Raw genomic sequence first — 288,358 nt, 5'->3', positions numbered from 1 at the left:
CTGTCCTGGGGGATCAGCCATTGCTGAGGAGACTGTCTGCCTGTGTCTGACTTCAAGGCCCCCGCTGCCTCCCCCTCACCTCCCAGGTGCGGCTATTTGCCATCTAGAGACACAGGCAGGCAGCCTTCCCCTGACCAGCTCCCTATCCAGGCAGAGCCCCAGGCGGGAAGGCAGGAGCTCTTGGATTCCTCCAGCTCTGCCAATGCCTGTGTAACCTTGGGCTATCCTTCTCCACGCCTCAGTTTCCCTATCTGTAAAAAGACACCAAGAAAGAAACATTTGCCTAAGAATCCCTTGATCTGAGGCTCTCCTCTCCTCTGCTGGCCTCAGTACACCCCATTCACTGTTGTCCATGCCCACACAGCATGGCACCCCAAAGCCAGAGACATCGCCCCATACAAGGATTTGTTGATAAGGAAACTGAGGTTCAGAGACGATCAGCACCCTGTGCAGGGACGCTCCAAACACTGGTGAATGCCAGGGCCCAGAGCCATTTCCCCAGCCTCCCCTCGGGCCAGGCTCACCTTTCCCAGGGCCCCTTCCAGGGTGTGTGAGCATAGCCACTGTGCAGAGCCAGCCAGTGTGGTCTGTGTGCACACATGTGTGCAAGTGACTGTAGAGGAATAGACAGGGTGATGGGCGTGGGTGACCTGTGAGTGTATCTGTGTGTCCGAGCAGGGCTCTGTGGGACTCAGCATGGTATTCTCTGGGTCTGCGTAGGTGCGAGTGTCTGAGACCTTGTGTGAGCTCACGTGTGTCTGAGGCTGTGGTCTGCACATGACTTGTAGAAGCATGGTTATGCATGTGTGTGTGTGTTTGTGGTCACATGTGCATCCAGGTCTATTGTTTTCTTGTTTTTATTTAATAAATGCTTCTGTAGTGCTGTCTGCTTGCCAGAAACTGTTCTAAACACTTTACAATATTAGCTAGTTTAATCTTTCCAACAACCCTCTGAGAAAGGTTCTGTTATTGTCCCCTTTAACTGACCTTCACACAACCGATATGACCATTATTTGTTGCATGTCAACCAGTGCCAAGCCCTGTGCCTCTATGAGGGACCCACACTGATTTCCAGGGAAGCTGAGGCACATGCAGAGAATTTGCCCAGCTTAGCCCTGGCCCAAGGCTGAGGGTAGGAAAGGAGGAGGGATGCCAGGGCTGGGTCTGCCCTGGGACCTTGTTGGGACATCTGTGGCTGCACACTCAGGCCGTGAGTGCAATGAACCTTCCGTGGCTCCGGGGATAGAGGATATGGCCTGAGGGTCACCCAACACCCTGTAGGCCCCCTGGCCTCGGCTGGAGCCAGCAAGAAACTGAGAGTCTGCCAGCTCCCTCTCCTAAACCTAGGGGATACTGCTTCCACCCTCAGCTGATGGACCCTGTCACCAAATCTATATGCTGCCTGCCCAGCTGGCCCCAGGACCAGGCTCACATCTTCCTCCATGAGGGACCTCATGGTTGGAGGACCAAAAAGTGTCCCCCTGGGAGGACACTGGCTGTGGCCAGACTCAGCTGGTCCATCTTGTACCCAGGGAACCATTCTCAGCAGGCTCCAAGGGCAGCTCAGCCAAGGGGCTCACTTTTAAAGACAGGAAGGAACAAACACGTATTGAACAGTGGCCGTCCCCAGATTCTGACCTAGAAATGGTCACAAATATTTTCTCATTCCATCTGTTCATCCACCCATTTTATGGGAAAGGGCCCTGAGGGTCACACAGTGAGTCTGTGGCAGAGGTGGGATTTGAACCCAAGTCTTCAGACTCCTGCACTGAGCTTCTACCTCCAAAGCAGGGTGAGGGCTCATGCTGGCAGATCACTATGTCCCACTCAGGTTTTCTTTTTCTTCCTTTTCTCTCTTTCTTTATTTTTTTTAAAGTAGAATCCTTTGGTTATTTTACTTTTATTTTCTTATTTTAATTTCATAACTAATACTTGAATATGTTCTTTCTTATAAAAGAGTCAAGTAATACGGATTAAACAGAAGTTATCCTTGATTACTCCCAAACCCATTCCTTATTCTAGAGAAAACAATTTTAAACAGTGTGGGTGGGGGATGTCCTCCCAGATCTTTTTCCGTATATTTCCAAACAGGTACCTTTTTGTGTGCATATAAAGTAGATAGTTTTATTCTGTCATTTGCTGTTTGTTTTTATAAATTTATTTATTTAATTTATTTATTATCTTTGGCTGCATTGGGTTCGTTGCTGTGCACAGGCTTCAGTAGTTTTGGCTCACAGGCTCTAGAGCGCAGGCTCAGTAGTTGTGGCGCACGGGCTTAGTTGCTCCGCGGCATGTGGGATCTTCCCGGACCAGGGCTCGAACCCATGTCCCCTGCACTGGCAGGCAGATTCCTAACCACTGTGCCACCAGGGAAGCCCCTCTATTTGTTTTTTAGTAAATGATAGCAGTTTGTAGATAGGGCTCTGCCATATGCATTTTTCTACTTAAAGGTGTGTCTTGGAGATCTTCATGTCAGTAAATATAAATCTATCTTTTTAAATGCTGCATAGTGTTCCAAAACCTGAGATTCATTAGGCAGTCCCTAGGAATGTACATTTAGATAGTTTCATGTGTGTTTGTATGAGTGTGTGTGTGTGTATGAGAGAGAGAGAGATTCCAGATGGTGGCAGGGAAACTCCTTGAAGTGCCTTCTCATGTCCTTGTGTGACCACTTCCCTGTAGGATATTTCTAGATTCTGTCATTGCTGGGTCTGAGAACATGCATATTTTTTATTTTAATAGATATGGCCAAACTGCCCTCTAAAAAGCCTGTGTGGGGTTATACTCAACACTAGGAATGACGGAGGAGGTCTCTTCCCCACACCCTCTGTCTCACAGGGTAGCCTGAAGATTCTTTTCCTCACCTTTGCCATGGTGTCTCTTGCCATTTTAATATGCCAATTACCAGTGAGCTTTTGGACTTTTACATTGGCTTATTGTCCATCTTTTAAGAGCTTGCTCAGAGCCATTACCCATCTTTCTATGCGTTATTTGTCTTTTTCGTATTGATTCGTTGAAGCTTTTTATATCACCTGCCCTTAAACACCTCCACCCTCCACCCCAGCTCTGGGAGCTGCCTGTGGACAGAGCAGGAGGAGGGGGGCCGAGCCCTCCCGGGAACTTGGGTTTTCTTTGGAATGTTTTAATGAGGCATCAAGTGGCCTCCCCCAGATTCCTGTTGTGGGCCTTCTGGGGACACTCCCTGGTCCGGCCACCACATCAGGAAGGCAGCTCTTTCGGAGAGCCCCCAGGAAAAAGAAAGGGTGGAGTGGGGGGTTTGCAGATGCCTGAAATTGTCTGCAAAATATAGTGTGACTGGGAGAGGGTGCAAAGTTTTGCTCAGATTCTCAAAGACATCAGAAACCTCCAAACCTTTCAGAACCCCAACTCTGGGACCTACCTTGTGCAGAGGTGAGACCTGGTAGGATTCTGTTCTGCTGACCAGGTTGGGAGCTGCCTTGTGCAGAGGTGAGACCTGGTAGGATTCTGTTCTGCTGATCAGGTTATGGTTAGGTTAGGTCATACCATCCATCTGGGCCTTGGTCCCCAAGCCCAGGTAGAGGCCACTTATGAAGATCCACAGGGTCCTAGCAGCCAACTCTGCCATCCCAGTCTCCATCCCACTGCCTGCCCTGAAGGCCTCCACGCTGGCCAGGATGAGAGGCGTCACAGTGCCTCCCCCCAGCCCCTCCCAGCCCCGAACACAGGCAGCCTGTTCAGGAAGGCCAGGCGAAGGGGAGAAAAAGTCAGCACTTGTCAGCCGTGGCGTGGTGGGGCAGGAGCGTCCCCAGCAGGGAACCCGTCCCAGCCTGCCCAGGCCAGCCAGCCAGACAGAAGGCAGCAAGGGCAGGGAGCAGTCCCTAGCCAGCTGGCATGGGAGACATCGAGGGGTGCCAGCACAGGTCCCAGTAGTGGAACCTGGAGAAGAGGGGCAGGAAGGCCAGGAGGTCATGAGGGGGTCTCCTGTTAGCCAAGGTTTTCTCCTTCTGGCTTTTCTGAAGGTACAAACTCTCCTTCCTCCTAATACAAGGGTGCAACTATCCTCTGCCCAGTTAGAGCTGAGCACAAGCTGCCATCACCATCTGATCACCTCTAAGTCTACCTCCATTCCTGAATTACCTTTGTGGAAGCTGCCTTAGGTGCTCTGCAAAGAGGCTCTTGCTTGACACAGTGAAAGATAAAATCCAGAAGAACTCTGTGGAAAACTGGTATTGAGGATGGCACTAGAGGATCCATGTGGCGGGGTATTTCCTCCTTTCTTTCCCTTCCTCTGGGGTTGTTGCTTCAGTATCAAGCAGACCTTAGCTCCATCCCTGGCCCTCTTCTTTCTGACTGTACTCTCGCCTCAGTGGCCTCATTTGTAAGATGGGGATGTTGAAGGAGATGTGGTTAAAGCTCCAGGGGCGATGGCTGGTGCCAACCTGTAGAGGGGCTCTCATGGGGTGGGAGACACTGGTCACATCCAGGGATGAATGTTGGTAGATCTGCTTTCTCTAGAGGTGAGCAAGAAGCCAGCAGCTGTCTTCCTCTGGGGGAGCAGGCCGACCCCAGTCAGAGCGATGGATGAGATGACCCAAGAGGGCATCCTGAGACTGACACCAAGCAGTAGAAGGAGCCTCTTTCCCAGAGACAGAGGTGTCAGCAGCTGAAGAAGGATCCCTTCTATTTCCTGCTTTGTTTTGCCTGGAGGAGGAGAATGTAGGCATGTCTGGGATCACAGACAGCAAGTGTGTGGAATTTGGCAGTTAGGAGAGGAACTGAGAGGAGTGGCCCTCATTTGGTCAGTGGCACGAAACTGACTCTCCACCACCACCGTCACCATCACACCTCCATCACCATCACTAGCCTTGACGTTGCCCCACTCACTGTCTTCACCTCCACCCCCACTGCCACCATCACTGCCATCTGCAGCTCCAACACCATTCTCAGTGGGGTCTCCCTGGGAGCTGAGTTAGAAGGAGCTGCTTGCCCCCTGGCGGGAGGGGTACTGAGCAGATGGCTTTTCTCTTCCTTTGAGCTTCTGAACTCAGGAAATGAGAAGCACATCCGGGCTTCTTGACCACACATTACTTTCTCCCTGAGACAGCAGCTTCTATGTTTGTAGATAACATACTGGCTCCCAGCCCCCATCTGCACCCTGCCTGTGGCCCCACAAATACCAGCCCTGGCTCCCAGGCCACTTCTCTCCCTGCATATTCACAAACTGCAGATCATGCACATGTGTGCACACAGGAAGGTTCCATGTTGGAGGGTTGAACATGGGGAGAGTGCTACAGCCAAGCCCTACAATGGTTAGGTCAGGGGAAGTCAGCTCTAACCCAAGACCGTAGGAGGGGTGTGGGAGGAACAGGGGTTTGGGACACCTGGCACCAGGGCTAGGTGACCCTATTAGTGGTGGGTATGGACTAACTGACCCTTGGCCATGACCCAGCTCCAGGTCCCTCAGTCCTCATCCGTGAGACCCGAGATGCACAGACTCTCTGGATCTAAAATGATACAAGTCTGAGTCCTCCTTACCAGGAGCTAGGCCAGGAAGAACTGAACTCTGCAGGGGGAAAGGGGCTGGTCGGGGAGGGCGCAGCGGTTGGAGCGGCCAGGCCAGGAGGAGAATCAGAGCTATCAGCATTTTCTGCATCACTCCATTAGAAAAGACCTCACTCAGGGCAGAGGCAGAGGCAGAGGAGGGGCCCTCCTGCCCCTTAAGCCCAAGTATGGGGGTCTGGCAGTGACCCTGAATCTTAGTGTGAGTCCAGGGTGGATCCAGAAATGCAGGGAGTTATTGGGGTGTCCTTTCACCCCAAAAGCTTGCCAGGCACACCTCACCTGCAGGCCCTCCTGTACTCCCTGCTCCCAATCCTCCTTGGAGTCCCACCACCCACCTGCTCCTCACTGTGGCCCCCTGGTCTCAGTCATCTACTCAGACAGTCTCCCCCTGCTTCTCTGGGTCCTGAGTCTGGGGGCACCCATGGTGCCCGGCAGCACGGTGGCCCGTAGCCAGAGGCGGGGAGCCATGACTTGGTGCTGCTGCTGATCCAGTGGTAATAATAGCAACCAGCTTTTTGTGGGCCCCACCCCTGCCCAAGCTTTTCATACAGGACCTCATTTAACCCTCACAACAGCCCTATTATTATCCTGATTTTACACGTGGGAGACTGAGGCACAAGGGTTAAACAGCTTTGCCAAAGATACAAAGCCAGTCAGTGGTGGAGACAGGATTCAAGTACCGGTGCTGGTGGCAGAATCTCCTTAGATGAGGAGAGGGTGCAGCTGGAGGGAGAGGTGATGGATGAATTCCAGGCAGGGGAGCTGTACTCTGAAGCAAGTGGGGATGCTCTTGGTGTAGAGCCGCCCTCCACTCCTTGGGAAAGTGCTTTCTTGACTCCTTGGCTTGAATTCTTCTTGCTGCAATGGCAGTTCTGCCATGATTGGGTAACAGAGAAATGGGTCGTACAGTCCAGGGAAGCCAGAGATGGTGCCACCATCCCTGTGGGTGAAGGAATCTGGGGGCTATCTGGTGCCTGAAGCACATACCTTCCCCTCTCCTGGGCATTCCCAGACCCACCAGAAAATGAGACTCCAGAAAAGAGGATGTGCCTCCTCTTGGCCATAGAGTGCAGCAGTAGCAGTAGGTGGCGGCTGAGCAGATGCCTTGGGCCTGTGAGAGGGTGTGTGGGTCAGTTCCTGGTCGTCACCCAGCTGCACACCTGTCTGTCAGTCTGCCAAATGGGCAGTTTTCAACCCATGGCTGCCTGCCTTTAGTCTAGGCCATCAGCCATAACCCTCAGTGGGTCACACCAGTGGGCTAGTCTGTCTATCGGGAGGGCTGGTGTGCCAGACTTTGGGGACTGGTGGAAGCCTGTCAGCCACTCAGGAGCTTTTCCTCAGCTGGAAAAAATCTGGTGATTATCTGTTCATCTTGAAAGAGATGAAGGTGGGCAGAAGAAGGGGTGGTGGGGAAGGGGGCATGCTGAGGGAGTAAGGATAAGATGATAGGAAAGGTGGTACTGACAGTGGTTATGGGGCTGGTGGCAGTGATGGTGCTGATGTTGCCTTTGGTGGTAATGGTGCTGGTGGGGACGGTGATGGCAATGCTGGTGGTAATACTGGAGGTGGTGGTGATGGTCATGGTGGTAATTGCGCTGGTGGAAACAGCACTGGTGGTGGTGATGGTAATGATGTTCTACCAGTTGTGATGGTGATGATGGTGGGTATACCGATTGTAATAGTAGTTAGTGCTCATGGGGGTAATGGTGCTGCTGCCGCTGCTGGTGGTATCGGTGGTATTGGTGGTGGGTGGCGTGGTTGTGTTGGTGGTGTTGGTGGTGGTGGTGATGGTGGTGGTGGTTACTGACAGGTGCTAGTTGCAATAATGGAAATGGAGGTGAAAGGGTGCTGTAGTGGGGGTGGGATGGGCAGGGCAGCTACCCAGGGATCAGACCCCTCAGCCCTTGGATCCCCAATGCCAGAGGCACAAAGAGAACTTCAGGTTAGTCTTGGAGCCCCCTGGATTAGGGAAAGCCCGAGTTGTCCTCCCTCAAGTCCCATCTCCCCAGGGCTACTTCTGCCCCAGCCTGCTCAGCCTTAGCTGCGGGTGGGGGAAGTTAGAGGAGCTGTAGGGGCCAGCAGCAAGCACGTGGGAATCTCTCCAGCCCTTCCTGGGCATTGGGTCCAGCTGAGATCTCAGGGTCCAACTCAGACTCCAGTGATCCGCGAAAGCACGGACACCCACAGACATGCAGGCTAATGAGCAACCGTATCACACACTCGCAGACACACACACACGTGGACCTTTGCCCAGAAACATAGGTACACGTGCATGTTCACAGACACCTCAGGCTCACGTTCCAAATGTGCATGCTGGACGATCCCCACGTGAGAATATACAGAGACAGGGGCACACGCGAGTGCACACACCAGCCAGACAGCGTTGTGCGCGGCCACTCAAGGCTGTGCCGCCACTCACACGCGCACACGCAAAGACGCGCACGCGCCTCTGCTAAGTGAAACCAGCAGAACCCAAGCCCAGCTGAGCCAAATGGAGACTCCTTGGCCCTAGAAGCCCTTGCTGCTGCCACCGAGAGACTCGGTCAATTAACTTCTCCCTGCAGCGGTCTCCCTGACCCTCCCGGGCCGGCCGCCCGCCCCCGCATGCTGGGGCCCGCCCCTTCCCCCCACCTCCACCTCCCTCCCCTGCCTCCTCTGGGCTCTCCCACCCTCCAAAGCTCCGCTCAGACTGAAGGGACCCGGCCCTGACAGGGGATGTCTGAGGGGATGCAGCTCTGCCTGTTGAAGGTCTAAGGGAACCAGGCTCTGTCCTGGGGGTCTGCGGGGACATGGCCCTGACTTGGGGGTGAAGGTGGGGTCTGAGGGGATGCATTAACCTCTTGTGGGTCCCACTCATGGGAGTGGCTGGGCTTGGGCACACTGCGTTTTTCCCAGGGCAGGATGCTGCCTTTACCCTCTGACTTCCTTCCAACCCTAAGTCAGGGAAACAGAGGCTCAGGGTGAGTCCCACCTCCGTGATGTTCCTGCTCCCTTTCTTAAAATGATGCCAGTGAATCCTCATGGGTGGCAGCCAATACCCAGGGTGTACGTGCTGGAAGGAAAGAAAGGAAGGACATTCCAGGCAGAGGGAACAGCAGGAGCAAAGGCCTGTCCACATCATCAGAACACAGGGTCTACTTGGATATAGGGAAACTTCCAGATAAGCAATGGATGTGGGTGACTCCCACCCACAGCCTGCACAGGAGTGCCCCGCCCAACCCAGACCACTTGCCAGCAATTTCTCCATCCTCTCCCTCTTGGGACCTCAAGGGTGGGAGGAGCTGAGGCACTCTCCATTCACCGGGAAAGCACTGACTGGGGAGAGGGCCAGGATGGAAATTGGTGACTCCCAAGGTCCCGAGGGCACTAGGACTTGAAGGAATCCAGGCCCCGTTTGTTTCCCCAGAGTTCACCACCCCTTATCCACCCCCTCTCCACCCAGGTCCCCAGTAGACAGCCAGGATCCTGTGAGGATCCACCCTGGGACATTCCATCCCTTTCCCACGTACCCCTGGGGAACAGACTGGACAGAGAATATCAGTGGCTGCAGCCTATGGGGTTACTATTGGGCAAGCAGGGGACAGCACCCCTCCCCCTTTTTTCCCTATGGTGGGGCAGGCCCTTCCCCTTGAAGCCGAGGCTTCCTGTCTGTACAGTGGAGCTACGTAAGGCAGATTTCCCGCATTCTTTGGAAAGGGGGGGGAATCCCTCAAGGAGGTTGGGATAGCAGTCTGCCGCTCTGCTGGGAAGTCCTGCCTGCAATCTGACCTTCGGCTTGGTAGGTGGATGCAGATGACGTCATGACCAAAGAGGAGCAGATCTTCTTGCTGCACCGTGCCCAGGCCCAATGTGAGAAGCGGCTCAAAGAAGTCCTGCAGAGGCCAGGTGGGGGCGGGGCCAAAGGAGGAGGGTCTGGGGGCAAAGTCAGGAGACAGAGGGGCCAGAGGAAGGCGGGAGTCCAGGACACAGAACCAAGTGGCACCAAGGGAGGGTAGGTCCAGATAAAGTGGGCCAGGCCAAAGTGAGGACCAAAAATGGGGTGAGTCAGGTGAGATTAAAGTCAACAGGCTCAGAGATGCACTGAGCCTCCCCTCCCAGGGTGGGGATAGGAGGTTATGGAGGCAACTACTGTCTGAATTACCTCAAACTGGCTTAGATCTAGTGAGGCCACGCCACGATCAGGAGCACTGACTAGGGCTCCAGACCCCGCTGGACTGGGCTGGGACAGCTTCCTGCAGGAGGGGGAGCTATCCAGTGCAGGTGCAGAAGGAATAATAGGTCTTTGAAAAAGGCCCCCTGGGCAAAGGGCAAGGCAGAGGTGTCCAGGGTCAGGAGAATGGGGCTGGAAGGGGAGGAGAATAGAGGGATACAGATGGGTTTCTATGTCAGTCACAGCCACTGTCCAGTAAAGGGTTCTTGATGGGGTAGGAAGGCTTCCTTCTACCAACACAGCATCTCCATGGGACCCCTGCCATGGTGAAGCTGGGAGGGGCACTCACCTGACCTCACAGCTCCTGCCCCAGTCTCAAGCTGGTCTCTTCCTTGAGTCCATTTCCTGGAAGCAGAAATGGAGCTTCATTAGCAACCATCCAGGCCTCTGACTTCTGTCTGATTAATCTCCTCAACCTGGAAGAGGCCCAGACCCCACCTGACTGGCAGGCAAGAACAGCTTCCTCCCCTGAGCTGGCCCTCAGACTGCTGGGAGAGGATGCTGACGCACACCCAGGACGCAAGCACACAGTGACATACCCTGGAGCCCCCAGACTTTGCTGCCATTCACAGGGACTCACATGGTCTCTGCAGTCACAGCCCTGCCCACCCTGGCCCCACCAGTGGCTCCCTGGTCCCCTGCCCCAGTCACATCAGGGTCTGGGCGGTCCTGAACCCAGCCGTCTTTCTGGTTGTGGAAGCATGGAGGCACCTCCCTCTGCCCTCTCTTTGTTCACGATGGAGGCCTTCCCTTCCCACTCTACCTCATCCTGCTACCCCCACCCTACTGATGCCCCAGGGTGCAGGCAGGAAAATGGGCACAGCCATTCTATCCCAGCCCAGGGTGTCTGCACTAAGCTTCTCATTGTTGCCACAAACCCCGACATGGGAGGGCCAGGGGGCCTTGGCTTGGGCTGTAGCTGAAGGTTAGATAATGAGGAAGACTTTCAGCAAGGAAGAGAGACCTCAGGCATCTCTCCAGTGGAGGGAAAGGCCAGGCCCCATCTCAGATGGAGAGTCTCCAGGGTCCCTTGTGGAAGCTGCGAACCCCTTACTCGGGTATTCTAGGGCAGGGGATGGGGTAGGTGGGCTCATTTGTCTTCCCTTGACAACTGCACACTCTTGCTCTTGTCTTCCACACCACCAGCTTCTCGACCTACACAGCGCTCTGGCCGGGCTTCATTTTCACTGTTTCACCTCTGTTGACATCACCACTACTGTCTACTTTTGCCATGCGCCCCCTGGTGGGGCCTTCGTCTCCTGCGTGGGCTTTGGCTATGACTCCTGGGTCAGACATTTCTGCCCAGATTTACCGCTCAACCCACTCACTAGTTGATCCCACACCTGAATTGTGTTTGTTACCATTTGAACCCCGTTTACCATCTCCATGCCGACTGATTACTTCTGCACCTGGCAAGCACTTTACAGTTTGTAAAGCACGTTCCTACCTGTCATCAGCCTAGGTGTCAGCTAAGGCAGGGGACAACCCCCATTGTACAAAGGGGGAGTCTGAGGCAGGAGGGTAACCTGGGTCTTCTGCTGTAGTGCTGTCAACAGCCATAACTGCCCTAATTTCTCCAGCTGACATAATGGAATCAGGCAAAGGATGGGCATCTGCATCCACATCAGGGAAGCCCAAGAAAGAGAAGCCATCTGGGAAGCTCTACCCTGAGTCTGAGGAGGACAAGGAGGTGTCCACTGGCAGCAGGCACCGAGGTACGTCTGTGCTTCCATGCATCCATCTGAGACCGACTCGGACCCACTTGCCCCACTGCTCTACAGCCTTCATGTGAGCTCATGCTCCTCGGCTCTTGTAGAAGGGGAGGTGCTAGGAGGAGACTCAGCCGAGGGGGCAGAGTGTGGAGGGGGCAGGCAAGCTGGATGGACTAGGGCCCCCAGGAGATGTGGGCAGAGAACTTGACCGCACACCTCAGGGGTGGACCCAGGGCTGTGGCCCCTCCCATGGAGAGAGATGACAGAGAACCCGGGAGACAGGGGCAGGGAGAGGCTGGGAGAGACCCAGAGACAAAGAGAGGCAGGAAGAGACAGAGAGGGGACCAGGAGGCACATACTGGGACTGGGACTCAGGGTGTCAGAGGAAGGTGCATCAAGACACATAGTGGGGTTGGCCACAGAGACAGAGCAGGACAGAAGGGCAGCTGTGAAGGGGTGGGGCCAGACAGTGGGACAAGGAGGGCAGAAGAGAAGAGAGGGAGGGAGGTGCGGGCTGCATTGTCCCTCAGGGAGGTAAGGAGAGACAAACGCAGAGCCCAGGCTGCAGCCACAGGGCCAGTTTGAACCGGCTGGGTGGGCAGCAGATTCCAGATGGGCCACATCTGGGAGGCTGTGGTCACCCTGTGGCTCCCCAGGGATCAGAGGGAATTGTGGGCCTGGCCAGGCAGGGCTGGGAATATGGTGCCCAGGACAGAGAGCCTTTCACCAAGCTGGGGTGGGTCTAGCCATCAAGGCAACCTTCCAGGGTGGCTGGAGAGTCCTGTGGTTGGAGCCCTGCAGGGGGAAAGAAGGGAGCTGGGAGTGCAAAGTGGAAGATTCAGAGCCTGGAGACTCTCCAAGGTCACTTAGCATTTCTGCTGTGAGGCTGGAGCCCCAAAGTGGGATATGTCACCCTGCCTTGAATCCCACAGTTAGCACTTACATTTGGGGGATTATATGTACCCCACGAGTGGTCACCAGAGTCTCATAGCAGGTGCTCAGGGCGGGTCTTGGATAGTGGTGGAAGTGCATATCAATCCCAATTTCCCAATGAAGAAACTGAAGTGCAAAGAGGGTAGACACCTGCATGAGGTGGGCAGCTCTTCAGGAGTCCAGCTGGCACTGGAAACTAGACCTTCTTCCTCTAGTCCATGGTCCCTGGGCAAGGAGCACATAGGAAATATTCTCAGCTGAGGGACAGTTAGTCTGGGAACTTGCTCTTCTTTAGGGACACCTGGAACGTGGGACCAAGAACAGAGAGAAAAAAGAGAGGCCTGGCTAGGGGCTGAGCACCAGAGGACGGCAGGGCCCTGGGCTGTATGACCTTGGTAAATCACTCGCCTCTCTTGGCCTGCGCCAGCCAATCTAGAAAATAGGACCATTACCAGCACCTGCATAGAGGGTCTGTAGAGAATTCTATGAGGGCAGGTGGGTGCAGGGCACAGTAGGGAGTAAGGGCTCAATACATTCTCTCCAGAATGCTCCAGGCCTGAGTTCTCCAGTCTTGGGGCACACCTATCCCTGAGGGAGTCAGAGACCACAGGTGTGTTTATTTCTCTGGGTCACTAACCATGGATCTGACTGATGTCCCCCACCTTTTCTGTCTATCTCTGTGGTCACAGGGCGCCCCTGCCTGCCAGAGTGGGACCACATCCTGTGCTGGCCGCTGGGGGCACCAGGTGAGGTGGTGGCCATGCCCTGTCCTGACTACATTTATGACTTCAATCATAAAGGTAAGGCAGGCTGGAGTAGGGTGGGGACCACAGGGATCTCAGGGCTTCAGTGGTTCCAGACCTCTCTGCCTGCCCTGACCCTCCTACGGACCTGCAGGCCATGCCTACCGTCGCTGTGACCGTAATGGCAGCTGGGAGCTGGTGCCAGGGCACAACCGGACATGGGCCAACTACAGCGAGTGCGTCAAGTTCCTGACCAATGAGACTCGTGAACGGGTGCGAGGCTTCCCCCTCCCTAACCTGACCCGTGTAAGGCCACCCCACTCCACTGTTGACCCCTGAACCTAGTCCTGACTCCTCCAGCAACCTTAAAGTGGCCTCTGACCCTTAACCTGGTGCTCACCCCAGTCCCGGGGCTCTGACAGTAACTCCCCACCTGCACAGGAGGTGTTTGACCGCCTGGGCATGATCTACACTGTGGGCTACTCCGTCTCGCTGGCCTCTCTCACCGTGGCTGTCCTCATCCTGGCCTACTTTAGGTGGGCGGGGCGAGGAGTGGGGCGGGGGTCTGGGGTGGGGAGGGGACGTGGTCGGGGAGGGGCCGAGGTGGGGGGCGGGGGGCGTGATTGGACCGGGCGGAGGCATGATGTCTCTCTTCCCCTCACTGTACCCCTGTACACCAAGCCCCGCTTCGTGCCCTCCCGCCGCGCGTCCCCGTGCCCCCACCCACGGTGTTGCCGCGCGCTCCGCAGGAGGCTGCACTGCACACGCAACTACATCCACATGCACCTGTTCCTGTCCTTCATGCTTCGCGCCGTGAGCATCTTCGTCAAGGACGCGGTGCTCTACTCCGGCGCCACGCTTGATGAGGCTGAGCGCCTCACGGAGGAGGAGCTGCGCGCCATCGCCCAGGCACCGCCGCTGCCCGCCGCCGCCGCCGCCGGCTACGTGAGTGCCCCCTCCGGCGGCCCGCGCCCGCCCGCGGCCCCTAGCCACCAATGGCTTCGCGGGAGCCCCACCCATCCTGCGGCGCCTCTGCCCTCGCGCCTGCCTGTCTCCTGCAGCCACGCGCTTCAGGCCACTCACACCCACCTCTCTGCGTCCATTGCACCTCTCAGCCCTGCTTCCAGGCCCTGTTGCCCAGAGCTTTGTGAGTGTTCCCCCTCCCCGCACTTTCATCAACACTCCTGCCTCGGCCCCGGACCTCCAGTCACCCCACCTCTTCACCTTGATCCCCCAACCCCGTCGTCAGTGCCCTCCTGCCTGGGCAACATCGCCTCCACACACACCCCTCAGCCCCTGCCCTTGGTAGAGCCTGTCCCTTCCTCACCAGCTTGACAAGCACCTGTCATATCTTACCAGCACCCTCCCACTGCCCATCCCTCAGCCCAGCCCAGCCCTCCCCAGATGCAGGCCCTGCTTTCTGGCTAACACCAGCTGGTCTCCTAGGTGGGCTGCCGGGTGACTGTGACCTTCTTCCTTTACTTCCTGGCTACCAACTACTACTGGATTCTGGTGGAGGGGCTGTACCTGCACAGTCTCATCTTCATGGCCTTCTTCTCAGAGAAGAAGTACCTCTGGGGCTTCACGATCTTCGGCTGGGGTATGCAGGCACGCAGGCAGTGAGGTGCAAGCGGGGTGGGACCACGGGCGGCAGGGTCAGAGAGTGCCACTGGGGGGAAGGCACCCATACAGCGTATCCTGTGCCGGATGTGGGGCAGCAGGTGGTGAGCCTTCTGTGACTGACTGCCCCCCGCCGACCCCAAGCTCAGGGAGCGGGGCTTGGCCAAGGGTTAGGGTTCACTTGGGGTTGTCTCAGCCTGGAGTTGGGGCTCATCACCTGGAGGCAGGTTCACCCAGGGTTGAGGCTCAGCCCAGGAGAGGGAGGGGGGGCACTCTCAGGTCAAGATTCCACTCAGGATCAGAGTGGATCTTGGGTCAGAGGTCAGCCTGGGGCTGGAGTTGGAAGGTAGCTATTCTCACCACTGTGTCACCACTGCTGGGGCTGGAGTTGGGATCTGGAACCCTCCCTCCACCCTGAGCCCCACTTCTCCACCAGTCCCCACGCTGCATGGAGCTGCCCATGCTTCTGCCACCCTGCCCACAGGATCCATGGCCTAGAACTGCAGGCCCTGGCTCTAGCATCATCTAGGCTTCAGCAGCTCCTCTGCAGAATGGGTTGCTAGGGTTCTGCACTCCTCCCTCCACGGGCTGCGGGATCGAGTTACCAATAATTGTCCATTATTGTTGGCAGCTCCAGAGCTTGGCCAGGCTCCGGGGCAACTGGCCAGACTGCAGAGGGGTAGGCTGGGTGGCTGGAGCCCTCCCTGCGCTCAGCACCTAGAGGCCCTCACATCAACAGCCATAGCCTCCCTGCCCTTTGGTGGACACTCTGACCTTGACCTCATCCATGGCAAGCCCCAGAGTTGCAGGCTGATGTGGGCTCTGGGGCTAGAGTGTATCAGTGTGGGCGGGAAGCACACAGATAGGGGAACACAGAGAACTTTGTGGCACAGGAATGTCACAGCTCTTTTCCTCACATAAACCCAGGTCATGCCCTGCCCTTCCCTAGGGTACCCTGGGCCTAGAATGAAGTGTGTGGGGGCAGAGGGTGGGGATTTGGGCTCCTTCCTAGAGGCAAAACTCACTCAGAGGTACCATGTACCGTCTGAGTTGGCTTGGGCCTGGGCACACTGAGATTTCCCTGTAGCCCTTTACCCATCCTGGAACAATAGCACACCCTATCCAGCCTCATCCATGGGGCTAGGACTTTTTAAAGGGTGGCAGTGCTGGAATAGAAAACCCGTGATGATAAGCTCCCTCCCTCACAGGGAACCCCTAGCCCAGAGCAGCACCCTTTAGGGGAGGGGAGGGCAGAATGGACTGGGTGTGGATAAATTAGTGATACCTTATTCACCAAGTGCCCAGCGGGAGTGCATGTGTGGTACAAGATGCAGAACCAAGATGAGGGCAGAGGGCTGAACAGGGTCCTGAGGGCTGGAGCCCTGAGGGGAGGCTGTGCGGACAGCAGGGCAGCACATGCAAGAGTAGGGCTCTGTCACCAATTAGCCCATGTGCCCAGGGTGAGGGGGGTCAGGGACAATGGTGGGCTAAGCTGGGGGTCGCCAGGGATGAGGGGAATGGGACTGGCAAGGTGGGCTGAGGAGGGAGACATCATGGACAGTCCCTCACACACTGTCTCCCTCTGTGCCCACAGGTCTGCCCGCCATCTTCGTGGCTGTGTGGGTCAGTGTGAGAGCCACCCTGGCAAACACCGGGTAGGTCCAGATGGTGAAGTGGGCAGGAGGCTCTGACACAGGCCAGAAACACCCCTGCTACCCTCTTTCTCTGTAGAGCATATGAGGGGCACCTCCTGTACCCTGGCCCTGAGTGGCCCAGTTTCAGGAGTTTTCAGTTCAGCTTCAAGCTGGGTACCCGCTCAGGGTCAGTGGAGGCTACTTCAAAAGGGACCTCGGAGGATGGCCTCAGGCCTGGCCATATATGACACTCCCCTGTCCTGTGCTCTTGGTGGGAGTTGGGGGACAGCTAGCTAATGTCAGAGCAGACCAGCTCTGGAGCCTCCCTGTGGGAAGGCTCAGGTTGGGAACGGCAGGGGGTGGGGGCTGATGCCTCAACCTCCCCCAGGTGCTGGGACTTGAGCTCCGGGAACAAGAAGTGGATCATCCAGGTGCCCATCCTGGCCTCCATTGTGGTAAGCAGGGGTGGCCACAGAGCTGGGTCGGGGTATGGACCATGGGTCCCAGTGACCAGCCCCTGATAGGGACCTATAGAGGCTTCCCTGGACCCCAGGGTTGGAGCCACAAGGCCCAAGAAGCAGCTGATCCCCACCCGAGTCCACATGGGGAAAACAAGGGCCTAAGGAGCCACCTGGAGACACAGTGGCAGAGCAGAGCCTGAGCAGGGTCATGGGTCCCAGAGTCCTTGCCCCTCTCTGCTAGGGTGCGGCCTCGAGACGCAGCCCTCCCTCACTTCCACAGCTCAACTTCATCCTCTTCATCAACATTGTCCGGGTCCTCGCCACCAAGCTGCGGGAGACAAACGCTGGCCGGTGTGACACGCGGCAGCAGTACCGGTGAGCCACACCTACCGTGCCCAGGCTCCTCAGGGTTCAGGGGTCATCCAACCCTAGCACCATGTACAAAAGCAGACAGAGGCTCCAAGAATGAGCCTGTCTCAAGGAAGGACTCAGCTCCTGACTCCCTGGCTGGCCCTGCCAGCAGTGATGGGATCTTGCCTGGCTTCTGGGGACACCCCAAAGCCAGGCTGGGCCTCTTGGTGCTAGGCCTTGCACTAGAGTTGGGGTCTGGGCAGGACGAACCCAGACTTCTCCTCAGAGAGCTGGTCGCAGGGAGTCTGAGAGACAGGTGGGCAGTGGGTGGCCTTGAGAAGGCGGAAGCTTGACTGAAACCTGAGGAGGGACTTTGGGATACCAAGGTAAGGCCACTGGGGAGTGGGTGAGTGCCTGCAGAGGGACCAGCAGGTGCAAAGGGCCCTGGGACAGGGCGACATAACTTATGGCCCACTCTGGGACACCTCAGAATCAAGGGGCCCTGTTAACACTTTGCTGAGAAGACAAAGTGTCATTGGCTCAGGTGAACGGGGCTCCCCCACTGGCTGCCGGAGCCTCGGGCCTTTTAGTGGCTTCTGGAGCCTGGGGTTGGCAGGTCGGGGTACACAGCGCCTGTTGAGGGGGAAGTGGCTCCACCCTGACCCCCATGCCCCGCTGGCCCAGGAAGCTGCTCAAATCCACACTGGTGCTCATGCCGCTCTTTGGCGTCCACTACATCGTCTTCATGGCCACGCCATACACCGAGGTCTCAGGGACGCTCTGGCAAGTCCAGATGCACTACGAGATGCTCTTCAACTCCTTCCAGGTGCGCAGCCCTGTCTGAGGGTGAGGGGCGGGTGGGGTTGGGGAGGCTGTTTCCACCCTCTCCAGATGCAGCTCTGGGCCCTGACCCAGTACCCTCTCTCCACAGGGATTTTTTGTCGCCATCATATACTGTTTCTGCAACGGCGAGGTAAGCGGTGGGCCACGCTGGGGCAAGGCAGGAAGGACGCAGAAGTGCCAGGGGAGGGTGGGTGGAATTCCCTGGTGGTCCGGTGGTTAGGACTCCATGCTTCCACTGCAGGGGTCCCGGGTTCGATCCCTGGTCGGGGAACTAAGATCCCACAAGCCGCAAGGCGCAGCCAAAAATTAAAAAAAAAAAATTTTATTAAAAAATGAAAAAGAAGTGCCAGGGGTTCCCGAGTCTTGTCCCTTCATTCTTCTGCCTGGTTCTTACTCTGTTCCTCCAAGAACATCCCTGAGGACGTTCTGAAGGCAGAGAGAAGTCTTTCCAGATGATTCAGGCTGAGAATGCACTAGGATTTGTGGGCAAAGCCAAGTATCTTCCCAGCCCCATGGTTGAATCGTCTGTCATCCGGATTGAACACTCATCCACCCTCAGGGTCATTTGAGCTTTCTAGATTCTGGGTGTGTCAATTGCCTGCAGTCAGGCGCCATGTTCTGAGAATGACAGGATTCTTCTTGGCCTTGAAATTTTCCAGTAATAGCCTGCGCCTCTTTACATTCAGTGCTGAGTGTTGCAGGGGCAGGGATGGGGGCACCGCTGGGGTTGGGGACATGTGGCAGAGGGGTTAGGGGCACACCTGACCACCCACCCTCCTCCTGCCATCCCAGGTACAGGCTGAGATCAAGAAATCCTGGAGCCGCTGGACATTGGCACTGGACTTCAAGCGCAAGGCACGCAGCGGGAGCAGCAGCTACAGCTACGGTCCAATGGTGTCTCACACAAGTGTGACCAATGTAGGGCCCCGCACGGGACTTGGCCTGCCCCTCAGCCCCCGCCTGCTGCCTGCTGCCACAGCCAATGGCCACCCCCAGCTGCCCGGCCACACCAAGCCAGGGTCCCCAGCACTTCAGACCACACCACCTGCCGTGGCCGCTCCTAAGGACGATGGGTTCCTCAACGGCTCCTGCTCGGGGCTGGATGAGGAGGCATCTGCACCGGACAGGCCACCTGTCCTATTGCAGGAGGAATGGGAGACAGTCATGTGATTGGGGACCTGAGGGTTGGACCTGTGGACATAAGGGTGGACAAGCGGACCAAGAGACAGGTTGTTGGACAGTTGCCCACTCAGGACTGGGGCTGGGAGGACAAAACAGGAAAAAAAAAAAAAAAAAAAAGAAGGAAAAGGAAGCAGCGTGTGGCTTCCTGTGGTCTGAACTGGGCACCTATTCCAGGAGGGGAGGAGCTGGGAGCCATGGGGGTGTTTTCTTGGTCTTACCTCAGGAGGGGGTCTAGGAACCATGGGCCAGTCCCTGGGGGGTCGGGACCCAGCCCGGCAGAAAGGGCCTGAGAGAGGCCCCTGTCTAAGCCTAGAGAAGCTCAAGTTTGCTGGGTCATCAGCACCCCAGTGGACCCATGCAGGAGGAGGGCCCCAGCCTTTCCCTGTCTCCAGTTGTCACCTCGGCTGCTCCCTGCACTTGTACACAGGCTCCATGGGCACCCAAGCTGCCTTTGGCCCAGGCTTCTCCAGGCCATCTCTCCTCCTGCTGGCCCCCAGTCACTGTCACCCAGGGCTGACAGATCCCTTGGGCCCCTGGCCACACCCCCAAGCCTTGGGCCCTGCTACAGGCCCCTTCCTGCCTGTCTAGTGGCCACGCTATGCCCTTTGGAGGCTGGGGCCCTCAGGGAGCCCTCCAAACGTGACCCCCAGCCCCTACCCTGGACCTGACACACCTCTAGCAACCAGACAGAGGGTGCAGAGGCAGTGCCAAGGCCATCAGGTGAGAGGTGGGCTGGGGTCTCTGCTCTGGCTAAGGAACTGGGGGGCAGCCAGGGACCTGAGGCCAGAGGCTGGCCGGGGTGGGTGTCTGCAAGGCACAGCACATCCACCACTGTGGATCCAAGGTGGTCACTAGCATCCCCACCCGATACCCACCCACCACATTACTTGCCCCCTCAGCCCCTGCCCACCACAGTCTTGGACTCTAGAATGGCACAGGCCCTCCTCGGCCTGACACTCTGAGAACTGAGCCAACTGCCTCTCCACTCCATGTTCTTGCTCAGGCCTGAAGATGGCCCTGCCTCTGGGTCTATGCACAAGCTGGTACCCTGCCTGGCCCTTCTTTCCTCTCATCTCCAGCTCCAACTCTTGTTCTTCTCCATGGACTCAGCATCTGGGGAGTGCTCCCTGTCTCCAACTCCCTTCCAGCTCCCCATCCCACACGGAGGGCTAGGAGAGGGGTCATGAGGCCAGGACCACAAACTCAGTTGGTGAGTGCTGTAGGCATACTCAGAGGTCTCAGGTCCTGCCCACCTGCCCTTCTAGATGGTGGGCAAGGCAAACAGCTATCCAAAGGCCTGGTGCACCCATGGAGCTCTCTGTGGAACCACCTGCTTGGAATGGTGTGAGAGAGGCACAGGGCAGGACCTGAAGCCCATTGAGCCACCAGGCTGAGCATCAAGGGTTCCTGTGAATGCCGAGAGTCACTGAAAGTTCTAGAGGGAGAGCAACAAGGTGTGAGCAACATGCTCCAATGTAGAGGCCCGAGAAGGTTACACAGAGGTCAGGGGAGAGGTAGCCTTGCAGGGGCTGGTGGCCAGGTGGGGGGATGGGGATAGGGGTGGGAAGTACTGTTCTGGAAGCGTCCTGGATGAGGTACTGGCTGGGGGAAGGAGACCTAAGCAGGACAGACCCCCCATTCCCCCCACCGGACCACAGGGGAGTCTGATATCCCTCTCCAGGGCTTAAGCCATGGGACCTCCAGATCACTGGGCCTTCAGGGCAACTCATCCCACCCACCCCACAGGCAGAGTCACTGAGGCCCCCAGCTGGCTGGGCCTCAGTGCCCCATCTTCCAGCCCAGACTCCTCCTCAGGAGGCTTCTGAAGTAGAGTCCACAGACCTACTCACCCTGAAACACTCATACTGGCCACCTCTAGGACAGAGCTATGTCTTCCTTTCAGACTGGGTGCCCCCCAGGACAGAGTGGAGACCTCTCCTCTCAAACTGGATTTCCTCTAGAACATGGTTTAGCCTCTTCCCACAGACTGAGGACCTCTTCCACCCCATGACAGGGCTGTGTTTACTCCTCAGACTGGATACCCCCAGGACAGAGCTGTGTTCATCCTTCAGACTGTGCACCCCCCAGAACAGCGCTATGCTCACCCCTCACACAGACCGGGCACCCCCCAGGACAAGGTTATACTCACCCCTCAGACTTGTTACCACCTTCCCTTTAGATGAACCCCCAAGACAGGGCTGTGCTTTCCCTTTGAACTAAATGCCCCCAAGACATGCTGGGTACCCCCCTCAGGTTTGGTGATCCCAAGCAGGGCAAGGTTCCCCCATATCCACTTGGATACCTCCTCCCCAAGGGCTGGCCCTCCTTCCTCAGGATTTTTGCACCCAGCCCTCCCCCTTTAGACTGGGCACCATTTTCCCCCTTGACTGGATGTCCAGGATAGGACTGGACCTCTTACATCAGTCTAAGCTCCTAGTCCAGGACAAGGTCTCCTCCCTTAGACCTGGAGCTCCTGGGCCAGGGCCAGCCCCCCCACTCAGAGAGACCCTGAGCCCCACCTGGGCCATCCAGGTGTTGGCAGAGGAAGTGGGAGCCCTCAGAGGGCCTGGCAGGCAGTCAGGACCCTGTTTGCCTTGAACAGGGGCTGGAGCCAGGTGGTCATTTCTCCCTTCAAGGCCTCACAGCCCAGCCAAGCCACAGGGAACACGTAAACACCAGCCGAGCCGGGCGGCAGGCAGGCAGGGAGGAGGAGACCAGAAGACCCTGACTCATCAGCCTCCTTGGCCACGGTGTCTGGACACCTCATGGTGCTGCTCCATACTCCAAGTCAGGCCAGTAAGACGAGCTCCAGCTCCCACCTGTCTTGGGCATGAAGATAGGCCCGGCCTTTTCTGGCCTGTCTCCCCCAACCCCAGGCTGAAAGAGGGACCTCTGAAGACCCATGGAAGGAATGTACCCCGCTGGGGGCCCCTAGAACATAGGCCAGGCTTCAAGAGGAAGCTTCAGCTCAGAGCAGGACCTAGAGGGTCATGGGTCATAGAAGAGAGGCCTCTAACAACCCACAACATGCAAGCCTGTGGAGAACGAAAGACTAAGTGGGGCCCATATGTCAGCGGAGAGTGAGCAGGCTTTGACAGTCCACTCCCGTTACCACTCAACCTGGGGCAGTGGTAGGACAGAGAACAGAATGAGGAGAAAGGGGACTGAGTTCCCTGGAAGATGCAAGGGACATGACCCAGTCCAGCGGTCTGATGAGAGCCTTGTTCAGACAGTTTGTGAGGGAAAATGGACCTTCTTTGGGGGAAGAAGGAGACACGACCATGCTCTGAGGGCACATAAAGGGACATAGACCTGCCGAGGTTGTCCGAGGGGACACAACCCTGCTCTGAGTGGGGGGGTGGTGAAGAGACATAGAACTTCCTTGGGGGTTTGAGGGGACAGAGCTCTACTCTGAGGGTACAGGAGGGGACATTGAACTTCCTGAGGGGGTCTCAGGGGACACAGTTCTGTTCCGAGGGCACCTGAGGGGACAAGGCTTGCCCTGTGTAGGCTGAGGAGACACAATCCTTTCCTGAGGGCACGTGATGGGACATGGACCTTCCATGGGGGTCTGAGGGGGCACACCTCTGCTCTGAGTGCACATGAGGGGACAGGACCTACCCTGTGTGGTCTGAGGAGACACAATCCTTCCCTGAGGGCACATGAAGGGACATCGACCTTCCTTGGGGGTCTGAGAGGACATAGCTCTGCTCCGAGGGCACCTGAGGGGACACTGAATCTCCTGAGGGGGTCTCAGGGGACACAGCTCTGCTGCAAGGGTGAGTGAGGGGACATAGACTTTCCGTGTGGTCTGAGGGGACACAGCTCTGCTCCGAAGGTGCGTGAGGGGACATTGGACCTCCTGAGGGGCCTGTGGGGACAAAACTCTACTCCGAGGGTGGGTGACGGGACATGGACCTTCCGTGTGGGTCTGAGGGGACACAGCTCTGCTCCGAGAGCATTTGAGCGGACAAGACGTGCCCTCTGTAGTCTGAGGAGACACAATCCTTCCCTGAGGGCACGTGAGGGGACATGGACCTTCCATGGGGGTCTGAGGGGACACAGCTCTGCTCCAAGGACACATGAGGGGATGGGACCTGCCATGTGTGGTCTGAGTAGACACAATCCTTCCCTGAGGGCACGTGAAGGGACATCGACCTTCCATGGGGGTCTGAGGGGACATAGCTCTGCTCTGAAGGTGCGTGAGGGGACACTGGGCCTCCTGAGGGGGTCTCAGGGGACACAGCTCTGCTTCAAGGGTGAGGGGACACAGACCTTCCGTGTGGTCTGAGGTTACACAACTCTGCTCCGAGGGTACGTGAGGGGACATTGGACCTCCTGAGCGGTCTGTGGAGACACAGATCTACTCCGAGGGCAGGTGAGGGGAAATGGACCTTCCGTGGGGGTCTGAGGGGACACAGCTCTGCCCCAAGGGCAGGTGAGGGGAATTTGGACTTCCTGAGGGGGTCTGAGGAGACACTTTTCTGCTCCGAGGGCATGACAGGCGACATTGGACCTCCTGAAGAGGTCTGAGTGGAAACAGCTCGGTTCTGAGGGCACGTGATGGGACATGGCCCATCCTTGCAGGTCTGCGGGGACACAGCTCTGTTCCAATGGCGCGTGAGGGGACATTGGAGAACTGAGGGGGTCTGAGGGGACACAGCACTGCTCCAAGGGCATGTGAGGGGACAAGACCTGCCCTGTGTGTTCTGAGGAGACAGAATCCTTCCCTGAGGGCACGCGAGGGGACATGGACCCTCTGTGGGGGTCTCAGGGCACACAGCTCTGCTTCAAGGGCATGTAAGGGGACATTGAACCACCTGAGGGGATTAGAGGGGACACAGCTTTGTTCTGAGGGCGTGTGAGGGGATTCTGGACCTCCTGAGGGGGTCTGAGGTAAAACAGGTCTGCTCTGCAGGCATGTGAGGGGACATTGGACTTCGTGCTTGGGTCTGAGGGGACACAGCTCTGCTCCGAGGGAGCGCGAGGGGACATTGAACAACCCGAGGAGTCGAGGGGACACAGCTCTGCTCTGTTGGTGAGGGGACATGAACCTCCCGAGTGGGTCTGAGGGGACACATCTCTGCTCCGAGGGCATGTGAGTGGACATGGACCTCCTGAGGGAGTCTGAGGGGAAACAGCTCTGCTCTGAGGGCACGTGAGGGGACATTGGGCCTCCTGAGGGGGTTTCAGGGACACATCTCTGCTCTGAGGGCACCTGAGGGGACACTGAATCTCCTGAGGGGGTCTAGGGGACTCAGCACTGCTCCAAGGGCGCATGAGGGGACAACACCTGTCCTGTGTGGTCTGAGGAGACACAATCCTTCCCTGAGCACATAAGGGGACATTGGACCTTCCATGGGGGTGTGTGGGGACACATTCTGCTCCTAGGGCACGTGAAGTGACACTGAACATCCTGAGGGGTTCTGAGGAGAAACACCGTGCTCTGGGGGCGTTTGAGGGGACACTGAACTTCCTCACGGGGTCTGATGGGACACAGTTCTGCTCCGAGGGCGTGTGAGGGTGCATTGAATCTCCTGAGGGGGTCTGAAGGGATACAGCTTTGTTCTGAGGGCGCCTCAGGGGACATTGGACCTCCTGAGGGGTTGAGGGGACACAGCTCTGCCCGAGGGCGTGTGAGGTGACATTGGACGTCCTGAGTGGGTCTGAGGGGCCACAGCTCTGGTCTGTTTGTGAGGGGACACGAACCTCCCTAGGGGGTTTGAGGGGACACAGCTCAGCTCCGAGGACATGTGAGGGGAGATGGACCTTCTCAGAGGGTCTGAGGGGAAACATCTCTGCTCCAAGGGCACGTGAGGCGACAAGACCTGCCCTGTGGGGTGTGAGGACATACAATCTTTCTCTGAGGGCACGTGAGGGGACGCTGGACCTCCTGAGGGGGTCTGAAGGGACACAGCTCTGCTCCGAGGGCGCAAGAGGGGAGAAGACTTGCCTTGTGTGGTCTGAGGAGACACAATCCTTCCCTGAGGGCACGTGAGGGACATGGACCTCCACGGGGAGTCTGAGCGGACTCAGCTCTGCTCCAACGGCATGTGAGGGGCAAGACCTGCCCTGTGTGGTGTGAAGAGACACCATCCTTCCCTGCGGGCACATGAAGGGACATGGAGCCGTTGGGGTGGGAAACACCGCGGGGACACAGCCCTACATGGAGGGCGCTTGTGGGCATGGACTTCCTGAGGGGCTCTGAGGGGAAAAAGCAGCGCTCTGAGGGTGCTTGAGGGGACAAGGACCAACCATCCATCAGGGGTTCTAATAGGGTCCTGGCTCTGCCTTCATTTTTAGAAGTGAGGTCTGGCTGTGGGGACCCGGTCAGAGGGTGCTGGTCAGTGGCTCTCACTGAGCACTGGGACACACAGGCTGGACTGTGTTCAGCTATAACCCTGTTGTCTCCTCAGCCAGCTCCAGAATGATCCCAGCCTGAGGCTCCCACGGCCAACTGAAACAAGCCTTGCCTGGGGCAGAAGAGCCTCCTCTTGGGCAGCGTAGGGGACTCTAGAGCCAGACAGGGGTCTGGGCCCTGGCTGGCTTCCCGAGTTCACTGTGTGATCCAGGGCAAGCTGCCTTCCCTCTCTGAGCCTCAGCTTCACTTCTGAGGTCGGGCTCCTGTCTAGGTCTCTTGGCCTGTGTGGTCTCAGTACCCCAACCTGCTCCCTGGTGGGCCCCCAGGCTAGCTTTTGGCTGCCTGGACAAGGACCTTATCTTTCCCTTGGGCAGACCTGGGGCCCTCAGCACTGAAGGCCAGGACATCCCCAGGTGAGAGGCTCCCTCCTTCTTCGGCATCCCGGTCATGAAGGCAGTGGAGGCCAAGAGGGTGGGTGTGGATTCTGTGCATCTCCTCCCCATCCAAAGGCTGGGGGTCAGGAAAGGGGCCAGGGTCTGGGAGGCAGAAAATTGTATCCCAGGCCTAAAACCATCCCTTGGGGCCTTAGCCTTCCATCTGTGCGTGAAGGGAGGGGAGGTGGGGCCCTTTGTGTGCCTGAATTAATTATGCCCCTGACACCTGCAGCATCTGTTTTAGCGGGGTAGAAAGGAGAGTTTCAACGCCCCCAAAGGCTTCCTGACTGGAAGGCCTGATGGTTCTCAGTCCCAGTTCTCAGACTGCAGGGTGCGGACACGGCCAGCGGTTCTGGTAGGGGACTCTGTTGATGGACAGCCCCATGAGGCTCCTGTTGGCTTTGCTTCCCAATGGTGAGGAGGAGGGGACGAGGCCAGGGTGGGAGGATGGGGTTCTGGGCATGGGACGCTGGGCTTGTGACCACTGCAAGCTCCCTTCTCAGAGCTTCAGTACCTGTGGCTCCAGACTCCCAGGCCCTGGTGCACGAGGCCCTCCCTCCACCTGCTCCTCTCCACTCCCCACGCTGTGCTCTCCAGTCAGCCCTCCTTGGGGGCCTCTGCCCCAGCACCCTTTTCCTGCTGCAGCACGTATAAGTCAGGGGACAGCCTTGGTGTGAACCACGTCCTGGCCCTGACCAGAGGCAAAACTGTCAGGCTACTTGCCCCCAACAAGCTCACCCCCACCAGTGAGATAGAGAGGTGTGTTGTGTGTCTGTTGTTATGTGTACGTGTTTGTATATATGCTTATTTGCATTTGCGTGTGTTTGTCTACGTGTTTGTTTGTATATGTGCCTAGTTATATGTATCTGTTGTGTCTATCTGTACTGTCAGTTTGTAGTTCTATTTGTATCCTGTGTCTGTGTGTTTGTAGATGTGCTCATGTTTGTAATATGTATCTGTGTGTCCATTTGCATGTGTGTCTTTTGGTGTGTCTGTGTGCATGACTGTATTGTGTGTACCAATGTGTCTGTTTGTATTTATTGGTATGTCTGTGTATATGTGTGTGTCTATTTGTGTGTGTGTGTGTCTGTGTGGACCCGTGGTCTGAGAACGCCGCCTGTGGGTGGAATCTGGCCCAGAGACATGTTTGGTTTGGCCCTCATAGTATTTTCAACATCTTGAGCCAACATTTAAAAATCAGGATATTTCACATAAAAATTCAGCTTTTCAGTTTCTTTTAAAAATTCAGAAGCCCTGGCAGCCTCAGGCCTGCGTTCCCATGAGGCCACTCTCCTCCAGAGCTGCTCAGGGGCTGCCTCATCCTCCCACCCTCCACAGCCTCACCACTTTTCTCGCCCAGCAGCACCTTGAGGATGACTGAGTTTGTGATCCCAGAGTGTGTGGTCATGACCGAGTGTAAGCCTGGTTGCCAGGGAGTGTGTGCACGAGTGTATGGGGCGAGTTCGTGTGTGTGTATGTAGGGGGGAGGATGTATGAGTGTATGTGTGTGTGCATAAATCCATTTTGCAATGCGGAGCGTGTACACGTGAATGCGTGTGTGCATATGAGGTCAATCTGTGTCAGTGGGCTGAGCGCATGTGTGAATGTGTGCATGTGTGCATTAGGCAAATGTGAGTGTGCAGGACATGTGAGTGCCTGCATGTGTGTAGGGCATCTGTGCGTGTGGAGGTTTAGGTATGTGAATGCATGCGTTTGCAGGTATGTGTGCATGGGGTTTGCGTGGACATATTTGTGGCCATGTGGAGTGTGTGAGCCACTGCGGTCTGAGCATGCTCTGCACAGGAGCTTCTTTCGGTCTTTGAGGGGGGAATCGGATTCCGGGCTTCCGGCTGGGCCGCCTTGTGGGATTTATTTCTGTCTCAGTGCCGACCGGAGGCCTGAGTAATGGGAACATTTTAAGAAAACCAGTAAATACATAGAGAAAGGGCAGGCTGGCCGGGAAATAGGCTGGACAACCCTGCCCAGCCCACAGCTGCCAGAGGCCCTGAGTCCAGGCCTAAGGCAGGGAGGGAAGCAGCCCTAGAACCCAGCATGCTCAACCACTGTGCTCTATGGATACCCACTTCTGCCCATCCAGTGGGTGAGTCCCCTACACCACCTGGATGGCCCCTGGATCTAGGCATCTTCGCAGCTTGGCTCTGAGCAACAGATGCTCAGGACAGGCCCAGGGGATGCCATGTCAGACCTGGCCCAGGGGCTAAGGGGACCTGACTCTCCAGGTGGGGCCCCTTTCCCAGCCAGGCTACAGTGGGTCCACATCCCTGAGTATTCTGTCCACACATGTCTCACACATACGTAGACCCTCCCCCGGGAGGGATGAGGCTGCCTGTGACCTGGCAGGGTCGGTGCTCCCCACAGGGTTGGGAGGGTACGCAATACACTCCACTTGGAGCCCACACACCCGAAAGTGCCTGGTGCCTGGAACCTGCGGAAGGCTGGTGTCGGGGGGGCGGAGTGGAGGGTTCTGTTGCTCCCCAGGACATGGCCACCACTGTTCTGGGTTTCAGGCTGACTGAGCCCCACTCCTGGGATCACCTCTGATATCAGCCCCTTAAATGACACAGGCCCCACGGGAAAGGATGGGGTGCTTCATCTGGTGGGGTGAGGTTCCTTACAGAAGATCCACTTCATCAGCAGGGAAAGCAGGCTATGCTGACCCACACTCCCCTGCAGGGGCCCTGGGTCAGTGTCTTCTGCTGCCCCCCAGTGGTCGTGTGAGGGCAACGGGGGGAAATAAAGGCTACACGGAAATTCTTATCCATAAAGGTCTGCTGGCTGAATAGAATCGCTGGGCTCTTGGCCCTAGATCCCCACCACTCACTTCACCCCACTGTGATGCCCAGTGAGATGGTTTGGGGAAAGCGAAGTCTTTTAGACTCGTCTGAGGGAAGGAACGTGGCTCCTAGCACAGATCCTGAGACCACTTGGAAGGTCAGCTCCCGGAGAGCAGGGCAACATCAGGTTTACAGCTGCATCCTTAGCCCCTGGAACAGTGTCCAGCACAAGGTAGATACTCAGGAAACAGGATGAATTAATGCCTGAATCCCCAGCTCCTGTAAGGGTGCTGCAGCAGGCCCCAGATGCAGCTCAGAGCCCCATGGAGAGGTCACCTGAAGGTGAGCAGGAGTCTCACACACTGAAGCCCAGTGGTGGGGAAGAGCAGCATGAAACCCCAACAGGGGACTTGGCCTGGACGATGCCTGGGGCTTGAGGATGCACAGGTAGAGTCCAGGGGGCTTGATGTGCCCAAACTGGTCACCTTCACACAATTCACCTGCAGCCCACTGGGCTAGACAGAATTTTCCCTTGTAACTTTAGGGGCTGTGCCTCTCTGTGACCCTGTGTCTGCCATTCCTCACTGTGTTACAGGCCCTATACCAGCCCGGATGTCCACCTGGCCTCTAGGGTCCAGTCCCTGCAATCCCAGGTATGACTTCCTCCCAGCCCTCGTGCTGCCTGCCCTCTTACTCAGAGGCATCAAGCGTGAGCCTCTGGGCCAGCAGGCCCTGTACTCCTGTCCTCTGCTTGGCAACGGGGTATCCATGCTGTTGCCAAACATTTCAAGCCTGACACCTCTCCTGAGATGACCCAGAGGCCAGATGTCCTCGAGGATTTCAAGCAGGAGGAGGGGCCTGGAGCGTTGGGAGGTCAGGGCTGTCCTGGAGGAGTGCCTGGTGAACCGGGTAGCAATGGGCACACCAGGGCTCCATCCACAGAGCTGGGCACTGCCACTTGGCCCATTTCTTCAGCCCTATGACAAAGGAGCTGCTGGGGCCTGAGAGTCTGTTGCTGGGGCCTGTCCCTCCAATGGAGAGCACAGTATTATTCTAGGTAGAAGTCCTTTATCAGATATGGGGTTTGCAAGTATTTTCTTAGTCAGTAGCTTTTCTCTTCATCCTTTTAACAGGGTCTTTGTTGGAGCAAAAGCTTATCATTTTGGTTGTCAAATTTGCCCATTTTTTTCTTCATGAATTGTGCTTTCTCATGTCTAAGAACACTCTTCACCAAGCTCTAGGTCCTGAAGGTTTTCTCCTATAATCCACTTTAATTTTTGTATAGGTCTGAAGTGTAGGTTGGGGTTCCTTTTTGGGGCCTTTGGATGGATATCCAATCACTCCAGCACAATTTACTAAAGACTATCCTTCCTCCATTGAGCTTATTTTGCACCTTTGCCACAAATTAGTGAGCCATACCTATGTGGGGCTACTTCTGAGTTCTCTGTATTCTTCCATTGGTCTATGTGCCTACTTTTCCACCAATACCACCATCTTGATTACTGTAGCTGTATAGTAAGTCTTGAAATGGGTAGATTGATTCCTCCTGCTTTATTCTTCTAGTTAAAAATTGTTTAAGCTGTTCAAGTTCTTGTAACTTTCCTGATACATTTTAGAATAATCTTGTCTATATATGAAAATCTTATTGAGATTTTGATATGAATTGCATTAAACCTGTGTATCAATTCCCAGTAAAACCACCTGAGCTTGGAGATTTCTTTTTCAGGGGTTTAAAAATTATGAATTCAATATCCTTAATAGTTACAGAGCTATGCAACTTATCTTTTTCATTTGGGGTGAGTTATGGCAGTTTGCACTTTTCAAGGAATTGGTCCATTTCATCAACTTGTCAAAATGTGGGTAGTTATTTACAGTACCCCTTTATTGTCCTTTTGATGTCCATGGGGTCTGTAGTGATAGCCTTATTTCATTCCTAATATGCCTAATGTGTGTCTCCTCTTTTTTTTTTAATTTATTTTTGGCTGCATTGGGTCTTCGTTGCTACGCGTGGGCTTTCTCTAGTTGTGGTGAGCGGGGGCTACTCTGCATTGCGGTGCACAGGCTTCTCGTTGCGGTGGTTTCTCTTGTTGCGGAGCACGGGCTCTAGGCGTGCGGGCTTCAGTAGTTGCGGTACGTGGGCTCAGTAGTTGTGGCTCGCGGGTGCTAGAGCACGGGCTCAGTAGTTGTGGCGCACGGGCTTAGTTGCTCCGTAGCATGTGGGATCTTCCCGGACCAGGGGTTGAACCCATGTCCCCTGCATTGGCAGGAGGATTCTTAACCACTGCACCACCAGGGAAGTCCCTGTCTCCTCTTTCTTCGTCAGTCTTTATTTCTTGTTAGTCAATTACTGATTTCTGCAATGTTTACCAGTTTCTTTGCTCACCACTTCTTCCTGCATCCTGTGGCAGGCACTGCTGGCTGCCTTCCCGGTACTCTTTCTACCCTTCTTCCTCATGGAACCTCAATTTCAATCATGGTGGCAATGTGCCCAGCTCAAAATACCCTTACTCCCCACATGTCTGCAGTTAGGGTTGGATCTGACACAGTAATGGCTGATCAGGTGTGAAGGAAATCATGGGGGATGGGGCTTGAAGCCATTGTTTCTTCAGCTGGCTTGCCCTTTGCCCTTCCCCCTCCTGCCTGTAGCTCGAACCTGGGAGGTCGGGGGTGGGGGCCGGCGGGGGGAAGGCTCCCAAGAGAGCTAAGGACGGCAGCTGAGGACACGGAAGGGACTCACGTCCTTGGTGGTCTCAAGGAGTCACTGTACCACCTTAGACATAACACAAGAAAAAACCCCTCCTCGTTTAAAATCCTGTAGGTGAGCATCTGCCAAATGTCATCCCGATTCCCATATCCTTCTCCCTGCCCCCATCCTGCTCCTCCTGCTATGGAGCATCCTTTAGTAGTTCTTTCAGCAAAGATCAGTGCAGAGTAAACACTTAGTGTCATAAGCCTGAAAATGTCTATCTTGCCCTTATTATTTATTATTGAGCAGACTGACATTTATGTTTCCTCAGCACTTAGGAAAAATTTGTCTTCTACTATCTACCATTGATTGATGAAAAGTGGAACTCATTCATTAGTAGGCAATCGTTCCGTTGTTGTTTTTTTTCTCTTCCTCCTGTAGCTTGTTGGATTTTCCTCTTTCCCCTCAATGTCCTAATCTTAACCATTGTAGTGAAACTGCAGAGGAGGCCATTAAAAAAATTCCACTTCATACTTATCGAGTAATTTAGGTTGTGAATTCTGGAAATTTCTTTTAAAAGTGTGTGAAATACAGTATATACAACCAAAACAATGTATAAAATGAATAGATAAAGAATAAAATGAATTCCCACCACTTAAGCCAAGAAAAAGAACATTATCAACACCTCAAAAGGCCCCTTCCCAGAGCTAACCACAAGCCTGATGATGAGGATCATTGCCTTGCTCTTCTGTGCCGACTTTACCACCCATGTGTGTATCCTTAAGAGACTATATTGTTCTACTCTGCCTGTGTTGGAACATCACACAAACGTCTCATACTTCTTTTCTTCCGTGACCTGCTTCTTTTTTTAAAAAAAAATTATTTATTTTTGGCTGCGTTGGGTCTTCGTTGCTGCATGCGGGCTTTCTCTAGTTGTGGTGAGCGGGGGCTACTCTTCGTCGTGGTGCGCAGGCATCTCACTGCGGTAGCTTCTCTTGTTGTGGAGCGTGGGCTCTAGGTGCGTGGGCTTCAGTAGTTGTGGTACGTGGGCTCAGCAGTTGTGGCTCGCGGGCTCTAGAGCGCAGGCTCGGTAGTTGTGGCGCACGGGCTTAGTTGCTCCGTGGCATGTGGTATCTTCTGGGACCAGGGTTCAAACCCGTGTCCCATGCATTGGCAGGTGGATTCTTAACCACTGTGCCACCAGGGAAGTCTGACTTGCTTCTTTTGAGATGTATTCACAATCTTACACGGGGCTATAGCTCATTTCCTTGCTATAGAGTATTCCACTGTCAAAACAATAACTCATTGTGTTTTACTGTGTGTATGTGTGCTATTATGAACATTGCTTCTATTAGGGTTCCCGTCCCTGTCTCCTGGTACTCCTGTGCAACAGTGCTCTAGGACACTAATAGTGGAATTGCTGGTCACTGGCTGTGCACCAGTTCAACTTTTTCAAAAGTGGTCTTACCAACCAGCATTCCCACATGTGGCAGGTGGGAGGCCCGCTGCTCCACAGCACACCAGGGTAGCTAGTAACCCTTCTGTCTGAAAGTCTCCCTTGTCTGGCATCATCCCAGCTACCTGAGCTTCCTTCTGTTGATTTTGAGCATGACAGAGCTTTTCTAATCCCTTTCAATCTGTTTGAAAGACTGTGTTTAGGTTTCCTTTTTTAAATGACATCAGACCGAGTTTTTTTTAAAAAAGCGAACAGGTACTTTAATAGTAATTAATGACATATTTGGATTTATCTGTCCCACCTTTTTCTCTCTTTGCCTTCTTTTGGATAATTTATTTTTCTCAGTCCATTTTTTTTTTCTTCTTAATTTCTTTGGAAGAGGTACTAGGGACTTCCCTGGCGGTCCAGAGGTTAATACTCTGCGCTCCCAATGCAGGGGGCAGGGTTTTGATCCCTGGTCAGGGAACTAAGATCCCGCATGCTGCATGGTGAAGCAAAAAAAAAAAAAAAAAGAAGGGGTACATTCTATCACTCTATTTCTATTTTTAGCGTTATACTAGAAATGTCAGCCTGTCTGTACACCAGAGTCTTTGCTCTCTTCCTGAGTGAGCTTGGTAGATGGCTGTAATTCCACTCACCTCTCACCTCAGGACTTACTATTATTGTTGTTATGTACTCTAAGTAGCTCTTGTTTTACTTTTACTTCACAACACGTATTTGTTTTATAAGGTTAATGTGTACTTAAATTTACACTTTCTTTCTCTTCATTCCTTCTTACATCTCAGATCTTCCATCTGGGATTCAGTCTGAAGACATTCATTCAAAAAAAGACATTCAGTCTTTTTTTTTTTTTTTTTTAAGGAGAATGCTTATTTCTTTTTTTAAAAAACAGCTTTATTGAGTATAATATATACCTCATACAATTCACCCATTTAAATGTACAATTCAATGGCTTTTAGCATATTCACAGACTTGTACAACCATCACCATAATCCATTTTAGAATATTTTCATTACCTCAAGATATATTTTTTTAAAAGAGTCTGCTGGTGACAAAACCTCTGATTTTGTTTGTCTAAAAATATTTTGTACTTGTAACATATTTTCTCTGCGTATAGAATTTCAAGTTGACAATTACCTTTTGTCCAGTTAACACTGATGCCAGATGGTACCATTCCAGTTAACACCGGCTGTGTTTGAGACATTTGCTGTGGGCTTGCTCTTTGAAAGAAAATATAATCTTCTCTAATTTTAAGATTGTTTCTTGGTCTTTTTGTTCTGACAATTTATTACAATGTGTCCAGGTATGTACTGGTTTTAAAATACGTCCACAAATTCTTAGACTCCACCTCGAGGTGGAACCTAATTCTTCTCCCTTTGAGTGTGGGCTGGACGCAGTGACTTGCTTCTAACAAATAGACTGTGGCAGAATATCACTTCCAAGACCTGGTCATAAAAGACCCTAAAACTTCCTCCTGCTTCCTCTCTGGGATCGCTCATTCTGGGGAAAGCCAGCTGCTACCACACGTGAACACTCATGCAAGCCTTATGGAGAGGTGCACGCGGCAAGAACTGTGTGTATGTAATGCTTCTCTAAGCATTCCTGTGAGCCCTGCGAGTGGAAACGGTCCTGAAGCAGATCCTCCAGCCCCAGTCGAGCCTTGCGATGCTGCTGCCCTGGAGGACATCTTGACGGCTACTTCAAAGAGACCTCAAGCTAGAACTACTCTGCTAAGCCACTCCTGAATTCCTGATCCACAGAAACTGTCAGATAATAACGATTTGTTGTTTTACGCCACAGAGATTTGGGGTAATTTGTATGCAGCAATTTATAATTAATACGAAGTGTGAAAAAAACTTGAGGCAAACTTGCTTATTGAGCTGTAATGAACATACAAAAAGTGCACAAAACATATATGTAAAGCTCAATGAATATTCGTAAAGTGAACATACCTAATGAATCACCACCCATAACAAGAGACAGAACATTTGACTGCAGATGTCTTTTGGTTGCCCAGCTTGAGAACTGTTGACCTCGAATCTGTGGACTGGTGGTTTTGAAAAGTTCAGTCATTTAAAAAAAAAAATTACCTTTGCCCCATTTTTGCCTTTTTTTCCCCCTGGAACTCTAACCACAAGTTGGATCTTCTCACTCTATCCTTCATATCTCTTAGCCTCTTGTTTTACATTACTGACCTGTTTATCACACTGGCTGCATTCTGGATAACCTCTTCAGATCTAGCTTCCTATTCACAAATTGTCTCTTTGGCTCTAATTCACAGATACAAGGTTTTAAATTGCCATAATAATTTTTACTTCTAGAGCATCACTTTGGTTCTTCTGCAAATCTATTCTGGTTTTCAAGCTTCTCTTTTAGTTCTTAAATCATTTTTAAACATTGAAATTATCTGACTGATAATTCTAATGTCTGAAGTCTTTGCAACTCTCATGCTACCATGTTCTTTCTGATGTCCTTTGCTCTGAGTGCTTTGTTGCCTAGTATATCTGGCGAACTTTTCTGTAAGCTATTCCTCTTTCTTGGAACTTTATTGGTGGGGATTCTTTGAGGACTAAGATGAATAAAGATTCATTCAGGTCGGATCTGCATTTCCTTCTATCAAGTGTCTGAGACCACCACATTCTGGGACCACTGTAAATCTTGCCCTGAGGTTTCTCGTGTGCAAACCCACATGAGGGAGGGCTGCCTCAGTTCTCAAGGGAGACTTTATTCTACTCCAGTAATTCGCAGGGTTCAAGTTCCCCTTGGGATGCCAAGAGTACAGACTGATTATTAGTTCACAGAGGGTGCTGCCCTTTGGGGCCCCACCAGGCACTGAGGGCCTCCAAAACCAAGGCTCGATTTCACCTGGCTTGTCAAATACCTTCAGGGCAAAGGTCAGGCTTCAGCATTCTGCCGCTTCTCTTACCTTTTGGCCTGAGTATCCCTTCCTTTCTTGCCAGATCATTGATGCATTTAAAAAGCATTTGTCAATATTTATTTACCTAGTATTTTTAGCTGTTTTCCAAGGGAAGATCAGTTCAGGCAACCATCCTACCAAGATGCCAGAAACAGAAGTGACTGCTACTCCTTCTTCAAGTACCTTTTTTCTCCAGTTTTCTTTTCCCGAACGAATTCCTATCAGCTAAAGGACAGCTACCAGTACGTCAGGGTTCTCAACCTATCCCCTCTCTCTCCTTCTTTCTCTCTCTCTGCCACCTTTTGGATCTTCAACTTTATTTCCAATTTATTAATCCCTTCTTTGACTATAAGTTATCATTTAGCTCCTCCAGTGAGTTTCTTATTTTAATAAACATTCTTGGGCTTCCCGGTGGCTCAGCAGTTAAGAATCCACCTGCCAATGCAGGGGACACGGGTTCGAGCCCTGGTCCGGGAAGATGCCACAAGCCGCGGAGCAACTAAGCCCGTGCACCACAACTACTGAGCCTGCGCTATAGAGCCCACAAGCCACAACTACTGAGCCCGCATGCCACAACTACTGAAGCCCAAGCACTCTAGGGCCTGTGCTTTGCAACACGAGAAGCCACCACATGAGAAGCACGTGCACCGCAACGAAGAGTAGCCCCCGCTCTCCGCGAGAGAAAGCCCGCACGCAGCAATGAAGACCCAACGCAGCCATAAATAAATAAATAAATAAATAAATAAATTTAAAAAATAAATAAATAAACATTCTTTATTTCCAAGATTTCTAATCAGTTGTTTCTTATACCAAATCCCTGTTCTTGAGTTGTGTGTGGGAGGGGGGTCAGTCCCTCTTTGATCTCACTGGTGATAAAACAAATGCTCATTTTAAAGCCTGTTAGGATATTATCGTTTTACTTTCTTCAAGTAGAAATTCTCCCACTTGTTGGGCTGCTGGCCATTCTTTACGGCACTGGATTTTCTCATGCATTTTATAATGTTTGAGTGTCCCTCATGGGTGATAGTTTTTGCTTTTCTCTCTCCCTGCAGGGCCGTTGTTCTATAGGGCACACAGGGTTGTAAATGCAGAAGCAAACCTTTCATTAACTCTCTGGGCTCTCATACAGTGGGGATATCCTTACTCTGGTGCTCAGTGGGAGCCTAGTTGCCAGTCACAGGTGTCTGAGTCCTACACTGCCACAGACAAACATCCTGCTTCCAACTGCAATCCCAGGAGGTGGGGGCACCTTTTCACCCTTTATTCCTAGGAAGGGAAGCCCAGCTCTAGACCCTGGCTATGCAGAGGGAGCCTGGCTCCAGTCCTGACACCAGTGGGGCATGTCTGATCCCTGTCCCTTGTGGGAATCAGTCCTGGCCTTGTCTCACTGCTCACCGCAGCAGTCAGCCCCCTACCACTTCAGCCCTTACTCACAGCTGCCAGTTTCTGCTCCCTTCCCAAGAACTATCTTCTTAGAGGAGTTGCATAATTTTAAGTTAAACCGTTTACTTTATTGTATGAGTGACAGTCTGTGTGCACACACTCCCTCCACCTCTACCGCCTGAGTCCTCAGCACCGTCCACCAGAGCTGGGCCATTGTGTTTCTAGAAGCTGGCACGGAGGGAGGAACACACCGGGATGACTCAGGGCAGGGGTGGGAGGCTCAAGGGGAAACCATGAAGGAAACTTAAGAGTGTGATCATTCTGGAGGAGATGAAACTCTAAATGGTCACAGGTACCTGGAGTCAGACTTGTGGCCAGCCAGTCATTGTGGAGAGTCAGCTCCATGGAGGAGGCTCACGGTCCTGAAGCCAGGACCTTGGGGACCCAGGGTCCAAGACCACCCCCGAAACCCAGGCTACAATACCCCAGTCTTTAGCAGAATGGGCCACCCTCCCCCATACGGGCGCCCTGTGCCAGGGAAGCCAGCGTCTAGCTCTGGCCGGTGAAGTGGGGAGACGGGCTGCTGGGGCTGTGGGTGGAATGTGAACGAGCAGTGCCAGGGGCCCCGAATCTGTGGTGGCCCAGAGTCAAGGCTTTGCCAAGGCAGAGCTCACCCCCTTCATGGGCCCAGTCGTTTCCTTCTCACTGCGAGGGGGTCCACAGAGGACCAGAGTGGGAGCCTCTCCAAGGTATCCCACAAACTACTGTAAGGCCTACCTCTGTCACCCAAGGATTTTGAGATGATCAAGGACTGGACCAAGAACTGACCAAGGACTGGACCAGAACCCGACCCAGAAGGTCAGGCCTGGGCCTTCCCCACCCCTCCAGCCTCAACACGTTCAGCCCAACACAGGGCTTACTCATATTAAACATCACCTCTGCAGCTGCCCTGTCTTGGGGCCCAAACCCAGAGTATCCCAAATATTCAGGAGGTTTCTGCCATACACAGGGGTCTGCTTGTTTCTATTTCCAGACATTAAAAAAATTCAAAATAACATATATGTAGAGATACAGCAAGCCCACAGAGCTGTTGCTGGCTCTGCCCCAACTCAGCACGCTGGGGACCACTCAGGAGACAAGGAGCCGACCTCACAGCATGGGGAGGGGTGGGGTTCAGACTGCTAGGCAGGGAGTCACTGTTCTGAGGCCAAACAGGAGGTGATGGCAAGCCCAGCCCCTACCCTTGCCCAAGACCATCCTCCTATAGGACAGGCCTGAAAGGCGGGCGGCGAGGGGATAGGGCGTGCCTCAGTCGGAGTCACCAGCCTCTTGTTCGGCGGTGGTGGCCGCCACTGCAGAGGCCAGGTTGTCCTCCTGGCCCTTCAGCCTCTCACCTGGAAGGGCGGCAGACAGGAGGAGTGGAGAGGGGCCGTGTGCTTGCGCCACCACCCAGAGGGCAGGGAACCCTGCCTTACCAGGCCCCGCACTTACGGATCAGCTCGGCGATGGCCCTCTGGGTCCGCTTTTCTAGCTTCTCCAGCTTCTTGGCTACATCTCTCTTGAGGTCCCTGGAGCAGGGAGGTGGGAGGAAGCCGGAGGCTGAAGGCTGGCCTGGTGTAGCCTTGGGGCCTTCCCCTCCCACAGCCCCTCCGGCATCAGGAATCACACTCGGGTGCCTGAGGCCAGGATGCTCCTCCCTCTCTCTTTCTGTGTCCTCCAAAACCCAGCACCAGCCATCCTTGCCAGTCCCAGTGAGGCAGGGACTAGCACCGCAGACCCACCCAACACAGGGGACCGAGTCAAGGTGTACAAGGTAGATGGTCCTTAGGGTCCTCTCTTTGTCTGTTCCCCTTGGTCTCCATCAGGGAGTGACTTGCCCCGGCCCGCTGGGGGTCCTGCTCCTCCTTCGACCACACATTCACCCTCACCACCAGGAGCTTCCAGAAGTGCACACACAGCCTATTCCCCCTGGCTCTGGGTTTCCAAGGACACGCGCCCCATGCTTTTGTTTCATCAAATTAGAACACCTTCAGCTAGTGCCGTACTTGACACAGAACTGCAAGTGAGAGGGAAATGGCTGGTACCTCTGGCCCAAGGTAAAGCGAACACACGGCCCTCTCTCACCCTCTTTCTCTGCCCAGTCAAAGGCGCACAAGGAAGGATGAGCATTCCCATTGCACTGCAGAGGGAGCTGAGGCCAAAGGGAAAGAAGCTAGCTGGTGGCGGAACTGGGGCAGAAACCTTCATCTGCCCTTCCCACCGTCTTGCCTCTACCCTACGGCTCCCTGAGGGCAACGGTCAGCCTTGTTCAAACGGAGCTCTCTGAGGTGGGGCGGGCCCTCACCCTTTCAGAAGGGACTTTTGGAGGGGACTGCTGAGCCCCCTCTGCCCGAGCCCCTCCCCACCCTTAGGTGTCATTCCCCGTCATGTCCCTCTCATCCTCCACTTACGTCCTTCTCGGCACTCACTTCAGACATTAATAATCTCCTGTAGCTGTAAGTCTACACTGCCTGCCTCCCGTTGCAAGGCTGGGAAAGGCCCAGCCAGAGCCCATGCCTAGCACCAAGAGTGTCCCAGTCAGTCTGCACTGGTCCTACATGGGCAACACTCACCAATCAGGCTTCCGGGGTGCGAGGTTGGCCAGGTCCTGGGGAGGGAGGAGACGCATGTCAGGGCTGGAAGGGCTTAGCCCCAAGGGAAGTAGAAGACAGAGGACAGAGGTAGGAAAAGGGGAGAAAAGGGAGGAGGAAGGAGGGGGCTGAGGGGAAACAGGGAGGTAGAAAGGGAATAAAGAAGTGACGAGAAGGAAGGATGTGTGAAGAGAGCAGGTGGGAAGGAGAAAAGGACCCACAGAAGGAGCAAGGGAGGACGGGGACACCCCCAGGCACTCACCACTTCCTCAATGATGGGCTCTGGCTTGGCGGCTTCCAGCTGCTCCTTCACCTTCTCTTCCACTAGAGGGCGCAAGACAACAACGGAGGCAGGTCGGAAAGGGGCCACCACTCTCCCAGATATGGCAAACCGCAGCTGCAGGTCCCTGGGAGAGTCTGGGCTTTCTTGCCCTGCCTCTCCCCTTGGCCCCTAACTACCTAGAGGTGAAGATCCTGCAAAGGCAGCTCTGGAGGAAGGGCTTGGGTTTCTCAGGATGAAGCCAATCCGGGGATGAAGGAGGGCCAGCAGGCTAGAGTAGACGGAGCCCAGACCTCTAGCCAGGAAGCATGGGTGCTTCTCTTAGTCCCAGGATCCCCAGGTGGGAAATGAGACAGTTGCCTGGATATATCCAAAGTATGGTTTTGGGAAGGGCCTTGAGGACTGGCTTTTCCCATACCCTCCTGGGGCTCCTGAGCTCTGAGGACGTGCCCTGGGAATGGCCAGGGCACAGGTGGCGTTTCTTCCCGTCCCACTCTTAGATCTGTGCTCCCAAGACCAGGGGGGCAGCCACCTTGAGGAGTCCTGCCCACGTGTACCTCCCGGCTCCACCCAGCTGCCAACAGCACAACGGGCCTCTGGGTGGCCTGACCAGGAGGGCCCTGACCCTGTGGGGACAGATGTCAAGAACAACAAATTTGGGCTCCACGGGCTTCCTCTAACCCCCCCTCACCATTGTGCCGGGTCTCCTCATGGCCCCTCTGCCCTGCCTCACCTCCCTCCAGCCACAAGTGCTGACCCTGAGACATGGGACCAGTGCCCCGTCCCTGTCCTGCCTTACTCTCCCCACCATGCCACTGCCTCACCATGGCAAGGCCCAAACCATGAAGCAGATCACCTGGGAAGTGTGTGAATCTCAGGGGCGAAGGAGATGGGGAGGCAGACTGGAGTGTGGCTGAATGGGCAACACTTTACTCTTTTATAAGATAAATGTATCTATTAGTTTATTACTCATATAATTAAAAATTGATAAAAACAAAGAATAAAAAACATGGCCAGGGCCAGGGATCTGCATGATAAGAAGCACCCCAGCATCTCCAGCGTGGATGGCTCTGGACAGGCTGCAGCTGGCCAGATGCTCTGGCTGCTGTGCTGCTCCCCACACCGTGGTGTGACTGGGCAGCCTCTGGGCCAGGCCCTTCATCCCACCAGTGAGAACACCTCTGCCCATCCTTTGTGCTCTGGCACTGCCGCGCCCCAAGCTGGGCAGGTGTCTGCCTGCCCACTACTCTCCAAGGACCTGGATGGTCAGCCCATCTTCAGCGTCTCTCACTCTGACCCTCCAAGGGCCCACAGCACCCATCACCCTGCCCCTGCTGTCCAAGGGCCCCAGGGCCACTTCCACTTCTCAGCCCGGAGAGTCCTCTGAGAGGATGTGGCCACTTCCCTCACAGGTCCCTGGAAAGCCTCCAAGGCAGGGCGTGAGCAGGGCAGAGCAGGCACAACAGGCCGCTTCAGTGCCCAGACTGCTTCTAGTTGTGCATCTGCCACGAGGTGGTGATGGAGGGTCCTGGAGGCCCAACTTCCAGCCCTGGCACTGTCAGTTATTCTCCAAGAGAGGGTGACACCTGTCAAGGTGGAGGCAACCAACAGTGCCATGGAGCAGAGGTGGAGATGCAGCCCACCTACCTGCGATTGGCTTGGCCTGGGGCACCCTTCTCTTCTTCAGGTCCTCATCCTCTGGGACATAGTTCCGCAGCCTGAGTTCCCTAAAGGGCAGAGAGAACAAGCAGTGAGGAAGTAAGGTATAACACAGTCTCATTCACCTTACACACTTGCAGGTTGGCATGTGATGAAGCCATAGGAGCTGGCTACTTCCTGACTTTCCTCTGGTCTCTCTGGAGATGACCTGGTGAAGGCGGACAGCACAGGAACAGAAGCTTCATTGTGAGAGGCTCCCTTCTCTGAGCCTCAGCCTCCTCATCTTCCAGTTAGCAGCTGGGCTGGGTGCTCTCCCAAAGCCCCACCTGCACTGTAGGTTCTCATCAAGAGCTGGGGTCAGGGGTGCACAGAGAGCATTCACTGGATGTCTCTCCAGCATTATCTCCATTTGACAGTCACGGGAACCGGGGGTCAAAGAGACTGCACCATTTTTATAGGGTCATACAGCAGTGGTCGCAGCATCTGAGACAAGGCAAGCTGTGACTCCAAGCCAGGGCCAGAGCTACTCCTAAAAGAGGAAGCCAGTGGTCACCCACTGGTTCCCCAAGCCCCACCTGCTCCTCAGAGCCTTCGTGCCCTGGAGCCTCAGCTACTGGTGGCAAGGGTCTGGTAGTGGCTAGGAGTGGCCAGCAAGGGCTGAGGGAACACGCATGACAGTGTGCAAGGCTGGGAAAGCCACAATGCACCTGGACAGCCATGAGAAGTTCACATACCTCGTCCCTGCAAGGGGTTTTTTAAATCTACCAGAGCAGATCCCACGACCTCCTCTTTGAAAGGGGAGCGGCCACAAGGAGTCAGAACGGCACACTGGGATTGACCAGCGACCGTGGTGTTGTTTTCCTCTTATCGCAGTCTCCTTGGGCAGGGCTGGCTGTACCAAGTGCTCACTGGGGGCCTCCCTGGCTCAGCAGCTCATCAAACCCCGACTCCCACACACAGCAGCCTGCCCGCAGGACGGGCCCTTGGCTAACTCCACAGGGTAGCAAAGAGAGAGTTCCTGGGGGCTGCTGCTTAATAAAGGCAAGACAGAGACACTGGGACAGAGCTTCTAGGCCCTGGGGGAGGCAGAAGTGGCCTCCCCAACTGGTTAGACAGATGGGACTGGGATGTGGGTCCTCTTTCTTCCCCACTACCTCTTCTGAGCCCTCTCAGGACTGCTGGCGCCTCAGAAGTCCTGGGAACATTTTCCCAGCAGGAGGCCTCCTGTGGTCTGTCATCTACGGAACCCTCTGTCTGTGCCAGGGAAATGTGTGGCTGATTTCTCCAGCCCCTGGGCAAACAAGCTTTTCCAGAAGTGAGGCAGGAGGTGTCTGTGGCTACACAGTTAGCAAGTGACAGTGGTCTGAACTTGGGGGTTTCCTGACACCAAATCAGTCCCCTATTCACCAGCTTCACCTGCCCCCCTGCCCTCTGACAGGCCCCCCAGGGCCTGCAGTCCTGGGGCTTGGCTAAACCTGTGTGCCTGGGAGAGTACCAGCATGGCCTGTGTGGAGGAAGCCTGCTGCCTGCTCCCAGGGTCTACCTCCTCTAAGGAGCAGGGACACCACCCTGTCCCCCCATCCCCTAATGCCTGGAGGTAAATGCCAAGTCACTAAGGCACTGGGAGAGAAAGTGGGGCATGATCGGTACACTGACTTTTGTTTATAACAGGGTGGGGAGAAAAGCGGAAGAGAAACTGGCTGTGGGAAGAAAACTGTGGGGATTAGTGAGAATAAAAAAAAAACCTGTCACTCTCAGAAACTGGCTCCAGGGCCTTGTAAGAGATCAGAGAGACGAGAGTCTGGTGGCAGCTGTACCCAGAGCTCACAGCAGTAACCACAAGCACCCACACCTCCAGCACCCCCTGCTGCCCAGGCTTCAGAAGACTAGCCGGAATGAGGGAGGACCCAGCAGGAGACAGGGAGGGGCCAGAAGCAACAGGAAAGAGCAGCAGCATCTGGTGGGCTGGCTGCACAGCAACCACCCCCAGCACCCCCCGCAGCCCCGCCGGCCACTGTCCCCTGTTCTCCCCTAGAGCTGAGCACTGGTCAAGCACTCAAGAACACCTGGGTCCCAGTCACTGTGGAACTGCCCCATTCTGGGCTCCGATTTTCACATCTGTAAACAAGAAGGCTATGCTGCGTGTGTCAAGCTCTGTCAAGCTAAGTTCAAGTCCTTCCCTGGTTCAGTCTGTTGAGAGAGAGTGAAGAGACTGACCCTCACTAATGTCCAATTAACTGTTCCTCCCACCCCACCCCCATCACCACCAAATGGCAAACGTCTCTGGAGAGGTCATGGGGCACTGGGTTCTGCTCTGGGGCCTGGCCTTTCTAACAAAGGAACAAGGTTTAATTCCCTCCTTCTGCAAACTTAAAAAAATCTGTGTGTTGGTGAATTACCACGGCAACAAGGACCTGAGGGGCTGCAATCACAGAAAGAAGGGAAGTGCAACAAGGTGAGCCTGGCTTTGGGCATTTCTTTCCCCTTAAAGCATTTGTCTTTTTACAAGCAGAAGCTGAAAAGCCGAGAGACCAAGCAGAGATTCCTGCAATCTCATGAGTCTGAAGAGACAAAAATTTGTGTTCAGTGAGAGGAAGCCTCTTCATCAGTCCTGAAAGGGTAGGTCAGGGTATCCATGCCTGCCAAAAGCTAGAATAAACTCCTTCTGGGGGAAAATAAACTATTCAAAATCCCAAATTACCTCTGGAACTTTTCATATGCAATATCCAGAATTCAATCAAAGCCAAGAGAAAAAAATAAAGATAATAGAAATACACTCACAGGAGATCTAGATATTGGAATATAATATCAGAAATGAAATGTAAGTTAATTGAAATTATTAAAAGTTCAGGAAGGTATACCACAAAATCAAGAATTTTAGCAGAGATATCTGAATTTTGGAAACTGTAAAAATCAATCAAATGGAAATTCTACAAGTGAAAATAGAATCAAAATTAATAAGTCTATAAATGGGTTCAACAGCAGTGTGGATACTGCTAAAGAAAGGATTAGTGAACTGTAAGATAAGCCAGAAAATATCCAGGCTGAGGGACAGAAGTAAAAAAGTTGAAAAATACAGAAAATAACTTAAGAAACATATGGAACATGGTGAAAAGATCTAACATACATGTAATTAGAGTCCCAAAAACAATATTTAAAGAGATAATGAGTGAAAATTTTACAGAATTAATTAAAAACATCAAGCCATAGATTAAAGAAACTCTATGAACTCTAAAGAAAAGCGTAACTAGGCAAATCACTGTCAAACTACTTAACACCAAAGACAAATTCTTAAATTAGACAAAGACACCCGAACTTCAAAGGAGAAACTGAAAATGACAGCTGATTTTTTAACAGAAGCCATGAAAATCGTAAGGCAATGGAGAGATACATGGGAAGGGCCGAAAGTAAATAAAATGTCACACCAGAATGATAAAGCTAGGTTAAACAGCCTTCAAAGAAAGACTTTTCCAGATAAAGAAAAATTGGGAAAATTAGTCATCAGAGGATCTGTTCTTTAAGAAACACTAAAGGGAATGCTTTAGACTGAAGGAAAATGATCTCACATGGAAGCATGGAACTCAGGAAGGAATGAAATGCATTCCTTGAGAAGCATGAAAGAGTAAATATGTGGGTAAATTTAAATGAATATTGACTGTATAAACAGTAATAATGACTTGTGGGATTTCAAATATAGCAACAACGGTACAGAAGACAGGAAGAGAGGTAAATGGCTTTAAAGTGTTCTGAGGTCGTGGCACTGTATGGGAAATGGTAAAATGTGACTTGTTATTAGACTTTGATAAGTTAAGGATGTATGTTGTACCGCTGTGGAAACCACTAAAAGGGAAAAGAGTATATTATTACCAAGATAACAGCAAGGAAATGGAAAGACTAAAAACAAAAAATCCAAAAGAAGACCGGACTTGAGACACAACAGGAAAGCCAAGAAACAAACGGTAAGACAAGAGGGTCACGAGGTGGGCCCAGGCTGCCGTCCTGGGGGCTTCCCCCTGCAGTGACTGGAACTGCCACAGCTCTTGGAGACTGGGTGGGATGTGACTACACTCATCAGGCAGGCACTGGCATCTGGAATTCACCCTTCTGGAGGCCACTAGAGCCAAACGCTGGTTCTGCTATCCCCATTTTAGAACGAGGAAGCTGCTCGGGGGAGAGGGTACAAGAGCCTTGGCCTTCCAACAGTGTGACCTGGGTTCAAATCCAGCTTTGAAGCTTTTGAGACAGGATGGAAAGGGTCATGCTTTCACTGGCTTCCATATGGAAATCAAAGGTATCATTTCTCATGAGGCTGTAGGTGACACAGAATGTGGACATCAACACTGCACAGAGTGGTGTCCTGCAGAGCAAAGGTCAAATCGCCCAGGAGTGCTACCTTCCCACTCCACACTGCTGCCCCAGAAGCCCCTTCCCAAACTCTGAGAGCTCTCTAACTGCTAGGAGGGGAATACGGCAGACTGTCCCAAAATGGGACGGTCAACCCTCCAAAGCCCAGAGAGTAACCCTTGAGTGCAGGTGGGAACGAGCAGCCCAGCAGCCCATGGCTGGGCCATGCCCAGCCCGCACGGCCTACCAAGCCTTCTCAAAATACTGCCCAAGCAGATCGAAAGTGGTCCTCGTATGGCCCACAGGGTGGCAGGGATGCGCCTGTTTCTGCACATGTAGATCAAGTGGCAGGGCTGGCCAGGACATACCCCAGCAGTTGAGGCCCAGCCAAAGAACAGCCTACTACCTGCCTCTCCAGTATGTTTGATCTCCATGAACTTGGCATTGTTACTAGTAAGTCCAGGAGCCTGGCTTCTTATCTTACTGCTTATCTCTACAGCCCTTTCTGCTCAGCACTGGGTGTGAAATGGACCTGGACTGAAATCTTCTGGATAAGGGAAGAAGACAGATTCCAACAGCATGGGCTCTTCCTATGCCTGAGGCAATGCCCAAACACTGAGGAAATGTGAGCCCATCCCCAACTCTGCAGGAGCCAAAGGCAGAGATGGTGGAGAGAGCCAGGCCAGAGGAGAACCAGGAGCCTTTCAGACTCCCCCGGTCTAAGGCTGCAAAACAGGAGAGTCCTGTGCTAAGGTCCTCCGGAGGACACAGACATTAAGAGCCCCCTCCTGGAGCTAACCCTCTCCTAGCGGGGAGAGTGCATCATGCAAACCCTGGCTGTGTGCCCTTTGGCCCATATGAACAATAGAACGCCACATGACCAAAGGGACAAGGAAGATGTTTTTCACGAACTTTTGTGTAATGAATGTCAAGATGTACTGTCAAATTGACATGAGCGAGGTGAGGAACAGTAATATGGCAGTATAGTGTGCTATCACGTGTGTAAAAATAAGCATGTGTATGTGGGGGGTTGGGGGGATATATATCAGCATATTTGAATATTTGTGCACAGGCCACCTCTGAAAGGAGCCAAGCAGCTGGCCCTCAAGGTGGTCTTGCAACTAGGAGGTTGGGAGTGAAGGAAGATTTTTTTCCCCTGTGTGTCCTTTAACACCTTTTGCATTATGAATCATGAATCCTTTACATACTCAAAAAATAAAATATATATAAAATACATAAAGATACACCCGGACATTACATGGATCATTATATATAACCACTGAAAATAATGTATGCAAAGGATTGTTCTGAACATATAACAGAAATTTAACAGATAGAAAACAACAACCAAACGTTGACAATGAGGGACTTCCCTGGTGGCACAGCGGTTAAGAAGCCACCTGCCAATGCAGGGGACACGGGTTTGAGCCCTGGTCTGGGAAGATCCCACATGCTGTGGAGCAACTAAGCCCGTGCGCCACAACTACTAAGCCTGCGCTCTAGAGCCCGTGAGCCACAACTACTGAGCCCATGTGCCACAACTACTGAAGCCCGCATGCCTAGAGCCCGTGCTCCGCAATGAAGAGAAGCCACCGCGATGAGAAGCCCGCGCACCACAACGAGGAGTAGCCCCGGCTTGCCGCAACTAGAGAAAGCCCGCACGCAGCAACAAAGACCCAATGCAGCCAAAAATAAAATTAATTAATTAATTAATTATTTTAAAAGTTGACAATGATTATCTAAGAGTGATTTTTCACTTGGTTATTTTGAATGTGTCAAGCGCTAGTTAAGTCAGGCCCCTGCCCAGCTGGAGCTGCCATCGCATCTGAGCCACATGGTCTGAACCTACTCCCAACCAAGACTCTACAGAGCCCAGCCCAGCTTCTCTAAATTTACAGGCTGAGGGGGCTTCCCTGGTGGTACAGTGGTTGGGAATCCGCCTGCCAATGCAGGGGACACGGGTTCAAGCCCTGGTCCCGGAAGATCCCACATGCTGTGGAGCAACTAAGTCCGTGCACCACAACTACTGAGCCTGCACTCTAGAGCCCATGAGCCACAACTACTGAGCCCGTGCGCCTAGAGCCTGTGCTCTGCAACAAGAGAAGCCACCACAATCAGAAGCCCGCGTACCGCAACGAAGAGTAGCCCCCGCTCACCACAATCAGAGAAAAGCCCATACGCCGCAACGAAGACCCAACGCAGCCAAAACCAATAAATAAATAAAAGAAAATAAATAAATTTTAAAGTAAATAAATAAACTTACAGGCTGAGCTTTGCCCCCAATCCACCTGAAAATGCATAGCTGATGGGCACTTAAGGAAGTAGAAACAGCTGATATGCCAAAACTCAAGGACTGAAAAATTAATTATGGCACTCTCAAAGAAATACTAAGCAGCCATTGAGAATTTTATGGAAGCATATTTATCAAAAGATGATCAAGATACGGTATGTGAAAAAGGTTACAAAACAGAAGGATATTCACAGATACAGGCTAATAGGATTTACTAAATTTCCGACAATTGAAAAAATCTTTAAGTACTTTCAATATCAATTTAAATTTAAAAAGAGGAGTGGAGTAAAGGTTTATGGCAGCTAAGCTAAATCCCAAAGGGCCCACAAGATGAGAACTGAAGTGGCCACACTGGCTGTCGGGGCCCAGGCGGTGGCGGGGCCCGGAGCCTGCACAGTTCACTGCTCCCCACTCTCCTGGGGCCCAATCTATGCCTCAGACCACTCTGGGGGCCGCCCTGGGCTGCAGAATGCCAGCTGCAGGCTGCCCAAGAGAAACACTCTCTCTCCACCGCACAGCTGTCGGCAGCCCTGATGCCCACCCCTCCAGCCCCAGCCAAGAGGAGACACGGGACAAAGGCCACAGCACTAAGAGTGAAGGCGGTGCGACGGAACCAGGCCTGCCTGGCCTGCCGGGGAGCTCGCACGCAGAGGACGGGAAGGGCTCCGTTTCCCCATCTGTGACATGACAGCTGGATGAGCTCAGTGTTCTCCACCCTGCCTGCACACCAGACAGGGATGGTGGAGGGGTCCCAGTGCCGCTCCCCTCCCTCTCAGCTGGGAGATCTTAGACGAGTCACTTCACTTGTGTGAACTGTGGTTTCCTCACCTCACGGTGGACCACAACCTTCCCCCAGAACAGGTTTAATGAGAAGGGCTTTCGAGGCACTGGAGATCACAACATACAAGATGAAGACTGTCTTCCATGTAGAAAGGCCCCAGCCGTGCTCCCACTCTCCCCCTACACGAAGGGAAGCACCTGGCCCGGTCACACATCGAGTCGGCTTCCCACGACACCACATCCCTTATACCAGTTCTCTCTTGATTCACTCTTCCACATTCCTGCGCCTAGTCCCGAGCAACAGGATCAGGAAAAACAGGGCGGCCGCAGGTCTCTGTGCTGCTGCCTCAGCACGAGTCATGGAGCCACAGTCCAGCCCCTCTATCCAGGGCCGGGACATTCCGGCCTGGAGCGGGAGTGAGGTAACTCAGCAAGTGGGGGCAGGGGCCGCTCTGAGCATCACCGTGAGAGCACAGCAATGTCCGCCGAATCAAGCTGACGTCACGGGTCTGCGAGCACGCCCTGGTGCAAAGCCACCATCCTGGGGACCCAACCGGCAGATGAGAGAAGGCCTGGCATTTGCCAGCCTAAAGGGCTTGGGCACTGGGACAAGGCTGGGCCGGGCCTCAGCTGGGGTGGGACCTTTCTCCACATGGAGTTGGAGAACCGGTTTTCCATCCCCGAGGAAGGAAGGTTCGTGGCCTAGTTCCTTCTCCGCTACGTGACACTCACCCAGGGTGTCCCTGAATGCTGACGGCTCTGGCTGGGTGCAGACCTCAATCCTAAGCCAAGGGGAGGTGACGGCTGTGGGAGCTGAGGATTTGGGGCTTGCTTGTTCAGGCACTTAAGACACGCTGCCCCGCTCCATGCCCAACCGAGTGTGCAACGCCGGCCCTCTCCTCCCACCTGGTAGGGTGGCCACGACTGTTGGCCACAAACCCTACCCTAGACATACCTCCACGGCATACACCAGACAACTTGCCATCAGGAGAAAGTGACTGAGGGCTTACAAAAAACAACAGCAATTGACATTAATGCCCCTTTTTGTGGCCAGGTTTCCAGGGCTGCCATATCACCTCTTACCTAGGCAGCAAGCAGGGGGCTGTGTTAGAGATGAGTCATGGGCGCCCCTGCAGTTAACCACGAGGGGAGGTTGGCTGGGAGAGGGCAGATCCAGCCCAGAGGAGAAGCAGGGGTCCTTCTGGGGGTGGGAACTCGTCTTTCCTTCCCACAGAGCCTGGCCTATGCTAGTCGACCTTCGGGGGACTGACTCCCACTCAATGGGGATTTGGTTGTAGGGGAATGCGGTAGGATTTATCCTGAAGAGAGTAATAAAAAAATGTTTAAAGGTATTCTGACCTATAGATTCCATGCAATACCAATCAAAACTCTAGCAAACTTTTTATTTATTTTTATTTTATTCTTTTTGGTATTAGTTTATTTTTAATAAGTAGGCAACAATACAAACACGTACACTTGAATGATGCCTACGTTCTGAAATTTTAAGAGGAACTGACATGAGATAGTCCATCCCTTCCACACTCCTTGAAATACCCATGCACAGGGCCACTAAGGAATGGGTTAGGATGAAGGGAGGGGCACCGTCTCCAGAAAGCCACCCCCCCTTCCTCTCCTGGTTTCCACAACACATCATTGTCCTCCTCTGTCACTCTTTACTCTCAGTCACCTTTAGCAAGCTTTAAAAATAGATATTAACAAGCTGATTCTAAAATTTATAAGGAAAGCCAAAGGAACTAAAACAGCCACGATTCTAAAAAGGTCTCCTTGGACAGATGGGTAGGAGCATGGGCAGAGAGGGAGGTGGGTGATTCTCCAGCATGGCTGGTGAGGGGTGAGGTCCTGGGGTGCCTGCCTCCAATCCTGCTGGATTTTCTCATTTCCTCAGCCACAACCCCTGGCCCCACACTGTATCTGGTTAGACAACTGAATCTGCAAAATGACTCGAGGCTCCAGCCAGTAATCAAAAACCTAAGAAAAAAACAGAAGAAAACCAAAGGGTCTCTCAGCAGTTACCACAGAATGGGGGAAATTGTGCAGGCACCCACCCCCAAGCCCCCAAGTCTGCAGTCACTTGGCAAAAGAGCAATGACCTGGCCTTCGTCTCTGTCACCAGAGAGGGCTGCATGCTGTGCTGGGGGGGCCAAGGTCCAACAAGACACCAGAGAGCCCAGTGCTAGGGTGACAAGGGTCCCTGCACCACCACTGAGCATCACCAGCCTCTCAGCACAGAGCTGTCACCTTCTGTGATAACAAGGGAGATGGCAAGGACCCTGCAGGGCTGCTGTGAGGAAGGCGTGAACACACTTTGTAAAGTGTTAAGTCACACATGCACAGACACACACGTGCCCCTGTGGACTTGAAAAAGCCCCATCTCGTCTGAGATCAGCTCCTGAATAAGAAGGCAGGGATGAGGGGCCTGCAGCTGGGGAAGGTTCCACTCACACTGGTGAAGGAAGCAGCAGGCTGTGGCATCAGGAAGGCCTGCTTCCGAGTGCTGGTCCAGCTTCCTCTGGGGAGCACCCCTCCCCACCTGCTGCACCCCCTAAAAGCACAGCCCACCGAGATAAGCTTTTTCAGGGCATCAAGATCTACTCCCCCAAGTGAGCAGGCGCCCAGGCTGCTGGTTCAGACAGAGCTTCACACACCAGGGAGAGTCTGGAGCTGATTCTGCAGGTGCTGTAGAACCATGTCACCCAAAGTGTTTTAGGAGAAGAGTGAGGGGACATAATATGAGGGTCTGGAATAAAAGGCTGGTGGCTAAGAGTCAGATAGCCAGTGGGGGAAAGGGTGCAGAGAAGGTTCCAACTGTAAGATTGTCCTGTCTGAACAAGGCAGCCATGGGGTGGAGAGCAAGCAACGGGGTAGAGACTGAATGCAGAGTTGGAAGGATGTGGAAGCCAAGAGGTACTGGAGGAGAGCGCAGGGCAGAGAGCTGCGTGTGGGGCATTACCTGTGCTTCTCGCCTTCCTCCTCCCCTTCTCTGAGCTGCTTGGTCTTTGGCTCCCCATCTTCCTTGTCCTGCAAAGGAAGGGAGAAAACCAGCTGCTCAAATGAACACTCCTCCTTCCAGGAGCTAGACAGCCTGGCCAGGACCAGCTTGGCATTCCAGCCTCCAAGCGGGGCACATGCCTGCTGCAACTGACGGGGCACAACGCTGGAGCCACAATTCCCAGCCCTCAGCTCCCTCAGCAGAATTTAAAACCCATGACCCTGGGCTTCCCCAGTGGCGCAGTGGTTGAGAATCTGCCTGCCAATGCAGCGGACAGGGGTTTGAGCCCTGGTCCGGGAAGATCCCACATGCCACGGAGCAACTAAGCCTGTGCGCCACAACTACTGAGCCCACGAGCCACAACTGCTGAAGCCCACGCGCCACAACTACTGAGCCCACACGCCACAACTACTGAGCCCACGCGCCTAGAGCCCGTGCTCTGCAACAAGAGAAGCCACCACAATGAGAAGCCCGCACACCACAACGAAGAGTAGCCCCCACTTGCTGCAACTAGAGAAAGCCCAGGCACAGCAACGAAGACCCAATGCAGCCAAAAATAAATAAACTAAATAAATTTAAAAAACAAAACAAAACAAAACCCATGATCCCAGCCCAGGCCCAGACCAGGGTGGCCCTCAGAGAACACTAGCAGGAAGAGCTGGAAGGTCTTAGGTGGTGAGAGATGATGCTGGTCAGTGCCGCCGAGGGCCCACGCTGGCAGGCCACCAGCCACCCTCATGCGTCGGGAGAGATGGGGCAAAGAGCAGTCACCAGCAACCAGAGCAGCACAAAAGCTCAGGTCTCCTGACCGCCACCCCCTGCCTTCCAGGCCAGAGGCCTCTCCAGAAACACCTGTTTGGTTCCCTTTAGGAGTAGCGTAACTCGAATTAGGACCAGGCTTGTAACAGGTTCACTCCTGCAATGTATTCAGGGGGATAGAGGGAAGGGAAATTAGTTTGAAGTTTCCATGGGAAAAATTTCTAAATCTCGTTATCTTCCTCTTCCCCCCTTCCCCACCTCTTTGTAAGTCTAGAGAAGTCATGTTCATCTCAACCCTGACAGAGTATGCTTGCTCTCAGGTGCGCCGAGGGCCCGGCAGAAGGACACCCCCATGCTGCTTCCACCTGCAGCAGGAAACACCTTCCTGGGCTTTCTTCCTTACCATGTGACCACTGCAGTTGGATCAGACCTGCCTGCAGACAAACGAACATGGAGGGCGTGCACTGGGTGTGCTCTCACATGCGCCCACGCCCCCAGTGTCTGTCCTGAGAAAATCTGCGACAGAGCCCTGCCCGGGGTCTCCCTGTGTGCCAGGGCTGGCCCTCCAGAGGGGATCAATGTGCCCCTGATAACTGGCCATGACCTGCCTTTGACTTGCTGGAGCATGTTCCGAGGAGACATTTGGAAGCCCCTGTCATGGGGGACCTGCTGCAATGGAGAAAAGAACATATAAATTATAAGTAAAATAGCTGCTTGTACCACCTCTCCTAGAGATTTGTTTATGGCACTGACAACGGCCTCCTCGAGAGTGGCATTCGCATTATGAGTCACTTCCTGCCAGTGTTCGTCGTGGAGACCCTGGAAACCACCAGACTGTGCCATTTGTTGGCCACACACCTATGGGCAAGGAGACCACCCAAACCAGGCTCGGAGTCCTGGACCAGAGAAAGGTTTCTGTGATGTGAACAGAGCAAGATGTTCCCCTGGCTCTCTCAACCCAGGGCGGCTCAGTCTCCTGGGGATGAGGCAGCAGGAACGAGTGACAACAGCTACATGAGTGAGGTCAACACGGGTCTGTGGGGTGGGTAGGGGGCTTCCTACTTTCCTACTAAGGGGTGGGCAGAATTTGGGTGTTACAGGATGCGGAGACAGGAGCAGGAAGGGCACTCCCAGAGGGGGCAAGCTTGAGCAAAGGCGGGGTGTGGTCTGAAGAACACACAGGTGGTTAGAGCAGCAGTCAGGGCACAGGTGAATGCAGGTAAGGCTGTCAAGGGGTGGGGCCGATCACAGAGGGCTCTGGCCAGTGTTCTAGGGCAACGGGAGCAGAGCTGCTGGAGGAAGGACCAGAGGCCTCTCCCAAGAGCCTGCTGACAGGCTGGGCAGGGAGGCCCTGGGGCAGAAGCATTTGTTTGGTGATGGCCAAAGAGGAAACGGGAGCAGGCGTGCAAACTCTCAACTGAGAAACCAGTTAAGGCTCCCCACGTGGCTCCCAGGCTGCACGCACCCCTCCCTGACAAATGCTAGTGATTACGTTAAGCCAGAAGCCAGGACATTGGAACTAAAAGCTCCTTCCTAATTGCCAGCCAGTGGACTCCCTGATGGCCAGAGGTCCTGCAGCAGGGGAGGAAGGTGGCAGACACCTCCCCTTGGTGAGAAAGGACAGGGGTGGAAGGGCAGCAAAGGCTCAGCTTTCCCCCGAAGTGGGCTGATGCGCAAGCCCACAGGAAGGCTTCTTTCCACGAGGGCCCTGTTAACCTGGGCCAGCTGGAGGCAGAGGTTGGGGACTGTGGAAACAGCCTTTGGGAGCGACTCCTTTGCAAACACCATGCACGTTCACAGCCCCCGAGCAAGGGCAAACTCAGCGGCACAGCTGCCACCACCCTCCTGGGGTCCCGGAGACACTCAAGTGTCTCGGCAAAGGCCAAGTTATTTATTAATAAATGAGAAAACACCCAATGATCTAAATGACATTTTAAAAACATCCCCCGCTGTCTGGTGGGCCGTGCAGAATGCTGAGGTTAAGGAAGACCCCAGCCTGGGATGCTGTGCAAGAGCAGGGGCTCAAGGATGGAACCCATATGTGCGTGGAGCCGGAGCCAGTGAACAAATGAACAGGCCACATAAGTGCAGGGACGAGGCGCGCTCCAGTCGGCCCACGCAAAGGCAACTCAGGTAGCACGATGAGCATCTCTGAGCAGGGAAATGGCCTTGGGGCAACCCTGGCCTAGGTCACAAGGCAGGACTTGCACTGCTCGGGATAGTGGTAGGAGGCACTGACCAGTTTCATGGCCCACCCAGCCTGAGAAACTCGAAGGCCCTCAGAACTGGAGGGCTCACAGGACCACCGCCTTCCGAGTCCTCAAATCAACCCATGGGGGAAGCTGGCAAATGACCGCCACGGAAAGGAAAGATTGTCCCAAGGTCACAGAATCTGTCAGTGGTAGCTGGGGTTCTGGATCAAGGTCCTCCTGAGCTCTTGCATTTTTGCCAAGGAGACGGGAGAGGCACGTAGTTTCTAAAACCAGCTCTGAACCCAGTCACCTCTCCCATGCTCCCCTCACAGTTCAGATTTGGCCACGTGCATTCAGACCAGTCACAGCCAGCCTGGGCCTAGGTCTAAGCCCTGGGGGACACCCATGGGAGTGCAGGCAGGGCCCGAGGTACACAGCATCCCAGGGAATCTAGAGACATCTTACCCACCCCCAGACCCTTAAATGGAACTCGCTGCCTAGCCCCGCCTACACACACCCTTCCCCAATCTCCCGCCTTTCTCCCTCCTTCCAGCCCCATGTTCTGTCCCACCCCCATAGGTCCCCACCACAGCCAAGCCCACAGCTATTCCCCCCACCCTTGGCCTGCCGCCAGCTACCCCCTACACTCTGGAGACCACAGCAGCCTGCTGCACCCTCCTCCTCCTCTTTCTAATCCATCTCCCCTACATCTCTCTCCACCTTATCCATCCACATGGACGGAGGGTGTCCTCTGCTCAAAGCTCTCATTGGTCCCCATACCCTCAGGAACAGCATTCTCCTCAAGGTGCAGCCTCCCAAGGCCTCAGCACCCTCCCTGTAGCCCATCCATACTGGCCTTGTCCAGAATACCCTGACACCGGACCCTCTGTCCCAAATCCTGATCTGTCCATTCTGACTACCCCGAACAAAGGCCACCCTCTGGCCAGTTCTGGACTCCAGCTCAAAGGCTACCTCCTCAAGGCAGCCTTCTGAGGTTCCCAGGCAACAGGTTCTGTCACTCGTCTGGGCCCAAGACACAGGCCTGTCGTCATTCCTACTCATAATCAGACCTCTGTGTCCCTTCCAAGTCCCTCTCGGTGTGGGGACATCTCCTAGAGCTCTTGCAGGCGTAGCCATGAGCCTGGACTACATCACCTTCATTAACTCTGTGCTAACTTAACTACTCTCTCCACCAATTCCAGAAGAGCCAAATTCTTAGAACACTGGTGGCTGGAGGGCAGGAAAGCCAAGGCCTGGACTGGGGTCCTCCCCACAGCCTGCTTGCCTGTTACTGGAGGTACCCCACATTTCTGACCCCGGCCCAGGTTTCCACACCTAGGCCCTGCCCCTGCTCTCACCTCCCTCAGAGCCCACAGGAGGAAGGGGCCTCTGAGGCAGGACTTCAGGGGCTCTCAAAAACAGCCCTGCCCCAAACAGAGCCTGACCGACCTGTTTCATAATGTTTGAAATCCTTTTGCCAGGAACAACACTTTTACAAATAAAATTAGCGTTGTGCAAGATTGGTGTTATTTCTTCTTTAAATATATGACAAGACTTCATCTTGGCCTGAAGTTTTCTTTGTGAGGTTTTAGGTATGGGGCTCATTAGATTTTCTATTTCCTCCTGAGTCAGTCTTATTATATTGTGTCTTTCAAGGAATATCCATTCATACTGAATTTACCGGCATAAAGTCGCTTATAATATTCCCTTATTATCTTTTTTTTAAAAAATTTTATTTATTTATTTTTGGCTGCGTTGGGTCTTCATTGCTGTGTGCGGGCTTTCTCTAGCTGCGGTGAGCAGGGGCTACTCTTCGTTGCAGTGCGCGGACTTCTCATTGTGGTGGCTTCTCTTGTTGTGGAGCATGGGCTCTAGGCACGCAGGCTCAGTAGTTGTGGCACACAGGCTTAGTTGCTCCGCCGCATGTGGGATCTTCCCGGACCAGGGCTCGAACCTGTGTCCCCTGCATTGGCAGGTGGATTCTTAACCACTGTGCCACCAAGGAAGCCCCCCTTATTATCCTTTTAATGTCTGTAGGATCCATGGTGATACCCACTGATATTGATAATTTGTGTTTTTTCTCTTTCCTTATTAGACCAGCTGAAGATTTATCAATTTTGGGACATGTCCTGACTTGGTGTTTTTTTTTGTTTTTGTTTTTTAAATTTTTTGGCCACGCCACACGGCATGCAGGATCTTAGTTCCCCGACCAGGGATCGAATCCATGCCCCCAGCAGTGGAAGTGCGGAGTCTTAACCACTTAAAGTCCCGAGACTTGGTGTTTTAACTCCGTATTTGCTCCTCAGTCCCCTCTCAGAAGGAGCCCTCACTAGCTGAATGCACCTGCCTCTGGATGGTATACAAAATGGGGGGCGGGGAGATCAATCCATACTTGCTGCCTGAATGTAGGGCGACTACCAGAAGTAGCTCAATTAACCACCAGAAATGTAGAAAAGCAGAGGGAGAAGGGAGGCTGCTGCACCTCCTCCTGCTGACCTCCCCACCCAGGCAAAGACAAGGGTCCCTCTTCCCTTGTACCCCCGGACCCCTTTGTGTGCTGGGCCTGCCTTAGGCACAAGGATAAAGGAAATAAGAACCCTGCCCACAAGGAGCTCAAGGAGCAGGTTTAGACAATGGTAACTGTGCCAAGAGTGAGGAGGAAAGCTTCATTCAATGTTTTGTGTACTTGGAGAATCGGCAAGGAATAGGTGTTGTCAGGGAAGGAGGTTACCCTTCAACTCAACCCTAAATGTCGAATGGGGACTTGCCAAGTGGCTAAAGAAGGCAGAACATTCCTGGGAATGGTAATTGCCTGGCAGACATGAGAGCAGAGCAAGGGCACTGATAAGACCTGCAGGGCAGACCCAGGTGGCTGGCCCACCCAAGACTGAGGGGGTCAGGAGTGGAGGGGGGCTGACAGGGTCTTCCTCCAGTGCTCTGTCTGGGTGGGCCGAGGCTGATGCTCGGAAAAGCACTTTGGCAGCCTGGAGAGTGAGTGGTGGGAGGAGACGGAGACTAGAAACTAGGTGAGATGCTCCACTCCCAGCCTGGACCTGTCCCTACCTGTTCTTTGTGAGTATGCGCTGGGGAGGGTGGTTAAGAGTAGCTGAGGGCTGGGTGGGTGCCATCAGGGGCAGATGTGCTGAGGCAGGGGCGCTTGCTCTGAGGGGACAAGGAACAAGCCCCTCCCTCATCTGAGGAGGAGCTGCTGCCTGGGGCTCTCCCTTCCAGAAGAAAAAGAGGGAGGCAGGAAAGGGTTAACAGAGGGACACTTCAACTTCTGGTCTAGGTTCCTCCCACCGTGAGACCATTACTGAAGCAGCTGGAGAGCCAACAGAAACTCACAGGTACAAAAACACTTTCCAGTGCCCAGGCAAACATGCCTCATTAGCTCTGAGTATGCCTGGGGTACTGTCCATGGAAACAGCCCTTCTGTTCAACAATCAAGAGAACAGGCTCCAAACCCTCGTTTCCTAAGAAGAGGGGAAACTGGCCCCGGTTTGAGCCTTTCCAGTTCCAACTTGGCCCAGGGTGGGGAAAAGTCAAAGAGACATGGGCACAGATGCCAGGAAGTGGGGAGCAGGAAGGCACTGACAATGCTGAGGGCAAACCTGGCAGGTTTCACAGTATCACCCTGCTGCCCATCCTCAGAGCCAGGGCAGCCCCATGTGGGGCAAAGGGACTTCCTGTCGGGTGCAGCTGCAGCCGGAGCTGTGCTCCAAGGGCACTTAAGGGGCAGGGCAGTCAGCCAGAGTCTGACTCACCCTGAAGATGCAATGATAAGCCCTGGGCCGAACACCACCATGCCTGGGCACAGAAACTGCATGGCTCTCTACTGCCCAGAGACCAGGGAAGGGGGTGGGGAGGGGAGGTTCCAACAGGCAGCTTGGGCGGCAGGGCCCCTGACTCTGGGCCCTGGCACTCAGTCTGCTGCTAGGATGACCTGGCTGGTGTGCCCACTGCCTGCTCAGTAGGCGGAGAGATCCTTGAAGGCAGATGGGCCTGACACCGCCTACAGCAGGCACAGCACAGTGGTTGAGCTCATGGGCTCTGGGTGGGAACGTGTCTGGCAAGCCCGGCTCAATTTCACCTCGCTGTGTGACCTTGGGCAAGCCATGCAACCTGTCTGGCCTGGGTGTCCCCATGTATGAAAACCAGGACTATCATACCAACATCATGGCAATATTACAAGAAAGAAATGACCAGGGAGGAAGGAGGAAGGCCTGCGGCTTGGGTAACAGGACAGCAGACCCTGAGGGGCAGGGAGAATTGGGCCAGGGCAAGAAGGGAAGGGCCGCAGAGAAGCCACGAGGCCACAGGCCCAGACTGCTGGCACCTGCAGAGGTCACGGTAAGTTTTCACTTTCATTGTTTTCACCAGGCTTTCTCTGCAATCCCGAGATGGGCAGTGTGATAACATCTGCTCCACGAAGACGATGTCAGAAGACATGTCAGACAATCTGTACGGGGGGAACAGGTCTTCTGATTCCCTGTTCAGTGCTTCACCAAGGATCAGAGAGTTCAGAAGGGGAGGGTGGGCCCAGAGCTGAGAGCCACTGCTCTCCTGTGGGTGTGGACATTCCCTAAAGGCTTGTGAGCGGAGAGAACAAAGGGAGTTGAGGGCTGGGAGAACAGAAAGGGAGCGGGAGATAAGGACTGCAGATAAGAGCCGGAACTAGGTCAGTGGCGATGGGATAGAACAAGGGGGTGCCTGAATGCCGTGAGGGGACAGGGAGAAGTCAGGGACGACTGAGGTCCTGACCGGGACTCACTGGGAGAATGAAGGCGCCTTTAACAAAAAAGGTGGCAGTGCTTAGGCGACAAAGAGAGAGTGTGCGGCAGCTCTCAGGATGACCAGGGTTGAGGCCTAATGCCTAGGGTCTGGCGATGGCCGGTGCGGACCATGGCTGAGGTTCCAGTGCCTGTCAAGGTGTCCTCAGCAGCAGAAAATGGGCCCACTCCTCAGCAGAGGCAGGGCTGGCCCCACCACTGATACCCCATCCCGAGGCCCAGGCAACGGCATGCAGGTCAACACATGGCCTCGCCCCAGATGACTGCTGACGTCCTGGGTGTGGCAGACTAGTGTGGGGAGGTGGCCCCAAGCCAAGTCGGGTCCTATTCTTGCCACAAGTGCAACTGGGGAACCAGTCGTGCTCAAAGAGGGTGGCAGATAACCCCTCCAGCAGACTATCAGTCAACAAATATTGACTGGCTCCCTCCTGCTAAGTACTCCACACTGGCTGAGGAGAAAAAAAGAACAAGTAGGCACCTAGTGTTCACAGACCAGGGTGGGGACTCAGCCTGGGTCCATGGACAGGATTCCAGAGGTCCATGATCAGACACACACACACAGGCCAGGTGTGCAAAGGCTCATTTTTCTGGAGTAAGAATCCACAGCTCTTCAGATTCTCAAGGGGATGATGACCCAGAGGAGGAAAGGGAAGGTGACAACAGCATGGTGGGGAAGGAGGTTCTTTGGGTGGCACTTGAGGTATCTGGGGAGGCTCTCCAAAGAAAGTACAATACCACCTGTCTTGCATTTCATTTTTAAATTTTTATCTTTTACAATTAATTAATTAATTAATTTTTGGCTGTGTTGGGTCTTTGTTGCTGCACGCAGGCTTTCTCTAGCTGCGGCAAGCGGGGGCTACTCTTTATTGTGGCGCGGGGGCTTCTCACTGAGGTGGCTTCTCTTGTTGCGGAGCATGGGCTCTAGGTGCACGGGTTTCAGTAGCTGTGGCACATGGGCTTCAGCAGTTGTGGCTCACGGGCTCTAGAGCACAGGCTCAGTAGTTGTGGCACACAGGCTTAGTTGCTCCACAGCATGTGGGATCTTCCCAGACCAGGGCCTGAACCTGTGTCCCCTGCATTGGCAGGTGGATTCTTAATCACTGTGCCACCAGGGAAGCCCTATGTCTTGCATTTTAAAGGCTGAGTGGGAAGAGGGGCTGGGAGATGGGCAGCAGAGGGAACAACTATCACTGTGAGTGTGTAGAGGCTTGCTAGGGCCCTTCCACTGCTCCCACATCCCCTGCAGGAAAGCTTTTGGAAGGTCACACTGAGGGCAGAGCAAAGACCAGTCCCCTCCTTTCCTTCATACACAGTCAGCCTGGACCAGTTCCTTTGGGCATCCAGGCAAGACTCCCAACTCCCGCCCAGACACCTGTAGGGGGCACTGTGGTTTGCAGGAAGCCAGGGAGCAGGACTGGACAGGCCGGACGATAGGAGAATCACTCTCCACTGCTTACCAATGGTGAGACTGTGGGCACCTGCAGGACCTCTCCGAGGCTCTTGCTCCCTCCCCTGTTAAAGTGGGGCTGGTGCTATGTCACAGGGTGTTTGAGGATTAAACAGGCTAACTTGGGGTCCACCATCTGGTGCAGGACCCCCCATGACACCCATTATGGGAAACAACCTGCTGGCAACCTGGGGTGTTCCGAGTCCTGTCATCCATCAGCAGTGAGCCTGACTCTTGCTGCATCCTCCTGGGGAACCAGATGTTCCCTCTCCTTCCCCCGCCACCACCTACTTGCCTGACCCCTCAATATCCTTTTCTGATAGTGCTTCTTTATTTTCTGCCAAGTTTCTGTAAATGACAAAATTTAATTTTTAAAATTGAGACTCAAATTAAGAACGACCTGTCTGATTCCTTCAGGGGCCCCAGGCTGGAAGAGCAGACACGAGGCTTCCCTACAGAAACCCTGTTCTGCATGCACCACAAAACTCCACAGCAGCTGAAAGATGGTTGGTGGGTTACAGCACTTTCCCCTGGCTGTGCGGGCTGAAAGTTACACCCCTTTTTAGCAGAGGGAATTCTTCCCAGGCAGGCCCTCTAATGATAATTGTCCCAGACATTCTATTTTACCTGGATTTGCCTACAAGAGATTTTATTTGTCACCTGTCTTCCCACCTAGATTCAAGCTTCAAGAGGCCCGTCCATCACTGTTCCCCAGCACCTGGCACATGACAGCAGGGAAACAATAGCCAATGAATGAATTGACAAGTCGGGGGGGAGGCAGGATGCACATGTTAATTCCCCCGCTTACAGATGAGGTTCTCCTCCCCAAGTTGGTTGTCTGAGCCTCCAAACAGCGCCCGTGCCTCAGGCATCACTAGGCTTGTGATGTCGGACCCTACACTCTTTCCGTCAGTTTGAGGAGACAGACAACTGGAAGCCCACGTCCCTGCCTCTACACACACAGTTCCTTTTACCAACACATGCGCTTGTTCACCCCTAAGCTGTCTGTTCTATCCTCCCCTCTGACAATTACCCGCGCCTCTGCTTCTTTCCCGGAGAATGAGGGCAAAAATCTCAACCGTGCCCACTCCCTAAGAGAGTGGTAAGAATCAAATCTGACTAGGTTCCGTAAAATTAGAAGACTTCCCCATAAAAGGTGAGCTCTGGGGAGGGCTGGACCCAATTGTTATTCAACTCTGTTCTACTGTATTTCCTACAACAGCAGTTATAACAGTATGCCAGGCAATTGACTATTCAATTAATTGAAATAACATTTTAATTAATCAGCATAAAAATTTAATAAGGTCAATACCGCTTTCTCCTCTCACAGATAAAACTGGAGGCCCAATGCTATTTGCATTAAGTAACCCACCCAGAGTCACACTGCTTGGGGTTGCCAGCGCCCAAAGGGTAGCGTGGGCCCCATGCCTAGGTGGCTCCCCCACAAACCCCAGCCCTCTGCTCTGATCCTACTCCCACCCACCTCGAATACACAGGTGGTCTCACTGGCATCTAATGGCACTCAGCATCACATCACAGGGCTGATATCTCTTCCCGGTGACATTTCAGAGAGACGTGACCAAACCATCAGGAGCCCCACATACAGACATTTCTGGGCCAGGAACTCCAATCCCAGGAAAGCACCAAAGGAGACAAAAGAGCAATGTATGTAGAGGTATTCATAGCTGTGTTTCTCATAACAGGCAGAAGTGGAGCCAGGAGGTAGGTGTGACCTGCCGGACACAGTGAGGCAGGCCAGCTGCTCGCTGAAGTAGCAACCTGATGGGCATCACCGTGAGACAGAATAGGACTATGAGGGGTGTGGAGCCCACACACGTAACCATGAGTGAGACCACGGCAACACCTGACGCAGAATGGCCACAGACTTCACAGGCTCACACAGCAGGACTGTGGGCAGTGCTTCTTCCGTTTCCTTTAATTCTGTTGTCAAAATGACTTAATAACAAAATGATTTAAAAATAAGAGTGACACAAGGAACCCAGCTGCCTGTGGCTCACTGCTTGACTGTACTCACACCATAAACAGACTCTCCCGACCTTCACATGGCTCAACAGGAAAGCAGGAAACCATGGGTGGCCCTCAGGCCCAACACAGCCCAATGTTTAATGACCTTTCTCAAGCTTAAAAAAAAAAAAAAAAAAAAAAAAAAGCAAAAACTAAAAACCCAGCATTGCTGGGGAAAGAGGAGGACAGACAGAGGCCTGCACACACCAGCATCCCTGTGCGCCCAGGGACAGGCCCCGCAGTCACACTACAGGCCGAGGGGCCTCCAATCAGGCCAAACATCTCCTGCTGAATAATCAGCGTGAAAATTTCAGTTAAGAAATTAACTGATGGCGAAGGATGAGGTTACCTCCCCTACCCTCACCCTGCCCCACCATATTTCCCTTTCGTGGAGGGAGGGGGAAAACGTCTCCCCTGCCACAAAGCAGAATTCACAACCACCAGGACTGCCTCACCATGCTAGACTCACAGCTGAAACAAGAGCAAGCGAATCCCAATGGCAAATGATAAGGTCCCTGAAGCTCCCCTGCCCTGGTATGGGACAGCCTCACGTGGCACTGCAGGGGAGTTGGCCTGGAGCCCCCTCCCTATAGCCTCACAGGGGACAGCCAGAGTCACCAGGCACGGGGAATGGGGGGCCCAGATGATCAGTTGCAGGGAATGGAAGAGCGACCCGGAAGCTCAGGTCCTGAGGACACGCCGCTGGTGTCTGACCCTCTTCAGATCTGCAGGGCTGAAGAGCAAACAGGCCTCCCCCTTGCACCTGAACTCTGGCTGGTGGGCGGGGTTCTGAGGCGGAGTCCCGAAGGGAGGTCCCAGGGAGCCTATCTCCTGCGTGTTCACCATCCCTGGGTCCAATGGAAGCAGCAAGCAAGGGCCTGAAAACCCCAGTGAATGGCCCCTGAAATGACACCCTTCCACACACCCCCACACACACCTAAGCACATGCGCCTGTTCACACCGATGCTGGGTGCCCCCAAGTGGTTCCCCAACAGCCACCAACAGGACATCAGGGCTCCTGCTACCAACATCACACGCTGGCTTATTAAAAGCCTGTGATTGACTAACATGAGCAGCTCTTCTCCACGTGGACAGGTGTGAAAGCAACCCCAGTCCATGCCTGAACAACAGATTTTGGAAACTTAACTGTCTTAGTAGACTTCACACACAGTGAAGTTGATCTTGCTGACATGGCTGCTGCCTGCAGACGTTTAAATAAGCCCCTGAACTCCTCCCAAAGGGCAGGTCTGCTTTTCCTTCAGAAAAATCTCAGCCCAGCCAACTCCCAAGTCCATGTGTCTGCCACATTGCTTCATTTCTTCATTCGAATGTTTACAGAGTGCCTCTGGGTCTTGTCATCTGGCAGACAAAAAGGTGACTAAGATGTGGCCTCAGGGACTTGAGGGGCAGGTGAAAGGGGAAGCAGACAGGTGAAAGGAGAGTCCCCACACAGCGAGGCCGTGAATTCCTGGGTGCTAGGGGAATGCAGAGGGGAAGATAAAACCCTCAGCTCACCTGGAGGAACACTCAAGGCAGAGCGGGCATGGCAGGGAGTGCCGGAGTTACTGGAAGGAGTGGGTGTACTGAGGCTGGGCCTTGTGTCCATGGAGAGGGCAGAGACCCCCAAGGTGCACCTGGAGGAGGGACCCAGTATGGGAAGGCCTGCCCCATATGGGCTACAGACTTTATCCCATGAGCACTGAGAAGCCAGCGAAAGGACAGGCAAGGAGGTGGCAAAAATGTGCTGAGAGTGTTATTTATAAAGAACATTCAGAAAGGGCCAGAAAGGAAAGTGCAGGGCTCACTGGTTGAGGCCACTGGAAAAACAAGCCACATATGGGTTCAAAAAGCCACCTCCTTACCCCAAGGATGGCAGATGGCAGCTGCCTCTGAGTCTGTCTGGAGGGATAGACTCTTCCAGCTGCACGGTACCATGCTGTGCTCGCAAAGCTGCCCACACTTCACTCAGGCAAACAGGGCCTCTCGTCCCCACAACTACCCTGGGATCCGGCGTCACCATCTTGCCCAAACAACGAGGTTCGGAACAACTAAGGAACTTACTCAACGGTTCACAGCTAATGAAAGACAGGTCAGCATTTAAACTGAAGTTTCTGGGCTTCTCTGGTGGCGCAGTGGTTGAGAGTCCGCCTGCCGATGCAGGGGACATGGGTTCGTGCCCCGGTCCGGGAAGATCCCGCATGCCGCGGAGCGGTTGGGCCCGTGAGCCATGGTCGCTGAGCCTGCGCGTCCAGAGCCTGTGCTCCGCGGCTCCGGGAGAGGCCACAACAGTGAGAGGCACGCGTACCGCAAAAAAAGAAATAAAAATAAAAATAAAATAAATAAATAAGTAAATAATAAACTGAAGTTTCTGACTGCATCATGCTTCCAAAATTCAAATAAATAGCCTCAAGGCTTGGGTGTGCTTTCTGCACAGTAGCCAGAGAAGTGTGACCATGTCCATTACCAAGTGAGAAAAGTAACAAACCCATAAACTGTTAGGGCTGCAAAGACCTCAGATATCATCCGGTACAACATGAACTAGATCCAGTGGCCCAGGGAGGGTGTTAGAAATCAAACTGACCAAATCAGAATCTTCCAGGGTAAGACCCAGGAATCTGAATGTTTCAAGAGTCTGCCCACTCCCAGGTCATGATTCTACCACATGGCCCGATTGAGGAGCTTCTGAGTCAGACCACATCCCTCCTCTCAAAGAGGCTGACCCACGGGAGGAAGTAACCTGTATGATGCCACCCCAAGCTGCCTGAGTGCCTACTGTGGTCACCAGGGTGGGTGGGCTCTGGATCAGAGCAGGCAGGATGAGAAGAAACACAGAAATCTCTCATACAACATAGACATCCTGAGGGCCACAAGAGACCCAAGTAAAGTACAGGACAAGAAGGGCAAGAGCTAGGGCTAAACTAGACCTCAGGTCTCTGGACTTCAATTTGACTGGTATGTTGTCTATTTTACCATGTTGCCTGGAGCCATGGAGGAAGGTGACTGGAACTTCAATTCCCAAGTCATTCTATGGGCTGCCCAATGCCCATGCCCCTCCCTTACTTGGGAAGGCTCCACCTGGAGCCTCGAGGGAGGAAGAGCCAGCTGCAGGCTATAAAGTGCCCCCCACTCACTGTCCCAGCTGTGGGGAGGCGCCAGCAGCACAGACTTCTCTCTGGCAGCATCGGTAGCAGAGCAAGCTGCAGTGTCTAGTACTTGAGAGCAAGCCATTTTCCTGTGAAATGCTGGGCTTCTTTCTGACTGCGAACTTCCAAGGTAGGCTCTCTCTTTTTTCAAAAATGAACAAACAAACCAGTCAGAATAGATTTCTGTTGCTTGCAACTAAGTACCCTAGCTTCATGTGACCAGTTACAGCAATAGCCTAACAATAATTATGGGCATCACTTTAAGCATTCCAAGTTTCTTAAATTCCCTGACTCATCTGATCCACAGGGAGACCCTGGATGCAAGCAAGGCAAAGGTTCTGATGCCTAGCTTGCAAATGGAGAAGCTGGACTCAGGATGTAAAGTGTTCTGTGGACTTGGTCCCAGCATTCCCCCAAGTCCAACACAAAGGCCAATGGGTGATGCAGGCAAGCCAAGGCGCTCACCTGGCCTGGGGTTCCTCTCACCATCCTTCCATCCCAAGCTGGAGCTGAGCTTGAAATGTGCAGGGTCCTAACACTGGCACCCCAGTTCAAAAAGCAAATTCTTTACAAGTCAATTCCCAGGCAAGTCAGCAGTTTACAGAGCAACAAAGTGCGCTGAAGCTCCTAGGAGACTAGAAGCTATTTTAACCTCTGATCAGCTGCTTCTCAGAGTGTCACAGTCTGAGAAGTAAAGGTAAGACAGCTGTCTCCTCGCTGGTGTGATCTCCAAGTGATAAAATCCTAATTAAACCAAATTTAAACTACAAGCCAGAACTGGCACATTTATTTGTTGCGGAAAATATCGCTTAAACAAGGTCTTTTGGTCTTCACCTACACATATATCCTCTGGAAGCAAAGCCTTTTTTTCTTTTTAACCACGTGCTGGGCTGAAAGGTTGAGAAGGCAGAACCACACACGGAAGCTGTGCCGTGGGACTATGCTGAGTTCTTGAGCTTCTCAGCGCTGCACTCTCCAAAACTGCAGAGGGGCGTTAAATGAGGGAGCGTATGTGATGTGTGCAGCTCTGTGCTGTGGCCGCACGGAGAAGTCCTCGATCAGTAGGCGCCAAAACGGTGATGACTGACGGTGGGGCCGGACGCTCTCACCTGCACCCTCCGTGTGAGGCCCCGAAATTCTACCGCCCAAGTGAGGCCTGCTCCCCCCACCCCATCCCTGAAAGGGGTCATATGACAGATCCCCACATGCACGCCTCTCCCCTCCCCTCACTTCATCTAGAGGAGGACCGAACCCTTGCCCTTGAGCTGACCTCAGTTTAGAAGGGCAGATGCATCACGTGTGCAGAGGACATGAGTCCAGGTCAGAAAAGCTAGCCACAGTGGGTGGGTGAACTGGGGCAGGAGCTTCTCCCCGAAGTCAGACACCTCCACACGTGCCTGTTCTGCTTCGGCCCCTCGCCTTCTCCCAGCCCTCCAGACTGCCTTCCACTCAATCCCTCCTCAAGTGTTTTCTCAGCACCTCCGCTGGGTCAGTTATGCTGCCTGGGGCACAAAGCCAACCAATAAGACACAGCGGGGAAAGCAATTCACACTGGGCTCAGGACTCCCTCCTCCACGCAGCCCACGCCCTGCTGCAAGCCCTCCCTCCAGGAGGCTCACAGCTCTCTCAGACACCCCTCCCGTCCCTCCTCAATGCACAGCAGTATGCAGTATTATAACTGGTGTGCGTGGGTCTGTCGCCCCACTGGGCCCAGCCTCACTGACATCGGTCCCCAAGCTCTTCACAAGCCCAGCACACAGCCGGCGCTCCTCAGTAGGAGTAAGAACAGGGGTTGCAAAGAAGGGCTTGGAAACTTATGCCTCGCCCCAAAGAGCCCAGGCCTCAAGCCCCACTCTCTAAGGAGTCATGGACTCCTGGACCCGGGGCAGGAAAGTCCTGCTCTCACCAAAGGACTGCCTCTCCCAGAAATCAAACATACAGGTGCTTCTTCTTTAGGATTCAAACTGCCCTGCCAGAACTGGAGTGTGGCCCTGCCCTGAACACAGGGTGTGGGGGGAGAGGGAGCGCCATCCTTGAAAGGACAAATGTTTTCTGCTCCAGCCACTCATATTTTCTCTAGACAGAGCAGCTCTTGAGAGCCCTGAATCAAAACAGCTCTGGAGTGTGGATTTTACTGGCCACGGGGCCTCATTACCACAGCAACTGTTTTTCCTCTTGGAATTCTTTCAAGAGTACAAGCTGTTGCTTCCCTCAAAAACAAAACCGGGGAGAAGCCAGGGCACTGAGGAGTAAGGGAAGGCCCTGAAAGAAGGAGGGCCAGACGTGACCAAGCCACAGCAAGCTCTGCCTTGGGGTCTCCCAGGTCTCTGCAATGGCTTAGCAACTAGAAATGGCGAGTCCCTCCCAGCTGTTTAGGGTTGTATGTATTGGGGGGGAGCCAGGCTCAGCAGTGTTGAGGGTGTGGGGTGTGGTCCATGTGTGTGTTTTGGGGAGTTGTGGGATGGAGGTACTAAGGGTTGAGAATGAAGGGGACTGGGTGTAGTCTGGCGGGTTGCTGTGTGGGGTACGTGGGGAGGGGCTGGGGAAGTGTGAGGAGGTGTGGGATACGATGATGTAAGGGAGTGAGCGGGGGTTGGAGGGTGTGTGGGGGATACTGGTGTGTGTGTGTGTGTGTGTGTGTGTGTGTGTGTCTGTACGTGCTGGAGGTGGGTTGGGGGTATGTGAGGGGGGTGTGGGGAAGTATGTGAGTGTGGGTTGGGGGGAGGTGTTCTTCAGTATCCCAAGATGAAACACGGGACATATCTTCCCCTGAAACAAGAACACAGGGCTGCGGGGGGTGGGGGTGCTTCCCTGGTGGCGCCGTGGTTAAGAATCTGCCTGTTGATGCAGGGGACATGGGTTCAGGCCCTGGTCCTTGAAGATCCCACATGCCGCGGAGCAACTAAGCCCGTGAGCCACAACTACTGAAGCCCGCGCGCCTAGAGCCCGTGCTCCACAACAAGAGAAGCCACCACAATGAGAAGCCCGCACACCGCAACGAAGAGTAGCCCCCGCTCGCCACAACCAGAGAAAGACAGCGCACAGCAATGAAGATCCAGTGCAGCTAAAAATAAATAAGTTAAAAAAAAAAAAAAAAGGGGTTTCCCTGGTGGCACAGTGGTTGAGAGTCCGCCTGCCGATGCAGGGGACACGGGTTTGTGCCCTGGTCTGGGAAGATCCCACATGCCGCGGAGCGGCTGGGCCCGTGAGCCATGGCCGCTGAGCCTGTATGTCCGGAGCCTGTGCTCCGCAACGAGAGAGGCCACAACAGTGAGAGGCCCGCGTACCGCAAAAAAAAAAAAAAAAAAAAAAAAAACGAACACGGAGGAAAGTCGGGGAGGGATAAATGGGGAGATTGGGATTGACAAATACACATTAATATATATAAAATAGGTAACTAAGAAGAACCTACTGTATAGCACAGGGAACTCTACTCAATACTCTGTAATGGCCTACCTGGGAAAAGAATCTAAAAAAGAGTGGACACATGTATATGTATAACTGATTCACCTTGCTGTACACCTGAAAGTAACACATCATTATAAATCAATTATACTCCAATAAAAAATTTAAAAATAATAACAAAGAACACAAATTGCATTTCAATCCTGTATTACAATACTTAGTACTATGGAGCAACCACATCCTGGTCCAAGTGTTAGCAGGAGTGAATTTAAAACATACAGCCCGAGTTTGAAACAGCTGACCTAGAAGCAATTGTTCGAGGCAACTCATACTTCTAGTCAGAACACCCCAGTCAGTTGGTCTAGAACATGGAGAGAGTAGATGGCAAGTCCAAGCAGCTTTGGGGAGCCAGGCTCAGCAGGTCTCGGCCCTCTGTGTGAGTCCGTGGTCTGGTGCACAAAGCCAAGGGGCTCAGAGTCATGGGACAAAGAACACCCAGGACAACTGCCAATGCCATGAAATATCCAAATGCTTAGTTAAAATAAGTTTGAGTTGTCCCTGCCCCAAGGAGCTGCCTGTCTACTGAGGGGCTGGCATGAACTGGGACTCAGTAACATTCAAAAAAAAAAATTAGTTACTACTATTATTATTATAGTAACTACAACTATTATCAAGATGTGGGAAGTCAGCAGTATGGCTTATCAAGGACGCTGCATGCCAACCATTCACAAGGAAACAGTCTTCTTTCTAAAAAAACAAATGTCAAATAATAAGTAGTGCTGAGTCACTGATATCCATATGGGGGAAAAATCTTGACCTCTACCTCACACCATGTAAAAATAAATAAATTCCAGATGGACTGGCAATCTAAAGGTGAAAGGTAAAACAGTAAAACTTCTAGAATATAACATAAGAGAATATCATCATGACCCAGAGTATGCAACAATTTCCTTAAATAGGCCATAGAAGGTATTAGGGGGAAAAATTGATAAACTGGTCTACTTTAAACGAAGAACTTCTGTTCATCAAAGAATGCAATTAAAAGCAAGAAAAGTGAAGGCCCAGAGGCGGTAGAAGAGACAGTTGCAGCACACATACAGAACAAAGGACTCACCCAGGACTGGAATAAAGAACTCCTAAAAATCAACAGGAAAAAGTATCAGGCAATCCAATAAAAGGCCTGAACAGGTACTTCATATAAACATATGAAAAGATACAGAACTCTATTAGTTAGGAAGAAAATGCAAATTTAAACCACAAAGGTGCTAGAGAGAACTCTCATATACACCGCTGGTGGGAGTGTAAAATGGTACAGGCGTTTTGGAAAACTGCTAGGCAGTATCTACCCTATATATGCCCTATGACCTAGCAATTCTACTCACAGGCATACACCCAGCAGACATATGTACATAGATTCACCAAGACATGCACAAGATTGGGTACAGCAGCATAATCCATAATAGCCCCACCCTGAAAATCTAGAGTGGAATGGATAAAATGCGGTGTATTCAAACAATGGAATACTGTACAGCAATAAGAATGAAGTAATGCCACACTCAATAAAATAGCCCACACAGATAATGATGAATGAAGGAAGCCAGATACAAGAGTATGTGCTGTATGATTCCATTTACATAAGGTTCAAAAGTAAGAAAAGCCAAACTCTGGTGTTAAAAGTCCCAAGGGGTGGATTACTCTTGAGATGTAAGCACCTGGGTGGGGGCAGGAAGGGGATTCTGGAATTCTGCCACGTTTCTTGATCTGAGTTACTGATTACATGGGTGTATTCACTTAGTGAAAATAACGGAGCTGATTTGTGTACTTTTCTTTCTGTATAATATACTTCAACTAAGAGGTTTTTAAAAAAATTTTTTTAGCGCCATTTCATTGTTGTTAAAACAGAAAGACTGACATCCACTTAGAAACCAAAAATAAATCATTAAAACCTAAAGCGGGGGCTAATTCTGTCTAGATGACAGTAAGAAGTAAGTTCTCCAAAGAGAAGAATATCTCGGGGCCCCAAGCACACCAAGAAGACAGCTACCTGGACACCAAGAGGGAAGCACACTCCCTCACACCCTCCTGACTCTAGGAGACAAGCGAATACAACTGAGGGATTCACCATCAAGGTCACACAAATTCTTTTGTTGCAAAAGCTAACAGAAAGATTACACACCAGCTTGAATTTCAAGATTCCTTTGCTTTCCAATTCCTGTCCCCCATCAGTGGGGCCTTGAGAACACCTGGTTACATCTTGTAATGCCACAGAAGTCACCCGAAAGGGAAACTGAGGCCTGAATAACTGTGTCAGTGCAGTGGAGGAGCAAGAAAGAGGGATCTTGTCTTCTGGCTTCCTGTCTAGGGTCCCTTCTGCTGCATGAGGCTGCCTCAGCCACCGCAGGTGAGCTAAACCGTAAAGGAGCCAGAACAGCTGTGCATCTACCTCGGGAAGCCCTACCCGCCCAGGGAAACTTATAAAGAGGTTCACCCTTTGCCCAGTTCAGTAGCTTCTCCCCACGATAGCAGAGCAAGCTGAGGGAAGGTCTCGTTCTATTCCCTGCAGCCCATGGCAAAGCCCCTCCCTGCACAGCTCCAAGGGGGAGGCTGCACCAGTTCCACCCCATCGGGAGGGCTCCTCAGCCATGAGGTGGTGGGCTCCTCTGTGCCCATCTCCAGGGGGGCAGTCCTGTGTGACGTTGTACAGCCCCTGACCCTCTCTGGGTCTCCACTGTCACATGTGTAAAGTAAAGGGGTCCTCACTGGGGGTAGAACAAGACTACAGCAGAAAGAATAAACACACATACACACTTCTCATTTCTCAACACCTTTCTGCACCCACCACCCCACTTCATCCTCATCCTGGGGGGCCGGGGTTACCGTGGCCGGCTGAAGAAATGTAAGCTCAGGAACACGAGGAGATTTTCCTATCGGTCTCAGAGTTAGCAGAGTAGCAGGCAAGGTGGCAAATGCAATCTGCCTAGGCAACCCTGGTGCAGGGAACCTCAGAGAAGCCACCAGCCTGACTCAGAGGCAGCACTCAGTTCAAATGGGAGCAGCCCTCGGGGCCCGCCCACCCACAGGGATGGGTAAGGGCAAAAGAGAAGGAAGCAGGAAGGCCGCCCGCTCCACAACACTGGGCCAGCCCAGAGAGCCAAGCCACAGGGGCACTGCCTCAGCCTGTGCTACCTCTCCTGAGAGACCGGTGAGTCTTACCGCCGGGGTCCGGTGAGGCCTTGCTACAGTGGAAAGGAGGCCCAATTCACAGCGAGGCTGTGGTTGCCATGTTGCACCCCTATCCAGCCGGCCTGGACCCCACTGGCACCCTCCCCTCCCACACACACTTCCCTGAAACAGCTGGACCAAGCTTGCCTGCCACCTTGTCCTGCCCAAAGCCATCCCAGTCCTCACCTGGCTTCCCTCAGCCCCACTGCCCCCTCCCTCTAAGTTTCCTCCGCCAACTCCTCCGAAACGCCTGCAGGGCGAGCCTCAGGGCACTCATGGTGCCCCCAGTTCTCCCCCTTTGCTGTCTAAGCTCTGAACCCAGGGGCCCTCATCTAGCCCCACAGCTTCAAATCCTACTACACAAGCACCTCTCAACAGTCCAGATGCCCGCCTGCCAGCCTCTCTGCACTTAGATGTCTAATAGTCGTCTCAGGCCTAAAGTCACCTAAACTGGACTCCTGATTTCCCCTTCAAGACCACTGTTCCCTGGACTTATCTCAGGAACAGGCCCCACCATCCGCTCAGCTCATTCACCTCACAGCCCATCTGTCAGGACGTCCCGGAACCCTGTCCGAGGGCCACTGCCTCACACCTGGGCTAATGCAGCAGCCTCCTATCGCCACACACTGTCAGGGCAGGGCACTGGTGCTCGCTCAGGCCTCCAGTGGCTCCCCATCAGAGGGAGGTCCAGCCCCTGCGGCCCCAGCCTCCCAGGGCCTCTCTACTCTCAGGCCCACCCTACGCCCCCAACCTTTGACTCTACTCCTGCCACACAGGGATTCTTTCTGCCCCTGAAACCAGCCAAGCTCCACCTAGCTCAGAATGCTCTTCCCTAGATCTTGGCATCCCATCCCTCCCACCCCCACCCCTCACTCCTACCCCCTCTATCTCAAATCTCCCACTCAGAGAGATCTTCCCAACCGAAGGCGGCTGTGCAGCACGCATGCGCACGCACACACACACACACACACACACACACACACACACACACACACCAACACCCCCATCCTAGCCCTCACAAGTTATCTTCCCTGTTTACGTGTACTTTACTAACCACCTACTCCTCCCATGGAAGCCCCTGGAGTCAGGGAGGCAGTCTTATTCACAGGCTGGATCCCCAGGGCCTGGCACACAGCTGGTGCTCAATAATACTTGTTTGGTGGCTGGCTGCAGAGTTCCTGCAGTCAGAAAGGGCAGCTAATGCTCCAGGGAAAGGAGATGTTCTACTTCCTTTTGTCAAGGGAGAATGTCAGGGGAGTGATCAGAGATTTCCAGAAAAATGCTGTATCAGAATCATCTGGGGAACTTTAAAAATGCTTTGATTCTAAGATCCTGACAGGAGGTTTGGGATGGGGCCAGAGAACAGATTGCAAATTGTCTCCCCACGTGATCCTGATGCACTGGTAGGTCTGAGGACCTCTGACTGAACCAACATCTTTATTTTGCAAATGAACAAGTCAGGGCCCTCCAAGCCGATGACTGAATCCAAAGTTTCAACACTGGTTCATCAACAGGTGTCTGTGCTGGGAGCCCAAACCTCCCACCCACAAGGTTCTCTCTCTCACTGGCTCTAAGACCTTAGGGTCTGAGCAGAGGTGGGGAAGAGGTCAGTCCTTAAGATGAATGGGAACTGCAAACCTCGTCAAGGTTGCAGCTCTGCAAATCCACTTTGATAATCTAACATTTTGCACTAAAAATGAATTCCACCTTCAAGGAATTAGGGCTAGGCTGAGTAAAGGCAGGGTACCAGGAGGATGTCCTCTTTGCTTCCATCGGAAACAGAGCGGGCTCCACCTACTGTCACTCAGCAGAGAGGGCTGGAGGACCACTTGACTTCCCTGCTTCCAAGAGGGCAGAGGATAAAGGACAGACACCCATGTTTATAAAAGGCCCATGGGCAAGATCTTGAGCTGGACACTTCTTGGACCTCTTTCTCTGGGCTCTTAGCTACTGAAGAGGTCAGAAGCCATGTCTAGGATAGGGAGGCTCAGAGTTTTGAAGATCTGCTTCTATCCCAAAGATGTGATGAATGGAACTGAGATTTGAACCACATTACCTGGCTCCAAAGCAGATGCTCTCCGCTAAGCCAGGCAGCTCCCACCAGGCAGCCTGATGGCAATTTCTGTGTGTGATGGGAAGGAGACCCCTTCCTGGGGGCCACTTGTTCCCAAGCACCTGGGGTTGAGGAGTAGAGAGGGATACAGGGCCAGGGACTAAGGGACCATCCAGGATTGGCAAGACGGCGAAGCACAGGCACAAGAGGTCCCTTCAGCCTCAGGTTTCCTTGTCTATTAAATAGGGAGAAACCAACACCTACCTCAAAGGGCTGCTTTGGGGACTGAACAAGTCACGAGATCCTGTCACAAACGGCCGTGTAAATGTTGTACTGCCAACCTGCAAAAGGCTGTCAACCCAAGAGGCAGTCACCTCCTCAAGTGACTTAGCAATTAGGCTGTTGGGCATGGGGTGTGGCCACATGGGGTGGGGACAGAGACAACTTCCTGAGAGGTGATCAGGACATGGACAAGTCAGACTCCCCCCAGCTCACTGGGCTCTCCTCCACCGCCCCCCACTTGCTAGCCCTTCCCTCCAGCTCCCTCTTCTGCCCCCATCTGGCCAGGACCTTCCCCGGCGCACCAAAGTCAGGAAGTTTCAACGTGCTCCGCTTTGCCTGGGCACTGCTCCCACTCTCCACACGCACATTCCTTGAGTGGGAAGATCACAACTGTACCGCTGAATGGTCAGCATTTAACTGCACTGGGTGCACACATAGAAGGTCAGGGATATGCAGGTGCTGAAGACACCAGCCACGAAGACTGGCAACTTCAAAGCCCTCTGCCCCAACTCTAGGCCCCCCAAGACCTGGCTCTGTGGTGCAATGGGTAGCACATTGGACTTTTAGGCCCCCCAGGCTGATCTGATGGTCCCCTGGGTTTCCACCTGCCCACTCCCTCTCAGCTCTCAATAAATGGGAGTTAGGTAGAGACACGGTCTCTTATGAGATGGACTAGAGGAAGCAAGTCCTCCAGAGATGCACTATCCTATAAGACAGCCATAAGTCAAGTGTAGCTGTTCAAATGTAAACTAATTAAAATGGAATAAAATTAATGTCCTGTTAGCCACATTTCAAGGGCTCAAGAGCCACATGTGGCTTGTGGCTATGGCACTGGACAGCACAGATTATATGTAGAACACTGAACAGTCCTGCTCTGATCTCTAGAGCCAGGTAAAAAACAGGAACTGCTGTTGAACCTGAAAGCTGACAGCCAGACCTTGGCCCTGAGATCACACCCAACCCCTGAGGGGCTGGCCAGGCCGACAACCAGTCTCCCTGTCTCAGGGCAGAAAGAGACAGCCCAATCCAGGCCAAATGTAGGTAGAGCCAACAGCCAAGGGGCAAGTGTTTGTGCCAAGTGAATCACCTTCAGAAGCCACCATTTGGCTGCTGAGGAAGAGGTCAGAAAAGAAAGTGGACTCACAGTGCCCTGCTGGATGGCATGGTAGAGAGATGCCACAGAACTTCACCTACAGCCTTGAACTATTCACCTACTCACCCAGCTTGGAACTTCTGGATGAGCATCAAGAAATGAGGTTCAAATACTGCAATACAGAAATATGTGCCCGGGCAAGCTGGCTGCCCTTGCAGCTGCAAGCCCTGGCTCCTGCAGAACTTGGCCACCAAAGCACCCAGCAGCACTTTCAGACCTCATCCCTGCCCCAATCCCTGCCAACTGCTTGCTGTCAAACCCTCTGGAGTATCCCCCACTCTCCCTTCTGTGCCCCTGAATGTTCCCATCTCTGAACTGCTCCCCTGGAACATTCCTCTCCAGCTATTTTAATACTCCCTTCCCAGTCCCATCCACCACAACTCAGCCCATGTTCCACTCTGCCTTCCCATGAAGCCTCCCTGGACCCAGCTTGGCTTTCCCAGGAAATGAACCCCAGGAGCACAGTCGAACATCGTATGTGGTCTTTCCACCTGTCGACCTGGGTTGGCTGACCTACAGGATGCTGCTACAAGCAGGGCTGTCCCTGCATAAAAGCCCCCTATAGCAGGGGGTCTTGCTTGGGCTGGAATCCAGGAGAGTCACTTATGTTCCATAACCTCGGGCACCTGAACCTCTTCTTGTCTTGCCCCCTCTCAAATCAGTTGCATCAGGTGGGCTAGCAAGGAAGCACTTTGTAAAACTGCTAAGCTGCACAACCATGATGGAGCTTTACTGCTGAATAATACACAGAAACTTCATGACTATAATTTTGAGTCCATCTGTCACAATCTCAGCACTGATTCCTCCACACTACACTAAATTATGTTTATAGTCTTGTGGGGGAGGAAAGGAAGATAACACCATGAGGAAAATCAACCTCATGCCCGAAACCCTGACGCCTCCTGCAAAACCATGTGCACAGAAGGTATCAATGAAGGCCCTGCACAGAGTCTAGGGGGCCAGCAGGGAGCCACCCCATGGGGCAGACAGGCACTCTCCATCAACAGGGGCAGGCTGAGGCAGCGCTCGACCCTGGAGTCTGTCCCACAGAGGCCTCGTCCTAACATCAGAAGACTGAACTAAAAGTGGGGCACCACTTCCTCCCTGAGGGAGGAGACCACTTGCTTCCTATCTGCCAGCAGTAGGTAGGCCATACTTCCTCCCCACTCACAGGTCCCACAAGAAATGACTGTGGACTGGAAAATTAACTCAGACTTTAGACCCTTGACTCTCTTTTCCCCAGGCATCCACCCCAAAAGTAACGTCACTCAAGAACTGTGGAGATTACATATGACACTAAAAACACAGGTAACAAAAGGTAAGAAAAGATAATTTGGACTTTATCAAGATTTTTAAAACTTTCATGCATCAAAAGACACTACCAAGAGACAGAAAAGACAACTCACAGAATGGGAGAAAATATTTGCAAGTCCCATTCCTGATAATGGTTTAATATCCAGCGTATATAAAAAAATCAACAACTCAACAACAGAAAGACAAGCCACCCAATTAAAAAATGGGCAAAGGACATGAGTAGATATTTCTCCAGAGAACATATACAAATGGCAAATAAGCACATAAAAAGATGCTCAACAGCAATAATCATTAGGGTAATGCAAATCAAAACCACAACAGTGGACTTCCCTGGTGGCGCAGTGGTTAAGAATCTGCCTGCCAATGTAGGGGACTGAGCCCGCGTGCCACAACTACTGAGCCCGCGTGCCACAACTACTGAAGCCTTCAAGCCTTAGAGCCTATGCTCCGCAACAAGAAAAGCCACCACAATGAGAAGCCCGTGCACCACAACGAAGAGTAGCCCCTGCTCGCCGCAACTAGAGAAAGCCCGCACACAGCAATGAAGACCCAAAGCAGACAAAAAATAAATAAATAAATAGAATAATAATTTAAAAAAACACGATAGTGACATACCACTTCACACCTACTAGGAGAGCTATAATTATTTTTTTTTTAAAGGAAAATCACAAGTGTTGGCAAGTATGTAGAGAAATTGGAACCCTCATGCATTGCAGGTAGTAGTGGAAAATGGTACAGCTGCTCTGGCAAACAGTTTGGCAGTTTCTCAAAAAGTTAAACACAGAATTATAAGCAATTCCACTCCTTAGGTATATACCCAAAAGAGCTGAAAACAGGGACTGAAACAAATACTTATACACCAAAACGTACACCACTACACCAATGACAGCATTAGTCACAACTGCCAAAAGGTGTCCATCAACAGATGACTGGATAAACAAAATGTGGCATGTACATATAATGGAATATTATTCAGCCTTAAAAAGGAATGAAACTCTGTTACATACTAGAATGGATGAACCTTGAAAACTTTTGCTAAGTGAAATAAGCCAAACACAAAAGAACAAATACTGCAAGATTCCATTTATATGAGGTATTTACATCAGGCAAATTCAGAGAGACAGAAAGTAGGTTAGAGGCTACAAGGCGCCGGGGTAAGAGAGGAATAGGGAGTTATTGCTTAATGAGTGCAGAGTTTCTGTTTAGAGTGATGAAACGTTTTAGAAATAGTGGTGACGGTTGCACAACATTGTGAATATAGTTAATGCCAATGAAAAATGGTTAAATGGCAAATTTTATGTCATATAGATTTTACCATAATAAAAAAATACCAAAAAAAAAAACTGTGGCAAATAAGGCTACACCCATTCTTGTCAGTGGGAAGAAGGGCCAGAATCAGGACTAACTGGGATCTTAATCAGTAGGGATTAAGGCATGTAGATACGGGCAGCTTGGACTTAGGACCTATACTCTTTTTTTTTTTTAACTTTATTTTAAATTTTATTTATTTATTTGTTTGTTTGTTTGTTTATTTTTGGCCACACCATGCATCATACAGAATCTTAGTTCCCCAGCCAGGCATCAAACCTGTGCCCCCTGCAGTGGAAGCACGGATTCTTAACCACTGGACTGCTAGGGAAGTCCTGGGCCTATACTCTTTTTCCACTATTGTTTTTTGGGGATGTAATTCATAAAACCTCAAGGAATCAGAAATTATATAGGAAAGCTTCTCAACTTGCCCCCACCCTGCCTCTGAGAAACCAGCCCAAGTCAGTGCATAAAGAGAGTCACCACCTGTTCTCATGGTCCCTCCTAACCCCAGCACTCTCCTGGGATACCGCCTCCTTATGTGACAAATAAAACCGCCTCCCATTTATTGGCCTTAGTGCTGCCACCTATAAATTAGCCCTCCTTCTTCCTTCTTCTCAAGGCTGTCATCAAGACCAGATAAGATAAGCCAGGCAGGCGGTATCATTAGCCATGTTAAATCTGAAAACACTGTTGCCTTTAATAAAGAAATTAAACTGCTAGAGCTACAGAGTTAAAATAGGAGCACCATGTACTCCCCATCTCTCTTTCCTTCTCTTCATAACACCATCTCCGTCTAACACTAGATATACTTTGCTTGACCATCTGTGCCCCCAGCTAAGTGGAAGCTGCTTGGGGCACAGACTTCTGTGTGCTTTGTTCACTGTGGTACCTCCAGTGCCTGAATCACTGGTGCACAGTAGGTGCTCAGTACACCTCTGTTGAAGGAATGGACTACTAGCTCTAATAACCCATTTTGAAACAAACCAAACAATATTTCATCACCTACTGCTAATGCACCATTGACACCACTGCATGGAAATCAAAGAGTCAACTAAAAATTCTAACTTCGCTTTCTAAGCAGGAAAAGGACTATACGAGTGGAAAAATCAGGAGCTCCTAGATACGCATGCCAAGAAAGTAAAAAGCTTCCAACGGAATCAAAATTGTGGCTTCACAGTAACTCTTGTTTCTTAAAATGAATGCAAGGAAACTCCAAAGGCCAGTGAGCTCTCAATTCCAAGAGGAAAGTCATGTGATTTCCAAATGTACATTTTTTAGAAATGAGTTCACAGCCATGAGCTTTCTGAAGTCAGAACTGTGAAGATTAAACCAATTAAAGTAGTAATCAGTATGCCAACAAACTGGATAACCTAGATGAAATGGACAAATTCCTAGAAACACACGATGTAACCAAACTGACTCATGAAGAAATAAAAAATCTGAATAGACCTATAATTAAAAAGACGACTGAATAAGTAACCAAAAACCTCCCAGCAAAGAAAAGCCCAGGGCCAGATGGCTTTACTGGTGAATTCCACCAAACACTTAAAGAGTTAACACCAAACCTTCTAAAACTCTTCGAAAAAAATGAAGAGAAGGAAATACTTACTAAATCATTCTATAAGATCAGCACTACCCTGATAGCAAAGCCAGACAAGCTACAGATCAATATCCCTTATGAATACTGTTGCAAAAATCTTTAACAAAATACTAGCAAACTGAATTTAGCAGCATATTAAAAGGTTTATACTCCATGGCTAAGTGGAATTTACTCGTGAAATGCAAGGATGGTTCAACTTACAGAATTAATCAACATAATACAATAATAAAATGTAGGAAAAAAACCACACGATCATCTCAATTGATTAAGAAAAAGCATTTGATGAAATCCAATTCCCCTTCATGATAAAAACACTCAACACTAGAAATAGAAGGAAACTTCCTCAACATGATAAAGACCATATATGGAAAACCCATAGTGAACATCACACTCAATGGTCAAAGACTGAATACTCTTTCCCTAAGGTCAGGAACAAAACAAGATGCCTTCTTTCAACAATTCTATTCAATATGGTACTGAAAGTTCCAGCCAGACCAATTAGGCAAGAAAACAAATAAAAGGCATCCAAATTGAAAGAGCAGTAAAATTATCTCTCTTCAATGATGACATGATCTTATATGCAGAAAACCCTAAAGAGTCCACCAGAAAAACAAAACAAAAACAAAACCAAAAAAACCCTGTTAGAATAAATAATAAATTCAGCAAAGTTCCAGGATACAAAATCAATGAACAAAAATCAGCAGCATTTCTATATGCTGGCAATGAACAATCTGAAAAGGAAATTAAGAAAACAATCCAATTTACAAGAACACTAAAAAGAACGAAATACTTTGGAATACATTTACCAAGGAGGCTAAAGACTTGTACAATGTAAATTAAAGAGTATTGTTGAGAGAAATTAAAGACTTAAATAAACATAAAGACATCCCATGCTCATGAATTGGAAGACTTAATATTGTTAGGATGACAATACTACCCAAAATGATCTACAGATTCAGTGCAATCCCTATCAAAATCTCAATGGTGTTCTTTGCACAAATAGAAAAATCTATCCTCAAATTCATATGGAATCTCAAGGAATCCCAAACAGCCAAAACAATCTTGAAAGAGAACTAAGTTGGAGGACTCACTCTTCCTGATTTCAAAACTTACTACAAAGCTACAGTAATCAAAACAATGTGATACTGGCATAAGGACAGACATACAGACCAATGGGACAGAATAGAAAGTCTAGAAACAAACCCTTGCATATATGGTTAAATGATTTTCAACAGGGGTACAAAGAACATTCAATAGAGAAAGGACAGTCTTTTCAACAAACGGTACCGGGAAAGCTGGATCTTCACATGCAAAAGAATATACCGGATCCTTATGTTATATCATATACAAATATTAACTTAGAACGGATCAAAGACCTAAATGTAGGAGCTAAAACTATAAAACTCTTAGAAGAAAACACGGGAAAAACTTCATGATCTTGGATTTGATGATGGTTTATTAGGTATGATACCAAAAGCAGGATCAACAATAGAAAAAGATAAACTGAACTTCATTAAAATTTAAAACTTTGTGCATCAAAGGACATTATCAGGAAAGTAAAAAGACAACCTTGGGAATGGGAGAAAATATTTGCAAATCACCCATCTGATAAGGGGTTAATATCCAGAATACATTAAGAACTCCTACAATTCAACAACTACCACCAAAACCCAATTTAAAAATGGGCAAAGGATCGAATAGACATTTCTCCAAAGAAGATACACAAATGGCCATAGGCACATGAGAAGATGCTCAATATCACTACCCATCAAGGAAATGCAAATCAAAACTACAACCACAATTAGGATGTGTATAACCAACAAAACATAAAGAAAAAAAAAAGTGTTGGCAAGGGTGTGGAGAAACTGGAACCCTTGTGCACTGCTGGTGGGAATGTAAAATGATGTGGCAGCTATGGAAAACACGGCGGTTCCTCAAAAAGTTAAACACAGAATTACTGTATGATCCCAAAATTCCACTTCTGGATATATACACAAAAGAACTGAAAACAGGGACACAAACAGATATTTGTATACCCACTACTTACAACAGCCAAAAGCTAGAAGCAACTCAAATGCCCACTAACAGATAAATGGATAAACAAAATGTGGTATATACAAACAATGGAATATTATTCAGCCTTAAAAAGGAATGAAATTCTGACACATGCTGCAACATGGCTGAACCCTGACAACATTATGCTGAATGAATAAGCCAGTCACAGAGAGACAAGTAGTATATGATTCTCTTATACGAGATACTTAGAGTAGTCAAATTCCATGAGACAGAAAGAATGGTGGCTGCCAGGAACTGGGGAGAGAAGGGGAAGGGGAGTTATTGTTTAATGGGTACAGAGTTTCCATTTGGGATGACGAAAAGTTCTGGAAATAGTGGTTTAATTATATAACATTGTGAATATCCTTAATGTCACTGATTTGTACACTTAAAATGGTAAATTTTATGTTATGTATATTCTACTAAAATTTTTTAAAAAGTAAAGGAAAAAAATAGGTCCATATTTTCAGCGCATTGAGAGAATCCCTCTTAAAAGGCCAGTTTTCCTAATAGCCTGGGGCATCCTTCCCATTGTAAGGGGGCCTGAGGATGCCATTTTGTCCTTTGTATTCTGCCCTCAAACCCAATTCCATAATCTGGACCCTAAAACCAAGGAAACAGCTCGGGTTGACTAGCTATTGTTTGAAAGGCTGAGGTCTTGAGCATCCCTAGGCCAAGCAGTTTGCAGGGATAACTGACAGAGCCGACAAATTGCCAACAAAAACAGAAGCCAATCCCGCTGGCTTTCACTTTCTATTACTTCCCCTTACACTTTCTCACAGGACACCAGGGAGCCATGCAGAAAGGAAATGGGCCAAACCAACCTGCCTGATTTTTTTTAGTTGGAAAATGGAGTCCCTGTTTCCCCCCATCCATTGCAGGTCTAGATATTTAGTATCCTTTGTATTTTGTACAGCTGAGGACAACGTTTTTGCCCACCCCAAAACAGCAGAACGAACAACGTCCATCCTCTGTACTCTATATACTCTTTAGGGCTCTTGCATACAGATAATCTAACAGATTATCCTGTTAGATCTCAAAATAACCCAGTGAGAATGAATGTTTAGGGGTTGTTATCCTCCACTGGAGACATGAAGAAACCGGAGCTCATGAGATGAAGCAATTAGTCCCAAATCCTACAACCCCAAGTGACAGGACCAGGGTTCGCACAGAAGTAGTGAACTTCAGAGTTCTCCTTCCTCTCGATTACTTCGGAAAGAACAACGAAGTAGAAATGGAATCAGACCATTCTGGTGTCAAGACCAAGGAAAAATGTTTCCAAGTTTGGCAACTAATAGGACTAAATCCCCAAAGAAGAGCCTGGTAAAGAACTAAGCGCCCGCCTCTTTCCCTTAGGTCTACCCTAACCCAGACATGGATCTTTCCTTCTGGTTTTTTGTACTCAACGATCCAGCCGGGCGCCCAGAGCAGTCTCGTACTGCCCTGCCCAAGGCGCTCTGGCACACAGCGGAGAGTCTGCCAGACTCGCGGTATTTCACCAGGGATGGGAGGCCGGCTGGTCATGGGAAAACGGAAGGTTCACGCCCAAACCAACGAGCATATGAAACTAAAACTGGCCCTGGAAATCCACACGGGAAACACCGGCCAGGAGCCAAAGGGCCTGCGGCGCGTCGACCACTGCCCTACCATACCAACGCACGCGCGACAACACTAGCGCAAGCATAATACCGCTCTCGCAGACCCAGACTTGGGCGGGCGCCGACGCCGTGCGCATGCTCCAGCAGCGCGCATGCGCGTCCTCGGCAGTTGCCTTTTCCCAGTAGTCCCCTGCCCTCTCGCCCTGATCCCGGGTCCAAACTCTGGGTACCTCAGCCACGGCTCTCACTCTGCATTCCTCACCTTGCGCCCGGTTTTCTCCCGTAGGGCCTTCAGCCGTTCCTTTCGCCGCAACGCCTCTTCCTCCAACCGGCCCACACCGGCCGCAGTAGCCGCCATCTTGCCCGCAGACATCCCCCCTCCCCCACTGTTCTCTTGTCCCGCAGCGCGCAGGCCCAAGGTGTTAGACGAACCCCTCACGGCCAATCCAGGGACGAGAATGGGAGAGCAGGAAGTCCTGAAAGCCAACCAATGCTGACTTGCTACAGGAGGACCCGCCCTCTTCCTCCCCCACAAAACGTCTAACTCGTCGGGGGTCGGCAAAGAAGGCTCTAAGGCTCGACTCGTCTAATGCCAATCAGGGAAAAAGCGGCAAGAGGAACCAGACCTGAGTGAAGGAGGATAGAGCGCGTCAATCGCTCTGGTTTTACCTAAGCGCCAACCATGCTGGCCACTTGGACTGCGCTGACCCATCTTTGTCCACTTGCCCTGATTCTTAAAGGCTCGAATGCCTTCATGAAGACTTCCCTGACTCTCTACTCTGATCCCAGCCTAAGAGGTCTGCCTCTCCTTTCCTCTTAAGCTATCTGTGGCTTCCTGGACGCACTTGTTCATGGGCCTCTGGGCCCTTCTCTGTCCACTCTCAGCTCAGACAAAACCTAAGCAGAGCAGGGCTTGGCTGAATGGCCATTTTCCTCTGGGTTCATGGATGATCCCCTCCCACCTCCAACCCCCCGCCCGCCCCCCCCCCCCCGGGGTGGCAAAGTACCCAGGGTCAGACTACCTAACCTGGAGAAGAGCAAACCCCAACTTGGGCCCAGTGGGCCCTAAGGGACCACCCTGAGCTTAGTTCCTGAGAACTAAGCTGAGAGTTGGTTTGGCCTCCGCCAATAGGTGCACTGCTTCCCAGCAGGAGCTGCCAGGGTATCCTTTCCCAAGTCAATTAGCATGCCCTGACAACCGAGAGACCACTTTGGCTGAAGTCAGTATCTTCTGACAGCCTATCCAGGTCCCCAGAGCCACACCTCCTCCCACCTGGGGAGAGTGACTTGTCTCTCAGCAAAGCTGTTCCTTGCTTGTGGCCTCCCTTCCCAGGCTGACAGCAGGTGGACACCCACTCCTTGCTTCCCAGTTCCCTTCAGAGACCCCCAGTGCCACAGACCCCTGTCCAACTGGCCCCCACAAACGACCCTCTTGACCTCTGTAACTTGGGCCTTTTGGTGCCCTCTCCCCTGCATCAGGTGGGGTGCCCTGCCAGGGCCTGGTATGCAGGTAGTACCCAATACGCATGTAATAAGTGTTCAGGAAATGTCAGAAGTAGGATGGATGGGGCAGAAGAAAAGGCCAGAGTGGAGGAGATGCCCAAGAAGCCAGGAGGACAGAACAGGATGGGTATGGGGACAGGGTCTGTCTCTTCTTGGCCACCCAAGGTCTAGGGGGCTCCAGCCTGGTCAGTTCCTCCAATTGATGGTAACTCTCTGGGTCCCACAAACTTTCCCCCCACCCCCAACAAAGGGCCTCACCCCTGCCCAACACCATGGGCCCTCCTCACCTCCCAGGGGGTGTAGGGGGAGGTGGGGGAAGAGGCCCAGGGGTGATGGTGGCAGTGGGTCTGGAAAGTCAGGCCTCTGTCCCTGTCCATGCTGCCCAGATGGTCCTCATTTGGCCCATCTGGGCCCCAGTTTCTCTGCCTGTTAAACAGAAGCATGAGGTACCCTTTAGCCTTTAACCTCTTGAAGTTAAAGAAAAAAAATGTGAATCAAGTGCTGAGCCCTGGAATGAAGGGTGCCTCCATTTGGAGTATCTAGGAAGGCTTCCCGGAGGAGGGGATCCAGGCGAGGCGAGGAGTACCTAAATCTTCCAGGGATCTGCCCAACAGATGGAGGGAACTGCTCCCCCGGAGTTATTTCAGGCTTGTCTTGCTGTTTTCTGATCCCCCCTCCCGCCCCCGCCCCGCACTCCTGCCACACAATCCTGCTCCACTAACAACAGGATTAAAAAAGTGACACTTCGGTCTCCCCATAAGAGTTTATACCAACGCCTGGCACGTGGTAAACTCTACAAGTGGTTGTCACGGTTGTTGTCCTCGTTAGTTATTGAAGGACCCTGCCCATCTGCACGCGGCTCACAGCCCCTTCCCCCAATCCCTCGAGCCTGTCCCTTCCACGAATGGTGGCCATTCCAGCCAGGCGGGCTGCGTCCCGGTTAGATCTAGACGTAAGACAAATCTGGAATCCCTGACCCCGACCCTAGTCCGGGAGGCTCAGATCGGCCTTTCCGGAGGGCGCGGATTGCGGGGGGCGGGGCTGCTGGGCGCCCTCCCGGGCCGCCCTGACCTCAGGCTCCTCCTCCTGTCGGGCTCCCCGCCCTTTGCACGGTCCCGGGATAGGCGGGGCGGCGGTAGCGGCTGCAGAAGCGCAGGAAGCCGGGCGGTGGCCGACCGGGAGGAGGAGGAGCGCGACGGCGGCCAGTACTACTTCCCTCAGTAGTACCGCGCCGCTCCGCCCTGGAGTGACGCCCTCCGCCCATGGGCCTGGCCGAGGGCAACCGGCGGGCGGCGCGGAGGAGGCGGCGGCGGCGGCAGGTGGCGTGCAGCAGGGTTGGAGCCTGGTCGGGCCATGGCCGCCTCGGAGCGGCTCTACGAGTTGTGGCTACTCTACTACGCGCAGGTGAGCCCGCGCCCGCCGTGCCCACAGCTCCGCGCGCCCGGCGTCTGCTGCACCTGCGCCCGGCGCCACCTGGGCCATGTATACGCACGCGCTGGGCGTGCTCGGGCTCCGCACGCACGTGTGCGCCCCCGGCCGGCTGGTGCCTCTGGCACTTATACCTGGGGGTCGGCCCTCGCGGGCGCGCACCTTACAGGAACCTCTTGGGTGGGGACAGTGCAGCCTCGGTTATCCCTGAGGAGAGGGGCCTGGACCAAGACAGGGCACTTACCCCTTTTACAGATGGGGAAACTGAGGCCCGGGGGAAAAAAAAAGGCCGGCCGGGTCGGAAGGGGCGGGAGGCTTACTTTGAATTTGGGCGTGCCACTCCTGTGGGCGCAGCCCAGTTGGGTGGTCATGGCCAACGGGTCTGAGTGGGCTGGGGGTCTCCAGGCATGCAAGGGGGGCGTCCCTACTTCGGTCTGACTTGAGTCAAGTCCTCAGATACCCTGCAGCGAACTGCCGGTGGTGAGCTCCTCCTTGACCCCAGGTGGCCCCACCCCAACCCCCGGGGGCCAGGGTGTGCATTACGGGGGAGGGGGGGTCCAGCCCAAAGAAAAGATTCGCCTTGGATGCTGGGGGTGAAAATGGGGAATGCGGGTGAGGTGGGAGGGATGTTTGAAAGGGATGGGGGGAGGCCATTTTCTCCTGAGCTCCCCGTCCTTCCTCAGAGACTACCTCAAGTGGCCTCAGAAGGTGAAAGGAGCAACTCCGACCCAGGTGTACCCCAAACTGTGTCTCGCACACATAGGCCCCCACTTTCCTTCTGTATTCACAGCAAGGAGAGAGCCCAGGGTAAGGCCCCCCCTCCCCTTCACCCAGCACCAGCCTTCCTCCCTGCACCTGCCTGGCATCATACTCCTGGCTCAGGTGTGCCTTGGGCACAATGCACTATTGTGTGCCCCTGATCTCGTCACTAGGGGGAAGTTCATGCTCAAATCAGCCGGCCCTCTGAAGAGGCTAGCCAACTGTCTCCCAGGACTGCAGGCCAGGACTTGGGCCCCAGGGATCAGGAGTCCAGGCCATAAGGGCCATAGCTTCTTGAGCCCGCTTAGGTGGTGAGAAGTCCAGGCACCCGGCAAGAGGCAGTGCATGGAGTAGAGTGTGTCTTTGGTGTGACCCAGGGCACGCTCTTTACACCCCTGAGCCTCTGCTTCCATATCTGTAAATTTGGCACAGTCCTGGCCTCCGGTGGCCTGGACTGTGCAGAGGGATAGCCAGTATGGCTGGTCCAGGGCAGAGAAGTTTCCTGTTTCCCTGCCCCATTGGATCCCCTCACCCCAGCTTCTCTGTCTCCATCTCCAAAGGTTGGTCCTTGTGAAGGAGCAAAAGATTTGGGAGGAAACCTGCCCCTGGCCCTCATGCTTCTGATTGCCCCCGTGGTCATGGGCAGGTTCCTGGTTTTCAGTTTCTTCAGCTGTGACAGGGCAAAGGGGGGCTCGAACAAGGTGATGAGTCTGAGGGATGTTAATCAAGCTTCTGATTGCCTCCGTGGTTGTGGGCAGGTTCTTGGTCTTCAGTTTCTTCACCTGTGATCAGGCGACGGGGGGCTTGAACGAGGTGACGAGACTGAGGGTTGTTAATGGTGGGTCTTCAGGCTGGGTGGCATGCTGCTGGGGAAGGGTATCTTGGCAGTTTCCCAGGATTGTACCTCCGACGTGGTTACCTCCTGCTGCCCCTTCTAGCTGAGCTCTGCAAGTGGTCAGTCCCTCACAGGTGTTTAGCATTCATCTGTGCTGAGTCCCTTCTCCCCCTCCAGCTCCTCACCTCACAGGGCAGGTGTGGGGCACAGGCTAGCTGGTTGTAGCCTTAGAAGCCTGGGCAGGCAGGGTACGGCCTGGGGCCAGGCAAACAAATCCAGGATATGAGTGTGAACCCAGGAGCCGGGAGGGGCCAGGTTTCCTGGGGAGAGGAAGCTTCAGCCAGCCTCCCAGCACTGCCTTCCTGCCGGCTTGGTCCTGCTTCTGCTCCCGGAACATGGTCTCCACCCTCTGTACTGAGCTCCTAGGGAGTGGTGGCTGTGCTACTTTGAGCCCTGCCAGGGACCTATTGTGTGTGTGCTTGGGGGAGAGGGGAAGATAAGGTAAGGGGTCGAACAGAGAGGGTATTAAGAGACCCCTGAAATGGCCAGCTACCCAGCCAGTAGGCTCCCCCAATACTTTCGCCCCTCCCTTCAACAGTGAGAGCTGACATCAGCTGGCAAACCTGTTTCCCCAGTTGTGGGTCTAGGCCCGCCCTGGGAGCACCCCTGTTTCTGCGCTTCCTTTCCCCTCACAGACCCCAGGTTCAGGCCTGCTCACCCCTACCTCTTGGGGCCACGAGTGGGCGAGGGGCCTGTGGGTGGCTACTGAGGGAGGACGGAGGGCCAGAGTGCCCCCTGGGTATCACTCAGTCTGAGCCCCTCAGAGCCTTAGTGGGGAAACCAAGGCAGGGTCGTACCAAGGTCGTTGGACAGGTTTGGGGCAGAGACTGGCAGAGCTCTGGCCCAGCCTCCATCCTGTGTTCCTTTACCCAGGAAAGGTCTAGTCCCGTGCGCGGGAAGACTCAGGTGGGCCTGCACCCTGGGACGGCACAGGCCGTTTCCTCTGCCTGGAGCCTTCTCCCTCCTGTCTGAGGAGGCCTTCCCCGCCTGTTCCCGCAGCCCAGGCTGGACCTCAGCCCAGGCGTCTCCCCACTTGAACCCTCATTGCGCTTGCCACTCTCCGGTTTCCCCACGCCTCACATTTAGTAGGTGCTCCTTGGGTATTAGCTGAATGTCCGGGTGACTGATCAGGGATGTCTTACCAGAGGACTGAGTTTGGGCCTGGAGGGGCTGAGCGCACAGGAGCAGGAGGAGCAAGCACAGGGCAGTGGGAACTGTGAGCGGCAAGTTCGTTGGGCGGGTGGGGGCACATCCAGAGGACTCAACCCGGCAGGGCTTCCCCAGTGAGGGCTTAGGAAGTGGGGGAGAGGATAAGGGGACTGGAGCAGCACCCAGTAGGCTAGCAGTTGGGTGGCCTGTAAAGGTTATGCAAAATATGCAGATGCATGGCCCTCTTTCAGGCTGGAGCAGTAGTGCTGCTCTGTAGCCCTCTAGTGCAAGGGAGCACTGGGGAGCATGAAAGCTGAGGGGTACTTAGGGTCCCAAAAGTCAGGACAGGACAAACATTCAGGGTTCAGGTGGGGAGCGTAGGCTGAACTCTCTGCTTATGCCATTGAGGACTCAGGGTTCTAGGAAGGTCAGGTCAGAGCCCGAGCTGACGTCGCTCTGCCCGCCCCTCCCTGGTCCCTCACCCCTGACTGCTGAGCTCTACTGCCTCATGGAAACCTAGTCGGGCCTCTGCTCCCTCCGAGACCTTAGCTGGGTCATATTTCTTCCTTTGCCTCAGTTTACCATCTTGAAATGGGAAAAAGGACCTCCTTGGTGCTTGACCACCCCCCCCAACCCTCTTCCGTACCTTAACGGGGCAACCAGGGTTTCCTCCCACCTGCCTTTATTACTGAGGCAACTGAAGACAGAGCGACTGAGGTGATGGGGAGAGTAGCACAGAGTCCAGGGTTGTGGGAGGGGCTGGTAATCCCTGGAGTTTTTATGGCAACTGGGGGAGCTGATGTGGAAGTGTGGGGTCACCGTGGAAGCAGGTTGGTTACTATGGGGACCCTGAAAGGAAATTCCTGTTTTCCAAAGTGATAGGACAAGGGGAAGGTTAAACCCTGAGGGGTGTTATGGAGACCAGAAGGTCCATGCCTTTCAAGACCCCCTCCCCAGGTAAGGGGGAGAGACTGGCCCAGCCACGTAGGCACTTGGACCACTAGCCTCAGTTGTCCTTGCCCCTGGCAAAGTCCCCATCTTCCTGCTTCGTTCCTTGGCCCGAGGCCCTCCAAGTCTGACCTCCAGTCGTCCTGGTGTAGCCAAAAGCCACCTTCAGCTTGACGTTGCCATCCCCCTCATGCTGAGTGGGGAGACCCCCCACACATGAAGGAGGTCATCCTGGTCAGGCCCCACCCCACCCTATCCCATTTCTGCTTGCCTGTTCCAGGAGATGGGGTGCTCACTACCACCTAGGCAGCTCTGACTGGGAAGAGTCACCACTATGGAGCTTCAGTCTTCTCTCCCTACCCTGCTTCTAGCGCTAACCTGGGGTCCATGAAGATCCTCCCATTCCACCTGCCTGGGACAGCCAGCTGGGGAGTGGCCCATGGGACCTTGGCTCTGCCAGTGAACCAAGGTCTGCCACTCATCTGTCACTCATGGAGGTGGGTGGGGAGAAGATGAGTGTTGCCCTGGAATGCCAAGGGCTTGGGAAGGCAGAGCCCCTGAATTTGGGAGTGGAGCTCTCACTCACCTTACCACATGCTGGTGGGTGTGGTTGGAGAGCCTTTACCTGTTAAGCAAAGAGATGGTTTTAAAGAGGCAGCTGAAACAGAGAGATTAATCGTTTGTTTTGTTTTTTTCATTTTTATTTTATATCAGAATGTAGTTGATTTACAATTTGTGTTAGTTTCAGTTGTACAGCAGTGATTTAGTTATACATATATCTATTCTTTTTCAGATTCTTTTCTCATATAGATTATCACAGAGTATTGAGTAGAGTTCCCTGTGCTATACAGTAGGTCCTTGTTGATTATCTGTTTTACATATAGTAACGTGTATATGTTAATCCCAATGTCCTAATGTATCCCTCCCCCCCACCTTTCCCCTTTGGTAACCATAAGTTTGTTTTCTAAATCTGTGAGTCTGTTTCTGTTTTGTAAATAAGTTCATTTGTATCATTTTTTAGATTCCACATATAAGTGATAACATATGACATTTGTTGTTCTCTGACTTAGTATGATCATCTCTAGGTCCATCCATGTTGCTGCAAATGGCATTATTTCATTCTTTTTATGGCTGAGTAATATTCCACTGTGTATATGTACCACATCTTCATGCATTCATCTGTTGATGGACATTTAGGTTGCTTCCATGTCTTGGCTATTGTAAATCGTGCTGTTCATGATACATGAACATTGGGGTGCATGTATCTTTTCAAAGTATGGTTTTCTCCGGATATATGTCCAGGAATGGGATTGCTGGACCACACGGTAGCTCTATTTTTAGTTTTTTAAGGAACCTCCATACTCTTCTCCATAGTGGGCGTACCAATTTACATTCCCACCAACAGTGTAGGAGAGTTCCCTTTTGAGAGATTAATATTTAGTAAGCTACCAAGTGTAAGAATCAGGTCTGGACTCCAGAACCCATGCCCTCAACCACATTCAATTTGGCACCCCCGGCCTCTGAAGTACCAGACAGGGCTGCATCTTGGGGAAGGTGCTGGCTCTGATGGGGATACATTTAAGCAGAGGAAACATGAAGAGCAAAGCACATGCAGACTTGTGGCAGTGGGGACAGTGAGTAATATCCAGTGGTCCAGCCAGTGAATATGGCATGTGAGGCTGGAGATGAGGTGGGCACCACCCGTGGGGGGCTTCGGATGTCGGGGGGAGGCTGTGGACGTGCCCTGGGCCTGTGGTAGGGTGGCTGACTGGCTGCTCAGACAGTAGTGGTAGCTGATGGGTCCTGGGGGCGCTGGGTACTGTTTAAGGAACTCTGGGGATGGGGGATTTGGGGCAAGATCTGGTCCCTGAGACACAGGGCAAGCCAGGCCTTATGTCAGGCTCGGGGTAAGGCACGCAGGTCTCAGGCAGCACGGTGTCAGGAGCTCAGTGGTCCCTGTCCCTCTGAAAGACAGCCCCACCCACCCATCCACGCCTCAGCTGCCTGCCCTCAGCCCTCCCGGGTTACCTCAGAGTTCTGAGGAAGTGGCAGTTCCATGCTCACCCAGGACCTAAGCAACCTGTGGGAGCTCCCCTCCTCCTGCACTGAGTGTCCTCAGGGCTGGTTGGGCATAGACTGGGGTCCCTACAGGGGTGACTCTGAGACCCCCATACCCACAGCTTTCTCCCCTGCTGCAAGGCCCTGGGAGGAGTGTGACTGCTCCTGACCTGCCTTCATGGGAGGGGCAGGGTTGGGACCCTTGCCCAGTCAGGTTGGGGTGGGGACTGGGCTGGCCCACCGACGTTCCTGTTCAGAGCTGTAAAGGGAAGGAGGAGCCAGCGAGGCAGAGCTTTGAGAGGAGTGTGGGGATCCTGAGCAGCACAGCCACCTCTTGCCGGCTCTAGAGCCTTCGGCATGCAGCACTGCCTCCATGCTCAAGGCCCCTGCTCTGCCCTGCCTCCCAGCCCCGGTGCCTGCAGGGACTCCCTCACCCCCCAGCACTGCAGCCTCAAGCCATGGGGCCCAGGTCAGAGCCAGGCCGAGGATTCCCGGGGAGAAGAGGTGAGATCCCCAGAGTAAAGACCGGCAGTTACCCCTACCCCTGCCTACTACTGTGCTTTAGAGTCCCCTCTGGCCCCTCCAGAACCCACAAAGACTGCTGCCTTGATTGCCTCAGACCTGAACCCAGCCCAGCCTGGACCTGCTGGAAGTTTGCAGGACTGGACAGGCTGAGGGTGTGGTTCTAGGGACAGAAAGCAGGGGTGTGCAGAGTTGGAGGGGCCCGTCAGGTCTGGGAGGGCCGATCCAGGTGATGGCCATGAGGAGGGTGGGAGTTTCCTGCTTAAGTACCAAAAGCCCAAGTCACAGATGGCAGTGGGGCATGGGAGATCAGAGGCCTACACAGGAGAATGTGAATCACGGATGTGGAAGGGCAGAGAGGCTGGAGAAGCAGTCCCTGGTTGGACTAGGGACCCAGAATGCCTGGCTTAGCAATTAAGCCTTTTATCTTTGGGTCAGGGAGGGAGGACATGGTCAAGTGTGGGCTTACAGGTGCTCAGCAGAGCTGCAGTGGGCAAGAAGGACTCAGGTTTTGGGTGGGAGAGACTGTGGCCTGACCGGGGGTGGTTTGGGGCTAGAAGAAGGGAGGATGGTGTTGGGACAATTTTGAAGGTAGGGAGGGATGTGTGGAGTCATTGAGGCAGGGTCGTGGGTCATGTGGTCAGCTTGGGCTGACTGGCTCTAGCCACCATGAGTGATCCTGGCCTAGAACAAAGGTTGAGCTGCAACTGTGCTAATGGACGAGGCATCCCCTCTGGGGCCCCCTGTTTTCCCATTTGCAGTGGGAAGTGTTCAAAAGAAATGGTCTAAGAGCCCTGGCCTGCTCTGGTGTTTTCAGGGTTGGGCATGTTGGTGTCCTTGCTGGTTTGTGGAGAGGAGAGGTATAGACAGAGGTAGGTGAGCAGGGAGGCTGCCAGCGACAGAGGGTGGAGAGGTCACCAAAGGTAACTGACAGGCAAAAAGTCACAGTGGTGTGGGCCTGCACCTTGGTGGCCCCAGCCCCTCTCTGAATTGCCTGGGCCTTGGCTTTGTGACAAAATGTACAAGGAAGGTGTCCAACCACAGGGTGGAGGGCTGCTCTGTCTAGGTTTTTTTGGGGCCTGGCCCAATCTGCTGGGGTCAGGCCCCTTCCCTGGGGCCCGTTCAGCCCTGGCCCTGTGGTCTGGGGCCCACAAGTGGCAAAAAATTAGCCGTCCATGCAAAGGTAGTTCTGGAGGTCCTTGATTTGAGGTCCGTGGCACCTGGGGAGCAGTCTCAGGGTGTTGTCTGTGATGTGTCCCTTGCCCCTACATGCTCAGTATAGTCCCTGTCCTTCCCCCCTGCCCCTGGGAAAGAAAGTTGCCTTCTGGGCCCTGCTGGTTAGGGTGGGTGCTCCAGATGGGGCTGGTGTGGAAGGAGGGAAGGGGGAGGGATGGAAGGAGGAGCTCAGATCCAGGCCACCACCCACTCCATGCCTTGGGAGGGGCTTAGAGGTTAGAACAGATTAGGGCTAGTCCAGGGCTTACCTGTGTCCCTGGAGCAAAGAGACCAGCAGGGCCAGATGGGGAGCCTGGACGCGGGAGGAGGGTGGGGCAGAGGTATGGATGAGTCCTTCAACATCATTGCCTGGGCCTGAGGCCTTAGACCCAGGCAGGGAGCTGTGGGTGCCTTGAATGAAGGGCACTATAGTAGCAGGGACCACAACCCGTCCCTGGATAGGCTTGCCCTGGCTCCTATCCCGGAGTTCTCCTGGACATTATGCCTGTAGAACTAGTTTCTGTCCACAAGCTCCACCCAGGGCAATGTGACCCCCGCCCCGCTGTGCTGCAGGCCCCACCCCCGGTGCTAGGCTGGGTCCTTCGCAGCTTCTCTTGCTGGGCCCTGGGTGCCCCAGGCCCTCCCACATCCCTGCGGTCTGCCGGGAGGAAGCGGCCCCCTTCCCCCACCGTGACTTTGCGCTTCCTGCCCCGGGGGCCAGGGTGAGAGGGGACATTTCCCGTTCACACCAAAGTTTCCCTGGCTGGTGGCGCCCAAACTCGGGCTCAGCCCGCTGTCCCTCTTACCCATGGAACCAGCTCTGGGGCCTGGGGTCCAGGTAACCAGCCAGGGTGTGGGCGGAGGTTCCCAGGGTGAGGCAGGGCATTTTGCCTGTACAGGTGGGGGATGTGTGTGTGCGTGGGTGTGCCTGGCCGATAGTGCACATACAGCCTGGGATATACAGTCAAGGAAGGTTTCCTGGAGGTGGTGGATGCTGAGTTGGGAGAAGGTGGCAGGCGAGAGCCCATCCCATAGCTTTGGGTTCAGGGAGGCTGGTGAGTGGGAGACCTTTAGCCCCAGCACCCCTGTGGGCCACAACCATGCCCTAGGAATGTATACACTTAAGTCCCTCCCCTGCCTGTGTCAGGCTTGCCTGGGTCCCCAAGGGTTCAGGAAGTGAGAGAGGAGACTGGGAGGCTGAGAAAAGCAGATGGGGGCCCTGAGAGAGTGGTCAGTATGTAAGGCAGTCCTCTGATGCTGACCTTCCACTTCCTGTCCTCCTCCCCCACCCATCCCTCCCTTTCTCCACCCCCACTGCTCTGCCTCCAATCTCTGTGTACCCCCACTCACTTTCCACCTCTGTCCACATCCCCTTGTCCCTCCCCTGTCCACTGTGCCCCTTCTGCCCCCACCACTGTTCCCCTGAACTCCTTTGCGTGCAGAAGGACCTGGGCTATCTGCAGCAGTGGCTGAAGGCCTTTGTGAGTACCTTCGAGAAGAGCATCTCACTATCCTCTCTGGAGCCACGCAGGTGAGGCTGGAGCTACATGGAGGGCGGGAGGCTGAGGGATGCTCGGCGCCTAGTGACCCCGCTCCCTGCAGGCCGGAGGAAGCAGGTGCGGAGGTGCCGCTGCTACCTCGGGATGCGCTGCACGTGCTGGCCGAGCAGCTGGACGAGGGGGACCTGGAGCAAGCCCTGCTGCTGCTCAAGCTCTTCGTCATCCTCTGCAGGTGGGTCCCTGTTGTCTTCTCCACGGTGAGAAAATGTGCAATTGTGGGCTGGGGTGAGGGCTGGCTAGTCACCGGGACCTCTCCCATCATTCACTTCCCAGGAACCCGGAGAATGTAGAGGCAGGCTGGGGCCAGGTGCTGGTGCCCCGGGTGCTGGCATTGCTGACCCGCTTGGTGGCCAAGGTGAGGTGGCCTCTACCCTGGGGGTTGGCAGGTGGTAGCCACAGCCCAGCTAACCCCCCTTCACCCTCTCCGCATGCCTACAGCTGAAAGGACCCCCACCACTGGAGGAGGGCCATGGGTCCCAGCTGGAAAACGTAGCCCTGCATGCCCTGCTCCTCTGTGAGGGCCTCTTCGACCCCTACCAGACCTGGCGGCGCCAGCACAGCGGGTGAGGGGCGGCCCGCAGGCGGAGGACCCAGAGGAGGCCCGGGACAGGATGGGGGTGGCCACACTGGCCAAGGTGCAGAGGTGGGCGGGGCCGGTGTGCAGGCTGCTGAGGGGAGGATGACGCAGGAGGAGTGAAGTACTGGCCTCACCTCGGTCCCTACCCACCCTGTCCCCACCTGCCAGGGAAGTCATCAGCTCGAAGGAGAAGAGCAAGTACAAGTTCCCTCCTGCGGCTTTGCCCTGTGGATTCAGCACCTTCTTCCGAGGTCAGACCCCACCCCCGGCCCGCCTGGCCCCGCCCCCAAACATGAGCCCCCTCCTTTGGTTCCCCCTTGCATATGCAGGATAGGACCCACTTGTGGCTGTACTCAGGGCTGGGAGAACCATGGGAATTTGAGTGGGCTTCCAAAGGCAAGTAGGAGTTCAGGGGCAGAGAGGAGAGGAAGGGCATGTCTGCACAAAATGAGTAATTTCTTTTTGCCGGGGAGTCGATTTCCCTTCCCCCTTCTCTCCTGTCTCTTGGGACCCCCCCATTGCTTGTACCCCACTCTGATCTGCACCATCTTAAAACTCCCTGGTCCAATCTCTTTGTCCCTGTAGCTCCACCCAGTCTCCTCTCTTCCACAAGACAGTGTCTACATTAGGTGTCTCCCCTTCCTGCTCCCATACTCCCGGGAAAGCTGACCCCCCAGAACATCTCTGGCCACCTATTCTCCCTGGGTACCTTTTGCTCCTGAGTGTCCTCTCTCCTCTCATTGGAAGACACTGGCCAGGATTTCAGATGGGCTCCTGGCAGGATGCTGTCTGGACAGGGACAGGCCAGGTTTGGGAAGGTGGTGGCCTAGTACATATCTCAGTGTTTCTGGGATGCACCAGGGAGCTGCGGGCCTGGGTTTGGAACGGGCGCAACAGCTCCAAGAGGGGAGATGCCCCTGGGAAGCTCCCTGCCTCTGTTCTCCCACAGCCTGAGTACTCTTCTTAAAACACACTGGATTTTGTTTTCCCTACTGTAAATTCCTCAGTGGGGACCTGACGCCCTCAGAATCCAATCGTCTCCACAGCCTTCCTTTCCAGCCCCGCTTGCTCTCCGCTCTCCAGCCGTGGTCCTGTCCTCTCATTCCTAGTATCCAACTAGTTACCCCACCTTTGGTCTTTGCCCATACTGTTTCCTTTCCCTTTCCTGGCCAACTGCATTATCAGGCCCCACCTTGAAAGCCCTGTCCCCCGGGAGGCCCCCCACCCCATCCCACTGGTATCAAGGCAGCTCTGCATTCCCCGCCTCCAACGCCCACACACTCATGTGACCCAGGGCTGGTCCCTTCTGCTCTCTGGGTTTCAGTTCGTGTCCTGGCATCCTGTCCAGCTTTACTGGAGCAGGGCCAGGTGGGCCTCCCAGATATGACGCTGTGAAAGCCCCTAGAAGTCCCCAGTGCGGGTGTAGGGGGATGGTGTGCGGAGCATCTGTATGATAGGTACGGCAGGGTCCCCAGAGCCGGTCACGGGATGCTCCAACCATCACAGGGCAGAGGGACCAGGAGACTTGTATCTAAGAAACTAAACCCTGGGTTGCCATGGGGAAGTGCATGGGGGGTGCTCACCCTGGGGTCCTCATTTTGGGGCTTAAGTTTCCAGGGAGCTGGCTAGGCTCTCAGGGCAGGGCCGTGCCCCCTACAAGCTCCCCAACGAAGGGCTGTGTCCTCAGACCTCCTAGCATAGAGTCATGACATTTTAGACCCCCTGCACAGAACCCGGTCTTCTCCCTCAGATTGGGCCTCCCAGCCCTGTTCCTTGACCCAGCCCCCCACTCCCACCCCAGGGCACCCACCTCTTGTGTGGTCCCCTGGACCCACAGCCCTGCAAGCTTTGTGACACTGTCTTGCTCCCCACCCCCATCAGAGAGCCTGCAGGATGCAGATCACTTGCCTCCTGTGCTCCTGCTGCGTCTCATCCATCTCTTTGGTGCTGTCCTTGCAGGAGGGAAGGTAGGCTGGGAGGAGCCTGGGGGCCCGAGGGTGGCTGTCTCAGGGTCTCTCTGCTGGGTGAGCCCTTTGCCCATTGCCCGTCTCTGTCCACACCTGCAGGAGAACGGGCAGAAGGCTGTGAGCACTGGCACTGTTCAGGGCCTGCTGGATGTGGTGCAGGGCCGGGGCCACAGGCCAGCCCAGGACCCCCGCCTAGTGCCGCTGGCACTGGAGGCACTGGTGGGTGTGGTACATGTCCTGCATGCCAGCCGCACACCCCCCCGGGCACCAGAACTCCGAGCCCTGCTTGAGGGCTACTTCCGTGTCCTTAATGCCGACTGGCCGGCCGGGCCAAGCCTGGACCCCGAAGAGGCCCTCATCACCCTACGGGTCAGCATGCTCGGTGGGTATAGACTCTTGGGCTCTTGGGGAGGTGGCACTAGCAGGGGAAGGCCCAAGTGATGATGGAAAGGCTGGCCTGGGCAGCATGGGAAGAAGGTTTAAGGCTGACCAGAGGCTCTGCTGAGACCGGCTTGGGCAGGGCTGACCCTTGACCTCTCTACAGACGCCATCCCCATGATGCTGGCATGTGAGGACCGGCCAGTGCTGCAGGCCACCTTCCTCAGCAACAATTGCTTTGAACACCTTATTCGCCTCATCCAGAACAGCAAGGTGGGCGGGGCCCAGGCTGGGGTGGGGGGCCTGGACCCCAGAGGCCGGGGGCACCGCGTGTGCATGCCGAGCTGCTGATGAGCAAACTTGGGCTGGTGGGATGGCTTGCACTTCAGTGGGAGGGCCTGGGGCTCAGGATGGCTCTGGACCCCACGTGAAGAGTGTGTTATAGAAGGATGGGAGCTGCCCTGGCCCCTTGTTTCCCTTTTCCCCAACCCCAAACGTAGGGGCAGGAGGAAGGCTCAGCTGTTTGGGATGCAGTGCCTACCCCTGCCCACTTGTCTGCCCCCGGCTCTGTCCCTCTGGGCAGGGTATGGGTGGCTCAGCTCCCCTACTCTTCCCTAGTGCCTGGTGGGGCGCTCGGCCTGGGGCTCAGGGCGCATCCTTCCCTATGGGGCGGAGCCCTGGCAACTGCCCCAGGTCCTGCTCTAATCCCACCCTTCCTCCATCTTCTCTCTCCTCTGCCTCCTCCACCTTGTGCCTCCCCCGCAACAGCTGTACCTGCAGGCCCGGGCGCCCCCTGAGGGGGACAGTGACCTGGCTACCTGGTTACTGACCGAGCCCGATGTCCAGAAGGTACCACCCTGGGGCTGACCAACTCAGGCACCCACGTCCCTGGGCACCCACCCCCCAGGGCTCCCTCTTTGAGCCTTTCTGCACTATGCAGGGGGAACGAGCAGATACATGCCAGTCCTGGTATAGCCTAGTGATGGGGCTGGGTCCCCCATGCTGTCTCACCTACCTTTCAAATCCCAATCCTAGGAAATGGCACAGTTGTGATCTGTTCCCTGACTTGTATTAGTCTTGGGAGCTGGGGTTTGGCTATGCCAACCTGGAAGGAACCTTCGATACTCAACCACCCCACCCCCATTGCACAGAAGGGGAAACAAGAGGCCAGATACTCAGGGATTTGGCTGTGGTCACTCACAGAGAAGGAGGTCCCCCACATGGGGCCACTTCTTTGCTTGGATCCTTGCACCTGCCCTAAGCAGGTCACTGGGAGTTCCCTATCCCTTCATGCCCTCATGACGTGCTCCCTGCCTCATCTTGCATGGGGGCTGTAGGAGGCTGCGGGGTTTCAGGGGCTCTGCATGGGGCACCCTCTCTCTGGTGGCTCAACACCTGGGCCCCCACCTCCAGAGCCCTGCCCTGGCTTTGTCCTCATGAAGCAGCCCTGTGTGACTATTGCACTAGGCTGTTTTCTGAGAACCTGCATGTCCATTCATCTACAAAGTAGGCAAGGCCAGTGAGACCCCTGCTTTTTACAGATGAGGAAACTGAGGCCTGGGGGAGGGAAAAGATTGCCTGAGGTCCCTTGGGGAGTCAGGCAGAGCTGGGACCAAGGGCCCCATGGAGCCAAAATACAGCCTGGCACCTGCTGACAAACTCTCCAAGCCCTCCTGACTTCTCAGCCCCTCAGTAGGGCAGGGTGAAGGAGTAGCATGCCTCTGGCTGTTGGGTTCAGCAAGGGTGAGCCTCAGTATCCCCACCTGGATCTAGGGGAAAGGGGCAGGGTCGGACTTAAAGGTTTCGAAGGTTCTTCTGGTTCTAACATCCTGTGATTGATTGTCCCTAAATTCCCCAACTCCCTGTCAATCATTATGGGTGATGGGGCACTTGCCAGCCTGCCTGCACATGTGTTTAGCTTGGGTGGGGATGGGTGGAGACCGGGGCCCATAAACCCACTGGACAGTGGAGGGCAGAGGGCTGTGGCCGAAGGGTTCACTGGTGATCTGTCCCAGTATCCCAGTGAGGCCCTTCCCAGCCGTGGTTTCTTCCCTGGCTTCTCTGTCAGAGTGGGCCTTGCCCAGCTGCTCAGAGAGGGCCCCAAGGTCAGGGTGAGGGTCGCGGCAGTTTGGGCAAGGGTAGAGGGCCTGGTGGCTTCTGTTCTAGCACTATATGGCCCAGACAGGGTTGCCACACTCCCAGGGCCCCAAGCCAGCTCAGCTACTTGCCTTGGGGCATCTGTTCCTGTCCCTGTACCCCTTTTACTGCAGGGTGCTGCCAGCTGCGATGTCCTGGCACCTGCCTCTCCTGACTGCCCCTCCCCACCCCAAGGTACTGGACCAGGACACAGACGCCATTGCAGTCCACGTAGTCAGAGTGTTGACCTGCATCATGAGCGGCTCCCCCTCCGCCAAGGTGAGGATGCTGCGGTCCTGCTGTAGTAGGGGTGCGGGATGGGAGTTAAATCGACTAGCTGTCTCGAGAACAGGCCTGGCTGATGGCTGTCAGAGCAGGTGAGCTGGGGAGGTGACCATCCTGCCCTCTGGGGTACAGCTCAGCCCCCTGGGCGAGCATGGTCATTAGTCCTGGGAGCTGGCTATCCTGGCTCAGAGCTGGAGGGCGGAAGGATGCTTGTGGCTGACCACCATCTGCAGCCTTCCGAGGTAGACCTATTCCCCTGCTAGCACTGTGACCCAGAGGCAGAGCCAGGCAAGGGGGCCCTGAAAGGTGATGCCTCCTCCAGGGTTCTCGTAGGGTGTGAGTGCGCCCTGGGGCCCACATACACACTCACTCCTTTCCCACGCATCCCTGCACAGGAGGTGTTTAAGGAGCGCATCGGCTACCCTCACCTGCAAGAGGTTCTGCAGAGTCACGGTCCCCCCACCCATCGACTGTTGCAAGAGCTGCTCAACATGGTGAGGGCAAGGGCTTGGGGGCAGGGTCCCAAGGGAAGCCAGGACTGAGTCAGGGCTACCACAGAAGGTGAGCTCTCCACCTTAGGGGACCATGTTGACTATGTGTGACCTGGGGCCTGACCCTGTGTGTCAGGGTCACTGGGGTGAGGATTCTGAGCTGCATGGGGCCCAGAAGCTGCTGCGTGTTAGCAAGCCCCAGGATGATCCTAGGAATAGGCAGTTGGGGTTTAGGCCAACCCAGCCCGAAAGCCAAGAGTTGTTGTTGGTAGCGGTGGTTGTCTGAGCACCTCTGGCTTTCCTGAGCCTCAAACACAACCTGTGAGCTGGATGGGGTAGCACACGTTGTGTTCCCATGCTGTAGGCAAGTAAACTGAGACAGGAAGTCCCACTGTTGGTAGGGTGGCCTGTTCCATGCCAGTTGCCCGGGAACTATCATTCTCTCCTCCCACAGGCTGTGGAGGGCAACCACAGCACGTGTCCGCCACCACCAATCCGCAATGAGCAGCCGGTGCTGGTGCTAATGCGGTGGCTTCCAGCACTGCCCACAGCTGAACTGCGGCTCTTCCTAGCACAGCGCCTCTGGTGGCTCTGTGACAGCTGCCCTGCCAGCCGTGCCACGTGTGTCCAGGCCGGTCTGGTGGGCTGCCTGTTGGAGACACTCAGCAAGGGGGTAGCCCTGGGGGCTCGCTGCCAGGAGCAGCTGCTGGCGCTGCTGCAAGCATTGGGCCACGTGTCACTAAGGCCCTTGGAGCTGCGTCGCTTGCTTCGTCTCCCACCAGGTCTGGACTCAGGGCCGGGTGGAGCTGAGGCCGGGGATGCCCGACACGCAGGTGCCATCATCCGCGCGCTCTCAGGCATGGCCCGGCACCGGGGCCCGGCACGAGCCCTGTGCTACTTTGACCTCACGCCCAGCATGGCGGGTATCATGGTACCCACTGTGCAGCGATGGCCAGGACCTGGCTTCACCTTCCATGCCTGGCTGTGTCTGCACCCCACGGCTGTAACACCTGCCCCGGCCCCCACCCGGCTGCTCCAGCGAAAGCAACTGTACAGGTGGGTGACTGCTAGGGACCAGGGTGCGGTGCCAGGGTGAGCAGGAGGACCAGCGGGCATAACTGGCTTGGCCTGCCCCCAGCTTCTTCACCAGCAGCGGCTCAGGGTTTGAAGCCTTCTTCACGGCGACTGGGACCCTGGTGGTGGCCGTGTGCACCCGGAAGGAGTACTTGACCATGAGCTTGCCTGAAGTGTCCTTTGCCGACTCTGCCTGGGTGAGCCTCTGTCCTCATGTGGCCCAGGGAGGTGGAGGGGACACCACGTCCCAACCTGTGACCTGATGTTGTGGCTTCTGTTCTAGCACTGTGTGGCCATTGTCCATGTGCCAGGGCGCCGACCCTTCAGCCAGAACCTGGTGCATGTCTACAAAGACGGCTATCTGGTGAAGACGGCACCCCTTCGCTGCCCCTCCCTTAGTGAGGTGTGCCAGGCAGGGTTTGGGGAGGCTTGGGCAGCTGGGGGCACTTGGACAGGGTGGGGCCTGGAGCCCCGTGTTCCCCCTCCCCTACCCCACAGGCCTCAGCCTCTGGGGCCTGTGCAGCCTTGGGGGTCACCGAGGAACTGGATGCAGGTGGAACCCCAGGCTCTGCTGTGACCTGACCACTCCCCCAACCCTGGCCCCACAGCCTTTCTCCTCCTGCTGTATCGGCTCTGCTGGGCACCGCACAACGACCACCACCACGGGCCTGCCTGCGCCACCTGTCCCCGCTGCCCTGGCTCACACTCACCCCTCCCTCACCCGCTCCAAGTCAGTCCCGGCCACCACAGGGCTTGGCTGGGGGTCCGGGCTGGTGGCCCCCTTGCAGGAGGGCAGCATCAGCTCCACCCTCGCAGGCACACAGGACACTCGGTGGGGCAGCCCCACATCCCTGGAGGGCGAGCTGGGGGCTGTGGCCATCTTCCATGAAGCCCTGCAGGCGGCAGCCCTGCGGGTCCTGTGCACCCTGGGTATGCAGCGCCGTCCCCGTGCCCTGCCCCAGCCCCTACCGCTTTGCCCCAGGACCCAAATGGTTGGGTCTCAACAAGTGCCCAGGCCAGAAACGAGGGGTCTGGCGGGGGGAAGGTGTCCCTGGGTGGGGGGGGTCTGTCCTCTGATCAGGCAGAGAAGAGGCAGGCTGTGGGTGGGGTTTGGCCAGAAGCCCAGCCAGGTCTGAAGCCCCCCTGCCCACCCCCCAGGGCCCAATGAGACAGCACCCTTCAAGCCTGAGGGTGAACTGCATGAACTTGGCACCAAGCTGCTCCTCCATTACTCACCTCAGGTATTGGGGGGGTGGGCAGTTGGCTTAATCCCGCTCTCTCCCCCTGCCTCTCACCTCTGTCTCCTGCCACCTCCTCCACTGAGCCTTGCTGCCTGCTCACCCCCTGTCCCCAGGCCTGTAAGAACAACATCTGCCTGGACCTGTCCCCTGGTCAGGGGCTGGATGGCCGCCTGACAGGCCACAGGGTGGAGACCTGGGACGTGAAGGTGTGTGCTCACGTGAGCAGTGTGTGCAGGAAGCATGAGCATGGGCACATGTGTACAGGGTGGGCTGGGGAGTGGCACTGCACCCTGGGAGGTCTTGAGGAGACCTAGATTTCCAGGCTGGAGGGTCTGTTGGGATGGAGTGGGGCAGGAGATGGCTGGGTGCTGCCCTCTCATGGTGGCCCCCACCCACAGGATGTGGTGAATTGCGTGGGAGGCATGGGTGCCCTGCTGCCCCTGCTGGAACGAGTGGCTACACAGCCCCAAGAAGCCGAGGCAGGTCCAGCAGAAACACATGACCTGGTGGGGCCCGAACTGACCTCTGGCCACAACGCCACCCAGGGACTGCTTCTCCCACTGGGCAAGTCCTCAGGTAAGTGTCCCTGGTGCCTGAACTGGGGGGAGGAGATCTTGGCATGGTTGTGGGGCTGGGCTGCTTGAGGTCTCTGTGGCCACTGGCAGGCCTTTGACGTTCATCTGTTCCCTTCCTGGTGGCGGTAGAGGAGCGAATGGAGAGGAATGCAGTGGCTGCCTTTCTGCTGATGCTGCGGAACTTCCTACAGGGCCATGCTGTGAACCAGGAGAGCCTGGTGCAGTGCCAGGGGCCTGCCATCATTGGGGCCCTCCTGCGCAAGGTGGGGCCTGCTGGGGCAGGCGGGGAGGGGACTGCCCTGTCTGACTAAGGGGACTGATTGGAGGGACCGAGAAGGGGAGCCTGATGCCATCGGTCAGGGAGGGCCTCCTGGGAGAGATGGCATTTGAGCAGGGCCTTGAGAGGCTGGGCAGGGTTTGGCTAAAGAGGGTCTGGGGGAAGTAGCAGCACAGCAGGGCACCTGCACAGCAGGCTGGGAGCTTGCACTTCAGAGACGGTAGGGAGCCACTGAAGCGTTTTGAGCAGGCAGGATGCTTGTGTCCATCTGCCTGTGCAGGGCAGGGTGGAAACTGGGAGGCCTGAGAGTGGGCGGGCAGGGCCTGATATCTCACCCCAGCTCCTCTGTCCTCCCCCAGGTCCCCAGCTGGGCCATGGACATGAATGTGCTCATGTCTGCCCAGCTTCTGATGGAGCAGGTGGCAGCCGAGGGCGGTGGGCCCCTCCTGTACCTGCTCTACCAGCATTTGCTCTTCAACTTTCACCTCTGGACCCTTAGCAACTTCGCTGTGCGCCTGGGTAGGTGGGACTTGGGTGAAGGGATGCCGCCAGGCAGGATGTTGGTGGAGGTTCTGAGAAGCTATAGCCCTGTGGGTGATCTGAGGGGACATATCTGCCCTGAGGCATCTGAGGGGACCATGACCCTCTCCTGGTGGGGGGTGGAGGTGGGCAGGGAGGTCTGGCAGGGGCATGGCCCCTGTCTTGGAGGATGGAAGGGACCCGGCTCAGCCAGGTAGCCTGAGCCCTCTGCCGATTCCCACTTAGGCCACATCCAGTACGTGTCTAGCATAGTCCGTGAGCATAGACAGAAGCTGCGGAAGAAGTACGGGGTCCAGTTCATCCTCGATGCTCTGCGCGCTCACTACAGGTGAGGCTGGTGGGGGCAGATGGGGTGGGGTGCTGACACTGCAGCTTCTGGCCTTGGGGGCAGGTCTGTTCAGTCCCCCAGCTCACCTGCCCACTTGCCCTGTTCTCCGCTCCATGCCCCTGTGTTCTCCTGGCCCTGGGTGCATGTTTCTGCTGGGACCTGCCCAGCCTACAGCGGGAGCGCCCCCTAGCGGCCGATGACCTGCGCACAGTGCAGACTTCACTCCTGGGCCTGGCGCGGGAGTTTCTGGTGCGGAGCTCTTCCTATGATGACCTGCAGGTGGTGCTGAACTTTCTGGCGGCTGCGGGTGATGATGGCCACGTAAGCTGGGGGTTGGCGAGGGTGAGACTAGGGGGAGGGGTGGAGTGTGGACCACGTTCAGCGTTGGGGGGTGGTCGGCTCAGTGTGAGACTTTGTATCCCCAGGTGCTGGGTGCGCTGGACCTGCTGCTGGCACTGCTGCAGGGCTCCCCAGCACAGGAGTCTTTGGCTGTCTTCCTGCTGGAGCCAGGGAACCTTGAGGTACTACTGGCACTGCTGGTGCGGCCAAGGCCCATGCCCTTGCTGCCCGACCGAGTCTGCAAGGTACACTCAGCTCACTCCTGACCCTGGCATCCTAATTCACGGGGGCCCCCGCCTGAGTCCAGAGAGGTGCAGAAGGCCTTAGGCTGGTGGGTGAAGCTGCCTTTGCAGGCCTCTCTTGGAGCCACACACCTGCGTGGTGACTCACCCTCCTACAGTAATTCTTTCCCCATGATGACGACCCCTACCCCCTACGACCCCTACCCCCTACGACCCCTACACAGATCCTGCGCAGACTGCAGCAGAATGAGCGCTTACCTGAGCGCAGCCGCCAGCGAATCTGGCTGCGAGAGTGTGGCCTCCAGGGTCTCGTTGCCTGCCTGCCGGAGGGGGCCGTTTCCCCCCAGCTCTGCCAGGGCCTCTTCAAGCTGTTCCTGGGGGCAGGTACAACCTGGCTGGGGCCAAGAGGCAGGCCAAGTAGAGGGGTGATGTGGGTCCAGGAACCAGGGCAGGTGGGAATAGGGAAGGCGTTGGTACCAAGAGACCAAGGCTGAGCCAGCAGAGGAGCACAGTCCCTCTCTGGGGTCAGTCCCTCAGGCCTTTTCTGGCCGTTTTCCCAGATTGCCTGAACCTCTCAGATCTATTGGCTCTGGTGCAGCTGTCCCTCCAGGCTGACCTCAGCATCCGCCTAGACATCTGTCGTCAGGTGAGTGGGAAGTGAAAACTTTGTTGGGGGTTGGGGGGCGGCTTCTACCCTGCAGACTTTGCCTGTGACGAGGGGTCTCTGGAGGCCTCCCATGCAAAGGCCCCAGGAAGAGGGGCTGGGGCAGGCCGTCGGATGAGTCCCTCATTTGCTGTGCCCTGGCCTGGCAGCTCTTCCACCTCATCTACGGACAGCCAGACGTAGTGCGGCTGCTGGCCCGACAGGCCGGCTGGCAGGATGTGCTGACCCGGCTGTTTGTCCTGGAAGCCGTCACAGCTGGCAGTCCCCTGCCCGAGCCACCCACCTCCCCGGAGCCAGCCTTACACAAGCCACCCACTGAGTCACCTGAGCCTTCGGACGTCTTCCTGCCCGAAGAGGTCCCCTGCCCTGACCCTGACGCCTTTTACCAGGCTCTTTCCCCATTCTCCGCACCCTTTGAGCTGGGCCTGGAACGGGCCAGTGTGAGTTCAGGCAATACTGCTGGTGGTGGCGGTGGCAGTGGGACTCTCACTCCAGCCAGCCAGCCTGGCACACCTTCCCCGCTGGATGGGCCCCGGTCCTTCCCTATTGCCCAGGGCCGCCACAGCTCCAGTCTCTCCAATGTGCTGGAGGACGGCAGCCTGCCAGAGCCCACCATCAGTGGGGATGACGCCTCTAATACAAGCAACCCTCAGGTGAGGCGGGCCCACCCTCTACCACTGTACGGCACCAAGGGAGGGCACCTCTGGGACACAGGGCAGGCAGCGTAGCTTTTCCAAAGGTGTTGCCCTATTTGACATCAGGGCTACAACTGCCATTGGGGTCTGGCGCTGCCGCCTCGTAGCTTTTATCTGCAGTGTGTTCCCTGGGGGGTGGGAGGTATTCTGGAACAGGGCAAGTCATGCTGAGACAGAGTTGGGGGCACTAACTAGGCTTCAGAAGGCCCTGGAGAGCCTGTGAGGCAGGAACTTTACAGGGCTCATGGGCAGCATTGCTCTAAGCGTCCTGCTTTGTACTTCTGGATCTGGGGATGGGCGTCTGCTTATTCTATGGCATCCTTCCAGAGAATTCTAGGACAGTCCTTGAGGCCTGTGAGGACTGTGAGGTAACCGTGTGAACTGCCTCTCCTCTTAGGAGTCCTGGAATCCCAGGATCCTCCCTGGAACTCGGGCAGTGGCTGAGGCCCACACCATCTGTTTAGGCCTTTAGCACCAGACTGGCCCAGCTGTTGGCCAAAGGATCGGCTTCCTGCTGTCCCTACTAGTGGGTGGGCGGACGTGCTGAACAGGGATGGTAGTGGGGCAGTGATTGCCTCCCTCCCCAGCCTGCACCCCACACACACACTGTGTCCGCAGCAATCCTGTGAGGAGGAGCTTTGTAACCTGCTCACCAACGTGCTGTTCTCGGTGACTTGGTGGGGAGTGGATGGCAGTGACGAGGCTGCCTGGCGGGAGCGCGGCCAGGTCTTCTCCGTGCTCACCCAGCTGGGGGCCTCGGCCACGCTTGTGCGCCCACCAGACTGCATCAAGCGCAGGTGAGGGGGTGACTCAGGAGGGGGAAGAGCCTCGGGGAAACCTGGGGCCAAGAAGGCGGTCAGGTAGACACCTGAGTTCCTCGCCCCCCTGCAGCCTCCTGGAGATGATGCTGGAGTCAGCCCTGACCGACATCAAAGAGGCCCCCCTTGGGGTCCCAGCCAGCCTCACCCAGCAGGCGCTCTGGCTGCTGCGCCTGCTGCAGGACTTCCTGTGTGCTGAGGGCCACGGTAACCAGGAGCTGTGGAGTGAGAAGGTATGACAGCTCAGAGGGGCACGTGCTCAATGTTCTCGTGCACCTGAGGGCATCTGGTCTGGGAGGTGGATGAGTATACGTGTGCCATCATGGGTGCATCAGCTCCGGTATCTGTGAGCGTAGGTTTATCTGTACGTACAAACCATTCCTGGCCTCCAGCCCAAACCTTACCTTGCTCTTGCCCCATGGGCTTTTGGCCTCCTCTGGTGATGGCCGCCTGGAATATATGGTGTGTGGCAGCTCTTTGAAGGTGTGTGCAGCCTGCTTGATCACCTGGGGGCCTGGCTGCACCTGGCCAATGGCACAGCAGATCTCCGAGAGATGGCACAGATCGGCCTGCGCCTCGTGCTTGGCTATATTCTGCTGGAGGACCCACAGGTGAGCGCAGGGTGGGTGTGAGGGGAGGGTGCGTGGTGGGTGTAGGGAACTCCGGGAGTAGCTGGTGACACCTCCACCCCTTCGGTCCACAGCTGCACGCCCAGGCCTATGTGAAGCTGCACGCACTGCTGCAGACTGCAGTGCCCATGCGCCGGGAGGAGGCTTGCTATGTGCTCTCCAAGCTGGAGGCGGTGCTGGCGCGGGCGCTGAACACCCCACCCTCAGAGACCCCCACCGGGGACGGGGAGCCCCCAGCTTCAGCCGCTGCTGCAGAGCGCTGCTCATGGCTGGTACCGCTGGTGCGCACACTGCTGAACCGTGCCTACAGGCCACTGGGGCTGCAGTGGGGGCTGCCTTCCCTGCCTCCCACCAACGGCAGCCCCACCTTCTTCGAGGACTTCCAGGCCTTTTGTGCCACCCCCGAATGGCGTCACTTCATCGACAAGCAGGTGCCTGGAGCTGGGGGCACGGGCAGAGAAGTGGGAGCTGGGGACCCACACCAAGCACCGCCCTCCTGTCCCTGTCCCGTCCTCCAGGTGCAGCCCACCATGTCGCAGTTCGAAATGGACACCTACGCTAAGAGCCACGACCTCATGTCAGGCTTCTGGAATGCCTGCTACGACATGCTCATGAGCAGTGGGCAGCGGCGCCAGCGGGAGCGGGCACGCGGTCGTCGGGCCTTCCAGGTGTGCGACCCGAGGCGGGGGGCGGGGAGCTGCTCCGCACGTGGGCCCAGAGGACGGCTGATGGGACAGAGTGGAGAAACAGGGACAGCACATGAAGCAGCCAGCGGGACTCACCCGTTTCTCCACCCTACCCACCCCCGCACTCCTCAGGAGCTGGTGCTGGAACCTGCACAGCGGCGGGCGCGCTTGGAGGGGCTGCGGTACACAGCGGCCCTGAAGCAGCAGGCAGCGCAGCACTCGACCGCCTTGCTGCACTGGGGGGCGCTGTGGCGTCAGCTCTCTAGCCCCTGTGGGGCCTGGGCCCTGAGGTGGGCGGGGTTCGGGGTGGAGTCCGGGTGGGGTGGGGCTTGGGAGGGAGGGAGGAGCCGGGAGGGTGCCTTTGGGGGTGAAACCTGGCAGGAACCCAGAGGTCTACAGCCTTCTGCCCGCCTGCCCGTGACCATCACGGGGGACATATCTGTAGGGACCCGCCCACCCCCCGGTGGAAGCTCTCCAGTGCCGAGACATACTCGCGCATGCGTCTGAAGCTGGTGCCCAACCATCACTTCAACCCTCATCTGGAAGCCAGTGCCCTACGCGACAACCTGGGTGAGAGGGTGTGCTGAGCTGGGTCCACCCCACCTCGTACACCCTGTCTTGTCTCTCTCTGGCTGAGCACCCTTGGACCCATTGCAGGTGAGGCCCCCCTGACAGCCACAGAGGAGGCCTCCCTGCCTCTAGCAGTGACCAAAGAGGCCAAAGTCAGCAGCCTACCCGAGGAGCTGCAGGAAGACCAGCTGGGTGAGGATGAGCTGGCTGCACTGGAGACCGCGTGAGTGGGGCTGGGAAAGAGCTGATTGATGGGGGCAACGGGTCTGCTCCAGTGTGTGCTGGCCGGTGGTGGGATTGACTTCGGAGTCTGTTTCCCCTCCTGCTGAAAGGAATGGTCCAAAATCAGGTGGGAGTATTGGGCACAGCTATAACAGGATGGATAGTTGCTCTTTCATGGCTCGGCACCCCGGAGCAGGACTGAGAAACACAAACCAGACTAGGATGGGGGCCCATGGGAGCAGGCAGGGGCTGAGTGAGGGAAGCTGGGGACGGGGGTTGGTGTCCTGGCAAGACATTCAGAGGCCCAGGTTTCGGGGTGGGGACTGTGGTCAGTCTGGACCCTGGGCAGCTCCTCCTCTGGGAGTCATGAGCTGTGTACCTCATGACTTGGTGGCACTCCGAGAGTGTGGTCCTTGGGCTTGTCAGAAAGGGGATCCCAGAGTCTGGTGCCTAAAGTGGGTGCTGGCCCCCAGGTTGGAGGCCGCAGAACTGGATGAGCAGCACGAGAAGCTGGTGCTGTCAGCTGAGTGCCAGCTGGTCACAGTGGTGGCTGTGGTCCCAGGGCTGCTGGAGGTCACCACACAGCACGTGTATTTCTACGACGGCAGCGCTGAGCGTGTGGAAACCGAGGAGGGTGTGTTCTGATGGAATGGGACGGAGGGACGGCAGGGACGGCTGGGGTACTGTGGGGCCAGGGCGAGTGACTCCTGCACTTGCTCTCCGTCCCCACAGGCATCGGCCATGACTTCCGGCGCCCACTGGCCCAGCTCCGCGAGGTCCACCTGCGGCGTTTCAACCTGCGCCGTTCGGCGCTTGAGCTCTTCTTCATTGATCAGGCCAACTACTTCCTCAACTTCCCCTGCAAGATGGGTGGGGCCACGGCCTCATCTCCGTGCCAGGCCCCCAGGCCCCAACCCTGCCCTATTCCGCCCCACACCCAGGTACGGAACCAGGTGTACTCGTGGCTCCTGCGCCTGCGACCCCCTACCCAAGGCTACCTGAGCAGCCGCTCCCCACAGGAGATGCTGCGCGCCTCAGGCCTTACCCAGGTGAGAGCCCTGGAGCGTGAGGATTGGGTGAGGTCAGGGCCCTGCGGTTGGGAAGAGGGCTGGCAGCCCAGCTGGCTCACCTCTTGCCCCTGCTCCCCAGAAATGGGTACAGCGTGAGATCTCCAACTTCGAGTACCTGATGCAACTCAACACCATTGCGGGGCGGACCTACAATGACTTGTCTCAGTACCCTGTGGTGAGGGCCTGCTGCCCACCTCCCCCACTCCTCTGGTCTGCCAGCCCTGGTTCGCCCAACTGTGGGTACTGATGGTGGACCGAGCCTTGAGCTAGGTCCTGGGCGGGTGCTGTCCGAGGCCTGGCCTCTGTTCTCCCCAAAGGGAATCCTGTCCCAGACAGTCCCCCCTGCTCCCCCGCAGCCCCTCCACGTGGTGCATCCCCACCTGTGGGCTCCGCCCGTCTTCTTGAGGGTGAGGGTGAGGGCAGGGCAGGTGGCCATCAGAATCCTCATGCAGCTCCTGCCCGGGTGGGTGGCCAGTTCCCCTGGGTCCTACAGGACTATGTGTCCCCAACGTTGGACCTCAGCAACCCAGTCGTCTTCCGGGACCTGTCCAAGCCCATCGGTGTGGTGAATCCCAAGCATGCCCAGCTTGTGAGAGAGAAGTGAGTGCCTGAGTGAGGTTGGGATGGACAAGAGGAGGGCTTCTGCTGACTTCCCCCAACTGTGGCTCTAGGTACGAGAGCTTCGAGGACCCAGCGGGCACCATTGACAAATTCCACTATGGCACCCACTATTCCAATGCAGCAGGTGTGATGCACTACCTCATCCGCGTGGAACCCTTCACCTCCCTGCACGTCCAGCTGCAGAGTGGCCGGTGCGGAGGGGCAGGCAGATGGTGCAGGGCAGGGCAGGGTGGATGAAGGGAAGAGGCGGGCCTTCCAGACATCCTGGACCCTCTGGCTCCCTGCTTTCCTGCGGCCACACCTTCTCCCCCGCTGTCTCCCTTCTCTCCACCTCATTTTGGCCCGTGCCCCTCCCCAGCTTTGACTGCTCTGACCGGCAGTTCCACTCGGTGGCAGCAGCCTGGCAGGCCCGCCTGGAGAGCCCAGCCGACGTGAAGGAGCTCATCCCAGAGTTCTTCTACTTCCCTGATTTCCTGGAGAACCAGAACGGTAGGAGCTGGCGTGGGGGCGGGAGGTGTGGGGATGGAGAGCTCTGGTTGGGGGCGGTGGCCAGGGAGCAGATGAAGATGGTGCAGAGAGACGGCTGACCCAGTCTTCTGTGCCAGGCTTTGACCTGGGCTGCCTGCAGCTGACCAACGAGAAAGTAGACGACGTGGTGCTGCCCCCGTGGGCCAGCTCTCCTGAGGACTTCATCCAGCAGCACCGCCGGGCTCTGGTGAGATGAGCACACGCAGACAGGCGGGCAGGCAGGGTTGGTGGTGGGGGTCAGCCGTTCCTGGACTGACTGCCTCCTCCCTGCCCCCAGGAGTCAGAATATGTGTCCGCCCACCTGCACGAGTGGATCGACCTCATCTTTGGCTACAAGCAGCGGGGGCCAGCTGCAGAGGAGGCCCTCAATGTCTTCTATTACTGCACCTATGAGGGTGAGCAGTGTCCTGGACTCAAGTGGGAGCCGGGGCACAGAGGAGGGGTGAATGCGGTGGGCACAGAGGGAGTCCTGACTGCCCTGCCCTTCCTGTCTGATGCTCAGGGGCTGTGGACCTGGACCAAGTGGCAGATGAGCGGGAACGGAAGGCTCTGGAGGGCATTATCAGCAACTTCGGGCAGACTCCCTGTCAGCTGCTGAAGGTAAGGCCAGCTTGGAAGACAGTGGTCAGGGATGCCCTCGCCACAGTGCTGATCGGCCACTTGTCCACAGGAGCCACATCCAGCTCGGCTTTCAGCTGAGGAAGCAGCCCAACGCCTTGCACGTCTGGACACTAACTCACCTAGCATCTTCCAACACCTGGACCAGCTTAAGGCCTTCTTCGCAGAGGTGAGAGGAGGCAGGGTCTCGACTTGCTACTTTGTGAAATTCGTTTAATCCCACTGTCCTTACCAACCTCTTGGGGCAGATGGAAAACCTAAATCAAGGTCACTGATGCTAAGACATCTTAGAAAAAGAGGTAAACATCAGAGGAGATGGGAGTGCGGGTGGGATGCCTTCTTTGTGAGGAAGAGTCAGGAAAAGGTGTTGACTCACCTGACCATCCTTAGGGAGACCAGAAGGAGGGAGTCCGGTCTTAGATACTCTACCTCACCTTCCTGTCTGCATCCCAGAATGCCCCCAAGTCTGACATGTTTAGGCTCTTCTCTCCTCCTGGTAGCAGGCTCAGAGCCGTGGAGTAATGGGTTGGGATGACCACAGCTGAAACCAAGCTTGACACCCTGGAAGGATCTTCCTTGTCCATCTGGTTTCTCACTCACTTTCTGAGACGCCCTGAAGGCACACTGGTCTCTGATGCCTATTTCTCTGAGGGACCTCTGTCTGTATGATTCCTAGCCTGTGACCCCTGGGGGCTGAGGGCCAGGGACTGAGCCGTGTTCCAGGGAGCAGGTAGTGTAGTGAGGGCCCTAGCTGGCTGCTCAGGCACAGCTAGCCTTGCTCCGCGCCCTGCAGGTCATCAGCGATGGCGTGCCCCTAGTGCTGGCCCTGGTTCCCCACCGGCAGCCCCACTCCTTCATCACCCAGGGCTCCGCAGACCTTTTGGTAAGTGCGCTGGGCTGGGCCCCATCTCAGTTCCAACCCCTTTCTGACTCTTCCCCAAACCCACCTCTGTCCCCTCTTGCCCGCAGGTGACTGTGAGTGCCAGTGGGCTGCTGGGCACCCACAGCTGGTTGCCCTATGACCGTAATATAAGCAATTACTTCAGCTTCAGCAAAGACCCCACCGTGGGCAACCCCAAGTAAGACAGAGGGCTGTGGGCAGGGGTGGGCTCTAAATACCCTGCACCCCAAGTCATCTCCCCACCCAAACAGAATGCGGGCCAGCTGCAGGCTCTGGCCAAGATTTCTGAGGGCCTGGGTTCTCCTGTGTGGCCTGGCCTCACCTGTGGTCCTCCTCACTGGGTCAGGATGCAGCGACTGCTGAGTGGCCCTTGGGTGCCAGGCGGTGGCGTGAGTGGGCAGGCCCTGGCAGCAGCCCCAGACGGAAAGCTGGTGTTCAGTGGTGGCCATTGGGATGGCAGCCTGCGTGTGACTGCACTACCCCGGGGCAAGCTGTTGAAGCAGCTCAGCTGCCACCTCGGTATGTGCAGTCTTGGAGCTCGGGGTGTGCAGGTGGGAGTAGGGTTCCAAGGCTGGCCAGGGAGGGGGTAACCACTCTGTCTTGCTGATACCCTCCCCTCCTCTCCCCTCTCCATTCAGATGTAGTAACCTGCCTTGCACTGGACACTTGTGGCATCTACCTCATCTCAGGCTCCCGGGACACCACATGCATGGTGTGGCGGCTCCTGCAGCAGGTATGCTGGGTGGCAGCCCTCCGGGGCCCCCATAGTCCAGATCTGCAGTCCATCTGCCCCTCAGTGGGCCTCTCCAGTCCTGCCCTGCTCTCTTCTCCTTCCCTCTGCTACCACGAGCAAGTCTGGGGCTCCACAGCCCTCCAGCTCTCCGGCTTTGGACAGGACCTTCACTTTTCTGAGCTTTAGCCTTCTCACTCAGGGGCCAAGGTAGTGGGAGGCCCCAGTCCTGAGCCAGCTCTGGTGTTCCCCACAGGGTGGTCTCTCGGTGGGGCTGGCATCAAAGCCTGTGCAGGTCCTATACGGGCATGAGGCTGCAGTGAGCTGTGTGGCCATCAGCACTGAACTTGACATGGCGGTGTCTGGATCCGAGGTGTGTGTATACCTGTGTCCAGGGGAGGCTGTTTGCTGGGCACTGCCCCTGGAGCTCACACACCCCTGCCTAGCACCCTAAGCTGCCTTCCTGCAGGATGGAACTGTGATCATCCACACTGTACGCCGTGGCCAGTTTGTGGCCGCACTAAGGCCCCCAGGAGACACGTTACCTGGACCTGTGTCCCACCTGGCACTGGGGTCTGAGGGCCAGATCCTGGTGCAGAGCTCAGCGCGGGAGCGTCTGGGGGCCCAGGTACGGGAAAGGGGCGCCCAGCCATGATAGGGGTGGTTGGGATTCTGTCCTTGCTGACACCTCCTGCTTCCTCCAGGTCACCTACTCCTTGCACCTGTACTCGGTGAATGGGAGGTTGCGGGCTTCACTGCCCTTGGTAGAGCAGCCCACAGCCCTCGCGGTGACGGAGGACTTTGTTCTGCTGGGCACAGCCCAGTGTGCCCTGCACATCCTCCATTTGAACAAGTGAGCCCCATTGTTTATGGCTTTGTGATACTTCAGGGTGGTGGTCATTGGCAGAGGACACTAGGAGGTGCCCCCGTGGACCCACATCCCCTTTACATGTCTGTGGACACATTCTTCAAGGCCTGTCACCTGTCCTCCCATCCCCCAATGGGGACATCTTGCCCTGGGCCTCCCTTAGCCACACACTTGTGGGAGGTCCCTTTCTGTGTCAGGATTTTAATCAAGTCATCCTACAAATGAGGACTGGGAGGTAGATGGGAGAATGGAGAGACATCTATCTGCTGGATCAAAGCTTCCTTGTAGTTGCGAGGTCGTATATATATATATATATATATATCCCCCCTCCCTCCCTCCCTCCAGACTGCTGCCGGCCGCGCCTCCCCTGCCCATGAAGGTGCCCATCCGCAGCGTGGCTGTGACCAAGGAGCGCAGCCACGTGCTCCTGGGCCTGGAAGACGGCAAGCTTATCGTGGTGGGCGCAGGGCAGCCCTCTGAGGTGAGGATGAGGGCCGGGAGGGCCTCGAACGGGGTGGGGAAGCGACGGTCCTGGCTGACCCCAGCCTGCTCCTGCTCCTACCAGGTGCGCAGCAGCCAGTTTGCGCGGAAGCTGTGGCGGTCCTCCCGGCGCATCTCCCAGGTGTCCTCTGGGGAGACAGAGTACAACCCTGGAGAGGCGCGCTGACAGCCTGCCCTGCCCCGCCCCGCTGCGCAGCTCCGCCCCAGCGGGCTTCGCCCCCGGGGGGGGGGGGGGCCCGCCCAGGAGTCCAAGGAGAGGGCGACATCCAGCCCACACTCTGGCAGGGGGTGGGCGGGGCCCCACCTCTGCCCAGCTCAGGGATTGGTGGGCGATGTCACTCCAGGAAGTCCCGCCCCTCGCCGGCAGAGGGGCCTCAGCAGCCGCACAGCACTTTTTGCACAGGCTGGGGTGGGGAGCCCAGGTTCCCGAGCCCCCGTCCCGGCAGAGCACAGGGGCCGGGCCGTGGCCTTAATTCTAAGGGCGGCCCCCCGCTCTCGCATCTCAGCAATAAACCTGGACTAGTTTTGTAGCTGTTCCGCCTCCAAGCATGTGTGCACGCGCGGCGTCTCAACCCGCTCTGGCCACAGTCCCGGGCTAGCGTCCCCCTGGTCCATGAGCACCTGCGGCGACCCGTCCCCTCCCCAACCACACCGCCCCTGTCCCTAGGGGCCCCGGCCGCAGTTTCTCCGGCACGCTCAGTCCCCCTTCGGGCTCACCTCCACGCATGTGTGCGTTCCGGGGGGCCGGGCGGGGCAAGACCGTGGGCTACCCCGCCCACTCGGTGTCCAGTCCTCCTGTCTGCGCCGCGGCTTTAGTCTCGGGCGGGTAAGAACCTGGTATCCCCAGGGACTCCACTCTGTCTTCCCGGCCGGCCCAAGGCCCGGAGGCCCCGTCCCGCCCGGCTGAGCAGATCCTGGGACCCGTGGAGGGTCGGCCCCCACAGGTCAGGAGCGGGTTGGGGACAGAGCTTCGGGGCTTTCTGGATAGAGGGAGCCAAGGCTGCCTCTCTGCCCCCCACTTCCAGACCCGAAATCCTGTGCGGTTGTGGTGCTGGCTACTGGGTTGGACTGCCTGTGGGAAGTCGGGTAGTGTGGGCGTGTAGGGTGTTGCTGTGTGTGCATATTCTGTGGGCCTCGAGATGGGTGTGTGTGGGAGTTGGTAGAGGCCCCAGTCCCACAGCTCAGGGTGGGTTGGGCACAAGGCTTGGCTGTCTTTGCGAGCGTTAGTCACAAGCTCACCCGCCAACCCGGATCCAGAAATGGCCCCTTATGTGGTAAGTGACACAAATGTACATACACATCCTTCAGGTGGCAAGGGTCACCACAGCCTCAGTGCCAGACCTACTCGCCGACTGTGTGCTTTGCCATACACATGGGCCTCTGGCCTTGTGGAGGGAAGTGAGTTTGGAGTGCCTGGGTTGAACCAGGTCGGATGTGCCTGTGGGGGAATTGGAGGACCTTCCCCCAGGTCTCATCTCTGTCCCTTTTCCAGGGAAAATCCCCTCCTCTGCCCAGACCAGGGTCTCTTCCCCAGGCCTCAGGAGGTAGGTCCCAGCAGGATGAGCCTTGTAAGTACAGATGGGTCCTGGATTGAGTGTTCTTCAGGTTTCTGGCCTCCAGGCCCTCTCCAAATTCCCAGATGAGAAAGGACCAGGGGGGCCTCTGGGCCCACATGCCATCTGCCCTTGCTGAACCCACCAAGGAACCCTCTTGTCCAGCCCCTGAGCAGGTGGTGAGGGCTGGACACTGACCCTAGAGGCAGGAGTGGGAGCTTAGTCACTCCAGGGACTATGCTCTTGCTGAGAACTCTGGAAAGCCTCCTACCCGCCAGTAAGTCTCTACCTGCCTCTGGCTTAGATGGGGATGGGAGTCTTCCTGTGCCATCCCTGGACTCAGACCAGGGGTTTGCCATGGTCTTTGAGACAGGGTGGTTTCCAGTGTGCCCTTTTCCATCCAGAGCTGCAATATGGTCTCCTCCAGCTTTGGCCAGCTGGAGCCAGCAATATCACTTCCACCCCATTTGACACTGGAGGAAACTGGTCCAGATTGGTGACTGGGGAGATTGGGGGGTAGGTACAGCCCTGCAATGAATCAGGGTGAAGTGAGCCAGGAAAGCGGGACAGACTACCTCAAGGGACTCCTGACTTCAGGCTTGAGAATTTCCCCCATGTCCCTGTACACAGCCCCTTCTGGACTCAGCTCAGAAGTCTCCCAGCTCCTTTTTCTGAGTGCTGCCCATGACATTCCAACCCCTTCTCTAAGAGATGCAGCCACTGGGAGCACTGCTAGCTGGCAGAACCATGCTTCACAACTCCAGCCACAGGGAAGGCATGGTGCATGTGGGTAAGTACTTCTTGATCCAGATTTGGGGCACTGAGAGGGTAGGATGAGAGGTATCCATGGGCCCCTGACCTTGCAGGCCACACACAAGTCCAGTCACAGGCTTTGGAGTACCTGTTTCTTGTGCCCTGCCTGCACTGGATTGTGGGGACAACTGGCCTGCAGGCAGAAGTTAGCAGCAGCATTTACTTGCCTTCCGGGTCAGTTTTATTTTGCAAAAATCTACAAGGTCTCCTCTGCACAGAGGCTCCCGCAGGGACCAAAATGAATCAGTATGCTCTCACAGTCCAGAGTTGGTGGGGGAGACAGGACAGAGTTTAGTGCCATAGTAGGCAGAGGAGATGCACCAGGAGCCAGAAAAGGGAGCCTGGGAGAGATCAGGAAAGACTTCCCAGAGTAGGAGATTTCCTGCCAGTTTGTCAGATGGCAAAGGTAGACCAGCAAGAGCAGACGTCTGGAAGCCCGGAGAAGGTACATCCGGGAAGGGCTAGGTGTCCAAGCGTGGCGAGCCAAGGGGAGGCTGTGGGAGATGAGGGTGGGGAACGAACCAGTCAGCTTTTGACGCCATGGTATGAACTTTTAATTCTACACAGTAGGGACTATGATTTCCAGTCTTTCTAGCAGCAAAGTCTATGTCGGCTGCCTCCTTGCCCCTGACCTTGTCTGTCCTTTCCTCCACAGATAAGTCCCGGAGGGAGCGGGACAGGGACAGGGAAGGCGTGTGGGCAGGGGCAGGGGGAGCCCTGGCCCGCGGTACCTCCTCCCCATTCCCCCCTGAGCCTCCAGGGGCCTCGGGCAGCAATATCCCTGTCTACTGTGCCCTCCTGGCCTCTGTGGCCCTCGGTCTGCTTGCCTATGTGGCCTTCAAGTGGTAGGTGGTCTGGGCATTGCCCTCTGGTAACCTCCCTCCCCATGTGGGCTCCCAACCAGCTCCCTGTCTCAGTGAAGGCTGGAGCAGGCTGGCAGGTTCCCCCTGCTCCCCACAGCTGGTGCTCACGTCAACAAAGACAGCAGCTGGCCAAAGCTTGGACTGCAGAGCTGGGGGCCTTCAACAGGGACCAGATGCATGGGGAGAGCAGTGTCTTCCGGGACTCTCCTAGCAGCCTGGAGCCCTGTGTCCCCAGCCAGGGTGAGCCCCTTTCCCCAAACTGTAGTCCTTCAGACCTACGTAGCTCTGCCCCACCACAAAGCCTGCCTAACCCTCACGTGTCCCTCACGTCTCCCATCCCAGGGCCACATTCTGAACTTGGCTGCCGGCTTTACCTCCATCTCCCTCGGCAGCAGCAGGAGGAAGTGGAACAGCTCCTAGAGGCATCGGGTGAACCTGACAAAGGCTGGCAGGGCCTGGCGGGCCACCTGGGCTACCAGGCTGAGGCAGTGGAGACCATGGCTCAGAGCCAGGTGCCAGCCTACACCCTGCTGAGGTACTGGGCTGTTCAAGAAGGCAGTGGTGCCACCCTCACGGTGCTAGCAGATGTGCTGGCTGTCCTGGGCCGTGAAGATGTGGTCCAGGCCCTGGGCCCACTGGCTGAGGACTGCTCCGTGGTGTGATGCTCCACAGCCTGGCCTCTCAGGGAACCTGCTCTGGTGCTCCCACCACCCCCAGCTCATACACCTTCCCTTTCACGGGCTTCCTGGCATTGGTGACCTTGGCCTGCTGTTCTGGGGGGACACGGAAGATCCAGGCACCACTCACCTCCCCTTGCCCTACATTCTTCCAGGACAGGGACCAGGATACCGGGGGGAGGGGTTGATAGTGAGGAGCAGTCCTGCCCTCCTGATCCCCACTCCACCTCCCCTTACTTAGCCTCAACTTTTTTCTACTTTTGTCTCCCATATTAAAGGCAACTTTGGACTACTGTCCTCGCTCTGTCTGGTTCCGTAGGCCTGTGAGACAGTTGGGAACCAGGGAAGCCCGAAACACTTTCTTTTAATGTGCTCAAGCACAGTAGTTAAAACATTTTCTTTACTGTTAAAGGTGGGGGGGGACTTCCCTGGTGGCGCAGTGGTTGAGAGTCCGCCTGCCAATGCAGGGGACATGGGTTTGTGCCCCGGTCCAGGAAGATCCCACATGCTGTGGAGCGGCTGGGCCCGTGAGCCATGGCCACTGAGCCTGCGCGTCCGGAGCCTGTGCTCCGCAACGGGAGAGGCCACAACAGTGAGAGGCCCACGTACTGCAAAAAAAAAAGAAAAAACAAAAAAAAACAAGAATCTGCCTGCCAATGCAGGGGGCACGGGTTCGAGCCCTGGTCCGGGAAGATCCCACATGCCGCAGAGCAACTAAACCCGTGTACCACAACTCCTGAGCCTGTGCTCTAGAGTCTGCGAGCCACAACTACTGAGCCTGCACGCCTAGAGCCCGTGCTCTGCAACAAGAGAAGCCACCACAGTGAGAGGCCCATGCACTGTAACAAAGAGTAGTCCCTGCTCGCCACTAGAGAAAGCCCGTGCGCAACAACAAAGACCCAACACAGCCTAAAAATAAAAATTAAAATTAAAATATGTGCTATCAACATTTCAAATGTTTAAAAATAAATAAAATGTTAAGGGGATTAAATTAGGGTCCCTCCATTTGATATAATAATGTGCTTGAGTTAAACAGTTTAAGGCTGCAGTACCATGGGAAAATACTTTGGCTACATTGTTAAATAGCATGTCTAATGATATGTCTTTAAAATAGGTGTTTTTCTCCTCTTTTCACAATTTCCTTAATACAAGGATATGAGATGAGTTACTGAGCCTTTCTGAACCCTAGTCTCCTTATCCAAACAGTGCCAATTCCTGTGCCTCCAGGTTGTGAGGATCCAAGGAGCACAACCTGAGCTCTAAGTGCCCAGCAGGCAGTGACTGTTCCAACTGCTGCCCACCCCACCCAATATCTGGCAGGCCACAGCCTCTTCCCCAAGGGCATTGCTGCAATGAGCAAAATCACCCCGGTGAGGAAGAGATGGTACCAGTCTCTGCAAAGATGGGCTGGGCCTCAGGCTGGCCTGAAACCTTTGGCCCTTCTCACTGCCCAGACAACTGGTCCATCAAGGACGGGGTGTGTCTCCACTGAGCTGTGTCCTCCAGAAGATGTCTGCTCTCATTACCTGAGCACTGTACACCTTTATCGGGGTACTCCCTCTAGGATCCAAGCCCAGTGTCAGGAAGCATGGTGGGGAGTCAGGGAACCCAAACATCAAATAAGCATTCCTGTGGGCTCTGGGAACTCAAGTCTCTGGATGGAAGAGGTTCATTCCCTTTCACCAGCCAAAAGGTACGAAGGGGAAGACAAGTGCCTTTCTCTTGACTGGCTTTATTAACCAAAGTAAAGAAGCCCAGCGCCAGAGAGGTCGCAGGTCCACTTCCTTTGGTCAGGAATGCATGTGTAAGATGCCTATCTCAGTCACAGTGGGACCTGTGGGGAAGAGCTGGGATAAACTCCACTCTCAAGGATTAATTTTGGACTCCACACACCTATGGCCATCACCTCTTTTCTCTCTCAGTGCCAACACTATATACCAACATGCTTGACTAGCTTTTAGGGAACACGTGCCAAGTTCTTTAATTGATTTTATTTTTTACATAAAAAGTTCAGTAAAAATTGGATAAAGTAAAGTGATTTTAAGCAGTAAATCAATCTTATCAACATAGCACAAGGCTGGCCGAAACCACAAGGCAGCCTGCTCTGGAATATTTACATGATAACAAATTAAACCTTGCAGGAGAACTTAAACCATCCTTACAAAGTCTTCTGTAATCCTAGCACGTAGAGGCTTAAAAGCAAAACAAAAACCAAAAACCAGGAAAAAACAAATTATTTTCAATATATTCACATATACATTAAAATATAATACAGATCGTCAGGGTAAGGGGTCGTGGGTGGGGGATGCGCATGAGTCTGTGCGCTGACAGCACCGCCAAGGAGGAGACCCAGGCTTGAGAGTGGGGTCAGGCCTGGCCAGGGTCTCAGAAGGGAAGGTCTCAAGGGCCTAAACCCTTGCCTCAGATGGCCTCTACCAACAGCTCACAACCAGGGACCGCTTGTTGTAGATGGAGCTCAGTTTCGTGGCTTTCAGTTGAAATCTGCAGGTTTGAATTCCCCAGGGTGATGTGTCATCAGTAGCACAGCCCTGACAGTGGGGTGGGGAGAGAGGGCCCACGGGATTTCTACTCCCCAGAGTCTCTCCCACCAGCTTGCCCGTCCTCCCACCCTGGCCCTGAAGGTCACTCTAATTCAGTGTCCTCTTTGGGTTTGTAAACAGCCCCAAACTTCTGCATGTACTTCTTAATGTACTCCTTGGTTTTGTGTTTCACATTCTCATTGCACTCCAGGTCCTCGGGGTTCTTACAGTACTTCAGCTCCTTATTCATAACGCCGTGAGTCAGCTGTCCAGGACACAGGAAGAGAGATCACAGCCACCCATCAGAGTGGAAATGATTTGAGGGGGGAAGGCCAGTCTGCTGCCTCGGGCCCCTTCTCACAAAGACTGGGAGGTGAACTGGAGGGGGAGGTTGGGGCAGGCTGGTGCTGGGATCACCAGAAAGGGGAAGCTCAGCTCTCAGAGAACCACTACCATCAAGTAGGGTACCCTCTCTTCCCAAACCTTCCCCCTCTGTTCCTGGGTCTCCAGCCTGGGCATATGTCAAGGAAAACCCACTTTTTATGATGAAAAGGGCCTTCTAGGAAGGTATAGTTTGCCCAGAACATTGTCAGACCACAAGCAGGGGGGAATACCTTGCGAGCTAGGTGTTTGAAATCTTCAGTTGTGGTAATTCTTCCCACTTTGCAGTCAGGTTTCCGGTAAGGGTTCAGGCACTGGACGATGAACTGGGACATCTACAGGTACGGGGAGAAGAGCACACTGCTCAACAGCGCAGAGAAGGCAAGAACGCTGTGCTGAGGAAACACTCAGAATAGGCAGTAAGCAGAGCCAGCCAATCCTTCCCTTCCCCTCACTCATGCTAGCTGGTGTGGACAGAAGAATGCTAGTATGCCAGTGCGATAGAAGAGAAAAGAATCCTGGGTCAGCCTCCAGAGGGAAAGGGCTCCCTTGGATGGACTTAGCAAGCCTCACTTGCAGATGGAGGGACAGAGCAGCAGGACTCCACGCTGAATCTCATGGCAGCCCCAGATTTCAGCTAACAAATCTCATGTTCTTGGCATAAAGAGACTGTAGCTAAATTCTCTGGCCCCTGGAGGCAGGGCAGAGAGGGCCTTTCTGCGCTACCAGGAGGCTCAGTGACTCCAGGAAATGCAGGCATTTTGTTACTGAAGGCTACTTAGATTCTGTAAGTGTTGTACTTCATTTGATTCATACTACATCAATGTGAAGCAGAGGGACACATGATATGACAGCTGGTTGGAGAACATCTGGGGCAAGACCCTTTTCAATACACAAATTCCCATGTCCTCCTGAGCTATCTTTGTAGTGTCTGTCCTACCCAGTGGCTCTCAAAAGAGATCCAGGCACAGGATTTCTGGAAGTATTTGTGGCGCTAAGCCACAAAGTTGACCCCAGGGGAAAAAGGGAGCGAGGAGGTCAGTGATAGCCACTTCACCAGAGAGCTCCATGAACAGGGTCTACCCATCCCTGAAAATCAGTGAGTTTTCAGACATTCAAAGAACAAGGCTATATGACAAGGTAGGCACTAAATAAACAGCTGCTAGTTGGCTGGGCTGAAATGCCAATAATCACAAAGGGACAGTGAGAAACTTAAGTTTTAACTCTAGAGAAGGCTTTTACTCAAAATTTTTCTGTGGTCCCTGCTTCCATACTCTCTCCCTTCAATCCATTTCCCCAAATAAAATAGGGGATTTCATTATTCCCAGCTTAAAATCCTGCAATGCTCCCTGCAACTCACAGTACAAAGCAGCACAATACTGTGCAGCCTCATCTTCCGACACCCCTCACATACCGGGTGCTACAGCCCACAGATTCCCTGAAAGGGATGACGCCTTCTTCTGCCTCTGTACACTCTACTGCCTGAATTACATCCCTCCTGATCCTATCTGGCTAATTCCTACCCGATTCAAGAGCCTTTCCTGACACCCTGAACAGAGACCTCCAAGCCCTATCGTGGCACATTCCTCACACAGCTGCCATTATTATTATTTTTTTTTAATGCCATTACTTATTTACAGGTCTACTTCCTCCAACAGACTATAAGCCCCTTCGGTGAACAAAGACTGGAGTTTAGAATCTGGATGCCCTGAGGCAGAAAAGGTTAGTGTCCTGAGAGCTGTACTGCACTTCCAGCAGCATAAAGAGGAGCTGATTTCTCCCAATCACTTGAGGATTAGGCAGCCACGAAATGAGATATCACAGAAAAAGAAACGGACTTTGAGCCAGAGGCCCGAGTTCAAGTCTTCTGTCTAGAGCTTGCCTTCTCTGAACCTCAAGGGCTCCTCCACCAGCATAAGAGGAATGACAATTCCGGTCTTGCCTACCTCATGCGCTGTTGTGGGGATAAAATGATACAATGGATATGAAAGTGCTTATTATCCCACTGTAAAGGACCATACCAATATGTCATCACATAACAACTACACAGTCCAATCACAGAAGCAAAAGAACACCCAAAGGCAGGGCCACCTAGTACTACAAACAGCTGTGCACACTTAGGATGAGAAAGAAAGGGTCTCAGTTTAAGCCTTCAGAACGTAGTGTCCACATCCCACCAAACCTTACCTCTTTTCTGAATACTTCTTTGCTTTTCTTAGCCAGCTCACTGGAGGTGTCTGCTTCTGCTGTCTTAGGCTTTTTTGAGGTCTAGAAATGGAAAACACCACAGTGTGGGAATGAGAGGTTGGGTCAGTGATGCCCTGCTCTTCCAGAACCTCCCTTCTTTCCCGCAGTTGGGATGCCTGACTCTTGGTATTAGAATCTTAAAGGGACATGGCCTGGAGTCAACTTAGCTGCTGTTACCACTCTCACTTCATGTTTAAATCTTGTCATCTGGCACTGGCCTCGCTCCTATAAACCAAGTTCTAATTCTCTACCCTAAGTGAAAGCTACATCCTTGATGTAGCTAAACATTTGTTTCAGGGTCACCTCCTCTGCAGAGAAATGTGCTGTGTGATTTGGACCACTGAGGTCCCTGTTCTGAGCTGCAGTATCCCACACTGTCAAGAGAGGCCCAGACTCAACGGGCTCCACCTCTCCTGTCTCTGACATTCTAGGACTCCTGGACAAAGGCAAAATGCTTTAGCCACACAACCATGGTCCAAATACCATGCTCCTCATCCAAGTCCCCTAGACTGTAGGAGACAGTCTCAGTATGCAAGAGAGGCTCCTTAAAGGCTGGTATCCTCGGTTCAGGAATGGAAAGACTAAAGAGGTATCAAGGTGTTGCGGGGGAGGAGATGAGGGTCATGCAAGTCAGTGAACAGATGAGTAGATCCTAAGACAGAAGATACTCTGTCCCAAGATGCTAGGATGACGACAAACCTAGGAATGCTCCCTTCCAGCACTGCAAGGGGGAGGCTGCCAGTCCCCCTGCCCCCCGCCCCCTGCCTGATTAGGCACTGCTGAGAGGTGAGAGGCCAGCAGCCCTGGCATTCAGAGCACCTACCATGCAAGACCATCTCCCCATACCTTTGCTCACCACCAGTCATCAAGCCCCTTCCTAGTAAATGTACTTCTCCATGGAAAAGATTATGAGCATTCCCCTTTGAATGCAACTCACTTCAGATGGATGTAGAAGCAGTTGGCATTACAGGTACTCCATTTTTTTGCTAGCTGCTTAGAGCACAAAATTTTTTCAACCTACCCCCACTTCTGATTCCTCTCTTTCCAGAAACAGAAAGTGCTGGTGATGAAGGGACTGTTTAACTCCCTCTGCCCTGGACTGGCTCCAGAGAAAGGTGGCACTCCCCTGGCTTTTGGGCTTCTATACATCAGCTTTCCCTGACTTGTTATAAAAGCTTTGCATATTTTCTACTTTTCTACTTTCTTTCTGTGGCTGTGGGAGCAGGAAAGGGAGGGCAGGGTAGAAAGAACATACAGATTCTACCTCTGGTTTTAGGAAACAAAACGCAAATAACTCTGTTTTCAAATGTTTTGCTTTGAGATTTTGTGGTTATTTTTTCTAGCAGTAGAGAGTGTGGGTGTGCTTCACAATAAGATCTCATGTAGCAAGGGATCAAGAATTGCCTGAATAAGCCAAGGTAATTTCAACACACCCTCAGCTGCTGTCTTGTGGATCTCAGAAATGAGTAGCAGCAGCAATGAGTACAGAAAGCCCCTTAAGGTATAACAATGATCTCAAGGCTCTGGCTCCTATAGAAGAGGCCAGGCTCTCAGTGAGGGCACTGTGTAAACAGGAATGTTCTGCTTCCCTCTGAATGGGGTATGTGTTCAGAAAGCTAAATAACTCCAGTGCATTTCTAATTTAATCTCTGACTTGGTGAGGTTGTTGGGCTTTAAAAACACACAATCCCCTGAGCTCTCTCTAAGGAGCTTTCCTGGTCCAGAAGAAGTTGAGGTATCAGAAACACTACACATGATTCAACCTAAATTCTGCAACACATGAACCTGTACACACCAATTAAAAGGTTAAGAAAGAAAGATCCTTGAAAATAATAAAAACTCAGTATATTCTGTTTTGAAGTTGCTGCCACCTTTGGTAACAAAAAGAGCAAAATAATTTCACTTTGGTTCTAGATCAGGCACTACACACCACACCTTAGTTTGTCACATGAGGCATGGGAGAGGGGGTGCAGGAAGTGAGGGGACAGGACAAGTCAGCTCTACGACACTTTCAAGAAACTGGCAGGCCATTCCTTGCCTCTTCCATATCCACTTGTTTGCTTAGCCCCAAATGATGCCTCTCAGATGCCATTGCATGCATCTTCAACATCTCCATTCTTAGTTCCTCACTTTGCCTAAACTATTAAAATACTCTTCAATCTGATCTCCAATGCTACCAATCTCACCTTTTCAAATGGGCCTGTTTCACTCAAGGAACACATATTTGATTGCCTGTCTTGCTGCTTTAAAAGCATTCACTGGCTTTTAAGCATACAATAATCACATTGGTAGGATACCAAGATCTTAGACAATTTAAATCTGACCTACTTTTCCATATTTTTGTCTTGCTCACTACCTACCCCATATGTATCTAAATTCTCACCATAACCAAATTATTTTTATTGTTCCCTATATAGGCTCTGTCTTGTACTGACTTTATACCTTTGCAAAAACGGCTTTATTTGCCCAGAATCCTCTTTCCTGCTCACCTTAGCTATAGGTAAAGTCATGTTTTCTGTGACATATCACTAGTGCATTTTCTTAGACTAATCACTGTGCTCCCATAGCATTCTGTACATACTTCTACTACAGCAATTATCCCGTTGTGTTCTTGGTTTATAGATGTGGTTATTTCCTTAGATTGAACTTCATGAAGATTAGTACTCAGATTTATTTCTCTTTCTATCTGTAATACCTTACACAAGCCCTGTGCATTAATGAAAATTTACAATGTTACAGTCTTCATCTCCAAGGGCTTTAAAATCTAAATGAAGGCCCTAAAGATGGGAAAAAAAAAAAAGTTGGAGCAGAAGGAATAAACACATAACCCACAGGCATCCTTCTCCTGTCTGAGATGCTAGCTAGGTGAATACAGTAGTAAACTGGTTAGGAAGGTTAGAACCAAATAAGTCCCTGGCTATCCAAGTCAGACTAGGTCCTAATGATAGAGACAACAGTCTAGAAAGAAATCCAAAGACTGACACCTCAAGCCTTTGACTTGTGCATCATGGCAAGGTTGGTTGGAATATCAAAACTCATTTGTTCCTTCATAAACTATCAAAGGGTTAATAACAAAATAGATGACTTCATTTATATTTTCTCATTAGAAATACAAGAAAAGGTAAAGCTGACAAGTCAGAGACAAAAGCCTAAGAAGCTAAGAGAGAGAGTGAATGAACATCCAGATAGTTTTTTACTGGAAGCACATGACAGTTACGGGGTTTTTTCCCCTTAGGTACCTGTCTCTATAAAAACTCTCCCACAGAAACTTCATACACTGCCAGCAGAAATGTACAATGATATAGCAACTTTAGAAAACAGTTTGACAGTTTTTTAAAAAGTTAGATATAGACTGTCTAACTTTGATCCAGCAATTCCACTCCTAGGTATCTACCCAAGAGAACTGAAAATGTATGTCCAAAGATTTGTACACAATTGTTCATATGCCATTATTCATAATAGCCAAAGAGTGGAAAGAACCCAAATGTCCATCAACTGGTGAATGGATAAATAAAATGTGGCACATCTAATACAATGGGATATTATTCAATGCTAAAAAGAAACGAGCTACCAAGCCATGAAAAGGCATGGAAGAACCTTAAATGTATATTGCTAAGTGAATGAAGCAAATCTGAAAAGGCTACAAGTCCAAATATGTGACATTCTATAAAAGGCAAAACTGGAGACAGTAAAAAGATCAGAGGTTGTCAGGGATAGGGATGGGGATGGGGGGAGGCGGGGAGAGAGGATGAGATGAATAGGGGGAGCACAGAGATTTTCAGCGCAGTGAAACTATTCTGTAGATGATAATGGTGGATACATGCCATTATACATTTGTCAAAACCCACAGAATGTACAATACCAAGAACACTAATGTGAACTACAGATTTTGAGTGATAATAATGTAGATTCACTGATTGCAATAAATGTACCATACTCCAGCAGGCTGTTGATAGTGGAGGACGCTATGCATGTGTGATGACAGGGGGTGCATGGAAACTCTGTACTTTCTGCTCAAATTTAAAGGGAACCTAAAACTGTCTGAAAATAAAATATATTAAGAAAAAGAGGTATATAAGGACCTTTTCAGACAAACAAAAATGAGAGAGCTCATCACAATTAGACCTGAAATATTCAAAGTATTAAAGGAAATTCTTCAGACTGGGACTTCCCTGGTGGTCCAGTGGTTAAGAATCCGCCTTCCAATGAAGGAGACACAAGTTTGATCCCTGGTCAGGGAACTAAGATCCCACATGCCATGGGGCAACTAAGCCCACAAACCGCAACTACTGAGCCCACGTGCCATAACTAGAGAGAAGCCCGTGCACTGCAACGAAGAGCCCGCATGCCTCAATGGGAAGATTCCCACATGCCGCAACTAAGACCTGACATAGCCAAATAAATTTTTTTTAAAGTGGATAGAATTTATATATATATAAAAAAAGGAAATTGTTCAGACTAAAGGAATGCTAAATATAATGCTGAAGAAAGAAAAACATTTCCCCCAAAGTGAATTAAATATAAAAGGAGGTATGGATTTGTTTCCACTTTCCTTCTTACTCCCATTCCTTCCTTCCCTCTTCCACCTCTTTCCACTGACTTAACTAGTTAAGTGTCTCTTATTTTCAAAATTAAATACTATTCAAATCTTAGAGCATAGATATATTGTCTTTGATTTCATTCAAGACACCACATCCTTGGAGACAGTGAGTCCTGTTCCAAGTGGAAAAGGATAAAAATTTTTAATTCAAGCATTGAGAGTCACACTGATTTACATGACCTCTAATCCCGATTACTCTCTTGTGAGAAGGAGAGTGAGGAACAAGCTCTCTTTCGCTTTACTCTAGAATAGTATTTCCAGAGTAAAATATCTCAGTTTCAAATCTTAAAAAAAGGGGGGGCCCAGTTATACTTTTTTGGTGAGTTTTTTTTTTTTTTTTTTTTTTTTGCGGTACACGGGCCTCTCACTGTTGTGGCCTCTCCTGTTGCAGAGCACAGGCTCCGGACGCGCAGGCTCAGCGGCCATGGCTCACGGGACCAGCCGGTCCATGGCATGTGGGATCTTCCCGGACGAGGGCACGAACCTGTGTCCCCTGCATCAGCAGGCAGACTCTCAACCACTGCGCCACCAGGGAAGCCCCTTTGGTGAGGTTTTAATGCAACCAGTTTAACTTCTTTCCAAACCCACCAATCCCAAAATGGCAGGACATTAAAGCAAACTAAGAAAGACTGCAGTTAAACAGAAAAATCACATTTAAAAGAAACATAACATTAAGAAGAATGCTGGGCTTCCCTGGTGGCGCAGTGGTTGGGAGTCCGCCTGCCGGTGCAGGGGACGCGGGTTCGTGCCCCGGTCCGGGAGGATCCCACGTGCCGCGGAGCAGCTGGGCCCGTGAGCCATGGCCGCTGAGCCTGCGCGTCCGGAGCCTGTGCTCCGCAACAGGAGAGGCCGGGACAGTGAGAGGCCCGTGTACCGCAAAAAAAAAAAAAAGGGAAGAAGAATGCTGTAATCTACAGGGAAAGAGCTAAGATATATTAAAGGAAGTTATAATGGAATAAGAATACTATGATTCTATTTGTATGTTTAAAATGAAAGAAAAACAACTGTGTGTGTTTTCCATAAAGGTCTGGAAGAACACACAACAAAACAATGTTTTGCAACTTTGGCACTACTGACATTTGGGCCAGTTCTTTGTTGTGGGGGATTATCCTGTGCACTCTAAGATGTTTAGTGGCTTCTCTGGCCTCTGTACACACTAGAAGCTAGTAGCATCTCCACAGCTGTAACAACCAAAAATGTCTCTAAATATTATCAAAAGTCTCCTGAGGAGCAAAACTGCTCTTGGTTGAGAACCTGTGCACTAAAAAGTTAACAGTATTTATCTCCAGAGAGGGAAGTATGATGAAAGGGGAGAAACTAAATAGAAACTAAGGGCTTTTATTTTTTGTTCTATATACTGTACTTCGGTATTGTTTGGACGTCCTACCACCCCCAAGCATTTTTTATATGCATAATTCTCCAGAACAATAAGAAAAATAGAATTCCAAGATAACGTGGGTACTGACTCTACAAAATGACAAGGCAAAGAATCCCAAATGATCAGGAAACATATCTGTAAGCCACACTCACCTTCATGGGATTTTCATCATATGTTGGGGTTCCCAGGTCCATCTCAGCTTCATGCTCAAGGCTGGCATCATCTCCTGGGCTTTCCCAAGTAGGAGGATCCCACTGAGTCTGCCTAGAAGAAGGTAAGAACAGCCATGCTGTCATGGCCAGAAAACAGAGAACTCTGGCATAGGTATCTCTACTCATATATACATAATATACAACATGCAATGAAACAGAACAAGTCAGCTTCATAACACAGAGACATTCTTCCCAGCAGCAGTGATTCTATCCCAAAGACATACACTGTTTTTATCCCACTGTATTTCTGTAGCCAATGCTGTGGCAACATTTGCTGGGTATCAAAGACAACAGTAAAACCAAACATCTTTGTCTGTCACCTGATTATTAATGTCCTGAAATCAGGATTCAGCAAAGTCTAAGGAAAGTACATGGAGTAGGTGCCTGCCTATGCCACCCCTCTGCAGGTGATCATGATTGTACCTAGCATGTACCCGGAGCAAAATAAAATAAATCACAACACCCTCCTCACAATCCTTGATCATGTGAGAAAACTGTTCCTTGCCTTAGGAGCCTTCTTGTTTGTAGTTTTGCCCCTCTGGCTTGATGACTTACAGCATGGAAAAGATGTACAGGTTAAAAACTTGTGCCCTCTGTTAAAAATATTTTCAGCTGGCTACAAAAAAAGAGTTCAACCACGTTAACTCTTTGCATGCTTTTTATTTTTGGCCACGCCGCATAGCTCTTGGGGATCTTAGTTCCCGACCAGGGAATTCCCTCATTGCATGTTTACGGCTGTTTTGAAAGTTAGCAGGCAAAGATGTTTTTTGTTTTTTTGTTTTTTTTTTAAAGCTAGATCTGTGAATTAACATGTGGAAGTAAGGAAATTCTATTCAGGAGTCAGAAGTTGGCTGTTACAGGAAATGCTCTAAGGGGAATCACTTAAAACGTCAAAAGCCTCCAAGAAGCTAGCGACATATCTGACAGGTCTATCCTGCCATTACAGTCTTGTGCTTTCCTACCACAGCAATCTTTAGTTAGCAACATTAAAGGCATTTGATGTAAATCAGTTTTGCAGATGATTATGAAAATAGGTTTATCTCTGACCGACAGAACTAATTATAAAATGGGCTCAAGATTTCTATTGTAATCAAAGAACCACAAGCAGCTGTGGGTTTTATTATGGGAATTAAACAGGAGGTATTATGCTCTTAGGTGCTAGCTAAGGAAAACCTAGAAAAAAAGATGGAAAAATTACACACATAAATAAGAAATACAATTTTTTTTTTTGAAAAGTGATAGTCCATTAAAAAGCTTCTTTGGTATTGAAAAAACAAAGTTCTGGTAAAATTTGAAGACACTGGTTTTTAAAGTCACAACACTTTCAGTCAGCAGCATAACAAGGGCTTGTTTTCTTGGGTTTTTTTGGCTGCATTGGGTCTTCATTGCTGCACGCGGGCTTTCTCTAGTTGCAGCAAGCGGGCTTCTCACTGCGGTGGCTTCTCTTGTGGAGCACAGGCTCTAGGCACGTGGGATTCAGTAGTTGCAGCACGTGGGCTCAGTAGTTGTGGCATGTGGGCCCTAGAGCGCACGGGCCTCAGTAGTTGTGGCGTGTGGGCTCATTAGTTGTGGCATGCGGGCTCTAGAGTGCAGGCTCAGTAGTTGTGGCACACAGGCTTAGTTGCTCCATGGCATGTGGGATCTTCCCAGACCAGGGATCAAACCCGTGTCCCCTGTACTGGCAGGGGGATTCTTAACCACTGTGCCACCAGGGAAGTCCCAAGGGCTGTTTTATAAAGGTATTTTTATGGGAATAATGAAGACCTTTCTAAGCAGAATACATAAAGGGAAAATATTTGACTGCATGAAATTTTTAACTTCTTCACGACACAAGACATTACAAACAAAAACATTTGCAATATTCTTTTTTTTTTTTTGCGGTGGGCGAGCCTCTCACTGTTGTGGGCTCTCCCACTGCGGAGCACAGGCTCCGGATGCGCAGGCTCAGCGGCCATGGCTCACGGGACCAGCCGCTCCGCGGCATGTGGGAACCTCCTGGACCAGGGCACGAACCCGCGTCCCCTGCATTGGCAGGCAGACTCTCAACCACTGCACCACCAGGGAAGCCCTGCAATATTCTTGATAAAGAGATTAACAATGCTGACAGAAAATGGGTAGATGCCCCAAACAAGCAATTCACAAAAGATACAAATAGCCAATAATCTAATGAAGACGTTCCATCTCAAAAATAAAAGAACTGAAAATAAAAATAAGATTTCTCATCTACTATTTTACATGAGTTAAAGAAACTACATGAAGAAAAAGGCACTTTTGTGTACCTTTTGTGGGAGTCTAAATTGGTACCATTTTTTTTTAATGGTAAGCTGACAATACTTACCAATTTAAAATGTATATCTCTTTTGATCAAATATTTTGCCTCTAAGAATCTGCCTGAAGAAGGCAGTAAGATTAGTATTAGTGTCTGTAAGGATGTCCAGGTTTAGAGTTATATATAAAATAGTGAAAATCCATCAATCAGGGTGGGTTAAACAAAATTTGGTATAGCCATACAGAAGAGCAGGGGCTAGGCAAACTTCTTCCATAAAGGATCAGACGGTAAATACCCTTGACCTTGTGGACCAAACGATCTCTGTCACAACTAGTCTACTGTCATTGGAGTATGAAAGTAGCCATCAACAATTCCTAAATAAATGGGTGTGGCTGTGTTCCAAAAAAACTTTATTTACCAAAACAAGTAGCCCATTGACATAGTTTGCTGAGCCCTGCAACAAATAAGCAAGTATTAAAAATAATGTAGTTTTTCATTAATTGATACAGAAAGTTCTATAAATAGACTGGTAAACAAAGCAGATGACAAAACATGCACCCCAATAACTCCCATTATATACCAATGAATACATACATACACACACAGAAAACACATATATTCACATAAAGCTATCTGCCTAAAATATATTTGTTTAATTCTAAGAAAAAGATAAATCAGGTTTTTTATATAAATTGCAGGAGTCATCAAACTATGGCTCACGAACCAAATAAAGTTTTATTGGAACAGAGACATACCCATTCATTTATGTATTGTCTATGGCTGCTTACACAACAACAGAAGAACTGAACAGTTGTGACAAAGAATGTTTGGCAAGCAAAGCCTAAAATATTTATTATCTGGCCTTTTACAGAAAAGGTTTACCCATGACCCCTGATTATCTACAATGTTAGATGAAGTCATTACCATTTTCTAAAAAAATTCCTTAGTTTGGGACTTCCCTGGTGGCACAGTGGTTGGGATTCCACGCTCCCAACGCAGGGGGCCCCAGTTCAATCCCTGGTTAGGGAACCAGATCCCACATGCTGCAACTAAGAGTTCACATGCCTCAACCAAGGAGCCCGCCTGCTGCAACTAAGACCTGGCGCAACCAAATAAATAAATAAAATAAAATAAATTCCTTAGTTTTCTCCAAGAGTCTTGCAGATTAAAAACACCAGAACATACCTAAAAAGGACCAAAGTCTAACGTATGTCATAACATTTATGATGGGATTCTGGAAAACCAGCAGCCCTCAGGCACAGTTAACAGCTAATAACAAGTCTATAACCATAAAACTCCCCTTACAGTGGCAGCTTCTTTGACCAACTGAAAGCTGATTTGGGGATGCTCAGACAGCGCTTCTTACCTTGTGATCACATGGTAGTAGTAAATCTTCCCTTCTGGGTCTCGGGCTGTCTTCCAGTTGGGAGGTAAGACAATGGTTTTTGGTTTGGGAGGAGATGGGGGTGGTAAATCCAGGAGATTATTTGTCACAACCATTTCAGGCTAAAAAGACACACAAGTTCTTGATCAGTGACATTTCTTTTAATCTGGCTGAGAAGGACAAAAATAGTCTACTTAAGCAGTATGTAAAAACATACATCTACCTCTTCTTTTAAAAAAAGATAAAAAGTAAAGGTACAATCTGGGAAATGATTAGAGACAGTGTATATGAAGAGCTTTAGGGATCTATCAGAAAATTCACAGCAGGCTCCGAGTTCACCATCCAATACACCATATTTAAAAATATTCAGCAGCTCATTATCTAGAACAATATTTTTCAACATTAAAAAAACCAATGCTAAATGGCATATAACCAACTCCAAGATACCAATTAGCTGAATGGGCTTTAGATAGAAGCAAATATGATAAAATGTTAACATTTATCCATTATATATTTTTTGTATGTTTGAAACCTCATATTTATATTTAAAAAATATAGAAGTGGGTGAACAGCTTTTTGTTTTTTAGTTTAATTGAAGAAAATTTTTCTAAATAAATAGCTTTTAAAAATTCAATGCCACATTTTGAAAAACATAAAAACTTCATAATCACTGTTATAAACTGAATTGTGCTTCCCTCAAATTCATATGAAGCCCTAACCCCCAATGTGATTGTATTTGAAGACAGCATCTTTAAATAGGTAATTAAGGTTAAATGAGGTCACGAGAGTGCGGCCCTAACGCAACAGGACTGGTGTCCTTATAAGAAGTGGAAGAGGCATCAGGGAATGTGCGCAGAGAAAAGACCAGGTGAGGGCACAGTGAGAAAGCAGCCATTTGCGAAACAGGAGCAGCCTCAGGAGACAGCAAACCTGCTGACACCTTGATTTTAGACCTGCAGGCTCCGAGACTATGAGAAAATAAATTTCTGTTAGTTAAGCTACGTAGTCTGTGGTATTTTGTTAAAGCAGCTCTAGTAAACTGATAATATAATCACGATAAGGATATATACCCTTAATTGTTCATTCTATGTAATCCAGTTAATAAAGAAAAAAATTTCCAACTTTACCTTTGCTTGAGCAGTTAAAGAGGAACCTGAGATCCCAGGCTCAGATAAAACATGGCCACTTTTAAGCAAACCTAAGTCTCCGAGCATGACTGCTTTGTGCATACCCCCCAAGCCTTACTTCACAGAGCTGCTTTTTGTTGGCTCCACTTAAGTTCCACTTCCTCCATTCCTGTAGTCCTCTATCTAGCTTATAAGGTGATCTCTTTCCCCTATTTCGTGTCACTTAAGAATATTCCAAATTATTCAATATCTACTAGATTACCAATCCTTCTCCAATTTGGGAATAATTTTTTCCCCTTCTCAAATTCTATCTGCATATTTCATGACACTAAACGCTGACTACTTTTAGTATTATTCATTGTGATCCTCATCTCTCTTACTGGAATGTCAACTTTTAAGCACAGGAATGGCATCTTACATTCATTTTCAAAATGCCTAGAAGGACCCAATTCATAGCAAGCCCTCAAATACCTGCCATACACACTGTCTTATTTCTAAGTGTTTCACATGTAGTCTTTTTACTCCATCTCCACCAACTGCCCTACTTATCGAAAGCCACCAGAATGCAACAAGAGCCTTCTCTGGAATTGTCAGTATTCTAACCTGCTAATTTGTTCATGTTTAGTTTCTCAACTGCTTCTAGTGCCAGCTCCTATTTCCCATTTCATCTAAAAACAGCATTTCATCAAGATTTCATCATATCCTTCTACATATGTTGCAGAATACTAAAAGCTTCTTTCAATATATATTGTACAACATGTAAAGTGAACTATATCATTCAATTTTATATCTCTAGTCCTCAGTACAGTATCATAGTCTAGTTCTCCATAAATAATGATGGAGCTAGTCTAGAAAACTATTACTTCAGAAATTCATAGCAAAGTATAAGAATACAAGATCAGTCAGTTTAAATTACAAATAAAAAGGATCCTAAGGGCAAAGTACATATAAATTAACATAGCTGTAAGTTCCACAGAATTTTTTTTAATTGACAAAACTGTTGAGTAGTGCTCCCTCAGGGTACACAGACACTTGAGTGAAACTGGCGACTACAAAACTTTTTATAAAAAACAAACAAAAAAAAAAGGAGTAAAAACCCCCCTAACTAAACCAAACAAAAAGCAATCTTTCTAAAGATAAGGTAGGTAGCCAAGGAGAGTTTTAGCAACCAAAATATTTCTTACTGGCTGTAAGGGCTGAGGCTGCCCTGGTGCAACTATTGTAGTCACGGCTGTGGCTGGCTGTACCACCACTCCTTGTGGGTGAGCTGTGAAAATCTGTTGTCCCTGGATGTACTGAAGGCTTGGCTGGGCATAACTCTAAAAGATAAAATGAAGAAATTCACAATTTATAGTTTTCTAGCTCTTAATAAGCAGTATCTGACTTCCAAGTTGACAAATCTTATTGGAAGATACATCCATTAATTTTTTTTTTTAACTTTCAATATGAATATTTTACTACAAATGTGTAAAACAATCTTTTACTTCAAACTCTTTTTTTCTTTTTTGAATAATTCCCTATTCATTTACTTACTTTGATTTTACTTTATCATAAAAAGTTAGAAAACTTTTTTGAGGTGGAGGCGGGGATGGGGGTGGGGTGGAGTACTCATGAAACCTATCCAATTGTTTGGCTTCAATGAGACTTGAATAACAACTGAAGTGCTACTCCTAGGATATCTGAGAAAGAGCTCCACACAATGCTCTTTACAGACAGTGTTTTAACTACCAATTCCTAATAACTAACAGCTTGTTTTTGTTTTTGTTTCTTTGCGGTACGTGGGCCTCTGACTGCTGTGGCCTCTCCCGTTGCGGAGCACAGGCTCCAGACGCGCAGGCCCAGCGGCCATGGCCCACGGGCCCAGCTGCTCCGCGGCATGTGGGATCCTCCAGGACTGGGGCACGAACCCGCGTTCTCTGCATCGGGAACCACTGCACTCCCTCCCAACCACTGCACCACCAGGGAAGCCCTAACAGCTTGTTTTGCCCAGAAAAGGTCAAAAGGAGTGATCCACGGTAGAGGAAGCTGAAGGTGATCAAATTTTAAACTAGTTTTCTAGCTTTTTGTAGGCTTCTATAAGAAAGACAGTGGAATTCAATGTATCTAAAATCCTTATGACACACTGATTTATATATATAGTGCTTTATCAAGCAGAAAAGCCCTTTTGCATATATTATCTCACTCAATCCTGACTACCATCAGAGGTGGGTGTATCTCCCACACCTGGAGTTATATAACAAATAAGTACCATGGCTAGCTAGGACTTAAACCTACTCTGAAATTACGATAGAAAAACTGTCTAAAGAAGTGACAAGAAGCCCTGAAAACAATCTTGTTTTGTTAAAAGGTCATGACTACCAAGGAGCTGAACAGATACGTACTTAAGGACAGATTTTGACCCTATAAACTGAGATTCTATCAGGTAAGATGATTCAGAAGTATTAATGGATAAGTACTCAAAATACAAAATATAATCAAAATATAATTATTCCAAATGATACCAGTAGAGACCCAAGGAGTCTGAATAGGTAAATGTAGCTGCCCAGCAGATTTCTGGATGAATAATTACTGAGAAGACACACACAAAGAGGAAGAATACAATACTTGATCCAATATTGCAAACAGCTTAATCTATACATATCATAAACCAGATTCAATGCTAACTGTCAAAGCAGAATTGTCAGAATAGTATCATGAAGCTGAGAGAAAAATGTATACCTTAGAAATACTTTCATCTCTAGGTATTTGGATACAAGATGGGAAATATGTGCAACATCAAAAATTTTGTAGAAATTTATCTCCTCACCTAACTCCTGCCCCAAAGCCTGAAATTTGATTAAATACAAAACACTTTTCAACACTGACATATAACCAGACAATACTGAATCAGAAGTCAGTACCAAAGAAGTATTAGCAACAAAGATGACCAAATACTGCTTAAAAAATTAAAAAGCATACTCTAAAGATAAAATATAAATAATTCTTAAAGTTCTACTTTAACTTTGATAAAATAAACCATAAAACAAAACATATCTAACTGGGCTCTATTCTATGATCACCAATTTATCTGGAAAGTTAAGTTTCCAAGGAAGTTTCTAAGGGCCGACGCCCAGAAGGAAGCATCCTTAAGAGGCAAGTTACTCTGCATGTAGGAGGTTAACACATATGTGCTGGTAACCCTGATTCTGAGTAGAAACAGTTTCTGGGAGGCTGAAGAGGACAGATGGATAAACTGGAATTTTCCCAACCCACTAAGCCGAACACCAGATACTGTAACGAATCCCAAATTTAATTTCTTCCGGACCCACTCTCCTAATCTAATCGATTGGCAAATTCTGTTGGCTCTGCATTTTTTATATATGTATGTACATGTGTACGTGTATCTGTACATATGAGTTTATATATATATGTGTATGTACATATATATATAAATACATAAAAATAAAATCTGATTTCTTCCATCTCTCCTTCTACTCTTCCCATATAAGTGGCCATATTCTCTTGCCTAGATCACTCAACAGTCTTTTAACTGATCTCCCTACTTCTGCCCTTGATTCCCACAATCTCTTCACCCAGAGCAACCAGAGCGATTCTCTTAAAATACGTCAAATCATGCCAGTCCGCTGTAACTGCTCCAGTGGATTTTCACATTATTCAGACTAACAGCCCAAATCCTCACAAAGCCCTGACCATCTTGTTCCTCCCCAAGGCCTTGACCTCATTTCCTACTACAGGTGTACCTCAGAGATATTGTGGGTTCAGTTTCAGAACATGCAATAAAGTGAATATTCCAATAAAAAGTGAATCACATGAATATTTTGGTTTCCCAGCACATACAAAAGTTATGCTTCACTATACTGTACTCTATTAAGTGTGCAGTAACATTAGGTCTAAAAAACAATGTACATACCTTAATTTAAAAATGCTTTACTGGGCTTCCCTGGTGGTGCAGTGGTTGAGAGTCCGCCTGCCGATGCAGGGGACACGGGTTCGTGCCTGGTCCGGGAAGATCCCACATGCCGCGGAGCGGCTAGGCCCGTGAGCCATGGCCACTGAGCCTGTGCTCCACAATGGGAGAGGCCACAACAGTGAGAGGCCCGCGTACCGCAAAAAAAAAAAAAAAAGCTTTACTGCTTAAAAATGCTGACCATCCTCTGAGCCTTCAGAGAGTCAGGATCTGTCTGCTGGTGGAGGGTCTGGCCTCGATGTTGATGGATGCTGACTGGGTGGCTGTGGCAATTTCTTAAAATAAGACAATGAAGCTTTTGCCACATTGACTGACTCTTCCTTTCACCATTTCTCTAGAGTATGTGATGCTATTTGATAGCATTTTACCCACAGTAGAACTGCTTTCAAAATTGGAGTCAATCTTCTTAAACTTGCCTCTGCTTTATCAACTAAATATATGTAATATTCTAAATCCTCTGATATCATTTCAACAATCTTCACAGCCTCTTTACCAGGAGTAGATTCCATCTCAAAAAAACTACTTTCTTTTTTGCTCATCCATAAGAAGTAACTCCTCATCCATTCAAGTTTTATCATGAGACTGTAGCAGTTCAGTCACATCTTCAGGCTCTGCTTCTAATTTTAGTTCACTTGCTATTTCTACCACATCTGCAATTACTTCCACCACTGAAGTCTTCAACCCCTCCAAGTTATCAATTAGAGTTGGAATCAACTATATCTTCTGGATAACTTGCTGTAGTTTCTACATGAGCACTTGTTGCTTCACCTTGCACTTTAATGTTGCAGAGATGGCTTCTTTCCTCCAACCTCATGAACCAACCTCTGCTAAGCTTCAAACTTTTCTTCTGCAGCTTCCTCCCCCATCTCAGCCTTCATAGAACTGAAGAGAGTTAGGTACCTGGTTCTGGATTAGGCTCTGGCTTAAGGGAATGTTGTGGCTGGTATGATCTTCTATCCAGACCACTAAAACTTCCTTCATATATATCAGCAATAAGGCTGATAAGACTATTTTGCTTTCTTATCAGTTTCCTTCAAGAACTTTTCCTTTGCATTCACAATTTGGCTAACTGGCACAAGAGGCCTAGCTTTTGGCCTATCTCAGCTTTCAACTTGCTTTCCTCACTAAACGTCATCATTTCTAGGTTTTGATTTAAAGTGAGAGATGTATGACTCTTCCTTTCACTTGATATTTAGAGGCCATCGTAGGGTTATTAATTGGCCTAATTTTAATATTATTTTGTCTCAGGGAGTAGGGAGGCCCAAGGAGAGGGAGAGAGATCGGAAAATGGCCAGTCGGCGGAACAGGCAGAACACAACACTTACCGATTAAGCTCGCTGGCTTATATGGGCTCACTTCATGGCACCCCAAAACAATTACAATAGTAATGTCAAAGAGCACTGATCACAGCTCACCATAACAAATACAATAAAAATGAAAAAGTCTGAAATAGTGCAAAAATTATCAATTTGTGACAGAGACATGAAGTAAGCAAATGCTGTTGAAAAATGGCGCCAACAGACTTAATTTGACACAGGGTTGCCACAAACCTTCAATGTGTAAAAAATGCAGTATCTGCAAAGCACAATAAAATGAGGTGTGCATGTACTGTCACCTTAACTCATTTGGAAAAGGAAGGGCTTCACAATTATACCGCACATTTTGAATGACAAACATTTCATATTCTGATTTTGAAAAAAAAAATTTTTAAGCTAGATCAAAATACTAATTTTGAGAACTGTCAATAGGATGAAACATGTTATCTTCAGAGTGATCAAGAGGTTAAACACCCAAATCTACAATAGAAAAATGTTAATATTTTGGAGGGTAAAATTTCTTTGACCATCAGTGAAACTACGTTCATGAAGAGTTTATCTGACAAGATCACAGTTGTGTAAGGCTTATCATGGAGACACTCTAAAGGATTCAATTAATGTGTAGTAAAGCTGTGGTTTCTTTAGCATGAAAAGTCTGGCTACAAATGTTGGTTGGGAGATAACTTCTAAACTGAAATGGCATTACCCAGCTTGATCATTCCCTGTATTTACTAGATATGGCTCCAGACAAATTTTACCTGTTTCTAAAGTGCAAAGATATATTAAAGGATAACAATTTATCAACAGGAAGGAATGTTACACATACTGAAAATAATTCCCAAAGGAAATGCCAAAAACATCTTAACAATATCACTGCAAAACAACAAAAAAAAAAAACCACAAAAAACAAAACCTAAACAAACAAAACCCAAAAACACCCAAAACTGCAACATTCATTTGCAGATATAGTGTTTGAAATTCAAACTGTCAAAAAGCAGAGGGAAAATAAACATTTTCTAGGGTTCTGTAGTACCTACCCAAACTAGCTGACAATCATACGCCAAAGCCAAAACAATTAACAGCAATAAAAAGGGGAAACTGGTTTGCAGTCCCACTGAAATAATACAAAAGATGTACACATTTGTGAGATATATCCAAATAGCATGTGCCTGTGAAATTTATCCATTTGCTGGATGAAAGTCTATTGGAGATTGGCTCTACCTACAAGGGACTTGAAATTATACAAAAGCTAATTTCTCAAACATAAATCCAGTCTAGAAATATCTTTAAAATGTGACTTTTAATGGGAATTTTAAGAGAGGGTCCAATATGTTATAGAGGGGAAAACATAATTGTTCTGCTCCCACTTCTAAAGGGAAAAAAACAGCTATTACTTTATATCTGAGTCACTTCACTTATGTGAACAATTTATAGTCTAAGCACTCAATTTTTTGAGATGTAATTTAGTGTAACTTTTTAAGAATAGGTCACTCTAATGTCACAAGACCACTATAAAGCACATGGCCTCAGTTAAAATGGAGCTTTTATGTCTAATAAGCAGCTGTGGCAAAAAATTAAAGTCACCTTCTGATAACACATCTGCTCCAAATTTCAAAGATACTGCATATGTACACACACTCACAAATTTATATTATACCATATCACATACGACTTCACTGTCAAGGTTATTATACCTTATTATAGGTTATTATACCTCAGCTCATGTTGGTATGGTTGATATTTGATTTGAACAACACAGGCCTCAACACAGACCAGATATTATGAGCCGGACACCAGACAGATGACCTTGATCAGCTGTAATTCACAGCCCACTAATGTCAATACTCTCAGTATTAAGGTAACTAAGTAAGAACTATAATTAAACCTTCAAGGTATATGATGCTTTAAATTTATCATTACTAATATCCATTATCTCATACAAACCTCAACCACTCTGAGGCATTCTGCCCATTTAATAAATGAGAAAACTAAAACTGAAGAATCTAAGTGCCTCTCTCCAGGACACACAGTAAGTGACAGACTAGGACTTAAAATACACACGCTAACAACATGCTCTATGCTTCTCATTACCCAGAGTCGAACATCATCTCTGATCAACTAATCTCATAAAGAAGGGAAGGATAGTCTGAACCATCTTAGTCCATTTATCAACTACTCTAGCACACGAAAAGCAGATTAGGGAGTCAATAAATGACTCCTTGGTAGGAACAGACTGAAAACTGGAAATAAAATTGTAATACTTGGGCTTCCCTGGTGGCGCAGTGGTTGAGAGTCCGCCTGCTGATGCAGGGGACAGGGGTTCGTGCCCCAGGCCGGGAGGATCCCGCGGAGCAGCTGGGCCCGTGAGCCATAGCCGCTGAGCCTGTGAGTCCAGAGCCTGTGCTCCGCAACGTGAGCGGTCACAACAGTGAGAGGCCCGCGTACCGCAAAAAAAAAAAAAAAAAAGTGTATGTGTATGTATGCATATACATATATATATATATATACACACACACACACAAAAATACAGAGTAATTTGGAAAAATGGTTAAGAATCATGTTACACAGAAAAACATGGGATAAAAAAAACTTACAAGTCTTCAAAATTACAAATTCATAAAATATATAGGGCTTCCCTGGTGGCGCAGTGGTTGGGGGTCTGCCTGCCGATGCAGGGGACACGGGTTCGTGCCCCGGTCTGGGAAGATCCCACATGCCGTGGAGCGGCTGGGCCCGTGAGCCATGGCCGCTGAGCCTGAGCGTCCGGAGCCTGTGCTCCACAACGGGAGAGGCCACAGCAGTGAGAGGCCCGTGTACCGCAAAAAAAAAAAAAATAAATAAAAAAAAAATAAAAATAAAATAAAATATATAAACATGTGGTTAAAGAGATCATAAAAAATGAAGGGAGGGGCTTCCCTGGTGGTGCAGTGGTTGGGAATCTACCTGACAATGCAGGGGACACGGGTTCGAGCCCTGGTCTGGGAAGATCCCACATGCCACGGAGCAACTAGGCCCATGAGCCACAACTACTGAGCCTGCATGTCTGGAGCTTGTGCTCCACAAAAAGAGAGGCCACGACAGTGAAAGGCCTGCACACCGCCATGAACAGTGGTCCCCGCTCGCCGCAACTAGAGAAAGCCCACCATGAAAACGAAGACCGAACACAGCCATAAACAAACAAACAAACAAACAAAATGAAGGCAGTTAATACAGTTAAGGTTTTCAGAATTAAAGCAGGACACTTTGTCACGGCCTTTTGGACAAAATTTTGATACAGCTTCATAACAAAAATACAAACAGAAGAAAAATTACTTCTGTTACTTCAATACTAAGTAATGTGTACAGGAAACACTCTGGGAGTCTCTGCCATCCACAATAATTCACCTTTAAGGGGTGACAAGGAATGATGGGAGAGACATAGGAATGTGGTGAAGACGATGACTTAAAGAGTCTTTTTTTTTTTTAATGTATTGGTTTTATAAAAAAGAAAAGAAATTTGATTTAAAACCACAAAAATACACTTCAAAAGTTATTCTCTCTCTCTCTCTCTCGCTGATCACTTGCTTTTGGGGAAGCCAGCTGGCATGTTGTAAGCAGCGCTATTGAGAGTGGTAAGGAACCAAGGACAGCTAACAACCATGTGAGTGAGCTTGAAAGTAAACCTTCCATCCCCTGTCTAGTCTTCAGATGACTACAACCCTGCTTAACAGTCTGACTGTAATTTCATGACTCTGAGCCAGAACCACCCAGCCAAACTGCTTCTGAATTCCTGACCCACAGAAACTATGAGATAATAATTACTTACTGTTTTAAACTGCTAAGTAATTTGTGACACAATAGATAACTAGTATATATAAAATTAGCCAAAATGTAAAAGTGATCAATGGCAGGACTTCCCCCTCACATCAGATTTAACATCCCATAAACAGACAGTAAAACAGACAAGAGAATTTCCAAAATTAGTTACCTGTACAATTGGTGGAGTTGTCTGTGAATAGGGTGATGTCACACCATAGACAGTTGGACAAGCCTGTCCTTGATAATATATGGTTGCTTGAGACTGTGCAGGAGAGTACTGCTGCTGTACACTCACGGACTGTTGGTTGGAATCCCAAACACCATAATTCTGTCCCTGGACTGGGCCTGGGGCTGGCACTGGCAAGACGGTGACACTGGAGTCTTGGTGTACCACACCATCACTTTGGGCCACATACTGTGAACTGGAAACTTCCACAGGGGCTGCCACATGTGGCACCACTGGCACAGGTGGAGGGGCAGCAAGGGGTTCTGTAGAATGTCCCACCAAGGGCTGAGAATGATCATAAGGAGCAGGAGAACACACAGGATCCATGCTGGGTGTGGGGAGGAGCACCTTTCCAGCATTAGGGTTGCTGGGATCCACATAGGCCTGCATGGGATAACCTGGTGGGTAGCCAGCAAAGGGGTGATGAGGGGCATTGTAGCCAAGGGAGTCATAGGGCAGTGGAGACGTCATTCCCAGGTTCTGCATCTGCTGCTGTTGTTTTTGAGCCTCCCGCTGAGCTACCTCCTGCTCAAACAACTTTCGACGCTCCTCTGTAGAAAGTTTATTGCGATCTTTAATTCGTACTTTCTTTTTAGAAGTTGGTGTATCATATCTAGAAAGAAAACAATAAGAGCACCACAAAAAGTTTTCCCCTAAATCAGAGACATAACCGAAGCACTAATAAATGTTATGCCACTCGATACTAAACCATTAACCACACCAACTCCAATTTGGCACTGGCTGAAAATCATACTCAAAATTACTTAAGGAGTTTTGCAGATAGGAGAGAACCTCAAGGAAATAGACACTTAGATGAAAATAATAACTTTATCCTTATCCTCAGCTTCTAGAACTTCAAATTAAAGATACATGTAGTATCCTAAATAGATTCCTCTTTATAGTTAAGTTCTGTAGTTCTGTAACTACAAATTCTGAAATTAAAACAAAACCCCAAATACACTAATAAAAGCTACAGAATTTGATGTACACCTATTAATATCAACACAGGTTAGTTAAGTGAAAGATAAGCATGTACACATAAAAGTATGGGGAGTTATATTCACATATTCTTCTTTGTGCAGTGCCAAGTATAATATCATATTGCTAAACCTAATAACCTGTGATAGTTTTGACAAGTATCCCCAATAAGCCCCCAAGAAACCATCAGCTCTAACATTCACAAGAGAACCGAGGACTTAAAAGATTCTTTTGTGAAGTTCTATGGACTGAATCGAACTTTTGAGAAAGGCTCTTGGCAAAAATGAAAAAGACAACTAATTTCAAGATGTTTCATTGCAAACAAACATCTAATAACAGATTCATGGATAAGGGTACAACATTTATCCAAACAACAAAAAATATATGGTCTAAAAACCTCTTAGTTGAAAACTTCCTTTAAAGTGTTAGTGGGGTGGTAGTACCCTTAGCTGCCTGGCAGAAACAAATACAAACAGTCTATAGAAGAGAGCACCTTAAATCCAGGCCTCAATGAATTCCTACAGATTAAGTTCTAAGGAACAGGAGTTCATTAGAAAATAAAATTAATCTTGCCACTTGTAACAACATGGATGGACCTAGAGGGTATTATGCTGAGAAAAATAAGTAAGACAAAGAAAGATAAATACTGTATGATTTCACTTGTATGTGGAATCTAAAAAACAAAACAAATGAACAAACAAAACAAACAGAGTTACAGCTGGTTGCCAGAGGGGAGAGGGGAAGAAAGAAACAGGTAAGGGAGATTAAGAGGCACAAAAATTCAGTTGCAAAATAAATGAATCACACGGTATGAAATGTACAGTGTGGGGAATATAGTAAAAAACTATGTAATATCTTTGTAAGGTGACATACCGTAACTAGACTTATTGTGGTGATCATTTTGGTATAGAAATATCAAATTACTATGCTGTGTAACAGGAACTAACAGTGCTGTAGGTCAATTATACTTCAAAAAAACTCACAGAAACAAACTCATAGAAGATAAACATGTACTAGGAATATAATGTACCACGTGATACATATATAATGAACACTGCTGTATGTTCTATATGAAAGTTATGAGAGTAAACCCTAAGAGTTTTCATCACAAGGAAAGATATTTTCCCCTATTTCTATAATTTTGTATCTACATGAGATGATGGATGTTCACTAAACTTATTGTGATGATCATTTCATGATGTATGTAAGTTAAATCATATGCTTAACATCTTATACTGTGCTGTATGTCAATTATATCTCACTGAAAGCAAAAAAAAAGGTATATAATTATAAAATTATAAAATACCCCCCCCCCCCCACACACACACACACAAGTGAGAGGAAGAGACATACTAAGACTGCTGATAACTGGAATTATCACACACAAAATATTAGAGATGTTTAATATGTTTAATAAGATAAAAGAGGCTATTAAAAATATGCCTAAGGAACAGGACCATAAAATACTATCAGGCAGATTTGAATAAGAACCCCATGAAGCATCTAGAAAGGAAAAAGAATGAAAATTAAAACTCAATTATCATATAAAATTGAAATTGCACATACCTGGCAAAATTCTACTTAAATATCCAAGAGAAACTTTTGCACATGTACACCAAAATAAGATAACAGCACTATACATAATAGAAAAAGCTTTATAACAAAACATTATACAGTAATAAAAATGAATAAACTGACACTATTATGAATAAATCTTAGTAAATAAATATCAAGTCAAAACAAAGTACCGTCTAATTAAATGCAAAATAATAGCCTTTTCATACAGTTAAAACTAACATATTTTTAATAAATATATATTAGATGACATAAAACTATATTTTAAAAAAGGCAGGCCAGGGTACAATGAACACAGAATCCAACAGATACTACTTGTTATCACAAGTAGTAAAGACAGGGGATGGTGCAGAAATAAGTGACATAGCAAGATTTATATAATTGTTAAGATCCTGACTCTTGTGCTGGGACTTCCAGGGCTCATTACATTATAATAAATGTATGGAGAAAAGGTCCGTGGATAGAAATAAGTGTCACGAACCAAGAAATAACCTAATATTCAATTCAATTCAGTGCCCATACGAGCCATGGTATGGTTAAGCAAGAGATTAGATCTGAAGAGAATTAGTAACTTGGAAGATGATCTTCAAATTTAAAAAGTTCAATGAATTTCAACCAGGTTGAAAAAAAAAAAGAAATCCTCATATAAACGCAGGGTAGCGATAATGCGGAACACCAAATACAAAGAGAACTTCTTAAAAGCAGGCCAAGAGAAAAGCCAGGTTACTTAACAAAGAATAGCAACCAACAAGTTTCGTAAAATCAATAAGGAAAGTCAGAAGAATGAAGAATAACAGCTTCAAAGTGTTCAGAAAAACTGTCAACCCAAAAGAACTTCCTTTCAAAAATGAGAATAAATGTTCACATAAAGACTTGTTCATAGCCAGTAATATTCACAATAGTCATCTGGAAACAATCCAAATGCCTATCAACTAATGAATTTATAAACAAACTATAGTATATCTATACAATGGACTACTATTAAGCACCAAAAAAGAACTGAGATGCATAATAACATGGATGAATATCTCAAAAATAATATGCTAAGTGAAAGAAGACAGAATGTATTTTATAGTATATGATACCATATATATGACATTGTGGAAAAGACAAAACCAAGTCAGAAAGGAGATCAGTCGTGGCCAGGGACTAGGAGTAGAAGAAGGGGACACACTACAAAGGGGTAAGAGATAATTTTATGAGGTGATGAAATGTTCTATTGGGTTGGCCCAAAAGTTCGTTTGGATTTTTCTGTAAGATGTTATGGAAAAACCCGAATGAACTTTTTGGCCAACCCAATATATAACCTCTGTGGTTGTAGTTATATAACTGTATGCATTTGACAAAACTCAATGAACAATACACTTAAAATCATGAATTTTACTGTAAGCAATTTATACTTGCTGGTTAAATATAGCTGATTTTTAAAATTGAGGGTGAGCAATGCAAACAAAATATGAAAAAGACTTTTTAGACAAAAACTGAAATATTATGAAGAGAAACTCACTAAAAGAAACCATTCAGGGACTTCCCTGGTGGCGCAGTGGTTAAGAATCTGCCTGCCAATGCAGGGGACACGGGTTCGATCCCTGGTCTGGGAAGATCCCACATGCCAGGGAGCAACTAAGCCCGAGCACCACAACTACTGAGCCTGAGCTCTAGAGCCTGCGAGCCACAACTACTGAAGCCCACGCACCTAGAGCTGGTGCTCCGCAACAAGAGAAGCCACCTCAATGAGAAGCCCACGCACCGCAACGAAGAGTAGCCCCCTCTTGCCGCAAGTAGAGAAAGCAAGCACGCAGCAACGAAGACCCAACGCAGCCAAAAATAAATAAATAAACAATAATTTAAAAAAAAGAAACCATTTAAAGGGGTCTGAAATAAGAAAGAAAAGAAACTAGTAAATGTAAACAAACTAAAAAAATCATTTGGTCTACATAAAAAAATTAACAATAACTGATGGGAGGAGGGAGAAGGAATTATAATACTGGACAATAATACCATGTAAATTGGGAAGGCTGAATAGTCAGAGTTAAAGTATCTTAAAGTACTTATGTTGTTCAGGATATTGATTAGCTTTAAATTTTATTAAATTGAAACAACCAGTTAAAGAATTGCCATAAAATATTAAAAAAAACAAAAACAAAAACACCCAATCAGCTATAAGCTATTTACTAGACACAGAAAAGTTGAAAGTAAAAGGAAGGAAGAGCCTTCCTGGGACAGGGCTTGCCCTGTATCCTCTGCTTTAGCTCCTCTCTGAAGTACCTAGACAACAGTATTTGATGCACATTTCCTGAATTGTTTTACAGATGTGAAAACCCCCACCAAATGGAAGATGTTAACTACTTAAAGACCAGGAGCACATAGCCCCAGGCCTCCTTAAGCCTAAGGACTGATAATATTAACCCCTGTGACACCACCCTGTTACCTCACCATCAGCCAATCACAGAATGGTGCACAAGTCGATCACTTACCCTGTGACCCCCCTCCCTCACCTGGCTTTTAAAAATGCTTTGCAGAAACCCTTCAGGGAGCTTGGGGTTTTTTTTAGAGCATGAGCCACCCATCTTCTTGCATGGCCCTGTGATAAACCTTTCCCTGCTCCAAAAAATAAAAAATAAAATAAAATAAAAGGAAATAAAAGGAAGAAAGATATACCAGTTAAATCCTACTAAAAGGAAGATAAGCATATTTCTATGAATATCAAACAAAAGAGACTATAAAGCAAGCTTCAGTAAAATTCTAAGAACTGTTATCATACAGATCAATTAATGACCAACTGAAAATTTAACAAAAAGAAATTTAAACACATTGTATATCCTAATAGTATTTAAAACTAGATTATGAAGCTGCATTAACAAGAGTAGTTCAAGCAGTCTTACAGTTCTTAAACACTTCTATTAGAAGAGAAGAATTAATGAGCTAAGAATCCCAATTGTTCCAGTTAAGAAATTTAAAAAACAATATAGCAAGCCTAAAAAAGTGGAAGGAAACAAAATGAGTAGAAATCAATTACCAAGATAAAAAATGCTATCATTCTGTGATTTGCATTGGAGGTATTGCTAGCAAAGTAACATGAACAAGGCATAAGAATTAGAAAGGAAAACCAAAACAAATTCATATGATATGGGCTGTTGACAATGACCAAAAAAGGAGACAGTGGGGCAAAAAAAAAAATCCTATACTCTTGAAATTAATACAAGTTTTGTATGGTTAACAAACATAGGATAAATATACAAAGGTGAATTGCATATCAAAACACCAAAACCAAACTGAATATGTGATAGAAGTTAGGGTTCTCAGAAATAAATACACCAAAAAATAAGTTATTCTGGAGAAAACTATAAACAAAGACATTAATGAAAAACTTTATCTTCATTAGAAATATTAAAGAAGACCTAACTAGACAGAGAACATTCAAATATTCAAAGCCGATTCTAAGGAAGAATAAATCTGAGAAAAGACAGGGCATCCCAGAAGATCAAGTAGGGATTTGCCCTACTTGCTATCAAGACTTAAATATAAGATAGTCATAGGAGCCCAGAAACAGATCCTCCCATATGTGAAAACCTGTTGGAAAGAGGCAGCACTGCAGATCAGTGGGGAAAGGAGGAGCTTTCAAGCAGTAAATAATGCTGGGACAACTGGGTGTTCACCTAGAAAAAAATGAAACCAGATTCCTAACTTAAAATATATACAAAAATTAATTCCCAATGGATTAAGGACTTAAATATTGCTAAAAAAATGCAAACACACACACAAAGTCATCTCAAGAGTTGGGAAGAATTTCTTAAAACACTGTAAACACTAACCATAAAGGAAACATACAATATATATGATATATTCAATTATACCATAATTAATAAATTCTGTGTATTGAAAGACACAGAAAGAGTCAAAACACAAGTCATAAACTGGGAAAAAATACTTGCAGAATTATATTTGGAATATAAAAAAAGAACCCCTAGAGCTTAAAAAGACAAAATTTAATAAATGAACACCACATATAAAAAGACACTTCACAGAAGAGTAAACAGGAATGGTCAATAAACATATGGCAAAATGTTCAATCTACTTAGTAATTAGAGGAATGTAAATTAAAATCATGATGAATTACTATTACATACCCAGAGAACCCAAAATTAAAAATTCTGACAACTGCATTACGTGACTGCTATATCTCAATTTTTTTAAAAGTATATTTAATTTAAAAAGAACTTCTCGAGAACAAATGTTTTCTAGTACCCAGTAGGTGATTATGTGGCCTATTTTTCTACCAGCATCACAAGACAGCCTCTGACACAGGGATCAAACAACATTTTGGACTGGTATGGTATAAGATTCACTAGAAAACATAGGGTTATCTCCCAGCAACCCCCATTCCCCTTTAAAGAACAAATCTCTGGCTCCTCAAATAGCATTTAAACGTTATGAAGTAGAAGCCATTCGAGTACCAAAAATCTATTAGTTTTAACAGCTATTATTACTGTCAAAAGAGACTCTCAATAGTTATGAGTAGAGTTTCCTTTTATACTCACTCACAAGAGAATACATTTATTACAAAAGCACTTGTTGCCCCAAATCAGAAGTGTATCACTTGGGTACTTTTTGACTTGCTCAGAAAAGAGAGTAACTCACATAGGCCACTTACCTGTCATCTGGCCTTTTTGTTCCCCGCTCATAGGCAGAAGAAGGTGGTGAGAGGGAGCCCCTTCGTTTCCTTTTCTCTTTACTTTGAGTTTGTTTGTCTGGGTCTCTCTCTCTTGACCTGTTAGGAGTCTTTGGGGCAACTGTTTGATCTCTGAAGCCGACAGCATCCCTTCCTCGTTCGGTTACTAAGGGAAAAGCGTTTTTAAAAAAATTTACTTGGTAGACTTTTCTCCATCATGATAGTATACCAACTGTATAATAAAATTTCTATCCAACAAACAGATCTATGGACTCCTCCTTCATATACCCAGTCCCGAATTTGGACGAGACATAAGGTCTTATATGCTTGTGTGCTCTACTTCCTAAAAGTCTCTTCCATGAATGCCCTTTTCTACCTTTTCCCCAAAGTCTCAATCCAAGCTTTCATCATTTCTAACAAGTTCTGTGGAACACATGCATGCAAGATGTTCCTGATACCTTTAAAAGTAAGGCAGTCTGCTTGTCAGTTCAAAATGTAAAAGCCTTCCCCTGCCCTTATAACTCTGCATATTTACAATTGGTAGAAAAACAGCCTGGCATGCTAAACATAAAAACCTCAATAGAAACATCTCTTTAATTAAAAAAAAAATTAGACAACTTTTTATGAACTACAATTTCAAAAGAAGAATATTTCAAACACAGGTGAAACAAGTGGTAACTCAGTAAGTTATCAAAACCAGAGAGCTGGGCTTCCCGGGTGGCGCAGTGGTTGAGAGTCCGCCTGCTGATGCAGGGGACACGGGTTCGTGTCCCGGTCCGGGAAGATCCCACATGCCTCAGAGCGGCTAGGCCCGTGAGCCATGGCCGCTGAGCCTGCGCGTCCGGAGCCTGTGCTCCGCAACGGGAGAAGCCACAGCATGGAGAGGCTCACGTACCGAAAAAAAAAAAAAAAACCAGAGAGCTACATCTTCAAAAAAAGAACGCCAGCTTCTGATTCAAAGATGGAAGCTGGGGGCTTCCCTGATGGCACAGTGGTTAAGAATCCGCCTGCCAATGCAGGGGACACGGGTTTGAGCCCTGGTCCGGGAGGATCCCACATGCCGCAGAGCAAATAAGTGAGCCTGCACTCTAGAACTCGCAAGCCACAACTACTGAAGCCTGAGTACCTACAGCCCGTGCTCCGCAACAAGAGAAGCCACCGCAGTGAGAAGCCCCACGCACCACAACGAAGAGTAGCCACTGCTCACCACAACTAGAGAAAACCCATGCACAGCAACAAAGACCCAACGCAGCCAAAAATAAAATAAATTAAAAAAAAAAGATGGACGCTAACCTTCTTCACTCAGTCTCTTTACCTAGAATGGTTCTCACCCAGTTCCATTGCCACTGCTCCCAAAAGCTGCCCTAAGTACTACTTTTCACTGATCATACCACCTAGTCTTTCATTTTCCTAAGTAGTCTAGATCACACCAATGAACATTTCAATATAAACTGACTGGTATTATATGCTGTTGCTTTGTGTATGTTAGTACTGCTACCTACTAATCATATTGCTCTCTTCATAAGGAGAAAGTCTCTTATAAAATATCTCTCATAGCGCAAAGTGGATTCTCAATAAACATTGTTTTTTCTTTTCTCATCTCAGAAAAATGTGCTATCAGTTGTTTTTTCCCCAGCAGTAGGATCAGGTTTACATATACCATTCTCACAGTTCTTTTAGCTGGCCCAAAACTCCATTTATTTACAAAAAAGTTACTAATCTACAGCCATGTATGTCAGGGAGAAGCTAACAGAACTAACTCATCTAATACCACATGCTGGTAGAAAATACTATACAATTAAAACAACTGTTCAGCTCAGAAGGTATTAGCACAACATCCTTTTGTGAAGTATTATTATCTAGTTTCATCTGGATCTGCCCATGACTCTCTATTTCCTCCTTCAAACCCAGGTTCCTTACCCTGGTGTTAATTTCTTTAAAATGTGGCTATTTCTTCACTATATACTGGTAAAACAAGAAAAGGAATCATACCAACAGTATATTCTGACTCTGAATCTTAGAATATGTGAGGCAGAGAAATCATCTTATATATTCAGGCTGATTTTCTCATATTTTAAAACGAGGTTAAAGCTAGGCTGCATATTTCCCAAATTATTTCACAATCCTTATGAATTTTAAAAGTTCTAAGCTTTTTAATCGCTTGACATTGAGAAGTATCATAGCAAGTCAGGTTTGCATTATAAGCATTTCTCTAATCTAAAAGCCTGATACTGAGATGGAGGCGGGGGTTCCCCACATGTGAGGATGAGACTGAAGTTGGCACACAAAAGGCTGCTCCCTGAAACGATTATAATTGTCCACTACAGACCATGTCCTGCTTCTTTCAGAGGGCCATACCAGACTAGATATTTACAAAATAATGGTGGCAGGGTGGGGTGGGAGGAGCTTCATAGGTATTGAAACTTTGCCTGTCCTGCTAATGTTTTCAACTCAGTGGGCCCAGAGAAGCTAGCCTCTGATGATCAACTGTATAGTGGTGCTGCTGATACTGCCAACCAGTACTACTCAACCCAGCTTTCTTTCTTATAGGAAGAATTCTTTGCAGCCCTAAGTAGGATGTCTGGCTATGAAGAGACTAAACCAGTAGAACTAAAAATATCCAAAAGATACAAAAGTGATGTAAAGGATACTTTACAGGGCTTTAACCAATAAGATTATTTAACCAATAAGATTTAAGATTACAAAAAGTTCTTCATGTCAAAAATAAAGAAAAAGACCAAAAACATGATCACACTGGCTCCTTTACTCTATTTATATTGGGTCACTGCTGGAGGGGCACAAGAGACTAACAAGAGCCACCATAATTTATACCATTGCTTTAATATCTAAAGTATGTTGGAAACATAGCTAAGTGGTAAAGCCCAGAAACCATACTGCAATGGTCTCCCTATTATCTGTTCTGTAATAATGATTCTTAACCTTGTGAGGGGTCACTGATTCCTTGAGAATCTGAAGAAAGTTTTGAATTTTCCCCAGTAAAATGAATGTATACCAAGGATTTTGCATATAAACATCTTCAGGTAAAAACTTACACACACCTAAGGAGTACAGGTTTAAGAATGTCTGCTCTAGGGCTTCCCTGGTGGCACAGTGGTTGAGAGTACGCCTGCCGATGCAGGGGACACGGGTTCATGCCCCGGTCCGGGAAGATCCCACATGCTGCGGAGCGGCTAGGCCCGTGAGCCATGGCCGCTGAGCCTGCGCGTCCGGAGCCTGTGCTCCGCAACGGGAGAGGCCACAACCGTGAGAAGCCTGCGTACTGCAAAAACAAAAAAAAAACAAAAAAAACAAAGAATGTCTGCTCTAGATGAAGAAATGAATGGAAGAAAAGCTACTAAAAGGCCATGACTTCAAGGAAAGAAACAACACAGGGAGTATAAAGGGACATCTGCTTTGACAAAAATTCACTAAGAATAAAAATGCACAGATCCACCTACTAGAGCAATGAAAATAAAAATAAAAATTAACAAATGGGACCTAATTCAACGTAAAAGCTTTTGCACAGCAAAGGAAACTACAAACAAGACGAAAAGACAACCCTCAGAATGGGAGAAAATATTTGCAAACGAAGTGATAGACAAGGGATTAATCTCCAAAATATACAAACAGCTTGTGCAGTCAGTATCAAAAAAACAAACAACCCAAACAAAACATGGGTGGAAAATCTAAATAGACATTTCTCCAAAGAAGACATACAGATGGCCAAAAAGCACATGAAAACATGCTCAACATCACTAATTATGAGAAAAATGCAAATCAAAACTACAATGAGGTATCACCTTACACTGGTCAGAATGGCCATCATCAAAAAATCTACAAACAATAAATGCTGCAGAGGGTGTGGAGAAAAGGGAACCCTGCTACACTGTTGGTGGAAATGTAAACTGGTATAGCCCCCATGGAGGACAGTACTATGGAGGTTCCTTAAAAAACTAAAACTAGAGCTACCATGTGATCCAGCAATCCCACTCATGGGCATATATCCGGAGACAACCGTAATTCGAAAAGATAACATGCACCCCAATGTTCACTGCAGTACTATTTACAAGAGCCAGGACAGAGAAGCAACCTAAATGTCCATTGACAGAGGAATGGATAAAGAAGATATGGTACATATATACAATGGAATTACTAAGCCATAAAAAAGAATGAAATAATGCCATTTGCAGTAACATGATGGACCTAGAGATTGTCATACTGAGTGAAGTCAGACAGAGAAAGACAAATATCATATGATATCACTTATGTGTGGAATCTAAAAAAATGGTACAAATGAACTTATTTACAAAACAGAGAGAGAGTCACATATGTAGAAAATAAACTTATGGTTACCGGGGGGAAGGAAGGGAAGGATAAATTGAGAAATTGGGATTGACATATACACACTACTATACATAGAACAGATAGCTAATAAGGACCTACTGTATAGCACAGGGAACTCTACTCAATACTCTGTAATGGCCTATATGCAAAAAGTATCTAAAAAAGAGTGGATATATGTATATGTATAACTGATGCACTGTGCAGTACACCTGAAACTAACACAACATTGTAAATCAACTATACTCCAAGAAAATTTTTTTAAAAACGCATGTTTTAGGGCTTCCCTGGTGGCGCAGTGGTTGAGAGTCCGCCTGCCGATGCAGGGGACACGGGTTCGTGCCCCGGTCTGGGAAGATCCCACATGCCGCGGAGCGGCTGGGCCCGTGAGCCATGGCCGCTGGGCCTGCGCATCCGGAGCCTGTGCTCCGCAGGGGGAGAGGCCACAACAGTGAGAGGCCCGCCTACCGCAAAAAAAAAAAAAAAAACAAAAAACGCATGTTTTCAAACTTGTACCAAATATTTCATTTACCTAATGACATATTATCTGGTTTCAAAAACAAAATAAAGTTCTTATCAGTTACATCTGCATATTTCTAAAAGAATATTTGTAAAGCCATATGCACAAAGTATCTCTGAATACCTACTTGTGCTCTCCTTTTCAGTTTGACTTTTCTTTGGAATTCGATATACCTCCTGCAAAAAATAAACCAAAAGAAGAGTTATCAGTGTGGAATGGAAGTGGTGATTGCTTTGAAGCTGAGTGATTTCACATGGCAACAAAGAAATGGGTAGGAACAATCTGTTATTTAATTATTCTCCAAAATTTTACTTATGTTTGGCTTTAAATAAAAATAGATCCTGGTCCCTTAAAAAACAAGTAAAAACATATAGCACAAATACATATTTATTTCTAAACGTCTACCAGGCTTGTATGTCCCCATTAGCCAAGTAGCAGACTAAGTAACTAAGACATTTTATTTCTGGCAGGAATACACCTCCTGATAATCTTAATTTCTATATGCCTTCTGCACATAAAATGAAGTCATCTATAGTTCCTTTACTGAGAGTATTCATATGAACAAGTCAAACATCTCACTTGCCATCCCTACTTAAGGGAAGAAAAGGTTAGTAATAACTCAGCTATATAAACACACTTCAGAAAAATTACATGTGTAAAGACAATTCCTGCTATTCAGCGTATTTTTCTATAAATACAGAATCAACGTGGCTAATGGCCAAATGTAATCTACTTTTATACTGCTGTTATTTTAAAAAAGGAAAGTTTTAGATCACTGTTGCTCTTCAAATACTATCTAATACTTTATCAAAATTGTTCTTGAGAAATATAAACTGTTTTTAAGCCTTGAGGTACCTTTTCTTGCTGTATGAATCTAAAGCCTAGCAACAATTCTGTTCCCTGACAATCTCTCACTGTTCTAAGTCCATCAAGTAGCTCTTGGGCACATACTTCCTTATCCAGTCACCTTGTTAAGTGGGCAAATGGCAAACCCACACATTCTCAATGGTACATCATATAAAACCCTTCTTCAGAGTAATCTCATAATATTGACCACACCTATATGACCTGGTAATCCCATTTTTTAGGAATTGTACTCCAAGAAAAATCTTTCCACACGATTTTTGGTTCTTGCAGCATTTGTGGAAAACGAAATAACCCGCATGTCACACAACTGAGGGAAGTTCAAGATGTAGTATTCACCTGCCATTAAAAATGCCAGTGTGGACTTTACAGACGCAGGGCAATCTGTATGAATGCATTATCTTATTTGAATTTCAAAACAACCCTATGAGGTTGTTATCTCCATTTTACAAATGGGAAAACTTAAAGTTTAGCAACCTGCCCAAGGTTACGATGCCTTTTATCATCTGTACCAGATGACACAGTGGCATTATTCTGGGAAGGAGTACCATTTTGGGGATTTATCCACAAATGTAGGTTAACATCCACCATCCCCCTAGCCTTGTCTAAGTAGAACTTCCACTACAGCTGGGATTCTCAATTCTGGCTGCAGAATTAAACCACTCCAGGCAACTTTTATAGATACACTATCCAAAACAAATTGAATCTAAAATTCTGGGAATGGGTCCCAGGCAAATGTATTTTTTTTTTTTTTTTTTGCAGTACGCAGGCCTCTCACTGTTGTGGCCTCTCCCGTTGCGGAGCACAGGCTCCGGACGCGCAGGCTCAGCGGCCATGGCTCATGGGCCCAGCCGCTCCGCGGCACGTGGGATCCTCCCGGACTGGGGCACGAACCCGTGTCCCCTGCATCGGCAGGCGGACTCTCAACCTCTGTGCCACCCGGGAAGCCCCATCTGTATTTCTTAGAAGTTCCCCAGATGATTCTGATGTCCAGAGAAGGTGGACATCACTGAACTACTGGCTTCTCTTAACAGCCCTCACTCATTCCTTCCTCACAAGGGAGAATTTGAGAGACAGAACTATGTATGTCTGTCCTCAGCTCAGAGCCATCTGGGCTCTTTCTCCTCTTGGGCTGCTTCTGTCTGTAGAGAGGATACATTCCAATCTATTCCTCTGAGGGATGCCTGGAGTTGTCTAATTCAATGTCTACCTGTGGGTATGAATCAGGGATAAAGAGAGGAAGGACTTAACACTTTTAGCTCTGACTTCTCTATCCACCTCTTGGAGGGGTTAACAAACTCAGGAAAAAGAACGCCACTTATCAGCATCTACCCACATTATAGGGAAAAACAGGTATTCTGCTAATTTTAAAAGTTTGAAAATGACTGTTGCATTAGGTACTCTGTAAACCTAGGCACTCCAAAAGAGTTCATTCATGAAGGGTGCTCAGAACAGATGTTATCGAGGGATATCTGAGTCAACTAAGAATTACACAATTTTAACTTATTTAGTTTCTTTTGCAGAAGGTCTCAGCATTACAAGTATTCACTACAAACATTTATAGCAATTTATTACAGACCTCAAGTTTGGGACCCATTCTATGGTGGTGGTTAATATACCGAGAAAATGCTTCTCAAAGATACATTCTTAATTCCATTCAAAAGTTTAGAGCAACTGCTAACTAGAAAATGTATTCTGATCACTAAGTTGTACACATGAAACTAATATTGTATGTCAAACATACTTCAACTTAAAAAAAAGGATTCAGGGACTTCCCTGGTGGTCCAATGGGTAAGACTCTGTGCTCCCAATGCAGGGGGCCCGGGTTCAATCCCTGGTTGGGGAACTAGAGCCTGCATGCATGCATGCCACAACTAAGAAGTTCGCACGCCGCAAGGAAGATCCAGTGCAGCCAAAATAAATAAGTAAATAAATAAATAATTTTAAAAAATTTTAGGTATGCTGATGTTCACAAAATGGCTGATTACTACTGATTAGTGACCAAGAGCTACTGACTATTAGAGTATGCCTAACACTATGGGGAAGTTCTATCAACATGCACCCAAGCACTTGGAATTACTAACATCCTCCTCTTCATATTGTCAAAACTGTATACAAAATTTAAGCTGGAAACTAAGATTATATACTTTGAGGCCCTGAAATGCAATAGAATTTTTCCAAAGTCCCACAACAACAAAAAGTAAGAAGGAAGCAGCCCTATAAAGATTACTGTAACATTTCTTAGGATCATTCTGTCTTGTGAATAAATAGCAATAGAGTTAGCCTACATGATATGAAAATCTGTTTGGAATAATGTCACACCCGCATGGCACAGAATCCATTGCTGAAAATGCTATCTGAGTTGCCTTCATTCACACTAATCCTTTATCTAAATGGGAGATTAAAAAAATAAAATTAGAGGATAAGAGTTAGAAGTCCTACATCTCCTAACAGGTAGCCAGAAAGCAGGGAGAGAGAAAACTGAGGGTAAGAAAGTATATATAAAAAAAAAAGAAAAGTAAAGAAAATTTTTTAGAACTGAAAGACATATTAAGTCACCAGATAGAGAGGGCTCAGAGCACCTCCCACCACAAAGGAGTCAAAATGGTATCAAAATAGCAACACTGTAAGCTGGAAAATGATGCAATGACATCTTGAACATTTTGAAGGAAAATTTTGAAGGAAAATTTATTTCCAAATGGTAATTATATGATTTGCCAAACAAGAATAGAATAAAGGTATTTTTCAGAGTTATAAGGTCTCAAAATTTTGTCTACTAGAAGAGAATGTTAAAGACACTCCAATGTGGAGGGCCTAAAATTCAAGATTCTAGATTGTGTGAAATACATCTCAAATTGTCTACAGTGTACATTGTACCATACTAGGTACAATAATTTATAAGACCTAACAATAATTCCTGACAGAGTGATGGAAAATCTTTCAAAAGTTACTGTAAATGAATTATCCAGCATTTAAATGATATAGACATAGATTAATAAATATATATATATATAAATTCAACAACGGGGCATTCAAAATAGATCAAGTGTCCAAGCTCTACTTCTGTGCAAATAACTAAGCAGTGGTGGCTATTTAAAATAACACCTGCAAAAGATCTGAAGATGTCATTCTAACCTGTCATAATTTCAAAAAAAGTTATCTTCCAACAATACTGTCCCTAACTGAAAAGTTTAGTTATCTAGAAAGTGTTTTTAAAGCAACTGTTATAATTAGCAATAGAAATTTTTTAAATCACAAAAGGGGTACATGTTTTGACTATGGGTTACTTGAAAAATGATGAAGATGTTAACAGAAATGTACACCAAAGACAAAGAATCAGGGCTTCCCTGGTGGCGCAGTGGTTGAGAGTCCGCCTGCTGATGCAGGGGACACGGCTTCGTGCCCCGGTCTGGGAGGATCCCACATGCCGCAGAGTGGCTGGGCCCGTGAGCCATGGCCGTTGAGCCTGCGCGTCCGGAGCCTGTGCTCCGCAACGGGAGAGGCCACAACAGTGAGAGGCCCACATACCGCAAAAAAAAAAAAAAAAAAAGACAAAGAATCAGCTTATAAAACAAGATTATTAGCTTGAGTCTGAAGGGCAAGTGGAGGAGAGAGCCAAGAGAAGCCTGAAGGGACTTCCCTGGTGGTACAGTGGTTAAGAGTCCGCCTGCCAATTCAGGGGACACAGGTTCAAGCCCTGTCCGGCAAGACCCCACATGACGCAGAGCAACTAAGCCCGTGTGCCACAACTACTGAGCCTGCGCTCTAGAGCCCACAAGCCACAAGTACTGAGCCCACGTGTCACAACTAGTGAAGCCCGTGCACCTAGAGCCCATGCTCTGCAACAAGAGAAGCCTCCGCAATGGGAAGCCCGCGCACTGTAACAAAGAGTAGTCCCTGCTCACCACAACTAGACAAAGCCCATGCACAGCAACGAAGACCCAATGCAGCCAAAAATAAATAAGTAAATAAATTTATTTTAAAAAAAGAGAGAGAGAAAGCCGAAAATATAGACCTAAAATTCAGGAAATAGGCTAAAGCAAGAGATCCACAATCTGGGAAAACCATAAGAAAACAATCGATATATTGTGTTACTGTCAGAGGTTGCCAAGAGAAAAGGTACATAGAGAAAAACAGGCTGACTTGAAGGAAAACGAAACTAAAAGGTGGAAAATCTTTATACCTGATTCATACTGTAAGTTTTCCATTTCTTAATAAACACCTGCCAGCAATCTCACTTCTGGGTATGTATCCAAACAAAATGAAAAGCAGATCTCAAAAGAGATGCCTGACTCCCATGTTCACTGAAGCATTATTCACAATAGCCAAAATACAGAAACCATCTAAGTGTCCATCAAGAGATGAATGGATAGAGAAGCTATGGTATATGTATACAATGGTTATCATTCAATCAGGAGAAAGAAGGGCACCTTGCCATTTGTGACATGGATAGACCCTGAGGGTATCATGCTAAATGAAATAAGACAGAGAAAGACAAACACTGTACAATATCACTTATTATATGTAATCCAAAATAGCTGAACTCATAGAAACAGAGACTAAAACAGGGGTGAAGGGAGGTAGAGTTACAAACTTGGTCAAAGAGTTACAAACTTCCAATTATAAGATGAGTAATTTCCGGGGATCTAATGTACAGCATAGTGGCACAGTTAATAATACTGTATTATACACTTGAAAGTTGCTAAGAGAATAGATCTTTAATATTCTCCCCGAAAAAAAGAAATGGTAATAATGCAGGTGTTAGCTAACACTATGGTGGTAACCAGTTTGCAATATACATGTGTATCAAATCAACAGGTGTACACGTTAAACTTACACAATGTTAAATGTCAGTTATATCACAATAAAGCTGGGGAGAAAAGAAAGGAATGTAGATACTAAAACAAAGGACCATTTTAACTCAAGAAATATTATATAGCTATGAGTTCGATGTTTTTGTCTTTACTGTATGTGAATCACTATTCCCCAAAAGCAGTTAGATTATATTTAAAGTACAGTAAATAGATTCTGAGTAAACAGATTCCCTTATGGGAAAAAGAAGTTCACTTTTAATTATACGGTTTTTATACTACCCATTTTTAGTTAAAAAAAAAAAACAACACTTGAAAAAGTTACCTACTGCTAATAGGTCACACTAAATGGGTCTAAACTGGGATGTTTCCTTCCAACAGTCTCAAAAAGTACTCATTGGAAGTTTGTTGGCAAAGTACTCCAGCACATTTTTAACACATCTCAAATGATATAGAATAGACTCAAATAGAATAGACTGTAGAAAAAAACAGGATTAAAACAAAATTACAAACCAATACTTTTTCTGGCAAGTGTAAAAATTTAACACTGATGTAGACTGTTCTTTAGCTAAACAAGACTTTAGAACAAAGTAATTTACAATGAGAGTATAATTTTTTACCTTTTATTATATACAGATCAGATTATATATTCTGTAATAACAGATTTACTTTTTACAACTAAGACTACTTTTCCTTGTTATTAGCAAGTACAGATAAAATTGTGTAGTGTATGTGTCAAACAAATCTTTATTCCTAAATGACAGCAATACTAAGAACAAAAAAGAGAAAGAGACTCTGAGCAAGGTGCCATTTTTACAGCTGGAAGAGGAGATAAAAAGCAGCAGGAAGGGGGGTTTCCCTGGTGGCACAGTGGTTGAGAGTCCGCCTATGGATGCAGGGGACACGGGTTCGTGTCCCGGTCTGGGAAGATCCCACATGCCGCGGAGCGGCTGGGCCCGTGAGCCATGGCCGCTGGGCCTGCGTGTCCGGAGCCTCTGCTCCGCAACGGGAGAGGCCACAACAGTGAGAGGCCCGCGTATCGCAAAAAAAAAAAAAAAAAAAAAAAAAGGCAGCAGGAAGGGACAGAAAGAAAATGTGAAAGCAAAGTTATGCGATATGGAGGCTAGAAGTTAAAGTGCCAACTCCAGGTAAAAGGAATTCTAGGAGAGAAGGAACTTTTTTAGAAATAATAAAGATGAGTTTTCCAGAATTAAAGAAACATAAAATACCTTTGATTAAAAAGGCAAAGAGCATCAAATAAGAAACAAAGACTATGATCTAGCAATTCTGCATCAGTGTTTATCCATCCGTCCCCCACCCAATTTCATACTGGCTCATATAACGATATGTAGAAAATGATATCCATACAATGGAGTATTATTCAGCTATAAAGTGTAGTTAACAACTGATACATACCACAACATGGATAAAGCCTGAAAACACTATGCTAAGTAAAAGCAGCCAGACACAAAAAGCCACAGATTTCATGATTCCATTTATCCTCATTATTCAGAGGTTCTGTATCTGCAAATTCACCAACTCACTAACACTAATTTGTAATCCCAAAATCAATACATGAGACAAAACTTCACCAACTCTTCCCCCCAAAAGATGAGTCAATTGTTGATATTTTTTGGTATACTTTTTCCAAATAATTAACTGATAACATGATGCAACATTCTTTTCCCAAGAGTATCTCAGAATCTTTTCATTACTTTTTCTGAAAATGCTTCTAGTACACTAGTAGTCTTATATATTTCCTTTACAACTTCAATATTATTTTTACTGACTTTATGAAATCAGTGCATTTTAATTTCATAATAGGCCCGCCAACTTTTGTAACAGTGAGACTGGCTGAAAAAGAAAATAACCCATTGGACAACGATACATGCTGATGTTAACTGAGAAGGGACCTTTGAATAAGAATTTTTTTAAGTGTTCAGTTCACTAATGTTTTTTGTCATAATTCTTGTTTCTCTAAGCAATTTTGAAACTGTGAAGATACTGAGAATACCATATACGTGTGCATATGGATATATGAATGTTTATTTAGTTACATGTGAGAGATAAGCTTCTCCAAGATAACTGAATGTATTAGATTTTTTTAAAACCCCATTTTAAACTCCATTTAAAAAAATCCTTTTTCCTAGGATTTTCAGGTATTTGTGAAGTTTCAGGGTTAGAAGCAAAGAAACCAAATATTTACATGAATTTACTGAACACTGAAAATCTAGAAAAAGAGGTAAGAACTCAGAGAAATAAAATGATAATAAATAAATAAACTCGGGAATTCCCTGGCAGTCCAGTGGTTAAGACTTGGCACTTTCACTGCCATGCCTTGGGTTCAATCCCTGGGGGGGGGGGGGGGACTAAGATCTTGCAAGCTGTGCGGTGCAGCCAAAAAATGACAACAGAAAAAACTAAGCTCATTTGGTTCCCATTGAAACCATATGGCTTACAGACAAATCATCTTGGAAAATACATGGTTAAATCAATTCTGTCAGTCATTTAGGCTAAGGATATTAAAACACTTATATCTGGGTAATATCAGACTGTAAAGAAACCTGATTCACAATTCCACACACCAGTGCAGGGGTCAGCAAACTACACCCTAAAGTCTGACCTGCAGCCTGGTTCTTTAAGCGCCTCTTCAACCCCAGCTAAGAATGGTTTTTTACATTTTTAAGGAGAGGGAGAAAAGGGGAGGGAAGAAGAAAAAGGAAGGGGAAGAAAAAGGCAGAAAGAAGGGAGGAGGAAACTGAGGCCTCACAGTCACATTTTAAATTTAAGTATTTTAATATTTACTATCTGACCTTTTACAGAAAAAAATTGCCAACCCTTGATCTAGAGAAATAGAAGCACATCTTTGGGTAATATATGACTGTCTTGGAACCTAATTCGTAATTCTATATACTAGCATAAAGATTTTTAAAATCCATTTTCTTGATTAACAACAACAAAATTTAAAAAATGAACATACAACATATAACTTCAATGTCTATGGCCCTATACCACTCTAAGGTTAAAAAGAAAAAAAAGAAAAAGGAAGGAAGGAAGGAAGGAAGGAAGGAAGGAAGGAAGGAAGGAAGGAAGGAGGGAGGGAGGGAGGGAGGGAGGGAGGGAGGGAGGGAAGGAAGGAAGGAAGGAAGGAATTAATTACTGGGCAAATACTGATATGTAAATACCCTAGGCTCCTTTTCCCTCAGCATAATTCTGTGAAATGCTTTCAGTGGTAATGGTTCTATAACCCGGATTTAGCTTCCTTTAACAGAAGGAAGAACTGTACCTCGATCATCATACCCCTGTGAAGTGTTAAAGAGTCTATGATTTTATCTCATAAATTGTATTACAAAAAGTGGGAGTAGGGGTATCTCCATTAGGTCACAGAGGTCCTGAGATTTGACTGGAAAAATAACTTAGAAGATAATACACATGTCTGGAAGTTTTATAAAATCACACACATGAGAGGGGCGGAGGCAGGGAGAGTAAGGGGAAAAGGGAGTAGAATAATTTTATTTATTCTTTTAAACCCCTGAAGAAACACTCTAACTTCAGACAGCTGGGCTCCCAACAAACAAAAGATAATAAGATCCAATTTCAGTCTTCAGCCACTCAGAAAAATGGGCAAAGGATATGGACATAGTTCTTACAATAGGAAATATAAACGTAAATATATTCAATACTTCATGCATAAGAGAAATGCAAATTAAAACTATAACAATATTCCATTTTTGCCTATCGGTCTGACCAACATAAAGTTAGACAACACCTGTGTTGGCCAGGATGTAGTGAAACAGGCACTCTTACACATAAACATTGCTGATGAGAGTTAAACTGGTACAACTATGAAGAGAGATTTGGCAGTACCTATCAAAATTACAAATAACACAGACTATGACTCAGATACACAACTTTTAGTAATTTATCCAACATATATATCCCACATATGTGAACATGTTCAAAAAGTTACTTGCTGCTAAGCTAAAGAAAGTAATCAACCTAAACGGCCGAAATAGAAGACTGATTAATATATGATTATGATAAACTGACTATGGTATATTTATACAATAAAATACTATGCAGTTATGAAAGATAAATTCTTCATAAACTGGTATGAAATAATCTTTACAATATATTAAGTAAAAAGGAGCTAAACAGTGGTGCCAGCTTTGTAAAAAAGGCAAAATATATACACATAATATGCACAAATTATCTCTAGAATGCTAACAACAAACTAGTTGTATTGGTTGCCTCCAGGGAACAGGACACGGGGCAGGGTTAGGAGTGAAATGTTGCCTTTTGCAGTATGCCTTTTGAATTTTGTCGTGTGCAGGAATGGTCTATTTTAAAAATTAAAAGAAAAGGTAACATGCCTCAGAAGCAGCCCTAGACACAGTACCAAAAGACTTCTGTGCATTGTGACTGCATTCAAGGTAAAGAATGAGGGGCTGTAAAGTCTCAGGCAAAGACCTAAGGAACATGGGGATTCCCAAGGCAACTTCTAAATACTATTTAGCAAGTACCATACTTTAAAAAGCTTTCCTAGTTCACTGACATTTTTATTTTTTATTTTTAAAGGAAGGCATCCGGGGTGCTGGTAATATTCCATTTCTCTCTCTTTTTAAAAAAATAATAAATTTATTTATTTATTTTTGGCCACACTGGGTCTTCATTGCTGTGCCCAGGCTTTCTCTAGTTGCAGCAAGTGGGGGCTACTTTTCGTCGTGGTGCACGGGCTTCTCATTGCGGTGGCTTCCCTTGTTGCGGAGCACAGGCTCCAGGCGTGTGGGCTTCAGAAGTTGTGGCACGCAGGCTCAGTAGTTGTGGCTTGAGGGCTCCAGAGTGCAGGCTCAGTAGTTGTGGCACACAGGCTTCGTTGTTCCGCAGCAAGTGGGATCTTCCCAGACCAGGGCTCAAACCCATCTCCCCTGCATTTGTGGGTAGATTCTTAACCACTGCGCTACCAGGGAAGTCCCTGCCATTCAGTTTAAACTTGTCCCCCCAAATTCCTCCTTCTCTAGCCTTACCCACCTTGACTCTAATTCAAAAACTCTACCTTAACAACACTCGGTTTTATTCAACACGCATCTAAAATGTGCCGGGCTTCCACTAGTGCTGAAGCACAAGGTGAACACCTGACACATGTGCCTGCTTTCAAGGCCTCCCCAGCCCAGTAGTAAAATATGTGTGTAGAAAAATTAAAGTTTTATTCTGGTAAGTAATCACTGAAGAATAATCAAGGTCATGATGATTAAATGTTTCTCAAATTTCAGATTTCTGTTTTCTAGGCAAGTTAATTCCAAATCTAAGATTTTCTTTTACACTTTCAAATTTATCTCCTTATAATTTTTCTAATTAAAACATAAAAATCACCACAGCCCTCCAAGAGACTTCACTGAAGTTATATGTTGCACTAGTCAATACAACGCTGCAGCTAAGACCATCCAGAAAACACTTTTTGGACCACAATTCGTTCTTTTCCCAACCCACATATATACACACCCCTGTTTGAGAAACTGCTCATATTTGTGGACCCTTGCCCCAGAAAACCCCACAGTTTTACATATGATTTCAAGCGTTCTGAAAATCCCTTGAAATTCAATCATGGATCACAGGTTCATCTCTGCAGCATTAAGGAAAAAAGATACTTGAACAAAACACTAAAATGATAATTTCTATGATTTAAGAATGAATTTGAACTTATTACAGTTATTAAAACAGAAACAGATTGAGAGAAGTCTGAAAAGTATTCAGCAAAGATACATAATTGCATGAACTGTCTAGCAAGGACGTAGCAATCACTATTTGCTGGATCAGAAAAAGGAATGGAAAGAACATAGGATTAAATCAGAAGATAATTTTCAGCTGTGTCATTTAAAGTTAAGTTACAAACTCATGGGCCTGTTTGTTTCCCTTTTACAGTTGATAAAAACACCACCACTTACTTTACAGGGTTGTAAAGATTACATGACACTCATTCAAGTATTTTCTGACCACCTATCAAATAAAATATACACATTATGGATTCAAGAAGAATCAGGACTTCCCTGGTGGTCCAGTGGTTAAGACTCCGTGCTTACGGAGGGGCGTGGGTTCGGTCCCTGTTCAGGGAAGACGCCACATGCCATGGTGTGCGGCCAAAAAATTAAAACTTAAATTAAAAAAAAATAGCAGCAGTGTGGTACCATGGAAAAAGAAGGACCTTCTTCACTTCATCATTCAAATATTTATGAAGTACCAAACTACATAGTACTCTCTCACAGTGCCCTGAGGAGACTCAAGAGACCAAGACAGACACAGTCTCTGCCTCTGCACAATGTACAATTATGAAATGTTATCTGCTATGATTGGAAAGGATGTTATGGGAGCATAAAGAAAAGGCAGAATACTCTCTCTTGGAGGAACAGGAATGGTTTTCAGGGGAAAGGATGAAACTTAAATGAGAAGAGACATCTAAACAAAAGTAAGTCTTCTCAGAAACAAGTCAATGAGAGAGTGTGTGTGTGTGTGTGTGTGTGAACATTAATAGCACTGTCCCTCTGGTAGGTCAGAAACTCTTGAGGTGAAAATGCATACATAAATAAGGTCATGGCATGGTATGCAAGCCTTGTTAAGAAAAATGGGTTTAACTTAACAATGTAATGAGGAACCATTTAAAAGTCTTAAATAGGACTTTGACATGAACAGATGTACATTTCCAAAAAGATCACTCTGGATACTGAATGTAGCACAGATTGTAGGGGGCACAGAGTAGTCATTCACTATTATTAAGTGGTAACTTATTACAACCATTACTAAAAAGATACCATGATAAAAGTAACTCTTACTACCAACGATTAAGGAATGGTCTCTGCCCTTGAAGATCTCATGGTCCTGTGAGGAGAAACAAGCATCTAAGCAAGTAATTTTAATAACCTTTTAAGACTGCTACCACTGTATAGAAATACAGAAAAAGGAATGATGGATTAGAAAATCACCATTTGTTAACAATCAGAGTTGTACAAGATTCAGGCAAATTCACAGGATGGATAAATTTCACAAAAGAGTATTTATTATTTCCAAAGGTGCTCCTATATTATACTCTTTAATTATAAAGGGGAAAATAGTGACTTTACATTGGAGAAACCTGGCAGACACCAACTCAACCAAGTGACTGAAGTTGACAATGCCAGTAATGGGAGAAACGAACATTCCAAACAGAACTTCAGACAAACCCAAATTGAGGAATATTCTAAAAAATTTAAAAATATTCAAAAATGTGAAGTTTATAAAAGCCAAAGACTGAGGAACTAACTATTGCAGATTAAAGGATACTAAAGAGATACAACTCAATGTAAATAATGCTTGATCTCAGGTTAGATTCTGGATCAGAAATTTTCTTTTTTCTATAGAGGACATTATGTGCACAACTGGCAAAACCTGAATGAGGTCTGTTTAACAGATTAATAGTATTGTGTCACTGTAATTTGCTGATTTTGATAAGTACACTGAAGTCATAAAGAAGAATGTCCTTGTTTTTAGGAAATACACACTAAAAATATCTAGGCGCAGTGGGCATGATATCTGTAACTTATTCTTTAAAAGTTAAAAAGAAATTAAGAGAAAATGTTAAGGTAAATTTGGTAAAATGTTAACACTGGGGAATCTGGATGAAGGGTTTAGAGGAATTTTTAATGTTTTTAACATACATCTGTCACTGGATGTGTATTACATGAAGAATACATAAAGAACAGTATTCTTGCAGTTTTCCTGTAAGTCTGAAATTACATCAAAATCAAAAGTTAAGAACATTAAGAAGGAAAATTCATATATTTTCATTATGGTTATATATAAAACTAGATTATACCAACTTATCTGTACTCGAAAAGTCTCTTAAGTTTCCGACTAACTTGATCATGGTCCTTAGGGAAGAACGACATTCCTTACGGGTGTCTTCTAGCCCAGTAATTCCATAATGTATATACTCTCCCACTTCTCAGATAGTCCTATATCCAAATCACTTAAAGTAACTTTTCCTAAACAGAGTCAAGACTTTTTTTTTAAAAAAAAGTAACTTCATGAGGTATGGAAACATGGTCATTATGTCTTTAGGGAAACAGAATTAAGAGCTCACCCAAAAGAATAAAGTGTCACAATGACTTCATTCAAAATCAGAATGTTTAGAGCAGCCAGATTCTGTACTTTATCATTTAGATTAGGTGTTGGCAAACTTTTTCTGTAAAGGACAAAGCAGTAAGTATTTTAGGCTTTGTTGGCCAACCAGTCTGATGCAACTACTCAACTCTACCAGTGCAGTGCAAAAGCAGCCACAGACGTATGTAAATGAACGAACTTGGCTGGGCTCCCCTCAAAACTTCATTTACGAAAAAAGGCAGCGGGGCAGATTAGGCCACCCCATAATTTAGATGAAAGTATTATCTGATAATAAAGAAACCAGGCTACTAATAAGTTTTAGACCATGTTTGCCCTTTATCAAATGAGATTCTTATTACAAAAATTCAATGTAGTGGTACCTAAAATAGTGCTCTTTGGGGGCAATTCTGTATTTTACACAAAAGGATCAGTAATACTGATCCTTTTGGATACAGAATAATGTCTACTAAGGATTTTGAAATTTATTACAGAAATTCAGGGCACATCATTTCATTTTGAAATGTTGCATAGCAGATTTCACATATTAGTTAGGAACCAAAATTTCAAGCAGTGACTCAAAACTTGTTTTATTTTTTTTGACCACGCGGCTTTTGGGATCTTAGTGCCCCGACCAGGGATTGAACCCAGGCCCCCAGCAGTGGAAGCACAGAGTCCTAACCACTGGACCACCAGGGAGTTCCCCAGACTCAAAACTTTTCAGTTGGGTAACTCTCTGAATTATTTAAAACTTCTGTAGAGAGTTCAATGCTTAACTTTCTAGGAAAATAATATGTTTAATTAAAGATAATGTCTCAAGATAAAGATGAAAAAGATAATAAGGATGGTTCTTAAGAAAAGTCCAACTTATCACATGTACAAAATGTCCCTAAATCATCTAATCCAGGTGTAACTGTAACTACTCAGACTTCACTATAAGGAGACACACATCCTGTAACCTAAGTGTTTATAAGAGAGGCTCTGGAATCACTAGCCATCACAATCTCTCAGCTGTTTAATTGCAACTGAAACTGCCAAATTCATGGGAACCTTACCTCTTCTTCTCATGATCCAAATGAAGATTTTCCAGTCAAGTTTATAATTAATCATCACTTATAACCAGCTGTTTTGCCCTGTGAAGTGTCGGGTATATTTTCAGCAAGAGGGGTGATGTACAGTAATTCCTTTTACAAACAGAAATATATGCACATGTCCCTGCTGAAAATGTAGCCTAGTTAATTTGCATGTGAAAATGAATACATGCTCATGTGTAGCAATGTGCTAAGTGATGTTTCTTGTTGAGGTCTACTTTAGGAGTAAAAAATGTGTAAGCCTTGTGGAGCCAAGGCAGTGGTCCTGTGTATAGAGGTATAGAAAAAGTAGCTCACTTAATCCTTTCTCGCCAGGAGTCGGGATTTTCCCAGAACGACATCCATTGTCGGCAATGGACGCACCAAAATAACGCCGGTGCCAGTGAGTTAACCACCTCTGTCCTCTTTTCACCTATTATATTTTTCATGCATCATCCAACTTCCCAACCATCTTCCTGTTTTCTTCACAGAATGCACGCTAGGTTCTTGTTTTTCTTCAGCACGAAGTTGAAAATGGAGTTGAGAAAAGGAGACACATGGTCAGCTGGTGATGTTAACAAGCTCCTTGCTGCCCTGAGAAGCTAGATGGAAATGGTTCAAGTTACAAGGGGGATCATCATCAGATCTGGGAGGACAAAGAGTAATTCATGAAGCTTCATTCCCTTCCCTCCCACCCTCTTTCATTTACTGATGATCCCTATAGTCTGCCTTCACAGCAAAATCAAGATTAAGAAATCTGAAGCAACCTCTTTCAGTTCTTCACTCCATCCAGTATGTAGAAAGGACAAGTGGAACACATGTCCAGCAATGTTACAGTGGCCCAGGAAGGTCAGGGAAGCTTGGAGTGGCTAACATAACCACAATCTTAGATAAATGCTTTTTAGTATAATCTTGAAATTAACATCAGCAACTAACACATGCTTGGCAACAGGTGCTTAATAAAGGTTGGTTGAATAACACATTTTCTTTTCTGCCAACATCTACTTGAACACACAGGTGGAAGTCAGACAGAAGTAGTTAACTCTTTCAATGCCGGGAATAGGATGGATATATAGTAATCACATCAAGTCAAGGTGTTTCTCTAAAACATGTTCAAATTATGGGTTCCCTAGCTGAAGTATATTTTTTAAGGACAACTATAACTGGTTTTGAAATTAGAACCATGGTGAATGTTAATTAGAATGATAGATGAATTAAGAACCCCAGCATCAATGCGTAACAAAACATCACAGTTCAGGAAAGCAAAAACATTTCTCAGTAATGCAATTCTAGATGGGTAATGATTCCAGAGCAAACTATAAAGTTTGAGGAAGGAGAATTTTATTTAATAACTTCCTTGATGCTAAGAATTGGGATAAATCCAAAGTATGAACGTTAAGAATATATTTTAGGTACAAATAAAATTTTAAACCTCAAGTCAAGAGGATCATCAGTCTACATAGTACTGTGCAACCACTTTGATCTTTCAGATAGGAGTGAAGAGGACAAGCAAGGGAAGAAATAATTTTGTAGGACTAAAAACATTTATGTCTGGAGTGTGAGTTTAAAGTACCAGTTATATCTAATTGAGTTAAGGATATTCCAGAGAATAATTTATATCATTACAATTATAATAAAAAAAACTATCATACAGAGAAACAAAAACATTTACTTATTTCAGATTTTAAGAAGAGACAGGTTTTTAAGAAATTAAGATGATTATGTCTTTTTTTTTTTTTAATTACGTCAACCAGAGCCTTCTCAGGCAAAAGTGAACTACTAGGTCTACAACCCCCCTCTCTATAAAACTATGTCTGTAAGGTCTTTTCTACCTTCACCTGAGTGTCTGTCTCCATTTCCACCTTCCTTACTGAGCCAATCATAGTACAGGCTCTACTAGCAGTCTCCAAACACAAGAGGGACTTCGTCCAGGGACTCCTGTGCCGTCACAAAGCAGGCCTTAAATAAAGGTTCACACAAAGGACTGTCCCAGCAGGTCTTTCAATTAATTGCAACTCCAGTTCCTGCATTCACATGTTGTATCATAAACAGATTTACTCTGAATCTTTCCTTTTATATTTATAAAAAGGTCAGATTTCAAATAATAAGGCTGAGTTTATGCTGAACTGTAGGGGATCAAAGAGTAGCATGAGTAAGAGCTCAAATGGGTAAATGAGAGCTGAAACCACACCATACTTAAAGAAGGGTCTCAACACAGTAAATTACAAATGCAAAAATAAGCACAGTGCACAACCAACCAACTACTCATTCTGCTCAGTATAAGGATAGTTCCCTATGGGTCAAATGGTAGGATATAATGGGTGAGCTTTGTAGTCATAATTGGGAACAGAGAAGACTCAGGTGTCCATTTTGCTGCAAATCTGTATTCTTGGTTTATCTGGTTGCTTCACCTCTGGCGCAAGAAAGAAGGAACAGAAAAACAGAGGCTAGGTAGTAACCTGTTCCCACAGGGTCCTCAAGACCTGGATCCCAGGATCCCACTTACAATCAGAATTTGCCACATCTCTCCTAGGCTCATCCTGTTATTCACTTCTGTGTTTATCCAAGACCCAGACTGGGTTCTCTGCAAAGAAAACCCTGCACATCATGCTATATACTTTAACAAGTGATTATGCAAGTATTAGATGTAAGGGTTCCAGAACTCTATATTTTTCCTCTCGATAACATCTTCTGGCCAGAAAAATAGGCATTTAAAAGCAGGCCTATTTCAGAAACAATAATAAAACTGAATATGAACTAGCTCCATATAATGTTGTTTTACTGGAACAGGTATTTACGTTCAATAGTTTTTGTTTGTTTTTGTCATGAGACATTCCACCAAGCTAACAAGCATGATTCTATAGCTTTATATGTTCAATCATTTTTGATGAAAAGTTGCAAAATTACCTTGGCTTCCAATTAATTTTATTTTTAATTAATTTCTAGTTAATCCAATAAATTAATTTCCAATTTTTTTTTTTTTTTTTTTTTTTTTTTTTTTTTTTTTTTTTTTTTTTTTTGTGGTACGCGGGCCTCTCACTGTTGTGGCCTCTCCCGTTGCGGAGCACAGGCTCCGGATGCGCAGGCTCAGCAGCCATGGCTCACGGGCCCAGCCGCTCCGCGGCATATGGGATCCTCCCAGACCGGGGCACGAACCCGTATCCCCTGCATCGGCAGGCGGACTCTCAACCACTGCGCCACCAGGGAGGCCCTAATTTCCAATTATTTTAAACATTCATTTTTTTCTTACATAGGCTCAAATGTAGAATCCATATTTGTTACTAAAAGGATTTTTGTTTTTAATGTAAAGACCACTTGAATGACTGAATTTACTGTTGTGATATACCTTTGTAAACAAGGAAAAGGGGGATGTTTGTATGTTAGTTTGGCTGGTATTTCTGGCCAAGGTTTAAAAGACATTATTTATTTATAAAGACATTTATAATTAGCTGACAGAGAGATAGTATTCCATTTATCAAAAATACACATAGCTAGAAAAGTAGGTAATTCGACTGAAGGTTTATAGAACTCTAAACCTGGGTAATTCAGGTTAAAATGAACAGAAATGTTTTCTTACCTTTAGGTCTTTCCAACTGTCCAGGAGCTTGGTGGCCAAATCACTTATATCTACTGTTTTATCTGGCTGTTCCTGGCTCCTCTCACTCTCCACATCAGATACACCCTCCTCTTCATCTTGGGATGGTGTTTCCTCAGCAATAGGTTCGTCTAGTTTTGTGCCATTGCTCTCTTTAGGCTCTATTTCAGTGTCAGCCTCTGGTTCAGATGTGGGTAGCTTAATGGCGTCCACAGCAATTTCACTATCAACTTTAGATTCAGGCAGCTGTTGTGTGAGTAGCTGTTGTGACTGTAACTCTTCCTCTTCTTCTACAGGGACGTTTTCTAACTGGTCAAGGTCCTCTTTGCCATCCTTGCCTTCTAGCTCGCTGGTAGCGTCAGAGATTGCACTGTCCATGCTATTTTCACTTATAATTTTAAGTCGGCGAAACATTAGCTTCTTGGGGGTGTCTGTATCAACTTCTATGCTCAGTTTGGTGGAAGGATCAGGTGTGTTGAGCGGTGTGTGAGCACGTGATGTATTCTCGCTAGAATACCCATCTCCTTCACTCAGCTGAGGGACAGCAGTCTTGGTTTGAGACCAACGTTGAATAATAGGAAGTACTTTGCTTTCCTCCAACATATTTTTAGTAGGAATGGGTAAATGTTCCAAAGTCTTTATAATCTGATTAAACATAATTTAAAAAAAAAAACAAACATCACTTTGTACAGTTGACTTTCCAAGCCTCTCCATGGGACTCAGATCAATTCTGCAGAAGCAGTGCTTTTTTTACTGTCTTATTAAATTAAGACCTAAATCTTGTAACCACGGATGGATTTAAATGTCATATTACTTTCCTCTAGTATGGAAGGAAAAGTGTTTGATTTTTTATTTTTTTGGCTGCACCACGAGGCATGTGGGATCTTAGTTCCCCAACCAGGGATCAAACCCGTGCCCCTTGCAGTGGAAGCTGAGAGTCTCAACCACTGGACCGCCAGCGAAGTCCCAGAAAAGTGTTTTAATAAGCCTGACCAGCAAGAATAAAATGTGAAGCAGGTGACTGCTCACACATCAAAATAGGACTAGTTTAATTAATATTCTCCACCAGTAGTTCTCAAACCCGGGTAGATTTTTTTTTTTTTTTTTGCGGTACGCGGGCCTCTCACTGCCGTGGCCTCTCCCGCTGCAGAGCACAGGCTCCGGACGCGCAGGCTCAGCGGCCACGGCTCACGGGCCCAGCCGCGCCGCGGCATGTGGGATCCTCCCAGACCGGGGCACGAACCCGCGTCCCCTGCATCGGCAGGCGGACTCTCAACCACTACGCCACCAGGGAAGCCCCCGGGTAGATTTTTTAAAAATGTAAACACTACTGGACCTCATCCTGGGTATGTTTTTCTAAAAAGTTTCCCAAGTGACTGTGATAAAGGCTTGGGAACTAAGCAACAATATATATTTAAATGTCTTGCATACACACAAAAAATGCATATATTACTTAACCTCCTTAGCCTTTGACAAACAGCTGTCTAGCAAAGAGAAACACTCTCTTCATTCTGAGATAACCACCCCCATCCCACACTCTGAAATCCAAGAATTTCCTCCAAAGTACTCCCCCAGTGTAGTCCTACAGAAACCCCAAGGCTTCCCCAACTCCTACTTATTGCTGAATCTCCTGGGAGAAGGATGGAGGCAAGACAATCACTCATTTGCCCACTCACGTTTTTGTTTTTAAAAGTATATTATTAAATGACTTGGGGATTATATTAGCACTTATGATTAAAAAGAACTACATTTAAACCAAGTTAGAAAATATTGTGTATTTCATGGGACGGTATAAATATAACAATTCCACTAACGACATGGTCAATGAACATCTATTTAGATCTTTTAAAACAATTTACTCCTCAAAATGTTCTTACTCTTGTCATCCAGAATTCAGCTCCTTCATAATTTTTTAGAACCCCAGAATTTAAGTTCCATATGGTTTCCTATCTTTTTAAAATTATGGTTTTAGCAACACACTGGATCTTTCACTTAACTATGATACTAGTATATCTTGCTCTTGCACTTCCCAACTATGTAGTACTAAGCTTTAAAAGATACCATAGGGAAAACCACTGGGCAAATGCACTTCCAGCAAGGTGTATGTAAAGTTACAGTTATAGGAATGATATTGGGATGATAAAATGATGTAATTATTTAATATGAGTGGTAAATATAGTGCTAAATTCATTATCACTGATATTATCACAATACCCTCAACCTAAATAATAAATACAGTGGTTTTAAGAAACAAGCAGGTCAGCTGAATGTGAACTGACCTCTTCCTGAAGCTTCCGGTTACTTTCCCGGCCATCACCTAGTTCTGCCATCCAGATCCACAACAAAGACAGCCCATGACGTTCCAGAAAGGACTTCAGGCAAGACTGTGAATGTGTATTCTTCCATGGGGGAAGCAAAGCAGGATGCAGTGTATTGGGGGGTGGGAGGAGGGAGACACATAATACCAGAGAGAGTGTTAAAGAGGGCCCACAGAGAGGACTAAAGAGTTCATTTATATTCAAAAAGAAACCTAGAAATTTTATTTTGATTAATCTACTAGAACTGTGCAATTAATAAATGCTTTAAAGTCAGAGATTATAATCTTTTTTGATACTTAAAATGTCAACCTGGACTTTACTAAAGTTCAAATTTTGAAGGACTAAGAAAAAAAATTATATTCACCATTTTTACTGAAAAAGCTAAAGCTATAAAAAAAATTTAAAATCTTTTCTTATTATCCAACTTCTTGTGGAATATTTAATAAACTGGAGTAAATATGATTACTGTTAAAATTCCTTGCTTTGAGATCCTGTGGTAAAAATGGCCTTGCCATGCTAATAATCAAATGGCGGTGGGGAGAGACCCTCTATCAAGTGTCATGAATTCTTACACATACAAAAAAAATTCCACCATGTTCTTTGACTAGAGAGAAAACACACAATATCTACTAATAGATTAAATGATGCTGAACTCTAAAGACATTTTTAAGAGTACAAGTTTTCAAAGTCATATAGAACTCACATATCCATTTTAAAAACGAGTAACTCTTCTCGTATCAGAATTATTCCTTTTCCATTCATCATTCTGGATTGTAGTTTAAATGTCCCACCTCAAATTCAGAAATAAAAAATAAATTAATATCAAAGTGTTCACCTGGATGAGCTTGAGACAGGTAAGTTTCTGTTCCAAAGTTTCAATTCTAACCATTAGCCGGGATAAGCTGAGCACCTGGTTTTTATCAGAGAGACCCTCACCATTCTCCATCAGAGCTTCTAGCTCTCCATCCACCTGCCACAGCAAGGAAAAATATATGGTTATAGACGACAACAAAAACAACAACAACAAAACCCCCAATAATCTAAGAATCAAACAATCTGAAAAGATGCTCGACCTCACCAATAATAAGGAAAACTAAGACCACAGTAAGAAACCATGTTACACTCACTATAAGAAGTCTGATAAAATCAAGTCTAGGCAAAGATGTGGGTCAAAACAAACTTTTGTACACTGCTAATGAAAATATAAATTGGTATGATCAATTTGAAAAGCATTTCATTCAATCATCAAATATTTACCAAGAACTTATACATCAAGTATAGTTCTAGGTGCTGAAGACATTGCAATGAAGCAAAACAAAAAAATCTGCCTTTGTAGGAGGAAGAAAAATTATATTAGGTGAGAAGTATGTCAGAAAAAAAAAGTATGTCAGAAAAAATAAAGCATTGAAATAAAGCTTGAAAAATAAAATATTTGTATCCCCTATGCCTAGCCGCTGTACACCTAAGAATAAACCCTAGAGAAACTTCTGCACATGTGTACTCTGAGAATCAGAAGAATGTTCATTGAACAGACATTCATAAGAGCAAAAAACTGCCAACAACCCAAATGCCTGTGGCCAGGCTGGATAAACCAGCATGTTCACATAATGGCATATACCACAATGAAAGGAATCAAGTGCAGCCAAATGCAACAAAAATTATCAATCTTAGCAAACATAATGCTATGTAAAAAAAATAAAGTTACAGAATATTGCATGCTGTATGAATCCGTTTCTCTGCACCTCAAACAAAAATTTTTTATAGATACATATCTGAAAAGTCTACTTTAAAATGGCAAGGGGGACTTCCCAGATGATGCAGTGGTTAAGAATCCACATGCCAATGCAGGGGACACAGGTTCGATCCCTCATCCGGGAAGATCCCACATGCCGCAGAGCAACTAAGCCCGTGGCCCCAACTACTGAGCCTGTGCTCCAGAGCCCAAGAGCCACAACTACTGAGCCCACATGCCACAACTACTGAAGTCTGCACACCTAGAGCCCATGCTCCGCAACAAGAGAAGCCACCACAATGAGAAGCCCACATACCACAATGAAGATTAGACTCCGCTCGCCGCAACTAGAGAAAGCCCGTGCGCAGTAACAAAGACCCAACGCAACCATAAATAAATAAATAAATAGATAGATAGATAGATAGATAAATAAATAAATAAATGATTTTTTGTTTGTTTGTTTGTTTTTAAAAAGGGGCAAGGGAGGTAAGCTACAAAATTCAAAATGGTGGTATCCTCCAGGAGCTACAAGCAGAGAGAAGGAAACAGAGAAGTGCTCAAAAGCACATATAAAGTATAATTATAGGCTTTATAACTTACATAAATTCTTTGTTCCAAAGATATTAAATAATAGAGAACAACAGCAACAAAAATCAAGGTTCCAAAGCTTGTTTTCTAGCTGTGTTGCAGTAGTTATAAAAGATATAAAGACACCCTCACAGGGCTTCCCTGGTGGCGCAGTGGTTGAGAGTCCACCTGCCGATGCAACGGACACAGGTTCGTGCCCCGGTCCGGGAAGATACCATATGGCGCAGAGCGGCTGGGCCCGTGAGCCATGGCCGCTGAGCCTCCGCGTCTGGAGCCTGTGCTCCGCCAACGGGAGAAGCCACACAGTGAGAGGCCCGCGTACCGCAAGAAAAAAAAAAAAAAAGACCCTCACAGAACTTACTATCGCGGAGATAAAATTAACTCATATGAAAACGAACAATGATATAAATGTTAATGGTAAATGTTAATGTTAAAAAACCTAAGAGGTCCAAGATGAAGGGAGTGCTTAAAATGAGAGTCACCAGAGGGCTTCCCTGGTGGCGCAGTGGTTGAGAGTCCGCCTGCCGATGCAGGGGATGCGGGTTCGTGCCCCGGTCCGGGAAGATCCCACATGCCGCAGAGCGGCTGGGCCCGTGAGCCATGGCTGCTGAGCCCGCGCATCCGGAGACTGTGCTCCGCAATGGGAGAGGCCACAACAGTGAGAGACCCGTGTACCACAAAAAAAAAAAAAAAAAAAAAAAAAAGAGAGTCACCAGAAATGAATTCACCGAAGCGGGGTTAGAAATAGGTAGGTAAGATAAATACAAGAGGAGGGAGGAGGGAGGAAGCAGAAGGAAAAGTCTGAACAACCTGAAATGGAAAATTATGACAGTGCATACTATGCTCAGCCTGGCTGGAGTGGATAAGGTGCGGTGAGGAATTGAGAAAAATCTTATCAAAAAGAAGACTGGTGTTAGAACATCTCAGATGTAATATAAAAGAATCTGGATTTGATGACACTAAGTAAGAGAGCTCTATTACTGAATCCCAAAAAGGGAATAATATGATCAAAATGGAATTTGAGAATAATTAGTCTGACAATAACAGGATGAAATCTAGACAAAATAGAGATTGAAGGAGAAGAGATATAAACGATAGCATTAAATCAGCTTGACATGAAATGATAAAAGTACAGAATGAGCTGATAATAAATTAGAGAAAAGCAAATCTAAAAGAAAAAATCTTGAAATTTTCTGTTACTTAACTGGTAAATTTTGTTACTCACTTAATATAATTTTAGGCAAGGCATTGAAACACTTCTATTTCATATTATACCCCAAAACTCTTATTATGGTATATAGAACAAAAATAAATGAGAAAATATAAAATGCTGCCTGCAAGAAGTTGAAGATATATAAACTCATTTTTTCCTTCTAAAAAGTACATTTGAGGCTCATCCTTTTTCGTTTCCAGTATTATTTCTTAGGTTTTGAATAGATTAAATACATGAACAGAAAAGCCAATTTACAGTTAAATCTTAATGTAAGACAATTTCCTTAAAGATGTTTTTTTCCTTGCATATCCTAAATGTAAAAATTTCCTGTGTCCCAAATTCCAGAGGATTAGCATAGGAAAGACCAAGGGCTTTAAAATACTACTTTCCCTCTCAAATACAAGAATCTTGCTTTTGAAAGTTTTGAGATGCAAATATTCACTAAGCTTATATTTCCTTTTGGGGTTATTTCCTTTTCATAATTAGGCATGTAATCTGAAAAGTTAAAACTGAGTTGTTACTTTCATTCATCAATAAATTGAGTAGATATTACTGTATAAGAGGCACTACTGGGATATAAAAAAGTAGCATTCTTAAGGAAATAAACAGTAAAAATGTAGAAGTATAAATAACAACATTTTGCAAACAAAATACAGAGGGTGAACAACCTTTGAACATTCCTACTATAATGATAAGCTTAATGGTTGTATTACATAAAAGTAAGCATGCCAATCCTAGTGGTGATATGATACAGCTTCCATAATTTGGGGTACTCAAGTGAACAATCAATTGTGGAATTAATAACTTTTAGGACACCTACAGGGGAGGAAGCCAGGAGATGACTGACATTGATTGCTTTCATTAAATTTACTAAAAGTATTTATTTTTCATTTATGGGTCACCACCTTCCAAAAAGGATTTATGGTAAGTATAAGGAGGATTAGGATGTATTTTAATAAATTACTGATAAATGAAAATTTATATGTATATACACAATTCTACAGCACTTAAAAATTTATTCTGTTAATTACTTAATCAGTTCAAGAAAAATGTTTATTCTTTATTTTGGGGTATGAACTGTCTTTAATGGGTCTAAAGCACCACTGTTAATACATTCTGATAAATATACGTATAGAGGGCTTCCCTGGTGGCGCAGTGGTTGAGAGTCCACCCGCCGATGCAGGGGACACGGGTTCATGCCCCAGTCCAGGAAGATCCCACATGCCGCAGAGCAACTAAGCCTGCGAGCCACAATTACTGAGCCTGCGCTCTAGAGCCTACGAGCCACAACTACTGAAGCCCACACGCCTAGAGCCCGTGCTCCGCAACAAGAGAAGCCACTGCAATGAGAAGCCCCGTGCACTGCAATGAAGAGTAGCCCCCGCTCACCACAACTAGAGAAAGCCCACATGCAGCAACGAAGACCCAACACAGCCAAAAAATAAATAAAATAAAAATTTTTTTTTAAATTGTAGAAATATATATATATATCATTTCTAAAACTCTACACAAAGGAACTCAATACGGTTAAAAGCAAAGAAAAGAGTTAGACTAGCTCTTTCCCATCGCTTATTGGGTGACCTTGCAACCTCTGTGCTTTAGTGTTCTCATCTGTAAAAGAGGGAAAATCCTTGTACCTAACTTAAAGGGCTTATTGTGAGAATTAAATGATTTAATGTGTCAGGCGCTTAGAAGAGTGCTTAGCACACAGTTACAATATATATGCTCTCTAAAAAAGAGCTGAAGCAACAATACTCTGAAGAGCATTTGTTCATCTTGGGTGGTAGAAGCATGGGTGTTTCTTGTAAACTTTCCCTTTTTGCATTTTTTAAATGACTCTTTTTTGATCCTTTTTTTTTTTTAATTTTTAAATGGCCCTTTCTAATGCTTCCTGCTATCTAAGTCTTCTTATAGAATTCAGATTCTCAGTAACTAATTCTCTCCAATTAATTTGGGTTTACTGACATCACCTTTTAACTATTATATTTTTATCCCTTTCCTGACTTATGTATTCTATCTGCTAAACTAAATAGTAAGACTGCTGTTATTTATAATTCTTAACGTAAGTATGGGTTCCTGAAAAGCCTAGGAATGAGCTCACTGCGAAAGACTCACAGGTGGATTTGCTGGCTAACACCTCTGGCCCCCTGGCTCCTTCTGGCCCTCCACTAAGATTCATAGGTCTGGGGATAGGCCCAAAAATGTGCATTTTTACAATGGACCCTGCCAAGTGGTTCTGAGGCGGAGAAACACTGCTCTGACAAAGGGGTCCTCAGAAAAAGGGGGGTGGAATTTTTAAAAACGACACAAAATTCTTGTCCCAGTTAAGAGCTCCTGTAGTAGCAAGATACCACTCACCTCCAGTTGCGACTCAGGTGAACTGGAGTAGAAAAAAGGCTATCAACCACTGTTCTAATGGATTAAATACAAAGACCATCTGAGACTATCCCTTTCTCACTCTTGGGTTGCCTGTTACCTCTCAAAACTCACCTTACGCTCCAAGGAGGATTTTTAGAGATTTTAAGAACACATGCAAACAAAAGACAAAACAATATTAAAAGATTAGGAATGTAGATCAGACTTATGTGAGTCAACAGATAAACATGTTACTTATACATAAGATTAGGAGTTTTACAGGCTCTCAAAAACTATTAGCCTGTCTGTTTTCAAGATGACTTCAATAGTTCTCAGCATCCACGTCTAATCTCCATGAAACAAAAATAGCAATCGTACTTCTTTTCCATGATTATCTCATCTGACCCTGAATTTCTCTGGTTGTAGTTTGACTTTTCAAAGTTCAATCAGGAAAGCTACCTCCCTTCTTAAAATGCACATTGTGACAGTTGAAAGAAGAATGGAACACTTACCGAATCCTTCTTCCGAGATCGTTCTTTCTTCATTTTCCCTCCTGCTGCTCTGATGCTGACTCTGTTCTCTCCTCCCAGGTAACCCCGGCAATTAGCCGACCCACAGAAACATTTCTGCGCTTCTTTCCTGTTCAAGGAGCATAAGAAAGATGTCAATTATGTGAAAGTAAACCATAAAAAATGTTGATAGTATAGCAACTACATACAGGAGAAGAGTCAATCCAGCTTAAAGGAAAAAAAGTTTTTCTAAGAGACACCAACAAACCTGATACTAGCTAATGGAAATGCCTGAAAATTGCTCTTAAAAGTCATTCTTTATTAGCTAGACAAAACTAGCCAAGAAATTAATAAGTAATTTCTCCACTTATGAGAGTTTCTACTAATGTATGAAAATAAGAGATCATATATACCTGTTGGGGCTAAGAACAAAATTGCTTAAACAGATCAACACCTATAACTTATATGTAAATATTTAACTGACACACAGAACAAAATGTATTATTATGAACAGATATACACATATAAAATGCATAATTAGTATAGGACACTTAGACACGTGGTTATTAAAAGTTATTATTACATAAGGATGAGACACTACTAATAAATATAGTAATAAATAAATGTAACCATGGAGTCAAGGTAAAGTGGAGGAAAGAATACAGGCCTAAGTCTACAGCCCTGGGTATAAACCACCTCTGCCATTTATTTACTCTGCAACCAGAGCTACCCCAGGAAAACACGAAGGACTATTCCAAAAGTAAACGGATAGATTTAGTATATAACAGTAGCAATCAGAGGCACAAAAATATTTGATAAATACAGCAGGGAATCACAAACAGCACTTAATTTCCAGTTGCCTTTCTTTCAAAGAGGACAGTACAAATACAAGAGGAAAAAAAAAATAATGGAGCCCTACATGGAACCTGGTCAACCCCAGAATACTTGACCGTTGCCTAGATCCATTAGTTCATGAGGTGTTGCAAAATGGTGATACCATTACTGCTTCATTTATTAGCTAAAATAACCTCTATAAAGAATTTCCTCTCACCAACTGCTTGGTTTAATCAAAAATTCACTGGGAAAGGATGGATAAATGCTTGATTTTTTTCTTCTTTTAATTTTTAAACTAGTGGTTACTCGTAGGGAGAGGGGAAGGGGCAAAAGAGGGATAGGGGATTAAGAGATATAACTATTATGCATAAAATAAATAAGCTACTAGGATGTACTGTACAATAGAGGGAATATAGCCAGTGTTTTGTAGTAACTATGGATGGAATATAACCTTTAAAAATTGTGATTCACTATGTTGCATACCTGTAACTTATGTAATATTGCACATCAACTATACTTCAATTAAAAAAAAACCAAACTAGTTTCCAAAATCATGAATTGGTTCCTTTCAATTATGACTGATGCTCTTTTATTTTTAAAATGTCATTAAAACTCATGGATTTTACATAGTGTGTTTCAAACCACTTGCCATTATTATTCTTTTTTTTTTTTTTTTTTTTTTGCCGTACGCGGGCCTCTCCCTGCTGTGGCCTCTCCCGTTGCGGAGCACAGGCTCCGGACGCGCAGGCTCAGCGGCCATGGCTCACGGGCCCAGCCACTCCGCGGCATGTGGGATCCTCCTGCACCGGGGCACGAAGCCGTGTCCCCTGCATCGGCAGGCGGACTCTCAACCACTGTGCCACCAGGGAAGCCCGCCATTATTATTCTTAATGATGCTTAAGTGTTAATAAGAACTCTCCCACTTTTGGTGAGATTCTATTCAAGCTATCTCCGAAGTCCCTTTGACATGACCCTCCTAATCTTTTTTTTTTTTTTTTTTTTGCGGTACGCGGGCCTCTCACTGTTGTGGCCTCTCCCGTTGTGGAGCACAGGCTCCGGACGCGCAGGCTCAGCGGCCATGGCTCACGGGCCTAGCCGCTCCGCGGCATGTGGGATCTTCCCGGACCGGGGCACGAACCCGTGTCCCCTGCATCGGCAGGCGGACTCTCAACCACTGCGCCACCAGGGAAGCCCGCCATTATTATTCTTAATGATGCTTAAGTGTTAATAAGAACTCTCCCACTTTTGGTGAGTTTCTATTCAAGCTATCTCCGAAGTCCCTTTGACATGACCCTCCTAATCTTTTATAACTGGTTTTCTGGTATGAGGAGATAAACCAGAGTCATCTTGTTCAATACCTGTCCCAAAGTTGACACCAGATATTTCTCCGAGGAACCCTGTTCCTTTTAGTCTGGTTTTATTAAAACCACAATATAAATGCTAAGGGTATTCAGTGCTATTGCATCAGTTACTGGTTTTGGTAGAACTAGGTAACAAATTATTTTTCAGAGTACAATATGGTATAGATGAGACATGATAAAGTCATGAACTGATAACTGACAGATGAATTATGGCCACACAGGGATTCATTATATTGTTCTCTTTATACTATGTCAACACCCTGTTGACATTTCTGTAATAAAAAGTTTTAAAATTACATTAGAAACATAATTATATAAATAAGGCAGCATGAAGTTCAGAGGAAGAACATGTAGTTCCTGTACAATATCCCTTAATGGCCTGAAGTGTCATACAGAAGGAAAATACACAGAACTAAAAGAGAACACTATAGATAAGAACTGACAGTACATATAACTTCTTAGTAATTCACATCTAAGTTTTAGATTCCTATATCTGAACAGTCTATTTCTCCATCAGAAGCAGCAAAACAGAACGGAATCAATACTCACCCGTATCTTTGGAACTGATAGTCAAATGTTAACTCTGAGCCTGAAGGAACCAGTTTGGTGGTAAAAAACCCAACTCTCAGTTGTCCGTTCACAGTCCACTGAGATGTTGTTTTTAAAAGAAAAGAAATTAGTAACTGGTTAATCTGTGTGTGTTTTTTTTTTAAAAAAAGATCATCATCATCTGCCTTAATTATGCATGTGCCTCTTTAGATAATAAAGGCTTTTCCAAATAGCTAACAGGGAAATTAAAAACAAAAACAAAAACAAAAAACTTAAGTATCACTCTTATTTAATGAGCTACCAGATGAATATCATCTATAATTTAACTCTAATAAAAGTAACTGCTACTTTAACTTATCTTAATACACATTTCCACACAGTAAAGATTCACTTGTAGTAAAAAGAGGCAAATATGGAATGCTTGGTGTCACTGAGTACCAGGCGAATTTGTATTATGTTATGTTAAAAGTAACTGTAAGATAAGATGGGGCATGGAAAAAGGGAAACAACAATGCCGGAAGTTTAATTTCATGAAACAGTGGTCATAATGCTGAGTGTAGAGAAAGGGAAGGGAAGCATCAGAGCAGACACATAAAACTCAAAAATTAAAATGGGGGTAAATACACAGGGATTGGACCTTGCAGTTCCAGAATATGTAAGATGTAAGTTGACTGGAAAGCTCCTGTCCAGACCATCTGAACCCGCTACTGATGAAAAACCCAGACTTAAAGAGGTGAAGGGAAACAGTACAGTTGGAGTCTCACAGCTAGACATGTGGCCACCAGCTGCAGGCAAAACTAGAACCAGAACTTAATTAGGTTAAATAATTTCACACTGGGTTCTCCTATTCGTTATATGTTTTGGCTCTTGGAAGAGCTGTATCTAAGATCTATTAGTACAGAGATCAAAGGACAAAAAATATCGAAGACTCAAAACTATTCAATATGAGAGGAAATCACTGATATATTTTTCTAGGGCGTGGGTCCACAGCTTTCTTAACCTAAAAAAGAACCAATATTCTAACATGCATATATATATATCTATATGCTCTTTTTTTAAACTCTAAGCTTAAAACACAAATTAGAGGGTACCGAGATCATTACTTCAAAATGTTACATCGAATTCGGTAAATGGATTTATCAAGTGTCAACTATGTGCAGGCACAGGGACATAAAGATAACCAAGACCCAAAGTCTGGCCTTGTTGAGGAGGAGCAGTATATCCACATGCATACCATATATCGGCTCTCTCATCTGTGGCCATTCAGCCCCTTATAAATGTTATTAAAACCACCAAATTTGGCACCTGGATAAGACTGATATAAAATCTGAATATAATAGTACACACTGGACTTCATCAAAATTAAAATTTAGTTTTTCATTTCGGCACCTTAAACAATATCTAAAATTTATGGCCAAAGATGTGACAATTAAATGCAACTGGAGTTCCTGGACTGGATCCTAGACTAGAAAAATGACATATGGCAAAACTTGAATAAGGTCTTTAGACTAGTTAGTAGTTAATATTATTTCCTGGATTGGGTAATTATATTATGGTTACATTCAATGTAGACATTTGCAGAAGCTAGTGAAGGATAATATATGGGAACTCTGTACTATTTCAGCACTATTTATTATTTTATACATCTAAACTTATTTCAAAATAAATTTTAACAGAGTAAGAAAAAAATCATGAAAAAATAATATCCATGGGTACCTTTGGTATAGAATCTAAAATTGTCAGAATAGCAGTCTTGAACAAATAACCCAGACTCTAAATCTACCTCAACTTACTTTTTGAGTCTCACAGTTTGGTTCACAGCTGTGATTCATGAACCGGGAGCAATTTCCTTTCTGAGTGGCATCTATTATCTAGGGAAAAGGATAATTTAACAGTTAAAAATGAGACCTTAGGGGCTTCCCTGGTGGCGCAGTGGTTGAGAGTCTGCCTGCCGATGCAGGGGACACGGGTTCGTGCCCCGGTCCGGGAAGATCCCACATGCCGCGGAGCGGCTAGGCCCGTGAGCCGTGGCCGCTGAGCCTGCGCGTCCAGAGCCTGTGCTCCGCAACGGGAGAGGCCACAACAGTGAGGGGCCCGCATACGGCAAAAAAAAAAAAAGAGAGACCTTAAAACATATGTGCATTTTGCAAAGGCAAGGCATCCGGCAAATTTAAGACCCTTATCCCTAATCCCCCGTTCCTTTAGAGAACTCTCTCATATTACTTTACACATCAAAGTGACAAATATCCAACTTCTTCCTCAGAAAGATCTCTAACTATCAACATTTTACCTGGGGGGCAAAATTATCTCCATATCTATCAATGTCTCATTTTCTTTTAGCTATTTCTTACATCCTATTATATTCCAATCTTACTTCATGTGTTTAAAACTTCATTTTCAAATGCATGCGAGACCACAGTGGAGTAGCTCTCAAACTTGAGTATGTATCTGAATCCACTGGAGAGCTTGTTAAAACTCTTGCTGAGCCCACCCTCAGAGTGAGATTCAACAGGTCCTAGGATGGGTCCCTACAACTTGCATTTCCAGATTGAATGTAGAGGCAGACATGAGAATCTAGCTAAATTCTAGTAAGCTAGACATTAAAGAGATTTGTAAATGGTACTCCTCACTAAAAAAAAAACTTTTTGGAAAATACTTAATTTTCACAAAAGCATATGCTATTTGTCTCAACGTAATAGGCTTATTGTCACTTTTAAATGGTTTAATAAAAAATAAGTATTTTCAACTTCTCAGCTTTCGTCTTTAATATAAATATTGATAAATATAATCCACATAAACAAAAGCTTTTTGGGGGTCATCAATAATTTTTAAGAATTGTAGTATGAAGCATGTATGTTTACATTTACATATACATGTACATACCCCCCTCTCCCTCATCCTTTTTGTAAGCAAACAGAAAAAAACTATCCACACTGTTCAGCTCCTTATTTTGGTCACTTAATGTATTTTAGAGATCAGTCCATATCAATGACCCCTTTCAAACTCAAGAATTTCCAGATCTGTTTCAAAACAAACACATTCATGCCACTTACCTCATCATTCTTCAGGGCCATGAAATAGTAGTGGATGTTTTTGTTTCGTGCATACTCCTTTACCCGGGCTTTAAACTCTTTATGATCAAGTACCTCTCCACAATATTCCAGGACAAAGGTGTTCCTGGCAAAAGAAAAACAGTATTTCCTGCCTATGAGATATATGGAAAACACATACATCCATGCAAAAATAATAAATTTAAAAAACTATTGTAAAGTGGACAGATTTGCTACTACACAAGATGTAATTAAAATATATGTAAAAGTGCCTAGCAACTAATCGAGGTTAATTTTCTCCTTCCTAATACTTTTCAAAGAATGGTGACTCTAAGAAGCTTTTATAATTTACACTTATACCAAAATGCATATCCTTGCTCTCACTAGATATTAAAACAAACTTTCAAGTCTGGTTTACATTATCATGAAAACAATGATTCACAACTGAGAAACAGTTGTGAAGAAATCAGAAGCAGTGAAAAATTAGAGGCTTTATGTCCTAAGAAAAAAGAAGGCAACTTAAATACAGCAGCCCTTCTACTAACTTTACTCTCAAAGGTCTCTAATGATGTTAAAGGTCAAATATACCTTTTCTCTGACTGCATTCTCTGTGAGTTTTCTCTAGCATTTATCAACAATCATGATTAAGCTCTCTCCTTGGCTTTTTTCAGTTACCTTCTACCTTTGATTGTTCTTTCATGGTTATTTACACCTATTTCTTCTCATTGAAGATATTCTCAGTCTCTTCCCTCTCCCTTTATTTTATAAAAGCTCATTCTCACCAATGACTTCAAGTATTACCTCCATGTAAACAAATGCTTCTCTACGGTTTACTCTCAAGTTCTGACCTAAAATGACCTACCTGGAAGTCTTGTCTTACCCTTTCAAAATAAACATGCCCTGGAATTCCCTGGCTATCCAGTGGTTAGGACTCGGTGCTTTCATTGCTGGGGCCTGGGTTCATTCCTTGGTCGGGGAACTAAGACCCCACAAGATGCGCAGAGAGAAAATAAACAGACGTGCCCTAACACTAACCGAAGAGATTTTTTAAATGTAAAAATGTAAATCATTCGTATTTGTTATGATATACTGACATAATCAGTATACTTCTCCTTTTTTTCTCTTTTTTGGCCACGCTAAAAAAATGCTATGTTTAACAGCTTTCTTTAAGAAGCCAGAAACAAAAAGCCACATTTATATTTCATATAAATATCTAGAATAGGTAAATCCATAGAGAGGGCAGATTTAGAGGTTGCCAAGGGCTGGGAAGAGGGGGCAATAGGGAGAATTTGCTTAATGGGTAAGGGGTTTCCTTTTGGGGTGATAAAAATTTTTGGAACTAGACAGAGGTGATAGCTGCCCAATATTATGAATGTACTAAATGCCACTAAATTGTGCACTTTAAAAAGGCTAATAATACATTTGTGTGAATTTTACTCCATCCCCAAAAAACGAAGTCCCATTTAGTATCCAATAACATTAAGTCAACCTAGACAGCACTGCCTTCCATTCCTACAGCCTAAAACTTGAGGGTTTTGGTAGGAATTTGCTTATTTTTTTGGTTGAGTCTGTCATGGTATGTTAACAGTAACTAGCAGCTTTGCTCCAAATACCTCCTCCTCATACTGTGCACATCTGACAGTATGCCCTTCTTAAGTGGGAATACTCTACCAGTGAACGCCTAAATAGCTTAGAGTTAAAAATTTATAAAATTGGTATTACCATCAGCACATGGAAGTACATGAGTGAAGGTGTGGGAATCATGGAAACATTAAGTCCTAGTATATTTTACCGAAGCAGGGTTCTTTGTGAGTAGATGAGGAAAGCTAAAGAGCTTTCAGAAATTTTAACCTGCTATGTGAAAGTCACACATTCTCTCCCCTCTTCTCCCATCTCCTTCCCCGTAACAGACAAGGACTCCTGAGTCATCAAATAGTCTCTGTTGCATACAACAAGAATTTACGTTAAAGTTGAAGCTATGTTAGTGCAGACTCTGCCAAGAGGCAGTGTCCATTACTACCCCTGTAAGAGAGGGTTATGTCCAAACTGGAGTTCCTTTAAAAAAATTTTTAAAAGACTCTCCAAAAGAAAAGCCTGGCTGGCTTGAGTAGAATAAAAGAAAGCATACCTGAAAACCTGCATCTAGACCAGAGTTAGTGATTTTAGAAATGCACCAGACTGCCTTGGGAAGTACTGAGTTCAGTGTTGTTAACAGTGTTCAAGGGAAATTTAGTCTATTATTTATTTAAAATATTATAAAGGATCCAATGAATTTGGATATTAAACATACTGAGATGATTCTGAGATATTTGTTTCAAAGAAACAATTTAAAAATGGTTATAAACCAAAATACTTTGATAATACTTTGCAGAAAAGGGAAATATATGAGGTTCCTTTTTTATATAATAAAACATGGGTTTTTTCTGGTTGGTTCTCAAAAGGATAAAGTGACATGAATATCATTTCCTATTTTCACAATAAAAACCAAATGATTTGGCTTTCAAAAGATATATGAGGCTCCTGTCAGAAAACTAAATTACCTGGTGGTGGTGGTGGTGGTAATTATTATTAGGTTATTTGCTACCTGGTTGCTTTGAATCCCCACAATAAAAAGACTAAAACCCCTCACCCCATCCCAATTCCCATTCAAGTGTGGCCATATGTTTAGGATTCTGAAAGAACAGTTGTGCTTGAGTCACTAGAATCAGCAACTGTTTTATTTTCTTCCTTTATTCCTTTGATGTATTTTAAAAAATTCTTCAATCATAAACACATGTAATCTGTATATACTTAACTTTAAAGAAAAAGGTACTCAACTTTCATAAGAATACTTAAATATGCTACATGTAAGAAAATTAGTGGTTAAAGGAAATACCGAATATGGTAGAAAATAAAACTGAACCTTTTACTGCATTACATATAAAAGTTACATGACTTTAGAAGGCAACATTTATTCATTCAAAAATGTTTAATGAGTGTCTATCAAGTATGCTTTAATTCTCTATCTCAATATCCTCAGACACTCTCCACTACTCTTATCCCAACTAAACTTTATATAGATTCAACTTTATAGATTCTGTCCTAACTCCTTTTTATAGAGTTTCATAGGGATTCTGGGGATCTACAGCAAACACTTGGTAATTACTTGGAATTAAGGTAACATAACTATCAGACAAAGAAGGACCGGGCTAGTCCAAATATCACAAGGGACAAACTGCTCTCTCATATATAGACAGAAGAGATTTCTATTTAATTTCCTAAAAGAAGTGAATTTAAAATGAACAAACTAGCTACCAAGTGGTCATTCTGCACAATAATCATTATTAAACTTCAGTGTAATAGGCAAATTATTTTCCTAAAAAGTATCTAACCAACTTCAACAACACAAATGAAGTGAAAGGCGATTAAAACATAACTTACGAGGGAAGGTCTTTAGCAGCTCTCAAGCCCCAGCCTTTCTTTTCTGTGAGTATGACTTCCACATCTGCATGCTGTTTTCTTTGAAACCGTCTATTGGAACAATAATCCCCATTTGGACACCGAGAAGAACTGAAATGAGAAAAGGAGAAAATTAATTCTTCAAAGTAGCAAAAGAACCAAAAACACGTTCACTAGAATGTTATGTAAATATATCCATATCTTTATGGCATAATCAGCATATGTGTGGTAAACCTCCAAGTGAGCCTTCCTCAATAGTTCTTTCTATCATGAAGGGATTCCTTAAAATTGAGTGTCTACATTGTTAAACAGATGATGCCCAAAATACAGTCCTGTCAACTGGTCATTACCCCTCCCTGAGTGTCTAAGATACATTTCCAGGCTGCATGTAAGTTTGCAGTACTCTGACAACTATGCAGAGCTAACTTATTTTCAATCAGTGCAGCTTCTCTTATATTCCACTCCAATCATCACTAATTTCATCTTTTGAACGTAGCTAACTACTTGAGCTACATTTAAGAGAAACCAAAGTCGTCATTAAACGTATCTTTGTTCACAGTAAGCACAATATAAACTGGCAAGGCTCTTCCCTCATGGATCCTAGAATAAAAATAAAATCAAAAATTTACTGAATTCTTAATATTCCAAAGCTTACAGATACAAAGGCTTTTAATACTGAGTAAGGCTATAATAAAAATTACCAATTATTTCCAACATATTATTATTTATTGCCAAACCAGTAGTAGTAAGCAACATTTTTACAGATGTCCAAAGGATAAGGGATTCACTCTGGAGAGAAGCAGTGAAGGAAAGCTTTCCGGAAGGAGTAGGATTAAAGCAGAATCTCTAATGACACAGAGGATATGGACAGATAAGGAAAACAAGAGGTACAATGACAGGGCCCACCTGTGTGGAGAAATAGAAAACAAGGCCTATTTGAGAAAAGGGGAATAAAATAGCTAAGGATAACTGATAAGAAAGGTGGGTTGCTTGAAGATGAAAAGGCAGGTTGTTGATATACTAGGAAGGGCTCTCAATACCAAGGTTACATTTGAACCTAATCTTGAGAACCACTAAATTTTGAGCGTGGGAATAACAAGAAAAAAGAATTTCTGTACTTCGTATCCGTTCAACAAGGTTGGCAGGAAAAACCAGAAGAATGCAGAGACTAGGGCAACAATGTCAAATTAGAAGAATACTGTTCTTATGTCTTCTCTTCTTTTTTAATTAATTAATTTGGCTGCGTTGGGTCTTCGTTGCTGTGCGTGGGCTTTCTCTGGTTGTGGCGAGTGGCGGCTACTCTTAGTTGCAGTGTGCAGGCTTCTCATTGTGGTGGCTTCTCGTAGCGGAGCACAGGCTCTAGGCTCACAGGCTTCAGTAGTTGTGGCACACGGGCTCAGTAGTTGTGGCTTGTGGGCTCTAGAGCACAGGCTCAGTAGTTGTGGCGCACGGGCTTAGCTGCTCCGCGGCATGTGGGATCTTCCCAGACCAGGGCTCGAACCCGTGTCCCCTGCATTGGCAGGCGGACTCTTAACCACTGTGCCACCAGGGAAATCCCTCTTCTCTTCTTATATGTTTACTGTCATCTTTACTTTTAGTTTACATTTAAAAATACCAACACTGCTTTCTCTTTTTTATTTTTTGAGGTATATGTTTTATTTTTGTAACGCTATTACATAAGCAAAACCAAAAACTGAGTTTTGAAAAAAAACACTTCATTAACACTAAAAATAAGGTACCTATACTATAAATCACCTTAATATTCTTTCCATGTTAAAAATGATACAATTTTCAATCCGACTGGTTTTTTTTTAAATCACATTTTTTAATGTAAAGATATTTACTGTTTATACGAAAAATATGGAAGCAAATGTCTATCAATAGAAGATTAATAAATATGGGTTAACTATGAATAGAATACATAATGTAGTCAAGAGAAAGATTTAGATAGGTCTAAATATGTAGCTCTGAATAGGTCTCCAAAACATATTTAATTAAAAGTGTGGGGATTTCCCTGGTGGCACAGTGGTTAAGAATCCGCCGGCCAATGCAGGGGACACGCGTTCGAGCCCTGGTCCGGGAGGATCCCACATGTCGTGGAGCAACTTGGCCCGTGTGCCACAACTACTGAGCCTGCACTCTAGAGCCCACGAGCCACACCTACTGAGGCCCGCGTGCCTAGAGCCCATGCTCTGCAACAAGAGCAGCTACCACGATGAGGGGCCCATGCACCACAGCAGGTAGTGGCCCCCACTCGCCGCAACTAGGGAAAGCCCGCGCACAGCAATGAAGTCCCAACGCAGCCAAAATTACATTAAAAAAATTATTAAAAAAAAGAAAAGTGTGTGTGGCAGGTGAGGGGGAACAAAGTTTCAAAAAGTACATATAGTAAGGATTTCACTTCTACACATAAAAAGAGGAAACGTCTACCCATGCTGGTATAGGCATAAAAATTATCTGGAAAGACTACAAATAGAGGGATTGAGGCTTGGGGGAACAAGACATTTTACTTTAAGCACTTTTGAAATGTTAGGGTTTTGGCTTATTTTATAGTAAAAGCTAAAAAATACCAACATTTACCTCTCAGGATGTGAACCTTACAAGAGATAAAAGGAGACTGGGTAAAAATTAGTATTACTATGTTAGCATTAGGGCTACTTTACAGAGCACTTACAATATGTACTATAATCTAACGCACAATGCAAGGGAAATTTGCCTCCTTATAAACACTATTACACATTGGACATTTCATTGCTCAGAAATACTCAACAATAGGTAGAAGAAGAAAAGTTAAATTTTACTAATAATTCTTCTTAAAATTTAGAGACATTTAATAGAATAGTTGAGCAAAAGCAGAGCATTCTAATTTACTTACCATTCAATCATGAGGAGACGATTAAGACAATCTTCCCCACATGCTATTTCACCTTGAGCTCTTTCATCTTTAGAAAGAGGTGTACACTCACACTGCATTCGCTTAATATCCCGATGGGATTTATTCTTCTTTCTATTGGGTAAAATTTTATTAAAATTGGTTAAAAAAATGTCCTGGCAATGATACAACATACACAATCAAAAATGTGCTAAATCTCACTAGTTTCCCATTTAATGATCCTGGTTAAGTCAATCATTCAAAAAGAAGAAAACATCTAACCACTAAGCATTTATGAGACTGAAAACACTAAGAATTGTATTGCAAAACAGGTGAGAGAGACAACCTCAGCATTGGCAAATGGGAAGCTGGGGTAAGTTCAAGTCTATCATTTTGGACTCAGTCCTTATTTCCTAGTCCTTGTCATCTAAACCTTGAATTCTGAGCAGTTTCAAATGTTAATAGTCATATTTGGCTCCACAGAAAAACAGGAAAACTCATGAATATCAAATAACATAGCTGATTAATTAAAGTTAGGTTTAAGAATCAGTCCTCATGGACTTCCCTGCAGTCCAGTGGTTAAGACTCCGCGATTCCACTGCAGGGGGCAAGGGATCAATCCCTGGTCGGGGAACTAGGATCCTGCATGCAGTGGAGCAGCCCAAAAAAAAAAAAAAGAATCAGTCCTCATGGATATACAAATAATAGTTGAGATACAAGGCTAAGGAAGAAAAGGAGTTGCTTTAGAAAGAAAAAGGAGTTTTTAATTAAGAATTTAACTCAATCAAATCCTTTAGAGAATCCTGCAGCAACATCACTTTTGTACAAATCCTGTTTAAAAGAAGACTGAATGATTTAAAAAAAAAAAGAATGACGTATATATTATTATAGAATAGCATTACTACAGAGGACTAAACTTTCTCAGTGTAGATTTGGGGGGAGAAGATAAACTGTTCGAAATTGACTGGGTTCATAAAAATCTAAGCCAGAGTTCGCAAAGCAGAAGTGAAAATGGGATTATTTACTGGCCTTTTTGTTGAACTCTATTTTTTGATCTTTGTCAAAAAGGAAAAAAAAATCAAGGACAGACGAATAAGATCCCTTTCCTAAGATTAGGGAACTATGACTTACTCTTCAGCTATTAGACAAGTGAAGAGCACAGCTGCTCTAAGTGACTGTCTTAATCTCCTAACTAATCTGCTTTCACCTCCAACATATGTTCTACTACAGTCTCAGTTTTATAAAGTACCTAGTGTGTCACGATAGTTTCCACTAAGTTTGAGTAACAAGAATGATTCATCTGGATCAATTAAAGATATAATTCATTAATGAGCATAAGAATATGCTTAGCCTGAAGAAAGATGACTAAAGATAAACAAATTATCTTTTTACAAGTACTTAAGAGCTATGTATAAAAACAGTAGCTTTATTTTGTATTGCTCCAAAAGGCCAGATGAGGACTAACGGGCACAGATTTCGTTCAGGTAAGCCTATTTTCACTAGACATAGAATGCACATACTATTTTACAACAATTTGTCTTCTTAGTGGCTTCTATAAATGCCCAGCTTATAACAAGCACTTTAAAATGCCTCTCACCAATCAATTATGTATATGAAACTCACTGAATAAAATCCAGGGGGTTGGGTTGATTAATTTTATTTCTATTCTTTCACAAAGATCATGTAAGTTGAATCACTCTACTCACAAAATTCTTAAGGAGTACCACTTAAAATATTCAATATTTTGAAGTTAAACCTAATTTACAACTAGTTATAAATGAACGTAATTGTAAGAGGCCCGCTTTATCCTTAAAAAAAAAAAAAGTGTTTTTGCTTTTTAAATAGGAAAAACTTCTGATGGGTCTAACTTTAAGATGAAGTCTTTTACCTTATCCACAGTGGAAAATGTCTTCATTTTAAAAAATTCTGAATGCTTAAAGGGATGATGGCTAAGTTGATTCTCAACTAGAGGAGAAATTTCCAAAAGGAGGTAGGTGGTTAGGAGACTATAAATTTTTTTAAAGGCATATTCAACATATATTTACATTGGGAAAACAAGATTATCGAAGAGAGGTGAAAGAAAGTCGACTGAGAATCTGTGCTCCAGAGGAATTTGTTTTTATTATCCTAGTCTTATTATACCTTGTTTCATGTTAGGGATTTCACCATTTAAAACTTAAAAACTTGTTATGCTATTGCCAAGTTTAATCTACTAGCAACAGATTTTGAAACATGACAAAAGAAAACTATATTCTAATCTAGTTCCAGCTTGTAAAGTACCTAAAGATATTTTTCAAAAATGTTCAGAATGGTGCTCGCTTCTGTAGCATATATACTAAAATTGGAACGATACAGAGAAAATTAGCACGGCCCCTGCGCAAGGATGACATGCAAATTCGTGAAGGGTTCCATATTTTTAAAAAGAAATGAAGTTGAGTTATTTCTAGTGACGTGGATGGACCTAGAGAGACTGTCATACAGAGTGAAGTAAGTCAGAAAGAGAAAAACAAATACCGTATGCTAACACATATATATGGAATCTAAAAAAAAAAAAAAAAAAAAGGTTCTGAAGAACCTATGGGCAGGACAGGAATAAAAACACAGACGTAGGGGCTTCCCTGGTGGCGCAGTGGTTGAGAGTCCGCCTGCCGATGCAGGGGACACGGGTTCGTGCCCCGGTCCGGGAGGATCCCACATGCCGCGGAGCGGCTGGGTCCGTGAGCCATGGCCGCTGAGCCTGCGCGTCCGGAGCCTGTGCTCCGCAACGGGAAGAGGCCACGGCAGTGAGAGGCCACGTACAGCAAAAAAAAAAAAAAAAAAAAAAAAAAAAAACACAGACGTAGAGATTGGACTTGAGGACATGGGGAGGGGGAAGGGTAAGCTGGGACGAAGTGAGAGAGTGGCATGGACATATATACACTACCAAATGTACAATAGATATCTAGTGGGAAGCAGCCGCATAGCACAGGGAGGTCAGCTCGGTGCTTTGTGTCCACCTAGAGGGGTGGGATAGTATCGGGAGAGTGGGAGGGAGACACAAGAGGGAGGAGATATGGGGATATATGTATCTGTATAGCTGATTCACTTTGTTATACAGCAGAAACTAACACACCATTGTAAAGCAATTATACTCCAATAAAGATGTTAAAAAAAAATGTTCAGAATGAAGGAAAAACAAATCCAATGTAACTTTTTTCTTCTCTAAAAGCAGACAATTTTGCTGGAGTTTTGTTTCACTTTCTGCCACAGTTTCACATGTAAAAGAAATTTAAGAAAAACTGGGCTGGTCTATATACTTTTTTTAATGTACTTCTAGAACCAAAGAGGTAATGGGACCAAAAAAAAAAAAATTTAGACATCCCCTTCCTGTTGAGGGGGGGAGGGGAATTGGGGGACTATACACCATCAAATCTAAATAGGTAAATACACTTTTCAAATTTTTTAAGTTACATTTTATCACACAACCATATTTCATACAATTGAGCTCATATGTTCTGAACGTTTGAAAGTTAATTTTTTTGCCCACAAAACGAGGTTAATACTTGTCCAACAAGTATTAATTTGGCTTACCTTTCTGTTAAATAAACATTTTCTTCAATCAGATCAAAGTAACAAGGCATCTTCCCTTGTTTGGCACATTCCTTCCACCGCTGTGGGTCCCTGAAGTCTTCCATGACACACGAAGGCCCAACCAATGCTGAGCCTAGAGGCACTGCTGTCTCTCCCTGCTCTACCTCCACTCTAACTTTCTTTCTGTCCTGAAGCTCACCATCACTTTCAGAATCACTCTCCAATTCCTGTCTCCTTTTTTTAAGAGGCCCTCTATCTTTCATATCATTTTTTTCTAAGTTTTTCAAAAGATCTTTCTTCTCATTCACAGCTAAAGAGTCCTTAATGGAATTGCTGCTTATTTCAGGTGCTTGCACTGACCCCTTGTCCTTCTGAAGGGCCAGAAAAAATTTATTGGACTGGCTTGAAAAGTGAGATCCTCCACGTTGATCCCAATTCTCCTCCTCTTCACGGTCATCTGTCAAGGAATCTGGTACCTGACCTTGAATTCGATCATACACAACCCCAGTTCCAGGTGGTCTACCTGCTGATCTTGGATCCCAGTAGCCATTGCCTTGCCAGTAATTACGTGTCCCACTATACTGTTCTGCACTTTGCTGATATTTGTGTCCACCATAGGCTCCATAGCTGCTGTCAGGTTGCTGATATGTGGTAGTAGGCTTTTCTTGTTGAGAGAAGTCCCACCCTAGATTTCTGAGCTCTTCTGATGAACGGAAACCATCCACTCGGGAGATCTCACAAGAAGAAAAATTTGACTCTGTTTTTCCCAGTCTACTATCTGGCCTGTTAGGGAAAGTGGTCTGTTGCCGAGACTTACTTGAGACATCTTCAAAATCATCAGAAGAATAAATTGGCAGCTCTTCTTGCTGCCTAGAAGTTATTTTGGCTTTCACTGCTTCCTCAGAATTTGGATGACCTAGAGGGTCAGATTTTATGTCTGTATGACTTGTACTATCAACCCCATCACTCTGAGGATGAGCAATTTCAGACAGGTGATTATCTATCTGTTTTCGACTGGGCTGTATAAAAGAAATTTCTGAATTCTTCTCTGTTGCTTTATGAAAGAAGAACTTCTCAGTTTGAGGACAGGCTTTACTTGCTATACTCTCAAATTTTTCCTCATATGAATGCCTCCTTGGCTCCAATCGCTCATCTTCCCAGTGGTCAGAATAGTGTCTGTAACTTTGACTGCTCCGAGAAGAACAAGGACTTGTTTCTTCCATGGGCAAAGTAGAATTCTTTGGCACAACCACAACAGACTGAAGACGGTTTCTTGGAATACTGCTATCATCAGAATCCGTATCTTCTGAATCACTTTCATCACTTGAACTTTCGGAAGAACCAGAATAATCTTCATGGACAGTAGATACAATCTCTGAGGCATGACCACTACTGTCACATTTTAAGGTATATGTTACACCATCACTGTCCTCCATGATTAAATTCAAATCACAAGAAGAAAATACAACTTCTGAATCATCAGAAGTATGTGCATGTCCTCTTCCACCTTCTTCATCTAAAGAGATTTCTGGTCTTCCTCTTCTATCAGGCAGTATGGAATTCCCTTCTTCTTGAGCCTCTTGCACACATTTCCCAGATAGTCCATTATTATGCCTGTTTCCCCAGGAAGCAAATCCTCTTCCTGAATCAGGAAGGCCACTACCTACTTCTATTATTTCTTTCTCTGCATGCTTTAAAAACTCTGAGCTTTTACTCTTCAGCACAGCATCCAAAACTGGAGATGTATTCTCTCCACATTGCAAGAGAGTTAAACTGTCTACTTTTATTCCTGGTGGAAGACTCTGAAGAGATGAAGCAATACATGAGCTCCCTGTAGGTTGATATAAATCATCAAAATGATTAACAGAAGCTGAACTAGTACTACCAACACTCTGCTTATATTCTCCACATGCAAATTTTGAGTGCTGATCTGTCAGACTTCCATTATCACATATAACTGTTTTTGATTTCAAATGCACATTCATAAAGCTATTTGAAGAAATCTTCGTTACTAAAGGCTCAGTATTTTCAGCTCCGGAATGACATAAAGAAGGGCAGTTGTTGTTTGAAGTACAGTATATATCTGAATCTTTGGTTTTACAGCAAGAAACTCTCACATCATCTGGCTCTTTAACTATTGTTTTGGAATAATCTATAGTCATAACTGGCAAAGATATGAGTTGATCCTGGTGTGGCGACACTGGAGGTTCTGTTTCTCTAAATGGGCTTTCTGACCTACTATGCTGCATGCGAGTATCATCCAAGTCTTTTTCTTTACATCTATTAATATTTTGAAATCCATTTGATGAAAGCATGCACGTTTTGACCAAAGGGGATACCTCTGATCCAGTCACACTATCATCAGAAGACATCAAAACAGTGTCACGTTTAGAAGTGCAAAATGTTGCCAAATCAGATTCTGCCCCAGGTGATCCGTTTATATTAAATTCTGTGGGACAATAACTTCTTAATTGATCATTCTTCACTTTACATAAAGAGTCTAATTCCTTAATACTATCATGGCTATCATGTCCTATAAATTCAGACTTAAAAACAGGTGATTCATCTAGCTTTTTAAAAGTAGGTGAATCATTTAATCGATTTAATGGAGATGGAGACCCAATCTTCTCTCTTTCAGGAACTTTATTAATCGTTCTTAATTCACTACCTTTTGAACAAGGAGTCTGTAAGCTAAAAGAATGAGACTGTTTGATTTCCTCATTCAATTCTGTACAACAGAAAGAATTTTTAAATTTATCAGACTTGGGTGCAGGTTTTGAAGGGGCAGATTTATAACGGGAAGCACTGTTACCATGCTTGGAATATGATGACCCCCGTCGGAATCCCAGTTCATTAGTGGGAGAACAACATCTTTTCATTGCTTCATTTTCTGAAGTCCTTTTGGATTCTCTTTCTAATTTTGAAGAATACTTTCCTCTCTTCTCCATCTCTAAGTAAGAGGAGTCAGTTTTACAATCTCGATCAGATTTAGAATAGGAGGATGATGTCCTTAGGTCTTTGTAAGAGGAAGAATGAGATGAGGTGCGCCTTGAGTATGTCTTCTTATACTCATCTTCTGAATCAGAACTTTCTCTTGCCCTGTTATCTGTATATGGCCGAGAATAGCGTGCCCTCTCTCTATAAGGGGAACTCCTATGGTAGCGACGATCAGAGTCATAATAATGGGATCGTTCTGACCGAGAATAGGATGAACTAGTTCTAGAACCTCTGTCAGATCTAGAACGAGACCTGCTCCGCCTTCGCTCTCTCTCTGATCTACAGCGAGAAGATATATAACGAGTATCTCTTTCAAGTTTTGAGTAGCTAAAATATTTATCATCTCTCTCTGTTTTAGATCGTGAAGATTTCCCTAAATCCTCACTTTTTAAAGTTGTTAAGCTCTTTTTTGAATCTCTTTCTTTTTCAACGTTGGCTGAAAATTTTAAATCATGTGATCTTTGACTTGAGGAAGTCCGTACAGAATCTTCATCAGATTCTGAACCAAGAAAGGTGCCTTCAGATTGTGAGGATTTCTTCTTAGAACCTGTTTTCTTAGAGCCCAGACTACTCTTAGAACTATCTGGAATTTCTTCTTCCTTCCCAATATGGGAATCTTCTTTTTGTGAAGGAATATCTGCTTGCTCATTCAAATTGTGAGTTATGTGTTCTTCTGAACTATTAGATACAGGGTCCTGCTTAGTGTCCACTTCTGATGATTCTGGTACAATTGTAACTGGTGGTTCCTTCAACGCTCTAGCAGCTACATCTACTGGTGCTGTCATCAGAACTGTCACTGGTGTGTGTGGCAAGGCCACTGGCTCTGTTACTGGTGCTGGTAATGAGGGTGTTGTGGCTTGGGGAGGTGGAGGTGGTGGAGGCGGAGATGAGGGTGGCGAGTCTACAGTTGTTGATTCTGCTATGACTGCTGGTAATGGTACTATGGGAGGAGATGGAGATGCCACTGCTGTGGTAGAAGTCAGCAGTGGCCTGGATGTTACATGAAGCAGATGTTTCTTAAAATGGATTTTGCCCAATTCTACCCTTGATTTTGGTGGGGAAGATTCTTCTGTAGTAGATAATGTATCTCCAATGTCCATTTTAATTTTAGGGGTCGAGTCTACTTGAAGAGGTACAACTGGGGAATTTGGAGTATCATTTTGCTTTTCACTGCCAAGTGCCGTCAGAAACCTGTTCTGCAAAGTTTTCTTTGTAAGGCTGAAGCTGAATGACACCTTCTGTCGCCCCTGTTCCTCCAAATTAACTTTTGTCTTGGTGCCTTTGGGCAAAAACCGACTAGAAGCAACACCTTTAAACATTGGTCCTTTGATGAAACCTGTTTTCTGCACATTTTCAATCTTTGCCTATAAATGAACAAAAAAAGCAGTTACTACTACAATAAAGTTACTTTCAAATGGCTAGCATCACAGTTTAAAAATGTCAGGGTAATGAAAAGTCCTTTTTAATGACAAACAGCATGAATTTCATTAAGCTATATATGCATTTTTTAAAACTCTTTATTACGGAAATTTTCAAACATACCCAAAAGTACAGAGAATGGTTTAATAAACCTCTAAGTACACATCCTCAGTTTCAACAATTATCCATATTTTTCCATTCTTATCTTAAAGAATTTTATCCAGTTTTATAACTATTTTCCAGGCAGAATTTTTAATGAGAATTTAAAAAATAATCTGATGTGTATTTCAAGATACACTACAAGAGCAACAGCTAACATCTCAGTAATGAAAATACTTTGTTCTTGTGTCCAATCTGAGAAGAAATATCAGAAGTCATTATAACCAGTGGTCTTCTGGTATCACATAGAATCACTTGGGTACTTGGTAGAAATATAGATCTGTGACAAAACTCCAGGAAATAACAATTCAATAGCTCTAAGGTGAATAAGAAAGTTTATTTTGTTTTGTTTTTTGAAAACAACCATCTCAGGCAATTCTGAGGGATTTCCTAGATTTGGGAAACCACTGGTATAGAGCAGTCTCCCATCTCACTCATTTCACAGATGAGGTAACCAAATGGGGACCAGGCCTTTCTGCCTTCCTGGAAATTACTCTGTCCTGGCATACTACTACTGCATCTGCCTGGGCCCCACACACCCAGGCCATGCTGATTTATAGTCTGATCCTACCGTGAATGACAACTACAAAGTGTACATCTAAGAAGACTTCACCCTTCATTATTTGCCAAACCACCAAAGGAACTGATGGGTGTTAGAAGTTAAAGGCATAACCTCGGTTGTAGACAGAACAGCAGAAAAGTCTATAGCAACAAACTCAAGCCTAAATTAAAGATAGTACACTTGCCATCTACCACATTTTTCTAACTGACATTCTTTAATCAACTCTGGCTATTTAAGAGAACAGTTTTCCACTTCAACATGGTAAAATCTGAGATCAGTTTTCAAAATTATACAGTTACCATTCAAGTGGGAAAGTAAATGTTTTCACATGCATTATCACAGAGCAGTGGTCTTCAAATACTTTTTAAGAGAGAAAATTCACTTTTCAAATTGAATTTTACATGGAAGCTCAACGTGTAAAAACAGGTAAAAAGCTGTCTCCCAAGTTGCCAGCTTCCTTTACCTTGACTAAAGCTCTTGAAACTCCAAAGTCTAAAAACCACTTTCTTGAGATATACAACATCCCTCACTGGAATGAATTACTATAGATCCAAAAACAAAACTAAGCAAAAACTATTACTTCATTTCACATTCAAAATGATAGCTAAATTTTGAATGTTTTCAAGCTCATAATTGCTGAATATCTAATTAAATTATACTTACCTCATTTTCTTCTTCTCTATTGTCATCCAGCCAAGAAAGCATGCAAAAGAATAAAAAGAAATCATAAATACTTAAAACCGATTGAAATGTAAGTTGTTTTTTATTAAAACTTAGGATACCTACAACCTCCAGGTATATTCTATATAGGCTGTCCGTTCCTTCATAGCCTTAGTTACATTTAGCATAGCAAACGTTTAATGAAGATAGTGTCATGCACTGTGCTAGGTGATGGAGAGAAAAGGTGAATAAAGCAGAGTCCCTGCCCTCAAGAAGCTCTTACAGTTTCCTGTAAATACAAAATATAATTTTGTTATAAAAGTAATTCCAACATAATGGAGTAAATACAAGGATAGAAATATGCACAAATGTAACAGCAATGAGGAAGATAAACAACTCAGTTTAGTCGAAGGATAGGAATGCAAAGAATCCTTCCTAAAAGAAAAATTAGTTTTTGAAGAATGTATTTGAAGGGAGATCTTTAACGAAGGAAGATCCCAGGCAAAGATATAGAGATTAAAACATAGAGCAATATGAGCAAGGAAACTATAAAATAATGTTATCTGAGTATAAAGCATAAGGCAGAAAGAAGCCAATAATTAGCCAAAGTAGGGAGCAGTGGCCAGGTCCAGAGGCCAGGTCTCTTACGATGAGAAACATTTTATCTTATGAATTAGTGGTTCTCAACCTGTTCTGGTATCCATTCAGCAGTCCCTTTGCTTAATGCAAGGTTTACACTCTACATGAGAGAATGTGGCTTTCTGAGCTCACAGTTATATTCTAACAAAGATAACCACACTATGTCCTGACTGAGGAATCAAAAGCTAAAAGTCTGGTGTATACCAGTGCACTGAAGCACACTGGGGGAAGAGAAGATACAAAAGGGTTTTAGGCTATAACAGCCAGATTTGGTTTTTTTTGTTTTTTGGGTTTTTTTTTTTTTTTTTTGCGGTACGCGGGCTTCTCACTGTTGCAGCCTCTCCCGCTGCGGAGCGCTCCAGACGCGCAAGCTCAGCGGCCATGGCTCACGGGCCCAGCTGCTCTGCGGCATGTGGGATCTTCCCGGACCGGGGCACGAACCCGCGTCCCCTGCGTCGGCAGGCGGACTCTCAACCACTGCGCCACCGGAGAAGCCCCCAGATTCGTATTTTAAGCCGGTGTCTCTGTAGGCTATGAGGCAAGACTGGAGTACAATAATCTGTCTTAAATGCCCCTTAAAAGAAATGTACTAAAAATCCTTTCCCTAAATGTAGGCTTTACTCCACTGTAATTCAGTCCATTCACCAGAGTCCATGGTAGCCATACAAAACAAAGTAATGAAGGGGAAACAAAGTTGGCAATACATGGATGAGATCTAAAGCAGTGCCAGGGTTAAACACTTTTTTCTACTCTAAAACCATAAAGACTACAGAGATGTGACCTTAGAACTGCTGTATTTCATCAATTCTATGATATACATTTTTCCCATATATAACACCTCTACACAATGCATCAATGTATCAATAACATCACAATCTAATTGGCAGAGATTTTTCCTTTCTTAGTGATTAAAAAAAATAGTGTCTCACAATATGGCATACTAGATCCGATTTAAATTAGTACCATGTGAAATTTTTTTTAAAGAACAGAAAAGGAACTTGGAGATGTCCAAGCATTTGGAATGTCATTCATATTTGTACTCCTCTTTTCAGTGGACGTTTTAGAAAAAGCATTCATGGTTGTCTTCACGGTATCCATACACACAAAGTGCTGGAAATACTGAGGTTACCAGGACCCTTTCCTAAGACTCAGCACTTATACTTTGGATAAACAAGTGAAAAGAATTCTGACAAGCTGTAATCAAAGTGATCACATGATCAAAGGGCTAAAGAAACATTATAAATGTGGGACCTGAGTGGGCATGTGAGGGAAATAAAGTTTCAATTCAGAAATCAGAAAACTGCTTGACAAAGATAGCAAGGCATTTCCCATAACTTGATAATATTTTTTTAATTTATAATAAAAAGGGGACTTCCCTGGTGGTCCAGTGGTTAAGACTCCGCACTCCCAATGCAGGGGGCCCGGGTTTGATCCCTGGTCAGGGAACTAGATCCTGCATGACGCAACGAAGACCCTGCATGCCACAACAAAGACCCTGCATGCCGCAACAAAGACCCAGTGCGGCCAAATAAATAAATAAATATTAAAAAAAATAAATTTATAATAAAAACAATATAAGCACATACAGAAAATTTGGGGGAAAATATCAAATTTTTCTCATCTTAAAATCATTTCATGTTAATAGAAATCAAATTACACACAAGCAAAAAGAAAAGTCCACAATCCAACCCATCCAGAGACAACTGCTGCAAACACCTTGGTATACAGAGCCTTCTAACACTTCTTTTGTGTGTGGAGAGGGCATTAAAACAGAGGTTTTTGTTTTTCTTTTTGAGTACAGTAATCATACCATACAAGTCATTCTGTACCTTGCTTCCCCCCCATCATCATAAATACAGCAGGTGAGCAAACGAGGTGTTTAGATCAAAGGAAAAAAATTGAATCACTGCAACAGATGGAGGAGGGAATGATCTTGAGAGAAGGGGATACAGATGAGTAAAGACATAGTTAAGTTTCAAAATAAAGCAAGAATATTCCTTTTGGCCTGTATTTCTCTCTGACATCATTAGTTGAAAGTTAGGGGCAGGGACAAGGTAAGAGACTTGAAAAAATTCAAGTGTGGGGAACAAAAATAGAAGCAGACTAATCTTCAATGTTGCTGCCCCAAGTTGGACATTACTAATTTATAATCAGAGTCATTGGCACACTTATGTTACTTCCCCTTGCAGCATTAGGCTATCTAGAATCAATGAGGAGAAACAACTGATGAGTTACTCTATCAAGCTGGGTGGGACAAGAGAGGTAGAAGGCGGCAAGGGGCTGAGAGAATTGAAGGCATTCCCAAGAATGATCCACAGATAATAGAATAGGGAGTAAAATCTGAAGGAAGCTGATAAACTGAAGGAACAGGGTAGGGACAAGATAGCAGCAGCTTCAAAGAGTAGATTTGGTGGAAACCAGAAAAAGAAGTAGAAGGGTATCATGAAGGAATTGGATATTATGGTCAGACTAATATTTCAGAGTTGGAGTACTCATCAGGAAATAATACCTAGGTGTGGCCAGGTGAGTAGACTGCCACAGCAATAAGAGGACAAGCCCTTTTTAAAGATATTAATGAAATTGTGAGGCCATAATTAATAGCAAGAACCAGCCACAAATGTTTCTAATAAAAGAACACCTGCGGGGACTTCCCTGGTGGTGCAGTGGTTAAAGAATCTGCCTGCCAATGCAGGGGACACGGGTTCAACCCCTGGTTGAGGAAGATCCCACATGCAATGGAGCAACTATGCCCATGTGCCACAACTACTAAGCCTGCACTCTAGAGCCCACGAACCACAACTACTGAAGCCCACGTGCCTAGAGACTGTGGTCCGCAACAAGGGAAGCCACCACAATGAGAAGCCCACACACCGTAACGAAGAGTAGCACCTGCTCGCCGCAACTAGAGAAAGCCCGCGTGCAGCAACAAAGACCCAATGCAGCCAAAAATAAAAAATAAATAAATAAATTTTTTTTTTTTAAAGAACACTTGCTTTGGTAAATAATATAATGTCAAGAACAAAGAATAGGGTTTTTGAAGGAAAGTTGCTGGAACAAGGGTATGGAAGCCACAGGTAAGAGTACTGAGCCAACTGTGCCCTGCCATAAAAAATGAGGCATGCGAAAGAAAACAGGCATTTAAGTCTCCAGCGTGGGATTGTGCTAGAGTGCCTTATTTCTTCTTTTGAAAAGCTACTACAGAAGAAAAACCAGAGGATACCGCAGCCAGTTTTCTGTCAAAAACGTACAGTATGCAGATCTGTAGCTTACTGAAGAACTATAAAGAATTCTGACTAATCCATGTCAATGCAGAGACAAATCTCTATTAGGTCACAGGACACATGTGGGAAAAGACTTAATTAAGAGTTTTAGTCATAGCAATCTCAAAGAACCAAAGAAAGACATGATTATTCAAATCAACAACCAACCAACTTCTCAGGCTAGAACATAAGAAGTAAAGTTTCCAAAGGGAGGCCTGGTATAATGAGAGATATTTGGCCATATCAACAATATTCATAAACGTAAACAAGTTGGATAGTAAGAGAATCTATTCTAGATACCATGTTACACAGGAAATGTTTATAGTTAAAACGGAAGTATTTTTATCTACTGTGGAAAAAAGACAATTTATAGCAGTGGTTGCCAACCTTTTGGGTACCAGGGACCAGTTTCATGGAAGACAATTTTTCCACAGACCGGGGTGCGGGTGGGGGGGCGGTTCATGCAGTAATGCGAGCGATGGGGAGCAGCAGATGAAGCTTTACTCGCTGGCCCACCGCTCACCTCCTGCTGTGCAGCCCGGTTCCTAACAGGCTGTGGACCGCTACTGGTCCTTGGCCTAAGCGCTGGGGACCCCTGACTTACAGAACCTTAGTGATTTATTTCAAAATATCAGAAAACTTCCAAGATAAAATAGTCTTATTTTGCTCAATTCCAAAACTTGGACCTATGACCAACAGAAGTATAGAATGACAGATTTTACCTCATTTTAATTTAGAACATTTTAAATTAGTTTTCTTTCTCTATTTGAAAAAGTAACACATGTACACAGGGGAAAACGTTATAATACAAAAAGATATACAACTAAAATTAGATCTCTCTACGTACTGACAACTATTGTTAAGTTTCGTACATCCTTCTAAAAACTGTGTGCATATATGAGCAAATACATTACTTTTGACTCTGGGAGGGCTCACGCCACGGAATACTTTCCAGAACTTCTGCTGCCAGTGTCCTTGTCCTCATGGTGAGCCACAGCCACCCACTGCCTCTGCAGGAGAGCTTCCAACACTAGCAGATACATCAGAAATACATCTACACGTGGAACAACTCCTACAGAACACCTACTGAACGCTGGCAGAAGACCTCAGACCTCCCAAAAGGCAAGAAACTCCCCACGTACCTGGGTAGGCAAAAGAAAAAAGAATAAACAGAGACAAAAGAACAGGGACGGGACCTGCACCAGTGGGAGGGAGCTGTGAAGGAGGAAAGGTTTCCACACACTAGGAAGCCCCTTCACAGGCAGAGACTGCGGGTGGCGGAGGAGAGCACAGCAACAGGGCTGCAGAGGGCAAAGCGGAGAGATTCCCGTACACAGGATTGGTGCCAACCGGCACTCACTAGCCCAAGAGGCTTATCTGCTCACCCGCCGGGGCAGGCGGGGCTGGGAGCTGAGGCTCAGCTTCAGTAGGAGTGCAGGGAGAGGACTGGTGGCGTGAACACAGCCTGAAGGGGTTACTGCACCGGGAGGGAGTCCGGGGTGGAAAAGTCTGGACCTGCCGAAGAGGCAAGAGACTTTTTCTTCCCTCTCTGTTTCCTGGTGCACGAGGAGAGGGGATTAAGAGCGCTTCTTAAAGGAGCTCCAGAGATGGGCGGGAGCCGCGGCCAACAGCGCGGACCCCAGAGACAGGCGTGAGACGCTAAGGCTGCTGCCGCCGCCACCAACAGGCCTGTGTGCGAGCACAGGTCACTATCCACACCTCCCTTCCGGGGAGCCTGTGCAGCCCGCCACTGCCAGGGTCCCGGGATCCAGGGACAACTTCCCTGGGAGAACGCACGGCGTGCCTCATGCTGGTGCAACGTCACGCCGACCTCTGCCGCCGCAGGCTCGCCCCGCATCGTGCCCCTCCCTCGCCCCCCAGCCTGAGTGAGCCAGAGCCCCCGAATCAGCGGCTCCTTTAACCCCATCCTGTCTGAGCGAAGAACAGGCGCCCTCCAGCGACCTACACGCAGAGGCGGGGCCAAACCCAAAACTGAACTCCAGGAGCTGTTCGAACAAACAAGAGAAAGGGAAATCTGTCCCAGCAGTCTCAGGAGCAGCGGATTAAATCTCCACAATCAACTTGATGTACCCTGCATCTGTGGAATACCTGAATAGACAATGAATCATCCCAAATTGAGGAGCAAGATTTATTATATTTTTCCCTTTTCCTCTTTTTGTGAGTGTGTATGTGTATGTTTCTGTGTGAGATCTTATCTGTATAGCTTTGCTTTCACCATTTGTCCTAGGGTTCTATCCGTCCGTTTTTTTTTGTTTTTCTGTGTTTTTTTACTTAAAAAATTTTTTTTCTTTATTATTTTTTATTTTAATTATTTTATTTTATTTTATCTTACTTTATTTTATTTTCTTTTATCCTCTTTCTCTTTCTTTTTCTTTCTTTCTACTTTTTCTCCCTTTTATTTTGAGCCGTGTGGATGAAAGGCTCTTGGTGCTGCAACCAGGAGTCACTGCTATGCCTCTGAGGTGGGAAAGCCAACTTCAGGACACTGGTCCACAAGAGACCTCCCAGCTCCACGTAACATCAAAAGGCGAAAATCTCCGAGAGATCTCCATCTCAACACCAACACCCAGCTTCACTCAACGACCAGCAAGCTACAGTGCTGGACACCCTATGCCAAACAACTAGCAAGACAGGAACACAACACCATCCATTAGCAGAGAGGCTGCCTAAAGTCATAATAAGTCCACAGACACCCCAAAACACACCACCAGACGTGGACATGCCCACCAGAAAGACAAGATCCAGCCTCATCCACCAGAACACAGCACTAGTCCCCTCCACCAGGAAGCCTACACAACCCACTGAACCAACTTTAGCCACTGGGGACAGACACCAAAAACAACGGGAACTACGAACCTGCAGCCTGCAAAAAGGAGACCCCAACACAGTAAGATAAGCAAAATGAGAAGACAGAAAAACACACAGCAGATGAAGGAGCAAGATAAAAACCCACCAGACCTAACAAATGAAGAGGAAATAGGCAGTCTACCTGAAAAAGAATTCAGAATAATGATAGTAAAAATGATCCAAAATCTTGGAAATAGAACAGAGAAAATGCAAGAAACATTTAACAAGGACCTAGAAGAACTAAAGATGAAACAAGCAACGATGAACACAATAAATGAAATTAAAAATATTCTAGAAGGGATCAATAGCAGAATAACTGAGGCAGAAGAATGGATGAGTGACCTGGAAGATAAAATAATGGAAATAACTACTGCAGAGAAGAATAAAGAAAAAAGAATGAAAAGAATTGAGGACAGTCTCAGAGACATCTGGGACAACATTAAATGCACCAATATTCGAATTACAGGGGTTCCAGAAGAAGAAGAGAAAAAGGGACTAAGAAAATATGTGAAGAGATTATAGTTGAAAACTTCCCTAATATGGGAAAGGAAATAGTTAATCAAGTCCAGGAAGCACAGAGAGTCCCATACAGGATAAATCCAAGGAGAAACACACCAAGACACATATTAATCAAACTGTCAAAAATTAAATACAAAGAAAACATATTAAAAGAAGCAAGGGAGGGCTTCCCTGGTGGCACAGTGGTTGGGAGTTCGCCTGCCGATGCAGGGGACGCGGGTTCGTGCCCCGGTCCGGGAAGATCCCACATGCCGCGGAGCGGCTGGGCCCGTGAGCCATGGCCGCTGGGCCTGCGCGTCTGGAGCCTGTGCTCCGCAACGGGAGAGGCCACAACAGTGAGAGGCCCACGTACCGCAAAAAAAAAATAAATAAAAATAAAAAAATAAAAGAAGCAAGGGAAAAACAACAAATAACACACAAGGGAATCCCCATAAGGTTAACAGCTGATCTTTCAGCAGAAACTCTGCAAGCCAGAAGGGACTGGCAGGACATATTTAAAGTGATGAAGGAGAAAAACCTACAAACAAGATTACTCTACCCAGCAAGGATCTCATTCAGATTTGATGGAGAAATTAAAACCTTTACAGACAAGCAAAAGATGAGAGAGTTCAGCACCACCAAACCAGTTTTACAACAAATGCTAAAGGATCTTCTCTAGGCAAGAAACACAACAGAAGGAAAAGACCTACAATAACAAACCCAAAACAATTAAGAAAATGGGAATAGGAACATACATATCGATAATTACCTTAAATGTACCTGGATTAAATGCTCCCACCAAAAGACACAGACTGGCTGAAAGGATACAAAAACAAGACCCATCTATATGCTGTCTACAAGAGACCCACTTCAGACCTAGAGACACATACAGACTGAAAGTGAGTGGATGGAAAAAGATATTCCATGCAAATGGAAATCAAAAGAAAGCTGGAGTAGCAATTCTCATATCAGAGAAAACAGCCTTTAAAACAAAGACTATTACAAGAGACAAAGAAGGACACTACATAATGATCAAGGGATCAATCCAAGAAGAAGATATAGCAATTGTAAGCATTTATGCACCCAAAATAGGAGCACCTCAATACATAAGGTAAGTTCTAACAGCCATAAAATGGGAAATCAACAATAACACAATAATAGTGGGGGACTTTAACACCCCACTTTCACCAATGGACAGATCATCCAAAATGAAGATAAATAAGGAAACACAAGCTTTAAATGATACATTAAACAAGATGGACATGATTGATATTTATAGGACATTCCATCCAAAAACAACAGAATACACATTTTTCTCAAGTGCTCATGGAACATTCTCCAGGATAGATCATATCTTGGGTCACAAATCAAGCCTTGGTAAATTTAAGAAAACTGAAATTGTATCAAGTATCTTTTCCGACCACAATGCTATGAGATTAGATATCAATTACAGGAAAAGACCTGTAAAAAATACAAACACATGGAGGCTAAGCAATACACTACTTAATAACGAAGTGATCACTGGAGAAATCAAAGAGGAAATAAAAAAATACCTAGAAACAAATGACAATGGAGACACAACGACCCAAAACCTATGGGATGCAGCAAAAGCAGTTCTAAGAGGGAAGTTTATAGCAATACAATCCTACCTTAAGAAACAGGAAACATCTCGAATAAACAGCCTAACCTTGCACCTAAAGCAATTAGAGAAAGAAGAACAAAAAAACCCCAAAGTTAGCAGAAGGAAAGAAATCATAAAGATCAGATCAGAAATAAATGAAAAAGAAATGAAGGAAATGAAAGCAAAGATCAATAAAACTAAAAGCTGGTTCTTTGAGAAGATAAACAAAATTGATAAACGATTAGCCAGATTCATCAAGAAAAAAAGGGAGAAGACTCAAATCAATAGAATTAGAAATGAAAAAGGAGAAGTAACAACTGACACTGCACAAATACAAAGGATCATGAGAGATTACTGCAAGCAACTCTATGCCAATAAAATGGACAACCTGGAAGAAATGGACAAATTCTTAGAAATGCACAACCTGCCAAGACTGAATCAGGAAGAAATAGAAAATATGAACAGACCAATCACAGGCACTGAAATTGAAAATGTGATTAAAAATCTTCCAACAAACAAAAGCCCAGGACCAGATGGCTTCACAGGAGAATTCTATCAAACATTTAGAGAAAAGCTAACACCTATCCTTCTCAAACTCTTCCAAAATATAGCAGCGGGAGGAACACTCCCAAACTCATTCTACGAGGCCACCATCAATCACCCTGATACCAAAACCAGACAAGGATGTCACAAAGAAAGAAAACTACAGGTCAGTATCACTGATGAACATAGATGCAAAAATCGTCAGCAAAATACTAGCAAACAGAATCCAACAGCACATTAAGAGGATCATACACCATGATCAAGTGGGGTTTATTCCAGGAATGCAAGAATTCTTCAATATATGCAAATCAATCAATGTGATACACCATATGAACAAATTGAAGGAGAAAAACCATATGGTCATCTCAATAGATGCAGGAAATGCTTAAGACAAAATTCAACCCCCATTTATGATAAAAACCCTCCAGAAAGTAGGCATAGAGGAAACTTTCCTGAACATAATAAAGGCCATATATGACAAACCCACAGCCAGCATCGTCCTCAATGGTGAAAAACTGAAAGCATTTCCACTAAGATCAGGAACAAGACAAGGTTGCCCACTCTCAACACTCTTATTCAACATAGTTTTGGAAGTTTTAGTCACAGCAATCAGAGAAGAAAAAGAAATAAAAGGAATCCAAATTGGAAAAGAAGAAGTAAAGCTGTCACTGTTTGCAGATGACATGATACTACACATAGAGAATCCTAAAGATGTTACCAGAAAACTATTAAGCTAATCAATGAATTTGGTAAAGTAGCAGGATACAAAATTAATGCACAGAAATCTCTTGCACTCCTATACACTAATGATGAAAAATCTGAAAGTGAAATCAAGAAAACACTTCCATTTACCACTGCAACAAAAAGAATAAAATATCTAGGAATAAACCTACCTAAGGAGACAAAAGACCTGTATGCAGAAAATTATAAGACACTGATGAAAGAAATTAAGGATGATACAAATAGATGGAGAGATATACCATGTTCTTGGATTGGAAGAATCAACATTGTGAAAATGACTCTACTACCCAAAGCAATCTACAGATTCAATGAAATCCCTATCAAACTACCACTGGCATTTTTCACAGAACTAGAACAAAAAATTTCACAAGTTGTATGGAAACACAAAAGACCCCGAATAGCCAAAGCAATCTTGAGAATGAAAAACGGAGCTGGAGGAATCAGGCTCCCAGACTTCAGACTATACCACAAAGCTACAGTAATGAAGACAGTATGGTACTGGCACAAAAACAGAAATATAGATAAATGGAACAGGATAGAAAGCCCAGAGATAAACCCACACACATATCGTCACCTTATCTTTGATAAAGGAGGCAGGAATGTACAGTGGAGAAAAGACAGCCTCTTCAATAAGTGGTGCTGGGAAAACTGGACAGGTACATGTAAAAGTATGAGATTAGAACACTTCCTAACACCATACATAAAAATAAACTCAAAATGGATTAAAGACCTAAATGTAAGGCCAGAAGCTATCAAACTCTTAGAGGAAAACATAGGCAGAACACTCTATGACATAAATCACAGCAAGATCCTTTTGGACCCAGCTACTAGAGAAATGGAAATAAAAACAAAAATAAGCAAATGGGATCTAATGAAACTTCAAAGCTTTTGCACAGCAAAGGAAACCATAAACAAGACCAAAAACAACCCTCAGAATGGGAGAAAATATTTGCAAATGAAGCAACTGACAAAGGATCAATCTCCAAAATTTACAAGCAGCTCATGCAGCTCAATAACAAAAAAACAACCCAATCCAAAAATGGGCAGAAGACCTAAATAGATATTTCTGCAAAGAAGATATATAGATTGCCAACAAACACATGAAAGAATGCTCAGCATCATTAATCATTAGAGAAATGCAAATCAAAACTACAATGAGATATCATCTCACACCAGTCAGAATGGCCATCATCAAAAAATCTAGAAATAATAAATGCTGGAGAGGGTGTGGAGAAAAGGGAACACTCTTGCACTGCTGGTGGGAATGTGAATTGGTAAAGCCACTATGGAGAACAGTATGGAGGTCCCTTAAAAAACTACAAATAGAACTACTATATGACCCAGCAATCCCACTACTGGGCATATACCCTGAGAAAACCATAATTCAAAGAGTCATGTACCAAAATGTTCATTGCAGCTCTATTTACAATAGCCAGGAGATGGAAACAACCTAAGTGTCCATCATCGAATGAATGGATAAAGAAGATGTGGCACATATATACAATGGAATATTACTCAGCCATAAAAAGAAATGAAATTGAGTTATTTGTAGTGAGGTGGATGGACCTATGGTCTGTCATACAGAGTGAAGTAAGTCAGAAAGACGAAGACAAATACCGTATGCTAACGCATATATATGGAATCTAAGAACAAAAAATGTCATGAAGAACCTAGGGTTAAGACAGGAATAAAGACACAGACCTACTAGAGAATGGACTTGAGGACATGGGGAGGGGGATGGGTAAGTTGTGACAGTGAGAGAGTGGCATGGACATATATACACTACCAAATGTAAAATAGATAGCTAGTGGGAAGCAGCCGCATAGCACAGGGAGATCAACTTGGTGCTTTGTGACCACCTAGAGAGGTGGGATAGGGAGGGTGGGAGGGAGGGAGACGCAAGAGGGAAGAGATATGGGAACATATGTATATGTATAACTGATTCACTTTGTTATAAAGCAGAAACTAACACACCATTGGAAAGCAATTATACTCCAATAAAGATGTAAAAAAAAATACATTACTTTTAAAGGAGAAAAGACATACACAAATGGAAACATACCTTTCTCTACCTTTTCTCCACTTAAAGCCCTGGATATAATTACATATCAACATATTTAGATACAGCTTCAGATGTAGTTCTACTGGCATAATAGCCTTTCATAAGTCATTGGTGTTTTCTTTTTTCTGGGAAGTGCTTTTTCAGGTCCTTTGTCAATCGATTACCTATTGAGTTGTTAGTCTTTCCTACTGCTTTATAAAACAAAATGTGAGGAAGCTGCAACTAGAATGTGTCACTGTAAAGGGTACTTAAGTTTCCTTGTCCTCAGAAATGTTTTAAGAAGAATCTGGATGAGAACTTACCTAAGATCAGACAGAATTCCTAACCCAGATATAAGGCTACAAAAGTGAGGCCCTAGAAGGTATCAATCAGGGCCTTCAGTTTATTGAATTTCCTGAACCACAAATCAGAAACAGCATTTTATCTTGATTTTAATAAGTAAAGACTTTAAAGAGTCACTCCTACTTAATCTTTAAAGATTTCTTACTAAAATTCAAATATTCCTCAAATATAATACTTAAAGCCAGTGTTTCTCACATCTGAGTGATGTAGGGGTCTTTTTTTTCCCTAGTAAGTTTGAATGTGTATGAATTTTTTATTCAGAGCAGTAGATTTTTACAAAATACTGTCTTTTAAATTCTGTATTGAACATTCACCCTGAGGACTTTGGTCTACTGAATGAAAGCTTTAGTCCCTCTAATAGAATTACGATGCATACGCCAAATAAAAAACATTCAGGGAAAATCTCAGAAGTCCATACTTTTTTTTTGTTTTCATATACATATAACTATTCTTTTTCAGATTCTTTTCCCATATAGGTATTACAGAGCACTGAGTAGAGTTTCCTGTGCTATACAGGTCCTTGTTGATTATCTATTGTATATATGTGTTAATCCCAACCTCCCTTATCCCTCCCCCCGACCTTTTCCCTTTGGTAACCATAAGTTTGTTTTCTAAGTCTAAATTTATTTTACATTTGACCCTTGAACAACATGGAACCCCCGCACAGTTGAAAATCTGCATATAATTCTAGTTTATATGTTTATGAACATAAACTGTATGCTTATGTTTATTTTATAATCCTCCATATCTATGGCTCTGTACCTGCGGATTCAATCAACTGTAGATTGTGTAGTTCCAATTTACTGATAAAAATCTGTGTGTAAGTGGACTTGCGCACTTCAAACCCATGTTGTTTAGGGTCAACTGTACCTGAAAATTACCACTGAAAGGTAATGGTAGTTTTCAAGTGAAATAAATTTTAAAACTTAAAAATAATTGTTAAGGTCTGTAGGTTAGAAAATAGTATAAATGTTACTTTCTTGAAATTGAGTTGTATAGTGATTATATGAGAATGGCCTTGTTTTTAGGAAATACACATTGGAAGACACAGGGATAAAAAGGCATCATGTCTGCAACTTTCAAACATTTCAGAAAAAAAGAAGTAATTGTGTGTGTGTGTGTGTGTGTGTGTGTGTGTGTATAAAAAGAGAAAGGTAAGTGGGAAAATGTTCACATTTGGGGGATCTAGATGAAGGGTATATAAGAAATCCTTATTGTTTTTGAAACCATTCTATAAGTCTGAAATTATTTCAAAAATTAAAAATTAGTTTTTTGGGACTTCCCTGGTGGCGCAGTGGTTAAGAATCCACCTGCCAATGCAAGGGACATGGGCTCGATCCCCGGTCCAGGAAGATCCCACATGCCACGGAGCAACTAAGCCCATGTGCCACAACTACTGAGCCTGCGCTCTAGAGTCCACGAGCCACAACTACTGAGCCCGTGTGCCACAACTACTGAAGCCCACGTGCCTAGAGCCCATGCTCCGCAACAAGAGAAGGCACTGCAGTGAGAGGCCCGGGCACCGCAAGGAAGAGCTGCCCCCGCTCGACTCAACTAGAGAAAGCTCGCGCACAGCAACGAAGACCCAACGCAACCAAAAAAAATAAATAATGGATTTTTTAAAAAGTATTTTTTCAACCTAAGATAAAATATAAAAAACTATTAAATATCCTCACAGACTCCTTCACCCCTTAAGAATGTGTTAAGAAAAAAAAATACTAATGGACTCTTGGAGATCCTAGAGCCTCAGCTGGAGAAACACTACCTGAAGAAACACTACTTGAAATCTTTCTAAATTCATACTCTGGTAGGCACTGATTAGAATAAGCTACATAAAAACTAGACCTTATAATAAATAGAGTATAAAATTGCAGAGATAGTATTGTGAAGAGGTGAAAACTCAGAGATAAGACAGGAGAACTGGTTGATAACAAAAGGAAGGATGCCAACAATGACAAAACCGAAAACTAGTATTTCATAACATTCCTTGTAACACATCCTAGCCCAGAGGTTCACTTCGAGTAGTACCCTGAGCTCTCTAGAAGAAAACTGGTTTGCTGTATATACCCAGGCCCAAGTAAGAGCCACGCAGAAATACTGGCAAGGATCCCTACTCAAGCACCAAGTGATTCCCAACATTAAAAAAGAAATGGAATTTCACAGCTCCAGCCACCCACCTCCTGCCCCTCAATTTGTTTCCCTTTTAAGATTTCTAAATCTTTGACCTGCTCCCCAACAGGTACAAATGAAAATATCTGTCATGGAAAAAAAAAGTCGGAATGAATGCACTGAAGTCATGCATGTTTTGACACTTATGCATTAAGGCACTTACAGTGTCATACATTCAAGACTTAAAATGCCTCAGATCTTCAATGATATGAAAAAGTACATAAGGGATAAAGTCTTCATAAGTAAAACTTTTACCAAAAAAGATCACATCTACCTAGTTCACTGCTTGGCCTATGGTCATACACGTTTGCAAACCTCTTCCAAACAAAATGAGTTCTGTAGACTAAAGTTTTGGTACAGAGTAGGTGTCCTAGCTAACTACCATGAGTTAGCTAGGCGTAAGGGAAATGTGGAAACTGCATCAGAACATATCTTTCCATAGCACACAACCACACTGATGGATTGGCCAATGACTTATTTTAGAAAAGCAACAATGTTAATAGTAAGTATCAGTACACATCTCAATCACAAGGGATCAGGTTTTGGGACACTCGCAACGTGAGGACATCTGAATAGGAAGACGTCAACAGATAAGATTAATAGGAGTAGCCAGTGAGGGTGGAAAAACAGGAGAATGTGGTCTGTGAAAGCCTAGGAAAGAAATTGCCATTGGCCTTAAGATGTTGGTCACTAGTGATGTACCCCCGCCCCTGCCCCCCCTCTTTTTTTAAGGTAAGGCATATAAAATCTGTTTGACTAATGAGAATGGAGAGAGACAAAGACAGACTGATGGTAGAGGAGAGGGAATTAATTAGGAAATGAAAGTCCTTGAGAAGGCAAGAAATAGTACACTGAGCAAAGTGGTGGTATCAGTTGAGAGTGGTCAGGGAGATGGTGGTGACTGAGATTTGGGGTAGGGGGATGTGTGAAGTAGTCATCTAGGAGGGTGAGAAAGGGAATTGAATGGCGCAAATCATAGAGTTAGTAAATATAGAGAAAGGATCCCGCGTACTGCAAAAAAAAAAAAAAAAATCTATCTCTGATATAGTTTTCAAAACAGCACTTCTCTCCCCCATGTCATACTCATCAGCTACTCTTATACCCCCAAATAGTTGCAACTTTAATGCGGAGTGTCTATACAGATAGTAAGTAAAGCTATTTTCTTTAAACAAGAAATCACTTTGTAAACAAACACAGCTGATCTCGAATGTACACTGTACAGTTCCTAGTCAGTGAGGAAAAGCAAGAATATGATCCCGAATGTTAACAATTGTATATACCTGAAATCTGTTTCTAAATTTGTCTTCCAAATCAGCTTGCAGGAATACTTGAATGAAGTGAATTATGTTCTCCTGTTCAAGCAATTTGTTCTCCAAAACCCATAATTAGGCTGCATGAGGATCTAATTTGAACATTTTAGGGCTTGTTACATACAAATGAGTTTCACTACCTTTATTCATTACTTTGAATTAAATCTCTTAAATTATCTGTTTTATTTTCCTCATAAGCAAATTGTAGGAGAGGGGATATCCATTACCAAATAACCTTCAAAACACAGAATGCATAAATGCTGAAATTCATTTTTACTACTAGTCAATAAATCACAACAGAAAGAGCTGAAGGTAGTTCTCAGTAACCTCATTACATTATGTATACTACCGTCTTATAGCCCCATTATTAGACCACCATCACCATTATAAGTAGCTAATAGAGTATTTTCCATTTTTCAGGTACTTCGTTAAATGCTTTACATACAACTAGCTCATTTGATCCTCAAACCTAAGAAGGGTATACTACGTATTTGTATTCCCACTTTTACAAATGAAGAAACCTACAGTTATAGCTGGCAAAGGGGCAGAGCCAATTATCCAGGCTGTTTGACTGCAGAGCCCTTGCTCTTTAAGTCAAATATTTATTAGCTATTACACAAAACTGGGAGAAAAAGGGTAAAAAGTTTCAGAGAAATGTATTTTGATTCAGTGTAATAGTCAATGTATCTGCCTAACAACCGAAGGGGCTGTATCATGAAATAAAGAGTAACAGAAGTGTTCAAACTAGAGTCCTGATGATCATGTGTCTGTGTTTCAGGGCAATCAAACAGATGGTGAGTAATAGCTGTACTTTATAGCAGAATTCTAGCTAATAAATGCAACAATCATCAATGGTAGCAAAACCCAGTAGATGAAAGTTTGATGAGGAACTTTGTAATGAATGGATCAGAGTGACTATACCAGAATCCACTGATTAATTCTGACACCACTAAAAGTAAGACAACAGGGTATGTGCCCCCCACATATGATGCAATAGGTAACTGATAAACTACTGGCAGTCATGGGGGTGAGGGGTCTGATGTAACTACCAGTCTCAAAAAATTATATAGCAAACATATAAGGAGACTATCACAGATTAAGAGAGATTTGAAATCTAGTAGTCACATAATGGAACTTCCCTGGTGGTCCAGTGGTTAAGAATCCACCTTCCAAAGCAGGGACGTTCAATCCCTGGCCAGGGAACCCGATTGGACCCCACATGCCGCAGGGCAACTGGGCCCTTGCACCACAACTACTGAGCCAGCGCTCTATGGAGCCCATGCGCCACAACTAGAGAGAAGGCTGTGCGCCACAATGAAAGATCCTGCATGCAGCAACGAAGATGCCGTGTGCCACAACTAAGACCTAATGCAGCCAAATAAATAAATATTTTTTAAAATTCTTTTTAAAAATTACATAACTATTTTTTTTTAAAAATGAACAGGGATGGTGTACTAAATAACATTAAATATTTCCTGCCAATTGCATTAGATATGATAATGGCATTGTGGTTATTTTTAAAGCCTCTCACTTCTATATATTAAAGTATGAAATGAGAGACTATCTGGCATGCTTTAAAATATTCCAGTAACAACAACAAAAAAGGAGGGGACAGATGAAACTAGAATGGCAAAACGTTAATAACTGTTGAAGCTGGATGAGTACACTGGGCAGGGGCAAGGAGTATTCATTATACCATTCTCTCTTGTATGAATGTTTGAAGTTTTCCATAATAAAAAATTTTTAATTTTTAATTGCAATATGAAAGAGGATAACAAATCTCCAAACAAGTAAACAACAGGAGACCATGTGTGCACATGCAGCAAGCAGAGAAGTGTGCTGGCAAAAGATATGTATTCCTGTTACCATCCAATCACCCACTTACCCACAATTAAGGCCCATTTACCAGGTTGTGGCTAAGCATTAATCCCTTGACCCAAGCAAAAGTAATCACCAGGATTCACCCATCTGATTCAGCATTTATCTCTATGGTTGTAAGAATTTAACTCCCCAACAATAACCCTCCTCCACAAAAAAATCATAAATATGTAACCACAGTAAACATTATGCTATGATGGGAAGTATTTTCCATAAATTAACTTTTGCCAAACAACATCAATACACAGTTCTACTTTAGAGTCATTTAAAAAATATATTTATTTATTTGGCTGCTCCAGGTCCTAGTTGCGGCATGTAGGATCTGTAGTTGCAGCCTGCGAACTCTTAGATGTGGCAGGTGGGACCTAGTTCCCTGACCAGGGATCGAACCTGGGCCCCCTGCATTGGGAGCGTGGGACCTTAGCCACTGGACCACCAGGGAAGTCCCTACTTTAGAGTCATTTTACTTGAAAAGATTCAAAGTGAGAAACTTTAAAAAAAAAAAAAAAACTCAGCAATGGTAAATATAAAACTGTTTTGTGTTTGGGAAGGAGAATATTAATATTCTGAATATTTGAATCCATTTTCCACCCATTTGCCAATCTCTCTGGATAAGGCACCACTGTGCTAAATTTTCATTTCGTGAGAAAATTATCTTTTGAGTTCTCAAGGTAAACCTAAGAACAATAAAGTATTTTGTACATCATTTTGCAAATGAGAAGTCTGGATGCAATTTCCACTTCCAGATACCAAATTCCAGATAAATACTATATTATAATAATAATGTATAATGATAATAAAGCTAGCTATTCCATAAAATAGAATTTTATCAGAACTTATATACCATGGGTTTTTTGTTTTGTTTTGTATCTCAAATGTCAAGTTATACTATATTACAATTTAGAAAATGCAGCTCATCTACAGCCCTAGCCGTCAAGTCCCTACCCACTCTAAAATATTCCCGCCATCACAGAGGGGCAGTAAGTGACATAAACAACTCACTGTAAGAGGTCAAATCCTATGCTCTATGACAAAGAAATACTGCAAGTTGACAAGGCAGATGCACACCTCACAGAGAAACAACAAAGGGTAAAATAAAATGATAAAAGGACTATGACAGGACTATGACTTAGAATTAACAACAGTAACTAATACCACATCCAGAAGTTGAACTAGGCAGCTGGTTTTCATGCCTACCATCTACACCGATGAGAGCACTGAAAATCAAAGCTGACACTATGTAAACACTAACCAGTACACGGTTCAGCCAAACTTTTCTGTTCTAGGGCCTTCTGTCCAGAAGGCATGCTCCATCCAATTCCTCTTCTCCCCCATTATATGTTTTCAAAACACCTAATGAGGAGGCATAACAGAGTAATATGTAAGAGCAAAAGCTTGAAAAGTCAGAAAACTGGATTTGAAAACCAACTCCAATACTTTTTAACACTTTTTAACCTAAGATGCTAAGAGAAACGGTGGCCAAACAGATTATCTATAAAACTGAGATAGTAGTACTGTAATTACTTCAAAGATGATGAGCAGAGAATATCTATTTAAAATCCTCTATACAGAAAATATCTGCAAACAATGCAACGGACAAGGGGCTAATATTCAAAACATACAAACAGCTTATACAACTCAGTATCAGAAAGAACAACCCAATCAAAATATGGGCAGAAGACCTAAATATAGACATTTTCCCCCCAAAAAAGACATACAGATGGCTAACAGGTACATGAAAAGATGTTCAACATTGCTAATTATTAGAGAAATGCAAATCAAAAGCACAATAAGGTATCACTTCAAACGGGGCAGAATGCCCATCATCAAAAAGTCTACAAATAATGCTAGAGAGGATGTAGATAAAAGGGAACCCTTATACACTGTTGGTGGGAATGTAACCTGGTGCAGCCACTATGGAAAACAGTATGGAGGTTCCTTAAAAAACTAAAAATAGAACTACAGTACGATCCAGCGATTCCACTCCTGGAAATATATCCGGAAAAAATGAAAACTCTAATTCGAAAAGATACATATACACCAACGTTCACAGCAGCACTATTTACAATAGCTAAGACATGGAAGCAACCCAAGTGCCCATCAACAGAAGACTGGCTTAAGATGATGGGATATATACATACAGTGGAGTATTACTCAGCCATAAAAAGAATGAAATATTGCCACTTGTAGCAATGTGGATGGACCTAAAGAATATTATGCTTAGTGAAATAAATCAGACAAAGACAATGATATCACTTATATGTACAATCTAAAAAATAATACAAATGAATCTTTATACAAAACAGAAAAAGACACAGAAAACAGATTTATGGTTACCAAGGTGGGGAGGGGACAAAGGAGGAGTATAGGATTAACAGATACAAACTACTATACATAAAATAGATAAGCAACAGGGATTTACTGTAGAGCACAGAGAATTATACCCAGTATCTTGTAATATAACCTATAATGGAATATAATCTGCAAAAAAACCAAATCACTATGCTGTACACCTGAAACTAACACAATACTGTAAATCAACTACACTTCAGTTAAAAAAATAAATAGTGAAACCCTCCATAGAGCACCTGCCACATAGTGCTCAACAAATAAGAACTGTGAGCTATCTGAATTACGTATTTGAAATATTCTCTAACAATAGTCTTCACTACTAGAAAATATGCATGGGGCTTCCCTGGTGGTGCAGTGGTTACGAATCCACCTACCAATGCAGGGGACACGGGTTCGGGCCCTGGTCCGGGAAGATCCCAGATGCTGCAGAGCAACTAAGCCCGTGCGCCACAACTACTGAGCCTGCGCTCCAGAGCGCGCAAGCCACAACTACGGAAGCCCGCGTACCTAGAGCCCATGCCCCGCAACAAGAAAAGCCACTGCAATGAGAAGCCCACGCACGGCAACGAAGATAGCCCCCGCTCACCACAACTAGAGAAAGCCCACGCGCAGCAATGAAGATCCAACGCAGCCAAAAATAAATAAATTAATTAATTAATTAAAAAAACAAACAAACCCTGGTCTTTCACCACAGATAGTTTGAGAAACACTAACTAAACCAGAACATGCACGAATTGTCTTTATTCTATTTGGAACCCCTTACTTTCTAAATAATTGATACCTGAGTGCCTAGAGCCCGTGCTCCAAACAAGAGAAGCCACTGCAATGAGAAAGTAAGTATTTATTTTTCTACTTTGGGTTAGTAGACAATGCTAAGTTGAAGCATATACAGAAAGTGTCCACTTTCTGTATGTTAGGGTTTAACTGCTAATAAAGTTCTATTCTTCACTCCTTTCACCCCTATCGTATCCAACAGACCAAGGAAAACAGAAAGCCAGGCTTTCACTTTAAAACAATGCCTCCAGAAGAGTGCAATGTGTGAGGATTAAACAGACCTTAAAAAACAAAACCAAACAAAAAGGTTCCCAGAAGCTTCACAGTGCTCATCCAAAAATCTTCTTTTGGATTTCTTTTTTCCTTCCCAGATTCCTGAAAATACACTACAATCACTTTTTACCTGGGGCTTTGAGAAATTTTCAATATGTTTAGACCACATGCCATTTATTAAGACATTTTCTTCCAGCTTCTAGCCCACACTTTCCACACTCTAGTTTGTTTAAGTATGATTAGGACCCTATAAACTACATTTCTCCTTTGATAGTAATAGCATGTGCTACAGGAAGAATCAAAGTCTGGAAAAATAAGAGGGAATATATATGCTCCTTCTTATTGGTCACAGTTCCTATGTGTATGGACCCATTAATGCATTTCATCCTGGCATTGATTCCAGTTTCTACCTTTTTTCCAAAATCCCAGACCAGTCTGACTGCAATTCCTCACACACAAGCACCAGCTGCCCAATACCCCTCCTTTGGAAATTTCAGCTCCAAGAGGGGCCCTACTCCAAGCTTCTGGGTTCTGGTAACCACACCCTCTTCCCTTTTTTCTCCCAGCCCTAGGGCAAGTAGCTACTTCTGCCTTTCTGTTACCTCAGTGTCCCCTTTTCATTTTCTTAGTTCTCCAAAAACGCTTTTAACCAATTCCTCACATTAAATTCTGTTCTCCTGACTAGTATGAGAAGAACAACATGAAAGTTTAAAACTCTTTCCTTGAAAGCTTATCATAAAAGAGAAACATAAAATACAAGTAATTATTCCAACCTGTGATATCATCACTCTAATGCCAAGTTGGGGCTTCTTACCAAGCCACTCTAAAAGCATGAAACTGGGGACTTCCCTGGTGGCACAGTGGTTAAAAATCCGCCTGCCAATGCAGGGAACACGGGTTCGAGCCCTGGTCCAGGAAGATCCCACATGCCACGGAGCAACGAAGCCTGGGCACCACAACTACTGAGCCTGAGCTCTAGAGCCCGTAAGCCACAACTACTGAGACTCCTTGTCACAACTACTGAAGCCCGCACGCCTAGAGCCCGTGCTCCGCAACAAGAGAAGCCACAGCAATGAGAAGCCCACACACCACAACAAAGAGTAGCCCCTGCTCGCCGCAACTAGAGAGCTCCCGCGTGCACAAAGACCCAATGCAGCCAAAAATAAATGAACAAGTAAATTTTTAAAAATAAATAAATAATAAAATAAAAGCATGAAACTGGGATGGGTCATGCTTTCTGGAAAACGTAACACATTTAAAAACTGTACATAAGCAGTCTTGAAAATGAGACACTCGCTATATGATTGTTCATTAGTGCTCTGGAGCAAGTGTATGCAAATTTTTTATAAAGAGACAGAAAGCAAGTATTTTAGGCTTTGCAGGCCCTGCAGTCTCTGTCACAACTACTCAACTCCCAACATTTTTTTGTGAAAACAGCCATAGACAGGGACTTCACTGGTGGTCCAGTGGTTAAGACTTCACCTTCCAGTGCAGGGTGTGTGGGTTTGATCCCCGGTTGAGGAGCTAAGATCGCACATGCCTCCCTGGCCAAAAACCAAAACATAAAACAGAAGCAATATTATAACAAATTCAATAAAGCCAAGAAAGAGAGAAAGGAAGGAAGGGAGAGATGGAGGGAGGACTGGAGGGAGGGGCCACAGACTGCTGTGAATGAGCGAGCATAACTGTGTTCCAATAACACTTTATTTATGGACATAAAATGATATGAAGTTGAAATTTCTAACATGTCACAAAATATTATTCTTTTGATTTTTTTTTTTTTTTTCCCGGTATGCGGGCCTCTTACTGTTGTGGCCTCTCCCGTTGCGGAGCACAGGCTCCGGACGCGCAGGCTCAGCGGCCACGGCTCACGGGCCCAGCCGCTCCGCGGCATGTGGGATCTTCCCGGACTGGGGCACGAACCCGTGTCCCCTGCATCGGCAGGCAGACCCTCAACCACTGCGCCACCAGGGAAGCCCCTCTTTTGATTTTTTTAACCATCTAAAAATATAAAATCAGTCTTAGTTCACAGGCTGTACGAAAACATGCAGGCAGGCTGGATTTGGCCCAGTGGCCTGTTTGCCAATCCCGTTCTAGATTGTGCCTCTTACAAAATCAAAGTATTATGTTCATTGATGGACTAAAAAAAAAAAAAAGAAAAAAAATTACTCTAGCAAACCTAGGTTTAAACTATAATGTAACTAGCCTGAAACGTTAATGTTGCTTACATTACAAAACAATGTTACTTACCCTCCTCAAACTTTCTTTTAATGAAGACTAAAGATAAGAAAATTTACTAACAGGGAAATTTCAAAGTATGATGCGGGTTCAATTTAAATATTTGCCAAACTTGCGTACCTTCTTTCTACCTCTACAGCACCATAAAATAAGCACTGGTTTTAAAATTAACCTTGAATAAATAAATGTAAATTTCTAAATCAGAGATTAATTGAATTGGGGTCTTAATGATGTTCAACTGAGAACTTAGGTTAAAGTAATAATGGTCCCCATTTCCCCAACAATTCTTCAAGTAGAAAAAACATCTACAGACATTAGCAAGTTACACTCAAGTTTCTTATTTCAAAGTAACCATGATTGTATAGCCTCTCCTGTTAATCCGCAACTACTTTGATTCCTTAGTATCAGTAATGAGGAACGTCTCTTTGGCATCTTATGCTCCCACAAATATGTTCATTATTGCTACTTATGAACTGTGTCCATCTGTCCAAAAACTATGAGTTAAAGTCCTAAGAGCACCCTTGAACTAGGACTACCTCAAGGCCTGGATGCAGTATGCACTGGTAAGACAAAAAAAAAAAAAAAAAAAAAGCACAAGCAGCAGTGCAGTAGTATGCATGACAGGCGAAAGGCATAAAAACAAACATCACGCCTCTCAACAAAAGGCAAGTTCTCTACATGTGTACCTCTCATAGTTTTCCTTAGTTTATGGAAAGACAACAAACCAAGGCTTGAGTTTCATATGGGATTAAAAGTTCCTAGAAGCTCATTTCCAATGCAGATTTCAGATTAAAGGCACTTGGCCAAAGGGGCAGACCTGGATGATCCACATATCCAGTGTACCTTTTGCTGAAATGATGTCCAGGCCTCTAATCCTCTAGAATACATATCTGCAAAGAGACGAAAGAACCAACACAACTAGGGAATCCCCTGCACCTTCCAAATTGAACTATTATAAGCACCTCAAAACTAATCCAGAAGACCTCTAGGAAAACAACTCAGAATATAGAAATCCAGCTGATTATGAATGGCAGCTATTCCAAATATTATTTCTTAATACCGTTAAAAAGATAGTCTTTGACAAATTGGTAAATGAAGAGACTTTTGCTCAAGTTGTGGTACTACCATTAAACTAGCTAGTGAGCATAGCTTTAACTTCTTTGGGCCTTCTTTTCCTTTCTTATTCTGTAAAATAAGAGGCACTAGCTCCCATGCCCTTTAAAATCACAGCCATGGAGAATAAAGACTTAAATATAAGACACGACACCATAAAATTCCAAGAAGAGAAGGTAAGCAAAACATTCTGACATAAATCCTAGCAATGTTTTCTTAGGTCAGTCTCCCAAGGCAATAGAAATAAAAGCAAAAGTAAACAAATGGGACCTAATCAAACTTTTAAGCTTTTGCACAGCAAAGGAAACCATAAACAAAAAAACCTACAGACTGGGAGAAAATATTTGCAAATGATGTGATGGAAAAGTGCTTAATTTCCAAATTATACAAACAGGTCATACAACTCAATAACAAAAAAACAAACAACCCAATCAAAAAATGGGCAGAAGACCTAACTAGACTTTTCTCCAAAGAAGACATACTGATGGCCAATAGCCACATGAAAAGATGCTCAACACTGCTAATTATTAGAGAAATGCAAATCAAAACTACAATGAAGTACCACCTCACACCAGTCAAAATGGCCATCATTAAAAAGTCCACAAATAAGGGCTTCCCTGGTGGCACAGTGGTTAAGAATCTGCCTGCCAATGGAGGGAACACAGGTTGGAGCCCTGGTCCAGGAAGATCCCACATGCCGCAGAGCAACGAAGCCCATGTGCTACAACTACTGAGCCTGTGCTCTGGAGCCTGTGCGCCTAGAGCCTGTGCTCTGCAACAAGAGAAGCCACTGCAATGAGAAACCCGCGCACCAAAATAAAGAGTAGCCCCTGCCCGCCACCAACTAGAGACAGCCCACACGTAGCAAGGAAGACCCAACACAGCAAAAAATTAATTAATTAATTAAATAAAACTTTAAAAGTCTACAAACCACAAACGCTGGAGAGGGTGTGGAGAAAAGGGAACCCTCCTACACTGTTGGTGGGAATGTAAATTGGTGCAGCCACTGTGGAAAACAGTACGGAGGTTCCTCAAAAAGCTAAAAATAGAGTTGCCATATGATCCGGCAATCCCAATCCTTGGCATATATCCAGACAAAACTATAATTCAAAAAGATATATGCACCCCTATGTTCATAGCAGCACTATTCACAGTGGCCAAGACACAGAAACCACCTAAATGTCCATCGACAGAGAAATGAATAAAGAAGATATGATATATATGTACAATGGAATACTACTCAGCCATAAAAAAGAACGAACTAATGCCATTCGTAACAACATGGATGGACCTAGAGACTATCATACTAAGTGAAGTCAGAAAGACAAAGGCAAATACCATATAATATCACTTATATGTGGAATCTAAAATATGGCACAAATGAACTTACCTACAAAACAGAAACAGACTCACAGACATAAAGATCAGATTTGTGGTTGCCAAAGGGAAGTGGGGAAGGGAGAGGGGTGGACTGGGAGTTTGGGGTTGGTAGATGCAAACTATTACATTTAGAATGGATAAATAACAAGGTCCTAGGCACAGGGAACTATATCCAATCTCCTGGGATAAACCATAATGGAAAACAATATAAAAGAGAGAACATCTATATGTGTATAACTGAGTCACTTTGCTGTACAGCAGAGATTGGCACAACATTGTAAATCAACTATACTTCAATAAAAAATTTTTAAAAAGGAAAATTATAGAGCTAAGCAATTACACTTAAAAAAAAGCATCAACTATCCTACAGAACAACAAAAGCCTCAATTTTTAGAGTACCAAGTTTTCTACCATTTTTCAATGTCACAGCTTTATGGTATATCCAAAAACACCCCTTGATTTATCACTGCATTTGTAGCTTCCTCACTTCCTTTTGGCCCCTAATATTCATAAAGAGATAAATGAAACTATTGAGCTGAAGGATTTGAATAAAAGACAAACAAGAGTAAAGCACACGGGCCTAGCTTAAATAGGTTATCCATTCCGGAAAACACACAAGTATAAAACAACTAAAAAGACTGGGGTGGGGGGGGGGTGCGGGGGATGTAACAAAGCACACTACATTGTCCCACCAAAGGCAGCTGTCATAATCTCTCTCAGACCACCACCATGAGATCTCTAATTTTCATTAGTTTGTCTCCACCAGGATCAACAGAAGAAGACTAAAAAGTGCCTTGAGCACCAATCACTCTCACCAGCTCAACACGTACCACTCAGTACCCTGACCTCCTCTCTCCTAATCTAATAGTTATTTAAGATGGTCTTTCAATGTCAGTTATTATTAATGCTGCTATTCACTCTATGAGGAAAATAGAATAATGATAGTTATGAAGAATCAGGTCAACTCAAACATTTATCAATACTAAGCACATACTACTATGTTCCCAGCTGCTAGTCACTGGGATTCCTCCATTTAAAAGAATAAATCTCTAAAACATATTCATCACGGTCCTTGGATTTTCTGGTACATAGGACTACAAAATCCCTTAGGTCCTAGCAACAGAACCAACAAGTCTAGATCATGCAAGAGAATGGATGAATGCTAAGACAGACAGGCTCCAATGAAATGTTAGTCTTTCTTGATGCTGTGTATTAGTAACCACCCAAAGTACCTTAAAAGTTGGAGAATTATAAAAATACACATGTATACAAATACACCTTTTAAAATACTTATATGGAAAAAAATGAAAATACTTAAGCAATGAGTACATTTCACAAAAGCACATAGCTAACAAATTTTGCAGCTAGCATATGCACAGCTGAAAAACATGTCCTATCATAGGTTCCAACTCCTGCTCCAATTTCATATCCTCTGACACTATCATTATCTTCTCTAGTAATAAAGAAAAGGAGTCAAAGAAAGGTGAGCACCAAGTATTTTTTGGTAGTCTCACTGTCTCTCTATAATACACGTGAGCATTCTATAACTGGGGAAATACTTGTTTTATACTCAACTACCACTGTTTCAATTTGTTACTATTTAGTTATTAACATTAATTCATCAAACTGCTGTTAATCTGCCAAGAAAACTCCATACTATATTTCTCATAATTTATACAATTGGTTTCCTAAATAATAATACACCCATAACAGATTTAATTTTTTAATGGATACAGTAAACTTAAGCTTAAATAAGATACCTATGATGGTGACCTTGAGGAAAACTTTAGTAGTACATTTTCACATATTTCTAACAAAATGTTTTATTGTATCTCAACAAAATTCAACTGTTTACTATAGATAATCCTTAACTAAATTTTCAGCACAGAAGCAGTACCATAAAATGTGTAGCTTATGTTTTAGAGTTGATATATACTAGAATTGAGAAATTAATGGAAGAGTTATATATTTAACCAGGCAATTTTAGAAAGTCTGTGTGTGTGCTCAGGTTCAGAAAAATGAACTTCCAAAAAAAGGTTTTTGCATCCATCTATACAATTTATGAAAAATGTTAGCTCTAATTTACATTCATACAAAATTCATAAAAATCTTAAACATGGCACCCTCCGCCTACTAAAGTAGAGCCTATGTAATTAACAACTATCCACCAAGAAGCAAAATATCACACAAAAGACTCAAAATACAAGTTAGTCCATGAGTCTCCAAAGAGCTAATCATGAAGCAAATATTGGTGATTACTATACAGCCCTCCCCAAAGAGAGTCTAACTGTACTTGGCAGGAAGTGGGCAGCAGGAAGAGCTACAGTCAGAAACCACCACTTGCTCCAGGTTCTTAACAAGCTCACAGCTGTGCTCCCAGTAAGCAGACCTGGTAGCAGCCTGCCAGCACGATCAAATTCCCATCAATACCTGCACCATTTTAAGGATATTTTCACTTGTGAGATGTTAGCACCGGACAGAAAAGGCATTCTAAAATAAAAAGCATCTTTAGGAATTCACACCAACTTTAAACCTCCATCTAAATGACCAAAGTATTTGCTCAGTTGGAAAAGATATTGAAGCAACCATTGAGCTTGATTAAGAAAAAAAAAAACTACCAAATTAAACATAAAGGACATTATACATTAATTCTAAAGCTAAGGGACTCAAATACAACACCTGATTAGTGTATGGTAACCAAGAATGACAAAAATTGCCTCTCATTTGAATCCATGAAAGTACACTTCCAAATATAATTCCCATTATGAAAAAAAAAATAAACCTATTGAATTTTCATTTGGCTAGTTTGTTGGCTAGCTTCAAATCAACCATTTTCAATAGACTATACTTCAATACCTTGAGTTTTTAAAATAAGCAACCAACTAATCAAAGGGCAGGAATAAAAGCTATTTAATCCATCAGCACCAGACAGGACAAACAGAAATAAGCATGGACAAAAAAATAAAATTTTAAAAAAGAAAAGAGAGAAATATAGGAATCAAACTCTAGAGAGAATCGCAAAACACCATCATAAACTACCAGATATACTTGGAAGGAGACACAGCACATATCCTAAGGCCCTTTTAAACTCCTTAACATGGTAAGAAAACAAAGCAACTTAACATAGTACATCCACAGTATAGAATATTCCCTGTTAAAAAAAGATAAGCACATCTTACACGTAAATGCAAGTATGTAGATGATATAATATGTGTAGTAGACAAAAACAAAAGGTCTGGAAAGGTATACACTAAATTGCCAGTAGTGGTTACCTCTTGGATGTGGGATTTGAAGAGATGGAGCCAGAAAGATATGCTAAAGGTGGATTTTTACTTTTTCCTCTATAAACATCTGTATTATCTTACCCTTTCGCAATAAGCATTTATTGTTTTGGTAATTAAAAAAAGAAACCATTTCAGGGCTTCCCTGGTGGCCCAGTGGTTAAGACTCTGCACTTCCATGCAGGGGGCACAGGTTCGAACCCTGGTCAGGGAAATAAGATCCAGCATGCCGTTCGGCATGGCCAAAAAAATAAATAAATAAAAATAAAAAAAGAAACCATTTCAAAACTATTACCAGACATTGTTATTGTTTTCAAAATATCACACTGATGGTTAGTACAAAGAGGTAATAGTAGTAAAGTACCTTCAAACCTTGAATTTAAAGCTCTATCCTCAAAATAAAGAAGACTAAGAGACATGACAATTAAATCCAATGTGTAATCCCAGACTGAAAAAAGAGGACACTATTGGGATAACAGGCATACTTTAAATATGAACATATATCAGGTGTAATATTATAAATGTTAAATTGCCTGAATTTAATCACTGCATGTTGGTTATCTAAGAGAATCCTTATTCTTAGGTAATACTATGAACTATTCAGCGGTGAAGGGTGATGGTGCCTACACCTTACTCTCAAATGGTTCAGCCAAAAATAAACAAACACAGGTATATGTGTTTTTATATAGAAAGATAAAGCAAATGTGGTGAAATTTCAACTACTGGTCAATCTAGGTGAAAATACGGGAGTTCACTATACTATTCTTAAAACTTCCCTGCAAGTTTGAATTTTTTTTCAAAATAAAAGATTCCTTCCCCCTAGAGAGTGGATCTCTCTCAGAAAGGGAAAGGAAGAATTCTAAACGTGACTTTCAGTTACACTAGGTGTAAATGTTTCAGTTTCTAATATGAAATGTCTCTCAGGGTCTTAAAATAATAGCCCTTAATGCATTACAAAATAAGGTGCTCTATAGTATCCTGGAAAAATTAACAGAAATGATGAAGCTAGTCAACTTTTGATTCTAGCATATGACTATTATAGCTTCTCTGAAAAAACTGACAATGCTCATAGAACAACACTAAATATCAGGGTTAAGAAAAATTATTATAAATATCTGTTAAAGAGTAAATCATAATGCATTTCAATTTAAAGGGGAATAGATTAAATCAATTAATCACTACAGTGAAAAGTGGCAGAGAAGATTTGAAACACAAAAGTCCCACTAACACTAGAAAAGTATGATTGATAGTTATGTCTTGGCAGTTTGAACATTTCTTAGGAAAACACAACTGTATCAACAGTTGCTTGATACCCTTCTAAAGACATAGTGTGTCAGTAGAAGAATGGTGGGCCTGAAATCTAGATAAGGCTAGAGCCAATAGGGACATGAATTTTGGAGAGGTATACTCTATCCTAAGTACTAGGATAGTTCCACCAGGCTTTCTGTGATCACCAGGAAAGCCTCCAAGTAATATTTTGGCCTCCCATGTACCTACCGAAGACTGTACCCTGGCCTGTAGAACATACCTCAATCACTACAAAGCTATTTCTCTCTTATAAAATAACAAGAACTGAATTATGTACTGGCTGCAAAGCTACTAAAGGTCCAGACCATATGTGGAATCTGGTGACCACGTTATTCTTTCAGTTGGCTTCCTATGGCATCTCTATCCCCATTGTAACTTAAATGAGTTATGAGAATTTTATGAGAACGCGACTATCCTCACTGCTTTATATTTTATTTGACATACTGAAGTATTTTTTCCCAGTTAATAAACTTTATTTTTGCCAAATTCACCATGCTTTTCATATCATGGTGCCTTGTAAAGTACTGTTCTTTCTAGCTGCATCTTTCCATCCAATACTAATAATAAAAGAGTTAACACTGTCCTAATTCTTAAATCCTCATAAAAACCTTTGTAGAAAATACTGTTATGATCCTGACTTTACATATAAGGACACTAAGGCACAGAGTCATTACAAAATTTGCCCAGGTTCATAATGCTATTAAGTAAAAGAGGTGAGATTCTAAACCAGGAATTAGGATCCAGAGCTCAAGGGTTTAACATTTTTTGTGCCTTGGACCATTCTGCAATCTGATGAAGCCTGCAAATTCCTTCTCAGCTTTTTAAATATATGAAATAAACAAAGGAGACCAATTACCTTGGGAACAAAAAACTCAAATGTATGATATAGTAGTATATATATGCTTCTCAACAATCTAGTGGTGGATCGATCTCCTATTTACTGTAATTTCTATGTAATGATGAACATAAATAATATTTTGAGATATCTACAATAATCACAATATAATATCTGTGATTTGTACTAGTAGTAAAATCACAGGTACTGTTAATAGTACTGTAGTTTGCTGTTTACATTAATAATTAAAAGGAATGGTAACTTCTAGTTAGAGGTTAGTGAAGAGGTCATTTTCCCCCTAAGTTTATGGATGCCATCCATGTTAACACTGCCCACTATATCAATCTTCTTAACACTGCAGTTTAAAAAAGGACCAATCCTGGGTCCTTCTCTCTTTCTACATTGGATCTCTTGGTGATCTCATCCAGTCTTGTGGCTCTGAATACTACTTAAGTTGATGACTACAAAGTTTATCTCTAGTCCAGACCCTTCCCCTAAATTCCAGACTTGGATATCAATTCAACCAGAATGTGTAACAGGCATCTCAAACTTACCACGTTTAAAACTGAGCTCCTAATCTATTCCCCAAACCTGTTCTTCTCACGGTCATCCCTATCTTAGTTGATGGCAACCCCATCTTTCTCACTTCTCAGACCAAAACTCTTGGAATCATCCTTGACTCCTCTCTTACACGCCACATCTGATCTATCAACAAATCGTACTGGTTTGATCTTCAAAATATATCCAGAATTCAACCATTTCTATCTCCTGTTACCGCCCTGATACAAGTCACCAGCATCTCCTTCCTAGATTTCTAGCTTCCTTACAATTATAAGTCTCCCTGCCTCTACTGTTGTTCCCCTCCTACAAACTGAGTGATCCTTTAGAAGCTGAAAGCATATCATGTCACTCCTTGGTTGAAAACTCCAGGCAAAGTCCTTATAAAGCCTCTACCAAGCCCTGTGAAATCTGTACCCCACCCCAACATAATGTACTATTACTTTTTTGTTCATTCCATTCTAGCCATACTGAGCAGAACTCACTAGGTCGGCCTCAGCACCTTGGAACAAACTATTCCCTCTACTTGGAAAGCTTTTTCCCCAAATGTTAACGAGGCTAACTTCCTCCCTTTTAAGTCTTTGCCTAAATATCACTCTCAAGAAGGCTCAGTTCACCTCATTTTAAATTTCAACATCTACCCCAGAAATTCTGAACCCCCTTACCGTGCTCCATTTTCCAAAGCACTTAACTTTGAACATTCCATTATTATTTATTGTTTATCACCCCGCACTAGGAGGGGTGCCCACACAAGCAAAATTGTTTCGTACACCATTCACCTCTAGTATGCCTATGTTTGGCACAAAGTAAACATGCACCTATTAAAAAAACAGCACTTCTATCATTGTAAAGTACTTGCCTGTGTCTCTCATTAGAAGAATACCTTGAAGACTCTGACTGGATCTAATTTGTAGTGCCCTCAACACCTGGCCTGGGGCCTGCCCAACAGCAGACACCTAACACAGATACTCAGGTGATTACAGCCACTTTCACCTGAAACACAATCCTATATGCCACAGGAAAAGCCAGGTCTTACAGCTGTGTCTGATTAAATACTTGGTAGAAGGCAAACACAGAACATCAGGTTCCAACTGTTACTTCAATCAAACCGAGTTTAAGTTTCATGCTTCATTTCTTCATGTGTCTAAGAAGCATTTCAAACTATCTTAAGTCTAAAAAGGTCACTTGGTCATTCCTCCCCCCCAGCCATGGCACCACCTCTCTAGCCCACCTAATCTTTTCATGCTTGACTTAAAATCCTCTTAAGTGTTCCTTGATGACCCCAGCTAGAAGCACTTACCGTGCCATGCTCTGGGCCAACTGCTTTCCATGTTATTCTCATTTGATTCTCCCAAAAGCCCTATGAAGTTGCTTCCATTATGACACCTATTTCAAAGATGAGAAAACTCAAACTTGGAGAGATCAAATCACTTATTCAAGGTTCAACGAGTGTTCAAACACAGGTCTGCCTGACTCTGAAATCCAAGTTCTTTAACCCTCCACTATACCGCTTTTCTCTCTCCAATATTACAAACCCTAACTAGTTTATACATACTACCTCATAGGATTTGTTGTCACTTCACTTATCTAGGCTTCAATTCCGGCATCTGTAAAACAGGGGATATCGTTTAGGATGCCTCCTATCAAGACCCCTTTCAATTCTTAGAGTATTATGAAATAAAACATTTTATAATTCTTTACATACTCCAAGTAGGTTAATACACACACATACACACGTGTATTTTAGCACTTAGCCACTGCTAGAAATTAGAAATCTCCACTGCCAAAAAGCAGTGAAAATAAAAACTCCAAGACCTTATATAAAAAAAATAAAACATTCTTGATTCCTCCCCACATTCACATCTATCAGAGATGCACTTCTGAGTCCATTTTCCCACGTAGTATGAAAAATTATGTTTTCCCCCCAAGAACTGTAAGAATGTGATACTTAAAGCTTCTGGACTTCACCAAACAACCTGGTAAAAGGAACTGAAAGCAGCCACTTAGCCCATTTAGGAGCTAGCATGTTATTTTAGACAGGACAAGTGCTCAATAAGCGTTTATCGGATCATGATACAGAATTTTTTTTTTGAGGTTTTCCAAGTCTCAAACCAAAAGCCTATAAAGAGCCACACCAAAACTAAGGTAAAATGTGTCAAAAGAACGTTATGTCTTGGAATCATTCTGGTCATAAAAGTGAATTTCATTTGAAATCCCTATCAACTGTTAAGTTTGAAATGAGTCATATTCGTAGGTCTAGACTTCAACCAACAACAGCAAATGGAGTTTAAGGATAGCTTTTTAAAACAATAGTCTTGTGAGGATGCAGAGAAAGAAGTGAATCCAGGCTCTGGAGTGGAAGCTCTCTTGAGATATCAGATACAGCAGCAGACACAACCCACAACAGAAAAGTAAAAATGTCCTAGGCTGAAAACATACCGTTGGGCAAAACGATATTTCGGTTTTCTAGAATACTGTCTGTTTAGAGAATCCTCAAACGATTCTTGCTTTTTAACAAAGTCTTCAAAAGGAGTAGAAAGTCATCCGTTCAGGGTAAGAGGTTGCTGCTACCAAGGAAGTAGAGTGTCCGAAAGTGTGCAAATCTCATAATCTAGTAGAGAACGTATGCCCCTGCGGATGCTTTCACCTTCGGGCGGAAAAACCAACCCGGTGTCACCTCAACATTGGGGCCACTCAAACCTCGCCACCATTACAAAACCGAAATGCCAAAGGTGCAGAATATGAAGCCGGAAGCACTACCAGGCCAGGATCGAGTTCCAGGAGAAAAAAAATCAAAACCGAGAGCGCAGCGCGGGGCCCTCGGCCACCTTGGGCCGAGAGACGCACGCTAGGCCCTTCCGGTCGGAGCCGCCGTCGCCGGTAGGCCAGGCGACGGGCCAGGCTTTCACCCGAGCCCGGGGATTCGCGGCCTACCCTCGCCGGTGCCCTCTCGCCGAGTATGGCACCGGCTGCTCCTCCGACTCGGTCCCTTCGTCTGTAGCGCGGTCCGCGCAGGCCGCGAGGAGCCGGAGGAGACCGCCGAGCCTCGGGCCGGCCGGGTCGGTGCAGACGCGGCGGTGGCGGCAGAGGCCGCGCCGCCCCTCCCCCACCGGCCCGGCCCAACCGCCGCTGCGACGCGAGTAGCGGCGCCAACGCCGGGCCCAACTGCCGGCCCCCGGCGGCCCGGACAAGGGGCTGGTGGCGGCGGCGCTGGCCTGCTCCCCACGCCGCCTGCGCGAGTCCACCGCAGGCCCGTTACTCCCCGCGCCACAACCCGTCAGGACGCGCCGCCCTCGGCTTGCGCTGAGGCGGCCGAGGGCAGCGGGAAGGCGCTGAGCTGATACTTACTCAGGAGTCGGGTGCTCGGGGTCGTAGAAATCCCCCATCTTCGGAGGCGGCTGCGGCGGCAGCTGCTTCATCGGGAGCGGCTAGAGACGGCGACGCGAGCCCCCTCCCCGCGGCAGGGCGACGGGAGGGAGGGGAGGGGAGGAGGCCGCTGGTCCGACCGCGGCGGCGGCGGCGGCGGCAGGGGCGGCCCGCGTCGCTTGCTCGCTCGCTCGCTCCCTCCCTCCGGCGCCCGCCCGCCGCTCTCTCCCCCACACACTCACACCGGGAGCGACACTAACCCCGCCCTCCCCTCTGCAGCACAGGCCCGGCCCCTTAAAGAGACACGCACCCGCCGCGAGTCCGCCGCCAGTCCGCCGCCAGTCGGCGCGCGGGCAGCTGCCGGTTGTACTCAGGCCGGAGCGGGAGGAGCGGGAGGAGCGGGAGGGGCTGCGCGCAGCCCGCGGACCCGGCCCGACTTCGCCAGCGACTTCCTGGAACAATAAGCTCCAGGCCTGAGCGCCGTTGGCCCGCCCCGGGCCGAGAGCCGCTGCGCCGCGAACCCTCCCTCGGGCCCGCTGTGGCGGCGGGGCGCTGAGGCGTGACCCGGCGCGCCCCGGGGTTGTTTGCCGGCGACGACGGGGAAACAGCCCGAGCCCGCCGGGACACTAGCCTGCCTGCTCCGCCGTTCTCGAAGACCTGCCCTCCCGGAGCGCCGGAGTCCGCAGCGGCGCCGAGGGCCCCTCCCCCGGGCCTGCGGGCTCTGAGGTAAGGCGGTCGCCGCTTCTCCCGTGCCTCTCCCCCCTCTCTCCTTTATTTTTCCTTGCTTTTTCTCCCTGTTGCCTCTTCATCTCGTCCCCTCAGCAAGTACGGAAGCGGAGCTAGGCTGGGGATTCGCCCTAAAGCCGAGCTCTGGGGACGCCCCTTCCTACCTCCCGCACCCGCTGGGTCGGCTGGGCGCCGTCGGCTGGTCCCCGTCCGCCTGTCACCGGGCTGCGTTCCACCACCCACACCTCCACCTGGAGCTGTACATATTCTGCCCCCACCCCAGCATCTGGGAGCTGCGGATCCCGTCTTCTGCGTGGTTCTTAAAGGCCTTGGAGGAAATGTCTTTTAAGAAAAGGTTATTAATCACTTTCCTGCAAAAATGACGTGGTAAGATGAAGTAGGATAACTTGAAATGGCTGTGTGTCTGTTATTTTTGGAAGGAGAAACAAGAATACATAAAGCCATTAGCTAAACTCTAAGGGAGGGTCATAAGATCAGATTTTTTGTAGTTTTTTTTTTCCACTGTAATTTTGAATCGGATTTTACCAGCAAACAATTGGATGGAGGTATGTGTTATGGACTGAATGTGTACTCCACCCCACAAATTTATATGTGAAATTCTGTCCCCCAAGATAATAGTATTAGAAGGTGGGACGTTTGGGAGGTGATTAGGTCATGAGAGTGGAGCCTGCATGAATAATGGAATTAGTGCCCTTATAAAAGTCCGTTGAGTTCTCTCCTTGTCTGCCCTGAGGATACAAGGAGAAAACAGTGTGCAACCCAGAAGAAGGTCCTCACCAGAACTCAGCCGTTCTGGCACCCTGATCTCCAACTTTCAGCCTCCAAAACTGTGAGAAATAAATTTCTGTAGTTTATAGCCACCCAGTCTATGGTATTCCGTTTTAGCAACCGACAGTATAAGAGACTAGACATCCATTACTAACTCTTTTATATCGTGTGTGTGTGTGTGTGTGTGTGTGTGTGTGTAAACACACATATATGTATGTTGTCACTGTCTGTTAGTGCTTTATCATCATTGTTTCTCACGTGGGGATTATTTTGGCTTTTTTGTTGGTTTTTAGGCATGTCATGCAGGTCCAGAGCCTGTCTCACTCCCTTGGTTCAAGTCTCCCATGGCCACTTCTTTACAAACTATGAATATTACCTAATTTATCTGCTTTTTCTCATTGTAAGATGAGAATATTAATGTAGACAGGACCTCACTGTTGTAAGGATCCAATGAGATAATATTTGTAAAGCCTTAAACCTTCAATAAATATCAAGCACTCACTCAGAAGTTATAGTACAGTGGTTAAGAGCTACGAGGCATTGTATACCAGCCCACCACTTTCTAACTTTGTGACATTAGGCATGGTTACTTTTCATGCTTCCAGTGCCTCATCTGTAAAATAGAGGTATTATCCATTGCACAGAGTGTTGTGATTATTGAACTAAATTGTATAAAACATCCTTGCACAATACCTGTCATTGAGTAAGTGTTATGTTTTAGGCTTTGAAAGAATAGATTGGAGCCCTGTGCCTTAGATGCCACATAGGCCATTGGGAGCCACTTGACATTGGACAGACAGGAAAGGGCTACTTTAATTATAGGTGGAGGTGGCTAAAATAATTTAAGTATGAGGTGATAAGGACCTAAACTGAGGTGAATGAGAAAAAAGCAGTCAGTTACAAGTTTCCTGTTTCCTAAATAACAAAGTAAATAGTTCTCTTGCAGGAGGTGCAGCTGGTCTTCATAATACCTGGTCTTAAGATAGCATTAGTCTGGTTAGAACCCAATGCAATAAGCATGCCAAACTATGGGATTCAGTGGGAAATACTAAGCCCCAAACATAAATAAATGAACCGAGTTTTTACAGGCAAGATTGTTGGAAGATTGAGTACTATTTAATGGCCTCATCTATCTCTGTACTAGGAGTTCTCTGTACACGTATTTTAAATTCAAAGAGAAGGCATCCTTGGAACACATACTTGGGCCTGGCCTCTTGATCAAAGCTGTGGGATAATTTGGTCTTTAGCCTATAATTGACTATCTCCTACTTTCTTACATAAAACCTTTTACAAATATGTTTGAAGGAAAAATGTTGGAAGTCTTAAAGTAAAACATATTATAAAAGGCATTCTATTCTTAGAGTGCTAAAACCATAGAAATTTTCATAATTGCTCCTGCCATTACTACTGCTGTAGGCCCAGAGCACCCCCATCTCAGGGGGACCCAAACATAGCCAGTAGCCATAACCCTGAAACAAAGTTGACTAGGGCATCTCTTGCCTTAGGGGAAATGGAAGGCCAAACATCAGATATTGCCCACAGTTATGCTCCTGGTACCTGGATGGGAAAAGAAAAAATATAATTGAGGTGGAGGAGAGAGCACCAGTTGATTGCTTGAGCACATTCTTCAAAAATACTATGTGTAAACAAAATTTTTCAGGTCATATGTTGACAAGACAGTTCTTAGGACTGATAAAACACAGAAGCAATAAAATCAAGACACCGAGGTAGTCTGAGGTACCACTGGGTGGTGCCTCTTTTCAGTGTGCCCAAGTCAGAGCTCTGCTGGCTTCAAATGGGAACCTGGCTAAGGCTTTAGGAGAGAGAGAGAGAAAAGGTTGTTACCCCTCGAACCTACAGCTGGGGCTGAGTGGGGAAGCTGCCCCTACCTACTTACCCTTGCCTCTTCCTGTCCCACTCTTCCCTCACCAAATCCTTCGCTGACCTAAGGATTGTCAGAAGACTGTATTCCTCAAGAAATGCCAACGTGGGAAAGGCATGCACGCCCCAGGCCTTCAGTCCTACAACTCCCCAAGGTTCCTGGCTTTGCCAAGAGGGGACAGGGTTGACAGTGGCAACAAAGTCAATGTGGGCAGCGTGAGCAGGACAGTGTGAGCAGGGCAATGTGGGAAACCGTATCTCTACCCATGTGCTCCCACAAACACCCTCACGTTGGCAGAATTAGGCCCATTCTTAATGGCCATAGCCTATGGTTAATAATGGTCTGCCCATGTATAAAAGGTTGAATTTAATATCAGAGAGGCAGTTTGGGAGTATACATGAATGATATACAGAAGGCTGGGTTATATCAAGATCAAATGTTTGAAAGTTGAAGCTTGCCAGTACAAGGTTTATGAAGATCACAACAGTTTGTGAGACACCTAATTAATTTCCTTGATTATTTAAATATTATCTTGAATCTATTCCCTGATGTTAATGTTCCTGTCATCAGTTTGTTTTTTTCTAGTCCAGTGTTCTTTTTTTTTTTGTTTTTTTTTTTTTTGTTTTTTTTTTTTTGCGGTACGCGGGCCTCTCACTGTTGTGGTCTCTCCCGTTGCGGAGCACAGGCTCCGGATGCGCAGGCTCAGCGGCCATGGCTCACGGGCCCAGCCGCTCCGTGGCATATGGGATCCTCCCAGACCGGGGCACGAACCCGTATCCCCTGCATCGGCAGGCGGACTCTCAACCACTGCGCCACCAGGGAGGCCCCAGTGTTCTTTTGAATAGAGGAATTGTGTTACATATTCCAAAAATGTATTTTTCTTTATTTGGTCTCTAGGAAACCAAAATTGGCTGTTACTGTAGTTGCACATTAACCATTATGTCATGATTACAAACAGGTACATCCTAGCATTAGAATAGAAACGTGATGTGGGTGTCTATAAGCTGATATATACAGTTTTTTAATGCTGATTTACTGCTTAGTTTTAATAGATCAATATGTCATTCTGTTGTAACTGAAACTAATTCTTTTCCATTAATTAAAAATATAATGAGCAAGGTGGTTTTCAAAATATAAAGTATGTTACTCTACAAATGAAAGACTTGGATCAAGTGGTTTAAATGTGTATTTACTCTTCTGTAGGACAGAAATATATATAACCAACATCTCAGCATTTGGGGACCATGAAATGGGATAATGTCTGAGAAAGTACCTAGCACATGTAGACTAATAGCCATACAGTAAAAAATTAGATACCTTATAAATTTATGTAGCTACATGAGACTCAACAGAATTGAAAGTTATTTTAGATTTAATCAGTATACCAAAAAAAGCATCATTTAAAATAATGGTTATTTTAACTGTTCTACACAAATCTTTCACACTCTTTGGCTCTGGAATACCTTCCTTGGGGAGGTGTAATTACAGTTGATTTTTATTCATGTTTAATTAGCACATTTCAACACAAGTTAAGAATATAGAAAACAATACAAGACCTACATTGAGCCCTATTACATGTATTATTTGTATCAAGCCAAGAACCTTCCTATATATATAGTATTATACTCTATAGTTATCTTTTCTGTTCCATACTGCTTTGTTAACTGACTTGCATTACATAAGTCTATCTTCCCAACTCTTTAAGTTTGTTTTATTACTTTGCTACTTTTTTTACTTTTTTTTTTCTTTTAGAAGCTCTTAAAATGTTCACTTTGAATTTTTCTGTCGGGACTAGATTGTTGTGCAGTTAACAGGCTTCTATAAGTCTCCTTCATAAGTTCCTACAAGCCAACCATGTCTCTGGGCTTGAAAGTGCTGACGTAAAAGAACCACAGGGACTTCCCTGGTGGCGCAGTGGTTAAGAATCCGCCTGCCAATGCAGGAGACACGGGTTTGATCCCTGCTTCGGGAAGATCCCCTATGCCATGGAGCAACTAAGCCCATGCGCCTGTGCTCTAGAGCCTGTGAGCCACAACTACTGAAACCCGTGTGCCTAGACCCTGTGCTTCGCAACAAGAGAAGCCACTGCAATGAGTCTTGCCTGCACACTGCAAGAAGAGTAGCCCCCGCTCGCCGCAACTAGAGAAAGCCCATGCGCAGCAGCAAAGACCCCACACAGCCTAAATAAATAAATTAATTTAATTAATTAATTAAATTAATTAATTTAAAAAAAGAACCACAAACTTTAGCCCTCAAGTATACAGGAATATCGTTATTAGGTAATTTTTTTTGCAATATGTGTTAATCTTGTCTTCCCTACAAGATTATCAAGCACTCAGGGAAATGATTATAGTGTTTGTTTGTTTTTGTCCTGTTTTGTTTTGAATCTTGGCACCCTTTCAGAGAACTCATCTCCTGAGCTTCTTCTCTTGCAGCAGAGGATCAAACTGCTCAAGATTATCTCTGCTTTAAAAAATAAACCAAAAATCCCAAAGGTTGTCACATGACTAAGAAGTGGTAAAGCCAGGATTTGAACTTGGTTATCCGATTCAAGACATCTTCAGGCAGAAAATCTGGAGTTTGTCACCAATAGAACATAATCCCTGATATAAGAAAGAATCGTGAGCAAAGAAATTGGTAAATAAGTGGTTAAAACTAAAAAATATTTACCATAGAAAGTAATAATAATACATAATTTGTGTGGTTAATAAAGTAAAGCAAGATAGAACTAATATCCTGGATAACAAAGTCATAATTTGGAAGTGGGATGGGTGGGGTGATGATTGGATATGAAGTTTTCCAAGGTCCTTGTACTGTTTGGGAAGAGGGTAAACATACTGATTAACTTTAAGCTTTACTCTTTTAAGTGTACAAGTTAAAATGTCTTAGGTAACTACTAAAAGAGTGTATCATTTCCAAATTAATGGAGGGAGAAAATCAATTTTTTTAAAAAAAGCAAGATATGTAGAAAAAAGAAAGAAATAGTGAAACATAAAACAAAACACAGAAAGATGTAAATAGAAAAAGATGTCAGGCTAGGGCTTCCCTGGTGGCGCAGTGGTTAAGAATCCGCCTGCCAATGCAGGGAACGCGGGTTCTAGTCCTGGTCTGGGAAGATCCCACATGCCGTGGAGCAACTAAGTCCATGTGCCACAACTGCTGAGCCTGCACTCTAGAGCCCACAAGTCACAACTACTGAAGCCCAAGTGCCTAAAGCCCGTGCACTGCAACAAGAGAAGCCACGACAATGAGAAGACCGTGCAGAACAACAGGAAAATCTGTTTCCTGCTCCTCTGGATTGTTGGCAGAATTCAGTTCCTTAAGTTGTAGGACCATAGTCCCACTTTTTTGCTGGCTATAAAATGAGTAAGGGTCATTCCCATCTTGTAGAGGCTGCCACATTCCTTGGCTTATGGCCCCTTTCTTCCATTTTCAAAGCTAGCAACAGGCATGTTAAATCCTTGTCCTTGTCTCTGCGTTCAACTCTTTTTGTCTTCTTCCATTTTTAAGAATTTGTGATTAGATTGAGCCCAGGTAATCCAGGATAATCTCCCCACTACAAGGTCTGTAATTCAATCACGTGGAAGTCCCTGCCACTTAAAGTAATATATTCACAGGTTCCAGGGAATAGGGAGTGGATGGACATCTTTGGGGAGCTATTATTCTGCCTACCACACCATCATAACTTGTTAATATGGTGAATTACATGAAATACACTTGCAATATTCAACCCAAACTTTCATTCCTGAAACAAACTCAACTTGGTCATGATTTTTACCTTGTAAACAAATTGCTGGATCTGCTTTAATGGTGTTTTGTTCGGGATCATTGCATCTTTATTTAAGAATGAGAATAGCTTATAATTTTTCTTTCTCATCCTATCCTTGCCTGTCTGGGTCTGTATGTTCATCCATCTGTCTATCCTTTCCTCCCTGCCTTTCTTTTTTGAAGGATAATTGACCGATAATTCATTTTTTAATGGTTTTAGGACCAAATAGGTTTTCTATTTCTCATTAGTCAGTTTGCTAATTTATATTATCTTAGAAAGTTGTCCAAGTTGAACGAAGTTTTCAAATTTATTGGCATCAACTTGTTCATTTTTTCAGTTAATTTTATAGTCTCTGCAATTTCCACAGTTTTGTCCCACTTCTCATTATTTGTATATTTTTTCCCCAATTTGCCAGAAATTGGTCAACAGTCTTTTAGAAGAACCAATTCTTGGCTTTGTGCACCTTCTCCACTGTATATCTTTTATTTCTTTAATTAATTTTGTATTTTCATCTTCACTATTTTACTTCTTTAGTTCTTAAGTTTGACATAATTTGTTAATTTTGTCTTTTTTCCCTCTGTAACATAAGCATTTAAATTTCTTAATTTCCCTGTTATTACTTTAGCTGTATTATGCAATTTTGTTATTTAGTTATTTCATTGATCTTTAGTTCTAATTAGTTATTAGAACTAAATAAGCAATGTTATTAGAACTAAATAACCACAGAGTTATTTACAAGTCTCCTTTTGAAACTTCAGAAATGTTTTTCCCCCCAGTTAGTAATTTCTTCTAACTTAATTGCATAGTGCTCATAGAATGTGGCCTATATAACATCAATCATTTGAAATTTGTTGAGAATTACTACCTGAACTTATACGTGGTCAATTTTCATAAATATTCCACATGTGCATTAGAAGGATATGAATGCTCTAATTGTATAGTGCAACACAAAATGTGTGTTAATTCAATCTTAATTATGTTGCTCATATCTTCTGATTCTTGTCTGTAAGATCTATCCATTATTTTGAGGTGTTTTAAAATCTCCACTATAGTGGTAAATATATCCATTTTTCCTTGTAATTTGTCAAATTGTGCTTTTCTTACTTTAAGGATTGGTAATTAGGTGCATATATGTTTAGAATTCCAAAGTTCTAGGGCCCTGAACTTTTTATCATTATTTAGTGAGCTTTGTTTATTTCTGTTTTGTCTGATGTTAACATAGCTACACCTATCAAAACGGTTAAGTCTCAGGAACATAACAAGCAGGATAAAAAGGAATAAATGGGGCTTCCCTGGTGGCGCAGTGGTTGAGAGTCCGCCTGCTGATGCAGGGGACACGGGTTTGTGCCCCGGTCTGGGAAGATCCCACATGCCGCAGAGCGGCTGGGCTTGTGAGCCATGGCCGCTGAGCCTGCACGTCCAAAGCCTGCGCGTCCGGAGCCTGTGCTCCACAACGGGAGAGGCCAAAAAAAAAAAAAAAAAAAAGGAATAAATGAATATATTTTTCCCTTTATATGAAGTTTTACAAGGCAAAATTAAACAACAGATTGTACAGGGAATTAAACATGGCAGAACTTGGGGCTGGGCTGCTCATGAGAGCTGGGCTCTCCCACTCCTGCCAGGATTCATCCACTCCAGGATTTGAGGGCCACAGAGCTCAAGCGGGCAGGCTGGCAAGGGGGATCACCCACTGGAATCAGAGATCTGGGGTCCCTGCACAGGACCTGACCCATAGGGGAAAAAAAAGGAAGAAAAATGGCAGAATTCAAGAAGGAAAGGGAAAAGTAAAGAATTCGGGATAATTTTTTTTCTAAAGGGGTAAAAGGATCACATGGAGGCACCCAGAAGGTTTCAGAGAAAAGGTAAAATTCTATTTCTTAAACTAGGTGGTAAGTACATAGATATTTTATTATTTTGTCTACCCTATGCATGATTAATATTTGTATCTATTTACTATTTAATAAAAACTTTGTGTGCATCCTTTGACACAGCAAATTCTATTTCTGAACTTCTACTTCATAGAATACCCATACCAAGGAATATTATATTGTCATTGAAAAGAATTTTCACCATGCTTGGTGTTCTAGAGGAATTTTCATGAGGTTTGTGGGTTTGTTGAATAGGAAAAGCAAGATTTTTAGGCATAATAAAAATGTGTATATATACATGAATATATTTATTTGATTTTGTGAGTGTGATAAAAGATACGAGCTTATCTTTAACTATATGTCATTTAGTCAAGTTATATTGAGTTGGGAGTTGAAGGGGAGGAAGTGAGAGAAAAAATAAGGAAAAATTACTACCACCACACCCCAGTAAATAAATATTGATCTACAGATGTTTGTATATATTTAGAGCTCCATTAAGAAATTAGAAGAACAAAGTATGTATCTACTGAATTATAGGGATGTCAATTTAAAAAAGTATTTGGAGTCTTATTTCTTTAAACCAAGATATGCATATTAATGTAAATGCTTGTGTAAGTATATCCAAACAATGAGAAAGGTGCAAAAAAGTACAGACTAGTCTGATACTATTGCTGATGTTTTGGATGTGGGGTATGAGAGAAAGAAATCAAAGATGAATCCTAAATTTTTTACCTCAACAACTGGATGACTGGTGGACACGAGACTGGGAGAAATAGCTTAGGGGTTACGGAATTAATAATTATGCTTTGAACATATTAAGGCAGAGAATGCTGATAAATTTCAAATGGAGATGTCAAGTGAGTAGTTCAAAATGCCAGTCATGAATTTAGAGGATTTCTCATAAGGAAATACAAATTTTGGAGTCCTCAATATACAACTGATATTTAAAGCTATAGGACTGCATAAGATTTCCTAGGGAAAAAGTACAGCTAGAGAAAAAAGCAGATAAAAGGACAGTGCTCAGGATTGAGCATTGAGAACTTAGTGCTTACAGGTCAAAGAATGATAAGCCAGCCAAGGGACAGAGGTGAAGTTAACAACAGACAGGAGAGTGTGGTCTCATGGAGTCCATGAAAAGAAAGCGTTTAAATGAATGAACAAAGAAATTCAAAAGCAATATTGCTTCCCACTCTGTTACTTTTCAGATTTATCCTTGTACCAGTTATCAGTTTTCTGCCATAGTGGGAGGCCAGAAATCTGCACTTCCATCCAACAGGAACAAGGCACCACTCCCCTCTGGGGTATGAAAGAAGGAGAAATGGGAAACCTGAAATTTCACCCCCACCTGGCAGTCAGGAGGTGACACTCCATTCCATCTGGCCTAGCGTCAGAGTGATCCTTCTAAAATAGAAGGTTTACACAAGATCCAGAGTCTTATAATGCTCTAAATGTCCAGGATACCATTTTAAAAAAATCATTCATTGGGACTTTCCTGGTAGCACAGTGGTTAAGAATCCACCTGCCAGTGCAGGGGACGTGGGTTCGATCCCTGGTCCGAGAAGACCCTACATGCTGAGGAGCAACGAGGCCCGTGCGCCACAACTACTGAGCCTGTGCTCTAAAGCCTGTGAGCCACAACTACTGAGCCCATGGGCCACAACTACTGAAGCCCTCGTTCCTAGAGCCCACGCTCCACAACAAGAGAAGCCACCGCAATGAGAAGCCCATGCACCACAATGAAGAGTAGCCCCTGATCGCCGCAATTAGAGAAAGCCGGGCACAGCAACGAAGACCCAGTGCAGCCAAAATAATTTTTTTTAAAGCCTAGAATATTGAAAAAATTAAAAATAAAATCATTGATCATACACCAAGAACCAGGAAAATTTCTAATTGAATGACAAAATACAATTTTAAAAGATGCTGACACCAGAAAGAGAAAGACAAATATTGTATATCACTTACATGTGGAATCTAATATATGACACAAATGAACCTACCTATGAAACAAAGACTCACAGACATAGAGAACAGACTTGTGGTTGCCAAGGGGGACAGGGGTGGGGGAAGGGATGGACTGGGAATTTGGAGTTAGCAGATGCAAACTATTACATATAGAGTGGATAAACAACAAGGTCCTACTGTATAGCACAAGGAACTATATTCAGTATCCTGAGAGAAACCAAAATGGAAAGAATATAATAAAGAATGTATATATGTATAACTAAATCACTTTGCTGTACAGCAGAAATCAACATTATAAATCAACTATACCTCAATTAAAAGATGCTGACACCAAGATAAATCAGATGTCAGAACTATCTGACAGAGATTCTAAAGCAATTGTCATAAAAGTGCTTCAACAAGCAATTATGAACACACTTGAAAGAAATAAATAGAAAGTCTCAGCAAAAATATAGAAGATATAAAGAAGAACCAAATGGAAATTTTAAACTAAATGGATGAGCTCAACAGCAGAATGGAGAAGATAGAGGAAATAACCAGTGAACTTGAAGATAGGACCAAAAAAACCAAAACCAAAACCAAAACAACAACAAAAACTATTCAGTCTGAACCACAAAGAGATAGCAGACTGACAAAAAAAAAAAAAAATGAACTGGTCCTCAGGGACCAGTGGAAATATAACAGAAGATCTACATTTGTGTAATCAGAGTCTCAGAAAAACTGAGAAAGAGAGTAGAGCTGAAAAGTATTCAAAGATATGATGGCTGAAAATTTCCAAATTTGTCAAAATCATAAACCTACAGATTCAAGAAGTTGAATAGACAGAATAGACCCAAAGAAATCTATACCAAGGTACATCATATTTAAACTTCTGAAAGCAATGAAAGAGAAATACCATCTATAGGGAACATTTTTTGGATGGCAGATTTCTCATCAAAACCATGGTGGTCAGAGGGAAGTGGCACAATATGTTTCAATTGCCGAAAGAAAAGAACTGTCAATTCCATTCTACATATGGTGAAATTATCCTTCAGGAATGAAAGGAAACTACAGAAAACTTAGAAAAACTAAGAATTGTCACCACTAAATCTGCTATAAAAATTGCTAAAGAATATTCTTCAAATATAAAGGAAATGATGAAAGATGGAAACAGACTATCAGGAAGAATGAAAGCACAATAGAAAGAGCAAAAATATTAGTAAATACAACAGACTTCCTGCACTCAAGTTTTCTAAATTATGTTTGACAGTTGAAACAAATATATATATATATATATATATATATGTATATAACATTGTCTGATTTGGTTTGCACTGTATATAGAAGAAATATTTAAGACAATTATAAATAGGGGAGGGTAAAGGGACTTAAAGAGAGGTTAGTTTTCTATACTTTATTTGAACTGGTAGAATATTAAAAACAGTAGACTGTGATAAGTAATGTATGTATAACGTAATACTTAGAGTACCCCCAAAAAAGTCTATACAAAGGGATACACTCGAAACATTATAGATAAATCAAAATGCAATTCTAAAAATATATATATATTCAGTTAACACAGGAAGACAAAAGGAAACACCAGGAGGAACAAACAAAATGAAATAAAATGGCAGACTTAAGTCAGAACACATCGATACATTAAATGTAAACTATATAAATACAGTAATTGAAAGACAGAGAGGGACTTCCCTGGTGGTCCAGTGGTTAAGACTCTGTGCTTCCAATGCAGGGGGATCGGATTCAATCCCTGGTCGGGCAACTAAGATCCCACATGGCATGGCCAAAAACAAAAAACCAGAGATTAGGAGAGTAAATTTTTTTAATGTTTATTTATTTATTTATTTTTTCTTATTAGTCATCCATTTTATACACATCAGTGTATACATGTCAATCCCAATCTCCCAATTCATCACACCTCAAGCCCCACCCCCCGCCGCTTTCCCCCATTGGTGTCCATACATTTGTTCTCTACTTCTGTGTCTCAATTTCTGCTCTGCAAACCGGTTCATCTTCCGTTTTCTAGGTTCCACATATATGTGTTAATATACGATATTTGTTTTTCTCTTTCTGACTTACTTCACTCTGTATGACAGTCTCTAGATGCATCCAGGTCTCTACAAATGACCCAGTTTTGTTCCTTTTTATGGCTGAGTAATATCCCATTGTATATATATACCACATCTTCTTTATCCATTCATCTGTCGATGGGCATTTAGGTTGCTTCCATGACCTGGCTATTGTAAATAGTGCTGCAGTGAACATTGAGGTGCATGTGTCTTTTTGAATTATGGTTTTCTCTGGGTATATGCCCAGTAGTGGGAATGCTGGGTCATATGGTAATTCTATTTTTAGTTCTTTAAGGAACCTCCATACTGTTCTCTTTAGTGGCTGTATCGATTTACATTCCCACCAACAGTGCAAGAGGGTTCCCTTTTCTCCACACCCTCTCCAGCATTTGTTCTTTGTAGATTTTCTGATGATGCCTGTTCTAATTGGTGTGAGGTGATACCACATTGTTTTGATTTGCATTTCTCTAATAATTAGTGATGTTGAGCAGCTTTTCATGTGCTTCTTGGCCATCTGTATGTCTTCTTTGGAGAAATGTCTATTTAGGTCTTCTGCCCATTTTTGGATTGGGTTGTTTGTTTTTTTAATATTGAGCTGCATGAGCTGTTTATATATTTTGGAGATTAATCCTTTTGCTGATGATTCATTTGCAAATATTTTCTCCCATTCTGAGGGCTGTCTTTTCATCTTGTTTATGGTTTCCTTTGCTGTGCAAAAGCTTTTAAGTTTCATTAGGTCCCATTTGTTTATTTTTGTTTTTATCTCCATTACTCTAGGAGGTGGGTCAAAAAGATCTTGCTGTGATTTATGTCAAAAAGTGTTCTTCCTATGTTTTCCTCTAAGAGTTTTATAGTGCCCTGTCTTACATTTAGGTCTCTAATCCATTTTGAGTTTATTTTTGTGTATGGTGTTAGGGAGTGTTCTAATTTCATTCTTTTACATGTAGCTGTCCAGTTTTCCCAGCACCACTTATTGAAGAGGCTGTTTTTTTCTCCATTGTATATCCTTGCCTCCTTTGTCATAGATTAGTTGACCATAGGTGCGTGGGTTTATCTCTCAGCTTTCTATCCTGTTCCATTGATCTGTATTTCTGTTTTTGTGCCAGTGCCGTATTGTCTTGATTACTGTAGCTTTGTAGTATAGTGTGAAGTCAGGGAGTCTGATTTCTCCAGCTCCGTTTTTTTCCCTCAAGACTGCTTTGGCTATTCGGGGTCTTTTGTGTCTCCATACAAATTTTAAGATTTTTTGTTCTAGTTCTGTATAAAATGCCATTTGTAATTTGATAGGGATTGCATTGAATCTGTAGATTGCTTTGGGTAGTATAGTCATTTACATAATATTGATTCTTCCAATCCAAGAATGGTATATCTCTCCATCTGTTGGTATCATCTTTAATTTCTTTCATCAGTGTCTTATAGTTTTCTGCATACAGGTCTTTTGTCTCCCTAGGTAGGTTTATTCCTAGGTATTTTATTCTTTTTGTTGCAATGGTAAACGGGAGTGTTTCCTTAATTTCTCTTTCAGATTTTTCATCATTAGTGTATAGGAATGCAGGAGATTTCCGTGCATTAATTTTGTATCCTGCAACTTTACCAAATTCATTGATTAGCTCTAGTAGTTTTCTGGTGGCATCTTTAGGATTCTCTATGTATAGTATCATGTGATCTGCAAACAGTGACAGTTTTATTGAGAAGTTCTTTTAGCATTTGTTGTAGAGCCGGTTTGGTGGTGCTGAATTCTCTTAGCTTTTGCCTGTGTGTAAAGCTTTTGATTTCTCCATCGAATCTGAATGAGATACTTGCCAGGTAGAGTAATTTTGGTGGTAGGTTCTTCCCTCTCATCACTTTAAGTATATCATGCCACTCCCTTGTGGCTTGTAGGTTTTCTGCTGAGAAATCAGCTGTTAACCTTATGGGAGTTCCCTTTTATGTTATTTGTCGTTTTTCCCTTGCTGCTTTCAGTAATTTTTCTTTGTCTTTAATTTTTGCCAATTTGATTACTGTGTGTATTGGCATGTTTCTCCTTGGGTTTATCCTGTATGGGATTCTCTGCGCTTCCTGGACTCGGGTGGCTCTTTCCTTTCCCATGTTAGGGAAGTTTTAGACTATAATCTCTTCAAATATTTTCTCAGGACCTTTCCCTCTCTCTTCTCCTTCTGGGACCCCTATAATGTGAATGTTGTTGCATTTAATGTTGTCCCAGAGGCCTCCTAGGCTGTCTTCATTTCTCTTCATTCTTTTTTCTTTATTCTGTTCCGCAGCAGTGAATTCCACCATTCTGTCTTCCAGGTCACTTATCCGTTCTTCTGCCTCAGTTATTCTGCTATTGATTCCTTCTAGTGTATTTTTCATTTCAGTTATTGTATTGTTCATCTCTGTTTGTTTGTTGTTTAATTCTTCTAGATCTTTGTTAAACATTTCTTGCATCTTCTTGATCTTGCCTCCATTCTTCTTCCGAGGTCCTGGATCATCTTCACTATCATTATTCTGAATTCTTTTTCTGGAAGATTGCCTATTTCCATTTCATTTAGTTGTTTTTCTAGGGTTTTATCTTGTTCCGTCATCTGGTACATAGCCTCCTGCCTTTTCATCTTGTCTATCTTTCTGTAAATGTGGTTTTTGTTCCACAGGCTGCAGGATTGTAGTTCTCCTTGCTTCTGCTGTCTGCCCTCTGGTGGATGAGGTATCTAAGAGGCTTGTGCAAGTTTCCTGATGGGAGGGACTGGTGTTGGGTAGAGCTGGCTGTTGCTCTGATGGGCAGAGCTCAGTAAAACTTTAATCCTCTTGTCTGCTGTTGGGTGGGGCTGGGTTCCCTCCCTGTTGGTTGTTTGGCCTGAGACGACCCAACACTGGAGCCTACCTGGGCAGTTTGGTGGGGCTAATGGTGGACTCTGGGAGGGCTTACACCAAGGAGTACTTCCCAGACCTTCTGCTGCCAGTGTCCTTGTCCCTTGGTGAGCCACAGCCACGCCCTGCCTCTGCAGGAGACCCTCCAACACTAGCAGGTAGGTCTGGTTCAGTCACCTGTGGGGTCACTGCTCCTTCCCTTGGGTCCCAATGAGCACCCTACTTTGTGTATGCCCTCCAAGAGCAGAGTCCCTGTTTCCTCCAGTCCTGCCGAAGTCCTGCAATCAAATCCCGCTAGCCTTCAAAGTCTGATTCTCTAGGAATTCCTCCTCCCGTTGCCAGACACCCAGGTTGGGAAGCCTGATGTGTGGCTCAGAACCTTCACTCCAGTGGGTGGACTTCTAGGGTATAAGTGTTCTCCAGTTTGTGAGTCACCCACCCAGCAGTTATGGGATTTGATTTTATTGTGATAGCGCCCTTCCTACCATCTCACTGTGGCTTCTCCTTTGTCTTTGCGTGTGGGGTAGCTTTTTTGGTGAGTTTCAGTGTCTTCCTGTCAATGATTGTTCAGCACTTAGTTGGGATTCTGGTGTTCTCAAAAGAGGGAGTGAGAGCATAGGAGAGTAAATTTTTGAAAATCATGACTCAACTATATGAAAAGGCAAAGGAAGTACAATAGAATAGCCAAAATACTTTTGACTTCATAAAATTTAAAACTCTTTTGCTCCAATCCAGAGATGGGCAGAAGACCTAAATAGACATTTCTCCAAAGAAGACATACAGATTGCCAACAAACACATGTAAAGATTCTCAGCATCACTAATCATTAGAGAAATGCAAATCAAAACCACAATGAAGTATCACCTCACACTGGTCAGAATGGCCATCATCAAAAAATCTACAAACAGTAAATACTGGAGAGGGTGTGGAGAAAAGGGAACCCTCCTGCACTATTGGTGGGAATGTAAATTGATACAGCCACTATGGAGAACAGTATGGAGGTTCCTTGAAAAACTAAAAATAGAACTATCATGTGACCCAGCAATCACACTACTGGGCATATACCCTGAGAAAAGCATAATTCAAAAAGATACATGTACCCCAATGTTCATTGCAGCACTATTTACAATAGCCAGGACATGGAAGCAACCTAAAAGTCCACTGACAGATGAATGGATGAAGATGTGGTACATATGTACAATGGAATACTATTCAGCCATACAAAGGAACGAGTTTAAGTTATTTGTAATGAGGTGGATGAAACTAGAGTCTGTCATACAGAGTGAAGTAAGTCAGAAGGAGAAAAACAATTACCGTATGCTAACGCACATATATGGAATCTAAAAAAATGGTACAGATGAACCAGTGGCAGGGCAGGAATAAAGACGTAGATGTAGAGAACGGACTTGCGGACACAGCAGGGGAAGGGGAAGCTGGGACGAAATGAGAGTAGCACTGACATATATACACTACCAAATGTAAAGTGGATGGCTAGTTGGAAGCTGTTACATAGCACAGGGAGATCAGCTCGATGCTTTGTTACGACCTAGAGGGGTGGGATAGGGAGGGTGGGAGGGAGGCTCACGAGGGAGGGGATATGGGGATATATGTATAGTCATAGCTGAATCACTTTGTTGTACAACAGAGAGTAACAACATTGTAAGGCAATTATACTCCAATAAAGATATTTTAAAAATTAAAACAATAAAATAAAACTTGTGCTATAAATGATATTATAAAGTAAAAAAATGACCCACTGAATGGGAGAAAAAAAACTGCAAGTCCTATATCTGGTAAGGGGTTTATATCCAGAATATATAAGAACTCTTACAAGTTAATAAGAAAAAGATCAATAAAGCAATTTTTAAATGGGCAAAGGATTTGAACAGACATTTCTCCAAAGAAAATATGCAAATTGCTAAAACTCATATGAAAAGAATGCTCAACATCAGTAGTCATTAGGGAAATGCAAATCAAAACCACAATGAAATACTACTTTATATGCACTAAGGTGGCTAGAATAAAAAAGACAACACTAAGTGTTGACAGGATGTGGAGAACTTGGAACTCTCATACATTACTGGCAGGAATGTAAAATTATGAATCCACTTTGGAAAACAGTCTGGAAGTTCTTCAGAATAGTGAATATAGAGTTAATATATGAACCAACAATTCCACTGTTGAGTAATAAAAAAAATACATTCCTACAAAACTTGTACATGAATGTTCACAGGAGCATTATTCATAATAAGCAAAAGTGGAACCAACCCAAAAACTTAATTCATGAATGGATAAACAAAATGTGGTGTATCCATACAATGGAATATTATTCAGCAGTAAAAAGGAAGTCTGATATATGCTACTACATAGATGAGCTGTAAAAACATTGTTCTATGTGAGGGAAGCCAACCACAAAAAAGCACGTACTGTATGATCCTATTCATGTGAAATGTAAGAATAGGCAAATCCATAGCAACAGAAGGTAGAGTAGTGGTTGCTGATGGCTGATGGAGGTGGGGTGGAGAAATGGGAAGTGACTGGTAACAGATACAAGGGTTTTTTTTTGTGGGTGGACAAATGTTGTCAAATTAGACTGTGATGATGGTCTATTGATATACTAAAATCCACTGAATTATTTTCTTAAATGGGTGAATTTTATTGTGTGTGAGTTATATCTCAATAAAGCTGTTAAAAGAAGACACCACTGATAAGAGTCAATTGTATTTCTACATGCTACCAATGGACAATTGGAAATTGAAATTTAAAAAGCATTGTCAGGGGCTTCCCTGGTGGCGCAGTGGTTGAGAGTTCGCCTGCCAATGCAGGGGACATGGGTTCATGCCCCGGTCCGGGAAGATCCCACATGCTGTGGAGCGGCTAGGCCCATGAGCCATGGCTGCTGAGCCTACGTGTCCAGAGCCTGTGCTCTGCAACGGGAGAGACCACAGCAGTGAGAGGCCTGCATACCGCAAAAAAAAAGAAAAAAAAAAAGCATTGTCAGAGAGGAGCTTCAATTTGGTGGAAGAGTAAGACGTGGAGATCACCTTCCTCCCCACAAATACATCAGATATACATCTACATGTGGAACAACTCCTACAGAACACCTACTGAACGCTGGCAGAGGACCTCACACCTCCCAAAAGGCAAGAAACTCCCCACGTACCTCGGTAGGGCAAAAGAAAAAAGAAAAAACAGAGACAAAAGAATAGGGACAGGACCTGCACCAGTGGGAGGGAGCTGTGAAGGAGGAAAGGTTTCCACACACTAGGAAGCCCCTTGGTGGGCGGAGACTGCGGGTGGTGGAGGGGGGAGCTTCGGAGCCACAGAGGAGAGCACAGCAACAGGGGTGCGGAGGGCAAAGCGGAGAGATTCCCTCACAGAGGATCGGTGCTGACCAACAGCCACCAGCCTGAGAGGCTTGTCTGCTCACCCGGGATGGATGGGGGATGGGAGCTGAGGCTCCGGCTTCGGTCAGATCCCAGGGAGAGGCCTGGGGTTGGCTGCGTGAACACAGCCTGAAGGGCGCTAGTGCGCCACGGCTAGCCAGGAGGGAGTCCGGGAAAAGGTCTGGAACTGCTGAAGAGGCAAGACACTTCTTCTTGCTTCTTTGTTTCCTGGTGCACGAGGAGAGATTAAGAGTACGCTTAAAGGAGCTCCAAAGAAGGGCGTGAGCCGCGGCTACCAGCGCGGACCCCAGAGACGGGCATGAGATGCTAAGGCTGCTCCTGCCTGTGTACAAGCACAGGTCACTATCCACACCTCCCCTCCCGGGAGCCTGTGCAGCCTGCCACTGACAGGGTCCCGTGATCCAGGGACAACTTCCCCGGGAGAACACATGGCACGCCTCAGGCTGGTGTAACGTCACGCTGCCCTCTGCTGCCGCAGGCTCGCCCCACATTCCGTACCCCTCCCTCCCCCCGCCTGAGGGAGCCAGAGCACCCTAATCAGCAGCTCCTTTAACCCCGTCCTGTCTGAGCGAAGAACAGATGCCCTCAGGTGACCTACACATAGAGGCGGGGCCAAATCCAAAGCTGAACCCCAGGAGCTGTGCGAACAAACAAGAGGAAGGGAAATCTCTCCCAGCAGCCTCAGGAGCAGCGGATTAAATCTCCAAAGTCAACTGGATGTACCCTGCATCTGTGGAATATCTGAATAGACAACGAATCATCCCAAATTGAGGAGGTGGACTTTGGGAGCAATGATATATATTTTTTTCCCCTTTTTCTCTTTTTGTGAGTGTGTATGCGTATGCTTCTGTGTGTGATTTTGTCTGTATAGCTTTGCTTTTACCATTTGTCCTAGGGTTCTGTCTGTCCGTTTTTGTTTTTTTACTATAATTTTCAGCGCTTCTTATCATTGGTGGATTTGTTTTTTGGTTTGGTTCTTTCCTTCCTTCTTTTTTTGTCTTTTTTGCGGTACGCAGGCCTCACTGTTGTGGCCTCTCCTGTTGTGGAGCACAGGCCCCGGACGTACAGGCTCAGTGGCCATGGCTCATGGGCTAAGCCGCTCCACGGCATGTGGGATCTTCCCGGATTGGTTCACAAACTCATGTCCCCTGCATCAGCAGGCGTACTCTCAACCACTGCGCCAGCAGGGAAGCCGTCCTTTTGTTTTAATTGCTTAAAAATTTTTTTAAATAATTATTGTTTGGTTTTTATTTTAATAACTTTTTTCTTTTTTTTCTTTCTTTCTTTCTTTCTTTCCTTTTATTCTGAGCCATGGGATGACAGGCTCTTGGTGCTCCATCCAGGCATCAGTGCTGTGCCTCTGAGGTGGGAGAGCCAAGTTCAGGACACTGGTCCACTACAGACCTCCCAGCTCCATGTAATATCAAATGAGGAAAATCTCCCGGAGATCTCCATCTCAATGCAAAGACCCAGCTCCACTCAACAACCAGCAAGCTACAGTGCTGGACGCCCTATGCCAAACAACTAGCAAGACAGGAACACAACCCCACCCATTAGCAGAGAGGCTGCCTAAAATCATAATAAGGTCACAGACACCCCAGAACACACCACCAGACGTGGACCTGCCCACCAGAAAGACAAGATCCAGCCTCATCCACCAGAACACAGGCACTAGTCCCCTCCACCAGGAAGCCTACACAACCCACTGAACCCACCTTAGCTACTGGGGGCAGACACGAAAAACAATGGGAGCTATGAACCTGCTGCCTGTGAAAAGGAGACCCCAAACACAGTAAGTTAAGCAAAATGAGAAGACAAAGAAACACACAGCAGATGAAGGAGCAAGGTAAAAACCCACCAGACCTAACACATGAAGAGGAAATAGGCAGTCTACCTGAAAAAGAATTCAGAATAATGATAGTAAAGATGATCCAAAATCTTGGAAATAGAATGGAGAAAATACAAGAAACGTTTAACAAGGAACTAGAAGAACTAAAAGAGCAAACAATCATGAACAACACAATAAATGAAATTAAGAATTCTGTAGAAGGAATCAACAGCAGAATAACTGAGGCAGAAGAACGGATAAGTGACCTGGAAGATAAAATAGTGGAAATAACTACAGCAGAGCAGAATAAAGAAAAAAGAATGAAAAGAATTGAGGACAGTCTCGGAGACCTCTGGGACAATATTAAACACACCAACACTTGAATTATAGGGGTCCCAGAAGAAGAAGAGAAAAGGAAATGGACTGAGAAAATATTTGAACAGCTTCTACTTGAAAACTTCCCTAATATCGGAAAGGAAATACTTAATGAAGTCCAGGAAGCACAGAGAGTCCCATACAGGATAAATCCAAGGAGAAACACACCAAGACACATACTAATCAAACTATCCAAAATTAAATACAGGGGCTTCCCTTGTGGCACAGTGGTTGAGAGTCCGCCTGCCAATGCAGGGGACGCGGGTTCGTGCCCGGTTCCAGGAAGATCCCACATGCCATGGAGCAGATAGGCCCATGAGCCATGACTGCTGAGCCTGCGCATCCAGAGCCTGTTCTCTGCAATGGGAGAGGCCACAACAGTGAGAGGCCCGCATACGGCAAAAAAAAAAAAAAAAAAAAAATTAAAAACAGCAAGGGAACAATAACAAATAACATACAAGGGAATCCCCATAAGGTTAACAGCTGATCTTTCAGCAGAAACTCTGCAAGCCAGAAGGTAGTGGCTGCACATATTTAAAGTGATGAAAGGGAAAAACCTACAACCAAGATTACTTGACCCAGCAAGGATCTCATTCGGATTTGATGGAGATATTAAAACCTTTACAGACAAGCAAAAGCTAAGAGAATTCACCACAACCAAACCAGCTTTACAACAAATGCTAAAGGAACTTCTCTAGGCAGGAAACAGAAGAGAAGGAAAAGACCTACAATAACAAACCCAAAACAATTCCTATGGTAATAAGAACATACCTATGGATAATTACCTTAAATGTAAAAGGATTAAATGCTCCAACCAAAAGATATAGACTGGCTGAATGTATACAAAAACAAGACCCGTCTATATGCTGTCTACAAGAGACCCACTTCAGACCTAGAGACACATACAGACTGAAAGTGAGTGGATGGAAAAAGATATTCCATGCAAATGGAAATCAAAAGAAAGCTGGAGTAGCAATTCTCATATCAGAGAAAATAGCCTTTAAAACAAAGACTATTACAAGAGACAAAGAAGGACACTACATAATGATCAAGGGATCAATCCAAGAAGAAGATATAGCAATTGTAAGCATTTATGCACCCAACATAGGAGCACCTCAATACATAAGGTAAGTTCTAACAGCCATAAAATGGGAAATCAACAATAACACAATAATAGTTGGGGACTTTAACACCCCACTTTCACCAATGGACAGATCATCCAAAATGAAAATAAATAAGGAAACACAAGCTTTAAATAATACATTAAACAAGATGGACTTGATATTTATAGGACATTCCATCCAAAAACAACAGAATACACTTTCTTCTCAAGTGCTCATGGAACATTCTCCAGGATAGATCACATCCTGGGTCACAACTCAAGCCTTGGTAAATTTAAGAAAATCTAAATCATATCAAATATCTTTTCTGACCACAATCCTATGAGACTAGATATCAATTACAGGAAAAAATCTGTAAAAAATACAAACACCTGGAGGCTAAACAATACACTACTTAATAACCAAGAGATCACTGAAGAAATCAAAGAGGAAATCAAGAAATACCTAGAAACAAATGACAATGAAAACACAACAACCCAAAACCTATGGGATACAGCAAAAGCAGTTCTAAGAGGGAAGTTTATAGCAATACAATCCTACCTTAAGAAACAAGAAGCATCTCAAATAAACAATCTAACCTTACACCTAAAGCAATTAGAGAAAGAAGAGCAAAACAACCCCAAAGTTAGCAGAAGGAAAGAAATCATAAAGATCAGATCAGAAATAAATGAAAAGGAAATGAAGGAAACAATCGCAAAGGTCAATAGAACTAAAAGCAGGTTCTTTGAGAAGATAAACAAAATTGATAAGCCATTAGCCAGAGTCATCAAGAAAAAAAGGGAGAAGACAAATCAATAGAATTAGAAATGAAAAAGGAGAAGTAACAACTAACACTGCAGAAATACAAAGGATTATGAGAGATTACTTCAAGCAACTGTATGCCAATAAAATGGACAACCTGGAAGAAATGGACAAATTCTTAGAAAAGCACAATCTTCCGAGACTGAACCAGGAAGAAATAGAAAATATGATCGGACCAATCACAAGTAATGAAATTGAAACTGATTAAAAATCTTCCAGCAAACAAAAGTCCAGGATCAGATGCCTTCACATGCGAATTCTATCAAACATTTAGAGAAGAGCTAACACCTATCCTTCTCAAACTTTTCCAAAATATAGCAGCGGGAGGAACACTCCCAAACTCATTCTGTGAGGCCACCATCACCCTGATACCAAAACCAGACAAAGATCTCACAAAAAAAGATAACTACAGGCCAATATCACTGAAGAACATAGATGCAAAAATCTTCAACAAAATACTAGCAAACAGAATCCAACAGCACATTAAAAGGATCATACACCATGATCAAGTGGGGTTTTTCCCAGGAATACAAGGATTCTTCAGTATACACAAATCAGTCAATGTGATACACCATATGAACAAATTGAAGGAGAAAAACTATATGGTCATCTCAATAGATGCAGAGAAAGCTTTCGAAAAAATTCAACCCCCATTTATGATAAAAACCGTCCAGAAAGTAGGCTTAGAGGGAACTTACCTCAACATAATAAAGGCCATATATGACAAACCCACAGCCAACATCGTCCTCAATGGTGAAAAAAAAGCATTTCCACTAAGATCAGGAACAAGACAAGGTTGCCCACTCTCACCACTCTTATTCAACATAGTTTTGGAAGTTTTAGCCACAGCAATCAGAGAATAAAAAGAAATAAAAGGAGTCCAAATCAGAAAAGAAGTAAAGCTGTCACTGTTTGCAGGTGACATGATACTATACATAGAGAATCCTTAAGATGCTACCAGAAAACTACTAAAGCTAATCAATGAATTTGGTAAAGTAGCAGGATACAAAACTAATGCACAGAAATCTCTTTCATTCCTATACACTAATGATGAAAAATCTGAAAGTGAAATTTAAAAAACACTCCCATTTACCATTGCAACAAAAAGAATAAGATACCTAGGAATAAACCTCCCTAAGGAGACAAAAGACCTGTATGCAGAAAATTATAAGACACTGATGAAAGAAATTAGAGATGATACCAACAGATGGAGAGATATACCATGTTCTTGGATTGGAAGAATCAACATTGTGAAAATGACTATACTACCCAAAAGACTATACTACCCAAAGCAATCTACAGGTTCAATGCAATCCCTGTCAAACTATCATGGGCATTTTTCTCAGAACTAAAACAAAATTTTCACAATTTCTGTGGAAACACAAAAGACCCTGAATAGCCAAATCAATCTTGAGAAGGAAAAACGGAGCTGGAGGAATCAGGCTCCCAGACCTCAGACAATACTACAAAGCTACAGTAATCAAGACAGTGTGGTACTGGAACAAAAACAGAAATATAGATCAACGGAACAGGATAGAAAGCCCAGAGATAAACCCACACACATATCGTCACCTTATCTTTGATAAAGGAGGCAAGAATATACAATGGAGAAAAGACAGCCTCTTCAATAAGTGGTGCTGGGAAAACTGGACAGGTACATGTAAAAGTATGAAATTAGAACACTCCCTAACACCATACACAAAAATAAACTCAAAATGGATCAAAGACCTAAATGTAAGGCCAGACACTATCAAACTCTTAGAGGAAAACATAGGCAGAACACTCTGACATAAATCACAGCAAGATCCTTTTTGACCCAGCTCCTAGAGAAATGGAAATAAAAACAAAAATAAATGGGACCTAATGAAACTTAAAAACTTTTGCACAGCAAAGGAAACCATAAACAAGATGAAAAGACAGCCCTCAGAATGGGGGAAAAAATTTGCAAATGAAGCAACTGACAAAGGACTAATCTCCAAGATTTACAAGCAGCTCATGCAGCTCAATAACAAAAAAACAAACAACCCAATCCAAAAATGGGCAGAAGACCTAAATAGACATTTCTCCAAAGAAGATATACAGATTGCCAACAAACACATGAAAGAATGCTCAACATCATTAATCATTAGAGAAATGCAAATCAAAACTACAATGCAAGGGTTTCCCTGGTGGCGCAGTGGTTGAGAGTCCACCTGCTGATGCAGGGGACATGGGTTTGTGCCCTGGTCCGGGAGGATCCCATGTGCTGTGGAGCAGCTGGGCTCATGGGCCATGGCCGCTGAGCCTGCATGTCCGGAGCCTGTGCTCAACGGGAGAGGCCACAACAGTGAGAGGCCCGCATACTGCAAAAAAAAAAAAAAAAAAAAAAAAAAAACTACAATGCGATATCATCTCACACTGATCAGAATGGCTATCATCAAAAAATCTACAAATAATAAATGCTGGAGAGGGTGTGGAGAAAAGGGAACACTCTTGCACTGTTGGTGGGAATGTAAATTGATACAGCCACTATGGAGAACAGTATGGAGGCTCCTTAGAAACTAAAAATAGAGCTACCATACGACCCAGCAATCCCACTACTGGGCATATACCCTGAGAAAACCGTCATTCAAAAAGAGTCATGTACCACAATGTTCATTGCAGCACTATTTACAATAGCCAGGACATGGAAGCAACCTAAGTGTCCATCAACAAATGAGTGGATAAAGAAGTTGTGGCACATATATACAATGGAATATTACTCAGCCATAAAAAGAAACAAATTTGAGTTATTTGTAGTGAGGTGGATGGAACTAGAGTCTATCATGCAGAGTGAAGTAAGTCAGAAAGAGAAAAATACCGTATGCTAACACATATTAATGGAATTAAAAAAAAAATGTCATGAAGAACCTAGGGGCAAGATGGGAATAAAGACACAGACCTACTAGAGAATGTGCCTGAGCAAATGGGGAGGGGGAAGGGTAAGCTGGGACAAAGTGACAGAGTGGTAGTGTATATATGGAGAAATATACACTACCAAATGTAAAATAGATAGCTAGTGGGAAGCAGTAGCATAGCACAGGTAGATCAGCTCGGTGCTTTGTGACCAGCTAGAAGGGTGGGATAGGGAGGGTGGGAGGGAGATGAAAGGGGGAGCAGATATGGGGATATATGTATATGCATAAGTGATTCACTTTGTTATACAACAGAAACTAACACACCATTGTAAAGCAATTATACTCCAATAAAAATGTTAAAAAAAGTGTCATTAGCAATAATATAAAAATATGGATAAATTTTCAAAGGATATGAAAGACTTGTACACTGAAAACTATAAAATACTGCTGAGAAAAAGAAGATATGTAAATGGAGAGATATACCTTTTTTATGATTGAAATACTCAATATTATTAAGGTGTCAATTCTCCCCAAATTTAACTACAGATTAGGTGCAGTACTAATCAAAATCCCAGCAAGCTTTTTTGAAAACATTGTCTTACTGATTCTAAAATTCACACAGAAATTCAAAGAACTAGAACAGTCAAAACAACTCTCAAAAAGAAGAACAAATTTGGAAGGCTAATACTACCTAATCTTAAGAGTTATTATAAAGCTACAGTAAATGAAAACAGTTTTTTTGTTGTTTTGTTTTTGGTCACACCTCATGACCTGTGGGATCTTAGTTCCCCAACCGAGGATCAAAGCCAGGCCATGGCAGTGAAACCACTGAGTCCTAACCGCTGGACCGCCGGGGAGTTCCCAAAACAGTTTGGTTTGTTTTTTATAAATTTATTTAATTTTTTTTTTTTTTTTTGGCTACATTGGTTCTTCGTTGCTGCGTGCGGGCTTTCTCTACTTGCGGTGAGTGGGGGCTGCTCTTCATTGTGGTGCGTGGGCTTCTCGTGACTTCTCTTGTTGTGGAGCACCAGCTCTAGGTGCGTGGGCTCTGGAACTCAGGCTCAGTAGTTGTAGTGCCGGGGCTTAGTTGTTCTGTGGCACGTGGGATCTTCCCGGACCAGGAATCAAACCCGTGGCCCCTGCATTGGCAGGCAGATTCTTAACCACTGAGCCACCAGGGAAAGCCCAACAGTTTGGTTTTGACATAGAGATAGGCACATATATCAAAGGAACAGAATAGAGTCCCCAAAAACCCCACACATGTATAGACAATTGATTTTTAACAGAGGCTTAAAGGCAATTTAGTGGAGAAAGGATACCATTCCAACATTGGTGCTTAGACAGTTGGACATCCATATGCAAAAATAAACAAACTTGGATCCATATCTCACACCATACAAAAACTAACTCTAGATTAATCATAGACCTAAATGTCAAACCTCAAATTGTAAAATTTCTAAAAGAAAACAGAAGAAACCCTTTGTGACCTTGACTTAGGCAATAAAAGCACAGAACAAACTGATAAATTGGACTTCATCAAAATTAAAAACTCCTGCTCCTCAAATGACACTGTTAGGAAAATGAAAAAACAAAGCATAATGTAGGAGAAAACCATTGCAACGCATATATCTGATAAAGAACTTGAATCAAGAATATGTAAAGAACTCTCAAAAATCAATAAGAAAACAGCACAATTTTTTTAATGAGTAAAGGATTTGAACAGGCACTTTATCAAGAAGATATCCGCATGGCAAATAAGAACATGAAAAGGTGCTCAACATCATTGGTCATTGAGGAAATGCAAATATAAAATGCAACAAGATTCCACTACACTATCAGAATAGCTAAAGTTAGAAAGACTGACCATATCAAATATTGGCAAGGATGCATTTTGCTTTCTTCTTGGTGGTGGGAGGTGCAAGATGCAATAATTTGTCTTCTATTTTGGAGGTGATGTCCCAGACTACTGGACCCCTAAAAGTTTTACTGATATGGTGGCCCCCAAATCTTCATAGGATTTTTCTCCCAACCATTGTAGCACATGACAAAGACTCCATCATGCTAGCCATTTATTGCTTATTTGGTCCAATTAATATGATGTCATCAATATAGTGGACCAATATGATATTCTGAAGAATGTCTAGATTATTTGGATCTCTTTATTTTATAGTTTGACCGAAGTCATGAGAGTTAAGATAGCTTTGGGCAAAACTGTAAACGTGTACTGTTGTCCATTTCAAATGAATGTGAACTGTTTTTGAGATTACGGATTGTCTAATATTTACAAACTCTTTTAACCCTATTGTAATATGCAAAGCGTCTGTTCATTTAGTTCACACTATTTAACCCTAGCATATGACCGAACATAATTCAGCATATCCAAGTACCCCAAGTGGTAGAGACAATTTTTGGTCATTTTATCCCTAATAAAATCTAATTTCTGCCTCACCAGACAGCACTCACAGCTATGTACATCTCAGAGAGAAAACTTGTATGTATACTCCATCGAAGTACAATAATTTTCCATGCTTTTTTTTTTTTTTTTTTTGTGGTACACAGGCCTCTCACTGTTGTGGCCTCTCCCGTTGCGGAGCACAGGCTCTGGACGCGCAGGCTCAGCAGCCATGGCTCACGGGCCCAACCGCTCCGTGGCATGTGGGATCTTCCCAGACCGGGGCACGAACCTGCGTCCCCTGCATCAGCAGGCAGACTGCCAACCACTGCGCCACCAGGGAAGCCCTTCCATGCTTTTTTTAAATTGAGAAAATGGCTTGTATCTAGAGAACTGGTGTTCAGATCAAAGTGCTCTCTCAATAGCAATTTATTGAATCCTCTCTATATGCCAAAACCTGTAGGTAGAAATAGAGGGTACAGAAATAAATGAGATAATGTCTGCCTTTGGGAGGCTCTCAAAGTAACTGGAGAAACACTTCAAACAGTTAAGGGGTAGTACTGTATTGAACATACTGTAAAGAGGGGACCAGAGTGCTAAGGGAAAAGGAAGTAACTCCTCATGCCTGGAGGAGTTTAGGAAGGACATGGTACATAAGTTGAGCACTAAATAGTAACTATTTATCTGACCAAAAAGGGGGAAGGTGAGGGCATTTCCAGGCAGTGAACATTAGCCCTATTAGCGAGTTTGTTAGTAACTTTGGAGCATACTTGAAGCCAAGAGGGTTGTTCTCTCCTTTCCTACAGAGAACCAAAGCAAGTGGTTAGACAGCTTTATGTGCTAGGTTATGAGAATCTGAATCTAGGTTATAGGCTTTCAACAATGGAGCAGCTGCTAGCCAAGGCAGGGGCTAAGGCGAAAGACTGCCTGAAATCATTCTTAAATACATGCTCATGTGAGAATGTCTGACTTCCTAGGGTTTGTACTATCTAGGGTGGTGTAATAACACAGCCATCAGAAATGAGCCTCCCATTCCCTTGGAATACATTTTCACAGCTTTAAATTTTTTTTAGTCCTTTACAAATTCATGAAGAATGAGGAACCCAATGACGAATTAGAGTTGGGCTCCTTGGAGTGAGGGCTGCTTTTTTTCTCAAAGGATGCTTAACAACCCTTGATAGTTTGGGGCATCACGGTTGAATGCTGGCAAAGTATAATTTTTTTAAATGTTGAAAACATGATTCATACAAACATAGAATGAACGTATGTCAGGATTTATTAACTTAATAATAAGGGAGCCAGTAAGTTAAAGCTGGTTATAAGAGCATGTTGAGGAACTGGGTATTCATAGACATTTATAAAAGAAAACTAGGAGTAAAAAAGGAATGTTAGAATTAAAACGTTAGATTAGATATAAAACTGGTTCATATCCAGGAGGGCATTCAAACTGTACCCTTTGAGGTTATCTTTTCTACTGGATAATATCTAGCATATAACTTCAGAGTCTAAGCATATAGTTGATAGTAATAACAATGCTACATTCCCTTAGGCTAGGTAATGAATTAACTCTTAGATGAGACCACCATCCATCCCCAGTAATGCATTGAAAGTACGGGCCACCTACCTTCTTGCCTTTTTTCCAAGTAATTTTTCTTAACAACATTTCATATTTCTTCAGCCAGGCATTTGAGTTCTCTTCCCCCACCCAGCCCACATCTGTCCCAGCATGGCTTTTTAAGTCCAGCTGCCCTCTACACCTTACCGTCCATGTATACCACACTCTTCTACTTCAGAACTATTGCCCACCCTCTCCCATCAACCAAAGACCCTGCCGTTCATTGCTAGAGGTCAGAGTACAACTTATCCTTCAAGGGCAAGTGCACTTGGCACTCTCTCCTCAGAATCAGTGCTGTAATAAATTGAATCACTCTTGACACCCTTCCAAATTACTTAGTACCAATCTTTCTTGGCTGGTCTAAAAAAAATGGTTTCTTGGGATTTTACTATTTTATATGCTTAGAACCTCTCTAGAGACAGCCTGCTGAAAAACTAAGTCTTCAGCTATTAAGGCATTTGGTCCTGTTTAATTGGATTTGATGGCTTGGGCACACCTGCACTAAAGCTTTCAAATGAAATGCACGTTCTGTTGCATGAACCTAATTTAAAACTGGCCCAAGGGGACATTTTGTACAATTGGTGGAAAATTTGTGATATCATGTTGAGACTTAAAATGACTAAATTCAGCTTTGACAGATTTTTTTTTGGCTGCATTGGGTCTTCGTTGCTACACGTGGGCTTCTCTCTAGTTGCGGAGAGCAGGGGCTACTCTTCATTGCGGTGCGCAGGCTTCTCATTGCGGTGGCTTCTCTTGTTTCAGAGCACGGGCTCTAGGCACACCAGCTTCAGTGGTTGTTGCTCGCAGGCTCTAGAGTGCAGGCTCAGTAGTTGTGGCACACAAGCTTAGTTGCTCTGCAGCATGTGGGATCTTCCCGGACAAGGGCTTGAGCCCATGTCCCCTGCATTGGCAGGCAGATTCTTAACCACTGCGCCACTGGGGAAGCCATTGACTGAATTTTTGATGCAAAAAAAATCAAGGAACTTTGGAAATTGGGCCACAAAAAGGATGATAGACCATTAATTCTGGCAGTTAATAATGGGACAACTGCATATCCACATGCAAAAGAATGAATTTGTTATACTAAGTGAAATAAGCCAGACAAAGACATATATCATATGATATCACTTATACATGGAATCTAAAAAAAAATGATACAAATGAACTTATTTACAAAATAGAAATAGACTCACAGACATAGAAAACAAACACAGTTACCAAAGGGAAAAGAGAGGTGAGGGATAAATGAGGAGTGAGGAGTTTCAGATTAAAATGTATAAACTACTATATATAAAATAGATAACCAACAAAGACCTACTGTATAGCACAGGGAACTATACTCAATTTCTTGTAATAACCTATAATGGAAAAAAACGTAAAAAAAGAATAGATATATTTATGTATATGTATAAGTGAATCACTTTGCTGAACATCTGAAACTTAACACAACATTATAAATCAACTCTATTTCAGTAAGGAAAAATTTTAATGCAAAAAAAAATGAATGAATTTGGACTACTATCTCACAAAATTAACTCAGAATGAACCAAAGACCTACATAAAACTGTAAAACTCTTAGATGAAAACATAGGTGTAAATCTTCATGACCATGAATTTTTCAATGTTTTCTTAGATATGGTACCAAAAGTACAAGTAAAAGAAAAAAAAACTAGACTTCATCAAAATTTATAACTTTTGTGCTTCAAAGGACACCACCAAGAAACTGAACCCACATATAGGAGAAAATATTTGCAAATCATATATCTGATAATGGACATGTATCTAGACTATATAAACTCTTACAACTTAATAATGAAAGATAACCCATTAAAAATGGACAAAGGACTTGAATAGACATTTCTACAAAGAAGATATTAAAATGGCCAATAAGCACATGAAAAGACAGTCAGCATCATTAGTCATTATGGAAATGGAAATCAAAACCAAATGAGATACTACTTCATACCCCCTGGGGTGGCTGTAATAAAAAAAAAGACATAATAACTTGTTTAGAAAGTGGAGAAATTGAAACCCTTATACACTGCTGAGGGAAGATAAAATGGTAGAGCCACTTTGGAAAACAGTCTGACAACTACTCAAAAGGTTAAACTTAGAGCTACTATTTGACCCAGCAATTCCACTCCTAGGTATATACCAAGAGGAATGTACACGTATGTCTACACAAAAACTTGTATTTGGGTCATAACAACACTATTCATAATAGCCAAAAAGTGGAAACAATCCAAATTTCCATCAGCTGAATAATGGATGAACAATTGTGGTATACCCATCATTTAAATATTATTCCTCTATAAAAAGGAATGCAATACTGATACATGCTACAATATAGATTAACCTTGAAAACATGCTAAATGAAAGAAGTCAGTCACCAAACACCACATATTGTGTGATTTCATTTATGTGAAGTGGCCAGAATCGGCAAACCTCTAGAGACAGAAAGTAGAGTGGTGGTTGCCTGTGGCTGGGGGAGATAGAATGAGGAAATGGGGAGCAACTGCTAATAAGTTCAGAGTTTTTAAGAGGGTAACAAAATGGCCTAATATTAGATTCTGGTGATGATTGCACCACACTATGAATATACTAAAAAGAGTTGAATAGTTGTGATAGAGACCATATGGTCCACAAAGCCTAATATTTTTACTATTGAGCTCTTTACAGGAAAGTTTGCCAATTTCTCCCTTATGGTAAGTTTTAAATTGAAATGTGTGACTCCTCCAACTCTGTTCTTCTTTTTAAAAATTGTTTTGGCTATCCTGGGTCCTTTGCATTTCCATATAAATTTTAAGATCAGCTTGTCAGTTTTTCCAGAAAGGTCTGCTGGATTTTGATAGTGATTGTGTTAAATTTATAAGTCAAATTGAGGAGATCATTTTTTAATTAATCTCAAATTGTCTGATATTTTACTAGTGAAAACCTCTTCAACTGTCTTATGTGTCCTTTTGATAAGAACTATATCATTTTTGACCACTCCCTTGATTTCTGGCATAAATTATTTCAAGCTCATTTCATAATTTTTCTTGTCACAGCCAAGGAGTTCTGGTTCTTTCAGTGGAGTCAAAATTTTGGTACTTGGTACTAGATCTTGGTACATTGCTATTGGGGATGTTACTGCTCCAAAACCCTCTCAGTGCACAGAGCTAGGGTATATTTGAATATAAATAAATAAATAGATAAATAGATACATACATAAGTAAATCCCCTATATACACACACATACACATTTGTATCTATTATTTATGTCATTGTATGTGTATATTTGTATATTATATATGTATATACCTATATTAACATTCATGAGTAGTTCACACTGAATCCACTAGTTCTAATCTAATACCGCCGAGTTCTTCCAGTTTTCTTCATTTCCATATTTGTTACTCCCTTCTTTGCAATGAGAAACCTGGCTTACATATTCCTTAATATACTTATATGTTTATATATTTTATATAAATAGATAGTTATAGCTGTGTCTATATCTATACACTATATACTATATTAGTCTATATATATTTATGTATGGTAGGATTGGACTTTCCACCATCTCTGTGACTATCAGAGACAGACTGTCTTCTTTCCTCATGTTCTAACTGGGAACCCAAGAGGTCAAGGAACATTCCCAAGATCATTCTATTAGTGATGGACACAGGCCTTGCTGAACACAGGCCTCCCCACCCCCTGATGGGTTTGATTGTTTCCTGTGATTCCACAGCAAGCATAGACCTGACTCCCAGTAGGAGGATGTCTTAGATTGGCTGCCCTTGAAACAGACTCTGAGCTGCAGAGAGTTTGTTCCACAAACTTGTACAGCAAGTCTGTTAGAGAACATGCTCAGTAGGCACAACTGTAAGGGGCAAAGGAGGCAGAACTGGGCAGAAGGAGAAACCAACCAAGGTTGGAAATGAGACCTCAGATCACCCTACAGGCAGATCTGGAGCTGGGGTAGCCCCCAAAGTTGACTCAAGTTGTGAGATGAGGAGCTGGCTTTTTTATCTCCACATCAGCCCACCATTGGCTATGGGCTGGCCCCTGGAATGGGACATAACCTGCATGGCCAGTTCCCTGTAGCTGAGGGCAGTTTCCAGTGAGAAGTGCAGCTATGAACTGTAAACAATTAATACTTACAGCAGCTGAGGGATGGGTGCATCAGCTCTGAAGAGGGGATAGGATAGAGCCCCACAGAATCCACTAGAGAGAAAGAAGTCTAGCCTGCAGGCAGTGGTGTCAGACAAGTATTCAGCATCGCACAGGAGGTGGAGCTCAAGGAGCAGAATTAGAACAGGCAAGGGCAGCTGGCATTTTGGCGTTAGAAACAGGTCCTGGGAACAGCTTACTGGGCATGAAGAGACCACATGGTGTGAGAAGGTTCTGAGCTGGACCTTTTACTTCTGGCCTGTGTGTTTAGGGGCTGAATGGTCCAAGTAAAAAGAAATCGCAGGATTTCTCTGAGTTGCTTCCTTTCAGTTCATCAACTTCAAGTGGCAGTTGTGATTTAGTTATGTGTTGCTTTCCTCCTTGAGTATTGAACTTAAGACAGTTGATAAATTGACCTCATAAAAAAATATAAGCTCAAGGGGAATTCCCTGGCTGTCCAGTGGTTAAGACTTGGGCTTGGGACTTCCCTGGTGTTGCAGTGGTTAAGAATCCGTCTGCCAATGCAGGGGACACAGGTTTGATCCCTGGTCCAGGAAGATCCCACATGCCACGGAGCAATTAAGCCCATGCACCACAACTACTGAGCCTGCGCTCTGGAGCCAGTGAGCCACAACTACTGAAGGCCACGCGCCTAGAGCCTGTGCTCCACAACAAGAGAAGCCACTGCAATGAGAAGCCCATACACCACAACGAAGAGTAGCCCCCGCTCGCTGCAACTAGAGAAAGCCCCTGCACAGCAACGAAGACCCAATGCAGCCAAAAATAAATAAATTAATAAATAAATAAAATAAAGTGATAAAGGTCTAATATAATTAAGTTATCCATTTTATAATTTTATTAAAAATAAGATAATACATCAATATATTGTTTCTTACTAATTTCTAATAATGCAGTGTAATGTGTAGCTAAAATTATACATTACTTGTGAAACAAGGAGTATGATAAATGCATGGTTTCCCTGAGTAAAGAGTACATATGTGGATGTGGATGTGATTCAAATTCTAGTGTTTAGCTTTTTAAAAAAAATAAATAAAAATGAAGTATAAAAACAGTAAATAACTCCATTATAGGAAATCTTTTCCTATTTAATGAAATAGAAACATATTTACTGCTAAACACTAATTAAACTAGCCTGCACTTTCATTTTTTTTTTTTTTTTTTGGTCAATAGAAGGTAGACAATATTTAACAATTTTTAGAGAGTTCCCTTGCTGTCCAGTGGTAGTACTCGGTGCTTTCACTGCCGTGGCCAGGGTTCAGTCCCTGGTCAGGGAAATAAGATCCTGCAAGCTACATGACGCAGCCAGAACAAAACCAATTTTTAAAACAATAAGGATTTACCATTATAACAAATACTTCATGATATGATTTTTTTTTTTGGCTGCGTTTTGGGTCTTCATTGCTGCGCGGGGTCTTTCTTTAGTTGCGGCGAGAGGGGGCTACTTTCGCCGCGGTGCTCGGGCTTCTCATTGCGGTGGCTTCTCTTGTTGCAGAGCACGGGATCTAGGCGAACGGGCTTCAGTAGTTGTGGCTCGCGGGCTCAGTAGTTGTGGCTCACGGGCTCCAGAGTGCAGGCTCAGTAGTTGTGGCACACGGGTTTAGTTGCTCCGCAGCATATGGGATCTTCCCAGACCAGAGCTCAAACCCGTGTGCCCTGCATTTGCAGGTGGATTCTCAACCACTGCGCCACCAGGGAAGCCCATCATGATATGATTTGATAAAAATGATTTTAACTACCTAATCAAGTAATGCACAACAAATCTAAAATAAATCAGATTAAAGTTTTATCCAAGATATCTGGAAAGATTTAGTAGTCCCGTGAAAACGTTCCAGGTATATTTAAAAGAATCACTGTCAACAGTCCGTACGTTTTTTCTTTCCAAGAATGATCATTTAAAGACCTGCTTACATTATATACATATAGAAAGACATTTTTGGCATTCAGGACAGAATTTCTTTTCGTGCTTTTTTCACACTTTTTTTTTTTTTTTTTTGCGGTATGCGGGCCTCTCACTGTTGTGGCCCCTCCCGTTGTGGAGCACAGGCTCCGGACGCGCAGACTCAGCGGCCATGGCTCACGGGCCCAGCCGCTCCGCGGCATGTGGGATCTTCCCGGACCGGGGCACGAACCCGTGTCCCCTGCATTGGCAGGCGGACTCTCAACCACTGCGCCACCAGGGAAGCCCTCGTGCTTTTTTTAAATTGAAGTATAGTTGATTTACAAAATCGTGTTAACTTCAGGTGTACAACACAGTGATTCAGTTTTACATATATATATTCCTTTTCAGATTCTTTTCCCTTACAGCTTATTACAAAATATTGAGTATAGTTCCCTGTGCTGTGCAGAAGGTCCTTGTTGGTTATTTTATATATAGTAGTGTGTATATGTCAATCCCAATCTCCCATTTTATACCTCCGTCACCCCCCTTTCCCCTTTGGTAACCATAAGTTGGTTTTCTATGTCTGTGAGTCTCTTTCTGTTTTGTAAATAAGTTCACTTGTATCTTTTTATTTTGGCCAAGCCATGCGGCATGTGTGATCCTAGTTCTCCGATCAGGGATTGAACCTGTGCCCCCTGCATTGGAAACTTGGAGTCTTAACCACTGGACCGCGAGGGAAGTCCCTGTATCATATTTTAGATTTCACATGTAAGTGATGTCATATGATATTTGTCTTTCTCTTTCTGACTTACTTCTCTTAGTATGATAATCTCTAGGTCCATCCATGTTTCTGCAAATGGCATTATTTCATCCTTTTTTATGGCTGATACTCTTGCCTTTTTTGTTCTGCTCTCAAGTGATTATCTAACAAGAGCTAGGCATTCTTGGGCAATAGTCAGGGGATAGAAGAGGCAAAATTATTGAATAAAAATTGTCAATACTCCCACTGCCTCTATCATTTATCCAAATTCAAAACTTGGGGCAGAATGCCCTGGTCTTAATTTAACTTTACTCTTAACAGAAATGAGCCCAAGACAGGGAGAGATAGGAAGCCCTCTCCAAGAGTAAAGAAGGGTAATGCCTTTTTCTTATAAAGGGACAGAGGGCTATTGGTGATCCAGGCCTAGACTTGGGCCAACCAATGTTAGAAAATTTATGGGCAATGAAGAACTGGAAACATGTATCAAAACCCTAAGAAGGCCTTCTCATGCCCCAGTGGAATCAGATCCTGGTTTGAAGACCACACATCTTGGTCATAGTGGAGCTGGTGAAGTGATATTGCCTCTTCACTCTACCAGATCCAGAAGGAATTGGAGGTAAATCCCTCGGCCAGAAAAGGGAGGGACTATGACCTTTTAATGAGTAATTAATAATAATAATACCTTTTCTTCTTAATTTATTCATAGGTTTTCATGAATAAACTATATTCTATTACTTTTTATTATTTATGCCTAGTGCTCAAACACACTGGTTTTCATGTTTACTTGACATTAAAATTGACAAGAGAGGTCTTTTAATTCTTTTAATAGTTAGGCAAAATTTGATTTTCTCTTCAGAACTGTTTTGTTTGAAGATCTGTAATCATTTTGTGACTTTGTTTAAGTTCCTATATTGAGATCACCCCAGAACACTTTTTAAAGGGGACTCTCAACCACTGCACCACCAGGGAAGCCCACCCCAGAACACTTTTTAAAGGAGCAATCTACCTAAACTGTTACACTTGGGAAATGGCTCAAGAGATGCTAATTTATCAACATAATGAAATACCATGCAGTCAACAGAAATGGCAATGTTGAAGGCAAATGATGTGGTTGTGTACAATAGCATTTTAAAAAATTTTATTGGAGTATAATAAATTTACAATGTTGTATTAGTTTTAGGTGTACCACATAGTGATTCAGTTATACATATACATATATTCATTCTTTTTCAGATTTTTTCCCATATAAGTTATTACAGAATATTGAGTATAGTTCCCTGTGCTATACAGTAAGTCCTTATTAGTTATCTATTTTATATATAGTAGTGTGTGTATGTTAATCCCAAGCTTACAAAGCATCTTAAATGCAGAAACTAGAACACTGATATCAGTGAGTCAGGTTATGTTGGTTCAGAGCTGAATTGGAGAAATTTAACATATTAAGTGGGAAATATATGAGGAATTTTTTCTCTTAAATCATTTTCTTAATGTGGTCAAAATATGTGTTGTACAATAAAAATATGCAGTGAATGTTGAGAACAATGATCACTGTTAATGAGTAAACAAAAGTGTTCCTTGCAAATTAATTAGTAAGTAAAAGGACTTTCAAAGGGCAACGAGCTTAAGTTATAAAAGGGAGAGGTGGTTATAGAAAAACGTATTTGGCAAAAGGCTGCCAAAGAGACCCTAAAACATCTCTCCAGGGGGTAAATTCAAGAAAGGCCGAAGTAATAGGCTTATGGGGTAATGAACAAATCTGCAGAATGAAGGTCCAAGGACCTGTTGCTATTGATAAGCTTGAATATTTTGACATCCCCTCTCAAAGCAAGAAAACTAGCCAAGACAAAGGCAAATGTAGTGTGTATAAACTCAACAACCACATATCAAATATGTGTAAACCTCTGCCTCTGTGTTTCAGCATTTGCCCCCCTCTCAAGGGTTCTCCTCTTTCCTCTTTCCCTCCTTCCTGGGATCCTGGGTAAGGAAGCTTGAATAGGGGGAGTGGTTGGTCCTTGCTCATTAACCTATTTATCCCACTTGGATTCTGCCTCTGCTCTGGCACCTCACTGGGATGTGCTGGCCAGTAAAGCTTACCTCAAGCTCCACTGCCTGGGAGTCTTCCTCAGCCACAGTTACTCTACAGCTCAGTTGCCTTGTTGGTTCTGATGTCATGTTGAATGTAGCACCATGTTGAATAGAGTACCACTATGTGGTAGGGCCCTTCGGATGCAGCACTATGTTGGTGGTGGCAGCATGTTAGAGGAATTCCATGTTGGATCGAATGCCACATTGGCAACAGTGCCATGTTGGATGTAGCACCATGTTGGCAGTGGCACCAAGTAGATGGGGGCATGTTGGTGGGCCATCTGTGATTACTGAGTGCTGCACGGGCTCTCTAAATGACTGCTCCAGGGAATCCAAGACAAGCTGTCTACTCTGGGATTTCTCATCCCACCCCAAAACTGTGGGTCCTTAATACACATACTGTCCTTGGAAGTTCAACCCTGAGAGAAGTGTGGAACTAGAGCCCCATCTCTGACTTCTTCCTCTCTTCCAAAAAATCGTAAGAAAGTAAAAATCACCCATCATTCCACCCTACATAGATAGCTACTGATGATATTTACATAATAATATTTTTATTTGTGTGTACATTTGAATGAAATGGTACATGTTATACATAATGTTTTATAATATTTTTATTTAGTAATATATTTGTCAGTCTTTGTGTATGTGTGTGAGATCTTGTTTTTTTAATTTTTCTTGAAATATAATTGATTTACAATGTGTTAGTTTCAGGTGTACAGCAAAGTGATTCAGATACATATATGTGTATATATATATATATATATTCTTTTTTAGATACTTTTTCATTATAGGTTATTACAAGATATTGAGTATGGTTCCCTGTGCCATACAGTCCTTGTTTTTTATCTATTTTACATATAGTGGTGTGTATATTTTATACTCTTTTTTCTTTTTTTGCGGTACGCGGGCCTCTCACTGTTGTGGCCTCTCCCGTTGCAGAGCACAGGCTCCGGACGCGCAGGCTCAGCGGCCATGGCTCACGGGCCCAGCCGCTCCGCGGCATGTGGGATCCTCCCAGACCGGGGCACGAACCCATGTCCCCTGCATCGGCAGGCAGACTCTCAACCACTGCGCCACCAGGGAAGCCCTGGTGTGTATATTTTAATCCCAAACTCCAAATTTATCTCTCCCCTGCCTTTCTCCTTTGGTAACCATAAGTTTGTTTTCTATGTTTGTGAGTCTATTTCTGTTTTGTAAATTATCTTTATTTTTAATGGCTGTATACGCTTCCATAGTATAAATGTACAACTCATTTAATCAATTCCCTCTTCATTTTGGGTGCTAACAATTGTTCACTCTTATATAAACAGTGGTGTATATCCTTGCAGAGAAATCTCTGTTCATCACTACGATGTTTTCATTAGTAAATTTCCTAGAATTAGAATTTCTGGGTCAAGGGATAAACTAAAGTGATGCATGCTCACTGTAAAAATTCAAACAATACAGAAGTTTATGTTGCTAATAGGTGTATACACTTCCAGCCTTTTTTCTCTGCATGTCCACACACATATGTGTGCACACACACAGACACACATTTATAAAAGGTAAAATGGTATCATACTATGCATATTGTTCCACAGCTTGCTCTTTTATAAAAACTAGAGTAGATCATGAACATCCTCCTAGTCTATAAGTTTACCTCATTTTAAGTTGAAGAGTATTCCAGAATAAAGGTATATTTTGTAAGCCATTCCCCAGTGGACAGACATTTAAGTTGCTTCCAGTATTTCTCTCTTATAAATTGTGTGGCAGTAAATATTCTTGTTTGTATAACTTTGCACACTTGTGTGAGTAATTCTTTAGGATAAATTTCTAGAAGTGGATTTCTGGGTCAAAATGTGTTAGGAACATACTGAAGTTCAGTCTCAGCCTTGGTATTCTACCAAAATTTGATATTTGCATTTGGTTTTAGCCAAAGAGCAAAATGCCTATCTTGTGATCACTTCTGACTTTCCTGACCTCGTCATCAGTGATCACATGGTAGCCCTGGACATCAACAAGTCCATCTAGTCAACCAAGCTCCTGCTTCGCTTATTGACTCTGGTAGGTAGAATAATGCCCCTCCCCCAAAGATGTCCATTTCTCTCTCTTTTTAAAAAATTTTATTTATTTATTTATTTTAATTATTTATTTTTGGCTGCATTGGGTCTTCGTTGCTGTGTGCGGGCTTTCTCTAGTTGCAGCGAGCAGGGGCTACTCTTCATTGCGGTGCGAGGACTTCTTATTGCGGTGGCTTCTCTTGTTGCAGCACATGGGCTCTAGGTGCACGGGCTTCAGTAGTTGTGGCTCGCGGGCTCTATAGCACAGGCTCATTAGTTGTGGCTCACGAACTTAGTTGCTCCGCGGCATGTGGGATCTTCCCGGACCAGGGCTCAAACCCCTGTCCCCTGCATTGGCAGGCAGATTCTTAACCACTGTGCCACCAGGGAAGCCCAAGATGTCCATTTCTAATACCTGAAACAGTGAATATGTTAGGTTACATGGCAAAGGGGGATCAAAGGTGCAGACAGAATCAAGTTTACTAATCAACTGATTCTAAAATAGATTATCCTGGATTATCCAGATGGGTACAAGATAATCACGAAGATCCTTAAAAGTGAAAGAAGGAAGCTGAAAAGAAGGGTCAGAGGGAGACAAGACTATGGAAGAACAGTCAGAGAGATGGCTGTGTAGATGGAGGAAAGGGACCATGAGCCAAGGAATGTAGGCAGCTTCTAGAAACTGGAAAAGGCAAGGAAATGGATTCTTCCCTATTGTCACCTTGATTTTAGCCCAACATCAGACTTCAAACTATAAAATAATAAATTTGTATTGTTTCAAGCTACTAAATTCGTGGTAATTTGTTACAGCAGCAATAGAAAACTAATACCGTGATCAAGAGATTTCTGGTCTAACAGAGCTAATCTGATTAAGTAAGTATTTATAGGATGGAAAATCAATCAAGAAAATGTTTCATGAGTGTCCTTGACAATGGAACGCACATGGTAAAGCTTGTGAGTGGTTTTGGAATCAGAGACATACAGTGCTCTGTCTATACCTTTCAGATGTTTCTTCAGACAGTCCCCTTAGTGCAGCAGGATGTGTTGGTCAAAGGCAGAGAATGGGCTGCTTTCATCATTTTTCTTCAGGCAAAGACATTACCTGACCTGTCAGAGATTTGGGAACTGTCTTGTCATACATATACAAGTTGAAATGGCAGCCATTAGGTGTTTAAGTACAACTATAACAAGAAGACTTTTCACTATTTTTCAATAATAATACCAACACAGTAGGACTTACTAACAACCAGTTGTTGCTTACGATAAAAATAGTTTGCAGGAACCTGATAAAGAGAACTGAAACCAATTTAATTTCCTCTCTCTGGATTAAAAAAAGTACTGGATCCAGGCATACTTTCCTGTCATTATACACGGAGAACAAGCAAAAATAACAGCTATTTGTTCCAACAAATACTTGCTCCTAGAAAACTATGAACTAACAAAAAGAGCTTACTTATCAAAACTAGCATTTTACTCATTGACGCTTGCTTAAAGACTGTTGCCTCACTGTGCCTACCAATCCAAAATTATTGTTATAAATTCTGCCTAATCTCGATCAGTTTCCTACTTTGCAAGACCCTCCTTTAAACTACCCAGTTTGGACCCTAAAGCCCTGTAAACATCCTTCCCTGACTTTCCCCCTCTGAGAAATTTTTATGACTTTGTCAATTTGGCATTCTCTTTAATGCTGTAAGTTTATTAAATTTAACTTAACTTGAACAGGTTTTCAGGGGGTCTTTTGGAGAGTCTTTTCCCAATAGAGGTAACCTTGAGAGTGCTAGTATACTTTCCATGAACCCTACTCTAAAGATTCTCCTATATTCTCACTCCAGGGAAGATACTGAAGTTGGTGTGTATGCAGTGGAAGCTGAGTATCATATGGATATTCATAAACAGTTTTATTTCCTTAAACACAAGTCACCTTGCTCCACAGCAACAGTTCTAGGTCCAAAGTCAAAGGAATCTATTTATTAGAAATAAAAATATGTAAGTGAAAGTAGCAATGTTACATCTACTATTTAGTAGGTGTTTTCTTCAAGTAAAGCAAAACTCTTCAGTTTGTGTGTTTGCTTCAGTGAAATTGTATCATCAACTTAGCCTCAAGTCCACGAATTGAAGAGGAGATAAATCTTTACCCAGTCAGATCGCTATTAGAGAGGAAGGAAACTTTAATAACTTGATGACAACATCACTGTCAGTTGAACACTTTACTGCAGAACCTATGGAAATAAATCTGGCTCCTCCACTCACCTTTGCTGACTATACTGAAAATGAATGACTGTTTAGTATCACAAAAGTACACGTAACAATCGAGCAGCCCATGTTACTTGGAAATTATGGTACCCATAAGTATTAAAATGTAAAACTTAAAAAATTTGGCTACTAAAATAAAATAATTATAATTATTTATAAAAATAATTACTATATAATAATAATTTTGAAATAATTCTAATTAAAATTTGTATTTGAACAAAATGTGTTTATGGTATACCTCTGTTAACACAATTAAAATTGTTAAAGGTATCACCAAATTTTTATCCAAAAAGTTTGTACTAATGTAAAAAGTATGTACCAATATACATTTTTAAGGCTCTGGAGATAGACTACCTAACTGTCCTCCAGAAAACATGAGCCATTTGATTCTGCAACACTGAAGAAGAATGTCCATTTATGTGTTGTTAAAGGAGAATTTTTCAAAAAAGTTATAATCGTGAACAGGAATAAATAATGGGCATTTATGAATTGCAAAGTCTTCATAGACATTAACTTGCCTGGTCCTTTTAGCATCCATGTAGTAGGGAGGGCAGTAACAGCTGCTGCCTCCATTTTACAAATGCAGAGATTGAGCCTCAGAGAAGTGGCACCTAAGGTCACAGACTCTGAGTGGTAGCATGTGGACTTGGCATAGGGTTCTCAGACCCTGTGTTCCTTTTTCATGTACCTGGCCACTTATGTGACCACATTCTCTATGCTCTCAGCATCTTTGGGAGCCTTCCAGTTCCTCCTTCAGCCCGTCTCACCTTCTGCAGGAGAAGGCCAGGCACAGCCCTATAGCAAAGGCAGTTTCTTCCACCCTTGCCATCTCTGCCCTTGCCATCATTCCCAAATTTAAGAACAATACTTGTCCACTTGGGACTACCCTGGTGGTCCAGTGGGTAAGACTCCATGCTCCCAGTGCAGAGGGCCTGGGTTCAATCCCTGGTCATGGAACTAGATCCTGCATGCATGCTGCAACTAAGAAGTCCACATGCTGCAACTAAAAGATCCCTCATGCTGCAACGAAGATCCCGCATGCCTCAACTAAGACCCAGTGCAGCCAAAATAAGTAAATAATAATAATAATAAAAGAACAATACTTGTCCATTCCACACACACTCAACTCTAGCATCCTAATGCTTTTTGCAGCTTTTCTGGACAGAGCAGATTCTCCTTCAAGGGGTGTATAATAGGAAAATCCCACTTGTTTCTTAAAAGCCATTTAGTTATCAAATCACACAATCATGGCTGGCCTTTGAGGTAAGCCCCTTCCCTGCATGCAATACTCCCTCTTTTTTCTTCCAGCCGTTGCTGATACATTTCTGCAAATAGCGTGCCTCTCCCTTTATTGTTGGAAAGCTGAGCTGGTAAAAATGTTTTTCATCTGCTCATATAAAAATATCTTTCTAAATTAAATGTTATTTTTGTTAAGAAAAGCAAATTATATTTAACAGAAACATTTAAAAATATTTTAAAATTTAAGGGGAAAAATCACTTCCAGTTTCATCCAGAAATAACCACTTTTGACATTTTCGTCTTTTTTATTCATATATATGTGTGAATATCTCTGTATATGATATAATTTTCAACTGATATGTTAAGTACCTTTTCCACAACTGCTTTTATAGAATCACAGAATCTAGATTTAGAAGAAAACTCGAGGCCTTCAAGATATTTCTTCCTGGCTTGAGGGCTTTGATTGGGTCTGCCTAGACACTGCTTGTATCCTCCAGGGACTGGGAGCCCAGTTTGTACCAAGAGAATCCATTCCTGGTTTGGAAAATTCTCATTCCGTTTTTGTCTCCTGAAATGACAGAATATGAATATGAATATGTCCTATTTGGATTTCTCTTCTCAGATTGAATATCCCTGGTTTCCATGATTATTCCTTGCTTGACAGAATTTTCAGAGCCACTCATGATGCTGGTCACCCTCCCAGGGGAGTCTGTTCACTTATAACACTGCCTCCAGTCCCTGACATGAAGTCCCAAGTGCAGCCTGGCAGATGTGGTGTGTAGTGGGGCTGCTGCTTCCCTAACCCCAGACACTTGACCTCCAGTAACACTGCCCAGGATGGCACTATATTTTTAGCAGCTACTTTTACTGTAAACTTTTGGGTTGGTCTTAAA

At 45.8% G+C, this 288,358-nt stretch overlaps 5 protein-coding genes across 8 annotated transcripts in view; 3 read left to right on the top strand and 2 right to left on the bottom strand.

The window, feature by feature from the left end:
* PTH1R (parathyroid hormone 1 receptor) overlaps positions 1-19,677 on the top strand; it is a 21,801-nt gene extending 2,124 nt beyond the window's left edge. Inside the window, exons 3-15 of the mRNA XM_079713374.1 lie at positions 9,327-9,429; positions 11,335-11,469; positions 13,089-13,199; positions 13,297-13,415; positions 13,584-13,678; positions 13,892-14,087; positions 14,589-14,742; positions 16,357-16,417; positions 16,785-16,851; positions 17,138-17,232; positions 17,893-18,034; positions 18,140-18,181; positions 18,844-19,677. Coding sequence (XP_079569500.1) covers positions 9,327-9,429; positions 11,335-11,469; positions 13,089-13,199; positions 13,297-13,415; positions 13,584-13,678; positions 13,892-14,087; positions 14,589-14,742; positions 16,357-16,417; positions 16,785-16,851; positions 17,138-17,232; positions 17,893-18,034; positions 18,140-18,181; positions 18,844-19,221 — 1,698 coding nt within the window. The 3' untranslated portion in view covers positions 19,222-19,677. The remainder of the gene's footprint in view (positions 1-9,326; positions 9,430-11,334; positions 11,470-13,088; positions 13,200-13,296; positions 13,416-13,583; positions 13,679-13,891; positions 14,088-14,588; positions 14,743-16,356; positions 16,418-16,784; positions 16,852-17,137; positions 17,233-17,892; positions 18,035-18,139; positions 18,182-18,843) is intronic.
* Positions 19,678-38,312: 18,635 nt separating this feature from the next.
* On the bottom strand, positions 38,313-84,980 carry CCDC12 (coiled-coil domain containing 12; the record flags this gene model as incomplete). The annotated part of the gene is made up of 7 exons (XM_079713866.1): positions 38,313-38,659; positions 38,757-38,833; positions 39,878-39,912; positions 40,158-40,219; positions 41,823-41,902; positions 52,220-52,287; positions 84,870-84,980. 7 exons carry the CDS (start codon positions 84,978-84,980, stop codon positions 38,574-38,576), a joined length of 519 nt encoding a protein of 172 aa, XP_079569992.1. The 3' UTR covers positions 38,313-38,573.
* Positions 84,981-87,463: 2,483 nt separating this feature from the next.
* NBEAL2 (neurobeachin like 2) lies at positions 87,464-117,746 on the top strand (the record flags this gene model as incomplete). 3 transcript variants are annotated; one of them, XM_079712919.1, is made up of 54 exons in its annotated part: positions 87,464-87,514; positions 96,527-96,615; positions 96,687-96,815; positions 96,917-96,998; positions 97,082-97,206; positions 97,389-97,471; positions 99,102-99,187; positions 99,287-99,569; positions 99,732-99,838; positions 100,334-100,414; positions 101,897-101,980; positions 102,382-102,480; positions 102,932-103,533; positions 103,616-103,748; positions 103,835-103,954; positions 104,160-104,481; positions 104,710-104,792; positions 104,906-104,998; positions 105,191-105,368; positions 105,497-105,630; positions 106,004-106,163; positions 106,410-106,512; positions 106,680-106,833; positions 106,938-107,096; positions 107,318-107,477; positions 107,654-107,739; positions 107,907-108,410; positions 109,071-109,249; positions 109,344-109,503; positions 109,744-109,881; positions 109,974-110,330; positions 110,418-110,567; positions 110,718-110,875; positions 111,031-111,155; positions 111,243-111,378; positions 111,851-112,011; positions 112,110-112,426; positions 112,527-112,622; positions 112,923-113,047; positions 113,119-113,259; positions 113,427-113,557; positions 113,674-113,783; positions 113,874-113,991; positions 114,099-114,196; positions 114,267-114,383; positions 115,008-115,097; positions 115,184-115,293; positions 115,462-115,634; positions 115,754-115,848; positions 116,102-116,218; positions 116,315-116,473; positions 116,550-116,698; positions 117,059-117,194; positions 117,279-117,746. In XM_079712919.1, 54 exons carry the CDS (start codon positions 87,464-87,466, stop codon positions 117,378-117,380), a joined length of 8,238 nt encoding a protein of 2,745 aa, XP_079569045.1. In that variant the 3' UTR covers positions 117,381-117,746. The 3 variants fall into 3 exon arrangements, with proteins under 3 accessions (XP_079569045.1, XP_079569044.1, XP_079569046.1); XM_079712918.1 differs by having other exon boundaries at positions 107,606-107,739; XM_079712920.1 differs by lacking the exons at positions 87,464-87,514; positions 100,334-100,414 and adding an exon at positions 95,893-95,922.
* A 1,705-nt stretch (positions 117,747-119,451) lies between these two features.
* On the top strand, positions 119,452-122,111 carry LOC307059068 (death domain-containing membrane protein NRADD-like; the record flags this gene model as incomplete). The annotated part of the gene is given in 5 exon segments (XM_079712776.1): positions 119,452-119,472; positions 119,476-119,557; positions 120,236-120,425; positions 120,541-120,683; positions 120,786-122,111. Coding segments are annotated over 5 exon segments (756 nt in total). The 3' UTR covers positions 121,106-122,111.
* A 985-nt stretch (positions 122,112-123,096) lies between these two features.
* On the bottom strand, positions 123,097-242,856 carry SETD2 (SET domain containing 2, histone lysine methyltransferase). Of its 2 annotated transcripts, none has more exons than XM_079713138.1 (21): positions 242,699-242,856; positions 207,311-207,380; positions 201,511-205,871; positions 197,944-198,075; positions 195,051-195,179; positions 191,634-191,757; positions 190,374-190,451; positions 188,581-188,678; positions 185,840-185,966; positions 180,275-180,409; positions 179,401-179,520; positions 177,104-177,766; positions 158,779-158,827; positions 153,773-153,956; positions 146,509-147,178; positions 138,443-138,577; positions 136,114-136,253; positions 132,419-132,530; positions 126,229-126,309; positions 124,275-124,376; positions 123,097-123,925 (listed from the first exon to the last, which is right to left on the bottom strand). In XM_079713138.1, exons 1-21 carry the CDS (start codon positions 242,767-242,769, stop codon positions 123,764-123,766), a joined length of 7,743 nt encoding a protein of 2,580 aa, XP_079569264.1. In that variant the 5' UTR covers positions 242,770-242,856; the 3' UTR covers positions 123,097-123,763. The 2 variants fall into 2 exon arrangements, with proteins under 2 accessions (XP_079569264.1, XP_079569265.1); XM_079713139.1 differs by having other exon boundaries at positions 207,311-207,326.
* Between the last annotated feature and the right edge of the window lie 45,502 nt (positions 242,857-288,358).

The sequence above is a fragment of the Hyperoodon ampullatus genome (genome assembly GCF_949752795.1).
Source record: "Hyperoodon ampullatus genome assembly, chromosome: 10".
NCBI classification, from domain to species: domain Eukaryota; kingdom Metazoa; phylum Chordata; class Mammalia; order Artiodactyla; family Ziphiidae; genus Hyperoodon; species Hyperoodon ampullatus.
The sequence above is the reverse complement of the archived record's forward strand: the minus strand, read 5'-3'. Positions and strand labels throughout refer to the sequence as shown.

What these genes read in the sequence shown, in the direction of transcription:
- SETD2 (XM_079713138.1), bottom strand. Translation starts at nt 242,769, where the DNA reads ATGAAGCAGCTGCCGCCGCAGCCGCCTCCGAAGATGGGGGATTTCTAC. An exon ending in CAAACTGTGAGACTCAAAAA is followed by an intron (nt 188,679 to 190,373) that starts GTAAGTTGAGGT and finishes ACAACATCTCAG; the next exon opens with TGGACTGTGAACGGACAACT. An exon ending in CCTGTCTCAAGCTCATCCAG is followed by an intron (nt 179,521 to 180,274) that starts GTGAACACTTTG and finishes CCCCCATGGAAG; the next exon opens with AATACACATTCACAGTCTTG.